The sequence below is a fragment of the Catharus ustulatus genome, chromosome 17, assembly GCF_009819885.2.
Source record: "Catharus ustulatus isolate bCatUst1 chromosome 17, bCatUst1.pri.v2, whole genome shotgun sequence".
In the NCBI taxonomy this organism is placed as follows: Eukaryota; Metazoa; Chordata; class Aves; order Passeriformes; family Turdidae; genus Catharus; species Catharus ustulatus.
The window spans coordinates 3,422-209,077 of record NC_046237.1 but is presented as its reverse complement, the minus strand read 5'-3'; the positions used below and the strand labels follow the sequence as shown (position 1 = coordinate 209,077).

The window sequence follows — 205,656 nt, the reverse complement described above, 5'->3', positions numbered from 1 at the left end:
ATGTTACTTCACTGAATCCTCAATTTCAAATGTAATTAGTACTATAAGAGCCGTAGGAACACCCCAAAGTAAAAAGAACCTGTTGGGCGAGCCCTGCCTGTATCCCCATCAGCTGTGCTCTGCAGCCTGGGCCCTGCAGCCTCTGGCAACATGAGAGATGCAGAGAAGGGTGTCCAAGGGCATTGACACTGTGCACTGTTTTACACTGAAATGTATATGTTCTTCTCACTGAAAACCTGAGAGACATTTTTATTATTAAAAGTTGGTTTATATTATAAGGAAAGAAAGTTAATCCTGTTTTTTGTTACACCCGTAGCTCCTTCACTCTGCATTGTGTTGAGCAGTTATACTTGTATAGTATGGGTAGCACTCAGAAGTTTAAATGGTAAGGGGAAGGCTGGGTTTGATTTCAGCTCAAACTGGCAGTGTGGAGCTGAACTCTTCCTGTTCGTGCAGTCACCTAAAGCTGTGAGGGAGACCACAGACTCCTGTAAAGGTAGAAAAGAAAAACTGGTTTGATGCTGTAAAATTGTGGGGTTTGAACCAGTGCTGGGAACTAACAGGTTCAAGTGGAAAAAGAAGAGGGCAATGCACAAACCAACCTATGAGCAAAGAGAGATTAGATCTGCAGAATTTCCAGGGCTAAAAGTGAAGAATCAGACCTGGCACAGCAGAACAAGTGCAGATTTTGTAGATTTGGAATATCTACTATTTGGATACAGTGGAAGTCTGGAAAATAGTTAAGATCGAGAAGATGGCAGCTAGAGCAGTTTGATGAGGTGGGAGGGGTTGGGTGGCAGCTGGAAGTGGAATTCCTTGTGTAATTGTCGTGTAACTGAGTGTGCTGAACATTTTCAGTAACCACTAAAGAACAGATATTGGCAGTCGGGTGATGCTGATTTCGGAGACTCTGATCTTGTGAAGGATCTTGGTACACACAAAAAAACTCTGGACTTTGAAGGGAATGAAATGAGTGGGATTAGATTTTTCCACACATATATTAGCTCATGCCATTGAAGATTGAACAAAATATTTTGCTAAATTTATTGTTAAAAGTTTGCAACAAGATGACACAGAGGCAGAGAAAAGCTCGGCCTGCTTTCTGCTAGGAAACGAATGCTCAGTTATGATGGAGAAGTATTCAGGCCTCTCTGCTGAGGCAAATAAGTGAAAATGCAGTAGCTAGGTGTTGAAAAAAACCAGATGCCTTTATAAGAAAATAATAACGAGAAAGGTAAAGAGTTCAATCTCAATTTAAATACAGCCTGAAGGAGAGAAAGTGATCAGGATAGTTTTTCTTCCATCAGTCTTTGACAAAAAAAGAAAGAACTTGTCCAAAGCAAGTTGTAAAGGCTGAAGCAGTGCCTGGTGCAGCAGGAGAGCATGCAAGCTGTCTCCAGTTCTGATTAAGATGGATTCTCTGAGGACCTAAAGGGTGAGAAAGATGAAACTGGTCCATGTAACAAATGTAGGCTGACTGTATGTAGTCAATAAAATGATGGTACACTCCCTTAGGTGGAGTGCTGGTCACCCTTGAGCTTACAAAGCATATGATTTGAGGGAGCAAAATTGAGCAATTGAATTAGCTGCAGAAAAAAGTGGTAAAACCCATGGGTGACATTTGTCACTTATTGCACATGATCGTTACAATAATCTCATTGGGGCTAAAGCTCCACTATCAGAAAAATTACTGATATATGAATGCAGTTTTTTTAACATATCCTATAGAACCAGTCAGACATTGGGTTTCATACTTACAACTTACATATCAGAAAGTCAGTTCTTTACTGAAGGAATTTACATCCAAAAATCTGGCCTGTTTTTGGAGGGTGTTGTTACTCCCCCAGAGGGTCCAGACAGAAAAACCCCAACAAAACCAGCCCTACTCTTGTAAGGCTCAGGTCCTGGGTCAGATCCTGAGCAGATTGCTCAGACTCTCTATCCATTTCAAACTCGATTACAAACAAAGCAATAAACCTCCCAATTTTTACACTTCTACAGTGATCTCAAGTGTTGTCTATCCTATTCCAGCATGCCTCAATAAAGCTGTTCAATGCCTTAGGACAACCTTGTTCAGCTGTCTTGCCCACTGGCAGCAGTGAAAGCAGAGAGCAGTGCCTGGGCTGGTATGAAGAGCAGAGTTACCACGACTTTTCCAGTCATCCTGGAGAAACCAAACTGCTGCTAAATAAAGCTGCTTTCACTGAGCTGCCAAGGCTTCCTTGGAGCTCTTTAACAACCCCTTCTGGTTGTCATGATTCACTGTTTGAAAAATACTGCTCCTTGCCAAAATAATGACTCATTTTGTAAAATGTCAATTAATGCCCTGCAGAGTCTGCAAAAAAACGGGTCTGTTTTTAAATTAATTAGGATAAAAATCAGTAATTATTGTTTGAATCAAGTGACTATTTTCTTGATCCTGCTTAAAATTAAATTTAGTTATAAGCACTTTGAAGGCAGTGTGGAAAGAATCATTATTATTTAATCAGCTTCAAATTACTTATATGAGTGACATATTTTCATCTTGAGATAACTGAAAATAATTAGTATGGCTTTATCACAGTTGTAATGTGCAAAAATCAAATTCACATTCTTAGAGGTGCTTGAATATTGGGGGTTTTGATGGAATCTATCTGCATATTATCACATGAAAGTTAATGTGGCTATCACATGAATGCAATGCTTTGATTTGGCAGGTTTGGCAAGGATGCATCATTCATCTCTGATTCCATGTGAACTCAGTTCCGTTTTATTTTCAGGGAGTTTATTATAGTTTTTGGAAATAATCAGCAATTTTAGAACTGGTGCAACACATGGTGTGTCTTGCTGCAAGAAGTAACAAACCTTGAGCCTTATTTCTTGTGCCTGTTTGAGTGTAGTTTCAGTAAATTCCATTGAATCAGTGTTATACAGTTGATTGCAAACCAGCAACAACCAACAGGTTTGAGCATATAACTCAATGCAACAGAAGTTTGCAATTTTTTAAGCAGTAGTTTAAAACTATGAACCAGGGAGCTATTTCACTTCTGTGTGGATGAGAAATTAGAACAAGATGTAATTCTAACTGAAATGACTGCATTAAAATTGTGGAGTGACAAGAAACAAAGTTGTTTTCACACTGGATGGGTGTCATCAGCTCTACACTTCTCACATCTCTCTTGGGATCTGCCAGGACTTGTTCACCAATGATCTGATAAATGGGATAAATGGTCTAGTGAGGAAAAAAAAAAAAAAGAAAATGTAATCTAGGATAAAATCTAAAGGCAATTGAAAAAAGCTGCAAAAGAAAGTTGCAGTAATGAGTACCTGAAGTTATTTAATTGCAATAAAATGAACTATCAGCAACTGCAGAGCATTGGTCACACAAAATAAATCATTAGGTACTGCAAGTACAAGGTCAGGTTTTAAATTTGATACCAAAGCTTTGGAAAATCTTTCAGAGTTTCCATGGACCATTCTCTGGAATCTTTAGTTCAGCATTTTGTGCCAACCTAAAAGAAACTGGAATTGTTAGGAACAGAAAAGAAACCATAGCTTATTAATTCCATGGTGCCCCTGAGTCTTAACCACTACAAGAATTATTATTGAAACAGTTTTGAACCACCTTGAGAATCTGCACACCAGCAAAATGTCCTCTACCATACAAAGGCTTTTGCAGCACAGAAGTAACTCCAGTTCATGACAGTGTAGGCATCCTCTGACCTGTGAACAACCTGTACTTCAAACTGAGCAATTTTTCCTTCTGACTTTCCTCTCTGTACATACCCCAGAAAGGGTCTTGAAGAGAAGCTCAGGGTTTCTCCCTTCATCAAGTGAGTTTCCTTTAGTTTGGGTATTTATAACCATTAAAAAATGCCGAGAATACTGTTTAGAATTTGCCTTAATAGCTGAGATCAGACTCATCTGAGTCTAGTCTCAAAGTGATGGAAGAAAACCCATAGGAAACCACATATTTCTAGCTTAATTCCTCATTAGTAGTTAAGTTTTATTCATAGACAGTCATAAAATTGTAAAATACATTAAATCTCATGGAAATATCTGCATAAGCAGTAGTAAGTAAAAGCCCTGCTGGTTTCAACAGCTTTTTTCAGACATAAAATCAGGCAGGAGAAAACATTTTATGACAAGTTGCCATGTCTTACAAAACCACAGTCCCATTTACTATGTCTCTATTTGATAAAGGCTCTAGGAGACTTCTCAATTTGCAATTAGTAATGGTATTAAAGCTATAATTTCAGCATACTTGTGCATTAACAATGCATAGAAACTACATGAGCTGTGTATTTACTGGCTGATAAATAGCCTTATCCTTCTTTGAATGTGGAGAAATTAAAAACAGAGAAGGTAAATTATCATACCAAGATAGAAAAGGAGAGAAGAAGATTCCTCTTTTCCTCAGACAGAAACTTCTTCTGCTGGGCCAAGCCACTCTTCCAGAAGGTTGCTCGTGACCAGCACACAGTCAATGCAAGGCTTTTTCTCCTCCCAGAACAACCATTAAAGTGGCAGGGGTTTGGGATTGTCTAACTATTCAGTTATTGACTAGCCTTTAGATTTGTTTCTGGTTTCCCAATTTAACTTTGTGTTCCATTAAATCCACTACAGTTAGCACTCAGAATTGCATTTTGGAAGATTACAGTAATTTTACGACTATATAAGGCACACCCTTTTGACTAAAATTTTGGCCCGAACCCGAAAGTGCACCTTATAGTCCGGTGCGCCTTATATATGGACAAAGTTCGGAAATTTGCCAATCCAGAAGTGAGAGCTGCGAGCCGCAGGGGGAGCCGGCAGGGCCACGGCTGCCGAGTGGAGGCGAGGCCGCGGCTCCTGGGTGCAGGTGGGCCTGCGGTGCCACGGCTGCCGGGTGCAGGCGAGCCCAGGGGCCCGCGGTGCCACGGCTGCCGGGTGCAGACGAGCCCAGGGGCCCGCGGTGCCACGGCTGCCGGGTGCAGGCGAGCCCAGGGCCCGCGGTGCCACGGCTGCCGGGTGCAGGCGAGCCCAGGCCCCGCAGCGTGGCGGCTGCCGGGTACAGGTGGGGTCTCAGCCAGCAACCGCGCGGGAGGAGCCAGTGGCCAATCCTCACTGCAAAAAGAAATGCGCCTTATAGTCCGGTGTGCCTTATATATCAGCAAAAGTTCAGAAATTTGCCGACACCCAGAAGTGTGCCTTATAATCCAGTGTGCCTTATAGTCATCAAATTACTGTACGTCAGATAGTGAGGCTATGTGCACAATTCTCTCCCTGACCAATTCCTTACAGTTCATCAGCTCTTATAATAAAAAAAAAAATGTCCAAAACCTGAGAAAGATAACATTCTCTGAAAGATCAGGATTGAAAGGGATTTTAATCACCTGATTTGTTTTTTCCTCTTTTACACAAAAGAGTGGAAAGCATGGGACAGCCAAAGGGAAGACTTAGACATTTTTTATTTCATTTCCTGACTGAAAACACCTAAGAAATTATTGCTTCACAAAACCACGTTAGGATGCATTTTTTCACCTGGCATTTAAGCCAGGTTCTTCACAGGAGGAATGATCACTTCATATTAAAATTAAAATCACCACTAAAAGATCAATAGCTAATCCTGCAGATGAATCTCATCAACAGGAACCAAGAAACTTTTGGCTGATTTTTTTGTACTACATCTCCATTGAAAGCAGTAGAAGTATAGTTAGTATAAGGGGAAGGTGATTTTGGGTTCCTGCAGTCAGATCTCCCTATATATAGCTGCTTCTGTCCTATGGTAAGCACTACAGCATGATTTAATGTGGGATGCTGTAGAACAAAGATGAAAATATGCCAGACTGTAAAAATAATTTTTTATTTTCTTTTTTCTATTTATAGTTCTTCTCAATATTCTCTCTTAAATGGAAGAGATTTTAAATAAATTACTATCTTTGCAGAGCCACAAAACATCAACAGGACACCCATGTGATTGATACATCTGGCAACATGAAAATCCTTCTCTCTTATTTAGTCTTTCCCTAGACAGAACTTATACAGAAACCAACAGATTTCCCTTCATTTAATTTAGTTCCCTGAAAATCTCTTTGATTCTAGATGCTGCTTGGCACAGCAGTCATGTGTGCTTAAATGTAAGGTCAGATGGGGGGGCTGCCTGAGAGCATGACTGTGTACATACCTGGAGATTCTGTGCTGCAGCCCACGGGGAGGGCTCCAGCCTCGTAGTGCCATGTCCTGGGCCAGGTTTGGCACTCATCCCACGTCTCTGTGAACTGGTTCCACTTGCTAACTCAGCAACAATCTCTTCATCCTTTTGCTGGCATGCTTTCTGCTCAGTTGGCAAGCTGCATCAGCTCACAGCAGGCTCCAGTGAATCACCACGGGGTGCTGGAGTAAAGCAGGGAGCGCGGAGCAGAAGCAGCTCTCCATTCTCCTCTCAGTACTGTGCTTTGCATGGGTAGAACTTCACTGTCAGATACTTCATGAAAACCCAGTATTCACCTTTCTGGAACTCTGCACACAGACATATCTAAGTAAAGAGTTTCCTGATGGCCAGTTGAGGCGTACAGCCACAGGCACTGACTGCTCTTACCAGAAGAAGGCTGCAGGCAGCCAAGGCTGCTACCGTTGCCAGGGGCTTATCACGGCCCCCCCGGTGCAGTTTGGGACCCTCCAGCTGAACAAACAGCTCATGTCAGTACTCTCATCTGCTTCAGTGCAAAGTGCTCCTTTTATCCCTCCATCCTTGAATGCTGTTTGGTAAACACGGGCAGACTTTGTGATGAACTGACAGCGAACAGATGGGTAACACGTCCTGTCAGCTCTGTCTGCACCTCCTCCAAAGGCACACTGAAAACTGCTGGTAACATCCATTATGTTTTGCATAGTGATCACAGTCCTCCATTTTAAACCTCACGGAGGGAAAGCTGAAAGAAGACAAGGAAATGGGGGTGGGGGTGGAGTTTTCAGCTAGATGAAACACCCACTGAAAAGATTATCGTGATTTCTTTATTTCAGCCAAACACTCTAGAGCCTACTACACATGATGGCTCTGTATTGCTAAGAGATCTGGAAAAGTACAGGCTTGACAGTAAACCTGAAGGTTTCAGGTTTTAACATGAAAACTTCTGATGAAAACCATTCCTTGTGTTCACTGGTTTTTGCCCATTGACTAAGAGCAGCAGGCATGCATTGCAAGAGAGAACAAGAAAACAGGTGCAATCTTTCACTGACTCGCAGCTCAGCAAGATTGGCACGTGTTTTTCTGAAGTGAGTTTAAAGATCAGTTACCAGTTTAGAAGTAAAATCTCTTGAAACTTCCATTATTGATGAAGGCCAGAGAGAATTCCTTTGTTAGTGGTACCACATCAGATGAGAATACATTTTCAGATGTTGTCAGTGAACCAGAAAGCAGCAAGAGGATTTCACCACGAAAGAATAATCTTATGAGTCTCTGAAATGAGTGCTCTGCTAGCCTGAATGTGGGTAAACCCCATAATTAAATCTGCTACAGTTCCTGCTTTACTGTCTGTTATTTTTAGACTTTATATCAAAGACAGGTCAAAGTCTTAATCTGAGTTCATCTTGTGTGTCTACTAAAGATAATTAAAAAGCCCCAACACTTACCAGGGTCAGGTTTGATTTCTTCTGAATTATTTCCTGGTGAGAAGCCTTTTGCAATTATCTGTTCTGCTGCATGGGGTTTTTTTGGAACATTTGGCTGATCCATATGACACAGACATACGCATCTTCAAGACATAACAAAATGCTCAGATAATTTGTTTCCTAGAAACAGTTAATGGGATGAGTGGAGGCTTAGTAAGTATGAGAAAGAGCACTATAAAACAAGCTCTACTCTTTTAAAAGTAAAAAGATGAAAACCATTATACAGAAAATCCTTTATCCTGAAAGTTCCACAGACTACATGGTGGGGACAATAAAAAACTATTGTCCTTCATTGTATATACGAATTGGAACTAAGAGTAACAAAAAATTAGATTAAAGGTTGTACCTAATCTTGTTGAGAAGTGATGTCAGCTTCTGGTCAACTTTTTTCTTCCACACAGTTGATTGAGAGAGCTGTGGAATTAGAGCACAGAAAGGATGTGAACAAACACAATGAATCCAAATATTAAATGGCTGCAAACCCCATGTCTCATTCTTTAAGAACATTTTTTTTCTCGTAATTCACAAACCAAAGTCTCAAAATGCTGTACTGGTACTTCCCAGCTTTACCCCCTTACCCAGTAGTCTTTCCCAGACACACAAGGTACAATACATACTGACATTTTGAAGTGCAACATTTATATAGCACTAGCTGGTAGATTCACTCCAAAGTGGCTATACTTAAGTGAGTTTTTTAATCTACTTCTGGCTATGAACTCAGAGGTCACAAAGAAGGTAAGTTATTGGAAGCTAAAATTTAGGAAAGGCTCATTTGGGTAAATAAATATTTGGGTATTTGGGTAAATAAATATTTAAGTTGACATAAATATATGTCAGAATTTTCTGAGGAAGAAAGATCATAGAAAACACAATCATACTGAAGATCAGATTTTTAGGAGAGACATAAAAGTCTTATGGAAATGATTACTCCTAATAAATGAAAGGAAATAGTGTCGTCCCTTCACATGCAGTCACAGGGATATTTCTATTTCTTAAACAGCAAAGAAAGCATAAGGCATTTATTGGCACAATATGACTTGCTGGTAGGACTGATGTCATCCAACTGCACCCTCAGCTGTTCATTCCAACAGATTTTGGTGCTCTTGAATGACCTGTACTGATACGGTCACTTCAGGAAGCAAAACTGAAAGTACAGACTGAATTTATGTGGATCTGTAACATAAAGGGGTATGGTTGATCTGTAAGGGTATTGTTAAAAAAGTCTAAGGCATTGTATAAGGAAAGAGTATCTAAATTGTCCTGCTTTTATAGCACAAATAATGGATTAATCTCCATTTACATATTACACCAGAGATGAAACAAATGTACAAATTTGACTAGTCAGGACCCATTGGACCAGGCAGCCAGCCTACAGTGAATTAAGGGTTCCCGTTTTCTCTGAATGCTCAGATAAATAATTGGTATGACAGTCATGGAACGTCCTGCACCAGATCCCCAGGAATCCCCACTGAAAATCCCTGCTTCCACAGAGTGGGGCAATGGTACAGCTCATGAGTGGGTGGAAGGATTTTATTATTCTCTGTTGCTTGACCAGGAGATGGCAGTGATTCCCTTTGCAGAAATAAGAAAGCTCCAAAAAGACACAGAACTGCATTTAGCAGATAGGGAAAGAACATGCAGAAAACAACCTGCTTGAGCTCAGTGAACAAAAGCACATTGCAGAGAGCAGAGGGAGTACAGCTAAGCTGTTTTTCTTGTTTCTGTGACTATCTTTACTATTTCTTTGGTATCTAAAAGAAAGAAAAATTCTTGGAGATGCACAGCACCCAGAGCTTTCAGTTTGGTATTATTTTTAGCTCTAATCCTATTTCAAGAAGAGCCACAAATTCATCTGTCAGTCAGCAGCTGTATGTTAATATTACTTGTATTTTAGTGTTATTTGTGAAAACATCCTCAGAAATTTGTACATTAGAAAGAACATGAATAAGCAGAAGAGATCACCACAGCACCTCCCCAGGCTCCTCCACAGAGAAATGCTGCACATTCCTGTGTCAGTGCTGCAACTCAGAACAGGCAGCTACTGCTCCCTGCCACTGCTCCTTTGTGCTGTGTCCATCTTCCCCCCTTGCAACTTCCTAGATCCCACCAATGTCCCCAGAGCACATCCTGGGTATGTGCTGCAAATCCTGCCTGCCTCAGCCTGGCTCACAGCATCACTCCTGGACTGCCCAGGGGGGCTCTGGACCATAAGTGTCCAGGGCCAGGTTGGATGGGTTTTGGAGCAACCTGGGCTAGCTGTGTAGGAAACTCTTACTCTCTGGCCTGCAAAATGCATATACACACACAAAAAAAAGAAAAAGAAAAACAAAAGCTTCTGAAACAGTTTATTTCCCTCATTTTGCTGAAGTTCCACAAATAATCTACAGAGGGAATACACAGGCCAGACTGCTGAAAAATATAGTGAATTTGTTCTTAAAGGTATTAATGTTAACCACATTTCAAAATCATATTTATCCTAGAAGTATGACAGTATGGCACTTGGATGGAAGCACACTGCCATGGCATGAAGGAAAACAATGTGGAAGAGGTTAGCGTTATTTCGCCATTAAGCTTCTACCATCCTGTCTTATAACAGCCCAAAGAGAGAAATTACAGACTTTGCATTAATATGTATTTGTTTTATAGTGTACTGTCATATCCATATGAAAAAGCATTACTGTTAAACATTACTGCACTATTTGACCAAGATAAAGGGTGAAGATTTTTGTCCCACTAGCCAGTATTTATTCACACAGTTTGCTTTTAGTAAGTTTCTTTAAACAATTTTTACATTCTTTGTAAACTTCCCTCCTCTACTTTCACTATAGGAGGATTATTATTATTATATTACATTACATTGTATTATGTTATTTAGGTTTATTTTCTTTTGGTTTATATTTATACCGTAACCATTTGATACAGCATTAAAGATTAATTTCTTCAATGTCAGCTTGCTGGGTTTACCCTGATACAGTCACAAAAACATCAAAGCAAAGACAAGGCTATTTGGTTGAATACAGCAAATCATGAGTTAAGTGCTTTTAGTGAGATAATAGCTTAGTTCAAACAAAGACAGGTGTCACAGCACAACTCAAGTGTATCAGAAACAACATGACAGCAGGAAAATGAAAAGGTCCAAAAAGATAAGCTGAAGAAGTTTTTTTGATGGATGTGATTACTATAACTGTAGTAACATGTCTCAGTGGCAATAAATCCTGATTAGTTAACCTCAATGTAATATTTGATCATTAGAAGGATCTACTTCTTCTTAATGTCTCTTTACATTTTTCTTTAAAACCACCGCATTTTGTCCTTTTTTCAAATCCAAACAAACTGAATTAAATTATGCTCTGGACCTGCAATTTTCCAGTATTTTGTGATCTATTAGTTAACAGGCATAAATCTCCTTTTTCATTTGTTCTTTACAAAAGCTAGGCCTTTGCAATTTTGGTCAGATACTTGCTGTCTACTTCCTTGATCCTACTTAGAAATCATATTTGCATTAGCTATTTACTCTCAAAAAGTTTAAAACAAATACAAGCAAACCCCACTAGGGTCAGTGATTCTGTTTCAAACCTGTGTCAGGACAAGAAGCCCTGAAAATTAACGTGGTATGTTATCCGGTAAAATGACATCCACTTCAATTCACCCAAAAGTTATAGCCCACTGAGTACAATAGAGCATAGATTTACTCACATCTGGAAATCAGAATCATGCTCACACTCAACATCAATTTCTTTCCATCCTAACTTTCAGCTAATGTAATTCTGGCCTGAGTGCTGGCATCAGCAGATGCGCTGCCTTGCTTAGCCATTGCAGCTTTTTCCAAATGGTCTCTAATCTTGTTGGTTGTCAAGCTGCAGGGTAGAAAGAATCTGTCAATACACACAGCTCCAGCTTCCTAAATCCCTCTGTAATTCTCATTCCAGTCAATGTCAGAGTAATTGCAGTTTCATATGATCAATGTCCCAGACCAAGTACAGTCCCCTATCTGCAAAAATATTTCCTGATCTGTCTTTTCATCAAGCCCTGGGAGATCTGAAATTGTTTTCTGTTATACTTTTTTTACCGTTTCAGTCTTTAGCCACAAGTTCAAGGTGTCTCTTAATTGATATCGCTGTAAATGTTATTCTGTTTTCAGCATAACGTCCTTCCTCATTCAGACTGTCACATCTCCTCCTCTGTTCTCAGTGACTACTGCCTGTCCTTAAACTCTGTATCTGGATAATGTAATATTACAGCCCATTTCCTGAACAGGACATATTTCAGTTACTCCAATTACACCAGATTTGTCTTCAAGCAGCAGATGTCCTTGCTCTCCCAGTCTTGTTTGCCATTTTCCTCCCTGTCTCACCATGCCCTACAGCACACAAAGTATTGAACTGTTAATCAGTAAGCAGAAGCTTGTCTGCCTCAACATTTTTTATACCTGTCAAACTGGAAGAGGGGGTTGTGCAATTACTACCTCTGTGAAACAAAAATCTAGGATCTTAGATCAGATCAGGGTTAGCCCTTGATTCAATAATAAAGGGTGCTCAGTATAACCTCTAAGAGAGACAAGGCAAAACAGCATTATAGAGGAAAAGCTTTCCCATATTTGTAGCCCTTGTAAGCTCCCAGAGAGGCAGTGAGCTGCAGCAGCTCCTACACGTTTGTAAAAGAGTCCTGTCGCTGTTTCTGGTCAGCAGTTGCTAAAACCTAGAACAAACATCAAGGCCCCTGTGAAAAACAGGTCCAAAACTCCTCGGTGCCTTTGGAGATTTTGACTTCACTCAAGTATTTCTGCATCTTAAAGTCAGGTTTTTGCCCTTCACTTAGCAATGCAGGTTTTGCCATTTATTTCTCCAGATGTTTGCATTAATGAAAATACTTAAATCTGTCCCACGGCTGGAGCCATTGCAGCTCATCTCACTCTGCCTCTTTGTGCCAAGGGGATAGGCATTTAGACTGATGATTTCTGATGATTTCAGGACCCCTGGCTGTACTAGTGCTACAACTTTCAACACCAGAGGCCTTTCCTCCTGCTCCAGGGAAACACAGCCTAGCACCCAAGTCACCTACCTTAGTCAAAGAAATGGCATAATGTTTCCAGCTCACACCCTCACTGTGCACTTTATTTCATTTTTATTTTACTTGAGTACATGAATTGCATATGCATTAGGCCAGCTATGCCAGAAGCATCATCACAGAAACATATTTAATTTGACAGCCTGCTGAAGTGGAACAGCAATGTTATTCATTACTTACTAGGCTGAAAGTCTACCAGAGCAGAGACTTCTAATGGAAGCTTTCCTTCTCCTCTGTGACCTACCAAGATCAGAGGAATTGCTATTCTCTGTCTCAGTTCTGAGCAAAAGATCAGCGTGCTGGATTCAAAGTGGATGTAGTCAGGGTACAGTAAGGACATTTTTGGTTCTCAGAATATCCAAAGAGGGGTAAAAAATGTAATTCATAGTCTGCAAGTTCAGTAAAAATGAACTGTGCTGTATGTGTATGTTTACTCTCATCCATATTACTTTCTGAGCTACCATGACCTAATTTCTCATCTACCTCAGTTCAAATTCTGGAGTAATTTCAAGACTTGCTCCATATGAGCACCAGGACTGAATGGCCCTGTTACATTAACACTGAGTGGATTGCTCATTTTAAAACAAGCTATCTTAATCTGAAGTGAAGAACACATGGTTCATTGCTACTTAATCCTAAAATAGTTAATAGTGTGCAATTCATGCTAAAATTAAAATCTTGATTTGGCTAATGTATTCAGTTACATCATTTTCAGCCATTTCAGAATGGAAATTACTTTTTAAAAAGCAATCTAGTGTCACACAAATCTAAACAGAATTTGTTATTGCACAGGATTTTAGTCATATTCACTCATTCTCATTTCTAGCTAGATACAGCTAAACAGCTTCCATGCCCTCAACAGTGTTTTGGAATTCACAAAAACATTGAAGAAGCTTGAAGCATAGTGATATAACATTTTAATTATATGCCAGTGGAAGTATTACAAAGTTTGGATCTGTTGTCATGAAGATGGATTGATACTACATAGGATTCTTTACAATTTTACACCATTCTTGCCTGCATTGTTCCTGCTTTCAAGCTAGGTAAAGAGCTATTTCCCCAGCACCTACAGAACGATTCATTTCCGTCCTTTCACAGAACACAACATCGTTACCTCAGTGCCAAAACAACCTTCTGATGGAAAGCCCTTCTAAATGATAAATTGTACATTCAAGAAGTGTAATTTCGAAGACTACTACATTCCAAAACTGTTCTCTCTTGTATTCCTAACCTGTATGTGTCAATGAGCTGAGGAGTTCCAGTTTTAGTAACTGTTTTACCACCGGATGTACATGTCTGTTATGCAAATACTTTCCATTCAGAAACTTGTACATTCAGCTGCAATCAACTAATCAGGTATGTTTACATTTCCTATTTACACCCACCCAGTCATGAGGAATGTACATACAAATTAAAATCATACTTTTCTGTGTGTATTTGCCAATTTTTTAAAAATGAGCCAAAACTGTGCAATCCATCATAATCAAAAAACTTGACCAAACACACGTATAACCATACTTAAAACCAGCACAAGCATTTCTGAATACCAATTACTGCAATCAAACATTTATGCATCTGCACACACAACTGAGTCTGTACAAGTGCTGAGCACCATCCCTCTGATTAACTGTGCTCTCTCAGATTTCATGAATACACATGTACCCCAAGACAAATTACCAAAATCTAATTAAAAGTTTATAAATCTCCCATTATTTAAAGCTCTCTGTAGAGTCTACAAATGGTGATAAAATAGAGGTTCATCAGCATTTTCATTAGAGATTATATTATTCAAATGTCTAAAATAAGTAAGCCCATAAAAAGTACTTTAGTTATTTATTTGAATCTTCACTAGTCTCTAATATAAGAACACCATTCCACACATTTAGTTCCCTTGACACCCTGGCAGTCTTTTGAAGAAAGTAATAAAAGATAGTAATACCTAGCTCTTGCACAGTGTTTTCACTAGTAGACCTTAAAGTTCTTTACAGAAGAACTAAGTCTCTTTATAGTCTTCAGTTTTACCAGATGAGAATCCAACTGTATGTATATCCATATTTTGCATGTAGAAGAGGTGCATTAGCCATGGAAATTGCTGTTATTATCTTAGAGATGACTCAGTTGAAAAATACACCTTCTTCGGTTTATTACACTTCTTAGAATTTCTTTCCAGAGGACTGGAAAACATGGCAAAAGTTTGAGTGTTTAGGGACTGGAAAAATGTACCACATGATGCATTCACATTCCTGACGCTCATAAAAATCAGTAGAAGTAATACGTCTGTTGCCAGATTATCATTCTGTGGTGCCAGGTAAGAAAAAACATCAGTCTCTCTTGCCCACAGTACAGAAATAATTAATAATTAATCCTCTTTATTGGATTCATTGTTGCAAAACTTTACCACTTTTATAGTTCATACCCCTAATTTCTATACTCAGGGACCCTGCAAGTGAGATCTCTGCATTCAACAAGAAATCAATCAAGACAGAGCTTGTTTTGAAATGTGACCAGATTAACTTCATGGAATAGAAAACAAATGCTTCAAAGAGTACAGGATGTTCAATAGCTGTCAAGCAGTATTTCAGATTTAAAGAGAAAAAGCAAATGCGCTTTGCTTCCTGGTCTATTTTTACTTATGTTGTCTCATTCAAACACATGCATAGCTTGAAATACATCTCCATCTGCTGAGAACTACAGCATGTTGAAATAATGCCGTGTTTTCATGATGATTGAACTAAGCTAAACCTCAGCTAAAGACTGTCATAATTACACAAGAATGTCTAACTCCAAGTTTCTTCAACCACATGTTAGACTGATCCGACTCCTCTCATTTAAGAGAAGGTAGTCAATTGTGAAATTTCCCTTGTCTCAGATTAGGCTCACAGTGTATCAGCCAGGTCAGTTACTGTGTTTTACAGCTGTACTTTCCTTCACAACAACGATTTTGATAGGAGAAGAGCCCTTCTTTCACACAACAAATTATTAATTAATGGAGAGCAAACATGTCTTAAAAAGAGTGAAAAATGCAAGACACACCTAGTGTTCCTGTAGTGCTCAGCAGTACCAGCCCAGGAGGACGACCAATTCCCACAGAAACTTCCAGAGCCCAATCTGAGACATGAAGTGAACTGTACTAGAGATGCCCATGACACCACCTGATGTTTGATGTTTTTCTTCTTAAGAATACAAACTATTTTACATCCTTAAAATCCCTTCGTTCTTGGCTAAAGGCCTCAAAAAACATGCACACATATGGCTGCCTTATCAGGGAGGCAGCTGTTGTATCTGAAGTGTTTTTCTTTATGAATCCAATGCAAGGTGTTGAGCAGTGATATTTTGTTCATGAATTTCTAATTAAGGTTGTGGCTCCATATTCATACCACGGTTGCTGTCAAGTGACTCATGTTTCCTACTTTGAGATAACTCTGCACCTCTGCCGTCTTTATCACGTTCCCTTCCCTCACAATATGTCCTGCTTCTCTTGCCCTCAGAAATTCCCAGCCAGTCCTGTAATGTTCTACATTACACACTCACACTGCTGCCCTCTCCCTTCTAAAATAGCAAAGACCAAGCTTTTCTGTCTTTTCCCTCTTTTGTCGTGCTTCCTTGCCAGTTTATTTTTGCCTGCTCCCTCTTTTCAATTAGCCTTCCCTCACCAGTGTCCCAAAATGCAGCAAAGGTCTCATCACACCCAAGATAACTCCACATACTTAGGTAAGAGGCAGCACAGGCTGTTTGGCCCATGGGGATCAATCACTTCCACTGGGCAGCTGTCCTGTGAGAGCCCATGGACACCTCAGCTGCTTAGTGGCTGGTCAGCAAGAGCCTGTGTCCTGAATGGTCAGAAATTTGGCTGTGCTCTTTCCTGTCAGGCCTCAAGGGGTAGCAAATAATGCAGGCTGCCCCTCACTTGTTGTTATGCCAAAGAAATGGTGCTCCAAAGCACATGCTGCAGAAGTCTTTCCCAGAGCTTCTCACACAGTAACTAGGTGACATATCAATATTTCTAGGTTTTCACACAGCCTCATCAGTGGTTTTTTGTATTTCGGCTCCCCTTCTGCCAAAATCATGTGATATTTTATGTTCTATTTTAAAATATGTATGTCTTTGAGAATTTTAAATAGGATCTTTGCACAGCTACAGAACATATGTCTACTTCTACTAATTGATATAAACTTTATTCCTTTCTAAAGAGCTCTGTTCGAAATAACTGGATCTAAAGCAGAATGGATGACAAAAATGTGCTGATTCGTCAGCCCATTAGCGAGATGGGGTCCCGAGGGAATCTAATGGTATCAGTTCTGCTCTGTCAAGGTGTGACTTTAAAAGCATGATGCTTAGTTCCCCTGCCTGCACAAACAGCAATATGTGCTTACCTATTCTGAAGGCTTGTAATTGAATTGTAGCATTGCATAAGTGATGAAAATTATGAGTCTACATTCAAAGGGTTAAAAAGCTTAAAAAGAGTAAGATTATGCTATGAAGAAATGCTAACACTTAGAAAAATATGGATGAAAATTGAATTGCAGAGGCAAATATGCTTTACAGACACTTAAATAACTGCACCGTGTGGCTGGAAAGCACAGGTCACCAAATGCAGTAGCAATACTGAATGAATAAATAGCTGGAAGAAGGGAACAAAAGCTTGGTAAATTGTCAAAATCTCCACTTGAAACAGACTACATGTTCTTTTATGCAATGAGTCCTTGTAAACCAAGCACTTATTAAATGACTCCTCCATTCCCATGCCTGCAGTTTCGTCCCATCTTCTAAAGCAGGAGCAGCACTGGGATGGACAGTGGAATTAGACATGGAGAGCTGTGCCACACATCCCTGTGCCTCAGTTCCCAGTATCATCAAGCACCTGAATAACCAAAAGGGCCATATGGATTTGCCATAACAAAACAAAACTTCAGGAGAATAGAAGGATACATGAGTAACTGACAATTTCCAACCAAGCCCCAAAAAGTAAATCAGAAGCATTTCTCCATAACAAATATATTCTTAAAAATGGGATGAACTTTCCTGGGGTAAAACATACTCTGATAGGGGTCCCTGTAGTACTTCTGTGGTGCCACCCAAAAATCTTGACAAGAGGCAACTGTGCTGTATAGCAATTGCAGTCATTAAGGCTGACAGAAACCCTGTCATACAGCAGGAGTTACAGGAAACTTTGGAGATGGATTAACACAAATGTTTTTTTTTCGGCTTGGGTTCCAGAAGAAATGGTTACAGCGCAAGCAGTAATGCAACATGGCAAAGAAATGGACTCAGAAACAAACATTTCATTCACTTGTTGGTTTCATACAACTAAAATACCATAATAATCACAGAGTAGATTTTAAAGAGGAAAAAGCCTTAAAATTATTCCTAAAAGGTGACACAGAGACCTGGAGTATAAAGTACTTTGTTGTGCTGTGCAATGACAAGTCAGTTTCAGCTCCCTTGTAAATCAGTGATCACGTGGAAATGAACAGAGAAATTATACTTTTCTATGGATAATTTTGGAGTAGGAAGAGGGTTTTAGGGTAAATGGCAAGCCATAGTTTGCCTATTTTTCAGTAAATGCATAAAAGTTATTACCATTGGACACATAACATATCCTAAACAACAGAACAACATAAAACCAAGGAATATGTCTTGTTTTTTCAACTCAAATATTCCAGGCAAGAAGAAACTACAGAAGAGTAATTTCCAATAGCCTGGAAACTGTTAATTTGAAAGGCAAAGAAGAAAAATGTGTCTGAAAGGCAGTAGTGGATCTTCATCTAAAGTGGAAAAAATAGGCAATATACATTGATTTTCTCTTTGGATCCTTGCAGGCCAAAGGTTTGCCAGATTAGTTAGCAATCATGTTAACTAAGGAGCCAGATCACTGCCACAGTATCATCATGACAGAAGACTTTCCAACCTTTCTAAAATTTATGACCTTGTTGCTTTTGGTCCATATTTCTCAAGTAGACTGGAATCAAGCAGATTTGAGATATCATGGCATTTTATTCGGGTTCAATCCAATTTAATTGCTTTTGCATCGATTTCAGAGATATTTGACACTCAGAAAGATGCCTTAAGAACAAGCAAGTTTCCACAACCATCATTAAAGACCTGAATAAAGAAAACTGAGACTAATTCTTTCCTAAGGGGTAAGAACTATCTCTGCTCATTTCTCTCCACTTTAGGCCACTTACTCTGGTTTGTGCTTATCCAGTTATCACATGGATTGCAGCATACAACATTTAGCATCAATCACAGCAGATGGTGCCTCTCATGGTACAGACAATAAGGGAAAGGGAAGAAATACTGCCTACATGCTGAGGAGCAGGGAAACATGGCATGAAGCTAGAAGCATTGTGGAGGGACACGAGTTGCTGCACTAGAGTGAGCAGCAACATGGTGCCATTATGAACTAGGGCTCATTAATTCCATTGCTGATGAAAAAATTGTTTTGCTGTCATTTTTAAACATACCATAGACATTACTGCAAAAAAAACCCATGAATATGGAACAGTACATTAATAGAGTATTCAAAATGCACTGCTATCAGTGCAAAATTTTCATGTCATCAATCTTATTCACTGCAACCACCTCTCCTGTCTGAAGAGAGCATGCAAAGTGCTTTAAAAGAAGTAGGCTTTTGTCCTATTCTGCATAGAAAAAGAAAGTTGAAAGAATTCAATTAACCTGGGGGACACAGCCTAATTTCATCTAGTCCAGATGGAATTTTCTGAGTATCTTCTTCATATGGAAGTATTTTTAACTGGGAGAAAACAAACTCATTTGTTCCTCTTCTTATTAGTTGGAATTATTCTTTAATTGAGAATTAATGCATGAAAAGATTAAATAAATTATATTGAAATGAAGATGTATTAACCAACAGCATTAACGTTCTCATTGTCTGTGGAGTGGGAAAGAACCCTCTGATACATAAAATTTAAAGCTGGCACCAGGTTTAAACCTGGCACCTGGCATTATGCATGCTTATTAGCTTTTCATTAAAAAATGTCATTGGAGAGTTGCTAAATAACTTCCATCTTAATAAAATAATCTAAATAGTGACTTGGGCTTCTCTTGGTCACTCTGAGTGTCCAGATACAACAGAGTCACAGCATTTAATGTCAGTTGCAAAGTAATGCTCAAAGTATTCAGAGATACATGAGTTAAGCCATGCAACAGAAGACTGCTAAGCTTCTTAATCAGGAATTGAAACACAGTTAGGTTGTCAGGCTGCCAATAAGAAAGTGTACCTAATAAAGACATAAGAGAAAAAAACAAGGACAAGAGTTTCTTAATAAAATGCAATACAGCTCTTTAAACAGATGTGGGCTTCAGTGGCCAGCCTAAAAATCTGATTTTCTCTTGGCTTCAATTTCTGAATTTAGCTCTCCTGAGTAAGTAATTTTCAGAAGACAGTAATTCCATGTAGGACAGGAATATACTTGGCCTTTAATAAGGAAGCTTGAAGCATTCACATGTGGAGACAAGGTAATGGAACATTACAGCCATAAGTGATTGGTTCAGCTGGAGAAATGCTGCATAGTATGGTTACTCTTCCTAAGCAAGGGCAGAGGACAACAGCAATGATGGAACTGGTCGGCTACTTTAAAAACACCTAACAGCATCCCTGTTCCCACCTTACCAAGGCCTGGGTTACCATAAGAATCAGTCAGTCCCATCTTCTTCAGTACAAGAAAACACTGTTGGGCTGAGCAAAAGTACAGTACAGAAGATCAGTGACATGCAATGAGCTGAGAAAATTCTGAAAGCAAAATAAAAGCCAAAAGTATCCCCAATAATGCTTCAGGAAAGTGAATGGCTTGACAAAAAGAACAAATTTGAGACTTGGAATCAAGGTACAGATGGTTGAAAAGGTTCTACCTTAAACAAAAATCGTACTGCCGGACCCAAACATTAAGAAGTTCTGCAACAAGCTTCTGTACAACAGAGAGGTGAGAGTGAGCGAGTGTGAAATCAATAACCAATAGGGGACAGAACACTAACCAGTGAAGAGGGTTATGCAATTTAGAATCAATGAATATTAATTTCTTTGCTAAAAATTTATAGATAAGTGGAAAAGTCTTCTATTGGGGTCTGTGAGGAGGCCAGAACTTTGTCAGCTACACACACACACTTCTTGACCACGAATAAGTAGTGTCTTACTCCCCAACACTAAAAAGGCAAAAAGTCTTACTAATCCCAAATATTCAGAGGATTGCAGTAACACCCCCATATATCAAAACATACAAATCTGCCTATTCTCCCAAGTTAACAGCTTTCTCTGGGTCAAAATTGACTGCAACACTTCCTCAAATTAATTAATACAAAGCAAGGAGTTTGATGTTTTATATATTTCTGTTCTAATACCTGGTGCAGGATGATAGGACACACGAATATATGTTTACCCTCAACCTACATATGTATCCTCAACCCACACATGAAGAGGAAGAACTGGTACTGCAAATTATTTGAAGTGCTTTTCAATCTTTCCTGGTATTGACATAATTTCCTTTGGGAGTGGAACAGACCCTGTCATAAGTTATAGCTTCTATTCAGCACAGTAGATCTCATCTAGTCTGGCAAAGGTTCTTCTCTGGCAATTAATTTCATGTTTTATTCATCCCAGAATTCTTTAAAGCTCCAAAACAAAATGCTACTTTGTGCATTGCAAACCACATTATGAACAGCCAGTATCACAAATAAAGGTGCTTTTTGCATAGCAATCAGATTGCCTCCTTTCAGAGAAAATGAATGTAGCTGTGTATTTATCTCACTAATTGCACTCACAGCATTACAAATTATCACCCGCCTCCCATTTACATTATTCAAAACTCAATCTCTGTAAGTTATTAAACCAAAAGTGAGCAATATGTTTCCTCCTGAGACCCAGAAAACACATAATTTGAACTGTTGATCTATATGAACTAGATTTATCAGGAAAAAAGTTTAGCTACCATAATTGATAAGAGAATAATCACCTGAGAGCATGTGTGTGCTGTAAATGCACTGCGTAGGACAAAAGAGGACAGCTGTCTTACCTGACTTCAGTTAAATTCAAGAGATAATGTAACATCCAAATGGAAAGCACTAAGCACTTTCACAGCTTTCCCCCCAGATGCCCTCACAGATCTAATAAGTTTATGGGTAAGGTTGGTCAGTCTTCATTGTTCCACTGCAGAAATGAAAAAAATCTTCCATAAAGAGTTACATAAATGTGTATCCCAACTAGCAGGAAAAATGCATTGCACAGAGTTACAATTCAGGAGCCAGAAATCTGCTGATGTGGGACAAATGGGTTCTTTTGTTTGAAGCTGTACTGAGTAAAAACTGACAGACTGAACCACCAGTTGAAATGCTGGAGCTTCGAAAGTAGTGGGGATCAAGGTGGCTACTGACTGTATACAAATCAACAGGCAAGCCACAGTGGAAAAGAAGATGAATTTTCTATAGGGCAGAAGCTGCTGTATGAGACCACTAATTTAAAGGTAAATACTCTCACTGTAGTATGATTCTTCTCGTATGAACTACTGAACTTTTGTGACCATTAATCTAACAAATTCCAGGTTTTGCTTTTCAAAAATTTTTAGAAAATTCTTGTAAATAATGAATGATAGACTACACCATGTAAAAATTATTCAGTCTAGCTTTGAGAAAATGATCTAAACTAGTACTAATCAAAGATGCTTCTCTTCTTTCCTTAATGATGTTCATGTGCATTTCATTGATATAATATATACCAGGTTAAGACTGCATTCAAAATGCCAACAAAAAAGGTTTGTCACTTTACATTTCCTTCTATTTCTTTACTTCATTAATTGCATTTATTTGACACCCTGCTAGCCAAATGGTTTTATTTGTTAATTACATTCCTCATCTATCCTCAACAATATAACTTTTTATTTTCCTGGTGCTGTGAGGAGGAGATATATGCACTATGGGCCATAAAAGCACCTCCATTTACTACTGCCATGTTGCATGATCTCCACTTCTTGACTGGAAATTTATTGGAGGTGAGTGGGATCAGAATTACATTGGAAGTCTGTATACAAGCAGTTTTGGCATAGCACTATAGCTACAGGAAAAACAGCCAGGCTGAAGGCTTAAATTATGATCTTGGCCCTTCCCCTCCTGCCTTCCATGGCCAACTTTTCCTTAATGTCCTTTTGGAAACCTGGCATCATAACAGAATGCAAAAGAGTGGAAAGAATGATGTTCAGAATCTCTTGGATGCACTACTTTGCATCCACAGCAAGCAAGCAGACAGTAAGTTTATCCTTGGGGTTCTCAAGAAGAGAAACACCCTCGTATCGCCTTATTCTCCTTCTTCTCTTTTCCTTTCTTTCTCTCTTCTTTTTAGCAAATTAAGGTGTGCTTTATTTTTGGTTTTATAGGGCGATGGATTATGAGAAATGGGGAGGTGTTTTCTGCTGGTTCAACTCAACCTGAGCCTTTGCATTTCAGCACCAGGAAGCATTATGAATCAAAAGTTTGCTAGAGAGTAGTTGATATCCTCCTGGCTTGAGTTCTGGCAGCTTCTTAACTCAGCAACAGCATGGTGTGAATATAGACAACTCAGCCTCGTGCTCTGCCTGAGCTGAAATATCTTCACAGGATCTGGAATCTGGAAACCCAGCAATTCATCACAGAGCTTAGCCCCAAATGCTTAGAGGTGCTTCTGTGGCATGGGGTATGTTTACATTGCACCCCTACAAGTTCTGTGGCAGCCAAGCCATCCAAATTTTTCGATACCTGAGGGGGATCCTGTTCTTCAGCAGGCAAGACGTTAACTCTGTACAGATCTAAGTGCCAATCCAAATTATATTTTGTTACAGATGATCCAGAGGATCCCGAGGCTATTGATCTCTTCTTACTTTGCATTATTAGTACCCAGCGCTTGTTCAACTGCCCCTGGATGGACTGGGGGACAGAAGGTGGATAACATGAAATTACCTCCAACACAGATTGGGTGAAATGAACTGCAGCATACTGATCAGGAGTTTGATGGCTCAGGCCCCTACTGCCCCATAACAATGTGGTAAGAGCAAATTACCAGATATACCACAGTGACAAACATGCTCATTAGCAGAGGTTGTTTTGAGGGGAAGACAGACACTTCCATAGCAGGATTCATGCTGGAATACAGTCACAGAAGCATTTTGCTTTTTCAGATTTCCAAATTAGTATACATATTTGTCATGTCAGTCTTCTACATCTGTTTAAATGTTGCAAGCATTTATGACCATAATTATTTTTCTGGAAGAGCTATAAATTAGTTACTTAGGAACATTAGTCATCATATTTATATTGGCTAAAGAAAAGCCCAAACCACAACAGAATATGAAAATAAGCTAAAACTTAGTCTGCAATCACTATTTATAAGTACATAAATTGGTGCACACATAGCTTTCATATAATATGAGGTAATTTTTTTCCCTACTGGTTACATTTTGACCTAAAAAATAAAAAAAGAGCTGAAAGATATATTGTGATCACATTCCATAAACAGTTAGGCAAAGCACAGATCAGATGGGCCAGGGTTTGACTTTCAGCTCAAAGAAGCCACCAGCTTTAGGAGCTACTGAATTCAGCAAAGCTGAGAATTACAGAGAATGAATAAATTACCCATAACTAAATTGCATACTGACAAATAATAAAGGCTCAATTGGTAAATATTAACATTGGAGCTTTCCTTCCTATACAATTTCTTCCAATGTTATTAAGATAATAATTTCAATGTTTTATGAATGCAAATCATCATTTCTCCATACTCAGTTAATTTTAGCTCTAAACAATGATGATGTCTCTTCATTTATTCACATTACATAATCTGGATCATTCATGTACTCCAGCCAGGAATACTTACAATTTACATTCTTCCCTCACAGTTTGAGGAGAATAGAGCAAATACAAATTGGCAGCACAAGTGTAACAAAAGGTCCTTTAAAATTTTTAGTCTGACTTTGCCCTCTCTGTGGATATGATGTATGAAAAAGATGTGCTGCCAGAAGGCTCAACTGTAGCCAACTGTTGCTTTCATTACCATTCTAAGATCCCAAAGTTTTGTCTGTGAACACAAGTCCTCTTGGGTTGTAACGGTTGTAACATTTCTCACTGAAGAAAGCCCATATTGTAGACTGTTAGTCAATGGATTAAAAAAAAACCTAATAATGCATTTGGTAAGTGGCAGTCTTAGAAAGTTAACACTAAGTTATTATTAACACTAATGTTAGTTTTGTGCACTGGAGGAAATTCCTTGTATGAGGGACACACTTGTAATTGTCTAACATTTAAATGCAAATTCCTCAAATATGGAGTGTGGTGAAGGAGACAAAGTCAGTCCCCAAATAGAGATAATTTTCACAACAAAATGTAGATGGCTTTTTGAATTTAAATTACTTTTGGTGGATACTTGCTCCTTTTCTATTTATTTTTGATTAAACTTGTATGCATTAAATTTTATCAGAGAAGCCTGAAAACACTTCCAAAACTTTCCTGCAGCTGACATGTAACAATCAGCATTACACATTGCTTCATAGAAGTATCTATACTATGGATACTACAGATTTTACATCATTTTTTTTCCATTTTCAAACAAATAGAATAATGTGGGCCATGTAAGTTAAAATAAGGGTTCATTCCCTCTCTCACACATATTACCCTTTAATGGTTATTTTGACTTATGTACAACCAAAACCAATGTATAAAATACAAATGAAGCCCAGTTGAAGTTAATGACTGCCTTCTCTTCCTTGGGGCCAAGGTTTCAGCTCAGTGGCTGTCAGTCCCTAGGAAATGCCTGGTTACTGCAGTCATTATTGTGCAGTTGACAGGATAGCAACCAACACAGTAGAAAACATATAACCTTCTACTGAGAATGTATAAAATACAGGCTCACACTGAGGAATACCCTCTTCCATACCCTCAGATCAGGGATTGAGAACAACCTGAGAAAATAAATCTGAGGATAAAAAGAGGTTCAACAGCAAACCAGCAGGTCATAAACAAAGTCCCCTCACAAATGCCAACCAGTTTTTTGTTCTTTCCTTTATTTTTCTTCACTTTTTTCTCTCTCTTTTTTTTTCTTTCTTTTTTTATTATTCACCCTGATGTGAATCCTAATTAAAATTTTACACATGTGTCTTTTAATTAGCCGTGGCTGGAGTGGTGAAAGCTATCAATATTTAGCAGGATAATTGTACAAAATTACTTTTCAAAAATGAACAGCAGGCATGAATCCACTCAACAGCAGGGGGTTATTCAGCCACACACTGTGCAAGATGGGGTGCCTCAGATAATGTGTGAGATAATCATGCACACAGGGAGGGACACATGCTGCTATATTTTGTGCTTCATTGGCTTTCTGCAAACACCATTTGGCTCTTGTTGCACTCAGAGCATCAGGGTTCACACAATTTTTAAGATGGTTTTTATCTTTATGTTTTTGATTTATTTTAACTTAAATACATGGATGTGTTTAATAACAATGCCCACAAAAAAACACTGAGACACAGCTCCATGTAAGACCTTGTTTTTATACTGTATACTTTGCAGACACTAACAATGAACAAGGTCAAGAACAGAGATCTTCTTTCTTCCTTCCTTTTTTTTTAATCAAAAAGAAAAGAAAAAAACTTTGCCCATCCTAGCAGAATACAAAGCAGTTAATTAATTTCTGGTTTGCAAATCCATGGTGTAAATGTACTTATCTGTATTTTAAAATAGATTTGCAACAGTTCGGTTCTCACATAATCTTTCCTTCCTTTCCCAAAAGAACCAGGAAAGGAAATTTGTAGCATTTTATGCTTGCTATTTACTTTTCGCACATAAACTCCCCCAAACCAGGAGACACCTGCAAATGTTTCCTAGGGGCACCAAGGAAACATCCAGTAACATCACACAGAATGGGGTTCCCAGCCAGTTACTGAGGAGCAAGCAGTCTGTGGGACAAAGGTCTTAAAAAACTGTTTCGAAGAGTAAGAGTACAAATCCCAGCACACAAATTCCCTACACAGAGAAGCCAGATATAAAGCACAAATGAGAGCAGTAACAGAGGGCACAGTCAGGTGAAATGCAAGAACCAGCTCTTTAGATTTAAAATGTATGCATGAGCATGTCTTGCTTTACCCTCACGACAAAGAGAATTCCCTCAGTTCCAGGTAATTCCCTCATCTCCTGCAACTAGGCAGGTAAAGCAGAATAGTGGTGTTTGTCCAAGGCTCTAAATAATACTAGAATTAAATACAAAGGGCCAAACTGGTACTGAAATTCCTGCGTATCTATAATGGGAGAATGGTGATTAAAACTGCATGGATTCGGTACAAGATGATAGCAGCTGTATGATTTCAGCCCACAAAAACCTCATAGTATAACAGATTCCTAAAATGCACATAACTTCAGTATACTCTTGACTTGTCCTTTTTCCTTTCTTTTCCTTTTTTATAATATGAGATGAATAGAAATAGTCTGGGCCCACAGTGCAGTATTTCAGCAGAAACTTTTCGTCTTAGAAGACTTTTCATCTAGTTTCATCTTAGATGTGGCACATAATGCAGCACCAACTCATCCAAATCTTACCCATCATTCTTTACAGGCAAATCAGCTATAAAACTTAGAGAGCAAGATCTATATATCGTGACCATATGGCCACCTTGTATATCCCCTCGATGCACTGCATACCAGCAGCAGAACAATCATAAGCTGCTAACGTCATTAGATTGACAGAAACATGAGAGGTTTTCACGGTGAAATCTTCTCTGAAATCTTTGCTATGAACTATCGAAGAACGGGATCAGAACAGGAGTGCCTGCTCCAAGAGATTTATATGTATTAACCTTAGGCTGTCTGTGTAGCACAGTAAGTTATGAAAACTGTGGATGATACAATTCCTCCAAAGCCATCTTCCCCTGGCCCTTGAAACGTACTATGATAGATAAGGTCTCCTAGATACCAAGGCTGAGCCAAATTCCTTAAGAATTTGGTCATTCTCTAACACCCTGGAAGATAATTGGTTAGAAATTAGTTTGTGTAATTGGTCAGTTCAGCTTTAGAATTTTTGACTTAGATTGGATGCTGTTCTTTGTATAAACTTTTTAATGGCTGCAGTTTCAATCCCTCCTGAACTTATAAATATGACTGTCTTTCTTTTGTCTCTGAGAGAATCCTGCTTGACCAGCCTTTGCATGAAATAAAGATTCTTGTGGAACGCGTCAAGTAAGGCCTCCGGTCTTTCTCTGCTGGCTGATGTCAGCTCCTGAGGTCCTGGTAAAACAACTACCAGAGACAAAAAGAAAGCTTACAACTGTGGCGTCCGACTCTCTGGTAGTGTTCATCTGATACTAATCTGAGGGATTTGATTTAAAGGCTAGTGAAAGGATTGAGGAGTAAACAACAGATCAAGGATAATTCATGTTTCTTTGCAATACTACCTAAACTTGTAATGTTATAGAATAATTTTAGTCATAAAACTTCTACTCATGTTACTAAGGTGTTAAATTGTAATTTAATGTTATTTGTTGAAATAAATGAGCTGACAAAAAAAAAACCCTCTAAAAAATGTAATGCTACAGAAAATAGATTCTTTGAAATAAATTCCTGAAGAGATTAAAGCTCTTGCATAACATTGTATCTGGCAGGTTTTTTCCTACACATTTAACCATGTGTCCAATATGATTCAGATCTTTACATTCCTTTCATGTTAGAAAATATGCCTACAGGCTTCTTTTCCCTGAGTTAAACTGTCTTTATTTTTGCATTTTGGAGTTAATTTCAAAACTTAAGATTGACAAATGCCTCAGCACTAAGTCAGTAGAACAGCAACAACAAAGCTTACAATTAAACCATAATTATTTGATCTTGAACTGCTAGCAAAGCAGCAAAACTCAGCATATTTCTAAAGAAATTCAAAGAAGTCATAAATATAATTAAATAAATGTGAAACCCGTTCAGCATTCATCTTCTCTGTCCTTTGATCTCTTGCAGAAGTATAAGGTCTCATTTCTCAAAATCTTTTCCAGCACAATGATGTCACCCATTTCTCTTGGAGCTCTCACACTGTATTAGCTCCTATTTAACCTTACAGAGAATTTTGGACTGAAGGATATAACACATGGTATACACACAAGATTTCACTCACGCTTTGTATCATTCCTAATGTGTAGTCAGTGGATAGTTTTCAAACAAATTCTATAAGTCTAAATATTTTGAGAAGCTGAAAATCTATCTAGTACCTATCTGGGACAAACACACAACATCAATTACAAATATAAATAAATATTTACACAATATTTTCACATTAAAAACTGATATTTGATCAACAAATAAATATTCCTGCATTCCTCCGTACCAAACATACCAAATGCATACTTTCATGACAGGGTTTTAAAACTGAATTTATTACTCTACTTGAACATGTATTTTTTATGAAACAGGTTCATATTCCATATACAAAATCCAATTAGCATGTGCGTTGTCTGTTCACCAACATTTTGGCCATTGTGAATACTGGACTCATCCCTGACATACTTGTTAATCCTTTGAAAGAGAACATAAGAAGTGCAGGCATAGCTTGGTTCAGCTTTTTATTATATAGTTGTTTTCCCAGTAGCTTATTTCCCAGAGATTATCAAATAGTAACAATCATCAGACACAAGGAACTTGGGTCAAACTGATTTGTTTCTACAGCCTCATTTAAGAATTCCGTATCTCTTTCCCAACCTCTTAACCCACATTTTGGGATTAGTTTTTTAATCCAATACAGATGATCTGTAGCTAGTACTAACCCAAAAAATTCAGTCTCTCCCTGGAATCCTCTTGCATATGGAGAAAAAAAAACAACTCGGGGCAGTGTGAAAAAGAAATTAAAATCCTACATAAAATTTTATTCTTCTAAAATAAAAAAAATCTAGAAAGCCTCACAAGCATGTAACAGCCCAGAAAAATCAAACACAGAAAATACTCCATTCACCAAATGGCAAATAATTTGAATTTTCTTTCTAAATCATTACTGCTTTAGTTAACGTTACTTTGCAATGCCCTTGCACTGCATTTGCTTATTATTTTGTATAATTTAGTAGCCAAAACACCATGATTCATGTACTTCAGGGCCAAAACCTGAATGTGTGGATGTCAAAGCTCTTGTCTTGGGAGGTCTCTTTCCCAAACATATTTAGGTTGCAAACAACACGTGATAATCTTATATATTCTGCAGTTATTCTTTGTTATACCATCACAGTATAGAAATAATCATTATTGCAAATACTTATACATAAGTTTACATTCTGCCTGTAAAAATCATGATCCTTACAGCTGCTGTTCTAAGTATGTTAAACTAACTTTTGCTATATAACTTTTGCGGGATAATTTGTATGACACCATATATTGCAAAAGACACTATCCAGTAAAATCTACTTAATAAAAAAAGACTCCTGCTTCAGTGGATTTTTCCAGACAAAATTTCAATCCTTTTGCAAAAACCAGACCCCATTTTTTCACTCTGGGAAATGTCAATCTGCTTTGGCAGGATTTCATCTTAGTGATGAATGGGCTAAAAATCAAACAATGTCCTAGGTATTTATTCCACAATGTAGTTTCCCTCATAAGAACCATATAATGAAAATCTCTGTGTGGGATCCTCATTAGCTGCTCCTGCTTCCTAGATGCTGCACAGCTCAGTCCCTTCCCCCTTCATGCACACATTCAGATTTCTCTACTCCATTAATACAAAACTAAAAGGCAAACCCTGAGGATTCATACGATTAGGAGTTGCAGCATGTGTCACTGTCATGGGAGAATATATTTCTTAAATCAGAATTTCTTTCTCTAACAAGAAAGCAGTTGAAATTGTTTATTATTTCTATGCTTTGTACCAACATGCCAAGCAGTAAGAAGAGCACAGCATGGGACTGTACACTTGCTTTCTATGTAAAGAAAGGTTATGCCGCAAAGAAGGATGTCTCACTGTGATGTCTCATTTGTGACTAATACCTGTTGTATGCTTCACAATTCAATTTCTATCCAAAGCTCTTTGACTTCAGCCCCCCACTTGTCCATCCTTCAATGAAAGATATGTTTATACACATGCATATTGTTCAGGAAAACTCTTTCCAACATAAAGAAAGTATATATAAGAATATATTCAATGCCTATATTTGAGGAGAATAAAATCCAAAAGAAATTTTGCTTTTGCATATATGTTCTCTGTTTCCTAGCATAGGCAAGTACTTTCAAGTCAGTTGTCTTTGAGACCTTGGAAATTCAAAATCTGTCTTCATACATACTGACATGTATCTCACTGGTGGTAGGTCTGGTTTGAGTCCAGATACTAAGTCAAAAAAGAAAAATGGCAATTCTCTTAGAGATTTTTAAGTAGTAAATGCTGGCAGTTAAATCCAGGTGTGACTGTGGTTGAAACTGTTTGTCCCAAAGGAAGTGTTTGATTTTAAGGCTCAATATATATAAATATCCATGGCATATGCAAGTAAAATACTGTCTAACAATATCTGTGGTATTTGACTGTTATCATAATAGAGACAGTGGTAACCAGTGAAGCTTGAAAGATTTGCCATATAATCAGAAAAGCAAGATGCCAGATCATCAAGTTAACCTATCACAATGGTTCCCACTTCTCTTAGTATCTATGAATGGATATTTGTGTGTAGTTGTACTTTTTACTTTATTATATTTTAGATGTAGAACAGGAAGTGTGAAGAAAATGTTTAAATACAGTGTACATTAACGTGTGACTGAAGGCAGTAGTGAACCAACGAGTGTTTGTTGTTTGTGAAGAGTGAAACTTGTAGCTGACTTAAAGCCTTAAGGAGAATATACCTTATTGTTCTTTGTCTCCAAATTACATATCCACTGGTTAATACCTGTACCTGTACCTGTAGTACCACTGTATAAGTGAAATACAACCTCCAAATATCAATAGAAACATTTCCCAGGGATAACTGTGTTGAATTCCTCAGGAATTTAAGAATTAAGTGCATGAAAGAAGAAATTCCTTTTTTGTCAATTGACATTACTTTAGAAATACATGAATAATAGGAAAGATCCATGGAGTTGTAATCAGAAACATCCCTTAAGCACATTCAAGCCACATGAACTGTATTAGATTTGTGCACAATCTGTATATGCAAGAGTGAGTAACTTCAGAAATCCCCCTGCTCTTAGTCTCATTTTTAACTTGCCTTGTTCAAAATGAAATCATCAATCGTGAGATCTGTACCATGTGTTATGGGATTATTTAATCTTTCCCATTACAAATACAATTAAAGCATATCAGTCATCCATACACATGGCATACATATGTACAGGCATGACATATCGGTACAATCACAACTTTGTGACTTTGGTGAAATGGCAAAGATTCATTAGAAATGAGGAGACAGAGAGCCCTGGCAGTTTTCAGATCTTTAGGGGGTCATTTATTGATGCAATAAATTTCTTTTTTTTTCTTTTTTTTTTTTTCTGTCTGAAGGGTAGAGTCTAAACACTGTAATAGTGCAATATTGAAGTATTTATTTTACCTTTTTTTTTTCTTCAGCTGAAATGCTAGCAAGGCAGTGTTTTTTCAGTTTGGCAGGCAGGCAGCTGTTTCACAGTAAATAATGCGAACCCTGTCCTGAGTGTAAAGCTGTACATCTTTACAAAAATATTCAGTCCCCTACTAGAGTCCAAGGAATCTTTGCTTACGAAGTGTCCCCTCAGAAGCTTCTACAGCAATTAACTTGTCAGAGAATTTTAAGCTATAGGAAGCCCTTTCTCCCTCTGTCTCTTCTTTCCCACTGAAAAGATTTCATATATTCCTCCTCAACATACTGGAGATAGGAAAAAAAATTCTGCTAGTCTTACTAAAACATCTCAGGTGCTGTTTTCTACTCAAATCCTGAAAAAATATGTTCTGTAACAACCTGCCAGATTCAGTACTGTATCAAAACTGACACACTCAGACAGACTCACTGGCAGAGTTCCATTTTAACTATGTACACTTGAAGTACATGACTGTACTATGCACTTCAAATTAAGAAATTTTGTTCATTTATCAACAGCTAATGCTGTAAATGGGCTCTTAAAAGGGTAACTTTTGGATACATATTATTCAGATCACTTAGGCTACCAGCTGAAAAGGCAGGTTCAGTGTCCTAAAAAAGAAGCTGTAGACGGTACAAAGCCAAGGAGTTCCATTCTTACCTAAAGTAAAAGCAGTTGGTGCAAGTGAATATATCCAGACGGGTGGATTCATCTTGTTGAATTGAACTGAAAAGGCAGACTCCATGTTATAGAGAGATTTTGTCTAAAATTAAATCCATTTTAGGTTAAATGTAGAAACTAATACAGCAAGTGATGCTTTTAAAGACACAGAAAGTCAGAAAAGTAATTTGTGAGCAGAAGTGGGAAGCAGAAAGAACTTGATGACTCTGATTCTTCTGTCAGCTCAGCAACCTGCCTTTGTATGTAACACATCAAAGCAGAAATCTAACTTGTGGAAGGAGATAATGAGGTTTTTTTAACCTCTGTGTATCACCTCACACCTCATGAAAGGCAAAGATTTACAGCTACTGTTAAGCATGTTCTTTGCAGCTATCCAAAGAGCATGCTTTCAGCAGCTATCACTCCAGTACTGCCTCTCTGCACGTATTCTCCCCCAGCTCACAGCACAGTTCAATCTTTAGGACCCATAACAAAGCCCAACTGTTTAGAGGAAGGATTGTGTGCTTCCCAGAACTGAATACAGAACTGATTAACTAATCATTGGTTGCAAAGACCTTCGAAACAGAAAAGTGCTCTCAAAGCTACAGATTGTTAATGCTGAACATTTCCTTGTTAGCACTGGAGTTACAATGCATTTCCCTTAATGTGTTCTGAGGAAGGGGATAGGAAACATGAAATTGCAGTTACCAGTTACTACAGTTATCAAAAAACATGCAAAACCTCACAGTTTTGGTAGCTGTGTTTACACAGAAAGACTTGTCTTGGAATCAAATAGTCAGCTATCTTACCTGCTGAAGTTTAGACAGCTATTTGCTTAAGTACTTCTTGTACCACTTGTTGCTATTGTTGCTTTTCTGTTTTTCCCCTTCCCCTCACAGATACAGTTGTTTGCCAGCAGAAGTCATGGCCCTGTGAGGTAGGAACTTAACATTCCACTTAGCATCCACTGGCATTTCCAGCAGTTAGCACTGTCCATCCATGCTTTTGCTTGCTCATTAGTGTCAGCAGTTAAATGAGTCATCACTGGCACATAACCAAAAAAAAAAAAAAAAAAAAAAAAAAAAATCCTAGCTTTTGACACATTATAAAAAGTGGCAAGATTCCCACAAATCTGCTTTGTCTTTATAACAAAGCAACTTCTTTACGACTAAGGCTCCAAGGTATGTTTCTGATTAGTTTCTTCAGTCCCACGTTGTTTTGTTTTTTTTCTATGGGGAACTTAACATACAGAAAAAAAGGAAAATGAGGAGGTGGGCTAAAATTCAAACTTTGCTTTTACACTCACATGCTGAGTTCCCCTTGCATGGTTTTGGCTGGTTCACTTCAGAGAACAGCCTGCTTCAAGTTCTGGAACTAAATCCATGGCCCAAGGTTGCACTGTTTGGATCTTAGGATTTGCTTTTACCTTCACACTAGTATTTAATTACTGATGCTATTAATGTAACTTGATATATCTTTATTTGGAAAAAGGAAGCTGGCAAGAACAATCAGATTTGTCAGATTGATTTAAGGTTAATGGATCTTCAAAGACATTAGGGATAAAAAAATTGATTAGAAGAATGGATACTAGTGTATATCAATATTTTTAACTCTGCTGAAAGCATCACTCTAATAGATCACACTTATCTCAGCTTTGCATGAAGAAAAGACAGGGAAAGAAAATGACAGCATAACTATATGCAACATGCACACAACCATAAAACCAAAATTCTTAGGGCAAACAAACGTAGTGTGGAAATGGCAAGAGATGGTGTTTCCTGAGCTTATTGTGTTAACGAACACCTACTGCACATGGAAAACACACCAAAATAGTTTTTTCATTTTCTTGGCGGTACTGGATCCTCTTGTCATTGAAGTCCCATAACTAGGCAATAATGTTTCACAAAGAAAATTTTTCAGGGATACAGTGTTTTTCATCATTAACTCTATGGCAACCTGCTCATTCTCCATCTTTGGTCTCCTGAACTATAATTGCTTGCAGCTTTACCTCTGCACACAATGTTAATGCACTGCTTAACCAATGAAAAGAAGGCTTTTTCTCTAAATGACTTTCACACAGGACCTTTGATGATTTTAAGATGTTTACTATATTTGACAAAAAACACTGCCTAGGTTTCAAACATTATTTTACACTCTGTAGACTGCCAAATATCTGCTTCTTAGAATGAAAAAGGAGAAAATGCTGTCATCCTATAATTATAGAATGGTTTGTGTTGGAAGGGACCTTACAGATCATTTTGTTCCAGCCCCTCTGCCATGGGCAGAGACATCTTCCAGGTTGCTCAAATCATCATCTAGCCAGGCCTTCAACACTTCCAGGCATGGGATGTCCACAGCTTCTCTGGGTAACCTGCACCAGAGTCTCACTGCCCTCAGAGGGAAGAATTTCTTCCTAAAATGAATCTAACCCTGGCCTCTGTCAGTGGAAAGCCATTCCCCCTTGTCCTGTTACTCCAGCCTCTTGTCCAAAGTCACTCTCCAGCTCTCTTGGAGCCCTTTAAGCAGTGGAAAGGTCTCTGAAGTCTCCCTGGAGCCTTCTCTTCTCCAGGCTGAACAACCCCAATTCTTCCAGTCTGTCTCCAGAGGGGCTTCATCAGGTCCACACCCTCCTTGTGTTGTAGAATCCCATAGGAGCAGTGGAGGGGGAGAATCACCTCCCTTGACCTGCTGGTCACCTAGCTTTCAGTGCAGCCCAGGATATAGCTGACTTTCTAAGCTGCAGCACACATGACCACATGTTATGACGCACAATTATTGGATGCCTATATTCAAAGATGTTATTTACTAGTTATTTTTGATAGATAAATAAATTCATGAAATGCTATTACTAATAAAGTGCCCTTCTTCAAGTATGACTATCCCAGATCTCACAGACAAAAGAGCAATTCACAGGCAAGTTCAGCAAGCTGCCCAAGGCCACATTCCAAGGTAGAGGCAAGTCAAAATACAGAAGAAAAACCCTAAATTGATCTTGCCCTATTAAGATCCATGACATACATGCATGATGTATGCATGCAGAATTTGTCATATTGTAAATCTATACAAAAAGTAACAAAAGGGTAATTAGCAAGCAGAAAGAATACATATTTTTTAAAAGGTAAGCAATTGTCTTTGCTCTAGTCATTTTGCAAATTAAACCACTTAATAGAGAAATATTACTTTGAGACTTAAGACACAAGTTTTTATATTTACCAGTATTGTTTATTATAGCAGTGGACTGAGATATGCTTACCTATGCTTTCAGACTTTGCTAAGATTTCTTGTACAGTTGAACAAGTTATTTGTATTTTCCATTTCAGAGGTCAGTTGCATGCCTAGATGTAGTTTTATTTCCAGCTGTCCTTTGTCTCTCATATATGATGACAGCATGCATTTCACTCAAGTGAAGATCAATTTTTCATGCATGTATTTGGTATCTAGGTCAATTTGTTTAAGCCGTTAGAAGGAATTTCTATATATTAATAAAATAAATAATAACATTCTTAAAGTGGTAAGACAAAACCTTGCATTAATGTTAGACATAATATCTCACAAAATTATTATAATCAATCTTGATTAGATGGGGATAACTTAGCCTTGAGAATAGCTTTGTAAGATTAATGGAAGATTCACTAGCCAATTTATCATTCTGCTAATTATAACTATATAGAAATTGCTCCTTAAAAATACCTCGTAATGACAAATCATCCCTTCAGATTTAGAGGTATTACACTTGCATATTGAGGACAAAATTTCATACATTTCGAGTCTCACAAGAAAGACTGCAATTGCTTAATTTTGTATACTTTTTAGACTTTTTTGTAATAATAAGATAAAGTTCAGCTGTGTTGAGCCCCTTTAATGCAAAGATAAAACTTTCTTAGTGGGGAAGAAATAGATACCATCTTTGAAAGTATCTATTTGGAGTAACATAAAGTGGTAAGTAAACCACTTACAAGCCATGTCAGAAGAGCATTCATATAAAATACAGCTGGCTGGCTTCCAGAAATCATATATTTTCACAATAAAAGGACTTGAGATAAATTTAATTTCTGATTAATTTAATTGCAAGATTATCCAGCTTATTTTGACCCTTTGACATTCACCCCACCATAAAATTGACTATATATCAAATTCTGAAGCCCTGTATATTATTAGAACTTGTGTTTACCCATTAAAGAAATGCACTTTTTTTTCTCTACACAGCATGAATCTCAAGATTGTTTTCTTAACTTTAAGTTGTGAAAAGTTGAGATAAATTTGCATCTTTTTCTTGACACGACTTCCTAATAATATTACTCTAGAACCTGTTGGAATGAAGCTAGTGTCTTAGACCCCGGATCTTCTCTGCAGAATTAAGAGGAAACATAGGCACCTAGTTAAAAAGCATGATCAAAGAGGTCTGTAACAAACAAATTATTCATACAAAAAGAGAAGTAAACCAGGAACTATCATTCTGCCTACGTGAAATTTTACACCTGCGCTGTAAGTATCTCAACTACTGTTGCCCGGAGTGGAGACCCAAAATAATGGAACTGGGCACATAGATTGTCCTCATGTTTGTGGGGAAACCCTCCAACTGGGAACGGGAAAGGCTAAAACTCAAATCCGTTAAATAGTGAAAGAGACTTGACTCTTTTGGGAAAGCCTGCTCTCAAGAGATGTCTAAGTCTAAACACAGACAGATTTTAGCCCTCTTTCTGACACCGAAGCGCGATGAGACACATTTCTCGGTACAACATTCCATGTGGAGAATTCCGGTTACTAGGCGGAAAGTGCAAAAAATTTTTTCAGGTTGGGACTTTATCGCCTGCACACTTGAGGAGGATCAGTCTCACACACAGCTCCTGTTCCCTGGCATCCCCGTCCCTGTCCCTGCCCCACCGGGCACTGCGGAGGCGGCTGTCCGGGCTATGGGGGCCGAGCGCGCCGTGAGAGGAGCCGAGCGCCGAGGGAGAAGCAGCAGCCCCGGGACGGGCGATTCCCGGCTGGAGGGGAAGGAGGAGGGGCACGGCCACAGCCCCCGAGATGCGCAGGGCGAAGAGCTCCTTGCAGGCGCTGCAGGCTCCCTTCAGGCTTCCCCCTCCTCGGCTGCGCTTGGGCGGGAGCCCGCGGCAAAGAGCTGGGGGAGGCGCCTCGCAACAGATGGTTCAAGCCGGCTCCCGGCTCCTGGCGCGGCCCGCATTGGCCAGCGGCGCGGGAAAGGGCGGGCGGGCGCACCGCAGCGGCGGCTCCGCGGCAGGAGCGCAGCGCTCACAGCCCAGCTCGTTCGCCCCTCGCCGGGTGCCGAAACCACCTCCGCCCCGGAACGTTGGTCGCCTCTCACGGCTCCAGCACGTGTGAGTGTCCGCCCGGCGGGGCTGCGAGTGGCCCGCAGCCGGGCAGGGCTCCGGGGCGGGAGGGGCGGGAGGCCCCGAGGGCGCGAGGCCCGGAGGGCGCGGCTGCCGCCCGCGATCGGGGCCGGAGCTGCCGCCTCCTCCGGTCTAACCCGTGCGCTGGGGAAACGGGGAAGGGCTGGGGGGAGTCTGCCCCGGGTGGGAGACGGTATCCATGCCGGGAGGATTTTTATCACCTGTAGGTGAGGGGGAAAGCCTCGCTCCCCCTTCTCCTTTATTGCAGCTTCATCGATGCAGAGCCGCTAGTGGGGAGTAATTGCCGCGTTTCGGTTCTCGGAGCTCAGTGGGGAGCGGGGGATGGACTGGCAGGTGGGGAGCTGAGATGCGGGGGAAGTGACTTGCCCAAGGTCACTCTCTGAGGCAGTGGCAAATAACGTGCTGTGGTAAAAGCTTCTGATTTCTAGCCGTGTGATGGGCTGTTCCGCAGCACTGCAAGGCACTAGGCATAAAACTGACTGAGCGGTGACTACGACTCTAATTAGCTACTTTTGGGTTTTTTTTGTTTTGTTACTGTTTTGTTTTAAAATTTTGTGTGGATGTTAAAGGATGTAGAGGTGCGGCATCTGTGTCGCGTCCTTTGTTTTCTCCAACCTTCAGACATGTGAATAAATGCATTGTGCTTTTCTGTGACTTATGTTAAATTCAGTAGGAAATTAATGGTAAAAATACCTTGTTTTTCCAGAAACTTTTACCATGGTAATAAATTGGGTTTGGGGCTTTTTCCCTATTAATAGCGAGTGTCTTCTTATACCATCAGAGAGTTGTTGTGATAAGCCCTTAAATTGGTTAAGAGGCAGCTGCGTTCCAAAATTAATCTGCAGTGCAATAGCTTTTATTCTCAGTGCATGTGAGATATAAGGCATGGCAGGCCATGCTTTAAGAACTTGTGCACCAGAATACAATGTGGTTGAGTTCGCCAAAGGATGCAACTGGAGTGTTTGTTTTGGCGCTATCTATATGCGTAGTAATCCTCTTTCCTTCTCACTCTCCTTTCCAGGAATAATTTCAATGAGTTTGCAGGAAGATATTCTGTAGTTTATCCCTGCTAATGTTTAGTGTTTCTTTTGAATTTCTCACTATGTGAAACTGACACCTATGCGGATATTTTTTAGATTAAAAGTTTTGTTAGAGTAGTCAGAGTCAATCCTTTTAATAAACTGCAACTAATGCTTGCATTTTACTGCAGCAGTGAAACTGAAAAATTAAAATGTGCTGTTCAAAAGCTGAACTGTCCCTTCTGCTGTCTCAGTTTACCTTAGCTGCTCCTCTTGTTTTCTGGGGGGAGTAGAGAAATTGAATATGAGAGAAGTTTCGTAAAATGCTCAAAATGTTAGTGTAAGTAGGACAGCTTTATTTTTAATCTTTATTAAGGAGTTAGGTGAAGGTCTGTACAGTTTTCAACATAAATCATGGAATTCAAGGCCAGATTTCAGGTATCACAGAGTTTCCCTTGTGTGGATATTTTGTCATTTGAATTTCGAGGAGTTTGTAGGTGTTTGTTTTAGTCTCATTCAGAAAATAGTGTGTTATTCTCAAATCCTTTATTGGATTTTCCCCCCCGCCCCCAGACTTGGATATTTGAGAAAAAAAAAAAGACACTTAATTGTGCTTGTGTTTTGGCTGCATAATATTCGGTGGATTTTTTTGGTGCTTAGTATTTTTTTTTTTTTTTCCTTCAATAAATTCCTTGTAAGGAGTCGTCTTTTGGGTAATTTCTAGCTGACTTTTGTTTTCTAGTTGAATTTTGAAGTTTGTCCATACTGCATAAACTCATTTGATTAGTTTGCCCTTTTACTACCAGCTTCTCTGTCATTTCTTCTAAATGGATGGGAAAATATCTAGTTTTTTTTACCTAAGTAACTGGTATTATTTCATTTTAAAAAATGGTAAGTTGTAATGGATGATGTTTTGCTCTGGCTTTTGTTTTTAAGAAAGTCTATCTATTTCACTATTTTGACTTTTGAGCATTTCTGTTATGAGGATCTCAGGTTGGAAGAGTTATGGTTGCTTATCTACAAACAGTAATTCAAGCAGACTTAGTGATATCAAATTTGCAAATATTACTGATTTACATATATAGATGAGTAAGAACCTTCTGTGTTGTGAGAGAGAAGGTGATTAAATAAAGCAAACTCTTTTGCTGTGTGATAGATATATGTATTTTTGAGATGCTAGATTTAATATCTGATCCCAAAAAATGTAAAATTTATATTTTACCTTTTCTTCAAAGTTATTTTTAGAAGTAAAAATGGCAGATATCTCTAATTTACTTCTTTGTAGATAGCATAAAATGATTAAAATATTTTTCAAATAGTTGTAACTCCTCAGTGAAACAGTGTTTTTTTTCCCCTTTTTTCCTCTTAACATACTTCCTTTCACCATCTGAAGATGTTGTCTTAGTGTGAAATTTAGAGTTGAGTGAAAGTAAGATCAAGAACTTCTACAAATCAGTCAAAGACTCTTGGTTAAAGATTTTAGTGAGATCATGCTTCTGGGAAGAATACTCCATGCCTTTGCCAGTTTTCCTGAGGAGTAGATAAAGCCTGCCTTTTCAGTTGTCTCTGGCAGTATTCTTGAGAGAACACGTTCTCGTTTTTTAACAGTGTGCTGGGTATGAGTTTTTGTTTAACTTTTGGAAATTGTCTGAATTTCTCCATGTAGTTTGTTGCTGGTTAACTACTTCTCTGTTGCCTGTCCCCACCACCCTTCCTCACCTCACGCTTAAATGGTGTGTGGCAAGAAATTCTGAAATGATAGTACAAGTTCAATAAGGGAGGATTTCAGCTAATTAGTGGCTGACCTCTGTAGGAAGAAAAAGGATGTGTAATATTTCTGAATTCTATAAAAATATTATTCTGATTTTATTTGTTTTGTATTTCTATGTTTTCCAGCATTAGTTCACCTTTCACAGTAAAATCAGAATAGCAGCTCTAAGTTCAGTAAGCTTAAGCAGTTTGTGAAACTGAAAAATTCTGATGAGTAATCATTAGTACTGATTAGCCATATTTAATGGATTGTTGGGAGAGAGTGTCAAAATAAAACTAATGTATCAGGCTATTAGTTGTTGCTAACCTGTATATAGCATTCTGAAATGAAGGGTGAAACTTTGTGGTGATGGATAAACAACTGTAAGTGTCAATACGTAAGACATGAATGGTCTTGCATATCAAGAAATGGCATAAATATTAGACAAAATTTCATGGCTCCTGGAAGATTTATCCCACTTAGGAATGGACAACACCTTATTTCAAGTTCCTGAAAGGAAAGCAATTGAATTGCCTGTCTTCATTGTGAAACAGTGGAAGTACTGATCCCGAGGTAGGACGCCCTGTGAACAGTGTGGTTGTGCTGTGGTCTGACAGTTGCGATCATCTCTGTAACCGAGTCATTGACTATGACTCTCCAGCTCAATGGATTGAATCGCTGGATATAAGAACTTGGGATTTTGAATAGTATTTGGAAAAGGAAGATTGTGCATGTAAAAATGCTCAGTTGTATCAGAAACTGATGTTATTTTCAGTCTCAATAATGAATAAGGAAAATAACTTACAGGATTTTAGTATCTGGAAGTCCTGATCAATTAACTTGTTATATAGATTTTCTTAGATCTACTTAAAGATTTAATTTTTTTTTTAAATTTTTTTTTTCTGGATTCTGTTTTTATGGTTGAAGTGGTAACAATGTGAAGTTCTGTGTGCATTTTTTTTTGCAGTTACTTGCATGTTACTCCAGAGTTTCTGCCTTTCAGTGGGCAGAAAGAACACAAGTCACAAAGGACAGGAGTGTGTTTTGGGGTGGGGTTTTGCACTGTTTGTATAATTTTAATGTAAGAATCCTAAACTCATACATTTTACTTCTGTGACTGAAATATGCAGTCTGATGAAATATGCCTCTAAGGAAAGTCAATGTACCAAAATCCTAAGAACTAAGGAAGACTAGTACTTAATTTTTTATCTTCTCTTGTATTGCAGTACAGCACCATTTAAAGGACTTCCTAAATAACTGGACTCTTATGTCATCCATTCTTTATCAGAGGGAGAAGTAGTCAGTGTGGAAGACCTAAGTGGTTTAGAGAAAAATGATATGTTTCTGCTCTTTTTTTCATAGATATGTGCGGAGACAAATTGCTTTAAAAATGTAACTTGGATGTGCATACTGAAATGTGAGACATTATGGTAGCCTTCAAAGACAGTACTGCAATGTGTCTTGGGTAAATCGTCATCTCTTGTTGGACATCTAGCAGTATCATGATGCAATGGTGTCCATGGTTCTAGTTGGGGTCTTCCAACTGCTCCAGGTCCTAGCACACTGATGAAAGTAGAAGCATCTGTAGGAGTAGATAAATGAGTCCTAACTAGTACATCTAAATCTCTATTTAATGCTCTGTCTTTAGTCATACTTGTTTGATAGTGTAACTGTAAGATCAAAGCAATCATTAAGAAATCTATTAAATTGCCTTGCCTGCCGTACTTGCATGGGTTATCTTCTCAGTGCTGACTGCTGGAGAGCAGACTTTGACCCAGCATATGTTAGATACAACACAAGACCTGTAGGTTCTGTAGCAGTTCACAATATGATATTAATGGTGTTAAATTTGCAAGATCAGCAATAATAATTTATTTTAAAAATTCAGACTGTTGCATTTGTTTGGTCAAACAGTTGTTGAACATGTGCAGACATCCTATGTGCAGTAAAAGATCTTTGGACCCTGACAAATGGTAAATGAGAAAATTAGAGGTTGTAGAAAAATGTAAATATTCTTTTGAAAGCTGTTGTATGGCGAGACAAAAATATTACCCTCTAAGCAACAGAGGATTCATTTTCACCTCTATATAAAAAGCTGGAAACTGTTTTATGTATGCATGCGCGTTGGTGTCTTCCTTTCTTTTGGGCACTGCTGTTGAATTCACATTTGTCCTGCTTTTTGTTACGCAAGTAGTCCAGCACTTCACTGAAGAAAAGTGTTGTACTCTCAATTTGCTCCTCTTGTAATCTTTTGGAAAATTTTGAGTCTTTCTAAAGTTTCTCAATTTTCAAGTTTTAGTTCATTTATCAAGTCCTTTTCCATGAAATGACTATGTCTAATACTAACTTAATGTTTAATTGGTGAATGCATTTACCATGGCTTTAGGGAAGGCCTTTAGGGAAAGGCTTAATCTAGTTTCAGATAATCTTTGTGATTTTTACTCTTCCTGTCTCTAGCAGAGTAAGGATTTATAGTGTCACGTTGGGGTACTAAAATCACTAGGTACAGAATGTAAAAGCTCCAACAATGTGATGCATTTAGAGTAGTTTATGACTTAGTACTGTTTATAAGTATATTTTAGAGCTTCTGCACCAATGTTCTAAAGTGTGACTGAATGCTGCATTTCAGTCAGTGCCATTTATTTCGTTAAAGGTACAGCTGAAGTTACTGTGCTATCAAACAATGAAACTAAACTGTGAGTTCATCCTGTGTGGCTTTCCTTTTTTGGTCCCTGGTGGTATTTACCAGAACCAGAGAGTGCTAACATTTAGCAGTCTCTCAGAAAGCTCACATTTAGCCAGCAGAGAAAGACCGGAGACCTTACTTGATGAGTTCCACAAGAACCTTTGTTTCATTCAAAAGGTGGTCAAGCAGGGATTCTCTCCGAACAAAGGGCAGACAACCATATTTATGGGTTCAGGGAGGATTCAAACTACAACCAATAAAAGTTTATACAAAGAACAGCATCCAATCTAAGTGAGAAGTTCTAAAGGTGAACTGACCAATTACACCGACTAATTTCTAACCAATTATCTTCCAAAGTGATGAGAGTGACCAAACTCTTACGGAATTGGCTCCACCTTGGTATCTAGGATACCTTATCTATTATAGCAAGTTCCAGGGGCCTGGGGAAGATGGCTTTGGAGGAATTGTATCATCCACAATCCTGCTTTATCTTCCAAATATGGCTGCAGCTTGAAAAGGACCAGACAACCTTGATAGTAATTTTCAGAATTACAAAAATTTTCAGATAACTCAAAATGTTTTTGCCAGTCTTTGCAAGAATGGAAATGTTACAATCAATTAAAAGAACAGTTATATTAAATTTTTAAAAGATTAAGAATTACTGGAAGATTCAAAAACCCTTCTGCGACTACTTTAGTGGTTAAAGCTAAGCTAGTCCCTTGCTTTACTTACATGTGTGAAGAAATTTAACCCTAATTTAATTTAATTAGTAAGGAAATTTTGTGTAAGAAGCAGAGAAGCTATTAGCACTAAATTTGAGCTCTTGATTTACATGTTAGTGTATGCTAAGCAGCTTCATCTTATTCAGCTAGTGTGTAGTTAGATGCTATTCACATTACTAAATAAACACACCTAAGACAATCTCTTACAGCAAGATGGTTGGCGCTGGGCACCTAACATCCACTGAAAACCGCCTTTGCAAAGTGGTTTGGATTTAAAGCAAACCTAGACCAAGGTCAGAATTTTCCAGTGTGCAGATTAGCCTTACAGACGTGTGTGCATAGCAACATAAATTGAAATATCTCATTGGCACTGGTGTGTAGCACGTATGTCACTAATCCTAAGGAATGCAGTGTAGTTATGTGGTGTAGTATTAACCAAATTTTTCAGTTGTGCTTTTGAATTAAAAAAAAAATCCCCAACCAAACCTGAAATAAAATATGAAAGCATCATAGATAAGGGCAGTTAAATGTCTTTCAAACCTCTGATCTCTGTTTTTAAAAAATCTACTCTGGATTTATCTCAGTGACTCAGTTAATTTAACTCTTGATCACACTATTACAGTAATTTCACAATTACAAGCCGCACCTGATTATAAGCTGCAGGTCTGGGTGTCGGCAACGTTTAGGTCTTTGTCCGTATATAAGCCGCACCGGATTATTAGCCGCACTTTTGTTCGCAGCGAGGATCATCGTGCAACTTTCAGAAAGTTGCCAATTAGTAACAGAATTGTGTGATCACGGGGTTTGCTGGCTTGGCCCCGCTCAGGGAGGCCACCAGGGAGTGGCCCCGGCCCTGCTCTCCACTGCCACCGGGAAGCAGGGGAGGGGCGTGCCCAGCCAGTGCCGCCGGGAGGAGGGAGAGGGGCGTGCCCAGCCAGTGCCGCCGGGAGGAGGGAGAGGGGCGTGCCCGGCCGCTGCCGCCGCCGCGCCCCCTGGGGCCGGGCAGCGCTGCTGCTGCGCCGCCACTGCCCCGCCTTGGGCAGGGCTGGGCGAGCTCCACATCGACTTGGGGCTGCTGCTGGCTTGGACTTCCGGATTGGGAAATTTCCAAAACTTGTAATCATGAAATTACTGTAGTTTTTATTTTCTGGTGAGAAAAGTCTCACTTACAGTTAGCAGATCAGGATTCTAAAACATTGAACCGCAACATGCCAGTTTTTTACTCTTGATTTCTGCTATTTCCTATCCCTTTCTTATATGCAGTGAGAAAATGAATTGTCTAGTTTTGATCTATTTTACACAACATAAACTAAACTTATTAAGTTCAAGTCAATTAAAATTAAATATTTGAGCATATGTCAGCTTCCCAGAAAATTGTATTGTGTAATCCTTCACTTTACTATTCTGACAAGCTGAAGAAATGTTTCCACTAGAGGAATCAATCAGAAGAAATGAGTCATGATCTGTGGGGAGATCGCGGTGGGAAGCAGAAATACTGTCCTCTATAAGTTAATATACCTTTGAGTGAACTCCTGCTACCTCTGGAAAGGTTATAACCTAGAACAGACCCTGATACTGCAAAACTGTATTCAGATTTTGTTGCATTCACCTTCTGTGCTTGGCTGACACAGAAGGGAAGATCATCAACTGCTAAAGTGGCTTCCTTTGAACCTTTGATCCCAGATTCTGTTCCTGTTTTACAGTAGCCTTAGTAAGAGTGTCTGATTCCTCTTGGTTAAATGTATCTCCAGTGTTACACTGTGTTCTGAAGGAAATAGTCCAAGTTTACTTTTTCTATTATCTGTCATTAAAGAAAAAAACGTTCAGCTTGTTCTGTGTTATCTTCTTTCTTGTCATTGTGTAGAAACCACTAACAGAGAAGTTACTGTACTTCAAGTGGAAACCTCTGCAGAAGATGTCAACTGTTCTTTGTGGTGCTTTAAATGGAGTTCCAAGGTGAAATTATTTACTGCAGATAGGAACTTGTTTTATTTCTAGAGTAGGATTTAATCATGATATTACAGTAATCCTGTTCATTGTGCATAAACTGCAGAAAATGCAAGGCTGAGCTTAAAATCACTTCCAGTACGGTGCAGTTTGCTGCAAATTTGTCTGATCTTTCAGACCTCTACTTGAGTACCTTGATTTGTCTTTCCTTCTTTAGAAACACTTGAGTGACAATTTCAAAGTAGTTTCTTTAAATGACAGAAAAGAGAGCGAGCGTGCTGCAGTAGCCACTTTCCTAGCTGTGTTCATGTTTACATAGTTGGGGGGCACAGTATTATCCATTTCTACTTTGCTAAATAGGCCAAGGATGTTTCCTGTGTGTTTCAAGACTTTATTTTGGGGTGGGTTTCTAAGCAGTATTATCAAGCATGTACTGAAGGTGGTGAAAGCATGTTTTGAACAATGGAGTGTCTCAGCTGGTATCAGCAGAAATTGAAAATAACATGGCGTGTATTCTTTTGGTCTACTTTAAAAATACCTATTTAAGAATCTCAAAAGCAAGTACTGGGCTACTGCAGATAGGTAACACCCTGGCCTAATCCAGTATTCTTATTCTCATACCATGGCAATTAGAGCGACCTGTCAAGCTCAGTGTTTTATCTCTTGTTGCAGCTGATAATAGGCACTTTAGCATGTAACAAGAATACAGATGTAAGGAGGTGTGACACTGAGAAGTCCCCATGGCTCAGCAAGTTCTATAGGTTGTACTGGGTTTACATGTCATAGTTAGTAACCCCTGATGGAATTTCCTTGCCTGTTAATGTATGTTTTCACTAAATTGAACCTGTACTACTGTTTTAACCATTCTTGACAATTTATGTTTGGATTGCACTTTTCACAAAGATTCTTGAAGCTTTCTTTTGGGTGGTGGTTTGCAGTTTTGAGCTCTTTGGATCAGTAAGGTGATATGAAAAGAAGGGAAATAACTTGATGTGTGTAACTATGATTAGAATAAGATCGTTTAGGAAAAAAAGACAGCTGAAAAAGAGAGGAAATTGTTGGAAATGTTCTCTTTCAACCTGCCATTTTTCTAGTGAAAGAAAACATTTAATGATTCCCTGTGACTTTTGTTTTAAATAAACAGTAAGACTTGTTAATTTAAAACTATTTTCTAAGTCCCATGTAAACTTTATTCAGTAGTAACAGCATTTAGAATTACTTATCTGATGACCTGTGAATGTGTTTATATATTGTGTTAAGTTGGAATATGGATTCCTTTGACTCTTAGTAGGCATAGAACTGAGGCACTTAATAAACTAATTTCCCAGGCAGCCTTTTATGGGTTGATTTACTGCTATATTGTAAAAAGGTATCTCAGGAGTGTAATAACATTTAACTGGCTATAAATTTTAGATGTTACTGAACATTCACATCATCTGTTGGAGGATGGGGGGAAAACAAATTCCAAACAATGACACTAAAGCATATGGTGTGGAAACCGTATTGTATTGGGGGATGATTTGCTTGGTGGTTCTTCTGATATCTAAATGCTATTATGTTTTACGTCATCTATTCTAGAACCACTATGCTGCAGAAATTGTATGTTCCTGTGATTATGAAGCTAGACTGGATAGCACTATGGAATGGAGTTTTGCTAAAGACTGATTCTTTAATTTTTAAAATTTTTTAAAAAATTTTTCAATTCTGATCTTGATGCAAGTTTTGAGAAGAGACCCCATGAGCCACATTTCTGTAACTCTTCATGAAGTAAAGAAAAGCGTTAGGTTTATAAGTTACTAATGCAGGTGCTATATGTCTGAATTTTCGGAAAGCTGCACACTTGTAATAAAAATTTTACTGCAGGGAATTAAAGGTCTTGAACTTCTTGCTTAAATATATTTTTAAAAAATTCTATCTAATCCTGTTTCAAGGCCTTAAGATCACTCTACTTTAAAGAAAGTGAATCAGCCCCACTGATTTGAAATACACTATACAGGATTCTTGATAATTCATGTGGTCTTTCAGAACTCTCCTCTTTAGTGCAGACTGATGCAAATCTGTTGGGTACAAACAGGTTCTAAATGTTTATTTAATATTGCCAATTCTTGCAGGGTTTGGGGTATTGGGCTTCTGACGTTAGAGCTGCTGAGGTGTGTTGTTTGTAAGAGACATATTGAGACAAAATACTTATATGTGTTATTTAGGTGCTGACCAAACTTATTAAAACCTAGTGTTTTGGGTTTTTTCTTAATCCACATGACTTTTTTTTTTTAGACTTGTATATTGACTGCTTTCTTGCCGACCCTGTTTTGGAGGAAGAGCTTTCTTACATATTTTTCAGTGTATAAAAAAAAAGTCAAAACTCCAGACTACCTATGATGTTAAATATTCAGTATTTGTGCATGTATTTGAAATCTTAGGTTCAGAACCCTGTAAGTTGTATGCATGTGCATGTAGACACTGTGTTTTGTTTCATCAAAATAATGTGACATCGGTTAAAAGTGGTATGAGTCATGACAGACATGGTACCCTGGTATCTAAGATACGTCAGCATGCTGATAAGTTACTTGCTTTCCTGCTGTGAGAACTGGTTGCTGTATTTGATTCTTTAGCTGAATACAAACTAAATTAAATCTGCAGTGACCTATATTGTGCTGTAGCTAATGACCCAGTTAACCTCTGGTTAATTTTCTGTCTCTTGGTATCCTGGGAACAGGGGCATGTTTATTTCAGTAACCACAAACCTTTAGAAATGTGCCACTGGCATTTATCATTCCCGAGCTCTGTGTTTTAACAGAAATTAGCTAATGGGCCATGGGGGTCTGCAGAAGTTGTAGAATGCCAATGAGGAGCTTTCTTTCACTCTTCTTCTGCCCTGATTTGCATGACTAAGCTTTTAGCTTTTCTTGATTTTGTTTTTGTTTCTTGCGTATTGATCTGTCTCCTGTGGAGGAAACAAATTATTTGCTGAAAGTGCAGGAGGACATTACTGCTGGCAGCTACCCAGGAGCTCCCTTCTTTTTCATGCTTTAAATTAAGCTAGAATCAGTACAGATGTTGGTAGGGAAGTTTGCAACTGATGCAATTCTATAATTGAATGGCTGTGTTATGCAAATAAATCTGAATATAACCATAAAATAGTCATGAAGATCTTGTCTAAGGGTAGATCTGAATACCACTTTTCTCATGCAAATGGGATTCTCTGGCACCTGGGTGGGCTCATCCATGAAGTTTATATTCATTTAAGGAAGTGAAGTTATACAACAGTTGGCTGAACAATGCAGAATGATTATTTGTAGTAGCAGTTCATACTGTCTGTGTCACAGATCTATTAAGTAATGCATAATCCAAAACAACCTGAGCATTTTCTGACAATTGGAACATCGAGTGCTTACAGGGTGAGTCTAGAGCCAATCCTTTCTGTGCTTTCTGTTCCCTGAAGATTTTACCATAAATTTCCTTTGGAGATAAGATCCTTACTTATTTTTTGTTTTGCCTGTGGCAGCAACAAGAACAACTAGAAACAGCTTCTTGAATGCTCTGCAAAAAGCAGACAGAAACACTTCTACTGCAGTCGTGAGTCCTTTGTTGTCCATGTGGAGAGATAGGTTTGGCAGGGAAGTGTGGAATTTTGGGCTGTTACAGGACATTTGTTCAGACAGTTTTTTATTTTGGGACTTTTTATGACCTGAAAATCACTTCTTGATGATCATACGTTACAAATAAGCAATATCTAGAGGGACAGGAGAAATTTCCATTTACAGATTCTTGGGAACTTGGTCTGTTTAGTCAGGTGGCTTAGAGCACCACACCAAATAGAGTGTCTGCTTGGTGTATTCCATGGGTATGTTCTGCAATTTTGCTCAAAATCATATACCTGCATCAAGTGGGGAGAATTCGTATACCCTTTTATCTGTCCTCATCTCCTTGTTACATGTAAAACATGTTGAACATATTAAAAACGTTTCTGAGACAGGACCGTACAAGTGGTGTCGCTTGCTGTGAAACCACTGCCATCCAAATGGGACTTTGCATGTATTCTACGTGGTGGTTAAACTGATTTTTTCCTGTTTTTAAGAGCGTGTACGTAAAAGATCCATCACATTGAATCCTACTGGGCACTGTAGTCCTTCTCCATGTTGTAAAGGTGAGAAAAAAAGAGTGACTCTGTAGAAATAATACTGAAGTTGTAGTTAGCCATGTTGTTACAATGTGGCTTTGTGCCTAAACCTAAATGATGAAAATATGTCCTGTATTTTCCTGGGATGTTTTTTTCTCCTTATGGCTGCAGAACGCATAGAATATCAGCCTCTGTCTTGTTTTGGTTTTCTTGAAAATTAAGTTAAAACAAAAGGAATTCAACGTTGTGGGATACTAAATCCATCTCTTTACTGGCTGGAGCATCTTGAAAAGGAGAACTTTTTCTGTCAGTCATCTGAGAGTACAGGGAGTTCTATGTATGAAGGCAGTTAAAGTGCCCCACAGCTTAGTCCTTGGTCTTTTCTTTTTATGAGCTTATTCTGTCAGAGTCTGTTAGTTTTGGTATTGTTAGCTGCTTAACAGGATTTTAGACTTGGTGGTGGTCTCCATGGGTCCTTTCCCTATTTCAACTCTGAGTATTCTTACTGCTAGAGGAAAAAACCAACTGTGACTGAGAAGATTGGAATTACACACAGTGTAATTCCCTTATTCATAAGTTTATAAGGGAATTGCTTCTCTTGGTTAGTGGTTGAAAAGAACTAGATTGCAAACTTTTGAAAGAGTTAAGAGTATGCTTTTTGTATATTTCAAATAGCAAGGTCAGTGATGTCTCTTGTGATTAAAAAGAAATCAAGAGAAATTATTCCTGTATAGATGTATCTGATGTTTCTATTATTTTGTATGAATTTGCAATTGCTACTACTAAGTCTTTTTTCAGAAGAACTTTTTCAAATCAAAGGCTGAACCTGAATTCCTTCAAGACCAGGTAAGAAAAATATACTGAGTTTATTATACTGGGTAATGTTCTCATGTGTGTTAGATTGTGGGTTTTTCATGCTTTTGGGTTTTTTTAATACTGTTACCTATTCCCTTCATGTGTAGTAACAGATGTTTTTGTTCTGTGCTTATTGCTGGGTAGATCGCTTTGAATTTTAATACAGTAATTTCACGATTATAAGCTGCACCCTTTTGACTAAAATTTTGGTCCAACCCGGAAATGCAGCTTATAATCCGGAGCGGCCAATGTATGGGCAATGTTCAGAAATTTGCCAACCCAGAAATGCGAGCCCTCAGCAGAGCTGAGCCAGAGCCCGCCCGGCCCTAGCGGCGGGGCAGCGGCCGAGGGCGATCCCCTGCTTCCCAGCAGCCGAGCATGCCGCTCCCCAGCTTCCAGGCAACAGCAGCTGGGGGCGTCGCTCCCCAATGGCAGCAGCGAGCGGGGCCAGGGCCGCTCCTTGGTGGCCGCCCCGAGTGGGGCCGAACCAGTAAACCCCGCGATCCTACGATTCTGTTACTAATTGGCAACTTTGTGAAAGTTGCATGCGGATCCTCGCTGCGAACGAAAGTGCGGCTAATAATCCAGTACGGTTTATATATGGACAAAGACTTAAATGTTGCTGACAAAATCAATATGCAGGACATGTGCTTAAAAGATGAGTACAGTTGGAATTTGAAGTTCAGTTTTTATTGAGGCTGTTCCTACACTCTGTACACGTTGAGGCAATTAATGGCAATTTTGCAATCCTTCAAAAAAATTAATTATCCCTGCTAATTCCCAACTCCTGTGCTTTCTTAACCCTATTTTCTGATAGCCCAGCAAGTCTGGAGGGTTGGTGTTTGTTTATACAGAATATATCATTACTTTGATGGGAGGATGTGAATATTTAAAAATTCAGCAGCTGTTTCAGGTCACTTACAGCTTAAGCAGCTCTTCCGTTTTGAATGATTTATTTAGTTGGGCTCTCATTGAGACTTTAGCAGCTTGCAGAGACTGTAATTATGTGAAGAAAAGATGCCAGTTTGTCAGCTTGGGGGAAGGGGAGTTTTGTATTTAGAAAGAAAAAAAAACATTAATTCGTTTTGTGGTCTGACATGTTGGCTATCCTCAGAGTTCTGAGAGAGAAGTGGCTATCAGCCCTGCTGTTACTAGAGACTGAAAGGTGGAGGAGGGGGTTAGTGTGTGAGGTGTGAGGTTAAAAGAATGTAACAAAGATTGGAATAAGATATTTCTTCTCTCGCGTCCTTCAGAAGATGTATCTCTGCACATTTTATGCCTTAGAGGGAAAACTAGAGGGAATCATCAGAACAATAAGCAGATATGAATATGAAGCTGAGCTTTCCCCCAGCTTGAGAAAAAGATACACTACATGATGCTAAAAAGAAATAACTGCAATGCTAAATATGAGTGTAAAGTATATAGCTCTTAACTGACTCATCTGCTGTGACAGTTCACAACAGTAGGAAGTTTGTCAGATGTATGACACAGAAAAATAATTCAAGTGAGTTTGACAGTAATGCTGAAGTCATTAGATGAAAACTTCATCTGCAGGTGTAAATCGATAATTTCTAGAAATCAAGAAGGATGGATGTTATCTGTGTAAGTTGGGATGCTTTGGCTGAGCATGTATTAGCAGGATGATAAAGGATTTCACCTTTTTCTGTTTACTTGTGTCTGTTTATTTATGGAGTGTTTTAGACGAGTTCTGAGGATAACATGAAAGAATAGAGTTCATTACAGACAACTTAAAAATGTGTACTGTTTCAAAAATTCTTCCGTGGGTGCTTGGAATATGCACTGTTAGCCACAGCAAGTTTTGCTTTTCAGTTTATCTTTCATTTAGTCATCTTGTCTATTAAGAAGCAATACTGTGTGTAAAGAGAAAGTTAAAGATGACTGGGACAAATTGCACTGTCTGTGACACTTGCAGAGGTAAGTTTATTTGATTGTTTAACCAGGTGCACCTTTGTTGTGCAAGAATTATGGATATGGATTGTGCTTGAGGGCAGTTGTTTTAATGGTTTTTGCCCCCTATGAGATATAGTACTTATATCAATAGCAGAAATAGTGAATTATGTCCAGAATCTTTTGTCTCATTCAGTACAACACTGAACCCAGGGAGGGGTGAATAGTCTTAAAGTAATCTGCAACAGTGTTCCAGTGAACTCCAGGTAAAAGTAAGTTAAATTCAGAGTATATATTTGTCTACTGAGATAGCAAGCAAGTTAGCTACTCACATCGTTTTTCATGGATTTCTGGCCTTGTTGTTGAATCATTCATCTGACCTTTCATTCTCCGTGAAAGGGCAAATATTATTTGGTCCAAAAATGACATTTGTAATACATCTTTAATGGGTTTTAATGCACTTGAGAAAGTATTCTAGTACAGTGTGAGGTTCTACTGGGTAAATGGATTGGATTGTACTGTGCCTAGTTAACACGCAGGTTGCAGGCTCTGCTAATGATTCTGTGTCATTTGGATAGAGATTAATGGGACCAATGTGCTTGAGAAAAGTTATTAGGGAGACTAGGGTGCGATGTTCTAGGCCAGAAAGATGCTTGGCTCTGGAAGGGAAGCAGGAACAACTGGCACAAGGAGCTTTATGGTTTTGATGAAGTGGATTGAAAATAAGAAGAGATGAAAGTCAAAACAGAGGGACTGAACTTTACAGGGCTGTGGAAAAATGTAAGCTGTACTAAGCAAAGCACTGGAATATGATTTGTGAAGCATACCTAATACTGGCAAGGGGATGAACTGAATAGTAATCTAATATGGAATACCTTTCATGGTTATACCCTTCATTTTGGGCTGTCTGTTGAGCTCAATAGAGGTTAGTGACAGTTTTTCTTTCTGCTTTATTTTTTGTGCTTTGCTAACATGTTTTAACAAAAAGCTAAGTTGATCTTGTACACTGTCTCAGGCTTTAAGCCTGAGTGCTCATGCTACTTTCTAATACTACCTCAGATGTGATGTTCATGTATTTCTGAGAATATCTATGTAAAAGTATAGGTCTCATTGAAGAAGTGTGTAACCTCTATATTTGCTGATATTAGGTGGATTTTTCTCTTTAAGGAAATCTGAATATCTGAGTATCTTCATAAAGCACTGTGAAGCTATAATTAATTGTCAAAACCCTACTGGGGAACTCCACACTGCTCCAGAACATAAAAATAACCTGTAATATCATGGCTTGTTGCTTTGAACAGTAACTGATGTCAGTTATAGGTGATGTCTATAAACTTGAAGTTGTGTTGTTTGTCAGCTAAGGATCTTGAGAGGGGGATCTTTTTACTCAGCTACAGTAGTATAGATTCCATCTGTAGTGCAAAAATTGTCTAGGGACATAAATTACAGCAATTAAAATTAGCTAGAGGAGAGAGAATGATGCATTATTAATTGACATAATCATTAAAGTGCTGAAAAGAACCTGAACGAAATACAGTCTCCATACTCAAGCACTAAAAGTGACAGGCAGTGTGCAGAGACCAGTGATTGTATTCAATGCCTAAGGCCATTAAGACACAGGCAATTATGTGGAATTTTATGACTGTGGATTAAGATCACGCCAACATACTAACAATATATTAAAATGTAATTTTTTTCCTACTCTGAAGACTAGAATAGTAGTGCAATTAATTTCTACCTAAAGAATGTGCAGCACTTTATTTTAAAGAAGTTGGAAACAGCAAGGAATTGTAAGGAAATCCCATCTGTAATTTGGTGAATTTAGGCAGAAAATTAACATTTTTCAGCATTAAATGTAATCTGAGCTCTTATTAAGAATAAATCCTGGTACACTGAAGAATGAAGATTTAATTAAGAGTGTCTTTATACCTCAGAAACAAAGTCTTGCCTGTGTCATGCTGAGAAATACACCAGTGTGTGAGTAAGAGACTCATGGTAATGTTGCTGTATATTAGCTACTTAATTTTTCATAGAACTTCTTGTCAGTGAGTTTCAGTGATTCACCTGTCTCAACTAATTTGCTTTATTGGAAATAATGCTTGTTTTGTAAAATAGCTCACTTGTAGTGCTATAGATGGGGGGAAAAAGGGAGGAAGGATCTGTTTTTCATGAGAGAACAGTTTTAATCATTGATTTGCAAACCAAAGAAGGCTACAAATACTGGAGGTGTAAGGACAGTAGTTCACTTGTTTTGACAACTAGTGGGACAATGTATGTCTGCTGCATGGGGAGTTAAAACTACAAACATCTCAAGTTTTCCTCATCTAAGGGAACCTTTGGAATTTTTGGCTTTTAAAAACTTGCCTATGGTTTCCTGTTCTACTTGCTAAGAATTCCGATTTCTAATTTTTCTCACTGTCTACTCTGAAGTTTAAACACTGAATGTGATTAGCTTTGCTGAACAGATGTCGAAGTGAATGGCCTCTGTTGATTCAGAGAATCGGAGTAGTGTCAGAGTTCAGTTACTGTGCTTTCAGGAAAGCCTCCTGTTGCCAGAATGAGCTTTCTTTTTTCTATTTCCAATTTCTATGCCAGAGTCTGTGTCAGAATGCAACTGGACTCGACAAACACATGTATGTATAGCCACTGAAAGAGCAATACAAGTGTACAGCTACATCTTCTCAAAGCCACCCATGCATTACTTGCTCCGCTGGCAAGTTAAGTGGGGGGGGTTTCCTGTTTACCTATATTAAACAGGTGTCTTTTTGCCTGGGTGAGTATTTTTGACCAGCTAGTGTTCTTCTAGATGCCAAGAAGGAGCTATGCCGTGACTCATGTCCGTTTAGCTGTTGAGAGAGGTTGTTAAAATCTATCATGTAACCTCAGAGACAGCGAGAGCAAGGCTACCTTACTTCTGTGTTCGATTAGTAAAAGATTTTGCTTGTTCCAAGTTGAATGATTCAGCACTATCACTCTGAAATGGCTTTATTATACCCAGCACTTTATTATTTTAGCTTTAGATACTTTGGTGTTACATCCTTAAAACTGCATTGGTTTGAATTAACTGTTTGGTAGTCAGAGGGTATCTTACAATGCAGTGTGCTTTATTATTAGTGGTGTTCTCTTGGGATGTTTCTGTGATTCAGTGCGTGATGCCAACCAGAAATTGTAGAATGCAAGGTCTCTGGGGTCTAAGTAACTAACAAACTTGCATTATTCCATTCCTATCTTCCATTAATTTTGCTGCTGCTCTTTTCAGACTGTTAGACTGTGTGACCAACTCATTGCCTGGAGCTGTAACCATGCGCTGCATCAATCATTGGAAGTGAACCAGAATGGTGAATATTCGTTTCAAGTCATATAGGCAAATAAGTTTGGCTCATATTTTCAAACACTGTTTGATGTCAAAAAAGGAAATATGTGCCCACAAACTCAGCTATGTTCTACCCTGCTCCTTTGGCTCATGTTTTACTGCAGTGTAACATAAAATAAAATCAGCTGCATGAAACCCGAGGAACCAAATGCTTCATTACCTAAACACCAACATTTTATACTAAATAGTAGTCCAAATTAAACTGGTTTTACTGGAATTTAGTGCTGCCAATTGGTGTAAGCACTGAGCGTTTTTCTTTAATTTACTCAAATTATAAGAGGGAGATAATTGCATTGTTTTTACAGTGTAATTATATTCCACAGCATCTGACTTTGGCACTACTTTTCCACATAGTATCAGAAAAGTAATAGTTGTCTCCTTGTGAGGCTGATTTTTTTTATTAGTGGGGATCTGAAAATCGTGCATAACATGAATTGGTAGGATTATTTAGATGAAGACACTTCTATATTAAAAATTAATTAGATAAAGGTTATTATAAATGCGCTATAATGATTAGTGAGAAACATTTGTGTTATTGATATTCTTTTTTAACTGGGGTGGGGGCAGAATAAGGAAAAGTTAATAGATAAATTTGTCTTCTATCAGTCAGTATTTGGTGAGCAGTAACCTTTTCATCAGGTTGCTTGTAACTGGGGAGCCAGCTACTTTCCTGCCATTTCCTTAAAGATCCTGCATTGGAGTCAGTCACAGCAACTCTAAGCTAGTCTGAGTATCCAGACAAAGTAAAAGACCTGATGAAATGACTGGATTGAAGTGAGGTTGAAAGGTGATGCTAAACTTTTGTGATGCCTGTCAGAAGGGTTGAATATTGCAGATATGAAGCACTGTGTTTCTGAGTAAATAGGAGGCCCTACTGCTCAGAATTGCTGTAAATAATGATAATACTGAGAAAGGAAGAGATATCAGCTAAGGTCTCTGTACTATAAAAAGATAGGTTTCATTTAATGTTATTTGAAACCACAATTCAGTAATAACTGGTATAGGGTACCATCTTAGAGTTCTCTTGACAGCAGACCACAGGAAATAGAGCACACGTTCTTGTTACAGAAGAAACAGGGATTATCTCCTGCAATTGCATTGCTTGCTGTCCCTTATCTTCTAAGAACTTCAGAATGTGTTACTGTCTCTTTGAGCTTTTTCTGACAGTTTGACATTGTTCAGTTTTGAGAAAACTTGTTTCCTAGGGATAGGGAAGAAAATTAGTTTCTTTTGTATGTGTGTTAAGAACTGTTCTCATATGGAGCAGAGACTTGATTGAGGTTGTTGTGGGACTGGTCTTTCTGATTTAATAGTGTTACTGAAGCACAAAAGCTAAAACCAGTGTTGGTTATATGATCCATGGTTTCATTTACATGCCTAGCAGCTTTCTGGGGAGGGAAAAAATAACCCAAGAAAACAACCCCATGTGTATTGTAACTTCATTTTCTCCTCTTTTTGCTTTTTGACCAGTTAGTTTTTACATATGCTGTGCTTAAGAATGAACCCAGCAAAGCAGAGTTTGGAAGGCCTTTCCACCAACAGTTCTTCTGATCTGCCAAGACACTGAACACCCCCAGAAATACAGTCCTTGTATTTTGTTATTGCATTCTCTATGCTGAAGCATTTATGAAAATATTTTTAATTGTACAATTAAAGTGAGTGGGCTGTACATGAATTACAGTGTATGAACAATAGCATTTCCTAAATTTTAATGTTTTTCCTGTCACTTTGTATTTTTGCTTTCCTTTTTGTTACAAGAGCTTGCAAATCATACTGATGTTTGAGTAACTCTGTAATTTTATTTTCTTGTGTTGTAGCAGATTGTGAGCATCTAGAATTCAGAGAACTTGTAGGTAGAACAGGACAAGGCTTTGAAAATTTGCTAGTAATTTGTGTACAGTCTTGAAATACTCAATTTAAAATTTCTTCCAAAGGACCCTTTCTTCTTGACAGTAACTTTTGCCGGACGAATGAAAATCTGGCCGGGGGGTAACCCATGCTGTTTGCACATATGTAGGCTTATGTGTACTGTGTTTAAAGATGCTTCATTATTTATTTTCCTTTCTTGAGCTTCTTGTGGCATCTATCACATCCCAAGAGGTCAACTTCACTTTCATAAACAGTTTATTAATAATCTTCTTTCAGTTAGCATAACCAGGGAACAGCATCTCCCCTGCAGTTGTGCCACCTTTCATATCAGAACTACTTTACCTGCACTCTTTGTGCCAGATTAAAGTCATGCTATGGATGATACATCTTGTATATTCCCATTTAACTTGCAGAATAAGTGATACTGCAACGTTTGTAGTGGCCTTTGACAAAATATATGATTTTAAGCACGAGCAGGAGAACCTAGCGAGGTCCCTGGCATGTGACCTAAACTACTACTGTGTAGTAGCCATAGTGTAAAAAATTACTGACAACTAAGTGCTGTAGATGCATGATACATGAGTTTTACTGGTCCATGTAGTTTGGTCCTGAGAATATCATTTAGCAGTGTGTTGCACATTTTAATGATGTGATATTCAGAAAAAACAAACACGTTAATGGAACATATTGCTTGATAAATTAATTTTATTTCCTCTGGTTCTCATATTCTACACTGAGGTTAGTGGAATTGAGGTGGCATAACTTAGAACAAACAGGACAAAACTTGACGTCAAGAAAAAAACAATGCTGAGAATTCCAAGAAAGAGCAATAGGAACTTGAGCTTTTTTATTTGTAAGTCCAAAAATTCTCCCACTTTGAGTTTCTCATCTCTAACTGGGTTGTACAAGAACCTGACAGTTTTAACCATCTATTACACTTTTTTTTTTTTTTTTTTTTTTTTTTTGGGTAGGGGGAGCCTTTCTTCTAAAATGTTAAGCCAGCATGACTGCTGTTCATGCAGACTTGATAATGTGCTTATATCTATTGTTTATTGCATAATTTTCTAGATATTGTGGATGAAATTAAGGGTTTATATGTTCTTTTTAAAGGTACAAATGGAGTTTTCTGACTTACTTAAAACTACCATATTTTGGGTAAGCAGAGAAGGCAACTACCAAAATATTACACTGTGTATTGTTCTTGTTTAAGTTGCTAGTGGAGTGCTGAAGTGATGCTTCCTCTGAGAAAAAAAGTTTGATAAGCAATGAGAATCGACTTGAGACAAATCGCTTTAACTGACACTTCTGTAACAGAACATGGCTTTGCATTTTCCTTTTTGTGGGAATTTGTAGTGTTAACTTCCTTCTTAATCTTGACCTCCTCTTTCCTATCAATGTGTTTTGCAAGGCAAAGGCGTGCTTTGTACTTTGTGATCTCAAGATCGCAGCTACTGTTTTTATTTATTACATTTTGCTTTCTTCATTGACTGTTAATTTCATTTTATCATAACTTGGCATGTTGTTTAGTTGCTGTTTTCATGGGGTCTGCACCTCCCCTGCCTTCGTCACATCACTTTTTGATTAAGCATCTGCAAAGCCCTTTACCCAGCTTCTAAAGGGTAAAAGTCAAAAATCAATGTGCCAGTCCTCCCAAAAGGAGCACCAGCACTGCAGTAGCAGTGAGAGGTAAACGAATGATTAAACATGATTAATAACAGTATAATGGAAGATGCAAAGTAGGGAGAAGTGCTCACTTTAGCCTAAACTCAGAGATTTATTGCTGAGTACTACAAATAATGGAATCATCAATCTTCCAAGGACTAAAAAAGGCATCTGCTGCAGCCATTTTAAAATGCAGTGAAAAAAATTTTGCCTCTTCATCATTGTCTCTTGTGGCCCAGTTTTTCTGTGTATAAAATACATGCTGCATAAAAAAATAGGTATGTAAACTTCATAGTTAAAATTGTTTACTTCTTGTACAGTTTAAAGTTGTCAAGATTGTTGGCAAAGAAAAAAATAGCCAGTATTGTTGATTACTATGAATGTTTGTACAAAGATACAAATGTTCATATGGTTTTGTGAGATGGTAATTGCACTTATTCAAACAGGGGATAAAGGAATGTTGCTGAAGGAGTGAAAAAAGAAACTTACCAAGGACATAAGGCAAAGAAGACAATTTAAAAGCTAGAGCTCCTATGGGATAATGGAAAAAAAATTAATGATATATGCTCAACAATGCCTAGTGTTTGTTTATTGAAAACAGAGAGGGCTAGCTAGAGGCAGGACCAGTTTCCTTACCTTGCTCACCAAACATGAAAGTGTACAGAAATGGAGAGGAGTCAGTATTACATAACTGGAAAAATTTTGTTTGCTGTTTGAAGCTGAGAGTTAAGTTGTCCATGCCAGAGATTAAACTAGAATTATATTGTTGCAAACTCGTAGTTGTAACTAAATTCATACAGTGTACTATACTTAATCTTTATTTTCACGTGGAAAAGAATAATGCTTAGCATTTGGATCAAGCAAACTAGGTGATTTATTTTTTCCCCCTTCTTCTTTGTTTTTCCTGGCAGTGTTCCCCTTTTGCACTTTTTGTAGTACCTCAAAATGTATAAACCATTTTCCCCCATAACGTGACTGAACATTCATTGAAAGTGCAACTTGAGTTTAAAAGACAAGTGTCAAACAGTTGCCCATAAAATCACACTGAGCTGGAGTCTGTCATATAAGACACATCATGTGAGGAATCAAGGACTGGAGCATGTTGTGCTGTTTATGCCTTCCTGATAGTGTTTTGATTTGTTGAAGTAGTATTTACACATTTTATGCAACTGAAATGCAGTTGTTGAAAAGTCGTTGAAAGTAGTAGAAAAACCAACTCTATGAGCTCTGACCAGTGTAATTACTATAACTATGGACGAATTACTGTAATAATTTATACTGAGGAAAAGCAAGGGAGATCAAGCTCGTTGGCTTCATATTTAGGTCTTTAAAGAGGGCTTAAAGCATATGTGTACACATTAAGAAACATGATAGCACCGAGGAGAAATCTAAATGACTAATGATGTGAGGGGTTTACATATGACGAGTTACTATAAAGCTAAAGATTAGCAAGTCTGAAGAGGAGTTAGAAGGCATTGACTAAGTATGTAGAAGTGTGAAAACCAACCCTCTTTTTCTGTTTCATGTGACATGAGGACAATATTCAAGCTCTGAAAGTACAATATATTTGGCAACAATGAAAAAGATATGTTTTGTACAGCATGTTGCTTAGCTTGTATTTTTGAGGGTTTTTAAAGTAACTTGGACTCCTGACTGTCTTCTTGTTTCCCAGAAGTTGCTTCTCTGTATCATTGACATGTTGTCCTTCTTCATGAGAGTTCCCGAGTGCTTCTTACACCCTTAAGTTTTAGCTGTTGTCTCAGGACTGATTAAAAGATAGTCCTGTGGACCCCCACTGTCTGCCAGGTGGATCAAAGTGGTTCCCCTTTACATGCAAGTTTCCATAGTTTAATTAATAGTGCAACGTGCATTGTTTCATACACATTTCTGTGCTATACTTCTTGAGAGGAAAGTGGACAGAGAACCTTCAGATTAAATTTTTGAAGGAATTGTTGTGGCTGGCAGTGTGGATGGATGTGTGATATTTAAACAAATGACTGCATGTCTGTTTTCTCCTAATTTAAATAGGCAAATCCTAGGATAATTGTAACCAAATTACTTTAAAAATAGGCAACATTTGTTATTTGAGGTGCAGTAAAATAAATTCAAGCTGTTCAATGGCATGCTGCAAGAGAAAAGTCTGAAGTTTATTTGGTGTAAAAGCTCTGGTGCGGCAGTAAAAGGGAATGATCTTGCTTTTTTCATTTTATCTTTTGAACTCGGACTGGTATGATGATCCATATATACCAATGGAATCCTTTTTCAGGTAGTGAATAAAATTACTTCCTTTACTAAAAAAGGAGATTCCTTAAAGGTTTCTTCATCATTACATGAGTCAGTTTTCAGACCTTCTTGTTTCACCAGTAATCTCACATTATTTTATTGCCTTAGACTTCAAATAAAAACCACAGTATTTTAAATACATCTGTATCCCTTGAGGTCTCTGGCAATAGGAAAACTAACTGAAATCACTGAACTCCTTTAAGTTTGGATGCATAATAGTTGTTACCCATCCTGTTTTGTAACCGTGCCAGAACAAGTTCTTTTGAAATGCATGAGATGGAAATGCCATTCTCTTGAAGAGGAAGCACCTTCCACTTTTCAGGCTTTTCTCAGAGACCAGGGTTTGTATTATCCTCTTAACGCACTTGCATAACTCCCATTAGCATTAATGGAAGTTACATGCACTCCCTGTGAGGTGAACAACTCTTTTGTTGAAATGAGTGATCTATTGTGACAGATTTTCCAGTGACGTTAAATTAAATTTAGTTTCCTATACTAATGTCACTAATCCTAGTCTTAGTATCTTTTGATGTTTGTAGTTTATATTAATGAAATGGTAGCTTTATATTAGGTATGTGTTTCTTAAAATGGAAAATCCCATTTACAATCCTCTAGAAATACAGGGAGATAGTCAATTTTCTTCTTCAATGTGAAATGTGGACCACTGTATAGCACACTTAATATTTTCTTTGGCTTGGTTGTTACTGCTTCCAGTCCTTTTAGAGGTAGTTCATAGAGGTTGCCTGTTGTAGGTAGCAAAGTGTGGCCTATGGTTAGGACAGAGGAATACTGGGTTCCTCGTTCTGTTCCTGGCCTGAAAGACTGTTTGAGTCTGGGTGACTCAGCTGCTGTTAAACACTAATTAATGTCTAAAATGTGCAGAATCAAAACATCCTGGCTCATGGGTATGTTTGTAAGTTGTTTCATTGTGAGTTGAAAGTTGCTAGCAAAATGTCATATGTTATCTCAGAAAGCAGTAAAAGAGTTTTATCTAAATGTTAGCGAAATGTAGTTCTGTTTTATGCATGTCATGTGGGTCTATGATTAGTGTAACTCCCTGTTAGGGAGTGGTTTATTTATCTCAGTACAGTTGTGCTGTTGCAGCCCCTGGTGTGAATACTGTAGTACTGACACGAAGTGTTTCACTTCTATTGCTCGTTCCTGTCCATACAGGAGCACACTTGGTAGCTTAGCAGTGACATCCTTGTGTTTGGAGGAAGTGTGTGCCATTTCACCGTACAGTATCATACAGTATCACCCCAAGACATTAATTTAGGAGCTGTCTGCATAGCCAAGGACAGAGCCAATAATGAAAAATTGTTCAAGACTGTTAGTCTTCTCCAGCAAAGTCCAGATGAGGTCATTGGGGCAATGCTTGTTTTAAAGCACAAGTCCTAATAAATCATAGGTTGAACAGATTAGATGTAATAAGAAGCATCAGGAAATTCTGAGATAACCTGTGCTGCATGTCTGATACTCATCAGCATGGGAATGCGAGAAGAAAATGTTTCCTTCTGTCCTGGTTTAGGGCAAATTTGGGAGGAAACCTCTGAATGGGGTCCCTTTAGGAAACAGATTCAAGAGTCCCTCCCCCAGCTGATTTGGGGAAATATTTCCTTGGAGAGAAGTGGAAGAAAACCTGTTAATTTAATAGGCAAAGCACTTCCCAGCATAAAAATGAACAATACTAAGCAGTAAAACCTCTTGCTGCTCTGAAGGAGATGACAAATTCAGAAGAGTCCCCTCTGTGGGTCGCAGCCCCGCTCACTCAGTCTGTTCTCAATCCCTCCAGCCTGGGAAATGTCACAGCCCAGGCCAGGCCTGGCGGGCTGCAGGTGTGAGCTCCCGGTGCTCTTCTGGGTTTTCAGTCCAGAGCAGGTTCAAACAATTCCAAGAAAAAGGAAAAAAACCCCACAATCTGGGGAGCTTCTTTCCCTCAGCTAGCCAGAAAAACTAACCAAAAGCAAAAGGAGGGCTCTCTCCTGCTGTCCACTGCAGACAATGCAGTCTCTGTGAAGAATGCAGGGGAGCAAGTGCAGTCTCTGATACCAAACACTGCACCTCTTCTCTCTCCCCTTCACTCTTGGAACCAGTCTTAAAGCTGTGGAAGTTAATATCCAACACAGACAGAACAGATGATTGGGATACAAGCATCATAAAGTCACCCCAAGACACATTTTTATGGGGTCTTTTTTGACACGTTCGTCTACTAGTGTCTTTGAAATATACTTGTGTAAGAGGTCTTTAAAGACTCCACTGAAAAATTTAGTGACTTAGATAGTTACCCAGACAAGTTCCAGGAGTAAAATGTAACTGGTTGCAAGTAGTGTAGACAGCACCTTCTATGAACACAGTCCCTATCCCGAAGAGCTTTGTTAAGCTTTTCTTAATTACTGATGAATATTGCACCCTTTCATTTCAACTGCACCAGTGGAACAGGGTCTGTGTTAGCATGACCTTTTAGAAGCCTTTAGGCTGTGCTTCGCAGGTGTCTCGGGGCAGGGTCTGGGGCACATGCAGGCCTTCAGCCCCTTTGGAGTCTGCCACCTCCGTCTTCCGCCCCACAGCAGTGGGGCTGGGAGGGCAGCTGCTGCCTGGGGCTGGCAGCACTCGGCAAACGCTAGCGCTAGGGGGACAAGAAGAGCACAGACTATGAGGGACAATTAAATTGCCCTTCCTCTGCCCGCCATGGACTATCCCCTTTGCTTATAAAGACTGTGTACCAGGCGGGAGCTCAGCGTCGGCCCCCTTTCTTTGGAGCGGGGCTGGCTCTGGGACCTTCCCGGCTTCGCCGTGCTCGCCGGACTGCGGGGCTGCGCTACCGTCCTCGCCGCGGTGCTGCCCCTGGACTTTGAACAAGCCCGGGGCTGGTGGAACAGGTTTCCTCTCTGCTCGCCGCAAGGCATTGCGTCAATCCCGGGAGGAGGATCCTCGAGGTAAATGAACTTTTTAAACGGGAAAAGAAGGGAGAGGAGGAAGAAGAGGCGGAGGCAGCACCCGCCGAGCGCTTCCTCTAAACGCTACTTCGGGAAACGGGATTCGGCTGCTGCCCGGCACCGCGGCCGGAGGATGCGCTTCCCCGCGCCGCCGGGCCCCGAGCTCCGCGGGCGGGCGGTGGGTGCGCCGGCCCCGGCCTGGCACGGCTGAGCGCAGCTCTGCGGTAAGTGGGGAGCGCTACAGGGGAGGTCCGGAGGCCCCGCCTCGCCTGGCGAGCTGGGGACGGCCGGGCGGCCGTGCCACTTGTGGGCTTGCTCGCCACAGAGCCGGGTTGCCAGCGTGGGGAAGCTGGGCGGCGGGTCTCAGGTAGCTGTTTAGGGACCGGCTGGGGCTGGAAGTTGAGTGAGGGGGCCGGCGACTGCAGGCGTTGTGGTCCTACCGGGCTCGGCCAGCCCTGCTGGAAGCTCCGCGGAGCTCCCCCACCCTGCTGCGGCCCTGCCGGCGCGGCCCGGCGGGTGGGGGCTGCGGAGCGGCGGGGGGGCCGCAGAGGGCCCGGCCCGGCCCGGCCCGGCCGCTGCAGGGCTGAGGGTGCGGGCTCAGGGAGCCGCGCCGCGTCGGGGCTGTGTGGAAAACAGTTCCCAAATGACCATTGATGTCATGGAGCTCAGCTTCACGTTTGGCACATCACCGGACGGATCCGGGCAGTGTGTGCATCTGAATGCCTGTGTGTGTTTGCAGCTGTATAAACACAGGGAGACTTTTTTTTTCTTCCCCTCTGTATAGAGCTACAAAAAAAAAGGTGTTTACTTGGTAGAATGTATTTGTGTAATGGTATCTGGTTTTGCCTACCTTTTCTATCTTAAGGCACTTGCATTCATTTCCTTACGGTATTTTCAGAAGTAAGTCTGTGGTTTTTACTGTACTTAATACAAGCTAGTATAATTACTTTTAAAGTCTAAGTTTGCATCTATTATATATATTTATGTGATAATAGGTAATAAGTAATTATGTGATAATACGTAAAATAGAAAATAATTCTTTGTTTCCTTCAAGTTGCTGGTTATTATATATGGTACAAAAAAACCTGTTTGTTATTGTGTATTTGGGGGATCCAAATAGCAATTTAACCTATCAGAGTACTAGTTAATTCTCTCGGTGTTGCTGGGAAACTCTAACAGTATTATCCAAACAGCGGACAGAAAGAAAGTAGATTGAGCTGCTTAAAACATTGCTTAAAATATTAAGTCCTAGGGAAGTTTATAAGTAATTTGCAATTCTGTTTTATTTAAAATAAAGTTACAAAATATGAATGAGATTTTGTAATGTGACCAAGCTTCTCTGTGATAAATACAGTAATTTCACGAATACAAGCCGCACCAATTTGACCAAAATTTTGGTGGAAACCCGGAAGTGCGGCTAATATTCCGGGGCGGCTAATCTATTAACAAAATTCTAAAAGCTGCCAACACGGAAGTGAGAGCCCGCGGCAGCCCCAAGCCAAGCTGGAGCCCGGCCGGCCCCGGCAGAGGTGGGAAAGCCTGGCAGAGGCGGGGCCAGCAGTGTCGGGGGCGGGCGGCAGAGCCTGGGCCAGCAGGGCGGGGGAGCCCGGGAGAACTGGGGCTAGCAGTGCAGGGGAGCATGGCAGAAGCAGGAAGGCCGGTGGGTGGGGCTGCCTGGCAGCGGGGGAAGCCCAGCATAATCGGGGCCAGCAGCGTGGGGGAGCCCGGCGGTGCGGGGGCCTGCAGTGCCGGCCAGGGCGAGGAAACGCGGCGGCGGTGCAGACGGGAGGGGGCGGCCGGCGAGCCTGGTGGCGGCGGCGGCAGCCCTGCCGGCGGGGCGAGCGAAAGCGCCGCCGCTCGCGAAAGCGCCGCCGCGAGCCGCGAACCGCGAGCCGCGAAAGCGCCGCCGCGAGCCGCGAACCGCGAGCCGCGAAAGCGCCGCCGCGAGCCGCGAACCGCGAGCCGCGAAAGCGCCGCCGCGAGCCGCGAAAGCGCCGCCGCGAGCCGCGAACCGCGAGCCGCGAAAGCGCCGCCGCGAACCGCGAGCCGCGAGCCGCGAACCGCGAACGCGCCGCCGCGAACCGCGAGCCGCGAGCCGCGAGCCGCGAGCCGCGAGCCGCGAAAGCGCCGCCGCGAACCGCGAGCCGCGAGCCGCGAGCCGCGAACCGCGAGCCGCGAACCGCGAGCCGCGAAAGCGCCGCCGCGAGCCGCGAACCGCGAACGCGCCGCCGCGAGCCGCGAGCCGCGAACCGCGAAAGCGCCGCCGCGAGCCGCGAGCCGCGAGCCGCGAGCCGCAAACCGCGAACCGCGAAAGCGCCGCCGCGAACCGCGAGCCGCGAGCCGCGAGCCGCGAACCGCGAGCCGCGAAAGCGCCGCCGCGAACCGCGAGCCGCGAAAGCGCCGCCGCGAACCGCGAGCCGCGAGCCGCGAAAGCGCCGCCGCGAGCCGCGAACCGCGAGCCGCGAAAGCGCCGCCGCGAACCGCGAGCCGCGAGCCGCGAACCGCGAACCGCGAGCCGCGAACCGCGAGCCGCGAAAGCGCCGCCGCGAGCCGCGAGCCGCGAAAGCGCCGCCGCGAACCGCGAGCCGCGAGCCGCGAAAGCGCCGCCGCGAACCGCGAGCCGCGAGCCGCGAGCCGCGAGCCGCGAAAGCGCCGCCGCGAGCCGCGAACCGCGAGCCGCGAAAGCGCCGCCGCGAGCCGCGAACCGCGAGCCGCGAAAGCGCCGCCGCGAGCCGCGAAAGCGCCGCCGCGAGCCGCGAACCGCGAGCCGCGAAAGCGCCGCCGCGAACCGCGAGCCGCGAGCCGCGAACCGCGAACGCGCCGCCGCGAACCGCGAGCCGCGAGCCGCGAGCTGCGAGCCGCGAAAGCGCCGCCGCGAACCGCGAGCCGCGAGCCGCGAGCCGCGAACCGCGAACGCGCCGCCGCGAGCCGCGAGCCGCGAACCGCGAAAGCGCCGCCGCGAGCCGCGAGCCGCGAGCCGCAAACCGCGAACCGCGAAAGCGCCGCCGCGAACCGCGAGCCGCGAGCCGCGAGCCGCGAGCCGCGAACCGCGAGCCGCGAAAGCGCCGCCGCGAACCGCGAGCCGCGAAAGCGCCGCCGCGAACCGCGAGCCGCGAGCCGCGAAAGCGCCGCCGCGAGCCGCGAACCGCGAGCCGCGAAAGCGCCGCCGCGAGCCGCGAACCGCGAACGCGCCGCCGCGAACCGCGAGCCGCGAGCCGCGAACCGCGAGCCGCGAACCGCGAGCCGCGAACCGCGAGCCGCGAAAGCGCCGCCGCGAGCCGCGAGCCGCGAAAGCGCCGCCGCGAACCGCGAGCCGCGAACCGCGAACGCGCCGCCGCGAACCGCGAGCCGCGAGCCGCGAGCCGCGAAAGCGCCGCCGCGAGCCGCGAAAGCGCCGCGGGGCGGGCGCGGCGCGGGGCGGGCGCGGCGCTCGCGAGGCGCGGCGCGGGGCGAGCGAAAGCGGCAGCGGGGCGGACGGCGAGCCCGGCGGCGGCAGCCCTGCCAGCCGGGCGAGCGAACGCGGCAGCGGGGCGGTGCTGACGGGAGAGGGGGGCCAGCGAGCCCGGCGGCGGCGGCAGCACCACCCGGCCACCCCGCCGAGCCGTGGCGCTGAGCTGGGCCACCCGGCCCCGTCGGCAACCATGAGCGGGCCGAGCCTGCCTGGCCCCGCCCCGAGCCAGTAAAGCCCGCTATGCCGCGATCCTGTTACTAATTGGCCAATTTGTGAAAGCTGCGCACGGATTCTCGCGACGAACGAAAGTGCGGCTAATATTCGGGGTGCGGCTTATCTATTGACAAAGACAGCAACATTGTCGAGGCACCGGGGGTGCGGCTTATAATCCGTGCGGCTTGTATTCGTGAAACTACTGTATTTCGTGTTTGTGTGGCGTTCACCAGCTTAAGGCAAGCAAGTCAGAAGAATGTGTCTTAATAGTAATTCAGTGCTCTAGTACTCTGAGCTCTGTTCCTGACTAAATCAGCACAATTGTAATCTTCAAGAGTCACATTTAGCACTGGGGATTTGATTTTTGTATTTTCTTGTAAATTTTTGACTACCTGGGGAAAAAAAAATCTGACAGTAGAAAGCTATAAGCAAATGCAGCACATTGTTAGATTACAGCAGTAATGTTGATACCAGTCTTCCCCTGGGAACCTTGTTAGATTGCAAACAAGATTCTTCCCAATCCACATATGAAAATGTGTTTATCTTACAAACACAATATACTGGTTTGAAGTGATGGTTGACAGCTTTAGTGAGAAAAGACCTAACATAACCAAAGCTCGATGCAGAGGAGTGACTCCAGTTAAAAGAATAGCAGCACAGCTGAATCCATTTAGCTGGCAGAATGGATTTAATTGGGTTGGTTGCTAGGGAATGGCTCTAGCACCATGTATTTCAATGAATTTAAACGTTGGACGAATGACACACCCAGGTCTGCTTAAATAATCCACCTGCTCTTGGCTCTAGCCATATTGAGAGCAGGTGTGCGTTGCTTCTCTCTAGCCAGTTTTTCCCTTACTGTGCAGTTCCACCTTGTGGCTCACATGCAGTTACCCTGTTCTGTGGTGGCTGCTGGGCAAGTTGAACTTGTCGTACCAATGCTGTATTTAGTGTTTTTCAGTATATTTATTTAAAAGGAAGACAAATCAAAACAAATATACCCCAAACTAGTTAATGCAAACATTACTAGAAGCACTAATTTCTAGAAGTAGACTTGAAACGGACTTAGACATTTGATGCAGAGTTACAGAAAGAGTCAGATGTTATTCTTGGTAATGTTGTAATAACTGAATTACCAGACTTCAGTGAAATTGCACAGAGCTTCTGCGTGGGACAGTGGTGCTGGGACTTGCATTAGTGAGGTTGAGAGTACCAGTCTATGCAAGCTACTGTCAATTACTAATTTTGCATACATGGGGCTTCTTATACCTATACCAAGCAATATTAATCAATAGCATGTTAAAAATATCCTTTGGGATAGAACTGACGTCAGTCATCCCTGTGCATGCTGCCTATGCTGTTATAGAGCTGACAATTACTGAGGGCAGTGTTATAAAGAAGTCTTTCCTTGGTGTAAATGCTACTTGGAAACAGCCCTTTGCTGAGTTCTTTTATAAATGGAGTGTGGATGTCTGGCTTTCTCTCTTCAACGTTTATAATATGAGTTAGTGTTACATTTTGTGTTGCCACAGAGGAGAAAATAAGATGACCAGACTTTCTCAAAAGCAGCCTTCTAGGAGGTTTGATGGGCTTAAGAAAGCTCAGCTAGATGCCCTGTCTGAAGAAGACTTCATAAATTTGTGACAGCACTTTCCTAAACATAAAACGTGGATGACTAGATTTGTCAGGTTCATATGTGTAATTTGGAAGGAAGTAAGATGCATACCTAGTTCTCATGAGAACCACTACAGATTAAGCATCTTTAATACTGGAGGATGGCCTGCAGAGGCACAGAGAGCAGTGCACCATCTGTACCACTCAGATCAAAATGCATTGTTGGAGAGGGTGCTATATTAAAAGTGAAGGCAGATTGAGGCATTGCTGTGGAACTGTTCTGGCTCTGTCTGTGAGTTGCAGATTAACCTTGTTGACAGAAATGGGAAAAGAACTGTTAATAGAAACTTTGTCATGTTTTTTCCTGAAATTTCAACAAAGACTAGGAGTTAAAAAAAACCAATCTCTGTTTGGCAGTCCATGAGAGACACTCCTCTGTTGCTATTCTCATCCTCTACTTAAGGCTAGCTTTTGGATTGTAATGCATATATGCTGTTAGTTGTGACATGTATGTGTAGTGAAAACATACTTTAGGAAATAGATTATTTTCTAAAATTGCTTTAATTTTCTTACCTTGTTATTGGTATGGCTTTTGTACATAATTACATACTTTGAGTTGATTCCCGAGAGTACTTACCCTGATAACAATGGGAACATAACACATCACAATAGCTGAAAAATATGCATTGTGGGGGAGTGAGAAAGAGATAACAGGTTTGGTGGAAGATGCCCGTTGTACCTGATGTGAAATTCTCTCTTCCACTCACAATATCCTTTTAGAGATCACTATTTCTTTTAACCACAAATGTACAAGTGTGGATAAAATAGCTGAGGGAGAGCAGTTCATGTGCATCCCCAAATGTCTTTAGTATTTCATAGATAGCTAAGCAGCTCTCTGAGCTGGGGACAACTTCTATTTTTAGTTACAAATGTAGTGTGTTAAGGGCAATAAACTGAGGGGAGAGTTGCAATGAGGCCATGAGGTTACTTCCATGCATTTGTTTTAAAGATGAACAAAATGTAAGAAAGACTATTAAATGCACAACACTATAGTGAAGGTCGTTGTGGCCAGAAACAGCAAGAATGGGCAGCCTTCCAAATGCTGCAAGAAAAGTCAGCAAATGCTTTTATTTTGAGAAGCTATTGGCTAGTATAGACTGGAAAAAACCCACATGAACTTCTAGACCCTCAAAAAAATGTTTCTGTGTAATGAAAACTTCTGTACTGTCAGTTAATTTTTTTTAACAAAAGTACATATATAGTGATTTCTGAAGATCAGAAGGCATTTCTCTAACTCCTCCCTCAAAAAGCTTGTGTCCAAGAATATGTGCCTACTAAACAAACTGTCTTTCTATCCTCCCCTGTTGAAACAGATCCAGATTTCTTCCTCAAGTTGCTTTTGACTACTCTGGACAGTAGCAACACATTGACTCTGACATGATTCTTCCCACTTGTACTGCTGCAGATGGAATTCTTAGTACAAGGAATGAAAATTGTTTGGACTTCTCAGTGTTTCTTTTGCTATAGCCTGGCTAGCAGCAGCAGATACTAAAACTGCATCTGTAAAATTTGAAAGCTCTTTCCCTACCCAGCGGAACAAGTGCTAAGACATTTAAATAAATTTTTAGTTTCTAGGAAAAAAGGTAACTTTTCCTACCTGTAAAACTCACTGGACAGATTACTAAGGAAGGAGGATTTTTCATTTCCTCAAAACCCTCTTAGTGTGCAAATTTGGAAAGTACCCTTAATAAGTATTCCATCATAGTGTAGCAATGTATCTGTTGCCTTATGTGAAAATTCAATATACATTTCTTCTGTGAGCACAGAAACTGACTATAATTTTTCAGACCAGTGGTTTTGCTATTGCATGAAAACTTTGATTAAGCTCTTTGAGATAAAGTGCTATTGCTGGCAGAGAGGAAGTAATAATGTGGCTATGAAAAAATCTGTTGGAGCAAAAACTGTTTTCTGCAGGGACAGAATAGTCAACATGGTTCTTAAGGTAAAACACATTGTGCTGTGTTCTTTCTGCTCTGGCATTTCTGGGCTTTGCAAAAAGCAGAGAATCTCTCGCGTAATTTTTAATTGATTTCTCCTCTCATGCAAGAGATCATTGGCACCAGTCCAGAAAAAGACAGGGAGCAAGTAGGGAATTCATTAAAAACTGACTCATTGACTGCTGTATCTGATGAAGTAATTAGTGGTTGATATTTTCTGTACATTTTCATTGTTATTTTGACTTCTGAAAGCAAGAGAAGATCCCTTTATGTCAGAAGATGACTGAGCAAAACTGCAGTTTCAAAGATTTTTCAGCATGCTAAGTCATTTCTTGTAATCTCCTTGTAGGAATTGCTAAGATTTTTTAATTGCCTCATTAGCAGGAGCAGTATCCATTAGATATGCTATGTTTTGCAGTCAAGTCAATTTTGGGGCATATGCTCTGTTTTGCAATCCGGTCATAGGCAGTGCAAGTCACTTTGGTGCATCCATTCCCAAACATGTGCAGTAATGGACCTTCAAATATATTCATTATTAATCATAGTATTTTAAACATGAAAGCTGTAGTAGACTTCAAACAGTATCATACCATAGTTCCAAGATAAGGGCAGCTTTGCTCTTCAATGGAATTTGTAAGATAAATCAATGTATAACAGATCTTCTGAGTGTTCTCTGACTTTGCAAATGTGTTGTTAGCTTAGTAAATTTTGCTACAGTCCTGTTTAAAAGTAATGATAGATACGGGGTGTTTTCAATGTCTGCATTTTTTATGTAAACAAAAATGTCATCTGTAAACAGATCACTAAGGAAGAAGAAGGAAGGTGATTGCTATTTATATTTATGAAAGCAAAAGAATTTGAAACCCTGCAAAACCCTTGAACTTGCTGCCAGATCTGAGGTTTGAGTGAAATTTCGTTGCCTATGTTGATAACAGCTTATGAATTTAATTTTTCAAGTTTCTGCTTCTAGCTGGCACTTGAAAAATAATTGCTTGCTTTGGGAGTTTGGTTAGTGTTTTTTTCTTAGGAGTTAAGATTGTTTCAAGTACATTGCTTTTTGCTTCTTTGGAGAGGACCTGGCTGTTGCTTCACGGGTGCAGGGGGGTGAAAATATAGATAAATACTTGTTTCCCTCTCCCTTATAGGAGACCTACAAAGAAAAAGAAATAGAAGCCGTTAAGCTACCTTGTTCAGAGAGAACATTAAATCAGCACAACATGGCACAGCATAGTATTGTCCTTGGATTATTCATGATGACTGTTTTATCACTGTTGGATGGAAGTTCAACTTTCCTGTTAAATCAACGCCTGAAGGGAAGATTTCAAAGAGACCGTAGAAACATCCGCCCAAACATCATCCTTGTTCTTACTGATGATCAGGATGTAGAACTTGGTAAGAGCCCAGTATAAAGAGAATTTTAGCCAATGAGTATGACATTGCTTTTTCTTGGAGGTGTATTCTTGCTTTCAAAATAAGAATTTTTTTTTAATGTGAAAAATGATAGGAAGAACAAGTTTAAACCTGCCTTTATGTAGAACATCCTTTCCATCTGCTTGCAATTCAGGGACAACAAGAGTTAGTCCTAAAACGTTAAAGTTCCTGTTCCTGTGGAAATACACAGTTCATGCCTGTCTGTCTTCATCTAAACACCTAAACTTGGCTTCTGGCAATTACAAGTATAACCTGGCAAGCTACATGCCAAAACAATGTGTTTAAATTCATAACTGATAATTGCACCATGTAATTATCCAAATTATTTTGTGTAATTGCAGGCATTCATTACATATACAATATTAATTTTATTTACTTAAATTTTACCTAACACCGTCATACTGTTCTTGTAATTGTCCATTTAGATGTGTCGTTGATTACTGACCAAAATGACACAGGACAAAAAGATCTACTCTGTTATCAACGCTATGTTAATTGTTGAAGAAAGGAGGTGAGGATTAAACACATGCTTTGCCTAATTATTTGGAATAATGAATTAACTGACAGGAGTTTGGTTTTTGTTGTGTTACCTGAACAAGCTTGTATTTACCAAATGCGGTCTTTAGTTATGAGAAGTCATTAACACAAACCAGATAACATTAATACTTTTGCATTAGAAGTATACTCTCATATGTGCATGAAGCCTGGGTCATTTGAAAAATGAGAACTTGTTTATGTGTAGTCTAATTGGGGGAGTTGTGCCACCAAATTTTTCTGTGTCCGATTTCTAGCATGGATAGGAAAATTTGGAAAACGGACCTCACAGAAGAAATAGAACATACAATTAATCAGCTTGTACTCGTCATACACTTACCTTGTTGGGAAAGTTAATCACAGCAAGGTGGCAGTCTTTTTACAGATGCTTCCTTTGTATCAATATTATTGTATGTCTGCAGTATCATAGATATCACATTCTTCTCCAAGGTGGTAAGAAAACCTGCTACAGAAATAATCTCATCAAATTAAATGCCATTCAAATTATCAGGATCAGATGTTGTTGTTGTCACCTTTTTTTAAATGGTTATTTGGATCACAAGTGAAGCAATTTCAAGAGTGTACATCCCAAAGAACCTAAGTACTTTTTTTTCTTGCAGGCTTGGAAGGTGGTCTTGAAAAATGTATCATCTTCTCTTTTATGCTAGGCTTTGTGTTTCTGATACAATTGTCTGAGTCCTTTAGGCAGTATATTTCACTTCTCTGATAACTTGATGCTTTCCAATTTCAAGGATAATGGGCATGTGTCCATGCAAATTAGAATCTAACTAAGGAAAATCCATTTGATGAAGCTGAGATTGAATATTTGTCATTTGCCACTAATGGGTGTGGGAGACCCAGTATTTGTTTGGAATAATTTTTATTCTTATCTGTTGTCTGGTGAGCTGTACAAGTTAACAAAAATTGCTATTTGTGGTGATTGTAGTTAAGTGTATTTAAGACAGATGAAAACAAGATGTGAATTACAAATAAAAGCTAAGGAAAATTTGGAAGCTATGAAAGCGTAGCAGAGAAAGCTGTGGGTAAGATTTCATCTGTTTCTAAGAATATTCTGTAACCTGATGGGTGTTTTAGCTTTTATTGTTCTTTTGTAGCTGCTTTGGAGGTGAAAGGGAGCAGTGCAGCACAATCTCAAGTGCCTTTAACAGCCTTTCCTTTATTTATTTAGAGATAGATTTAGCAATGTGCCAGTAGCAGGTGGAGCTTACCAGAAACACAATGTTGCCCTTTCCTGAGGGGAGGTGTCTTGGTGGTGGTGGTGTTGTTTGTTTGATTCACATTGCTTTTAATCATGAGTTTTACTTGGGAAACCAAACCTCAGAAGGAAAATACTGATGAAGGACTAGAAGATCAAATGCAAAATCTCTGCAGAATGTCCAAGGAGAATGAGTGTAGATTGTAATGGATACAATTACTGTATCCGTGAGATACAGAAATGGGAGAAGACAAATGAGAACACCAAGAACTACTGACACATACGTTTGTTAGACTGTCTAATCAAAACAGTTGTATTGACAGGCATAATATAAGGAAGAGGAATATACTGACAAAGAATAATTAATTAGGAACAAAGACTTTTTTTTCCCCATTAGAACCATTTAAGTCCAAGTTAGTATAATGCTGATGTCCCCTGTGTGGTGCATTTCCAGTTGAGTTAGGTTTGCCTACCATGCTGCTGTGGCTGTGATGAACCAGCTCATGTCATAGTCTAGTTGGAGAAAGATCTGATTATTTAGGAGCTATTTCAACCACTTATAGAGAAATCTGAACACAAAGTGATTTGTATGTTTTGAGACCTTCTTTTGAAAAGCTACAAAAGTAACGTGTAAGATAATTTTTCTTAGTTATCGTATGTGGGCTTTAAAGCTTTGTTAAATGCGAAGGTGTCTTGGGGTGAAAAAAGGGAAATGAAGATGTGAAAACAGTGTCTAATGAATTTCATATGCAAAAGAGAAGTCTTTAGGGGACAGTTAATTGTAATTGTGGGGTTCAGTTTATTGGAAAATATTTGTGAAGATGTGCTTCAGAGTAGACGAATCACTTGATACTTAATGCAAGTTCTTCAACAGTTTGAGCTCCATAAAGTGTAAATTATTCCCCTCCTTCAACAAAATACAACCAATAGGAAGTCAGTATTAATTCATAAATAATTGGTATGTATTCTCCATTAATAATAGTAAAAAATCTCAGCTTTATCCCTGAGGTGAAATGTGAAAATATGCAAAGCAAAGTTATGGAAAGCACACATTTCAGGTGAAGTTTCAACATAAAATTTGCTTAACTTTGTTCACTGAGTAGCTTTAACACATCAAATTGATTAAACTTCCATATTTTACAGTAGTCCAATTAATTTTTTCTTCTAACTGCTAGATTTTTTTTATTATCAGAGGTTTTAGGTGGGTAACAACATTTTCTGAATTAAATATTGACCATTTACAAACTTGCCTTCCTGTTGTACATCCTCTGGTGAAACCTCAGAAGGTTTTCAGCTCAAAGGGTGATATGGTGACATTCCAGCTGCTGATTGACACATAAGCAGTCTGACAGAGAATGGATGTCTGTGTATTGGAGGCAAATTGAAGAAAATAAGTTTTGATTGACTGGTTTAATGCTGTTTAAAATATTTAAAGCTAGCTTATTTAAGGTTATGCAGAAGAGTATACTGGATTTTTATCTTGCAATGCCCTGTGTCTCTGTATTACCTCTTAAGCTGGAGAAGCAGATTAGATCATATGTTTTTGCATTAAAGGCTGGTGATATAAAGGGTGTTGTCATTACATTAGTACAACTTCTTTTATTAAAGAAGCTTACTGTCCCCAAGGGGAGTCTTAACATATACTGTTATTTATGCACAGATGCTTCTGTCATTTTAAAGGGATTTTTAAATTGTATTTCAATATCGGGATGACAAAACACTCTTTCAGACTGTCTGTCTATGTTTGACTAGCTCATAAGACAGCACAGAGAAAACATGCACAGTTTTCAGGCTCACATAATGTATAATTAGCTGTTATAATTGTTAACTGTGTTCTTAGTACCTTTAAGCACTAACACTTAATCCACAGCTATTATAGAAATAAACAAGTAAAATCTTTCTTTCTTCAGAAACTCCTTTTTGATATGTGAAGCTTAGGAAGTTCTAAGGGGGCAGTGCAATAACCTACCTTGGTTCTTGTCACGAAGTGGTGTAACGTGCTCTGACCTGAGAAATGCACAGTTTATAATTTTTTAAAATTTATTTAATACTCATTCCAACAAAATGCTGTCAAGCTAATGCCATGACAGTTTTTAGGTAAATAACGTAGCAATTAATCTTCCTTCATGGTGCCAGAGTCAGATTTTGTATGTGGCTCATGACCGTTTTCCCTCTAGGTTTTGATTCCTGGTTGTATCAATGTGCTCTGCATCAATCAATTTACTGTTGCACTTGCATAATAAAATCCCTGCATAAGGAGTTTAGAAGAAACATAAATCCATTATTGACAGAAGCAATGTAGTTTGTGCCAGATGGTTGTAGGATGCATTGATTAAAGCTGAGCTGTTAATCCAACTCAGCCTTGGGCAAGTTAACACCAACCCTATTCTAGCATGAGCCCGTCCCTTCCTCTCCATGTTGTCAGTTGGCTTTCTCTGCTCATAACAAGAAGGGAGAGTTGGTGATGAACAGGTTTAATCACCTTTGCAAGGTTATCCTGTTGACAAGGTACCATGACAAATTCTTTAGAAAAATGGAATTCTTCCTAGATCAAGAAAGTTTGTTCTAACTTGTTCTGATGCAATTTTAACTATTAGGCACTGATAAGAGGAGGGAAATTAAATTTCGTGATTCTCTGATTCTTGGTATTTCTGGGTTTAGTAAGAGCACTGATACGGATTCAGATTTAGCTAGGTGGATGTCTATGGTAAAGATCCAGTCTTTGACCAAAACCTAGTCTGTCAGTGCTGTCATTTGGCAGCACTGTGGCATTCAGTAATTGTTGTCAAAAAGACTTTTATTCATGTTACCCCAGTTTATCCAAGTTCCTTGCTTATTTATTTTTAGATAATGGTTATATAAAACATTGTGTTAGCTGCCCCAAGTAGTCATCTGAAAATCTGATTCTGCAGAATCAAGCCTAAGAAGATGTAGATAGTAAGACTGTTACCAGAATGGATGAAGCAGAAAGGTAGGACTCAGTGAACTTGTTATGGAAATTATTATGAGAGCTTTTTGGTGTCTTTGGTTCAGTGACAATCACAGAAATCAATACTTCCTAATACCTCACATTAGGGAATAGGACAACTCTTCTTGAGCAGTAGTTTAGACTAAATAGTCTTCCAGACGATACGATTCTGTGGTTACAACCCTCAGCCTTTTGAATAAGGCTGGAATAGAAGGTAGTGCATCAGGTTTCTTGTGAAACCAAAGATTAAATAACGCTGACAGAGTATGCAAGCTTTGGTCAGGGTTGCTGCATAAAGTGCTTTTCATCCTCAACTGCTGGAACAGTACTAGCAGCTCCAGAAGGGATGCAGAGATGCTGCAGATAGTTACGGTTGTAAATCTTGAATTTAGAGAGAGAGAAATGAAAGAAGCATTATGATCAGTGTCAACATGCTCGAGTCAAATCTTCACCTAGGATTCAGTATTTAGTCCTTATTGAAATGATGAAGAACTTCACTGAGGCAGAACGAATAATCTCTCTGGATTTGGGTTCACTCAGAGATTACAATGCCCTTACTACTTGTGCTTCCTGCTGGACTCTAATTTAACATCTGACCTCTTGTGACTGAAACAACTTCTGAAATGTTTTCCCTCTTTCAGGTTCTATGCAAGTGATGAATAAGACAAGACGTATCATGGAACAAGGAGGAGCTCATTTCATCAATGCCTTTGTGACAACGCCCATGTGCTGCCCATCCCGCTCCTCTATCCTCACGGGGAAGTATGTCCACAACCACAACACTTACACTAACAATGAGAACTGTTCTTCTCCATCCTGGCAGGCTCAGCATGAAATACGCACCTTTGCAGTGTACCTGAACAATACAGGGTACAGGACAGGTAAGATCAAGGCTGGGTCCATCTGAAAACTTCCTTAGACTTACTAGTACAGAGCCTAATGTATATGATATTTTAATTCTAATTTCTTCTTGACTGCTGCCGTGTATAATGCTAGAACTTAAGTCTTGGTGTTGGTTTGGCTTCCTTGTATTTTCACTTAGGGAACTTTCTATTTACAAATAGCCAGCAAAAAACCCAAGAGTCCTGTTTTTCAGAAGGTAGGAATAAAATACTGTGCATGCTTGAATTGAAGGCCTAGCAAACCTAGAATATGGCCTACAATTACCTCAAGTGTGCAGAACACCCAAGAAAGATGCTGTGAAAAGGAATTAGTGTTTTGACTTTTTTCATAAAACTGATATATTAAGCAAATTGTGCTTTGAGGCGGTCAGCTGGTGTGATTTCTCTAGACAATCAATTTCCGGAAAGGTGTTCAGGAATAATCAGCAAGATGAAATTTACTCCTGAGAAAGAAATTACCTTCTTTGCACGTGTGCTCCTCAGGAACAAGTATTACGTAGAAAGGATTTCAGAAAACATGTAACCTATGTTTCACACCTGATTCCGTCTTGCTTCCCCCTGACAGCAGGTTTAGGTCCTTGCCTGTGAAGTGGTTTTGTTACGTTTCTTGCTAATGCCTTTTGTTAGGATGAGTAACAGTCATCAACCTGGTTCTTTTAATGTCATTTATAGTGTATATGTACTGCAGTGTTGTATTATACTCATTATTAGTAGTATGCATTTTTTCCCTTGAATTCATAGTTGTTCGCTGTTTTCAGAAACTAATAGAAGCCTTGAATATTAATTGTTACAAGATCATTATTTTCTCTCTATTCACTTGAATTTTGTGTATTATTACTTCAAAGTCTTGGTCTTAAATAAGTGATTTCCTTGTTTTGTTTTTCTAAAATGAAGACCTAAATTAATCTGGAAAGAAATAAACTAGGGAAAGTGCACATACCTTATTAATTGCTTACTGTTTCCCTCAGTTTATCATTGCCTGGCACCAATACCGATGAGCATATGAGTAACCAAACCAAGGTTAATGTTTTATTCTTCACAGATTATTTGATTTGTGTTTACTGAGCTTTGTCTGTTGTAATACTTTTTATGTTCAGTGGCTCTGTGTCAATATCCTGCAATTTTTACTAGCTTACACAGCTATTGTAAGTGTCCTGGTGTTTATATGTCTTATATTTTCTTTTATTAACTTCATGTTTAAATTAAGGCCCAAGATCTTAGTCAACCTATATTACATTTTCAGTCTACCTCTCTTAATTTGGAAACTGAATTTCCTGGAACAAATAGAAATAGGATTTTTACAGGTACAAAGTGAGTGTTAGGTGAAAATGAGATCCTCATTCATGTAGTTAAGTGTGACATGTTGTTATGCAAATTTAAATGGAAATTGCCATAATTCATTTCTGTTCTCCAGTTAAAGTCTGGAGTTATCCACTATCAAGGATGTCAGCCATAATAAGTATTTTAAACCTTTTTTTTTCTTCGTCCCCTACACCCCCACCAAGATGAATTAGCTTTACCTGCTTCAGAAACAGCAGGAGATTGTACTTGAGAACCTGTCTTCTCAGTTTCTCAAGTTTCAAAAGAAACCTGCTAAGAAGAATATTTTGAAGATTATGAATAAAGTTTCTCTGAAATGAAGAATCCTCCTGGAACATGACTACAGTGGACAGAGGAAGATGTGGAATTAATTTGTGGGTTTTTATTTTTTATTTTTGCGGTCCTTTGGTAGTACTGGTTTACCCTGCAGATGTACAGTTTAGCTTCTTAATTCCTTGGTTTCAGTGTGGTTGGTTGGTTTGTTGGTTTGGGTGGGTTTTTTGTTTGTTTATTTTTGGGGTTTTTTAAGGAGTAGAAAAAGAGGCAAGGAGGAGTAAAGCTTTTTGAGGCTTGCTTTTATATTTCGGTTCACACCCTTGGAGTGAGAAACCTTTTTAATCAATTCATAACCCAGGCCATCTACCTGTGTTTTATCTCTCCTCTTTTCTCTTTTGTGTAGTCTTGAAGGCAGAAATTGTACTCTTCTACTCCACTTCATGGCTTCCATCTGTTTTTCTTTGCTGCTGGTTTCACATCTCCTTTGCCACTTCTCTATCCATTGTGATTTCCCTGTGTTTTTTTCTGTTGCAAAAGATGTTTCTTTTGGGTATCAGTTTTTCTGCACTGTAGTGTGTTCTCTGAGGTAGTGGCATTTGTGGCTGGGATCTATAGAGACTTGTGCTGCTGCTGACACCTTTGGGAACGTGCTAAGTCATATGCGGGCAGGAGGGAGCAGTGTGGTGCAAGTTTTTCTTGCACAAGTTGCAGGGGAAAAATAGGAGATGGAAAAGGTGTCTCTTTCCCCTGATTGTTTCTTTGGTTTCAACTTTGGTTGTCAGTTTTATATTTTTAACTTTGGCACTTTGAAAAGCTTGACCAACTTTTTTAGGCACTGTCCTTGAAAGAACAGAGAGGCTGAACTTAAGGGAAGTTCAGTCTTTGGCTGTAACAGCCAGGGTTTTGACTGTCATGCACAGGCTTGCAGTCATTTTATGTCGATCAGTTAAATATCATGAGAATACAGAGGGTGGGTTTTCTTTCTACAAGGGAAGCCATTGAGGCAGTAAGCATTGCAAGTACGTTGTGTTCTGCATTAATGGCTCCCACAACTTCAAAACTGCCAGTGTCCTGAATAGCAACACGTGTTCTTGTTATGTAGCTATGAAACCTTCCCACAACTGGAACTCCCCATCTCAATATCTTCTCCTATAGCATAATGTGGGAAATTGGTGAAGAAGGACAGTTCGATTCATCAGCTGAATTGGTTTACTTAAATAATCTTTAGAAAAGTCACTGTAAGCTACATATGAATCATGACTATCTTAAAATAGTGGATACTGGTACTTCAGCCTAGAGCAGGACATGACTAGAATGGAAAAGAAACAAAGAGATCCTGTGACAAACATTTCTGAAAGGCAGTTCTCTGCCAAGCATTCCTGTGTAAATGTTTATAAGGATCTGTTTTCTATGAACGTATGCATCTTTCTGTAAGATGGGTTTTAAACTGCACAATGCGTTGTTGCATACTTTGGTCCTACAGGAACAAATACCAAGGTATTGTATTGGAATACAGATTAAAAGTTTGTTTTGACCTTACTTAGTGAGGAAAACTTCTCTTTTCTGTTCATCCAGCTGGCTGAATGATGAGGTCTTAAATTGATGACTGATTCTAGAGTATTTTGTCAACCTTCTCTGCAGTCAGGAAGTGAAAAGAACTAGAAAGAAGAAATTCAAAAGAACTAGGGATGGTGGGTCAATTGCAACTGGCCAGAGGACACTTGCTTCCGTGATTCTTCTGAGAGTTCCCTTAATTTATGTTAGGGCTGAACGTGGCTCAGTATGCAGCAAATGCAATACACATTTTGACTAATTTCCCCTCCTCATTCCTGTTAAGCGGCACCCTGTAGCACACCTAACCCTATTCAGTGAAATGAACGTATTAACAAAGGGAAAAGCTGTTACTTTTGTGGTAATGTGTCGGTTATCTCTTTGTGGTGCTCAACCCATACTTGAATTACACAAAGAATTAATAAAATACCATTTCGCACCAATCGTGTATTTTGAACCTGGAGAGCTGGTTGTTCCATACTTTCTCATCTGTTTTCCTCTGATTGTCTCTCGGGACAAAATGTGTTATAAGTAATTTTTGCTACATATGCATCGGAAAAAAGGACAGAAGTGTTCCCTCTCTCCCCCCATTCCATCACTATACTAAGGGTTTGGGCAAATGTTTGACTTTGAGCTGGGGAAAACTGGAATCAGATACAGAAGTAAAAGATTTTAGAGACATAAACAAATCTTTATGTGTAATTAAGTCTCATGCTCAAAACCCAAATTAATATCTGGAAAATTGTCTGTTGAAATAGGTCAGAAGAGCACTCTCTAGATACATTTTCAAAATACCTAATGCACAGCATTAATTTTTAAATGCAGAGTGTTAATATCTTAAAATATGAGTTTCAATTTCACACTCATGGTAGTAAACTCAGTTTCATGGGACACTAATAGGTGGATAGATGCAGCTCAGCAGCATGAAGGATATGAAGAGAAGAGTCTGGGAAGAGGAATGTGTGGTCTGACTCCAAATATATCAGGCACTGAAAAAGAAAGTATAACTGTAATTCTGGTCCAGTTTCTCCTGTACATAGGTTGTAAATCAAAATATCTGCCTTATGGAGATATAAATAAAAAGAACCTGAGGCAAGATTAAGACTCAGAACTTAGATCTGTTGTAATGGAGAGAACAAAGTTATTTTAAGGAAAAGCAGAAAGGAATGAATTTGTTTAACTGTGGTGTTTCTGTTATGCCTTCTTACTACGCTTCTGCTTTTTCTACCCCTAGCTTTCTTTGGAAAGTACCTTAATGAGTACAATGGCTCCTATGTGCCTCCTGGTTGGAAAGAATGGGTTGGATTACTTAAAAATTCTCGATTTTACAACTACACTCTCTGTAGAAATGGAGTGAAGGAGAAGCATGGATATGACTACTCCAGGGTAGGTCCTGTTGATTTATTTCTATTAACATTTGGACATGACCACATAAAACTGCGCTTTAGGGTTTCAGTCTCTTTTTGTACTGGAAAGCTGCTACACGTGACATTATCTACAACCAGTAACAGTAATGTTGGGATATTTCTACCTTCCATTCTGGGAGGATTTTGTTACTGATAACGTTGTTACTAACAGTGTAAACGAGTACACTGTTCTGGGACTGTATTACATATTACAAGCTGAAGATGCGAAAGTAGACTTCAATGCTTCAGTGCTTCATGTTAACTATTTATGTGCTTTGTACAATAATTACTGTGGCGGTGGAGTTACACAAGCATTAATGAGATAAGAATCCATTTCCCTCCAGCTAGACCCCCCCTTTTAAAGAACATCTTTCACAGCCATCATATTATGGGATATTCACAGAATCTTGGTACAATTTATGATAATTCTGAATGAGTGGAGAATTTAATTATTACATTTGTATTTCTGTGCATACATATGCATATGTTTTTATTATCCTTTCAAGGGTCTTCCATCCTGACCAAACTTAGAAAAATACTTCATAGTCATTGTCAAATGGCAGTTTTTTCCTCATCTGACATGTTACAGCTCAATACCTGGTTGCAGTCAGGAATATGTTTATTTCAGCTAAAAATGTTCCTTTCCAGAGGAACCAGCTTTACTGAAGTCCTAAGGTAGGCAGAAGTAACTCTGAAGTATGATGGCAATTAAATCTGTCCATGAACTGCTCTAGTTTTAGTGTATAGCCAAGGAAGTTGACTCACTCTGGAGTGATTTGTAATGTATATTTGTTTAACACGTTTTGTTCATTTTTTCTTATTGATTGCAAATCCTGCCTTCCTATTTGTTTTTCATTAGCATAGTGTTCACGGTCAGTTCTCCTTTAAAAGGTTGATGTCTGGGATTTCCTGTCTGGGATTTCCGCTTTCCTTTGCCCTATTTGCCTTTTATAATTGATTGTACTTTTGTACTGAGAGACAAAACTTCACAGTCTTCTAGGGTTACCTTTTCCATCAAGAGCTGCTAAGGGGAAGGGACAAACTAGTGTACAGAATTATTTATCTTCTATTTTCCTTCTGATCTATGAAGAATGACAGAGTTGATCTTTTCAGCTATGTACTGAAACGTTATGATGGAAATATGTCTTGAGTGGAACAGTGTCAGTCAAGTGATTTCATAGGCGCTGTTCTCCATCTCCATTGTACCAAAGAGCCAACAGGGGGCTTTATGTTCCAGTACCTTCAGTTCTGTTTTGTGTATGCAAGACTTGAAAATGTTTACGTTTTTACTTGTTTTAGTTTTTCTTTCAGAGTTTGGTAATAAATAAAAAATAAGGATGGTGAAAGTACCAACTTCTTATAGTCTTCATATTTGTGCATAATTCAGCTACAGTTAAAAACAGATGGTGTGCAGAACAACAGCACTGGTTGATGTTAACACTGGAGTTCAAATGAGCAAACAGAAGCTGAAGACTCTTTCTCTTTCTGTCCTGCCGTTTTTGTTGCTGGAAACGTGATTTTCCAGCAATGACCAGTATAATCAGATGATTTTTTTTTTCAGTCCTATCTATTTAACATGGTTAATATTAATTATGTGCCAGTGGAAAACTAGAAAAAAATCCCGCTGATTATTCTGTCCTCTGAAATTACTGCTAAACTCTTCTGAAGATGAAATAATTTCAGATTTTCTTGCAGGATGTTTTCTACTTTGATTTTTCTTTTTCAGTTTCTGTCAACATTTTTTTATATTATTTTTAACTTTGTACAAGTACAACCTCTGTAATATGGACCTTTAAAATAAATCCTTAAGAAATCAGTTCAGTGAAATATTTCTCTTTGGTCTTTTGGCTTGGTAAATGCTGGGTTTGCAGTAATTTTCACTTTGAGCATGTAGAAATCTGTATTGTTAAAATTAAGTTGGAGAACTGTATTCTTCTAATGGCTAAATCAAAGATGAGTTGCACGCTTAAAGTGATTGACCAGCTTGAAAAGGCAGCATGATGAAGAATAATGGCAGTGCATTTTTGAGACTACTTAAGTATTCTGTCTCAACTATGAATATTGTCTCAGGCATTGAAAGCACGTTCAGAAGTCAGTTCTGCTTTAGTACATTTTCCCTTCCCCTGCGTACTTTTACGATTGGAAGTCCTTCATTTAATGTTTATTTAGAGTGAAAATGCCATCAGTAACAGTCATAATCATGGCAGTTTTGTAACAGTCATGTCATGTGTTAGGACCTGTGTGTAAAATTATAAATGGAGACTTTGTCAGTCTTGTTCTGGCATCTACAAGAAACACCTTGGGGGAAAGTGCATATAGTCAATGGAAAAGGCTTTCTTTGAATGACAATCTGACTTCTCAGACCAAGGACAAGTGTCTTAAGTGTGGACAGAAAACTGTACTCAAAAGGAGATGCAATCCAGTCTGTACCACTTGTTGGTGTGACCAGAGGGAAATGTTATGTCTGATTTTACAATCTGCTGGGACACGGCAGTTATTTGGGGTTTTTTAAGGTGCAGTTTCATATCCTACTCGTGTTTTTATTTATATTTGTAGTGTTTCCTGGGAAGCACCTAAGGGAAAGCATGGCTTGTCATTAAAAATGCTGTCTTCAATCCCTGTAGCTCTTCCAAATATCATAAGAATGATAATGATACTTCTTAGAAAATATAGAGATAGTCCAACTCTTCTGCATGAAGTTTTCTTAATTCTCAACAATATAAGTGGTAGTGCTATTTCTCTATCAGATTGTCACTGTAATATTGAATGAAGTCTTTGGTTCAGTTAGCCCACCATCTCCTCATACTAGTGATTTCTGGTTCAGAAGAAGGTTAAAAACAAAGAACATTGAGCCATTTGGATTCTCAAGGTATTTTTATGATGTGAAGTTGGACTATACGCCTTGAAGATACTAACACTGTTGTTTTGTTTTTTAATTCATACCTGGTCATTGCATTTAGTATTGTGTTTTTCATAATGTAGTTACCCACTTTAGGAAGAAAGGGTACTGTTTGATCTCCTTTAGTACCATTGAGAAAAATCTAGAAGTTGTTGGTTTTTGCATTTCTAGGCAGTGAAGAAAGAATTATTTGGTTCTAGATTTTTGAGTTTTTAACATCTGTAACTTACTTCCTCCTTGTACCATTCTAAGTGAAGTAGCTTCTTTTGTCTTATTTCTTGTGATACCTCAGATCTCTCCTTCCTATTGCCCCCCAAGTTTGAAATCCCTTTTCAAGTGTCTCATTATACTTTTGCTTCTACTTGCAGGATTATCTGACTGATCTGATTACCAATGACAGTATTACCTTCTTTAGACTATCAAAGAAGATGTATCCTCACAGGCCTGTACTGATGGTTATAAGCCATGCTGCTCCTCATGGTCCTGAAGATTCAGCCCCTCAGTACTCACAACTCTTTCCTAATGCCTCAGAACACATGTAAGGAAAAAGCAAAACCATTGATTGATTTTCAGGTTCTGGAATATGGAAGTTCTGGGTACCTCAGGGGTAACAATGTTTTCTTTGTAGTACTCTTGGCATAACTTTTGTCACAAATATGTAAGAAGAGTTTCCAGATTTTTTTTTGGGTACCTCTTCAGACTAGTACAAGCATCTTGAGAATGGCTACTGCATCTAGAACTCAGAATGGTAGCTCATTGAGATAAATGGGAAGATTAATGTTGAATTCATTGTTCATTGTTACAATCTATTTGGAAAGTAAAGAACTTTTTATTCTGAGTAGGGTGATCAAAATCTGGTTCTTGGGCTATAATCTCTTCGGGGGAAGAAACTCTGTCTCCTTGTCCTTACTTCTAGTCTATAGTACACAGCATGTGCAGCACCAGCATCATTTCTGAATGAGCTGCTGTGTCTGTACATGATCCAATGCAATGTCTTGAACAGATCCCAAAAGCAGTATCACCAGGTTCCTGAAGGAACATGTTCTCTCCATGTTGAGATGTTTCTTTTCTATAGCATAGAGACATTTTGCATGTACCGGTCTTAATGCTGCATTACAGGTATCTCCTCACATGGAGGTAAAATGAATGCTTCTCCCAAATCACCCCTTGACGCAAATGAAAACATTCCTATAGTTTTGTAGCAGCTGGCTTCATGCCTTACTTGATGTTCAACATCTGTAACTTTCTTCCTATATGTTACCCCTTCCCCCTCCCCTTTTAAGAGGAATTCTGTTTTACTTTGGGTTTGTGGGGGAGCTGGGAGCTAGTGGAAATAATTGTCAGTTGGTGGCCAAAGCTCCTCAGGCCTAGCCGAAAGTCCGGTGAAAGCCATTTGAGCTTTTTTGTTGTATTTAAAATAGAGTCTGAGAGAAAAAGCTTCTTTTGTTCTATTGTCTGGTTATTGCATAAGGTAGAATTATATATTTCATTGTTTCCTGCTGTGTCCAAGAGAATCTGTGGCACAGATATACCGCAAAGAAGTGTTTCTTGTTTGTTTGCCATTTTATGCTCTTTCATTTTCTTTGAAATGAAAATTACAGAAATGCCCAATGAGCAACTTCTCATGGCTTATATCCAGTATTGACCTTAATTTTATTAGGTTCCTTTGGAAGGCATTTGGATCTCAGAGATGATTCTCATGCAACATTCTGTAGCAATTTACTTCCTAGCTGAATGAAAAAGGAGGGATTGGAGCAATGAAAAATACAGACTATATACATCTGTTTTTCTTTTGCTAGTACTTTAAATTTTATTGTTCACACAAATTAGGTTTATCTTCATAATTATATGTAATTACACTTTTTTTAAAATTTTAGGTGACTTTTCTTACATTGATAACAATTACACAGGAAGTATCACTTTGTGAAAAGAAGTTTTGTTTGTAAAAAAAGAAATTATCCTGGTAGATTAAGGAACCGTGTTTTTCTTTTGGATATGAATGTAAAGCAGGATTTTATGTACATCTCGCACAAAGAAATTAGCAGTTGTCTTCTAAATAAATTTTCTAAGCACTGCATAACAATAACGATGATGATGATGATAGTAACCTGCCAGAGTTTTCATTGGCCTGTGTTTAAGAGTAAATGTAAAAGTGCAAAACATGTGCATACAGTAAGGGAATGATGCAAATTAGTTCTCTATTTCCATTTTTCCTCTTGTTCCCAGATTTCAGGTGATCTCAGTGACAGATAAATCTGTCACTGATAAAGGGTTTCAGTCTGTTCTTACTGTTTCATTGTCACGTGGACATTGTAAGGAAGGATCAGAATGCTGGTGAACAGTTACAAATTGCCCTAAAGCAGTAAGCAATACCCTGAACAAAGTCTTTGTCTAGTCCCCAAAGCAGAAGGCACTACACCATGTGTTATGACCCTCCACGTTTTCCTGTGGCAGCGCTGGTGAAGTCTGTGAGTGGATTCTGTGGAAAAGAAGAGCTAAGGGAAAGCGGGATGGTAGTGCTTGGCATTGACTGATGCACATACTTCATCATGTGGCATGGCTAGTAATAGCTAAAAGCCAGTGGTATGGATTTCAGTCAGGGTGCTGCATTGCTTCTGAGCTCTTGTATGTACTTGTGTGACCAATTAATGCTATTGTCTTGATTTTGTACCATGTTCTGGCTGGTGTGACCATTCTGCCCTATACTGCAGACTCTCCATCTCATTCTATAGAGCTCCTTTCCATGTGCATCTGCAGTCTTGTCTTGTTTGAAAATTACTCACAGAACAAATCTCTCAGCTATGTGGTTTTCCTTTATTGCTGCCTATATTTTGAGCTGTAGAGAATGTGGCAGCTAGGCAGTTTAACAGTGATCAGAAATGTTACCTCAATAGAGGGTGCATTTTACCGTCTTCTTCAAGGTCAATTGCAATACGTCTGGGGCTTCCCTTCTCATTCAAAGAAGTTGTCTCAACTTCTAGGAATTAATTAATTTTTGTATTTTTCCTAAAAGGCAGACAAATCTGTTAAGGATTAAAGGGTTACATTTGTAGTAATCAAAGAAAATTGTGGGCTTTGTTTGGACTAAGTAGTGGGACGTTTCAAATCAGCCAGGAGGTCACAAAGTAAGCAGAAAAGGTTTTTGCAAAGCATTTTTGATTCATTTTGGACATCACATAGCAACGGTTTCCATAACTGTCAACATTTTCAAAAAGGCAATGTCATTATTTCAACCACAGTAACATTTTGAAATTCAAGAGATTATTAACAATGCAGACAGAATAGGCACCAGCCCTTTCCTCCTTGTATGAAGAAGCCTCTCCTTGCCACCTATGCACATTTTTCACATAGCATCTAACAGAAGCTATTAGTTTAATATTTATATTAAATCTCACAAGACTGTCATATTCAGAGATGCATTAGATATGCAGTATTTTGATGAGAAGTTTCAACTTACGTTATTTTTTAGCTTAATAGCTTAGCTTGCTGCTCTGTTGTCTATACAAAAACAAAAGTAGAAATTTCCCAAATAGGAATTTATCAGGAAATTCTGTTTTGCTAAGAGGAAAGTAAATGTATATTTGATGTTTTTTCCTGAGTTACTGTGTCACTCTCTCAGTTTGTGCATTTGCATAGACTGAATTTATTGCTTTGAATGAGAAAAGGAAGCCTAACCAAATTATGTAGGAAAAGTAGTTTTTAATGTTTTAGACTCTATGTATGAGCCGTGATGTGAAGAAATTGTAAAATGTGGTCTTTAATCTGAAGTGACAAGGAATAAATATAGCACATAAGAACAGTATTTCTTGCAAATGTAAGCTATGGTAATAACATTTGGTGAGTTGGTGATGCAGAGAGTTGATGTCATGGTGGTAAAATAAATCTTTTATTTAGATTCAGCTAAACTGAAGTGATATAATTATGCATAGAAAAGTGATTGCTGTAGCTTCCAATCATGTGAAACTATGGACAGTATTTTCCTCATCACTTTAATTATGTCACATGACCATGAGAACTTGGAGGGACAGTGTGATTCCAGGGGGACATTGAACCAGGTTCTTGGGATTTTTCAGGGACTTTAAGCAAGTGAGTAGGTAGCTGGAATGAGTCTTCAGAATACAGCCCTATTTCCTCATCCCACTTTTCTTCACAGGTCTTTAAAATCCAGTTGTGTGTCCACTTCTGCAACTTACATGCAATTGGACACTAGTAGGCTGAGTGCCTGTGGTCTTCTGTTGTATAAGTGTGAAAATATTCCAGTAACTAGTCATGCTGTACTCTTAAAAGCTGTTAAAGAACATAGTAGAACCTTTACAGCAAGTTCTGTAGTTTTTTTAAACAACTTGCACCAGATGTAGTATTTGGTGCTGATGTGGGCAGAGTGAAAACGAAGCAATTGCATGAGCAGAAACTCTGTAATACATGCTTCCTTGTGATCATACTTGTAGAGTTAAGACTTCTGAGGGTAAGTCTCTTGGCCTTGAAATGTATACTTGTTAGTCTGAAACCACTGGAAAGATAAGGTTCGTTTAATATTTTCATAGGTTTTATTCCCCCCAGAGTGGTTTTTGTTTTCCCATGTTTCAGAACCTGTAAGTAGACGTTTCAAGAGTAATCTTAATATTTTCTTATGCACCTCAGATAGTACTTCCTATAGTGTTGATCAAATAGAAATTAATATTAATTACTATGACTTTTTTCTACTTGGCTAAAACATTGTGGCTTTTCTCTCTATTCCATAGTACTCCAAGTTACAATTATGCTCCAAACCCAGACAAGCACTGGATAATGAGGTATACTGGTCCCATGAAACCTATACACATGGAGTTCACTAACATGCTACAGAGAAAGCGCCTGCAAACACTCATGTCTGTGGATGACTCTGTGGAGATGGTAAGATTAATAGTCAAGTCACTTTTGTTTTGTTTTTTGGCTAAACAGGTGCCGGTTTCTTGAGTTAAACTCCACATTGTCCTTCATACGAAGATAGGAGAGAAACAAGGAGGAGGAGTGTTTTAATAGTGTGTAATTCTCTCACCTCTGATCATTTTGTCTCTTTATTCAATGTGTAAGGTTTCTCATCTCCTAAAGACAGGTAGTTGGGTGGTGTGAACAAGCTGATTTCTGGTCACAGAAACACTACTGATAAAGGGAAAGAGAAACAGATTGCCAGAAAAACTACACATCATAATTCCAAAAAATGAATCCTCTGATAAAGAAAAAGTCATCCTACAACCTGTTGGGAGTAACTACCTAAATGTGTGTCTATTTTGATCCTGTAACATTGAGCTTCTGAGAGAAGAAGAAAACAGCAGCAAAAAGTGATGATACAGGAGTCCTAACTGGAATGACCCCAGGGTAAACCCATCCCAGGACGTTAAATGCTGGAAGTAAATAAATACGTAGATTGGTACTTTTAAAATTGTCATCATATAATAATGAGATTTCCTAATGCAAACCATGTGTCTTCAACAAAATACCTGGATTCCCTAAACAGTATACTGAAAAAGAATGGTTTTTCAGGTTTAAAGATGTTGCAATTTTTCTTCTTATCTTTTGACATTCTTATTTAAAAGAGGTAGAACATAAAATTAGAGGAATCCTCTAAGGCAAAAATGAGATTATCTAGATATTGTTGCATAAGCTTGTTACTAGTATCATTACTGATTTAGGCAAATATGATCTCTGCTTCATGTTAATGAAGCAGTGTAGATGGATCAGATAACATCATTAGTGGAAATTGGTGATTGTACTGCGCAGTTTGGATTTTCTGTTAAGTAAAAAAAAGGGTTTCACTTTGGGTGGATTCACTGCAGGCAAAATCAGTTAGATTGGTTTTTAGTTTTAATTACCAAATTAGCTCATTCTTTTTCTACTGAATTATATGTGTTAATAGTCTTTCCAAATTAAAAAGAAAAAACAACAAAAAACCTCATACACTCAGAAAAACCAAAACAAACAAGAAAATAACAATCCCCCCAAAAAAAACCAAACAAAAAACCTCCAAAACAAAAACTGAAAAAAGCCAAACCAGCGAACAAAACAACCTGAAAAAGAATCAAAAAATAAACTCCCAAACCCAATACAACAACAGTTTTTTTTCCTGTGCTGATGTTTTGCACCTGTGTGAAGCACCACTTTGCTGGTATCCCACCGCCTCCTCACCATTCTCAAGGGAAAATGTCACATAAAAATTGATCTATGATGCTCAAGTTGGTACCTTTCACATAGTTTCTTATGTAAATCAGTAGAAGCATTCACATTTAAATCTCGTAACTCTCCCTAGTGAGAGAGTATGACTCAGCAATTTTTATCTGGAAGATATTTTGCAGATATTCTGCATAATGGGGAGTCATTTGTCTGAAGGCAGGGTTGTTGAGTGCTGCCTGAATACATGTGAAATTCAGAGGGCTGTCATTTTCTTAAAACTACTTGCTGCAAGAATGAGATAAAAATTGAGAGAAAATTTCAAAATTACACCTTGAAACTTTTATCTGTTACTGCATGTGTTTAGTACTGTCTTGACAGCTCTCATGCAAAATGCTGAACACAAACATTTTTGAAATGGATGCTAATGTGTTTTACCTTCAAACAGAATTTTGTCTTGTAATAGCCACAATATTCAGTTAGTAAAATTTAAATGTGATTATGTATTATTCAGATTGATAACCCAGTGCCATCCTTAGCTGTTGTTATTTTTGTGTTGCACACAGGCAGAAGGTGATCTCCAGCATTCTACACGTAGAGCTACTCAGTGGAATAAATTTCATATTTTGTTTTGCTTTTTTTCAGATTTACAATATGTTGGCTGAAACAGGAGAACTGGAAAATACGTATCTAATATACACAGCAGACCATGGTTATCATATTGGGCAGTTTGGGCTGGTGAAAGGGAAGTCCATGCCATATGAGTTTGATATCAGAGTTCCTTTCTATGTCCGAGGACCAAATGTGGAGGCTGGGTCCTTGTAAGTTGTTTGTTTTTGTGTGTGTTTTGACCTGAAAATTTCATGTTCCCATCTCTAGTTGTATTGACCTGGCAGCCAAATGGAGGCACAAAGTTCTACCCATGCTGCTTCTCTCTGGCAGAAAAATGTCTCTTCAGAAAGCAGAACTGATAGCACAGGATGGTATAACAAACTCAAGGCCACTGCCTTTTTGCTTGCATGGATGTGCAGCACAAACCCTACTCTTTTGTGGATATAGTTGAAAAATCCCTTTGAATTTTGTCCAATGTAGGAAATGCTTGCATTCTTTTGAAGAGTGCAAATTATAGACATAACGGTCACTTTAAAGTTTTAAAATATACTGTATAATGCAGATAATTATTGCTGAACATTGGAGTCACTTGTTTCAGTTTATAAAGACCAGTTCGTATATTATCACCCACAAAATATTCTATTTGGCTCATTCTTTGAGACTACATGGTTAGGGCTGTTTGTTGGATGCACACAAGCATGCAGACTATAACTGTTAATTAAAATGGTAACTTTGATCAACTAAAAAATTAAGCAAATACACTTTCTAAGCAATTATTTCAGATAGCAAATACATGCACTTAGCTAATTATTTTGGACAGAGTGCCATAGATTGCTGCCTAATATTTATATCAGTGTGCATGTTTTAGCGTAATTAACATACACAATTTTTTCTTTACAACAGAGGAATGGATCTAGTGTGAGATATGATAACAAATAGTTATTGAAAACATCTCATTCCATATGCTGGTTAAATTCACTGTTTCACATTATCTGAAGGCAGAAGAATGTTAAATTCTGTAGATTTTGCACTGTTTCTGATTTATTTTCAGCAGTTGTAAATGTGAGAAAAAACAATATTCTCTAAGAGCAGGGAGGGATTCCTCATTTGCGATTAAACATATTACCACAACACTGGAAGAGTTTTGTCTGCAGCAGAATTTCAGCCTTCTAAAAACCTACTCTCTTTCCCTTTGGCTGCAGTTTTTGGCCTTCCTGGAGAGTCAATGCTAACACGCTGAAATGACTGAGCTAGTGCTTCTGCAACATGTAAGGCTAGAGACCAACCACACTGTATCTACTGTAGTTCAAGGATCTTTACACCCAGATATCCATAAAAACTCTGAAACCTTCCCACTGAATTTTATTTTTTGAAGACTTCTGAAGATGAAAACATGTTTCTATTACAATTGAAATAGTCAACCTGACAGAACCTTAGCAGAACAGAGCCTGTCACAGTAAGAGTGAATAGGAAGAGCAGGATAAAACACTTTGGAGAGGGAATACATCACATAATAAGTTGATCTTCCATCTCAGTCTTATTTTCTTTAAATGGTAGAACTTCAGTCATCCATGTTTTGTGTGAACCTTATGTTTTTCCAGCAGAATAATTGTCATGACTCCCTTTTGATACCAGGGAAATTTTAATAGCGATCACAGTAGCAAGGCATTACTATCCGCTCATTTCTGTTACCAAATATGCTACATCATAATTATTAGTAATTAAGATCAGGCTCTTGTCAGTGGTGTTTGCTTACCCTCTCAAAGATGTCGTAATTTTTAAATAGTATCTCATTAAATAATGTGACTTTAGCAACTTTCTTCTGTCCTGTATTTTGAGATGGAATTCTGCACTAACATGTATTGCAGCCCATCTGGTCCCGTGCTTCCTTTGTGCCTGCACGTTGTAACACAGTGATTCTATATGCTTAATGCTGCACAACACTGTGTGGCAGTATGCTCATTTTTTCCCCTTATTTTTAAGTTGAGGGCCTTTCTTGATTTTTAATCCTTGTTTTTTCAAAGAAGTAATGAAAGGCAATAGCCTTTCAACAACTGATCGACAGTATTCCTATATGTAATATTGTGAGTAATTGCACACCCAACTTAAAATACATGGGGGAAGTAAGTGTTCAGGCTCCAGGATAAACCTGATAGGAGATACAGGAGATACAGCTAGGCTGGGGGGAGAGAGGCTGCAGAGCAACTGTGGAAAGGGATCTGGGAGTCCTGGACAGCAGAATGTGGAATATGAGCCAGCAGTGCCCTGGCATCAGAAGGGCCAGCTGTATCCTGGGGAGCATCAGGCCCAGCATTGCTGGCCAGGTAAGATTGTCTTGCTCTGCTCAGCACTGAGGCAGCCTCACTTTGAGTTCTGGGGACAGTTTGGGGCACCACAGTATTGGAAGGATATAAAGCTATTTAGAGAACATCCAAAGGAGGCTACGAAGATGCTGAAGGATTTGAAGTCTTGTGAGGTACAACTGAGGTCACTTGGCTTTTCCAGCCTGGAGAAAAAGAGGCTGAGGGAAGAGCCCATAGCAGTATACAACTTCTGTGTGAGGGGAAACAAAACAGTAGGCAGCAGCACCTTTTCTCTGGTGACTAGTGGGAGGACTCAAGGCAATAGCATGAAGTTCTGACAGGGGAGGTTTGGGTTGGGTATTAGGAGAATGCTCTTCTCACAGAGGATGGTTGGGTTGCCAAGGGAAACAGTCATGTCACTGAACCCACCAGAGCTCAAGAAGCATTTTGGACAATGCTTCCAGGCACAATTTGGGATTCTTGTGGCTATCCAGGCTTGTGCAAGGCCATGAGCTGGACTCGGAGATCCTTGTAGGTACTTCCCAACTCAGGATGCTCTATGGTTCTTGAACATAAATGGAAAACATTTCTGCAAAAGTGGACCTATAGTAAAACCAAGTCACATGATTCAAAATTTTGGGCATTCATTTAGCTGCTACATCCTGGGCTGGATGGATATGAGTTCATATATCAGAACTAGATGCTCATATTTAGCTGTGACAGTTCAGTGGGTTAAGGGATAGAAGTTGTCTGACTACTTGGGAGTCGATGCCAGTACTGTATCCAAATTTGAAGTCAGTTTTAACTCATGTATTTGAAGTCAGTTTTAACTCATGTACTGTTAACTAGTGGCTGAGGAGTGTTTGCCATACTGTGCAAAGTACCAGAGGATGGCTCTTTGTAAGTTTATGCAAACTTGTGCCTTTCGAAAGATTGTTTTAGTTCAAGCTGTTATTTTCTCTCCATTTTTTTTTCTTCATAACTGTTCCCCTGTTCTGCTTTTTTCTTCATTCCTTTCTTGTTCTGTCTCATACTGTAAATTAGCAGGCACTTTTAGTTGTTACTAATGCATAGCAATACATTTCTCATATTCTCTTCAGAACATGCCTACTGTAATAGGAACTGAGGTACTCATTTCTATACTTGATTTTGAAACAGGTAAAGCATGGGCTATCTGCCAAATCTGCTATTTAAGAAAGACATCAGGATATTTGTCAGACATTTTGATTCTGTAAGACACCCAAACAGTTTTTCCAATGTTTTTTAAGCCATTTTTTGCAAAAATTAACTAGCTTTACCTTGTGAACTACTTTGCTTTCTCAAAAATGTTTTGCACTAAAGTTTTAAATATTTGTATTAGTCCCCTTGAGGTTGTGCAACTTATCTGTATATTATATATTAATTCCCTTCATGAAAAAGAATCAGACTGTGTCCTCTTTTGTTTGCAGGTGTCACAAAATAAGCCTTTTCAGGTCCTTGGACTCTGTGGAAGTTGGAGTTGCTTGGTATTATTGTATAGACTTTAACTGTTTTGTCGTATTTTTTTCAGGAATCCTCATATTGTGTTGAATATTGATCTCGCACCCACAATTCTAGATATTGCTGGGTTGGATATTCCGTCTGATATGGATGGTAAATCCATTCTTAAGCTGCTGGATTCTGAGAGACCAGTAAATAGGTAAGAAATTGAAATGTTGCATGGGAACAAGAGACTGAACAGGTGTTCAGCAGCATGCAGAAAATTTAAAGGAAAATATAATAAAATCACCATCTATCTGAGTACATAATTCACTGGAAAGTCTGAAGACTGTTTGGCGTATACAACTCACTTCAGTTATTTATTTTCATTTTGGCGTGTTCATATTCTAGATGTATGGCATACATGGCATCTGTATATACTAAATGTAGTCTATGTAGAAGTGAGAGGGTTGCACATGAAGGTCTTTAGCTACGTAAGTTATAGATTTAAATGTCTTTGTGGCATCATTTGTAGCAAAGCATTCAATATTGAATAAATAGTAAAATAATTGAAGGTGTTGGTTGTGTATCAGACTATAATGTAAAGACAGGCTAGCGTTAAAACCTACACTTTTTGTTTAAGACTTTCCATAAGTACTTTCATTGGAAAAAGACTGAGGAAGAGAATTAGACTTGCTAGAGAATGCTTACAAGAGAAAATCAGCAGAAAAAGGGAAGGAGAACTATTTGCTTTACGAGTGACTGGGTGGAGGGAAAGGGAGAATGGAGTAACTGCTTTAGAATGGGATACTTTTTGGGTAGATGCAGGGTAAGAGCCCAGATTTGAGTCAGGAAATCCTGATTTAATTTGTGATCCTTTGAGAACAAGGAAAATTCCTTGTTAATCCCAGTTAATCCCTTGTGCCTTAAACATGCTTATGTTGAAGAAATTGTACTTGTAAACTAGTTGAGGATTTTGTTCCTGTGAGAACAACATGTCCTGTGGTTTTCAGTGGAGAGGTGTGTGTTACTGCTTCATAGAGCTGGATGTCCTCTTGTACAGTTTCATGGCATGTTTCTTGTTGGAATTAGGCGTGGGAGAGAAAATGAGGCATAACTTGTTTACTGCTTTTGTGGGAATCGCATCTTCCTCTCTTCGTTTCCTCCTAGGTTTCATTTGAAGAAAAAGATGAAGGTGTGGAGAGACTCGTTCCTAGTGGAAAGAGGGTAAGGAAAGTGTTAATCACAAAGCTCAGTCTTTTAAAGTAGGAGGATATTGAATAGCTGAAGCCAAAGCAGCACTCTGTGCAGTCTAAAGCCATTTAGCTGTGCCAGCAGGGACATGACTGCAGTCTGCCTAATGGCAGTGATTGTGTGATCGGAAGGAATGCATGGCCTCTGCCTAGAGCCTGCATAAATGTGCTCTTGTGGTGGGGGCAGGGCAGTTTACTTGGAATGAGAGATGGGAAGGCATCCCATTTTGCTTTCAGCTGCTGTCACCCACCCTCCTGCCTGTATCATGGGATTATGAATAGCCCTTGCTCTCTCCATCTGCATCTGCTGACCATTCCCTCTGCACCTCTGCCTTAATACATAAATGGGGGCATGAGGGGTTTGCAAAGTGTAGAATGTGATGTGGTCTCTCTATACTGACAGTTGTCACTGCCTGTCACTTAGGTATGTAACACAGTTTTACACGTTTTTGTATGCTCCCTGAGAGCAGGACATGAATAACTTGTGTGTTATTGGATAGGCTAAGTGCTAGTTTCTACTAGCACTTCTGCGCTGTTAATGTTTTGACTACGAGGGATGCTATGGACTTGGAAAATAACTACTCCTCTGAGTCCTTTCAGCTAATTGTATTTGTATGTTGGAGTTGATATTAACATAAGCATATTTTTTTATTCTTTTCCAGTAAACTGCTGCATAAAAGGGAGAATGAGAAGGTAGATGCCCAAGAAGAAAATTTTCTACCCAAATACCAGCGTGTGAAAGACCTCTGTCAGCGAGCTGAGTATCAAACAGCTTGTGAACAACTTGGCCAGGTAGGGCATTATTACCCTGACTGCAAGTAAGCAGTTGAAATTGGGCTAAGCACAACATCTTCACTGTGTCAATGTCCTTCACCTCATCATCAATGCCAGTGTATAAATCAAATGGCTCATTCTGTGGCCTTTGCTCAAAGCTGTATTACAGCATTTATGAGATTTACTGTCAGTCAGGAAACTGCTGATTCAAGTGTTCTATATTGATTCCTGACTACCATTAAGAAAACCGCCTAGGCTGTTTTAATGTTTTATTTCCCAAAGAGAATGTGGTTTGGGATTCATTAGTAATGAGAAGCTGCAATATATGTAACACATTGGCCTTGTGCAAATACATACAACTTGCTTTGCTTCAAAGTCTCTCCTTAATTCATTTTGTTGTAGTTATTTGGAATTGCATATAGTAATAGGAAACTAAAATTCTGTTAACTCAATATATCCCTCCCCTTAACAAAAAACACACTGGGAAAACACGTGCACTTGTGTCTGGAGGCAGGCTGTGTGTATATGGGCCTAAAGCTCATTGATTGTGTGTCATTTCCTTTTCTGCATAACTGTTTTGGGCAGATATGACAATGTGTTCACTTTAGATACAAGTTACATAGAAGAAATTAATGTGAAAAAAAAAGTAATGTAGTATAAATGCAAGGTCATGACATTCACAGGAGAGGATTTTGTAAATTTACCAGAGCAGTGCAAAGGCAAAACATGGCTGTCTCCAGAGAATTCATCACTCTTGGCAAAATTGACTCTGTGTCATTGCTCTCTCATGCAGGTATGGGTCAGAGAACCCCTTTCCAAGGACTGTAACATGTTCTGTGGACAAAGGGGTGAAGGTAAATGGGTCCACATGCTAATGTGTCTGTTGTCACACTGGCATTACCTCATGTCCCGGCAGCCCAGAGGGTTGTCAGGGTAAGTTACTCTGTAGAATAGAACTGTTCTTGCAGACAGGATATGAATGACTTACCAATATGTAGTCAGTAATGGGCTACTTAGGCTGCAGTAGTTAATTTTTTTACTGTCAAAGGCCAAAGTCCATACTTCTGGCTCTACTGATCATGTAGTTCAGTGCACCTGTGAAATGAGTCCATTGTTCCTTAGGTGTTTGGATCTAATTTATATGTATAAGAATTTTTGAAATGTTCTTTTCCTCCTGTGGCTTCTGTGGCAGATTTAGAATACAGAGTAATTATAATGTTCTGTTCTTTGTAAAAATGCTAAACTGAAAGGAATACTATATGCAGTAGTTGATTGTCATCAGAACTCTTGAGCTGAAATTTTAGCTGAATGGGAGCAAGCCACTGTTTTATAAATTTGCAATGTTATTTGAGGAACTGGAGGAGAAGTTATTGTTTGCACTACAACATTGTCCAGTAAGCAGTACGGGGAAATACAGATTTTTTTTTTTTTCTTTTTTTTCATTGCTGTTTTTTCTTCAAGAGAATTATAAAATGTCAATTCCATAGTCAAAATTACCAGTAAATTCTGCAGTGTAGATGTTGCAATAAGAGATGCTTGTGCTGCACCCTCATTGTCAGGAGACAAAGAAGAGAAGAATTGTTTTGAGCAGTTCTGTCAGGCATAATAGGAAGTGATAGGATGAAATTGAGCAAAAAAAGAAATTATGTTGGACATCACGAAAAATTGCCAGACAATCAAGTCAATTAAAATCCGTGAAAGGCTTTCAAGGGAGTCTCAATCCATGTAACCACTACTCTAGAGATTATGTCCTAGTAGTCTGTCTAGACAGTAGGGATACTGGGAGATGAATGTGCTTATTTGAGGATAAATTGTGTCTAAATATGGGTGCACCCAAGAATCTCTTCAGAGTGAAGGAAGACTAACTTCTCAAATGCAAATGGGTATTGTCTGTTTGCTGGTGCTGTTCACAGCTCTGTACAGTAAGTAGAATGAGCCCAAGCTAACAACATACCACTGCCTTGGGGAGTTGATGTTATGCAGATGTGATGGTTATTTAGCAGATGTCTTCTGATCCTGCAGGACACTCTGTTTAACAATACCTGGAGTGTTCAGTACAAAAAGTGAATTTTCATATCCTGATGCAAAGGTAAGTACCTGTCTAGGTCAGAATTAGTTGAAAGATTAATTAGTTGAAATAGTTGAGTCGTTGGACTTAAGTTTTGGGTACCTGCTATTCCATGCATAGAGAAGTCTGAGCAGTCCCAGGGAATCTGAAGTGTGAGAGCAGGAGACAAGAAGCACAAATAGAGAACAGACTCAGAAGGGTGGTGAAGGACAAGAGGCAAGGACAGAGCTTAAAGAAGAGGTAAATAAAGCTTTGAATATGAGATGGAGAATTTGAAATTCTGCTTTGTGAGCGTGCAAGTTTGTGAATGCAGGTCTATTGCCACAAGAATATTTTTCCAAATCTCTGTCACTGTCCTTAACCTGTATTTGTTCCAATAAGAGATTACCAAGATCATGGAGATGAGGCTATTTGTTGTGTCTAAAACCTTGTTTCACAGACCACTATGTGGAATTTTTTTTGGCATCACTAATATATGTAAATTCTTCTGAGAGCAATTGGAATATGTGTGTTGCTATGTTTTCTTTTTCAGTTATTAGGGTTTGGTGTGTGTTACTTATTTGCATCCAACAAAGGGTGACTGTAGAATCAGATGAAAGAGCAGCTCAGCATCTATATTCAAGGATTTAAAAGAGATGAGCTCTTCCCATGTGAAATTTAAAAGAACCAAAATGTTTATCTTATTACCTAATGGCTTCCACACAAATTTTTTTCTTTTCAGTGTAGTTTGACCTTTCATTTGAAGCTGGCTGGTGAGTGGAAGCTGAACCACTTTTATCTGGTAGCCTGCATTAATATGCTTTTGTGGAAGCCAATTATGATACCATCATTGCTCTGTAGAGTATTCCCAGCAACCCCACAGTATCATAACAACAGCTGCACAAAATCTCCATTTAAATAAGTTGCCAATTTTGCGTACATTTTATAAACATGCAAAACCTGCAGCAGTGCTGACTGCTATAGGGAATCTATGCAGTACATGTAAAAACTCCCAAAATTAAAAGATAGTAATTTTTCCTTTGGCAGGACCTGACATAGTACAATTATACTGCTAACTCATGAAGAGAAAGTTCACCACCTGCCCCAAACTTTTCAGATATTTTCTTCATTAGGACAAATGATACGCTCCTAAATCAAGACCTCTAGCTTGTAACATGTCAAAAGCAGAAAGTCTTGAAAGAGAGGGGTGTTTAACACCAACCAAAACTTGGTGGAAAACCAAGACTGCTGTGCAGTCTTCATCCCAGCTCATATCAAAATTCCAAGAGAAGAACCTGACTTTCCTCCTGCAAAGCCTGGCAGAACAGCTACTCAAACCATCACATAAGTGGCTTTTGTAATATATCCTAAAGTCTGTCAAGCTCACATTGTGCAAAACTTTCCAGACGCCTTCTTTTAACATTAAAGCTGTTCCAGCTGGAGATTTCCCAGCATCCTCAGGCCAAGTTAGTTGCTGTGCTCATGCTTTCTGTCACCAGCTGTGCTAAGCTTGTTCTGATGCTTCTGCTTCATTCCTTATCCCACTTCCCATTGCACAACTCATGCTACCCAGCTATTTGCTAGCAAAGCAGAAAAGTCTGGGCTTTTTTGGTTTAATAGACAAGTTTTTGACAGTGAATAGAAATCTTGTTCAAATGTATATTGCAAAGGAAGAAAAAAATCAAACCACACTTCATAACATGTTCTCTCCAGGCTAAACTATCTGCTACACATATCCAAGACTAACTTAGAACTATAATATCTATGAAACATGAATCTTAATGGCAACAGTTGTAGACTGAACAGATGCCTTGCTCTCTTCCAGTAACACTTTTTACCTTGAACATGCAAATGACCCATTACCAAAAAAAGACATACTGTATTTTTCTGTGTGTTAAAAACCTATTATTTCCTTCACCTTATCACCATGAAGTGGGTTTTTCATTAGTGCATCAGTGTCTTCTTACCATTACAGCAATCACAGATATTAATTCAAAGTCTTCGTCTGAGGCCCCAATCAGAAATAAATAGCCATGACTTTCCCTGAAGGAGTTTTTCATACAAGTCACTCATTTCCCTCAGTGAGTGTCTCTCAATTGACACTACTTCCTTTGGGAAAAAAACAGACAATCATAAAAGTCTTACTATGAAATATTCCACTGAAACACGTATCTTTCAGACCTGAGCCCTAATTAATCATTCTGTGTCTCAGCAGCTGGTGTTTGCTGTTTTGGTTTGGGTTTTTTTGGTTGTGCCAAAGAGATTCCATCTTATTTTACAGAAAAGTTTAAGTGAAACATTGAGCTGCCAGCAAGCTTCCTTAACTGCTCTAGGAGTCCAAGTTTCTACAGGACAATAAAGTCTTCTGTCTTTCCCAACAACCTGAGAAAAACAGGTCTTTAATTTATGCAGAAGCTTTCTGAACGCAGTGTTGCTGCCACATTAGATGGTGAGCTATCTGGTTTAATGGCTAGAAATACTCTAACTTCCAGTCTAATTGATTGATGAGTAGTCAGAATACATTTTTTTTCCTTTTATGAAACAGTACAGTTACAGTTTAGTTACCTTTTCTCTGCTGTGGTTTGCTCTTGTGTTGTTTTCCATAGGGCTAATGAGGACAAAGCAACAAAATTCAGAGACACACACAAGATCCTACTCTGCAAGAGGTTGTTCTGTTGATTTTGCTGGCAGCTTGTCCTACTGCTCAGATGGTACTAGGTTCAGGGACAGACAACTTGAATTTACCATTTTTTTGTCTCATACACATTACTACTTCTCTGTCCTAGTTGACTTAATTGGTTCATGTCTCCTCACAACATGTCTCCAATCCAGGCAGTCAGACCTCTCTCTTCTCAGCTATTTTTTTGACTGATTATGCCCAGTTCCTTAGTTCTTCCCAACAGGTATTTACTTCCTTAACATTTTAATATTTTTGCTGGGTTCATCCCTTCCCCTGGTGCCTTCTTCCCATTCATCCAGTGGCAGAAGATTAAGTTTGGTTTCCTCTACTTCATGTTATCAGTATATAAATGAAGACCACAACCTGGTTTTCATTCCCACATGACATGATTCTGTTACACCGACTCATGATTTTTGGAGATTCAGTCCTCTGAACTCTCAACTCAATTTTAGTTGTCACACACTACATACCACTCAAACCTTGAAATTATTAGATAGATGAACCATTTATTGACAGAATATTTTGGGGGCTTTTTAATGGCATGAACTGTAGCTGACATGAGGCAGGCAGGACAAGCACAATTAGCATGCAAATGAAGAATCCAGGTATTCAGCTAATTTTAAGATTACAGTGATAAAATTAGTCTTTAATATAATAATTGGGTTCTGGTATCAAATGGTCCCAGCTGTTGCCTAAGGCATTGCACAAGCTAAGAAGTCAGTGCAGTCTTAGCAGAAATTACATTAGCTATGAAGGAAAAAACCAGCAGCACCAAATGGGGAATTGATTTGTTTGTAGCTCCAAACTGAGCCTATAACAGCACTGAGACTGAAGCCAGTTTCCTGACCTCCAGTAGTCTTTTAACTAAAGTACACCACTACCCATATCAGGATATTTTTAAAAGCTGGGATTTTTATTAAATTTTAGTGTCAATTTCAGCAAGCTACTTGCAATGGCCAATACTGTAATGACAAGGTGTTAAAAAATCTCTAACCCAGAAATGCAAATTTCTTGATTGTGAAGCAACAATCAAAAAAATCCCATAAGTAAAATAGCCTCTGAAAATCATAATGGGTTATTTCTAGTTCAAGGAGGAAAATAGTTTTGTTAATTACAGTTCTTTGTAAGGAATACAATCCTCAGATAACAGCACTAATAAATCATCATTATTTTAATTTTCATGGTTTGTTGTCTTCTAATTTTATCAGTTCCAGGGCTGATAAAATTTTTAATGTAATGAAGTTATCAGCAAGTCATTTCTTGCTGCGATCACAGATTAAGAATTTGATCCTGAAAGTTGATCATGTGCAACTTGTTTTGAGATTCAGGAACTGCAAAGATCTGCCAAAGTACCATTGAAGTTATCTGGACTCTGACTGGCTTGACGTATGTCACTTATCAGGAGAACTTAAATTCTTTCATAACCTCAGTATATCTCTGCCAGCTACAAAAGTACCAATAAACCACTAAAGTACCAATAAAAGATAGACAGATCCAAAACTTTCTTCCCAATTAAATAAAAAAATTCTCTTCCAACCTCCCTGCTCAGGCAGGGTCATTCTAGAGCACTTGGTACAGGACTGTGTCCAGCTGTTTCTGGAATCTCTCCAGGCGTATTCTCTACACCCTCTCTGGCCATTATGTTCCAGTGTTCAGTCATCTGCACTGTAAGGAAGTTCTTCTTCGTGTTCAAGTGGAACTTCTGTGTGTCGGGTTCTGCACCTTGCTTCTTGTCCTGCTGGCAGCACCGCGCAGAGCCTGCTCCATCCCCTGACCCCTCCCTGCATACGCCCCCACACGTGGGTGAATTCCCCTCTCAGCTAAGCAGCCCCAGCACCCCCTGAGCCTTTCTTCAGCAGGGAAGTGCTCCAGTCCTTTCATCTCCACAGCCTCTGTTGGACCTGCTCCAGAAGCTTCATGCTTCTCTTGCTCTGAGGAGCCCAGAACTGAACACAGCACTTCAGATGTGCCTCACTAGGGCTGAGAGAGGGGCAGGATCAGCTTAGGGAACTGACAACGCACTCCAGGACACCATTGGCACTCTTGGCTCCCAAGACAGTGCTGACTCATGGACAACTTATTGTCCAGCAGGACCCCCCCAGGTCCTTCTTCACAGAGCAGATGGTATGCTGTGCACTAGAAAGCAATTTAAAATGCCAGCAGTAACAGTGTTGAAAACTTCCTAACAGTTAAGCAGAGGCTTTCACATTTTTCTTGCAATTCCTGCCCTTTTCCCCTAAGTTTGAAAGCATCTTGTAGAAATGACTTCAGCTGATAGAGATATTGTATCAACCTAGAGAATTTGCATTTGGACATACAAGCAGACCAAAGATGAGCTTGGAATCCCAGACACATCCATATGCATGCCCATATCTGTTTTGGGGAAAAAAGTAGTGGTTTGAGACTTTCCTTTCCCTGCTCTCCACCCCCCACTGCTCCCCCTCCATGTATTCAGCATTTGCTTCTAATGTAGTTTCTGTACCTCTGCACTGCAGAGCTACATTCAGCACTGGAGCCTGCTAATGCATACAGTGTGCCCCAAAGCAAAGTCTTTGAGATGTTTTCAGTGTAGCATACAGCTGCACCAAAACCTAAAGGGTTTTTTCCCGTTCATCTGGAGGGGAAAAACGAGCATCAATCTCCTGATGAGATGAAAGAAATAGAAAAAATATAGTTTTTGGCCATACATCAGAGTACTTGCAGTAATTCTTATCATGGCTTTAAACTTGCCCTCTGTTGAAACTTCAGTTTTCATGAATTAAAATATACCTAGAACATAGAGCTCTACTGAGTGGAAAATGCAGTTTGTTTATATATTTTCAAAAATAATGTTCAGATAAAATGGGAAAGAGCAACAGACATTTTTACATCTATTTCAGTGGTGAAAGAAAGCATTGTTTATTCTGGTAAAGTAACTTTTAGTTCAAACCTCAGTCTGTAGGTACATCAATCAGTTTATAAAATTAAGAGAGCAATTTATTCTTCAGGTCTTACTTCTTTACTGTATCTGGATAGATACGTACTGCTTTGCATTTGGAGATAGTTGTGCAAAGGTTTTATTGTCAGTAAATTGCTGTAAATTAAGCTGGGTTTATCTGCAGCAGAGCAAGGCTTGGGCTGCCCAGGCCTTGGAACACAGATACAGCTTGGCATCCAGGTGTCTGAGGAAATGGGTCATTTTATAGGCGAGGTTCTGCCACGGTGATAGGTAAATGTGCTGCAACTGGCCACTTCACTTTTGACTCCTATTAAAGTCTGATAATAAAAGTGCAGTGATACTGTTTTCTTACTTTGCTGTCCTGCAAACAATGGAGTGAATGTCAATGGAAAATACACACTTTGTTGTCCTAGCCTTTGCACACCTTGCTTTGCAAACGGAAGTGGTTGAGTCTCCCTTGTAGAGTTGTAGGCTGCTATAAAATATCTTCCCTGGAAGATGCTGCTGCTTTTACTTCTGTTCTTTTATTTGGAAAATTCTCAATATTCCAATGAGTCCTGGAGGCACAGGCTTACAGAATTTTGTAATAGGGAAGAAGAGGAACTCTTCTCCAGACTCAACAAGAAACTGAGTGTTTCTGAAAAACGTTTTTTAAAGCAGTAGCAACTGCTACTGTAAGGGTTTTTTTAATGTGTCTCTAAAGCCTCTGTAGCTAGTAAAGTGTTGATAAATTAAGGAGTAGGTGAAATAATTTTGTTATGTGCCTGGGAAGTGGGTAGAACTTCTGTGCCAAGTTGAAGGCAGCTCAACTCCCTTGCTCTTGGTACACCTCTGACAGCAGCTCTGACAAAGGAACCGTGAACAAGTTATTTCAGGTTTTGAGTATCAGAGTGAATTGGAGATCCGGGACAGTATTTTCTCTAGTGTGAGTGCAAAAGGGAGGGGTTTCTCACTTCAGAGACATCCAGTGCAGCTCACCCTTACAAGTCAATCCCAAGGCTGTTGAATGGAAAAAGCTATGATGAAAACCACTCAAGATGGAGATAAACTCATGCAGCAGCTAAGGGTTTCCACAGCTGATCTGACCCTTTGAAAGGTCATTGAAGAGACAGGCACTTTTGTAGAGCAATCCTCGAAAACGCTTCATCCCCAGAGGTGTTCAAGGACAGGTTGGATGGACCTCTGAACCACCTGGTGTAGTGAAAGGTGTTCCCTGTGTATGGCAGGATGGTCATTTAAGGTCCCTTCCACCCCAGACCAGTATATGATTCTATCTGGAGAGCTCCCATAAAGCTGGAAGGTTTTGGTCCCACTGTGCTGAGAGTTGTAGTAAGACTCTCAGGATTAGGATGTGGCTCGGATGTCCTTGGTTTATGCCACAGTTAAGCTTCGGAAAATTGTCACTTGCCACTGTCATGTTTTTAGCTGTGGTATTGTTTTTTTTTAAAAAAATCATTTGTTCTGCCTCTAAGTGGCACAATCAGAAACAAATGCAACAGTGTTCCAAAGAGTTGCTGTTTTGTCTGAAAATAGAAGATTACAAAAATCTGGTTTGTTAAGAGGTGCTTACTATTTACTACATTTCCTCATTTTACTACAAGGAATATCTGATAAATTACTGGAGCTGGCCGTTAGAAAGACCACAGTTGGGACAGATTTTCAATGACCAAATTTTTCTTCCAGAAATGGCAGTGTGTGGAAGATGCCAGTGGAAAACTCAAGCTGCACAAGTGCAAGGGAATGGCAGACTTGGCAGCTGCAAGCAACAGCAAAGGCACCTCCAATATTTTGCCCAAGTATTACAACAGGAATAGCAAAGACTGCAATTGTGAAGAGAACGAATACAAGCTGAGCCACATCAGACAAAGAAAGAAATTCTTCTCCAAGAAAAGTAAGCAAACCCACTGCATCTTCTACCTCTGCCTTAGAAAGCTGTTGTTTGCTAACTCACATAATTGTCTTGACGGTTACAGGCATTGAATTGTGTTAGCATATTTCCTGTGTATCTCAACTATGAAACAGCATGTCTCATAGTGGACAATCAGATTTGAGAGTGTCTGTTTTCAGGAAGAATGTTTAGTTCTGAAAAATCCAGTGCCCATGCTGAAAAGGCAAATTGCACAGTTACATAGGCTATAGAATATGAACAGTGTTCTACAGCAAACACTTCAGTTTTCACTAGCTCCTGCAATGCTTGGAGCTGTTACCTCAGTAATGTATTTTTAAATAAAGATGTGTCTACTTTGTTACAGAAGCTGCTCACTTCTAACATCCTTTTCTTCTGCTCAGTCAGCAGAGACAAGGTTGAGAGATAACAGCCAAAGGGGATGACTATTTCTGTTTTCCTTGGCACAGATTAGTGCTTTTTCAGAAAGCCCATTTTACTGACTCTTTTAAACCTTAGTCAGACTAATATCTGTATTTGAGGTATGTAGTCTAATTATAGATTAGAAGTAAATGGCAACACAGACTTATTAGTTGCTTGTAATATTTCTTTCATCTCACTCCACAAATACAGAGCCTTAATTATTTAGCAGTCTTTCTGCTAAATATATAGTCTTTCTATATAATGGCCCAAACTCAAAACACAGAGTTTAAATTTATTTTCTCCCATTATATTTGTCTTGCAAACTGATTAGTAGTTACTAAGCAAATTATTAGTTGAAAAAAATATTGCTGCTTCCCTCAATTATACTTGATGTTTAAATATGGAGTACAGCCGATAATCTGTAAAGAACCACGAGAATTTGTACTTATTTAATTTCATTTTTTTAAGTCACAGAAAGAAGTTAAGTCATAGGGAGTCAACAGCAGTAGGTGGAAGGCACTTAATGAGGAAAGAAAAACAATTTGAGTGAGGGCAACATAATGCTATCTTATAATAGTTAACACTTACTTAAGTACTTCTGGTTGTTGTTTTCTAAACATTAACTAGTTTTCACAACATCCAAAGGAGGTTGTTAAGTGTATAATTACCTTTAGTTTTTGTGCGTGGGAAGTTGAGGTAAATAAGTGAAACTTGCTCCCTCTCAGTGGGGGATCAGAATGGTGCTTTTCCCCTGTGTTCTGCTCCAAAGAGACAGAGTTTACACTATACCCTTCTGTTCATTAGCCTCATTGAACCTTAAGGCATAAACTTCAGCAACATAAAATAGGATCTTGACAATCACATTGCCATTGCTTGTGTGTAAAGTACAGTACCTCCACAGATGCTTTGTTTTTCCCTCTTCCCACATCCGGGGTGTGCTATACAGGGAAGAGGTTATCTTGAATCCATTGACAGAGACCTTTTCGTTTGGTGTTGGCTGTTCTTCTACATACACTTGCCTAATAAATCACACACCAAATGTAAGTGAGCCCAAAGCAGTACAAGTTAAGGCAACATACCAAAGTTTTTCTAAACAACTTATGTGGAAAGCTGTCTCACTGGACTGTGGTTAGTTAAGAGAGTCACCTGGATACTCATTATGCTCAGTATTTGGGGGTTTTTTTCATGAGACTTGGGATAAAGTGTGGTCTGTGCATAATTGTTAGGGCACCTTTGAGGTCTGCTACGCAGAATTTGATGAGTGCATGACATTGCATTGGAACCCTGCTTGAATGCCAGTAAATGCTATTCATTAGTTTGAATGACTGCCAAACAGAAAATAGAAGTTTCTAACTGGGCTAAGGGTCATGTCCACATTAATGCAGTAGTTCCAAGCAGTAGTGGAGTTTTGAAGGAAATGCCCTGATCACTCATTTCTGTTGTGCACAACAGAGATAGATTTGCAAAGGGTCATTTTATTGGATTCCAATCTAAGTCATTTGCAGAAAAGCAGAATGGATGCCCTACATCTAGAGTGCATCAAGCATGTTGTAAACCCTAATAGGGTATAAAGATTGGTCTTTCAGGAAGATTGAAACCAGTTACATATGGGAACAGATGGTCTAAAAAAACAGACTAAATTGCTGGTACAGGGGCTGGAGCACCAGACATTTTGATAAAATAATTACTTTCTAGTGTAGGCATGGTCTAGAATGCATTTTCAGATGCACCAGTGCATTTAGCAGGCAACAGTGTTTTCTAAATTGAATAAGGTGAGTTTCACAATAGGGCCGTGTCATATATGTGCCATTTGGACAATGTAAATTACACAGCTTGACTGCAAAGCACTTAAGTGCCAGATACCCAGAAACATTAATATTTGTTATGTCTGGGTTTAGGTGTCTGGAATGTTTGCATTTTTGTCCTCATTATTTCTTTAGTATGCTCTTATTTTTATAAGAAAGATCAAACAGAGCTTGCAGCAGGTAGAAAGTTTAAAGTAAATAATAGGCTCTCAAAATCTTTGGCTGTTTTGTGGCCTATTATGTTTTTCTTGCTGTGGATTTGATCTCTTCTTGTGATGAACAAGTGCAGGTGATTAAAGGAATTCTTAAGCTGCATGTAGAAAACGATGATAGGCCACACTGAATAGTAAAGAAACAGAGGTGTGTACAAAGTGGCTAGTGCATTTGAATTCTAATGTCCCTGACATTAATTTTACTTTTGAGGTGGTCTCAATGCTGGATCAAAATGACATTTTAATAACATTCTTTGTTACTAAAAGAAGTCCATTACTTTACAGATAATGTATTTGAAGTATGATTTTTAATGACGGATGTGAAAATAGGATACAAGAAAGTACCTCTAAACTATATCCGTATTTCTAGACACCAGAGATTATTTTTTTTAAATGTCTTCAGAGTGCCCAGTTTTACCTTGTGTAATAATAAAAAAAAATTAAAAAAATAAAATTAACAAAAACTCTTTTATCTGCCAAATGCAAGATACATAGACATTCGTGGAAAACTTTGTTCCTTTCAGGTTCCAGTGAAGACAAACCTGCTGGTCAAGTGTGCAACACCAGCTAGATGAGTGGGGCTCTGAAAGCAGTTGGTTTTCTTGGTTTAAATTCCTCTGGACTCCATTTTGTGATTCAATTTTGAGGTTGCAACTTCTTAGCAATACCATCTCTAAGAAAACTGGTTTCTGTAGTTGTTGAGGAAGAGAGGCATCAGATGCAGGGAGCTTACCAAAGCCAGAATTTAGTAACCTGAAGAAAGGAACATAGATGTTTTTGGACAGATATTTAAGAGCCCTGGATTGACTGTTTCTAGGCTGTGTACAGAGGTAAATGGATTGGAGAGTAAAACCAGGGGAAGGATTGACTAATAAGTAATTAAACATTAATATTTATGCCTGCAGTGCAATTAGCAGATGAGAGTGCACAGTACAAATGAATATTGATCTCATTAAATATTTTAACCACTTCAAAGTTTGGTACTAATCACAGCACTGAGTCAGCACTGTGTGTAGCATGTTAGCAATAGAAGCAGTCCTTTCACACTCCACAGCAATTAGTGCCAATGCTGTGTTAGTTTGGCTGCAAAGGGAGGAGTAACCTGGCTCCTAGCTGTTCAGGGTCATGTCCTTGATGGTTCCCTGGGGCTATCTACTGAGGTTCTGCATGCTGGGTTGGCGTATTAGACTTGGAAGGAATATTAGTTGGCTGAGCTGATAATGATAAAATGAAGGAATGATTAAAGAAATGTGAGTTTATACTTTGAATCTCATTGGTAGGGTGTAGTCTTTTAGAACTTCCTTCTACTTTGGAAAAGACGGGAATTTCCTTCTCATTTATGCAAATACTTCTTGAATGGGTGGCTGGAATAGGGCTGGTCTTTAGTGGCATTTTTTATCCTTTCAGCAGTGACTCACCTGGCTTAATATCAGCAGTAAACTTTAAACCACACATGGAAAATGTGCAAAGCCAGACAATCTAGCTGGTATTCTGCTTTCTGTATGTGGTGCTGACAAAAATATCATGCGTGGCCCAGTTGTGGATGGGAGGAGGTTTATTCTGCTTCCCACAGTCTGCAAAATGGCTTTTGAGACTGTGCAATCTATCTGAAATGAATGTAAGGGTTATTGAAAAAAGTCATTCTGCATTAATGCCAGAGTGTGACAGTTAAGGTGCTTTTTTATCAATTTTGGTTGTTCAACCTCCGGTTCCATGTTTTCTTTTCCCCCTGCTTATTTTGCTGGAGAGATTATCCATTGAAGAAGCTGGCCTTTCTGTGGAGCTTGGGATTGCGGGAAGGATTAGTCTTCTCATTTGGCACTGGTTGAATTTTCCCTTTATCAGATTGCAGTGGGAAGTCCAATCTTATGAGGTGTGCTTTGTGTTTCAGTCTCTTTATATTAGAAGTGACCAAAGGATCCAGGGGACTCAGTTGTTTCTAGAAATGTCTGTGGTAACTCCAAGTCTCATATACAGTGTAAAGCCTCAGGCTCCCCTAGGGCAGGGAGCACAAGAGAGTCTGTGGTACCTTGGTTGTACTTTTTTCTCAAGGAATGAGATGGCTGTGCCTAATGAGTGCTTCTCAGCAGTCACTGGTGGTGAGCAGGAAATATGGTCAGAGATGGACCCCATCATATAGCAGGAAAGTTTAAGTGTAGATTTAGATTTCATAATTAGGTTCTTTTTGTGCCATTCCAGACCCAACAGAAGAGGAGTTCTGGGGATTTGGGGTGGAACAGAGGACTTTGGAAAATAGTCACAGGGAAAAGATCAATGTGCATCTTGTACTGCACAGTGGCAATTCAAAACAAATGTTTCATTTTTCTTTTGAGCTGCAAATGGAGAAGCAGAGTTTGAGAGAGTACAGTAATTTCACGACCATAAGGCGCACTGGACTATAAGGCGAACCTCCGGGAGTCAGCAAATTTCGCAACTTTGTGCATTATATAAGGCGCACCGGACTATAAGGTGCAGGATCCGCCCCCAGCTCCCCTGGTGTGGTTACTGGCCGAGGCCCCGCCTCAACCTGGCAGCCATGGGCCACCCAGGCCCGCCTTCCCAGGGCCGGGCTATGCCTGCCGCTGCTCCATGCCGCCTCCCTGCGGCTGGGGCATGCCCGCCGCCGCTCCGTGCAACCTCCCTGCGGCCGAGGCATGCCCGCCGCTGCACCGTGCCGCATCCCCGGGGCCGGGCTATGCCCGTCACCGCTCCGTACCGCCTCCCCGGGGCCGGGCGATGCCTGCCGCTGCTCGGACCCGCCTCCCCGGGGCCGGGCTATGCCTGCTGCCACTCGGCGCCGCCTCCACGGGGCCGGGGCATGCCTGCCGGGGCATCCACGGTGCCCCAGGCCTGCCTGTACCCGGCAGCCACGGCCCCACGGCCCCGCCTCCACCTGGCAACCATGGCCCTGCTGGCTCCCCCCACAGCTCGCGGCTCACACTTCCGGGTTGGCAAATTTCCAAACTTTTGCCCATATATTAGGCGCACTTCTGGGTTCGGGCGAAAAATTTAGTCAAAAGGATGCGCCTTATAGTCGTGAAATTACTTTACATAGCACTGGAGGGTGGTGCTACATGGAGAAACTGACTGTCTGGGCTGCACATCAGGAAAAGAATTGCATGTGGATAAAAGATTCAGGTATTAATCCCTTCCAAAAAGATCAAGGATGTAAGCTGCCCACTGGGAATACTGGGACAACTTCAAGAATGTGTTGCAGGAATCCTAGCAGGGAAGGATTGTATGGTGGACAGCAGAAAAGCACGGAGAACTGGTCCCTGAGGATGACTGGTGGCCTGGCTGTCATGACTGTCACAGTTAGTGCTTAAGGTGTGGCTGCCATCTGGTGATTGTGAGGGAAGAGCAAGCATCCATTTGAATGACCTATTTGTTCTCACTGGTGCTGGACTAGGGCATTTTCTTTCTCCTTTGCCATTCTTTTGTGTTTGCCTTGTACCTACCCTCTCATGCACTGAGGTATCCATCCACCCACCCGTCTGTCTATGCCAAAGTTAGGGAAGCCACAGCTCACAGGACATTTGCAACAAACACTGGCATCCAGTTAATTCCAAACAGCACAGTATGGGCTGGGATTTTTCCTTCCAAGAACCACAAAGAGGAGCAAATTGTAACATGCTATTTCTGCCTCTCTTTCACTTTTTCCATGCAGAATTCAAACCAAGCTATGTCCGGAATCGCTCCATCCGTTCTGTACCTGTTGAGTTGGATGGAGCTGCCTATAACCTGGCTTTAGAGGATGGATACCAGCCCATCTTACCAAGGAACATCACCAAGCGGCACAAGGTGCAGAGGACTGTTTTTCACGAGGAGGAAGATAGAGACATGGGGGAGTATAGTGGCACTGGTAGCATTGCAGAGTACACAGCCCCTAATCTGATCAAAGTGACCCACAGGTAAGTGCCTATGGTAGATTTTTAAAAGCTTTTGCTCCTTAAGTGACTGCTTTACTTAAGTGGGTGGGATGAAGTGTGCTAAGAGTGTTTGTGTCCCTTTTAGGATAACCAATCTAGCTTCACTAAGATTCTTATTCCCACGTGTACAATAGTCTTCAGTTTTGTTTTAGTTTTGTCAGTGCAGAGGGGCATGAAGCTCCTGAAGAGCTGTAGCAATGCTTTTGTGTATTCTGCTTAGGGTGGAGACAGTAACCACTCATTAGTGTGTATGTTTCCAGTGAGGACAAGCAAAACTGTTGCCAACAGGGTTGTTAAACCTGCATGAAAGCAGGAGAGGCCTTACCCCTGGAAATCAGTATGCAATGGATAACCTGGCCTGGTTGGAGACCAAAGGCCCTGACTGGAGCATGAACTGGTTTTGTGTCACTGGTTGCTTTGTACAGAGTTTTCTGTAACCAGTGCTAGGAGAGGAAAACCTGTATTATGAATGAAGGTGGATGGACCAGGAGCATTGGGAAATGGAACATACTGAGAGGGAAGGCAATTGTCTGACCACTCAGACAGCTAAAAATAATTTTCTCAGTGCTGAATTTAGGGACTGATGATGTCTCTTTCAGCTATACTTTAATTCATTTAATCACCATTTCCACCTGCAAATTATCAGAAAATCCACCAATCATTACATGCATTCAGTTGTTTAATGACTAGTTCATGTAAGCATGCAGGTGCCAGGTAGCTGCTGTTGATACCTGTGTTTTCCATTTGACTTCTGTTCACAGAAGTGAATTAGAAACTCACCAATATGAGGAAATGTAGGCATCAGAGAATTGTACCCTCTTACCCCAGCTCGCATGAATGTTCAGGACCCATAAGTCACTGTATGTTTTTTTCTTCTGGAACAAACTGAATTGTCTTTTGCTGGGTGAATCCCAGATTTGTACAAGGAACTGTCATGAAGGTTGTACATTATTCATGAGCCATCCCTAGCAGAAAAGAAGGCCATGGGACAACATACATGAGGTGGTTGAAAGAAAATAAAGGAGTACTGCAAATATTCAGCTTTAATTTAAACAAGCATTCAAAAATAACTGCAGGGTATTCAGCCCCTAATAAACTTTCCAGGTAAATAGGTCAAGTGGTGATTTGCTTTCTTCTTTATTAAACAATTTTTAAAACTGGATTTATTTCACCGGAAGTTAGTGAAACATAAAGATTTTATATTGTCAGAGGGTGTTTTGCTTTCAAAGTGAAGGAGATACCCTTGAAAGATTTTATCAATTTTGTAGAAAACAACAAAGCTTCTTTGCTTCTGGTTTGTTGTTTTGCGTTTCTTCTCTTTTCTTTATGGTGTAGTAATACATCTTATAAGGAAGTACCTCACTTCCTTATTATATAAGAAAGTACTATATTTTTTAGTACTAGAAGCTCCTACTCCTGCATCACTTGATTATGCATTGGGAAATTGCTTCTGAGTAATGCTTTCAATGCTTGCCAGTTAATAATGATTATTTATGCAGAAAGTCTATTGAATAAGCAAGAATTCTGTGTAGCACAATTTACATATAGAAATGAAACAGTCAACAGGTTCTGCTTGACAGAAATATTCTCATTGAATTTTTCTACTTAAAAATTTCCATGGCAACTCAGACTTCTTTCCTGGCTCTGAGCACACTTGTATTTTCTTAAATGAACTTTTTTTTTTTAAAATTCTGCATGCCATTTCCAATCCATGCTCTCATTTGTCTTGGATCTGTGTTATTAAGAGTGGCTGTTTGAATTGTTCTGTGTATGTGTGTGTGGTGTGTGTGTCCTCTGTAATAAACACTGTTTCCTTTTCCATGCCAAGGTGCTATATCCTGGAGAACGACACCGTTCAGTGTGACACAGATCTGTACAGGTCACTGCAAGCTTGGAAGGACCATAAACTTCATATTGACCATGAGGTCAGTGATGTTTTCCGTGTGTGTTTTTAGCGTTGTTTTCTGTGGGATGATAGGATCATGCAAGACTGCCTGTGTGTCTGTCTGCCTCTGGGTGTCTTTGTCCCTCCCTAGAACCTTTTGAACTTGCTGGCTGATTTCAGAATAGACATTTCAGAAATAATTAAATTATTACAAGTTTGTGACGACAAGATGCTGAGTGGAGGAGAGAACTGCATCCGAAGGCACAGCTGAGAAATACGATACGACTTATGAGACAAATAAGACTTAAAGCTGTCCTCATCCTAGGAAAAAATTAGTCTGGATCTTTTTAGCATCTTAGTAGCCCTGTTCTCCAGTGGGGAACCTCTCAAAACACAGTCCTTCAGTATCAAATATGTAAGTCCAAGGAAAAGTGAGCTTCATTGGTTTTGGTGCTTCTAGAATTAACTTCTTTCACTTGCTACTGCTTTTCTTAACCTTGCACTTCAGAATTAAATTTTTTCATAGGACTGTGTATATGGAGAACTTGGAGGTAATTTGCCCTGTGAAATTTGCCAGTAAAACTTTATCTGACGTTTTTGTCACTAATATTCAATAATATAAGCTCAAACCCTTAATGTGTATTGTGAATGAAAGAGGGTTTAAGGACCAGGTAAGGATGGAATAAATGCTAAAGAGGAGCACAAAGGATGGACATCCTGTAATCTCTTAACTTCTTGGACCCCTTTTGTTGTAGAGATTGACACACAAGGCAGATACTTAAAAATTTAGTAGTCTGCTAAGATTAAAAAATGGCACTTTCAGTATCACTATGGTCCTGTAATTGTGTTTTCTTCAGCAAATGTAGCCAATGTGGAGTGTCAAAGGAAATGAGAACCCACTTCTGTCCAGTTGTGTTCCTGATTTAGGATCACAAGTTTGGATTCTTTGTCCATTTTCCTTGGACACTCTGTCCTGTGTCTGCTTTGAGAGTTCTGAGCTTCAGCTACACCTGTGGTCACTGATAGCTAATGGTAGTTCTGCAGACACTGTTGCTCACATTAGATTACTTTGATCTTTTGCTATGTAGAGGATTGAGGTAGAGGCCTGCAATATCCAAGTGGGAATGGCACATGCTGTGTGTAAGACAGTGAGCAAAAGCAGTTTATTTAGTGAAAAAAGGGCAATTAGGTAAATATAAACCCCATGGGTGGCACACTTAACTGCTGATTGCTATCCCATGTGCTCAGACACTGCTAAAGCCTGCCATGCAAAGTGATGGAACCTTGCTGCTTTGCTTTTTTAAAACCTCTGAAGAGGGGATATCACATCAGTCCTGCCCCATCCCCTTCCCAGTGTCAGAACACACTGAAATTTAAGCAAATTTCATTTGAGCAGCCTTTCTCCCCTTGCACGTGTGCTGTAAGTGCACAAGTGGCGCAATCCCAGTGGATGCAGGAGTGTCTGTCTCCCTGCAGCTGTGTGTCCCCCCATTCTGCACCACATTCCGATTTCACAGTCAAGAACCAGAGCAGACAAACCGAACTAGCTTCCTCCTACTGTCATTTCCTTCAGGAAAGCTAGATAATTTGAAAATGCTTGTTAGTGGTGAGAGCCACAGAAGGTAGTGAAGAGGAAGCTCTTGGTAGAATGAGAAGGTTAGAATAGGACTAAATCATGCTGGTGCCTTTTTTTTTTCCTTAGATCGAAACTTTGCAAAATAAAATAAAAAATTTGAGGGAGGTGAGAGGTCATCTAAAGAAGAAGCGACCTGAAGAGTGTGATTGTAACAAGCTAAGGTAATTTTTTGTGTACTTCTGAATAATTATTTGTGTGTGCAACTGTAATGGATTTATGTCCTCACAGGAGAGATCTGGACCTGGTTTGTTCTGTGGTTGCCTGCTTACTGTACTCCTGGGTACACATTTGGGGTGATTTGGGCTGCTGCACAAGTACAAAGCCCACTGTCTGCCAAGCAGGAATTTGATTGGGCAGTCGAGCTCTTTGCTCTGCAAATTTGCTCTGCAAATAAGAACAACAGAAAATCTTCCAAAATCAAAAGGTAACCCAAATAGAATTTGTCCCTGAGAAAAGCTGTTCAGAAGGAGACCCAGGAGCACCTTCTCCTGCTCATGGTGATGACAGAACCAGCTCTGAGGCTGCTGAGAGCCAGGTAATCACTGAGAGTACTGCAGCCACAGTGGCAGAATGATCTGAGTATCACCAAAAAAGAGAAGGCTGTACCTGAATGGAGTCAAAACCACAAGGCAGCTGTGCTTTAGCTGTGGCTAAAGCACCTGTTACAAAGTAGACTCTGTGAGAGGGTGTGGATAAAACTCCATCTCATTGGTGTCACAGAATGCCCTTTTGAACATTTTGCTTAAAACCGTGGAGATGCAACATGCTCTACACATCCAATGTTTGGAATTGTTGTGGATTGCGGATGTGCGCTGTGGATCCTGCAACATAGTTTCAGCAGCAGATCCACTAAAATATGGAGATCATAAATTTCTTGGGTTGTGGGAGCCCATGTCAAAAACCGCTTAAGATGTATCATTCTAGATGGTAAATAGACAGAAAGTTTATATTGGTTTCTAATCCACTGCTTTCAAAACTGATTAACTGAGTTTGCATAAACTGAGTTTACTTAATATGTATTGTAAAGATGAAGTTGTTTTTGGTGAATATTTTATAGAAAATGGAAAAAAATGTTATTTTTCAGACTGATATAGGGTACATTATATTCATGCATAGCATTATTAAAATGACTAATCCCATTGAAATCAAATCAGTTAATCATCTGAGTTACATAGTTAACATGAGTTACTGGTCAAGTGTTTGCATTGCAATTGTTTCATTTAGCATTTAGAATTAGTTTATAAAATGCCCAGCATCTGTGCAGGATTAAAAAATTGACCAAAGAAGATAACTTTTTAATAATCTTACTGTGTTAATTTATATTATACTGATTAAATTTATGAAAACTCCCAAATTTAAAAGATTTGTTTTGAAGGGGATTTTAATCTGGCAACTAATTGAACTCAGATGTACAGTTTAGAAAACAACATTTATTAAACTAAGTTTATGTTTGCTGTTTTGTGTAGGTAGTAACTTTATCAGTAAGAAAATATTGCCATTGACTGAGGTTGTTCTTTTTTTTAACTTTGGTAGTTTCACAGAAAGGAAATTTTTGCAAAATTCTGTAAGGGTTTCTGGAGAGGCAAAACAATAGTAACCCAGTGAGAATGTGTATGCCTGCTTACACTCTGCATATTTCTGAATATATCAGACACTCCTCTTGCTGGGACAGTTCAATCCATCTTGTAAAGTTTTCCTGGAACATACAGCTAGTAATAATGGAGGACACCCCCTCCCAGCCATACAAAGTACTGCTGGTATTGAAATTTTTGCATTCAGAAGAAAAATAACAGGAGGGCAGTATAAACTTGTTATCTGAACGAATTAGGGAATACTCCATTGCAGAAATGTAATTTAATTACAAATCTATCTATGCAACTCATGTAGGAAAACAACCAGTTAAAACTAAAATAATACTAACTTGCAGCTGGACAAGGATATACATTGCAATGCAGTGTTAGCACACGGGATGTCACTGTGGACAAAGGATCTGAGGCAACAAAGATGCAGTGAGGCTGGGAAGTGCCTGATCCTGTCAAATGAGATTGCCTTTATTCATCACCTACACTAATAAACTGAAGGGAAGAAGTGGCACTGGATTAAATCTGCTTCAAATCTAGTCTGATAATGTAGTTATCAAAACAGGGGCAGTTGTCTTGATGTTGTGCACCAGCAATGTTGTTTTTATTTTCCAGTTACCATTCAAAACACAAGAGCAAACTGAGACAAAAAGGATCCAGTCTTCATCCTTTCAAGTAAGTGAAGAGAGAGGATTTACAAAATGTAATATTAATTTTTGGTCTGTACACATCAGTTACACACTAGGCGATAACAGTAGTATTCAATTTATCCTGTATTAAAAAGCATAAACAGATGGCAAGGAGCTAAGCCCATATCAAAATGCTTGTAAATTCTAAGATAAGGTCTCTGCTTTGGAAAAAAGCACATTGCAAACCTCGGACCTACAAGCCCCTTTGGCTGCTTTTTTTTCCCCAGTACTAATAAATTCCAGAGTCATCTCCATTTGTATGAAACACCATTTAATTAAAAAATGTGGATTCTTTCCCTCCAAGCGGCTTATTTTATTAGCTGCTTCAGGGTGTTTTCATCCTAATGTTTCATGTGTTCAGGAAAGCCCTACAGGAGAAAGACAGGCTGTGGCTGCTGCGAGAGCAGAGACGGAAGAAGAAACTGCGCAAATTGCTTAAGAGAATTAAAAATAATGACACATGCAGCATGCCTGGTCTGACCTGCTTCACCCACGACAACCAGCACTGGCAAACTGCTCCCCTGTGGACATGTAAGAATACTGTAAACCAATGAATAGATGGGCAAATTTTTGCTAGATAGGGCTGGGATGTTGGGTTGCTAGTAGCTCTTGGTTTTATTAGCTCTGTAACCAAAGCCATACAGTCTTCTCTAGAGTGAATAACCTCTGTTTCAGTGTTTACACCTCCGTGCATGAAAGGCAAGGAGGTAAAACCAACTTCAAATAAGCTGCAGATATTGAATACTGTACACTGATCTGCAAGGTATCTCACCATCTGGACTGTTTCACAACCAGAGAAAGCAACTTGACAAGATGTTACTGTAATTAGTCATGTCATGTGGGTTAGATATGCACAGAACAAGGAGCTGATGCTGGAAGGCATTCTCTTCTTTAGAGCTCAGAAGTGAGAATGAGAGTAACTGTCTGAATAAAGTAATACCATAAGCAGAAAGTAATTAGCAGTGCTACAGACAGAAACATGTAGCTTATGTCTTTATAACTCTTCAATTTGCAGTGGGCCCTTTCTGTGCCTGTACCAGTGCCAACAACAACACGTACTGGTGTTTAAGGACAATCAACGAGACCCACAACTTCCTGTTCTGTGAATTTGCTACTGGATTTTTGGAGTATTTTGATCTCAATACCGATCCATATCAGGTATGTGATCATAGACTTTGAGATCACAGCTCAAGAAATACATCGTTACTTATCAACAATAAATTGAAATCACACAGTGTTGCTACAGGATGTAGTTAGGGCCTGTATCATTTAAACTAGTATAACATGGCTCTTTGCTGTTACAAATAACCCACCTGTACACCAAAAGTTACCAAATTACAGAGCAATAGTTACTAACAAGAACTCCCTATTTATTGCAGCTAATTAATGCAGTGAATACACTTGACAGAGATGTTCTTAATCAACTGCATGTCCAGCTCATGGAACTCAGAAGTTGCAGAGGCTACAAGCAATGCAATCCAAGAACTAGGAACATGGATCTCGGTAAGTGCCTTTTCCATTGCACTCACAAACTCCCCCAAAGAACCCTGACCTTTATGAAACTTGAATCAGTCAAAAGCATTTTAGGAGTTACTTTTGCTAGTAATGTCCTGCTGAGGGTGATGGCAGCATTCTCTAATTTTTCAATACAAACATGTTCAGTTTGTATTATGTCATGTTTTTAAGACGAAAAATGACCCTTAGCGTAGTGATAAATATTGCTGAGATGGAGAAGACAAGGAAGGAACAATACTGGTGAAAGAGGGAGAGAATACCCCAATGGCAACTATGAAGCTCACAGGTCAGTTCAAGTTCAAAGGGACTTCTGGAGCTCTGCTCCAAACTTCTGCTCTGTGCAGGATCAGATGTGAGGGCATACTAGGTTACTCAAGGCATCAGGAAATTTGTTAAAATCTTGAGTCCTTATTTTTTAAATTGTGATTTACCTCATACAGGCAATTGTTAGTAACATTGTTAATTTTTCTTCACCTAGGACTTAAAGATGGAAGCTACGAGCAGTACAGGTACATTTTAAAAAAACCCTTATATTATTATTCTCAAGTACTACAAGTACTATCTTCATGCTGAAAGAGTCAAGTGTGGGATTGGGAACCACATGGAAGGGCCTGGCCTAAAAAGGCATTTGAAAGACCTTTCCACCCCACTCACTTTGAAACATTGGAGCTATTTGTTCTGATCTTAGTAGTCAAAATTCTGGCTGAACTCTTCTTCCTCATCTTTCAGATTGTGGTGCTGGTTGTTTTCTTGGTGAGGGTTAACTTTTTTTTCTTCTTTTGCTGCTTGAAAATTAGGCAGTTTCAGCGTCGAAAATGGCCAGATGCGAAGAGACCATCATCTGCCAAGTCACTGTGAGTTGGGAACAATTCACCAAAAGCATTAGCTTTTACTTGGCTTTTCCCTTCTCTTTTTGCATGCATCACCTTTTTTAACATCATCATCTAGTCTCACTGAATGCTTAGGAGGAAACTCCTCTAAATTATGCAAGAAATACGATACTGCGATCATTACTGACAACTATTGCTGTACAAAACCTCTTGGTACGTGTTTTTTAGGAATCTTGGAGCATTAAGGTCAAGGCAATTTCAAACAAGTAAAGGTAGATGCTCAGTTAAGAAACCAATTATGGTCAATTGCCAGTAAAAATTAAAGACCGGTACATTGATTTTGTCTAAATTTAAATTACTAGCAGCTACACAGTGGTTTTTCACACAATCAAAAGAAAAAACAAAACCGACTGTAATTACTCACAAGTAGTGAGGCAGCATCATGTATCTTCTTGCTCTTAATTCAGCTATAGCCTTGTGCTGTGAGCAGAAAAAGGAGTTTAAAACAGAACGTAGACGACAAGACAGATTCATGTCTAAAACTGCTTTTTTCTTACTGAGCTTCCCTTTAAAACTTGATGACAATCTGGCAGTTCCCAAACTTCGAGAGCTCAGAGGTGTGGTACAAATTTAAGTACAGTAATTTCACAATTATAAGCCGCACCATTTTGACTAAAATTTTGGTCCGAACCTGAAGTGCGGCTTATAATCAGGTGCTGCTTATATATGGACAAAGAACGAAAAGTTGCTGTTTTAGGAGGACAGGTGTCAGCTGAGAAAGGCAGGAACTTCTCTTTGAAATGGAGAATGTAAACCCCCTCCCTCCAAATTATTATAATTTTGAAATCAAGCGGCTTTCAGGCAAAACTCTGGGAAATAGGAATAACAGTTCTTTTCTAGGGAAATTAAAATAGAAATACAGTACTACAAAGAACAAACCCCAAACCCTGACACAGTCAGAGTACAACCTGACACCCTGTCAGGCAGGGTGTTGGCAGCAGTCCCATTCCATGGTGGCTGCATCCTCCTGCAGTGACAGATGTGGCTCAGCTGGAGCAGTGCTCCTGTAAAAGGTGCAGTTTCCCTCCGGAGGTCCAGTGGTGATGTGGAGAAATCCGGTTTTCCTCTGGAGTCCAGTGGAGAAAGGGGCTCCCTCAGTGTCCCAAAACCTCTGTTTTTATTTTGGTAAGAAATGTTAGGCTCTTCCCCCTGGCTGGAGCAACTCCCAATGGGATGCAGTAATTTTATCAGTGCCACAGTGGGACTCAATGGCCATGAGCAGAAAATGACTGGCTGGAGGAAGGATGGGTTGTGGAAAGATAAAGAACTATGCCCTGCCTGGTTTCAATGGATGGCTCATTAGCAGAAATATCTCCCACAGAGATAAGGATCACTGCCCCTACCCTCAACAGATGGTGATAGAATAGACACCTTTTATCACACTCTGTATTGTAACATGCGGCTTATAATCAGATGCGGCTTATGTATGGACAAAGAACGAAAAGTTACTGGCACCTGGAAGTGCAGCTTATAATTGTGAAATTACTGTATATTAAAAAGTTACCGTTGCCCATTACTGTTCCTAAATCTCCCCTTAAAAAGAAGGCAGAGACTTCAATTCATTAAAAATCATAAAGTGCTCTCAAACTGTGCAGTGGAAAACACAGGCACCAGTCCCTTCCTAGGCACAGTCTGGTCATCTTGCCTGAGAGGAGTTGCTCATATAATGCAGTGGTTTAATTTCTGATTGAAGATATCTAAGACTGGCTTTTGAACCAAAATGAAGGTGGAATTAACAAGTTTTATACTGATTGATGTTTCAAACATTGTTGGATTGTTTCTGTCATACACACCTGCTATGCTTTTATTGGTGTTTCTATTGCTTTTTACTGCATGGAACCATTAAAAATACCTTTCTTACTACTTTCGACGAGAACGTTATACACTAAACTGCATTTATTTTATTTTAAAGAGGACAACTGTGGGAAGGCTGGGAGGGCTAAGCTCCCCCAGCTGCTGCACCTCCGTGAGGCTACAAATGCACCAGGACTTGAATCCAAGTACAGACTAAATGAATTGTAACATTCACCTGAAGGACTGGATAAACTTTGAGGCTGAAATAGATAGAATGTTTGCACTTCTGAGTGAGCTGAATAGAAGCAGTGAAATTATGGGAAATGCTGCCAGAAATACAGGTCTCTGAAAATCCCTGTTGTACCTGCTTTTTTACTTTGGATTATACCTCACCTGCTTCAAAAGGCATTTTACTTCAAGAAGACACAACTAACGCTGATTCAGAAATTGACAAGAGGAGGAAGCCCAGCCACATCCCAAAGAGGACTGCAACTGCAGTAGTGTTTACACAGACTGTTGAAGGGACCTTGAAACAATTTCCAGCTCATCTGTGTCTTTAGTTGTCACAAGAAAAACTTCAAAGCCAAGTAAAATTCCAAATTAAGATTTAGAAAACAAGATGCTTTTGTTTATCACTGGGGTAAAGGTAATGGTTGAAAAGAACTTTGAAAAGATTCAGGAACTGAAGTCAGCAGCACCAAGTGTTCTCAACACCATGGAATTTCTTCAGTTTCCTTTGAGGATACATTTTAGTTCCACATCTACTTGTTCATCATATTGTCACCTCTATGAAGATTACAGAAAATCTTGACTAACATGATGCTGGATTTTTGGAGGGATTGTGTAAATATTGATCAGTGTACTGTTTGAAAATAAATTCCTTCAGGTTGTGAAGAAATTTGTTAATAAAAACAAGTGTAATGCCCACACACCATTTCTCAAAATGCTAAGCCAGAATTTATTAATTTTTAAAGGTACTGAAAGTTTCAGTAAATATACATCTTAAATTTTAACAAAATCAGATTTGTATGAAGGTTTTTTATGTGGTAATATTATACTGTATGTTCAAAATCAGAACAGTTCCTTTGAGAAGGCAGGGTTTGCTTAGCAGTGTAACTTTTACACTTATTTTTGAAAATGTCAGCTTTGAGAGTTCAATACTTGTAGTCAATAATCTAGTTATACTAGTCTGTAAAAAAAATGTTCTGAATGACAGTTACTGTTCAAAGACTTTCACAGAGAAAAAAAACCTATAATTTTACTAAGGAAGCACAGTGTACAGAATTTATTTGAGTAGTTTCATAAGAACACTATTACATATATTGTAGTACAGGCACTAGTGGCAAGATTTTTATTTATCATTTGTTTCATGTTATTTTGCTACCTGTGTTTAAAGGCAAATGCCTGAGGGCGCTCATGGGATAGACTCAACCAACTGTGGCCTTCATTCCTAACAAAGAGGTATTTTTTCAAAATGCAAACTTAACTTGTCCTTGTAGAAATGCAGTGCAAAAATACAGCATGGAAATTATTTTGAAATCCTTCCTGGTTTTGCAGTTAGGAAAATCAAGTGGAATTATATCCAGGCGTGTAGATCCTTGGTATCACAACCCCTAGTCAAAAAAATGGACTTGAATTTAGGAATGAGAAAAAAAAAAATCCCACTCAAAAGGCAGAAGTGGAATTCTTTGTATATGCTAAGTAAGATTGGACTTACTTGTATCACATGTGGTATAAGTCCAATATGCTACCCAAAACTTTTTGGCAAGCTTTTTGTAATTATGGAAGTAAAATCTGAATGCCTGTCTTCATATAGCCATGTATTTTCACTGTAACAGCTTAAAAGTTTCATGGATTATCAGAAAAATCCACTAGATGATGAGATCCTGGAACCATAAAAGTAAGTAACAAAAACACTAGGTTCCTCAAGACCCTCACATTTTTGCTGCGTTCCAGAGAAAAGTTTTAGCCATCTGCCATTCCCAGGGTGCACACAGAAAGAATGTGAGGTTATTTTTTTTTAAAAGCTTACACGCCCTTGTGTGTTTAGCCTAGTCTCTGGCCAGGTGAGGTTGTGACTGTTAAAATCCTGCAGGGCCAGATTTACTGCGCCTATTACTTGTCAGACAGAAGGTTGAAAAAGTTACCTTGTCCCTTTATAGAAAATACTGAGTTGTGAGACTTGTATGTGACACAAGAAGCAGCTGCTATTTAATGAAAGGTATGTTATTGCTAAGTTTGGGGAAAGATACCACCTCTTCTTTCAGCTCTTCTAAAGCTTGCTATTTAAGCTGAAAAAGACCTAAATTCTAGCTGGTGTCACTGCTAAATTTGTGTCTCATAAGTGAAAGGTCTCAGTTGTTACTCCCTCAGCTTTTACAGCCAACTAGGATAAAATGTAAATAATTATGTAAATCATTCTTTATACACAGTTTTCATCACTGATAGAGAATTTTCTCTGACCTTTACTGGATAATTAGCCTTAAAGTATTTGTTCACACAGTGTCACTAAGTTCTGATTTTAAATAGAAATCTTTATTTACAGTATTAACATCCAAACACAAAAACCAGAAGGGTAGCAACACCTTACAACCAACCCTTTTATAAATCAGTCCCCACGATTTCTCTGTTTTGCAAAATAAAGGAACAGATATTTCAAGCAATACTTAAAATGTAAACTAAACTTAGATGCAATTCTCAATACCATATGCCTTCTCCTGAGAATTTTTTAAAATATTGCTCTCAGAATTACGATTTCACACTTGCTGTATCATTTTGTCAACTGGTGGTCTGCACATAAATTCTATAATAAAAGGTGTGCTAACTGGTGCAACATTCAAGTTTTGTCTTGTGACAGAAACATGGTCTGAATTTCTCACTTTGGAAGCAGTACTTTAGGCCAGGAAAAAGGTATACTACACACGAGTTTAATAAACATATGATTTCTGTGATCAAAAAAGTAACAGAGATTGCAAAACAACACTAGTTTGTGCAACAGTGATCAGAGGTTGCTGTACTAGCTAATTCATCTCTTACTGCTGAATAATGTTACATAGGTTTTATTTAAAAAAACATTCAGAAAAATCTACTGCTATAGGACCAAAGCAAAATTGATGATGGTAACTAAATGTCAACAGATTCCAAACTAGAAGTAGTATTTAGTGCTGCCAGGAAAGATGGCGTCAATGCTTTTTAAAAATGCCCCCTGTCCCTTCATCAAGTTTAAACTAAAAATCTTTTCACTGAGATAAAAAAGTAGGTACTGGAAAGCTACAACTTTCTAAACAGATGAGAAAAGGATGAACCTTTATAATGTCACGTAGGTACCAGTTATACATAGATGTATAAATAGAATTACTAATTAAAAAAAAAAATAATTGTACTGCAAGATGTATATAGCAGTATATCTAAGAGCTCACCTAATGAAAGCAACCGGTGTTTGTAGTTGCCGTCAGTATAATGAACCACTACAAAATATAAATATTGTTATACTCTGATTTGATATAAAAAGCAAGGGATTGTTGCCTTTCACCCTCAGTAAGCAGCATTTAACAAACACACATGTTCCAAGAAATGAAAAAATGAAAGTTCCTTAGGGTCTTAGAAGTTTTGCATTATAAACACACAGTAATTGGACTGAAAATTTCAAATGAATGCTGTGATAATCTATATACTGAGTACTAGTGGAAGAGACAGGGTTGCATGAAATAGATCAATTGACTCTACATTCCCTTTGAAACACAGCTGACTAGGCACTGAGGATGAGTTTTTGAGAATATTTCTATTGAAACTTACTTCTATTAAAATGGAAGACTACTGAATATTCTGAACAATAAAACCTCCTCTTGCCAACAGTACCAAGAATAAGCAAAAAGGAACACAGTTTTGGGGTTTTTTTGTTTCTTTTACTCACTTGGGAGAAATCAGTTTTCCATTACACAATGAACAACAGAACAGAAGCACCACACATCTTAAACATTTCTGGGTCATACCCTATGAAGGTTTAGCGGTTTAATTCCTTGTAACTGCAAAAAGTGCAAAGAGATCTTAATTTCAAGCACCCAAAATGGAGGGGAAAATAAAACCCCATGCTATCAGCAAATGATATGTAACCAGACTTAAATACTGCTATGACAGAAATCTGCCTAGAAAATACATTCATTACTATTAGAATAATCCAATGAGGTGTAGACATTTGGTTGAAGTGTGGCTTAATATCCTTAAAGATTTCTGGGTGTTACATAACAAGAAATATTTTGCAACAGACAAACATTTTCAAAGAACATTTAGAGTTCATTAAAATTGACCAAAAAGACTCAATCCAGATTCATCAATGGAAAAGACAACCTATTACAGACAGACATGTCTGTCCTGACAAGTTGTAAGATCTTAAAATGCAGAGCCTTCGTGTCAAATTGCCTTAGGTAAAAAGAAATGCGACAAAAGTGCTCAAAGGTGGAGAAAGTATTGAACAACCGGTCTTTTTTTTATAAAAAGCTCTATGTTAAAGATGTAAAAATAAATGAAGTGTTGAAGACCAAAGAAGAGAAATACGTGGGCCAAAGTCACCCAGCCTCAAAGTCCTTAAATTTAATTTTAAAAAATTCCATTTGGACCTCAACTACACTCTGTTTCCAGAAATCAATTTTGTTAAATATTTAGCTTCACAAACTCTGCAAAAACGAGTTAGTGACCTACAAATTCATATATATATAATACATTATTTTAGAGATCATATTTACAAAATTTATTCACAAAAACGGCAAAATTCTGACTGCAGTGTCTTGCCTTGAGTTTTCTGAAGTTATTTTCAAAAAAAATTAAAGATTATTGCTCTAATTTCCATACACTGAAAAGATTACATTATGCAGTCTTTTCAAATAATTCTTAAGAGATTGTGTTTGAGAAGGAACATGAGTACACCCTACCTTCATATTAAGTCCTTATCAAAGACATTGCATTAATCCATTATATAGTCTTCTATAAAGTGCACTCAGCTGCACAGCACTATGTAAATATTAGTCACAATTGTGTTTAAATAATTTAAATTGTTTATCCTCTCTTTTTCACCTGTGGTTTCAACAGACAGGATTTTGGACTAGCTTGTGCCAGTTGATTTTGCACTGCTACTTTGCTTGGGAAATCCCTGACTCTTGGGGTAAGAGACTAAAAGTAGCATCTATATTCAGGAATTCATATAAAAGAGTCAAGGCTAAGAGCTACATTCTCTGTCAGATACTGTTATTAGAGAAATCAGGAAATTCTTACCACTGTCACTTGGTGTGTCACTGGCACTTCTGTTTGCCTGGGCTAAAGCAGGGCTTTAGACAGCTACAGTAAACAGATACCCATCATATTATTAAAATGGCATTATCAAATTCACATTCCTAGAAGAAGACTGCCAAAAGTATTAAGGACTTTTTATTGTACCCCACACCATATAGTGATATACAGACTGCCTCTATTAAAATGTATTTTTGTTGGGTAGGGGTTTTTTTGTTTTGTTTTCATCTGGATGAGGAAATTTATCACTGGTTTCTGTAAGCCCAGTATGACTTGCCATGAAGAATGTGTCACTTTCCTTTCTTACACTAGTGCATTCAGCCATTCTTGTTTGAAGATGTGGTTCTAGATGTCAGCAGTATTTCTGTTAAAGAAAAGATACTTTCATCAGAGAAGACATCTTTGCTGAAAGAAATGGTTCATGTACTGCATCTGCAAGAACAAGCTACTGACAATCAATGCCTAGAAGCAGAACAGCTTTTTAGTGGCTCCACTTTGAAAATAAATTTCTAGAGAATAAATGCTGTCCTAGAATTTCCTACACACTATTTGGTATCTTTATGTCCTGTAGATTTGGAAAATCTGACATTTCATCTTTATATTCTCCTCTTTATAAAAGGCATTTGTTGCATTACAGTCCTCCAAAACAACACTTATCACCCAGAAGTCCTCATTATTCTGATTGCTTCCTCAGGTATGCTGGACAAAATCTCATGAGGTACTTTCTACTTGAATAGATTCAGCTTATGTCAGTATTATGTTGCTCATTCTAGGTATTTTGTGGAAAGATTGTAGCAAAGTGTACAAAAATTTTGTATTTCAGTTTTCTTTCAGTGCCTGTTATTAGCATTTTCACCTTACATGAGGGGTCTAAATTTTCCGTAGTTTCTAAATATGCATACACAAGTTATTCTAAGGTATTGTAAGGGCAAGTGTCATTATCAGCGTCTGCCAGAAGGATGCTGCACTATCAGGAGTCTTAGCCTGACTCGTAAGAGTTATTAAATATAACTTTCAACATCGGCTGCAGATGCATTTCAGGAGGTCCATGGGTTTTTTTCTGTGATTTCTCCAGGTTCAGAAGTATTTAATCATCCTTTGTGCAGTTTAAGGCTTGATCCTACCCATGATACTTCAAAGTCAACAGCTAATGCCAGCACACAGCTTGGGTTCATTGTGAATTTGCTTATGTATCATCAAAAAGAAAGTATCTCTTAGGACATAAAATCAATAGGCCTACAGATGCAAATACAAACAAGATGAGAACAGGACTATGCCAAAGAAATGGATGTCAGCAGACTGTAATCAATGCATAAAGAGACACAAAATGTTTTCATCAGTCTTGATGTACAACTTACCTGGTCTGGACCCATAGGCAGTCCTGACATAGGCATGGGATTAATACTCATCTGCCCAATATGGCCACTGCTGCTATTCATGTGCATCATACTGTACGCTGCTGGGCTACCTTGATGGCTGAACTGCTGCTGGGGAAAAGAACTGAAGTACAAAAGGACAAATAAAATTACCTTCCAATACGTTTACACACTGATGTACTGCTTTCCCTGCACCAGCTATCAACACATGAAAAATAAAACTATTTTCACATTTACCCATTTTTACCTAGTATCTGTTTAATTTGGAAACTCCCAAAAGGAATCTGAGTTTTCAGAAATACACAGTTGTATGTATATGCTACTATTTTAGCTGTACTATCCACTGTCACACTATTTGATATTTTGTGTTTCCCCACCCCCTCCCCCAAGTTATTTTTTCTTTAAATATGAAGTTAATATTTAAAGACTAAATGTTGCTTCTAGTTACAAAGATTGTAGAGCTCCAATATGAATCAATGAAGATAAGCATAAAATGCACTTCATTATTTTATTTCCTAAACCAGAGCAGGATGAAGGACCATATAGATGCTAGACAGTTACTTTTTCACCTTGCAAATCCTCTTCCCACTACATGCTATTTAACACAGTTTCTACTTCCATCAGAAATTAAACATCCTTTTTGAGAAACAGGTTGTAATCTCAATCTTGAGGTTCACCTGTTTCTGGGCATGCTTCCTGAGGGCCAACCCTTCATCTCTGAGGGCTGGTACATTGTTGCTGACTGAGGATGCTGCAGCATAGGGTTCTGGGAGGGTCCAATTCTTGATGATATCATTGAATTGGGAGGGCTTGATATTCTACTAAATGCAGGATCAGGTTGTTGGTTTATTCCTTAAAATAAAACAAAGGAGACAGATACAGTGCACTTCAGTTATCATCACCTAGTACTTCTAGTTTATCTTCTTGCAGTGATTGGAAGGGGAAAAGTCCTTTTTTGTAGCAGTATATTCCATTTTTCAGAATGATTGGTATTTAGGTAGTTTAGATTAATATAAACAGGGAAAAGAAAAACCAGACAAATGAAAAAAAAAAAAGCCAAACATGTTAGTACTAGTACCATAATTAGGTGAATAGGGGAATTGCTGTGAAGGAACTTGAGCCATTGGAGGGCCTGTCAAAGCACTATCCATGCTTCCTGAGGTTGTCACATTTGGTGGTGGACTGAAGGCCTGAGGTTGCTGTTGTTGCTGCATCATCATTGCCATCCTCTGTTGTCTAAAATGGTGACTTATTAGTTCCCTGTTACGCTGAGCCACCATTTGAGCATTAAGAAAACCTTGCTGCTATCCCCCAAAGAGAAGAAAAATCATATTAGAAGATGTTTTTACAAGTAAAATCATGGCAGAGTCAATCAAACTCATTCCTAAGATCCAGCAAGTCAAGGAAAACCCACAGCCAGTACAAAAAATAATCACCAAAATATTAAGACAAAAGTTTTTATTAAATTGTCATTTGTGCTAAACAAATGGTGGTATTTTACATGGAAAAACTTGGCATACTGAATTGACAGCATGACCTAATGAACAAATCCCCCTGTAAATCAAGGTAAAGGTAAGGTTAAAAGGGTTTCTTTTTTAAAAAAATTATACAGAGGAACAAAACCAAAGAGGAATGCTGTAAAGCTATGAAAGAAGAAACAGATGGCTACTGTGGTACATACTTACCTGGGATCCCACCTGTGGCTGCATAACTGGTCTCATCACAGAGTTAGTACCACTGATGGGATTTTCCATTTTTATTTCAAGCGTTTGACGGGCCTGATTCATAAACTTGGAAAAAGATATTTTAGCACTATTAGCTTGAAAATAACAGTATCTGAACAAAGTAATGGCAACTCCTGCAAAAACATTTTCTTTAGAGACCTCTTGAATCCATAAAGTGCAATGGTTAATTTTTGCCTTGTCTGATGTACCTGAAGAACCAAACTATTTTTTAAACAGCTCAAACATGCAAAAAGAAAAACCCTTTAAACAGTGCAGCATAAACTGGTTTTGGTTTTTTTATTTCCCTTTAAATTAGTACACTTTAGGAATAAAGAGCAGACTATCTATTTGTTTCAAACAGTTAGTGTCACAGAAAACCAAGAAAGAACACAGTATTTCCTATCATTGCCATTCCATGGCAATGTGAAAAGGAAAGGGTTGAAAAATGGAAGCTTGGCAAGGAGAGAGAAAAAGAAGTTGGTTTTAGAATTGTTTTTTGTCAAGGACCAACCACGCCCCTGGGAGATGTCAGAAAATACTGTGGATGAGAAAATTCAGGTATTTGTGGTTGCTCTAGGATGTTGTCTGTCTACAGAGAAGAAATAGAATTTTCTTACAAAAGACAGCAGGACGTTGTTAATAACTTTTAAAAACCTTTCCTATAGACTTGGGCCTCTTTTTAAGGGGAAAGGGAGATAGGAGGTTTGGAGATGTGAAACTACAGCCTGACAAAGAACTGTGTATGCTCCAGGCCCTTTTGATATGGAATGCAAGACTCAGGTCTGGGTGCTTTTTGCCCCTGCTAAAATGTGCATGTGTATCTGTTTTTTGGAATCCAAGATGATGGAATAAATGTACCCTTTGCACTTCAGCTGTGTGTTGCTGTTGCCTTGGTGTTACCTGCATGTAACCTGTTCACACATCGTGTCACACAGCAGTAGTTCAGTTTTCCTAGTTTAATTTGTACGCTGTATTTAGTACCAAGCTTGCATTTCCACATGGAGAATTCAATGCTGAAATTGTGCACCAATTTTTTAAGCAGTGTTTTCAACCTAGTGTTAAGATCTATGTGGTTGTATCTATCCTCTCACCTTTCATCTGAAGAAAATACCTAAAATGACATCAAATTACTAAATGGAAAGCAAACCCATATACTGATAAGCCCAAATGATTAGTTAGAAAACACAGTGAGAAAGAAGTAACACCTGATTTACAGAAGAAATACAGCTCTGATTTAATGCTACGTGCGAGGTTCCGAAAAAATACTAAACACGGAGAAAGAGATCATGCAGAGTTGCACTGTACAAAAGCACTGTTTTAATGAACAATCCTTTCATGTGCTGCATGAATGAAGCCAATCCGTAGCTAGGGAGGCTGACAAAGGAGAAATACTTGTCCTAATAAGTGTTCTTCCACTCCTACAGCCATCAGGCAATTCAACGTGAAGCACTGCCAAAATAAAAGATCCACCCTCTCAATCATCTGTTGTAATGTCCATTGTCATATACGTAAAGCAACACGATTCCACGGGCAAGAGATTCTATTCTGAAACATGAAGTAAGTGTAAATATAGGAGCAAAAAATTACCTGCTGTCCCTGGAGCCTCTGCTGGAGCTGCATGCGTAGCTGCTTTGGTGTGTTGGTCCGAGGTCTCATCACGTTTGCTTGGGGGTGCATACTTGCCAGAGGAGGATTGCTTGCTTGGCTCATCTGATTCATCACTGAATTAAAAGGTGGCTGTTGTCCCTGGTTGTTACTAAAACCTCCTGGCATTGTTGCCCCTTGCCCTTGATAGTGTTGACCATATAACAAAGGCTTCTGGTCAATTAAAACTGAAGATTCCTGACCTTGAAATGAGTCTTGTTTGGGTTCCAAAGCTTGTCCCTTCAACAAATAAAGAAGTGCTTTCACTTAGCCATATATATAGAATTCCTAAAGAAGCAATAAAGCTAACACAGCATAATACACCATCCATAAATTTCTTGGGTAGAACATAGCATGGACAGCTACTGTTAGTTCTCTCTCCAAAGTAATGAAATAGCAAAAGTGATTAAGAACAATAATAATAATAATTCCTTTTAAAATCAGTTTTGCTGCACACTGCATACACAAGCAAAGCAGTGTCACCATTCAAGCCCTTCTGCACTTTTTGATGCTATCTGTACAAATGATAGTGTCATGTGGGTCTTAGCAACTTCCAAATTACTCACAGAATTTCTTTTTCCTATTTGCTAGCCATGCAAATTCAACCTGGAACTGAAGGAGAGGGAAGCATCCACATCACTGCCAGTCAAATAATCCACAACCTAAACGCAGCTGACAGCAAACTAGTAAGGAAACCCAACAGAATGTTTATGTGTTATGTTTTATGTTATGTTATGTTTTATGTTATTATAGTATTATCATGAATTACACCCCAAACTCCACCTATATAAACCAAGGCATTACACATTAAACTTCTGTAAAAATATGACACTTTTTATTTCTTGTCATGCATAATCCATACTGAGCTTCTCCATTGAAAATCACCAGTCAATGCAAAGGTTTCCAAAGGGAAATGTATGAATATGAACACGGGGAAGTGAGGAGACAAAGTAGATGAGGAGGCCCTCTTCACTTTCTTTTCAAATAACAAAATAATATTGTTCTTTGGAAAATAAATGGCCAAAATATCTGTTTACTTACTTGGTTTACAAGATCAGGAATTCCTAAGGCTCTGTCAATTTCTTCCAGACCTGTGACATCTGTATTACTCAGTAGTGTGTGCAGTTGATCCAGAAGCGCCCTTTCATCATTCTGGCCTTCCACATTTGGTGCCGAACACAAGAGATCATCCAAAGAGCTTCTAACTAATTGTCTATAAATTAAAAAAAAAAGCCCCACTAAAATCATGGAATCAATAAGGTTGGAAAAGACCTCCAAGGTCATGGAGACCAGCCTTTGAGCAAATACCACCTTGCCAACCACACTTGTAGCCCTAAGTGCAACATCCAGTCATTTCCTGAACACATTAAGGAATGGTGTCTCCACCACCTTCCTGGGCAGACCATTCCAATGCCTGACCATTCTTTCAGTGAAAAAAAAATCATTTCAACCATTACAAGGAAAACAACACTTTTTATATAATATATTGACCTGGGTATGATCAAGTATTATAGTCACTCACACGACTGAAGTGAGACTTAAGTAAGACCTAAGTCCTAATGTCCAGTTACCTTCCATGCATCCTTGAACACATATAAATTCTGTTTTCTCCTGGTTTCTCCCATGTGCCACAGAGATACAATTTCAGAGTCTCCCATTTCTTTTTTGTGTGCCTCCCAACTCAAGGATTAATAGATTGTTAACAATGCCTTTTGTGCAACTGAGTTAAAAAAATATCCAGTGGCAGATCACCATCAGAAATGGAAACATTTCTGAAGCATTCCAGAAATGGAATTCTAGCTCTGATCTGTTATCCCCACTGTGTATTCTACACAATTTTATTTCCAGGTCTTAAATTCTTCTGACAGACAGCAAACAGTTGTATTTAGAATTACCTTAAAACCTTCCCCAATTCTACCTGTTTTGTGAACTCCGTGATGCTTGTTCCATGGACATCATATTGTCAGGCCACAATCCAGGTTGGTTAGAAGGTCCAGGTTGTCCATAGGGATTCCCTATGTCAATGTTTATCTCATTTGGCCCTGCAAGGTAAAACATCTGTGTATTTTTTAAAGACTAAAAGGTCTCATCTTGCTGTCCTAGTGTTCACATTAGGATGATCACACAAATTGTCAAGCAGCTTCATGAGCTTTCCATTATCATGTTTTACAGTGTATACACACAAACTCACAGTCAAGATAATTTCTCACATAAAACAGACCACAGATTTAAATACAGCACATAGTGATCTAGACCCACTACCCTGTTAGAGCAGAATTGCTATTTTTAATCCTTTAGCCTCTGAAGTGGAGCATGATAGACACAGCACTTTACATGAAAAAACCCCCCTACAACAATTCTGGACAACGACATCTGCTTACCAGCAAACATACACTGTCATAGTGACATCAAAATCTGGCATTTTAAATTCCAATACAGAGTAGAAATCAAAAGAAACACGAAGTACATAACATTTTGCTCTTTGGGAGTACTTTCTTCTCTCTACCTATCCAGGGACATACAGCACTACATAGGAGAGTTTATAACATCCCATTATTTTCCAGTATCTGTATGAATCACCTAGCATCAGTGATTTTTAGGAAGCTAAGCTGGAAAACTCTGACTTAGTCAGGACTGCACAAATTTCTTCTGTATTTAATCTTATATGCATTTGTTGCATTGAAATAGTAAGTCTGTTTAACAGAACTGGTGACAGCCCTGGTAGCTTTCCCTGGTAAGAAAGGAATGCCGTTTATTTAAGCTGGTTTGGGGCATACTGATATTGGCATGGTAGACTGGAGAATTTTACCTCTAGACTAAACCTTTGTTAGACATATAGAATACAAAAAAATCCACAGACTTTAAGACTGTCAATATTTTAGACATAACAGCTTATTTTCTCCCATGCAAACATGAGAGACTTTGAAGAAAAACATTATTTGCAATGTGACTTTATATGAAATTTGGTTACTCCACGTGAAAAGAATTTTGAAATACTTGAGAGCAAAACTTCAAAAGACATTGACTACCAAGAAGTTAACAGAAAAAAAAATAAAAAAACAACTATACCAAACAGGGTGAATAGAATTAACCACAATGCTAGTATCTTCACAAATGGAATCACAGATGCCATTTATTTCCTGGAATTCAGCAGAGAAGTACTGCACTAAAGAAACACACAGAAATCACCTCTCCCCTCTGCCATCTTGGGACTCAGAACAAATGATCTGTGTATGAGACACACAGTTCCAGAAGAAAACAAGAACATCACCAAAAAGTCATAAAATGTCATAGGGAACAATAAGAATCTCTACCTCAAAAACTCTTTCAATGAAAATCTAGCATTTTACCAAAAGTGCGACAATTCTTATGGTGAATGCTTGCCAAGAAACCAATGATAGTGCTATGTAAGACAATAAGAAGCTAAGAACTTACTCATGTGAATCATTTGCTGTTGCAGCATTGGCCTAGTACCAGGTATGCTGTTAGAGCGAACAGGCAGCCCAGACACAGAGTCACCCTCTGGGGGCTTCAGAAGGGTTGTTCTAAGTTCAGGTCCTGGTCTCAACATGGAAGCAGAGCTTGCAGATTCCAATCTGTTCACTTTGGAGTTTGGTAAACCCCAGTCTCCTGACTGATGCTGATTCATTGCCACATTTCTGTTGGAAGCACTTGCTATAATGAAGAGCAGAAAAAGAAAAATTTATTATCTGGAGTACATTATCTATTTTGGATTTAGAATTATTTTGCTATTTCACCATGTGCACCTGCTAATGTCAGAGCAATTGACTGAAGTCCTACAAAAGCATCTAGAGCTCACCAGGCCAAGTTCTAAATCATACAAAAACTGTATGAGCCTAAATATATGTAAAATTCATAATGACTGGCTGCCACTGTGAACTGTTCTTGCTTCTATATATCAAAGGAACATGTTAAACTAACAACTCCAAATAGTAAAAAATAATTTAACTACTTAAAGTACTGGCAATGATACAGACAGTAAACAGCTATGTTCTTATAATTTTAGCTAAGATAATAATTCACAAGTATTAAGGATGGCAGAATTAAAATTCTTTAAAGTTTCTTCTAAATGAAATTTGTATTTTAATCTTGCAATTTTTTAAATATAAAAGCTATTTCCTTTAAAATGAGAGCTGTTTGTATACAACCAACAAACCGAGATTTGCTCCAAAATTTTCTTGGTTTTCAATCATTCTTGGACTTCCACCCATCAAGTTTTGCTTTTGTAACATGGAGAACGCATTGACATTCCTCATTGAAGCACTTGAGCCCATAGGGCTGTCTGAAGACATGGTTCTGTTAAAAGGTGGGCGAGTAGTCTGCACAGACTGGGGACTCTTCACACCTGTTAAAGAATAAGATGCACGCAACTGTACATTTTAAATAAAATATGCTATTAATTAGTCTCATCTCTTTATGAGCTCATACACTGATCTTAAGCAAGTCAGAAGCAGTTATGTTGCTTATGTTTTCACAACAAAAACTCCCATTTTGAATGCACAGTTAGCACCTTTTGCAGAAAAAGTCAAAGGCACTTCCCTTTGACCCTATCCAAGAAAAGACGCTCATTTGAATTTAAGTTCTGTAATGTCTTTAGCATTACAGACTTCTTGATATCTCTAAGTGGACTGCCCAGACTTTGCTTAACTCCCACATGGAGGTAAAAACAAATGGTTCTGTTTGGAACAGCTGGAATCCAGACATAGTGTGTTCCTGAGCACAGTATCCCCTACAGACAATTAACTCACAAATCACTGTGCTTCACAACCAATAGTGTCAGTGGCCTTACGTGTTCTTGTACCTGGTTTTATATTTTTCATTATCCATGTTTTACCTCCTTCAGTTATCTCAGCAATCCACTGCCTATATAATCAAGAGATGGCCAGCATCATGAGAGAATGCAACAACTGCCATGATGCTGGTCTATTAGCTAGGTTATCCTCCCCTCCTACTCAGCATCCTACTAAGGAAGGGCATTCCTTTTGAATTCAAGGAGGAGCAATGATTAGAATTTAGTGGTCACAAGATGTTTTCACACAGAATAAGAAAGAAATTAGAAGCTTTTCACCAATCCCATATTATATCCCTAGTCATCAGTAAGGGATAAAAATTCTCAATTGTAATTTACAACTCACAAACAGCTTTCCTGATGACTTGTCTCTGAGAAATTCACATTAGATGAAACCAGAATAAACCGTAACACAAGGAATTTCATTGTGTATATAGTAGGTGTGTGCTCTCAAGACAACTAATAGTACATATAATAGCCTATGAGGGCATAATTAGCCATTTTGCATTACATTTGTCTTTGAAGATATAGGAGATGAAGAAAGTATTCTCTAAGGGTTTGAGGACACCATTATGTTTATATCAGGTAAGAAGAAAACCCTAACTTTAAACCCAAGTGGCAGATTTAATTCCTTACCCAACGGGGCATTTCCTTGAAATAATGCTTGCTTTGTTCCAGGGTTATTTCCATTTGCAGATACAGCATTATTGTAAAACTCTGAACTAGTAAGATCACCTAGAATTGCATCCAAATTATCCAAGTCTCCATTCATCTGAAAATGATGCAGTAAAATACCAAGGTTATTTACTCTCATGTGGCTATATTCACTTTTTACTTAGCTCGCTTATCTTAAAGTATATGACTGGGAGACAAATGTTTTAATTCACTGATACTATCTTGAGCTACCTTTTAACTTCCAAAGAAGTTCAGGTATCATTTAAGTACATTTTTTTAGAGTATTTTGCGTGGGTAATTTTGAGAATTAGCAGAAAACACACATAACTAAAATGAAAAACACTTCTGAATATAAACATTTCAATCATCACAAATTACAAAGATAAAAACACTAATGATAGCAAACAACATACAGAACATGTACCATTCAGATAAATAATGTGTCTATCAAACATAAAAAATAGTAGCAAACGCTACAAGACACAAAAATTACACACAGGTTTTTCTAGTCAGTTGGAGTCCTAACTTTCTTTAAAAATTTGTCTTTAAATCAGAGCAGTTTCAATAGAAAAAATAATTAATACGTAGTGGATCCACATCTTCACAAAAGAAGTTTCTCTAAATACCCTAGTTACATCTCAGGAGCAAGTACTGAAGTCACATGTTGTGTACTATTTTACAGAGTCGTTAGTGACTTTTCTGCAAGTGGTATTCAAACAATGTTACGAGATGTTTCATTTATAGGCAGCCAGTAGCTAATATAAAAAATTATTGTGGTTTTTTAAATTTGTTATTTACCCAGTTATTACTGATTGGGAAATCCAAGGTCTAAGAAATCAATGTATCTTCAGTAAACTCTGCCATACTGACCAGTACTGTTTACTTCGACGTTCCAAATCTTAGGACTTAAATACAAAAATGTTATATACAGATTATAATTTTAAGAACATCTGTTCCTAACAAGTGTACTGCTGGTTTCAGAGTAGTTGTTCCATGGTCCTAGTTTTCTGTATCATGACATTTCTTGGAATTCCAGCTTTAAAATTTATTTATACAAATTATATATGCATTTATACATTTTGGTATATATTTATTTGAATGCTGAATATATATGTATTTGGAAGAATATAGTCCCTCATCTAAGGAAAGAAAAAAGAGTACTAAAATCAACAAATGAACTAAACAAAATTGTGGCTATTTCAAGTATTACTCATTTTTGTGTATTGTTTATATTTTCAAAACAAAATCATGTTTTACCTGTTGCTCTTGTATTGCCAACTAAGTACAGAGGCAGTTACGGCCCCATTTCCTCCTAAGCCATAAAACCAAACATGTGCTAAGATCTAATTTAAGGAATAATTGTAAATATTACCTTAATTGTACCGTATCTTAAAAACATTAGTCCAGAACTTCAGGACATCAGATCCTGCAGTTCTTTTTGTTTGTGCTTTTTAGTTCACAATTAAACCTGAGCTTATTGTTCCACATCATTTGCACAGAACTTTCTTAGAGATGTTTACACATGCATACTGTAGAGCATTCTATATTTAGTCATTCACTGTAATAATAAAATATTAGTTAGCTTGCTGCCATAATTTTACATTATACTGTACCTCCTCTGCTGGCTCCATTTTTATTTTAATTTCTTTTTCTTGACTTGAAGTAGGAATTGTAGAACTTGTGCGCTGTCCCATCTTATTATCCAAACCTTCTACTTTAGGCCTCAACTCTTTGGAAAGTGGGTCCTTAATATCATCTTTATCTAGTAGATATCTTAGTAATGCATTGTTTTCTTTCTTCTTTGGGCTCAGTTGCTCCTGTTTGACAGTGCCTTCTCCACAGGCGGCTGTGTTACAAGCATCCTGATAAGTGTCTTTACCAGTAGCTTCGGCTGTGATCTTGGCCACCTCTGCTGGAGAATTACCATTCTGCAACAATTTATGTAAAATCCTGTGCTTCTCTTGCAGGAGCGACCCATGCATGTTCGAGGAGGAAGATACCCCTCCAGATGTTGATGAGGAAACTCCTGAAGGGCTGGTAACGCTGGTAGAAGCTTCTTTACAATTTGAGTCTAAAGGCGAGTTTGATGCTGTAGAATGTCCTCTTTCATCTGAGGAGCATGTGAGTAGCTGAAGCAGTTTTTTATGCCCCTTGCTCTCAGATGGTCCTCTCTGACTTTCAGATGCCTCCAGATTTCCCTCTTTACTATCTTTTTCACTAAGGAGATCTCTGCTGTTTGACTGGCAGATGGAACTTTCCACTTGGTTTTGTTCACAATACAAACCAGAAGGGCTATTGGAGTCCTGAGTACTTGTTTTACTTTGCTGATTTATGCTAATGTTTGGGGAATTATCCAATTTTGGACCCGGTGAAGAAAGCGTTGATAAAAGGGAATTTCCAACACCCTCACTAATGGCTTGCAGAGCACTAAGAGAACTGCTAGAGAAAGTGCTGTTGCTAGTGTTGCTGGCAGATCCCATTGGCGAGTGCATACCTATCATGTGACAGAGATCAAACTTATTAGATTACAGTACTGCCTGTATCTACTCTTCCTTTGGATTATGCATGACTGCTACATTGAGTTAATAATTCTAAAATACATTTTTCCCATGAAGTCAGGTATACTACATTCAAGTAACACATATAGTATCATATAGAGCAGTTAAAATGGATGAAAGATGGAATTCAGATAGAAGTGAGAAAAGATAGCTTGAAAAGAAAAGAGAGCATATAGCAAAAATAAAATACCTGGAGAATACTGGTGTGAACTCATTTTTGGACTCCCTCGATTCCTAGGAGATACCATTAGATTCTGTTGATTGGAAGTTAAGCCAGGACTACCATGTGGTGGGCTACTTATATTTAACCCAAAACTGTTACTCTGATAAGCAGAGGACTGCATTCCGGGTCCAGAATTCACTGACCCCATATTCCCAGGGCCTCCATATCGCGTGCTGGTGAGCTGACCCACTGCATTGGGATCTCCCAGACCATAGTTCCTGTTCTGCATTGGCATGGCTTGACCAGGTGACATGTTCATGAGACCATTAACAGAATTTGTGTTTCCAGTCGCAGGTGTTCTGATGTTTTGCCCAACAGAATTAGGATTTGGTCGATATCCATTTTGTTCTCTGTAAATTCAACATTGTCCCCAGAAACCCAAAGAAAACAAATTAAAACCTCATTTGGAATAATGTCTACAAATACATTATTAAATAATTGCCCAAATATTTTTTTCCAAAAAAGAGCAGTGAGAATTCAAGTTTCCACATTTAGTCACTACAGAAATGCTTGATCCTTTGGGGGTTTCGAGTTATAAGCACATAGAGTATCACTGCCTCAAAAAGCTCTAATCAATGGTCAGATTATGAATCAGATTTATCAATTCAAAGATCCTTATTTTTTCACCCCCTTCCTGCATCAATGCCTGACACCATTCTACTGTGCACATTAACAATGTGTGACCCTGAACAAGCTCAGCTAATAATTTTTCAGCATCTGGAGGCACTCTAGTGCCAGGAGACAGATTCCCTCCAAAGCGACATTTCAATTAGTCTTGCAAAGAACAAGAAGAGGTCATAAGAAATACTACTTCATACTACTTAGTTATGGATTATGCATCTGAGAGGATTCTCTTGTCTTTTTAATTGGTCTGCAAAAGCACATGACTGAGCATTGATATTTTCAGTGTTTCATCAATGCTACCACAAAAGACTAATAAAAACATGGCACGGGCTTTGTACAGGTATTGAGAAAAAAATTCTCTTTTGACTGGGACTTTCTTTCTGCCAGATAGTTGAAATGGGACTCTGTTAGGTTTAAACATTTATTTCTATGCTATGCAGCTCTGTCTTCCAAACTACTTCCCAACTGATTTTCAATCAGGTAAAATATTTTAATATCAGGCAAAATATTTAGTATTTTTCTCAGGTTATCTGCAAGGTCAGATTTTTTTTTTAAAACCATGACACTTAAATTATAAGCAGATACTACTAGTTTCACCTTTGAAGGAAGTGGGTAGAGACAAATCCATGGCGGTCATTAGTTACAGGATTTCGAAACAGTTTACTCTTCGTTTGAGCTGTCACTATTGTACCATCCGCTAAAGAAAACCGGTAAAATGGAGTTTCAGCATGACCTTGCGTATAAGCTGTAAAGGGAATACACAAATATAGTTAATATTTTAAATCCCAAAAATTATTAATATGAATTGTAAGATATTTTTGAAACAATACCCTTCATTAACGAGGATTTAAAAATATGTATTAATTAATTTTAAAAAAATACATACCCGAGACAGATAGAGAGGAAAAAGGAAGCATTGCACAATTTCTCCTCTATCAACAGAGGGACAATAAAAGCAAATGAGATCATTTTGATGCTGCAATATTTTGTGGTCACCAGACACAACTTCTGCATTTGTTGAAAGACTTCCAAGACTAGATTATAGATTCCATGGCTCCTGCTTGGGGAAGCATGTCTAAGTTTGCTTCAATCAAAAAATTGTGGTAACTATTGGTTTTAATTCGAGCTTTGCATCTTGTTAATTTAGAATTCATTTGATCAGTTATGTTGAAGAAATTCCAGAAAATCCATTTTCTGACAGTATGAGTCAGAAATAAAGACATAAATAAAGTATTTAAATAGATTATTTAATATCCCCTGTGCTCTAATTACTTTGTCAATCCTTCAAAAAGACTAGCATTTGGAATAATTAGAAAACATCATCCTTCTTACTACAGACTGTGGCTGTACTTCACTTATTTAGCAAGGTTATCAAACTAGCATTAAAAAATCTGTGGCACTGGAAAGCTGAAAATATTTTGAGCTCTCTGTCTTGAGAATAAGAAAAAGGCACCAACACAGCTGTTATCACTTTCAGAGGGATGTTCTTTAACGAAGGAAAGGGTGAATTAAAATAACATTAAACTAACCAAAAGTAACAAGCTAATGATAATTAAGGATGACATATCATCACAGAAATATAACTGTCTCTGTCATTGCCATGTACATCTGTGGAAATGGATACCCCAGATCATGTAATCTGGTATTTTCCTGGTATTTGATATTTCCAGGTGACAATTTCCAAAACAAACACATTGAAAAAAAACAAAACAACTTCCAGAAGAATTTCTCGCTCTCAAGAGGTCATCCTCCTTCAGCTGGTAAATGAATCACAGTAATTAACAAAAACCATGAAAAAAAGAAACACAGGCAGAATTTAGCATTTTTGTTTTTCAGAAAAAAATGCAGCTCCTAGGAGAAGCAATATGATCCAAACATTGTAAACCGATTTTTACCTTCATGATAGTGGTGTTTATTTGACCATGACTGCCCATCATTGTGGCATAAGAATCTCTGAATACACCGACGAATTGTATCTTCAAAGCCAGGTCTCATGGAAGATCGTAATGAGTTTGTATCGATGTTGATAAGTTTGCCTTAACAGGAAAGAAAAAAGTTAAACTCTTTATGACTATGACAATTTTTTTGTATAAATAAGGCTCCAATATAACCTTTAACCACCAAATTCTGAGCATGCTGCAGTTACATTTATGAATTATCTGCCATATGAGAATATGATGTTGCCTGTTAAAGCATCACTATTTAAAGGGATTTATGTAACTGAGTAAGAGGAAGTTAATCACCTGCAGGTCAATGTCAGAGCTTTAGAAAACAGTAACTTTAGTCTGTAGTTACAGGCATCTAAGGGGTGCACACAGAGTAAAATTTTTAAAAATACTGACCAACTACACTGAATTAACATCGCAAACACAAATTGGGATCTGAAAAAATCCCATTTAGATTATACAACTCTTTTGATTTAAACAGCGTAAACCACTTCAGACATTAGTTCATGTATTATATAAAAATACAAACATTCTAAAGGACTTCCATTCACATCAGTTATGATCTAAAATATTTCTTCTGCATAAAGGAAAGCAGAATGACAACCATTTGAAATGCTAGTTAAAACACAAAGTAATGCTTTTTACCAACTTGCCAAACAGTAACACACAGAAGAAAATAAAACCTGCCACAGGTTTTATTATACCTCACTACCATCAGTGGTAAAAAAGCAGTTGGGAATCCTTAGTGTGAATTCTGTTAGTAACTACAGATACACAACACATACTACATTTATTTAAAACAAGAGCACATGGACAAAGAAGACTCCTTCATACCTTCCTCCTGGGTATACTTCCTACCTGAAAGATCATGTCTTGTAATAAAGCTCTCTGGATTTGCTGGAAATACCCTTTCTGCACTTGTGATACGACGTGCCACACAGATCATGCAGGACTGCAAATCTGTATTTAAAAAAGAATGTTTCTTCTTTCATCGTCTCCCATTTTAGTGTATTGAATAATCTAATAAAATAGCTGAAGCGTCGTGGGTTGTTACAATGGAAGTACAGACAGTAAGGATTAAAGTTGCTCCATTCTTGAAAATGGTTTGAAAACCATCAAAGAGCTTTTCATAGAGATTTCTACGCATGACAATTCCACAAAAATTCCTACCTTCCCCCTCTTCCATCATAGCTCTTGGTTGTGATAAAGCAAAGCACTGCATAGTTTCATATCTTTGACGTATATCCTGGTAGCCACCTACATCTTCAAAGGGATCATGAGAGCTTTTCACCATCATCCGGCAATTGAATGTATGGCTCCTCTGTCTAGGTGTTTCATTAGTCCAAGCAACTCCATTAACTTTAAAGAACACAGTAAGAATTCATATAGATTTTCAGATACAATCAACTCATAACTGATTCTTCTTAATTTAGATACTCTGTTCCTAGATTGCAGATTTTAAAGACTATTTTAAGAAGCCTTTCAACATACCATCAATATAGCTCGGTATAAAACAGGAGTATTGAGACCAAGGAAAAAAAACCTCTTTCTTTTTTGCATGACACTTCCAGTCACTTGAAAGAGTACTGAGAAATCATTCACATATTTTAAAAACAAGCAGTTCCTTCAGCTAGCCTTGTGGTATTAGGGAAGTTGTTCCTTCAGTGTCACTATGTTAAAGTTATAGGTAAACAAATTGTAAAAGCTAAAGTGTAAATTTCCAGCACATTTATTTCGGATGGCATGCTATTGTAAAAATACAATACTATTTATCAAGATGAAAATATTTTTGTAGTAAAATATTCTTTATATTAGTAATCTGTTTTGAAAGGTTATCCTTTACAAGGTTTTTTTTTTTTCTTCTCTGATTGCTTTCAAATAATTTAGTAAGTGTAATAAATCAACTTTTACTACCTGAAGATTTCGGTAAGTTTTTAAGAAAGTCCTTCCGGTCATCTTCATGCAAGATACCATAGACACTTGTATTAACCAAATCTTCTTGTTTATACTGCAGATACTGTGTGACATTTTCTGATACAAATACTATGTTTCCGTCTCGATTTACAACAAAGAGGAAGCCGTCCAATGCCTAAATATTAATGTGACAACATATAAGACATACCGACTAATTCTGAATATATTTTAGTTTAAAAACTATGTGGGTGATAAACGTCAATTTACAATATATTCACTTCTTCTCAGGACAGAGATGAAGTTTTAAACACTTCTTTGAGGAAAAGTGTCTCTGGTAGGGAATTATTTAAATAATAATAATAATCAGTATGTCCACGTGATATTCCATTCAACTTTCACATGGTTAACAAGCCTTGTTTCATTCTTGTTTCTTATGAACACTAGATCATGAATTTGTAACATTAATTCAATAGCTAGCAAACTGAAACAAGAAGTTCAGCAGAAACAAGTAGTAACACTTCCACTACCAAGTGAAGAGATAGGAGGATCTAACAAAATACTGTATGTTCTCAATTGAAAGAGAAATGAAATATCTATGTTAAAAAATTAAGCTTCAAAAATGCTTTTATGAACTTGTAAATATCAGATTTGTTTTCCAGGCATAAAGAAGGGCTATCTGCTGTGTAACTTTGTTTACTATTATTCTCGAGTTATTGCACTTGACGGCAACATTCATTTAAGACGCTTCATAATTTTGTAGCACAAATGCAAATACACATAACAAACCTCTCCTTGCAAAAACTCCTCCATGTAAGGTCTATCCCCTACAAGAAATAAAATATTCCTTGCACAAATAAGCACTGTTTCAGCAGTAATTTGCTAATGACTGGAGTAAATAAAGCACAGGGATATTAGACAAAAATCAAAGGTTATTCTATTTCCTTCTACAGAGAATTTCAGCAAAAATTAAGAAAACATTATAGATTTTATTCCTGACCCATTCAAACATACTTCTGCATGGTGCTTGCACACTGTTTTATTACTACAGGATTGCATACATAATTGTAACATTTTCACCAGGTTTACATATTTGGTTCCACAGGGGTTTACTAGGGCCTAATCTGTACTTGCCTGTAATAAAAGAGGTCCCAATGAATCCTTGTCAATAACTCCTTGACCCGTGGATGATACATCAGCTTTCTGAACATCATCATCATTAGAAACTGCTTTTCCTGAAAGTCAAAAGATACATTTCTGTGAAGCAACTTTTCACGTGAAGGCCACATTTTAATGTTACAAACCAGATTCTAGGAATTGTGTGAAATAAAGGCAAAAAGAAGCACAAATGAGAGAGGAGGGCTTACAAACTGTTGGTCATTGAGACTAGAAAAAAATGTCACAGTCGCATAATTCCAAACTCTTTGCTCACATAAATTGACTTGGGCAATTGAAGCTGACATGATGAACTTGCTTTGTGAACATTTCTTGTGGTTTCTCAGACATTTTCTGATGCATACCTGTCGAGTCCTTGAATAGCTATTAAACACACTCATTATATACATCTCTTTCTTGTGTTTTTATTTTGATCATCTCATTATCATTGCTCACAGTCTTCAGATGCTATCACCAGTGTTCTATAAAAAGGTTTCGATTCACGTTAACAGTTGTGCATCTGTTTGTATAGATATGTGTATGTGTGCGCATGCAAATAATAAAACCATATTTTAAAAATCAAAATATCCTAAGTTAATTGATTGCAGGGGAAGGTGGAATGCAAATTCATGCCATGCAGCAGAATTACACAGAAAACACTGTGAACTTTATTTTGTGGTACTTGCTGGCAGATTAGGCAGACCGGAAGAGAAGCACATCATCTCAACTCTATAATGAAACATTAGAATACACTAGATGACACTACAAAAACTGTAAAAACAGAAGATGATTTTTAAAAATCATTGTAGCATGTCCTCAAAAGATGTGGCAATTTACAACAACAGGTAAGATACACACCACAGCATATTCCATTTTTCTAACACTTTACTGCCCAAATGACACACCTACGCTTTGGGAGGCTAGTCATTAGGAAGTGGAGATGGGGGTGGATATATACATCACTCACTCTACAACTCAAAACATGGGTTTTGCATATACCTGTCGGTTAAAAAAAAAGTATTATATCACTTAGGTTTACCCAACCTGACAGAAAATACCAAGATAAGATGAATTGCTTCTTTCCCTTTTGTTGAGCCGGCTGACTACATTCAATCACACTAAAAAATCAATTTTTAGACACCCATAAAATATCACTATTTCTGATTGGAGGCTTGCCCATAAGAAAAGGATATGTTTCCTTGAAGTGAAAGGCAACAGTATGTTTTCTTCATACCGGTGAGTATTTGGTATAGTGTATAAGCAGATGGTAGAGTACCATCTCCTTTTTTTAACCGTGTCTGCGGTACAAAACTGGTAAGAAAGGTCATACAAAGTTTTAAAATCCTGATTCCCAAGAAAAGTGATGATACATACTTCTTTACTTTTAAACAGAAAATTACTTAATGTGCATTTATGGTTTGAATCAAGTCAAAGTCCAAAGACCTGCTCAGTTACATGCTATCATGAAAACCACTGCTCAATTTTGCAAATAATTGTTGCTTCAAAAAAATAATCACAATGAAATAAAACTATTAAATTTGTCTTAGCAGGGCACTGTACCTTGCTCTTTTATTTGTCGAATCTGTCTCACGGTTTCTTTCAAAATAGCACATTTGTCTGGTTTGACATTGAAATTGTCAATGTCACTCAGATTAGCAGATATCAGCTCAGCCAGTTCTTCAATGTACTTGCTTTCCTGCTCACGTCGACGCTTCTCACCACTGCAGACCAGACTAGGAATCAAAAACATTGTTTTGTATACTTTATATACCATCCTATACAAAACCCGTGCTCACTACGTGAATGATAATGTACTTCACTTAACATCCAGCCACTAACCTAGGCAATAGTTATTCTTCCAGCAAACATGTATCTGAAGGATAAATGCGTGTGTTTTGTTACACTGCGTTTGATTTGGGGTTTGTGTTTGGTTTGCATATTTATTTAAGAATTTTAAGTACAAATTTCTATCAAGAGAATAGAAGAAAGCTATTAATTAAAAAACAATCATCCTGTGTTCACTCTATTACTCTACTGTCAAATTTAATGAAAAGAGCAGTTGCTTTTGTTATAAAATTGTAGCACTCATACAGAAAGTATATTTTAATCTTAGGAATTGTTTACAGTTGCTTAAAATTTACTAGACAAATGCAACTGAATTTTACCATTCTATTAACTCCCTTCACTTTGATTGAAGGTGTATATACCTAATAAATTTCTAGGCATCAGGACCTAAATGCCATCTCAACATGCAAGAAAAGTAGAATCACAGACAACCTAATGTTGCCGGATATTTGAAATTTCTTTTCCTACCCAGGTTAATGTGCTGAGTAAAGTGACTGTCTACAGCCTAAATCAACAGGCAGAAATGTCAGGTATGGCAAGAACAGAGAAAGAAGGACTCAGGGCAGGGGCAAGAATGGACACATCAAAAGAGAAAAGAGAATAATCATTCTCTGAGAAGAAACCAAGAGAAGGAGTTAGGAAAGTATGCATGGACCAACACTGGAGGAAACAAATACATGACAAAGCAGGAGCTTGAAAGATAAAGAAAGTTAATGAAGGATGACAATCTGAAAAAGACTCCTGAATGGACAGAGAGACACTGTAGAAAGGGAAAGAGAAAGTGGAATGGAGGACACTCATAAAAAAAACAGTGGGATACAGTGGAAGCATTTAAGGGTCTCATACACAGACTGTTGAATGATGAAGGCAATTGGCATAGGGCACTGGGGATGTACATACAAAAGGGACAAATATTGGTGCACACAATGACACAATGCCTGATGACAAATTTAGTAAATCTTAATACTCTACGGGAAGAAGAACATGAAAGGATAAAAGAGACTGCACGCGGTGGAGAGCAATGGAGTTTGCAGGGAACAGAAAACCAGCTCCCTCAGAAAACAGTATCTGACAGAGCTGGTTGAGGGGCAGGAAGATAGCACACATTGCAAAAATTTAAGATGAACTTGAAAGAAACGGAAGTACAACCAAACCAGCAAAAAGCTCAATCTCTTGCAGTATTCTTTGCTAAATGTAACCGCCTCAAATGAGGTCTGTCAAATCAATTCCCAGATACGAGATGATGTCTTTAAAATTCCTCCGAAGCAAGAGGTTTTTCTTCCTTTGCCTTGCAATCACAACTTTGAAAGGGATTCCTTATCTAATGGAAGGTAACCCTGCCTTGACAGGGGAACTGGAACTAGATGATCTTTAAGGTCCATTCCAACTCAATCCATTCTATGATATGTCCACCGTATTAAAACTTCCACAGGAGTCTAAGTACAAAGCACAGTTCATCAACTTTGACATATCTACACCTAATAGTAAAGGTACTGATCTTTACAACACAAGCTGGCCTAGAGAGTTTCTCAACTAAACAAATTCCTTAGTTAGAACTTACTCTAAATTACAATGCAAATTTGAAAAGTATTTTTAAAAACTCTTTAAAAATCAGGAAAGTTCTATATAAACCTACCTTGCACCTGGTATATCACAGGGCAATGGTTTGCGCTTCCTTGACTCATTAGTCAAATTATCTAAGGAGTTTTCTCCTAATCCACTCATCTTCACCATGCATCAGCAACTAAAAGCAATTAAATAATAATTGTGAATATAATGTTCAAAATACTAATTCAAACCACAGAGAACTTATCCAGAGAAGTAATTTTTTTTGATCAGATTTACCAGTGAATTTTCTTAACAGAAATCCATAAACTTTCCACCTACTGAAAAATAATGTTTGCTTTCCTTTAAAATCTACCCTATATTTAGTCAAAACCCAGGTTATTAAAGCTATCTATCACTGTAAGCAAATGTAAAGGTTAAAAATGCATTTAATTTTTTTCAGAGATATTTAAGATTTGCACCATTGAGCTGGGACCGCTGTATAGCTCCAATTAGTCTAAAAAACAAAAAAAACAACTCAATATTTAAACATATATTTTGATAATCCGAAAAGAAAGCAATAAATTAATGTTACACCAAAACGCAGTTGCAAAAGCAAATAATTTTCTCCCTTAGGAGTATATCAGGGAGTTTACAGGAGTTTCATACCCATCTCTGCATAAAGCCAACAGATTACTATTACCATCTTTACAGGTTTCTGTAGTTTTCATATCTCTTGCTAAACCTTCTAAAATCAATACCATTTTCCAAAACTTTAAGGCCAAGGTAAGCAAAGACTTCAACTTTCATTTCTATTGTTTACGCAGCAAAGACTGGGCCATAACCCAATAAAATATCAGGTGATTTTGCTGAAGTCTAGTTATGTTAAACAAACCTGGCAGATTAGATCTATGTGACACTCATCTCCCCTCACTCCCAAGAGAAAAAGGAGCACAGACACAGATGAGAGAAGAAGGCAGTGTCAGGTCCTGCTAGGCTAGGATCAACAACATGCTAAGGGAGAGAAAAATTTAATGGATCCATGCTATGCATCTAGTTGGAGTATTTTAGAACATAACTAGAACCATAAAACAATCTAAAAAATTATTTCTGTTCTTTTGTACTACACTGAGACTAAACAAATCTGGGCAGTTAGAAATTTAGTATCATTTAATCCTTTTTACAGAAATTTTCAAATTAAGTGTAAATTTAATTTACTGCATTCTAGTTCAGACTGCAGTTCTTTACCCCAAACAGCAGTGACAATAAATGGTGCTAAATATTTAGTTAATAGAGCTAGACCTGTCAGAGAGAACTTTTTGCATAACGTAACCCAGGCACTAAGAAATCTTTTACAGAAAATGTTCTTTGTCTCTACAGTCAAAAACTACCATTATGACACTTGTTAAAAGAAACTGGCCTGGGATGACCAAATTCCTAGGAGACAGTGATCACACATCACAAGGACAAGGACCTGATAGAACTAAATGAAGTTTATGTTAAGGTATCAGAGGCTAGTGGCCAACTGACTCAAGCAGCTCTGCAGAACAGAATATGAGCACCCTGTCGAACAAGAAGTTAAACACAAGTCAGCAGTGTATTCTTGCAGCAAAGACAACCAGCCTCTCAAAAAGGGCACCCAATTAACTAACCAATTCCAGGACAAGATATCTAAGGGGAAAAAAAGGAAGTGTACATATTACTTTTGAGGTTACTAACCTTGACTGACTGAATTTTTGCTTATTGGTTTCTTGGGCAGGGGGGGAAGAAAATTTGCTTTAGTTTTTTCAAAAGTCTACACACAAAGGACAGAGGCACACAAGAACAGATTTGCACAAAGCAGCGTGGAGATTTTTGATTCTACGTGTGGAGAACTTAAAAGAACATTCTTCTTACAGCAGTGCAAAATTTTGAAAGCTAGACAGGACAGAGGACTGGACTACTCTAGTATGTGTAAAAAGCCCAGAAATAAAATGGTATATTTTTAAAGTACAAATTCTCTTTGCAGTTAAGAAAATGTTACAATGCTTAACATAAAATCCTATCATAACTAGTCCTCATGCCAATCTATACACATAAAAAAAGGAAGGATAACATGTTTTTGAAATGACAACAGAATTAAACCCAACAATCAAACATAATCTCCCATTTGAAATAAACAATTACAAAAGATTACTAACTCTGTATTATGGGCATGAACTGAACAGATAAGAACTTGGTCTTACATATAAATATTTGATAAAGAATCAGGATAAATTAAAAAAACCCAACTGAGAGATGGAAGAGCAAGTCTGAAGACCTTTATCCATTCATGTATTCTTCCAGGGGAAAAAACTCCCAAATACATACATAATGGCTTACTTCACGTAAAGTTCACTGTTTGGCCACTAGATGACAGTACAGAACTGGACAACCGCAGGGATCGTATTTCCTTCAATTAGCTTCACTCATTTGAACAACTAAGTTGGAAAAAAGACATTATCAAAACAGCTTATGATCATGCAAGAAGCAGTTGATTATCTGAAGCTGACATTCAGCATTCACTACATACGACTCAAGGTCTTATGTCTACACACCTCACAGATGCGGCTGCATCATCAGTCATGCTGAAGGTGACACCTGCACACACTTTCAGGATGGGCTGCTTCACTCCCTGTAACTACTTTTACAGGCTGAGTAGAGACAGACCTGAAGGTTTAAGAGCTAATGTGGAAAAAGAAAGGAAGAGCTTAAAATGTAAGTCTTAAGGCTAGGTCAGGAAGGGTGTGGACAAAGCAAGTATGTCTGAAGCCAAGAGTAAATTCTGTTTAAGAGAAGGAAGCATTTGAAACACATTAAACAGTTGAAAATTTGAGCTAAGACAGACATTTCACTATAACATAATTTTGAAAGTTACATGGTTGCATTAAATTATTTAGAAATGCCATTTTTGATTTAACATCTACTTATAACTCACAATGTAATTCAGTAGAAAATGAAAAATTACTACATTTTGTCTCAGAAACGTGATAAATATAGAGGCTTGGATAAGAAGGAAAAATCAGTAATTTGCATAGGCTGTTTCCCTACTCTTACACCCAAGTAGCTGGTGGTAGTTTATTCAGGCTGAAGCTGCAGAGCTATTGCTAAGATCATGCCTAGAACAACTCTGTAACTGTTCAGCTAAGGAAATAACAGAAGTTGCTTCCTAATACAGATGGATTTACACTACAAATTGTTAATGGTGAAACTAATTTCCCAGGTATAGCATTTGCAAAAGAAGGTACTACTCAGTGAGTTAATAATGAAAGAAATCAACAGGTTTAAAAGTTCCAGGTGTTACATTTGTTCATTGAAGATGAACCAGTAATGTCTAATGGGCTAAGAAGCTTTTCCAAAAGGAAGGCTATTTTGGGGGTTTTGGGGAGTGTTCCTGGAGTTAATTATTTCAAAGGAGAGTTCTGAAACACAGGTTTCAAAAGTTGAAACTTTTATGCATTTTTACTACTAAAAGTAAAACAAATTAACACAGGTAGCTTTGTAAACTTACTTTCTGAGCTAAGAGGCAACAACGTTATTTCTGAATTATGAGCCACTAATGGTGGCTAGAAAGGCTTCTCTGCTAGTTACACCACACAATATTACCTACCTAAATTAAGCATTTTTAAAAGAAAAGAATTAGAGGGAAACTCTTTCTGTTATTTGCATGATTAAAATAAATCTAAAAGCTAGTTTAATTTGACTGAATAGCTCAGTTACTACATAAAACTGGACAAATGCAGGAAATTCTGTTGTATTTTACATCAGTCTTTACAAAGTCTCCAAAGCAAGGCACTGTTTAACGCCATTGATTGCAGCAATAATTGACCACTATATCGTGATGCGCCTAACCCTACCAGTGGAGCGGAATCGAAGGCAGCAATATTTGGAGCAAAAGTTCCAAACTTTCATGATTATTTGCAACATCTTTTCAGGTATAATCTTAAATTTTCCAACATTCTTCTCAATTCAAGAAAACAAAATATAACAAAAACCTTCCTGCTCCTGAAAAAACATCAGTCATTATTAAGGTGCTCATGCCTATACCCTTTGCAATGTACCATACACTTTTCGTATGTCAAGTCTATTCACTTCTCAGCGAAAAGCATGAATGAGTTGCTAAAAAGGTACTGGGGTTTGCACATGGCAGAAAAAATACGTTCCAGTAATTAGTAATCTATCGACTGCAACAACAATATGTACAGCCTTACAAACAAAAACATTGAATCTAAAGAAATCATGAGTGTTTATGAGCAGCAGCATCCAACCTGCCAGGGTTTCAATATTCTGACAGGGTGAAATCCATTGTTTTCTAAAATTCCACCCTGGAGTAACAAGAAAATGATGCACATGCCAACAATACAGTATATTTGCAATGGGGAAAGTTCCTTAGGCCATTTCCTACAGAGCATTCAAGCCAAAATCACATTGAAATTACTAAGTACAGCACTAAGCAGAAGGTTTCAGTTTGATTCAACTATTTCTTCCCTGGTCTTCCTCAATTCACCCCCACAGAATTTGAAAAGCCACTAACTTAATATCCCTTAGATTGCTTTCTGCTAGCTTGACTTTCCATGCATTTGTTTCCTTGCCCAGCTCAAGCATGATTCCCTTGTGCCTCTGTTCTCAGTAGCTGGTAGATGAAAGACCATAAAGGACGTGGCAAGTAAGAAAGTTTTGTCCTAGCAGAAGCCCAAAAATATAAACAATTACATGCTTCAGATTTAGTTTTTATATCTGTTTCTCTGAAACTGTTGACTACCATCCAAAACGCACAACTATAAAATACAAAACAAATCCAAAATATTTTCTTAAATCATGTTTTTTGCATGAAAACATTTTTAATATTTTGCTGGTCCCATGCAACCACCAAGTATTTCCTATATTAAGTATGTGTACTTGTGGCATCTTGCATCCTTGGAAGCTCTTCTGTCTGAGCTGCTTTCTTGTTTGAGAAATTGACTAAGCAGAACTTAGCGTTACTCAGAATAAGCCAGTTACAAAGAATTAAATGAAACACGTTCATTACAGTGAATCATGAGGATGCCCTGGAATTTTTAAAATTGTATATAATGTTAAAATATTAAATATAAACCCCCTTCCTAAAAGCCAAGATATAAATCACATATTTTTGCAAGATGCACACTGCAACATTTAAATTTTGATAATAAATAAAATTAGAGCATATTCCATTCTGCAACTCGGTATACTTAGTGGAAATTCGTTATTTCAACCTTGTATCTCCCTCAAACACACATAAAAAAGTATAAAAGGTTTCCCATGAAGCTTCTGATTCAAAATATTCTTGATATTATGCAAAGATTCTTTTGCTGTAAGCCTGACCACAGAAACAACTCATGTTTCCACTTACACAGACAGGAATCCATAAGAATATAAGCAGTAATTTCACTTTCTGGCAGTGGTGTAGTAAGGTTTTTGGTTTGAGTTGGATTTTTTTCTTCTTTCTTCCCTCCCATCCTTTTCCTTTTTTTTAAGTATATGCTTCTCATATACTAAAGTGTAGCTTTAAAAATGTTCAGGTATATATAGTCCAAATATGAGATCAGTCACTTACTACTCCTTAGCAAACATTCACTGCATATTTTTCAGAAGACCTTCAGAATCAGAAGTCACTTTAAGTCACATCCTGGAAAACAAAAATAATATATAATACGTAACTGCAAGTAACTGTCTTCTCTGCTGTATCTTGAATAGTTGACCATTCAACTCTGTTGTCCCTACTCTAAAGTCACATGCTCCTCTTCTAAATACAAAGGTATTAGCCAACTGCTTAACATCTTAAATTAAAAAAAAAAAAAAAAAAATTTTTACACTGTGGTCTGTTCTGCCTCATATGAATTAGTTTGTGTTATTAGGGTGCTTATAGCAAAGTACAGCCATGCACTAAGTGCTTGGCATTTGGGGTTGTGCAGTCAGCTTCTCCATCAGATCTCACCGCATCAGTACAACTTTCAACACATGGGCATACAATTTCCTGTCTAAAGCCTGCTCAACCAAAACCCAAGAGTGCTCAAACAAAAACATCATTCAGCATGTTTTGATCTCAATGAGCTCAATATACTGACCTTTGACTGATTTACCCACTCTCAGGATGAGCTACAAAGATAATCAATTCACACCATGTAGAAACTTAGCATCCAACACAGCCTTGGCTGCCAAATCTAAGTTTACATATGGTAGGTTTTTTTATCAAATTTACAAAACACATAAAGAAAGATCATTACATTACAGTCTGAATGAGATGGCTAAGTGACAAGTCATATTGTCACCTGTGCTACAGACCACAATATGATAGACACCTAAAGATGGAACATACTATACTGTGTTCAGGTTACAAATATACCTACATATAATGTGCCAGATATGGTAAACACAATGGTCACTTTTTAAAAGAAGTTGTAAGAACGGTAGCATTTACAATCTTCTTTAAACGTTTCAGAGATAATTAATGTGCCTTTTTAAAAATGAACCCAAATACAATACACTTTAAATTACAGTCCATAAGACCCACATATTTCTAAACCTCTAAGGGAAGGGCAAATGCAGCAGATAAAAAATGCCACTGAACCTTTAATACAGTTTTGTGAATCTGAAAGTTCAATGTAACAAACACTTTTTGTTAAGAGGTCGTCAGAGGTGGAAGATGCTTGGAGTTTGTCTCCTGTTCCTCTGATAAATAATGTGTGATCTATTTTTGGAATGTCATTACTTGTTAATTTGTTTCCTAGGCATCCTGGTTTGCCAGTCAGAGCAAGAGATAAAGGACCATGCCAACAGCAAAGAAGATGTATGACAGAGAAAAGTGGGGCCCTGGTGAACACAGAGTTATAAAAAGCACTATTTTTTATCCTTATGCCTTCACCACACACTGTCCAACACTTGCAAGAATTTGTCACTCGTCAGCTTCCAAACAAAACACTGTGGTGAGGTAGTCACTGGATCTCGTAACAGCTCCAAAGATACATGAGCTGCATTATTAGCCCGAGAACAACCACTGTCCTCAGAATCCAGCTGTAAACAGGTAGTAGCTTATCTGGCTAGATGAGTTTGTTCAGGATATAGCTTTTGTAAGGAAAAGGCAACTGGGCATGATGCAGTCATGCCACTTACTTGCATGACTCTGGCAGTGAGAGTTGGTATGCTCAAACACAGCCGGCCAAGAAAATATTGAAGGGAGGTGTTCAATCTTGACTAATTTCCAAGACACTCTGCTGGAAGAGGTAATTTGGGCTTTCATTGTAGCTGATGGTTTCAGTTGAGTTTGTAGAATATATTTTAGAATGTTTTTAATGTAAGTAAGTCCTAAAAGACTGGTATCCAAAAAGAGGTGGTAAAACAGTTATTTTTTAAAAAACAACTTGATATTTACTAAATATATACGTATATGGAAACAGAAAAATCTCTAGCTCAAACACCAGAAAGCAAGAAACAGGAGGTGATGTCTGGGTTACCACAGTGGGACTTCCAACTACATAACTAGTAGGCAACAACACAACACCACTATAATATTCTGTAACAACACGCTCACAATAATTGCAGACACTCTTCCTAAATACTGAAAGGCAGTTCCAAAAAAACATAGCATTTCACACAACCAAACCTCTAGTGCTGAACAGAAGCACTGATCATCTTCTGAAAAAAAAAAAAAAGTGCCAGAAACTGGGAGGCATGCAGTCATGAATTTGAGGCCAGCTGAAATACACAATACTATGAAGGGCACTTGTATTTGAAGGAACAGAACTCAATACAACAAACAGTAATGAGAAGTACCCTAAATAATTCAGCTAAATATTTAATTTCATCTCAGAATCCTATAAAACAACTAGAAATTATGCCACATCAACAGTTTTTCACCTTTTGAGTGCTGGGAAATAAAGCAAACATAAAAAGGTGTTGGTACAAGACATGTAGAGCGAAATAAAGAAGAGTTTCCTGTTTCTGTAAACACTTGCATTTTCTATACATAAATAACCTATCTTGAGACCATGAAAAAAATAAATGTTTGCTCATAGTAAAATCGTTTTTAATGAATGGAAGACCACTGCTACCGCTTGCACAACTAAACCATTTGCAAATCAGTGCAAATAATACGGTCCCCGAGCAAATATAAATTGTCTACCATGACACCTCAATAGACAGAATCAAGAGATGAAACACATGGGGTGCTCCCTGTACTTCAAGGAAATCTACATCTATGATAAGATCTAAAATCTAAATTCACTCTTCTGACACACAGAAAACACGGTATTGAGGGTTGCTAATCTCAAATCATAGCAATCATAGCAAAAACATCTATCTTTATATTGAAATTAAAATACATAAAATTAAAAGTATTTATTTTAAAATAAATTAGTCATTCCTAATACTCCTAGTTGTTTTAACAGCCCAGGTGAACACACCTGCCTTTAATCTTCAGGATAGCAGAAATATTGCTTTAAAATTTAACTGCACACTTACATTTCACACTAAAATGCACACTCCTTTGGTGATATTTTTAAGTTGACCATCTTCTGCCATATTTCACCATAGATTTTGAGTATATACAAATACTGGCAGCTAAATCTTTCAGTCACTCAAGTAGAATAATTTAAAAATTATTTGTGACCTAAATTTCATTTTGTACAGCCTATGCCAATTTGCCTGAGAAAGAAATCAAAGGAGGAATGGTCATTAGAGTTCCGTGTGAGAAAAGAACCCAGAAGAGTGTACACATCTGTGACATCTCAATATGAACAGAGACAATAGGAGCCTTATACAGCTATACTGGAGGGTGTGGGGGAGGAAGACTTGCAAGCCTTTTTTGTTTGTAACGTGAAGATGTGAATAATTTTGCAAAATGAAGTTAGGAAGTCTCGTGTAGCATAACTAAATTAGTCTGTTTCTTGCTGGATCTCTCTCCTGAATTCAATTTTTATATGAATCAGGCAGCACTCATGAAACAAACACAGAAACAGGAAAAGAAAACATTAAGTAGACCGTCCCTCATTAAATAGACATATACACTGCATGAGACATTTATTCTGAGGTTTCTATCACATTACAACGCTGTATCTATTTCTTCATTACATCACATCATTTGTAGCTCCAGTTTAAACTACTAAAACCAGGTATCTCATGAAACAGTTTTAATTGAGAAAGAAGGAAAAAGAAGTCAGCAAATTAATCAGCTACTGCTTGTGCACACAAATCAAAGAAATTATGAAAGATGGTATGATTGTCCTATGCAGTTAGTTGTGTTTAACAAAACTACATGCAGCTTAAAAGCAGTGTGGAATATTAATCTAGAGATTTCTAGACATACGTGAGGACATCATCTCACATCCCCAGTCCTAAAGACAGAAAAGTGATTACAGCAGCTCTCTTATGACAGTATCGTAATAACAACAGAGAGAGAAAGAGAGAGAGGGAGAAGTGATGCTGCCTCTCAAGTGAATTCTGCACATAGCTTTTGGAGCAGAGAACAAAATCAAAAAAACCACCTACATGGCTCTATAAGAAATTTAAAGGGGATGCCACAGGGAAAAGGTTAGCATTTAAAAAGTGGAAAGTTTGTTTACATGGGAAGAACTGAACATTAATTGAAACAAGTACAGGACTAAAACAAAGAAAAGACTGCACCTTGCACTGAACTGCAGCTGATTATAAAAAGACATTTAACCAGCACATCAGAAGCAGGAAGCCAGCTAGGAAGACAGTGGACAAAGGCACAAACTGGGCACTTAGAGGGAATAAAGCCATAGCTCTAAAAATTTCTTCATGTTGGTCTTCGCCTTTGTCAATCCAAAATAACACAGGAAATGCACTGAATCAATTCTGCCTCTTAGGAATGCTTGAGATTAACTAAGGTTTAAAACCCTGCTGGTTCCTAAGAGGAGCAAAGGAATCCCTGAATTCTTGAACCTTGAATTTTTAACAAACTGGTCCAGCAAACTCTGCATTCCAGGCTGGCTTCAGACCCTAATATCTCTTTCTTCTTTGGCAATTTGGATATGAGTTAAAAAAGAAAGAAAATTATTTCCTAATATAAATAAAAAAGAAAATTATTTCTTATCTCACCTGAAGTGTCTTCTGTGGTGAAAGGTTTAGTATGACTGTCAGTATATGTTACTATGATGTTTTTATTAAGAATATTAGTAAGGAGAAAAAAATGTATCTTTCCCCATTGATCAGCAATTAAAACTATGATGACCACAATCATATTCATCCATTCCAGTTTTAAGTCACCTTCAGTTTTGAGTTACTTGGCAGCCAACATTTGTGATCTGTTCAGCTCAACACCAAGTTACTGAAGTAACAGGAAACGTATGTGAGTCTAAAAATAGACCTTCAAGCTATGTAGACTGACAGAAAACCTGAAAAACACAAAAATTGTAATTTCTTCCAGACTTTTTTCTCTTCAAGAGGATTATTGGACAAGAATAGTTACATGCTGAATTTTTAACATTCCAAAACAGTTGTGTAATTCTTTATGACCTCTAAAGCAAGGAGGACAAATTTTATTATTTGGTCAATGAACATAAACTGTTCAACCATGATGACAAAATGGCTCCTAGAAAAATTGGTGATCCCTGGAAAGAAAACATATCATCTCTCTTACATGTGTTTCCATTTACCTAAAGAAAAGCTTTAGCACTTATTCTACTAAGGAACTGCATTTTTACGATATTTTACGATTTCTAGAAAACGTATGCTTCCGAGACTACATCATACATTCAGCCTAATCACATGCACTAAAAGGTTGGTCTGAAGTCCACTAAAACATTTAATAGTTAAAAAGTATTTTTAATCTTTAAACATTACTCTTACTTTTTTACATTATAGTGCCAGTTTATAAAATATTTATATTGTGACTAAATTTGATAAATTAAAATCATTATGGGTATACTCTCATCTTAGTAAGAGTTAATATCTCTAGAACAAAATGTTCAAAGATACGAGACATGCTGAACGTGTGTACACATGTTAAGCTCTGAAAGCTGCTGAAAAATGCAAGATTGGGTAAAGTTCATGTGAACATTTGTACACATGCAGAGCTTTGAAAGCTGCTTAAAAATGCAAGAATGAGCAAAGTTCAGGTTAGCCTTGATAAATATCAGCTGTCAGGCACTGCCAACCAATACACACTATGTTTTCTACAAACTAAAGCCCAGTAAAATGCAATTTTTACTTTACCAGGTGAATATAATGCATTAAACAAGGCAACATCTACCCACGGTCAAAAGCTTACAGTTTTCCAATCTTAGCATCCAAAGCAGGACATTGTTATACAAACACCATGACGCTGAAATGAATGGAAGTATTTTTAAAAAATCTCTCCTCTAATATATACTTTCTACCGGAATGGACACAGTCAACTTCAAACCACATCAAATGTAACCTGGAAGAAAAACATAATGTTCATATATCCACTTTCAATTCTGTATTTTTCCAGTCCAACGTTACTTGAACATTTTCTGCTGTAGTAATCACTCAGAAAATTCTAATTGTATCTCGCAGAATTAGACCACGAAACCAAGCAAAGTCTTGGAACACTAGATGTACTATATGACAGCAGGGTAGGATCAAAATGGCAGACCTTTCGATTAAGAAACCTTATTTTTTAATAACATGATATAAATACAACAATCAACTCTATCTACAGCAGAGCCCACTTCTGAACCATTCATTCCCCAGCTCTCCCATTTGATACCACACAATTTACAGCTATGTGAGTGAAAAATTATTACTACGCTCCTGTTACCATGCCAAACAGGGAAGCAGTTTACAGAACCACTTTTCTATCAGAACACTTTTCTTACTACATACCGGTTTGTACATTAAAAGAGAAAAAAAAAATCACAGATACTGCTTCCTGAAAAATGAAGGCTGTGTGTATGTACATGTGTCCTCAAAAGTATTCACATGTCTACAGATTAAAACTTTCTGTGTCTATTCATGTTGCATCCCGACAGTATCACAAGAGAACTTACAAAAATTATTATCCAGCAGAAGAGGTACAGATATGAATAGATCAATTTTTTTAAAATGTCTTTCAATAAGCTGTTGCTATAAACATGCTCTTCAAAATAGCATTTTAAATCCAGAAACACAAGCCATTACTGCTGCAGAAGACCAAGAGTTCACTTATCACTGAAAAGTTGCAACAAGGATGTGGATGGGACAGTTTTGAGACAAATCTATTGAGGAAGAAGCCAAGAAAAAGCCACTTACTGCACCCCGTGATGAAACCAGGTAGTAAGTTTCACTACCAGCTGAAACGGATATAAAAGTAGAAAAGACAGATGCAACGGTAATGTTTCAAAACCAAAGAAAAATCTGACATCCAACTACTACATGTCTATTCCTCATCATTTATGCCAGCATGACAGTGAGGAGCTGATCTGGGGGGAACTGCCAAGCCTTAATAAACCAGCAGACATTTGAAGCGTGCAATAATAGTCCTGATGAGCTTTGGAACATATAATAGTTTTCCAAATTGAGAGGTTGTGCTCTAGAATTTCCTCTAAATCACCTTTCCATCCTTTTGCTTAGAAGAAAGGAGAGATAAAACTGCTTTCTAGCTAGAAAATTGCTTACTCTAGATAAAGAAAAATAGATGAAAACACCATGGCATGAACTTCTCTGTAAATTTCCCATTCACCGTGTAGAAGCCTTGGCAGGCAAGAAAATTCTAATAGGGCAGCTCTAAGGCAGCTGGCAAGATCCCATTGTGGAATATGGAGAGATGAAACCAACATCAAGATCTACTCTGAATAAACATGCAGAATAAAGCGGTATAGAATGCCAATACACCTTTGCAGTTTGTGAGTCACAAAATGTCTTCACAGTATCTCTGATACCCTTCTTTTCAGCCATATTCATTACATGAAATGGTTACACTAGTGATTTTTCATTATCAGCAGTTAGCTCTCAATACTGGTCTTCAAAAACACTCCTTCCAGTGGGGTCCTTTAAAGTTAAAGGATTTTCAAGACTAACAGGATTTGTGCTTCTGTAACTCCAGTATCAGTGCCACCTTTTTTTGCCCGTTTCCCACCCTACTGCTGCCGTGGGCAGCAAAAATTTTTAGAGTTCATGGATTTTTGCCTTTAAAAGGCATGTACACACAATGTTATCACAATGTAATCATGCAACTGTTCAGGACAAGTCTAAGACACATTAAACTACGCTTCAGAAATAGAGTTCAGAAGCGATTCCTAATTTCTGACAGTTGTTACTGACTCTCCTTTAGAAGTGTGTTTATTCCATTTTACTGTGATAGGCAACATGATGTGCAGCTTCACTGCAGCTCCACTGTGAAGGCAGGTGAACTGCCACGAGGACAATGAGCAGCAGACAGGATGTACACAGGTACAGGGAGGACAGAACAAAGAATCACAGAGAGCAGGGGAAAATAAACTATATAATAGCTGCTGCTTAGGAACACTTGCTGGAATAAACAGGGAGGCCACAAATGATCACTTTAAGTGCAAGTTTCTTCTGCAAGGAGAATTGCACGTGTGAGGGTCCAGAGGATCTATTATAAATCATTTAATATTCACTGTTCCTTCGATGTTGCTTGGTAATGCTTCTGGAGACTCCCTCAATTCCCAGAAAAAGCTGCCTCAAGAACAGCAGCATGACAAGAACAGCCCACACCAAATCGCCACAATTCCGTCCTACTATATTAACACTGTGATTTAGTTGGGTTGTTTTTCCCTTCAGCCATACAGAAACATGTTGGAAACCGAAAAAATGGACTCCTACTACCTCAGCGATGGGACTCTTAGAAGATAGCTGGTACTAGCCGCTCGTTAAAGCAAATTCCAGCTTTGCCGTTAGCGGCACACAAGCAAACTACTCGCTTGTTCTCGTCCTCCTCCTCGCTCGGGGAGGCTGCACGCAGCACAGCACGACCACAGAGAAAAAATACAGGAAAAGGGGAGGAGGGGCTGGAAAAGAAGCCCTCTGCTCTTGGCAAGGGGAAGGCGTTCCACAAGAACTGCCACAGGGTCAAAAGTTTACCGTGGTTTCAATTTCACCTTTTCGCAACCAATGAGCGTGCGAGCGTGCGGCGGCTGCAGACAGAACCGCGGGCAGCAGCGGTCCTTAACTCCTTGCAGCCCGGCCCGCCCGCCCCCGTCGGGGAGCGGACAGTAAGGGAAAAGGGCCTCTCCTCCCTTTCCCCTCCCTCGGAATCAGCAGCTGAACGCCGAGCACCAGAACGCCCAGCAGCTTCCTCCGGACTGAGCATTGCTTTCAGCATGGAAATAAAAGGAAAGCGGAGTCGTCGGAAACAGTATGGCAGCGTGTCAGAAATTGAGACTTGCAAAAGTAGGGCCCCTTTCCCCCGCTTTAGCTAAAAAATACAGCTAGAACTGATACGAGGCATTATCAAAGCATCACTTCACTCCGGAGGTGCTACAGCTACGAGCTGCCTGTTCGTGCTGGCAAACAGAAACGACCTTGAGAAAGGGGAAGGACCGCACCAACACAGAACTGTCAGAAAAGATTCGGAATGCGCAGTCCAGAGCAGCAGTAATTTGCTTTGCTTCATGTCAAACATGGAATCCACAGTGCTGTGGCATAAGGCTGGGCAGCCCAAGGAGTACTGCTGTCCAGTCCTCACAGTACCAGCAATAACAGCCTGCTTCTAGATGTCGACTACAAAAGAGGACAGCATCTACTCCATGAAGGATGGACACTGTATTCACGGCTCTTGGCCACAAAAATCCTCAGATCTTTAGAGTCTTGCAAAGGAAAACAAGCAAAAGCAAAGGAAAACAAAAAAAAACTTTACAAAAAAAAGTAAAAAATGCTCTGGACACGAGATTTGCAGCAGATTGTCTTGGTTTAGCACTGAAAAAAAAAAAAAAAAGATGCATCTTCAGAATGCATCTTTATTTACAGAACTAGAGCACAAACATAGAACAGACTCCTTGTTCCACTGTATCATTGCTAACAATGCAGTTTTCACCTCAGGAAGTACAGACCCAGATGAATTAGTCCATGGTGGGGCACACCAAAATCTGTGCTGCCACACAGCAGATTTTCACTGAGAGATTGGAGAAAATGTTGATGACAGCAAATGGGAATCACACCATCAATAACTGTGTTTTGGCATTTGAACTTGAAAAAAGTCAATGTCCAACTACACTTAAGCAAAGAGAGCAACAGATTTATCACCCTTTTATTGGTCTTGAAAGGAAAGAGGACTAAAGCTCTTGTGAAGATGTGGATAGAGTTCTCAGTTCAGCAACGAACACTGTAATACCGGACAGCATGAAGGGAAGTATGTGAAGCGCATAGCTCAGGCAAACTCTTCAGCTTCGCAACCTAAGAGTACGATTCAACACAGCAGAAAGGGGTAGCCTTACTTAGAGATTTTAGCAGCTCTGATTTGATACCAAGTAGAATGGCAAGTCATTGTATATATTTACAGAGTAAAATACATGGAACTAACCATTTCAAAGCAGGAGATAAATCGGGAAACATTTGGAGGCATGTATGTTGGCATAGTCTGATCTCCAACACAGTTCAGAAAGGATGACAAGGATCTGAATACACTGCAAAGAGGTAAAATGAGTAAATATGCCAATGACACACAGAAAAGGTACACAGTAAGGATGTCAGTGAAAATACAACTCAGTTTTCCAAACCCCGAAGACAAGATAGATTGTTCAAGATAACGCACATGACAACCTAAGGGGAAAAAAAACATTAGTCAGTTGGCAGCTATTACTAATTTTCCATCAACATGCAGTTTCAAAATCAGTAAATGACCTTACTCGGAATGTTAAAGGTTTTCAGTGCACTTTGTAGTGGCGACAGATACTTTGGTCTCAGACCTCTACACAGGTCCAGAAAAATGATAAAGACTCTTACAAAACAGCTATGCCAGCTGAAAACATTGCCAGTCAAATTTATCTATGTCATAGTTTTGCAAATCATACCTGTGTGGCTCAATTCACAAAAGAGTTTTAGGCAATAAGGTAATCATGCAAAACCTCTTAAAACCTGCTTCAGGAATATTCAGCCACTACACTTCAGAGCACCTGAAGGAAACCAATTTCCAGCCTGTGGAAAGATCAAACAGTGATTTCTTGAACCGGCACAGGTAGATTCATTTCTTAATCTACACAAATAGGCACAGCGGCAGCTTAAGGCAGCTACTATGAGGTTAAGTTTAATGCCTTGAGAGCTGCTAACAACAGATGCAGGAAGTGATTAAAACACAAAGTCAGAAAGTTGAAGACATCATAAAATCTTAGCTGAGTTCATGCCTTACTACCAAGCTTTCCTACTGTAGTTCAAAATGGGAAGATACCACACAAAATGCTATCAAATAATGCTGTATTTGCACAGTTTAGCTAGATTAGGATGCAGTTTTGCCAATACCAATTTAAGACTTAATTTCTTCTATAAAAAGCTCTCAATACATTCCTCTCAGTAGAAACTGCAGTTTGGTTTTGCTGTTTTGCCTTCTCTGAATACAGTATCACTTTAGAGAAATTCTTTTACAGTAAGATATCATAAATTAATTCCCTTTTGGTAAGACGGTCTCATTTGACAAGAAAATGGATACTATAAAATTTTATCTCAAGTCAGCATGTTCTCAAGAAGCTTTTCTGAATTTGATTAATACAAGCCAAGGTCACTTCCTGAAAGAAAGATGCCTACTACTGCAGCTGCAAGCAAACCAGACTCAATAGCTGGGGGATGGGAAGACAATACTGGCAATTGCTAGCACTGTCTCCAAAAATATACCAATTACCAAAAGTTGAGCAACATTTGGAATTTTTTACTACACCACTATGTAAGTAACCTAATAACTAAAGACTGAGTCTGTATGATTACTGATCCAGCAAAGAAGATTCACAATGATGCACCAGCAAGCCTGCAAAAAATGACTGATTCTGATGACCCTTTACTAAACCGTATGCAATTTCCTCAAAAATGTACCTTTTTTCCTATGTATGTTTTGTCATGCAATTCATGACGCTATCAGGAGACTGTCCCTGAGTTAACAGCGTGTCTCAGTCCTACTGAGACTGTGCAGCTCCACCCAATCCACAGTGCCCTATTCTGAAGTCATGTAGGAAAAACGCATTTTGGGAAAGCATGCAAGCCCTTTACAGAAGTCTACAGCATGCATTTTTCCAGTTTCTGAAGACTGTACCTAGCTTACAAAAACAATTAGAAGCAAACCGTGTTCACCTGTAATATGTAAAGATATTTTAAACCCTATAAAGATATTTTAAAATAAGTTGTTTTTAAAACATGCCACATCTGCACTATGCATGAGGCAAATCAGGTGTAGTTTTCCCTGTTAAAACTAACAGGTCGTGAAAATAAGACCCTACCAAACAAATAGCATTACCGTTGCTTTTTCTACAATTTGGAGCACCACACTGGCAGCAGGGTGGAAGGAATCTATTACTGAAAAACATTTAAAGCCATATATCAACAGATATCTCCAACAAGGACATCTGGGGACCCATAGACATACACATGCTCACTCTCAACTTAATATACTTCATCTTTAATAAAACAGCCTTGATACACCCAGCATTGCAACAGATGTTTCATATCAGGCTGAAATTAGGATGATTTACTGAATTAAACCTAAATTTGACAAAAGAAAGGAACCTTGCTCATTTTGAGTGGGCATCTTTGCCTAAAACAGAAAAATAAACTACAGCATATCAGTGCCTGTGCAGGCACAACTACAACCTTAACTGTGGTTAAAGATGCCTAATATTTTCCATTACAGCAGCCTAGTCTAATTCTTTAATGCCTGTCCTTGACATACACCTCAGAACTACTTTTTGGTTCAAATATTTAAGCAATGAATGGAGAATTCTGATGAACAAAGTGTAGCCTTTTATTCAGGGCAAGAAGTTAAAGCTTAGGAAGAGAAACTGGTCAAATGTCTAAACAAACTGAACTTTATCTCGCTGCTCCAATGAAGATAACGGTATAACTGGTAAGTGCCATATTTAAAGTACTCAAACACGCTCAGTTTTGTTTTAAACTGGTGGCCAAGATCTTCAAGTCTTTTATCTAACCAAGTTAGCTTTGCTGCAGCACAGCTCCTCCATGCTGACAGATCAGAACATGCTTTACCATCATATTACCAAGACCAAGAGCAACGTCTCTATAAACCTGCCAACAACAAAGCAGTTAAAGTGCCTGGAAGCACAGTAGCTAGCGAACGGGGACATTTTTCTAGGTTATATTGCCACACCCATACACAGCATCCACAAAGCATGAGGCAGCAGCAGGATCAAGCGCTTAGCAAAGGCCACCCTTACCTCCCTCCCTCTCATTTAAAGCGGTAGTTGGAGGTGTCAGCCAACAGTGCTAAAAACCCACTTTCCCACTCCTCCAGCGAGTAAACCATGTAGAAGACACAGTCAGTGTACTGACCAAGGTGGTGCCCTGCTTGATGACTACCTTGCTGGCAGAGTAGAAATTTCCTTATGGTAAATTATACTGTCTTTTTCCATAAGCTTTTTAAAGACATACAAAAACTTACACTGAAAGTACTAAGGATGTGAGGTCATTCAAAAAAGCCTTCAAATAGTATTGTCAACTCCGCCTCTCAACACTTCTTTAATCCTTGTTGCACATTCTTTATTTAAGCAGATTCCTGAAACAGCGCACTGCACAGATGATACAACAAAGAAGGCTATTAGTGGTCTTTTCTGTGAACCGATGGGGGCCAATTCCACACAAAGTCTCATAAGCAGTAACACAGCAATCACTTGCAATTTACTACACAGTAATAGATAACCGTCTCATAAATGGAGATCTGATGTCTGTTGAGGACCTGTGTCTTAACTTGACCTTTGCCCAGCACGGGTACTTAGAGAGCTCCAGTGACAATCAAATCAGAACACACAGGTTTTTTCCACTGGAGAATAAACAACACTGACACATACTATCTTGATTATGACAGATCACAAGTTCTGATTAAGAACATTCTTTTAGAGAAGACCTCATACTGACATTTAAATTACCAGTGTCACTGTTGGAATATATTTACACCCATCAATAAGGGTGGGCCCATGAGCATGAAAGAAATATACTCCATAAATCATATTGCCTTGCTTTTGGCACGTTTCGCTAGTCAGCAGATGCAGTACTTATGAACATTCATTCGTGTTGTTTGCACAAGAACTAAGTTACAGAATTAATGTCAGCAAATATTTTACACTGGAAACATTACACTTTTAAAAATGTAGGCTCATATCCCAAAAAAGAGTTGGAGTGCTGTGGGGAGAGGGCAGGGGGGAAAGGCATCTATCCATTACAGGTTTTATTTTGTGTAAGTCTACTCAAACTCACACAAACTAGCTTTAAGGGGAGTTAAATGCCTGGTGTCTTAAGGATGCTTTTGAGAATCCTACTTAGTACCTTTTCCATCATGCTACTAAAATAGACTATTTTTTTAAATTTATGGAAAAACACACATCCTCTTGTTTTTAAGATTAGATATTGGTATCTGCTGATCTAATAATAATTAAAGGCCTGTTAATGAAGTTAATGAGGTTTTGGCATGACTAGACTCTCAGGTTTGAGAGCACAAGATCAGAAACTACTAAAACCAAAATAAGCTACTGAAGAAAGGAAATCAAAATAGTTCAAATTTTCTCTGCATAGCATCAGTGCTTAGATATTATTTATTTAATTGAAAGAAGCAAGTACAGCTACTCAATACAAAGGTGCCATTTCTAAACCCAAATTCGTCCGTGAAATATGGAAATGTTTCAAGCTCAATGCTGCAATTAAAATCTGATTGTGTATATGCAGGTACACTTTGTTTGGCTGCAAGAGGTATTCATTTACTTCAACAAAAATGCTTACCATTCAATATTTGAAGCAAACTCAGTTGTCTGCCTATGTTATCCCAACAGATTTGAGCATTCCATTAATTAGGATCCCCTTTCCTCTATTTCTTTGTCATATTCCTTACCATATTTCATTCCTACCAAATGGAGCTTAGTAGAGTACCTTCAGTGGAATAGAAAAGTAAGGACAGAATAGACCCCTTCCCTCCCCCCACCAAAACAGATTAATTAATCTTTCCACAATACAGTCAGGTTATCACAAAGCATCTGCTACAATTTAGTGTCAAAACAAAGCTGTAGTGGTATTGTGCATGTAAATAAAGTCTTAGATTTAAGGGCTCCATTATTTTAAAATTAAGAAAGTTGGATTAATAAAAAGGAAAAAGCCCAAAGGTTGGTGTCTTTGCTCAATGCTACATAAAACAGAGCAGTGCCACCCAGAGAGGTATTAGAGATTTGAGAGTCAGAGTCTCCTCCAAGGCCTACAAGAAAAGGGCAATTGGCAAGCTTTACTACCTGCAGCAAGTTAAATTCCAGTTTATAAATAACGATTGAACACAGGAACCACTTTCAGATAGCCTACGGAAAACCTGTCCCTAGAGACTTTTAATACTTGACTGAACAACACCTTGACTGACCAGCACTAACTTAGCATCGATCCAAACACCATGAGCAAGCGTAATTCCACGATGAGTTTCATCAGGGAATTATGTACTGGAGCCCAGAGATAAACTGGGAGGTAGTACGTAACATACTGAGATAAACCATTATAACAATGGGCCACTAAGACAGGAAAGTAACATTACAATTGATCCTACTTTGTTTAATTTAAAGATATATTACCACAGTCTTTTTGGTTCTGATTTAAGAGGGACATTTTATTAATATCATGTACGCTTCAGATTTTGCATACCATACACCAACAGTCCCATCCTCACTAGACACAGAATATCCTGACCACAACATTCATTCCTACCATCATGGATCTTTTTTCCCCCCTCCCATTCATAAGGAAAAAAATGCCATGTTTTTAAGTAAAGCTTTCAATGTCCTCTGGATTTTTTTTTTTATTTTGGTCCAAGATTTTCTATTCTTTCCAAGAAATTTCCATTGCATAAAAACCTTATGCTTCTCGTTTTTCTAACGTTCTATTAAAGAAGCAGGATCTTCATTTTCATTGAAAAGGTGTTTTTCAACAAATCTCACATTAAGCTCCCACGGATTCCTCAAGTAGCAAGAAAATCAGTCTTACTCATGAAAGTTTTTATACAAATGGCACTTCTCAAACTCTAAGGTTTATCTGCAGAACTCTCCAAAATGACACTATCAACATTAGCGTAGAAATTCCAAGTAATTTTAGGAAGATTAGCAGCCAGTCTGGAAATTAGTACAAGAGGTCAATGACTACCAAAACCAGATGGGATGATATCCTTCCTCTTCAAATGCCAAAAGCATTTATTATGTCTTCAGATCCAGTTCCTTCCTTGTTTATAGATAAATGCCTAAGCAGTTGTGCAGTTTCACATCATCAGGGAGCAAATTTCATGTATTCTTATACAGTTCACTGGTGGAAATGCCAGGAGAGACCTGTACTTTTTTTTATTATTACTTTTCCTTACATGCATTTTTTCTTCAGTGCCCATACCAGCAGACCAACTGAATTCCATCTAACATTCAACAAACCCCTGAGCTGGAGAGCCACTGTTTGATCTTTAAAGTTAGTATTCAGTCACATCTCCGCACTGAAAAGTTGTCATATTAGCATCTGATAAGCAAATAAAACACAGTAAATAAGTGAGGAGCACACGGTCACACATGTATGTCATGCAATTGGAGAAGATCAGCCACCAAGTGGGATCAGTGCAATGCATTTTCTTATCAGTAAATGCCACACTGCATTCATCCAGTGAATGACTTTGCTACAGTTCATTCCACACAGCGTGGGAAGTTAGGTTTAGGTACACTGCAGTCAGTTTATGTTCTTGAGCCCTGTCAGAAGTATTAGGAGAAAATTTTCTAGTAATTGTCTCTGGGCATAGAATAACTTCTCTTTTCAAAGTCCATTAAGCATTTTTTAGTGTACCTAACAGTCCACTGAAAGTTCCAAAAGCTACAAAGTCTTACCTACCCCTGAACTTTCATCAGTACAACAACTTGCTAGATTCTCATGTAGTAACGATGTACAAACAATAACAGGACAATCACAGCACACCGTGGAGGGAACACAAGAAAAGAGCACACAAAACTTAAGGTTGATATCATTAATCCTCTTAAAGAATAAAACTGAGGTGATCTTTCTTTCATTGAAAGTAGATTTATGACAGACAATGTGCTCAGACAAGTGCCTGCATCCAGTCAGGACCAAAAGTTATTTACCATTTTTCTCCACCTCACACTATTTAACTCAGAATGTCATCTGTCTGCAAAACATGGCTTAGGAACCAGTGAGCACAGCTATCTGAAAAAAAACCCCACAAATTCTTCTGTCCTTTGAAGAGATCGTTCTCCAAAGGTTTGCCTTCAAATGTCTCCTTTCATTTTTTTCATTTCATTTTAACACTACCTTATTCTAAGCAAGCCAGCTCACCCGAAATCTGTTTCAGGGCACCTGCTAAACTGCAGACTATAGAGATTGTACTTACAACAAGTGATTATTCCAAAGGAGGTGCTTCCTCTCTTGTGACCAAAATTCCACTGAATAGAATGTCCAGACAAGTTTTCAGTTTCACTACTCTCCAGCAACAGGCATAGAAGCTGATATATCATTCTAATCAACTATTGAAAGCTAAATTGCTTAACCCAGAAGCTATGACCAAACCTCAAACAAACAACACACAACAGCGATGCACATTATATCTGCACTGAGCCCAGAATAGATTTAGCTAAGAAATCCCATTTCATCATCGGTCTTTCAAAAGAATGTGAATTCTTTGCTCAGAACAATTATCAGTTCGGGAAGAAGAAAACTCTAGTACCCATGATAGAGGGAATTAAAAACCAAAAGCAGATATACACGAAGAAGGATACTAGCACTCTACATGCCACATCTTAGGAGGAGCATCCTTTAATGGTTCAAGTGGTCCCCAAAAGCCTAAGAGTGTTAGATGCCATGATACATACCAAGGCCAGGTCATACCATGCACTTCCTCAAGCTTAAGCGAGGCAGAAGACAGCAAATTAAATACCATATTAACACAGAACATAAAAAAAACCCCACCAAAACAAACCTTTATTCTTCTAAGAGAACTGAAATAATTTTCCTCTTTTTTAACACTCTAAATACCAAGAGTTTATGAGAATTGATGCAGAGAAAAAGTAGTTGTGACAGAAAACTTACCTAGCACAGTGTTTGCTACAGCAGAAGTCAGTAGGAATGCCTAGAAAGAAAAAGCATATTTTTTATTTTACTGAATGGAGGAAAATTGAACAAAGATCTACCGGTTACAGCAGATCATCTTCCCTATGTAAAACACTAGGAGTAAAGATCAAAGCATCACTGTTTCGGTGAGGAAAAGTCTCCTAAACCAAGTGGTAGGGACGTTATCCAGTCAGTCACCCTGAAAAGAAAATTCTCTTAAATCACCATGGTTTCTTCTGCAGTGACCACACTGACTGAATCTACATTTGTAGAGGACAAGAATAAAATACCAGAGGTAAGCAAACCACACTAGAAACTACTACCAGAACAACAAGAAGTACTTGAGTTTTTTTTTCTTTAAGGTAACCAAATTTTCACTCATTAAACTTTTGCTCAGTGCAGAATTGTTTCAGCCAAGATCAATCTTATTTCTACGAAGTATTTAGCAAACTTACCAGTTAAGTCAATGAAAGAGTTTGCAACAAGCAGAATAAAGATAAATGTAAAACCAAGCTTAAAGAAAACTGGAACTTCTGTAAGGCTGTAGAATCTAGCACTATAGTGAAATATCTCATCTGCCACCCTAGCTTTATCCAAAGCCCAAATAAGCAAGGTAAGTTGGTTTTAGGCTTTGACAAGAAACACAATAAAATCGGTTGTCTTATGTCTTCAGCAATGTATTTTTGCCTTCAGGAAGAAAAAGTCTCCCTACGACTTCGAAATCCCATCTCAAGATTAAACTTTACATCGAATTTGTAAAGTAACAAGTTTATATGAGATATCCAAAAGGTATACAAAGCAACGGCAGTAATTTCAGTACTTTCAATCAGCAAGCAACCAATTAAACAATACACAATTCACAATACAATCCTTACATAAGGGGGAAAACATATTAAGGATCATGTCAAGTTCAACGTACTCTACTTTTAACTTTAGTCATTAGCATTCTCATTAGCAGTAGCTGAATATGTGGGAAAGTATTACGAGCAGTCAGGAAGTCAGGTGTTGAAATTTTTACATAATTATTAAAAAAAGAGTAGCCCAACAAAGAGAGGTAACAGAAAAGGAAGCACAATGGCTCTGACTTGGCTTGAGAGCTGTGGATGTGTACTATGCTGTCTTAAGAAGACAAAATTACATTAAAATGCATGTAAAGGGTTCTGGTTTTATATTTTCAATTACAGTAATTTCACTACTATAAGGCGCACCCTTTTGACTAAATTTTCCCCCCAACCAGGAAGTGCGCCTTATAGTCCGGTGTACTTTATGTGATCTACAAAGTTGCGACATTTGCCGCCCCAGAAGCGTGAGCTGTGAGCCGTGGGAGGAGCCGGCAGCGCCACAGTAGCCGGGTGGAGGCGGGCCCAGGGGCCCGTGGCAGCGCCCCTGTCGGGTCCGGGCAGGCCCGGGAACCCACGGGACCGCCCCTCCCGGGTGAAGGAGGTCCCAGGGGCCCATGGCTGCTGGGTGAAGGCGGGCCAGGGGGCCCGCGGCACCGCCCCTCCCGGGTCCAGGCAGTCCCAGGGGCCCATGGCTGCTGGGTGAAGGCGGGCCAGGGGGCCCGCGGCACCGCCCCTCCTGGGTCCAGGTGGTCCCAGGGGCCCATGACTGCCGGGTGAAGATGGGCCAGGCGGCCCGCGTTGCTGCCCCTCCCGGGTCCAGGTAGGCCCAGTGGCTCGCAGCACTACCCCTGCCAGGTGGAGGCAGGCCCAGGGGCCAATGGCTGCCGGGTTGAGGCGGGGCCTTGGCCAGCAACCGTGCAGGGTGAGCTGGGGGCGGAGCCTCGCTGCAAAAAAAAAGTGCGCCTTATAATCCGGTGCACCTTATATGATCTACAAAGTTGCGAATTTTGCCAACTCCCGGGGGTGCGCCTTACGGTTGTGAAATTACTGTAATACTAGAAAGACAAGAATTTGTTGTGTTGTTGCTCACTTTTTACATAATACAGTAACTTAGCTCCCACCCTGGCATCTAAGAAAATAAAAACCTCAACCCAATATATTAAGGTTTCTTTAGGCCCTATCCCAAAACAGTTAAGTCAAATATCTGTAGTGACAGAAAGACAAGACACATTTCGAGTACAGAGTCCTCTACATCTTGGAAAAAGGTCAGGGAGCTTTTAGTACAGAAAAGAGCTTTAAGGTAGACAAATGAGGTTGAACCTGTAGATCCCTTCAGTTTGATTTTCACCACTGAATCTGAAACTACAATAATTTTAAAAAATAACCATTAAATAGTCTTTAAGTTTAACTCTTTTTACAAAAGATGTATTTCGTAATGCCTTTTTTCCTTTGTATATTAAAGATAAGATAATGAAGATTTCTAGCTTAGCAGCATACATTCCTTACTGGAAATGTTGGTGTAGAATTACCATCTCCAGAAGCAAGAAAAGATGTACTGTCACCTAGCAGTGATCATGTAGAAACAGGAACAGCTAACACACTGTAAAAAAAGAACCTGAAGTCATATAATCAGTAGTTGATACCCAGCATGAGAGTGGTTTATGCACAGTCTTGCATATGAGTATTTATTTCTTGACAATTGATTTTCAGCAAGCACTTGCTCATCAAATAGCTTGAAGGTTCAGTCCAGAAAAGATGCCTAACTGAAATTCCAGCAATAAAAGTATGCCTGCATGTTATTAAAGAAAACAGTGGAAAATTTCTCAGGCTGACATCCAGAACGTCTGTGGTTCCTCTTCATATTTTTCTTCTTGCAAAGCAGTTATTAAACCAGACCTAAAAGTGTCTGCTTGCTTGGTTGGTTTTTGGATTATTTTTTAGCATGTGTGATTTTGGGGTGTGGTTGTTTTGTTTGCTTGTTTTCTTTTGTGAAACCTGGAAATTTCCACTGCTTTTATAGAGTTTTTTAAAAAGCTCCCTCAAATACACTGCTCAAACAACCTTCCACTTCAGCCTAGACATACTCTTTAGTTTAAAGCAAAAGTTTCATCGCAATCAAGTGAAGCTAATATGAGGGGGAAAGGAAAAATTTTGCTCATATACCAAAAGAATTGCTTGGCCAATCTGAAATATTATCAAAGTATGTATTAATCTTGACAGAGGTCGCTTGAGGTTCAGCTGCAGAGAGACTGATGGTAAGAGAAGACACAGCAGTTGATAAAACTACCGTGCAGCTGTACATTTGAGCAGAAATTACAGTGGATGACAACACAAGCTATTCTTCCTTCAACTTGCTCAAATTTGCACTCATTTTCCATTGTTCCTGAATCTCATGCATCATCCTTGTTACCTGCTTATGTCTCTCACACAGTCAATCCAAGTCTGGCAAGTTTGCTAGCACTAGTTCTATACCTTACCACTACCAATCTGATTCATCAGCCTTGAACCACATCAAAGATTAGAAGGTTCAACAGAAAACCTACAGTTGTAATAAAAAAGCTACTTCAGCCAGGGAAGATGTTTTCTTTTTTCAATTTTCTGTGCGGTGATTAGAAAGTGCACCTTCCTTTTAAAGGAGGGATCAAATGTACATTCCAAGTTAACAGGAGATGTTGGCTTTTTTCTATTTTAATTGAGTGAACGATTTGCAGATAAAGTACTCTTGCTTTTGTTGCCATTAGTGCTATCTTTGAATCTATGACTAGATAAATACTTGAAATACCGATTAGGAGGGGATTCTTTCAATTACCAACTAAGAAAGTTAAGCCATATGCTGACTGAGTCCTGCCCATTGAGCCAGAAATCTCTGCTCTGAACATCAAAAAGGCTCCCACAGAAGATAAAACGAGGAGGGTGCTATAACTAATGGAAGATGCTGCCTACGTCTGCTTTAGTTCATGGCAGCAGAAAAGATGGACCGAGCACAAAAAGAACTGCGAACCAAATGACAATTCCCTATTTTCACCTAACCTCTCCAGCCTAGCCTTTATGGGAAAGAAAAAAATATTATAGAGGACGATGTCTGAAAAGCCTACCCAAATCACTGGCAAAAAAATTGCAAATTTTTGTTTGAAATCATCTCCTTAAGCTGTAAGCTGCCAAAAATGGAAAACTATTTTAAAGTTGTCATTATTAACACAATGAATTAATTTTTGAACCTTTACTAATACTTCCATAAGAATAATAATTTTAAAAATGCAGCATTTCCATATACTGAATGCTTACGCACGTGCACACACACGTGTATGCTCCTAATGTCTAAAAGGTTTTAGAAGAAGTTTATCCACGTAGATTATATTAGCTGCTACTTCAGACACACACAGCAAAAAGCAAGTAGCACAGTTTATTTTTTTCTGTGATGCGATGTAAAAAACCCATCAATGTTAAGGTGTTAATATACTCTCCAGGACAATTGCAAAGTGTTAGAATTAGAAATTGAATTACAATTTGAATGCACAAAGCAAAACCAGAGGAATCCTGTCTTTGATTTAGATTTAGTTCTTTGGACTCTCTTCTCTCAACTGACTGTTCTGAACAATCGTTTCCCCAAAATACTAGAAAGAACTTGTATTTCACTGGCTTCTTTGCAAGTAAATTGTTTCGCTCTGTCTTTAACCTAACCCTTCCATTAAAAGATATGGCAACAAAAGTCACCCAATCCAATCCCTGTTTCATTACCTCTTCAATCACTTTGGGATGTTTCAGTGAGGCAGTGTTATTAGACACACTGCACACAAAAAACTAAAGACCCTTCATGAGGTCAAAGGCAAGGTAATTTTGTTTCACTTTTCAAAAATAAGTTTATTGCTAACTGCAAATTTAAAAAGTCACCAAGTAAGTATTAGCAACAGGATCCATATGATGTATGCCTCCCATTTATACAGTGCACAAGATAATTTAATGCATCTTCACTCAACTAAATGTAACACACAAAAATCAGAGTGAGTGGAAATACATTCCATAGCAGAAGCAGTTAAAATTTTTTACAATTGCTTCTTTCCTAATACACTACATCTAGAAACATCAATAGATCTAGCCAGGAGAAAAGGGGGGGGAAACAAATGAAAAAACCTGCATAGACAGGCTGCCCCAGAATTCAGGTTACATATTCTTAACCACCCTCTTATATCCTTGGCATAGAGGATACTAATCCTCCCACTCTCCTCCATTTTTTTTAAATTAAAAAAAGTTAGAAGAATATTTAAGATATTTCTGAATACTCAAAAAGCTTGAACATGAAATGCAGAAGATGCTGTATCATACGCTCACCTTTTCAAGAGACTCATTTAAATGCAGGAGCTGAAGAAGCCTGTAGTATCAGATTGTAGAGCCCAATACCTTTTAACATGCTAAAAATGGTTTAACTTTGCAGGCAAATATAATCAAGACACCTTTTCTTTCCCAGCATTCTTGAAAAATAAAAACACCCCCTGGCTTCTCTATGAAGCTGTACCACAGAGATTAATCTTGAAGGTTATCCCACCATGATAAGATAAGGTTCTATTATAAAATAGATTTGCTTCTTCCTAATCTGCATTTTGTCTCAGCTATACATTAAGGTATACATCACTGATACAATGCAAAAAAATAAAAATAAAAAATAAATTTAAAAAATTTTTAAAAACCATAAAAAATTGGCAAGTAGTCAATGCAAAACTTTCAAGTCAATTAATCCAAATCCAGGATGAGCAAAGGTTTCAAAGGAACAGTTAAAAACACAAAGCTACAAGCGAGCCTAAAACGCATGCAAGTAATTTTCCAAATAAAATCAGACTGGCAACAACACACTGTAATCAGGAATCAGGAGAGGTACTTAAAGTGAGGCTGAATGCTGGGTTTATTTTGTCTTTTTGTCTATCGCTCCCTGTATCCCACAGCTTCTATCTTCACATGTCAGCAGTGAATCCATCAAATCCACTGGTATTAGTTTAAAAGAAAAGTAATAGTAGTAGTAACAGAGTTGAAGGAAATTCTTTATAACAGTCAGCTGAACAGCTGCAACAGCAGTTAACAGTAAATATAACCGTTGCATGCTATAACGCACAAACTTGTGTAAAAAACAAAAGTAACGAAACTGAAACAAAACAAAAAGCCCGAACCCCTGAAAAAGCACCCAATTTTGTCTCTCTCCTCTTAACCCAAGCTTTTATCCTCTGGTTTTCACTCACATACTACTTGTTTCTATGAAGCTATATTTTATAGTCAAAATACACAACTTTGTTTCATGTGAAGTAGAATACTTTAAAGATTTTTTAATTAATATTTTTAAGAAATATTAAATAAGAAAATATTTATTTTTATAATAGTGATTATAGAATTTTAAGTTTATTGTAAGAATCCGTTTTAACTGTATTACAGATATCATATACTAGATATTGCCCATCCTCACACTTTCAGATTTCCTTTTGTTTTGTCCTGTTATTCCAGTTAGAATATTTTCTGTTAACTTCTGTCTAAAAGGAGAAGAAGATACAGAGGATTCAAATGAGTCTGAATATGAGTGACAAATAGAGACGCTTCACTTTTAAAGGAAAACTTGACCGTGTTTTAGGAGTAGGAGCAGAAACCAGAAACAGAACCAACTTTAGGACCAAAGGAAAAGAATTGTGGGAATCATGTCAACCTCATGCTACATTCTAACTCATAATCACCCTATTTATATCCCAGAAACGGTAACACCTAAAGTGGCGTGCGACCTCGCATGGGGCGGGGTGAGGGGCGGAAAAAAAACTCATCTTCACCTCTCAACAACACAGTTTCATTACAACTACGAGGCAGAAATGGTTGAGAGGCATGGAAATGAACCTTTCCGTTCTGCAATTGTATTTTTCATCCCTTTACTTAATACCAGAGATAAGGAGACAAGAGAAGTCAGCTCTCAAACTTACCGAGGTTACAGGATGACCAGAAGGCGGATATCAAGGTCTTTGTAACCGCCTCGGTACCGGACAAACCCTGATGAATGGCAGAGAGAGCCATTCTAACCGAGGTATTTCACCCACACCCCGCCTTCTGCTCAGACTAAGAAACCGTGGGTCAGACGATTACGATTCTAAAGCCAAACCCACAGCGACCTCAGGTCTCTTTGTATTCTACGAGGAACCTCCACCCCAAATCACCGTACTTAGATATGCATCACACAGCGATGCGAGAAGCCTTCAGTCCGTGCATCAACTCCCCGCCTCTGCCGCAGGAATACCCCTTCAAAAGTCAGTCCTCAGTAAAGTTACAATAGCGAGAAAGAGGTAAAGGCAGGGACACATTGCCCGGACAATCCCCTCATCTCCAGGCCTGGGAATACTCCACACACACAAGCCATTTACGGTCCCCTTCCTCCTCCTCTCAGGGAGCCACGTTCGAATTGAGGAGGGGGGCGAGAGACAGAGCAGAGCCGCCCCTCAGGCCCACCCCCAAGCTTCTCCCTTCCCCGGCAAGGGGCAGCTCTCGCTCCGCTATCACAGTCCCACCCCAGCTCTACAAGCAGGGGAACGGGAACTAGAACTCCCCTCTCTCCACTCGTTACTCATTCCACCCCGCCCCTCTCTCCAAACCCCACTCACCCGGGAAATGAGCCAAAGCTCAGCTACCTGTCCGTCTCCCCCACACTCAGCCCCGCACCGCCATCTTCCTCACTGTCTGGATTTAAATCGGGACCCGAGCGGAAACACCAGGAGGCCTGAGGCACTGTGGGAGCTGTAGTGCGGCTCCGCGCGGGCGTTTACTGGACCCACGCACCCTCGACACGGGGCCTCACGGTACTTGTAGTCCGCGCCGCGCTCGCTGCCGGAGCTGTCAGGCTCCGCCTGGCGCCAGCGCGCCGGTGTCACCTCTGCATCGCCGCAGTCACTGCAGCAGGGCGGGTTCAAAGGGAGAGGAGGAAGCGATGCCAGAGGGTCCTGACGGTGCCGTGCACCCCCCGGTGCGTTCCCGCGGCACTAGCTCAGGGCTCCTAGAGGTCACAAAATGCCGTATCTGTATCATAAGGAGCGTTTTACTGAGCGTTAGATTCAAAATACAATGCGGTACCGGCTCTGGGTCTGGTGATGTCCCTCTGTTTCTGCTGAGCTCCAGCTGTAGGTCCCGATTGTACCTCTAGGCCCGTACGCACGGTTTTTAGGGATTACAGTATTTGAGAAGCACAGCTATACACTCACACATATGATCATTATTTAAAATTATGCTGCATTTGTTAGAACTGATAGTCTGTAAAGAATTATTTCTTTTTTAGAAGTTTGATCCCAGCTCATTAACTACATACATAATTTCACACCTAGCATTTTTTTTTACTCCCTTGTACGCACTCCACACTTTTACCTAGCAAGTCAAATGGTTCACCGTTATTAATAAAACCCAATATATTATTATTTATCTTAAGAACCAGTAAGACACATTTTTTTACACCTTGGTTTCATTCTTAATTACTACTCTTTTAATGATAGGAACTTTCAACTCTTTTCCCTTGTCCTTGATATTTTTTATACACATTACACCTTTCTATAATATTTACTACACAAATTCCTTTTATTCTAGTATTTACCATAAATGTTAGCACCTTTTTTTTTTTTTCCACAGCAGTAACAGTCATCTTTAGCTTGCTCTTGGTATCTCGATTATGTCAGGGCCTCACTCCCTTTCCAGGTCGATAAAATGTTTAGAGAGGGTATCGAGATTTGGTCCTCCAAACCTAGAGCGGTCGGGGGGCGAAGCCCGGCCCCGGAACCGCCGGAAGGGGCTTTTGTTTGAACTTAATGAGCAACTGCCCGGCCACACGTGGGCCACGGAGCGCGGGCCGGCGGCACCCGGTGCGGTGTGTTAGCACGGGTGGGGACCGGGATGGCACGGGAAACGGAGTACGGTGAGTGTGTTAGCACGGGTGGGAACCGGGATGGCACGGGAAACGGAGTGCGGTGAGTGTGTTAGCACGGGTGGGAACCGGGATGGCACGGGAAACGGAGTACGGTGAGTGTGTTAGCACGGGTGGGAACCGGGATGGCACGGGAAACGGAGTGCGGTGAGTGTGTTAGCACGGGTGGGGACGGGGATGGCACGGGAAATGGAGTGCAGTGAGTGTGTTAGCACGGGTGGGGACGGGGATGGCACAGGGAAACGGAGTGCGGTGAGTGTGTTAGCACGGGCGGGGACCGGGATGGCACGGGAAACGGAGTGCGGTGTGTTAGCACGGGCAGGGACGGGGATGGCACGGGAAACGGAGTGCGGTGTGTTAGCACGGGTGGGGACGGGGATGGCACAGGGAAATGGAGTGCGGTGTGTTAGCACAGGCGTGGGGACGTGGACCGGGCAGGGAAACGGAGTGCGGTGTGTTTGCACGGGCGGGGACACGGAGTGCGGTGTGCTAGTACGGGCGTGGGGACACAGAGTTGGGGTGTGTTAGCACGGGCGGGGCGGCTGGGGCCACGGCCGGCGAAAAATCACAGCAGCCAGGACTGAGGCCGGGGAAAGCACCGGAGGCTCGGCTCCAGCAAACACCGGGGCTGGAGAAAACCGATTTTTAAAGGGTCCCAGCCCTTTCCCCTCCCGCTCTGTCTCTGGGATTTCTGACACTCCAAAACTTTTATCCCTAGGGGCTCTGCTCCTTCTGCCTGACACACGGCATTCATTTAGCTCTCACAGACTGGGATCCTGCCTGCTAAAATTCCAAACGGATCAGGATTTCTCCCAGACACAAGCTGCAACCACTTAGAACCCCAGCTGCCTTTGACAGTGCAAAATGCCTCTTCCCAACTGATATCGTGGAACTGGACAGGTGAGATTTGCTTCGCAGAGAATTTACTATTTTTTCCTGGGTTTTTTAAATTTAGATAGCCCTTAATAGAGGTCCGTATGACTCTTACACCGTTCCTCTCATTCCTATTCTTGTCCACCCTAGTTAGTCACACATGGAGTAATTTTTTGCATTCACTAAGGACTAATTATGCCACTTAATAAATTTACTGTGTTATCTAGTTATGCTGCTGTAATACATAGCTTTATTGCTAACCCAATTTTTGCCCTTTTTCTAAATGTACTTGCTGCAAAAACAAAAGCGTTTTCATTTCTTATAAAGTTTTCTTTTATATTGAAAAATGACTCACCTTTTTCTTGTTGAATTTCCTCACCTCAAATTCAAGTCTGAGGAGCCAAACAGCCACAGTTATTCTGAGGCCTTTTATACCTAGTGGGATTTGTTCCGCCTTTTCCTGCAAATGAGAAGCGGTCCCAATCAGGGGTATATTAACCACAGCCGTTGCTAAGGGCCTTTATTCCCTCTTGGGATCAGGGGGAATAAGAGCTCTCCTCTCATTTTTGTGACAAGCTTATCACAAATCTTAGTTTGTTTTTCAGCAGCTGCTTTTAGATACCTAAAGTAGCAGAGGCTTTGAAGATTCAGTGAAGAAAATAGCATTGAATACAGGGAGTATTTAAGTTAATGGTTTGGGGTTGTACATTCAGAGGTGGTAAGGTGCTTTTGTAATTTTTGGTTTTGTTCTTGGTTTGTTTTTCAGGTGGACTACAACTTCCTGAAATTGTATGTTGTATCAAGTATAACACCTGAGGGTTTTTTCAGCAGATTTGTCATATGACAAAAAGCATCTGACCTGTCTTAAAGATGATGTTTGAGATTGAAGCTTCAGGTGAGTAAACTGAGGACTGTGACCAGGAAGGGGAGTGGGGATAGTTTGAAGACAGTAAGGTGCAAAATATGTGTTTGTGGACCCTCAAGGCTTTTCAGAAGCACAGTAGATGCATTTCCATGTCTTACAGTGCATGAACACATCTGCCTTGCTCACAGAATGGTTATGTAACTTTGTCTCATCCCAACCCAGTTGCTAATCATAATAATAGCCACAATCTTAGAGTCTGACTGAAGCCAGAGACTCAAAGACCCCTGGCATGCTTAGAAAAAGGTGAGAGAAAAAGGTGAGTAGTTGACTTATGGGGCTTTGGCCCGCATAAAACTACTATTTTTGGGAGAATAGTAAAATAGCAAAGGGGAGGAAAGGGGAAAGGTTTCAGAAAGCATTTCTGTGGTCTAATTAATAATTTCTCCTTCACTTCTCCAGCTCTCCCCCCACACTTCCCCTGCTCTTAGTCTTGGTGCACCAATGTCCTATTTCCATGTAATGTCTGAAATAGTTAGAAATAAAAATGCTGGGAAAGGGCATCAGAGCAGAAATGTGAAAGCTGGGATCCTTTGACTTCTGCAGTGAACTTAATTTTCTTTTCCTCCTCTCTTTCAGGACAGGAAAAACCATTACCATTGCCAAAAGCTGTGGCGTTTGAGCAGCCAAAGCCAGGAGGCTTCAGCACCAGAGCTCTGCCCTGGAGGGCTCCAGGTCCTACCCATGCTGTGGGGTAAGTGAGAGGGATGAAGGTTCCTCTTTTCCTCCCTGCTGGGATTAACTGCCTGGGAAATCTGGGATCCTGGGTCAAACTCCAGCTCTCTTGGTGTTCAGGGGTGCAAGGTCTGAGGGACTGCGTTTACCTGTGGCTTTGCAGGTCAGCAGGAACAAGAGGAAATGGGGTGCCAGAGCCGTGTGCCATCAGGCCGTGTTTCCCTCTGAGGACAGAGAGTCCGGGCTGAGGTGAGATGGGCACGAGAGCCGGGATGAGCAATCCAGGGATTCCAGGGAGCTCGGAATCGCAGCTGCTGAGAGAAACATGGCCTTAGGTCCGCTCCGTCCGCGTCTGTGCCCAGTGGGATTTGTGCTGGAGAGAGAGGTGCTGTTGGGAACAAAAGGTGCAGTAAATCCTCTCTGGGGATGTGCAGTGAAGGACCAAATGGCATGGAAGGAGAGGATTTATCAACTCTGTCACTGCTTCTCCCAAAATTGGGGTGGAGCGGTGATTGAGGTGGTTGGGTTTGGTCTGTGCCTGTTATTCTTTGTGCAATTTTAAATGTACTGTCCAGTATCTTTCTAACCAAAACTGACAAAAATTTAGGTTAAGCATTAGAACTTGGGTCCATTCACTGCAAAAACTTGCCAAGGCTGGAGGACTGGGGTGATGATAATTATTAATGATACTTATTAATACTGAGTCAGATTTCCCTCAGTTACTGTCAGGCCTGACTGGCTGAGAGCTGTTAGTCTGTGCTCTTCTCAGTGGGGAATTGGAAATAATTTCAGTATAACTAGCAATTTCAGAAAACTCCAGCTAAAAAGGTCACCTCTGCCCTCCCTAAGTTCTCCCAGTTTTTTCCATCTAGGAGGTGCACGGAAGTGAGGCAGGGAAATGACAGGAGGGACCAGCTGTAAATTCAAAGGCAGAAAGAGCAGATGTACCAGCACAAGGCAGGAAAGGGGAGAGGTTTCAGAAAGCATTTCTGTGGTCTAATTAATAATAATTTCTGATTCCCCAGGGAGAAGAACACCAACTCACAGCCATTCTGGCCTGGCAGTCCCTGCAGCGAGAGCTCAGCACACATCCACAGAGGCAAGTCCAGCATCTGAAAGAAGAAAAATAAACAGCAGAAAAAGGTGATTTCTTTTACTTCAAAGTTATTTCAAGTTCTTAAAGCCCAAGCAACATTTGTTCTGGATTTTGTGTGGGTGAATCATGAACACTGGGCAAGGGTCATGCCGTTCATTTAGCTGTCACAATCTGGGATTCTGCCTGCTAAAATTCCAAATGGATCAGGATATCTGCCAGACACAAAGTGCCACCACTTGGAACCCTGGCTGTTCTTAAAGTGTCAAACACCTGCTCTAAACTGACATTACAAAAGCGGGGGCAGGATTTTTGTTTCTCATGGAAAAGGGACTCTGTTCTTGTGCAGTGCCCAGTGACTGAGACAGGGCGAAAATTCCCAACAGTGCAGGATATCTCCCAGATGCAAACTTGCCCCACTTAAAACCCTGGCTGTGCTTTGCGTGCCAAAAGCCTCCTCTAAATTGACATCACAAAAGTGGTGAAGTGAGTTGTGTTTCCCAGAGAAATAGGCCAATGTTTCTGTCCAGGGTCCTATGCCTTAGACTACGCTCTGTCTGCTCAAACTGTGAACAAATCGGGATTTCTCCCAAACCCCAGCTGCCACCCCTCAGAACGCCGGCTTCGTTTGGAGTGACCAACGCCTCCTCCTCACTGCTGTCGGGACACTGGGGAGGGTGAGTTTTGTTTCAGAGGGGAAAAGGCCAATTTTCTTGTCCAGGGCCCTGTGCCTGGAACTGGGATTCTGACTGCTAAAATTTTGAACTGATCAGGATTTCTCCCAGACCCAATGTGCCACCACTTGGAGCCCTGGCTGTTGTTTGAGTGCCACTGCCTCCTCTAAACTGACATTAGCAAAGTGGGGACAGGATTTTTGTTTCACCGGTAAAAGGGCCACTATTCGTGTCCAGTGCCCTGGACCTGAGACTGGGCTTCTGCATGCCACAATTCCAAAGGGATCGGGATTGCTCCCAGACCCAATCTGCCACCACTTGGAACCCTGGCTGTTCTTTGAGTGCCAAACACCTGCTCTTTACTGACTTCACAAGCCCTAGGTGCCTTTGGAGCTACAAAGGCCTCCTCCAAAGCGATTATCTGGAAACTGGGAGGGTGAGTTTGGTTTCACCTGTGAAAGGGCCAAAGTTTGTGTTTAGAGGTCAGTAGCCGCCACCTGGCTTCTGCCTGCTAAAATTCAGAATGCATCAGGATATTTCCCAGATCCAAGCTGCCACTATTTACAACCCTGGCTGTCTTTGGAGTGACAAATGCCTCCTCCAAATTTCTATTTATATACTGGGGGAGTTGAGTTTTGTTTCACAAGGAAATAGGCCACAATTTGTGTCCAAGGAGCGGGCTTCAGCTTGCTGAAATTCCCAACGGATTAGGATTTCTTCCACACCCACGCTGCCACCACTAAGAACTCTGACTACCTTTGGAGTGACAGACTGCTGTTAGGAAACTGGAAAGTCGAGGTTTTTTTCTAAGGGGAAAAGGGCCAATGTTCTCACCCATGGCCCCGTGCCTGGGACCGAGCTTCTGCCCGCCGGAGTTCTGAACGGATCAGGATTTCTCCCAGATGCAAGCTGCCACCACTTAGAACCCTGACTGCCTTTGGAGTGCAAAATGCCTCATTTAAACTACTGTCAGTAAACTGGGCTGGCGACTTTTCTTTCAGAGCAAATTTGGCCACCTTTTGGATCCAGCGTCCAGGGCCTTAGACCGGGTTTCCGCCTGCTACAAGTCCAAACGGATCGGGATTTTTCCCAGATCCAACCTGCCAGCACATAGAATTCTGACTGCATTTGGAGTGCTGAATACCTCCTCCAAAATGATATCAGGACACTGGAAGGGTGAATTTTCATTCACAGGGAAAGAGGCCACCTTTTGCGTCTAGGGCCCCGTCACGGCGACCGTGCTCTACCCGCTGTCATTTCAAACGGATCAGGATTTATCGCGGCTTCAAGCGGGCTCCATATAAAGTCCTGACTGCCTTTGCAGTGCAAAATGCCTCTTCTAAACTGCGATTATGCTTCTGGGAGGGGGAGTTTTGGTTCAGAGGGCAAAGCGCCAATGTTCTCGTCCAGGGCCCTGTTCTTGAGATGGGGCTTCCATCTGCTACAATGCCAGACAGATCAGGATTTCTCCCAGACACAAGCTGCGAGCACTTAGAACCCCAGCTGCCTTTGCAGTGCAAAACAGCTCTTCCCTACTGATGTCACAGAACTGGGTGGGTGAGAATTACTTCACAGAGAATTTACTCTTTTTCTTGGTTTTTTTTACAACCCAGATAGCCCTGAATAGACGTCTCTGTGACAGTTACACCATTCTTCTCGTTCCTATTCTCATCCATCCTAGCTAGTTACACACATAGTAAGTTTTTGCATTTACTAAAGACTGATTAGATTACCTAATAAATTCTCTCTGTTATCTAGCTATGCTTCTGAAACCCAAAGTTTTATTTCTGATGCAATTTTTGCCCCTTTTTCTGAACATACTTGTTGCAAAAAGGGAAATATTTGCATTTCCTGTAAAATTTTTTGTATTGAAAAATGGCTCACCTTTCTCTTGTTGAATTTCCTCACCTCGAATTCAAGTCTGAGGAGCCAAACAGCCATAGTTATTCTGAGGCCTTTTATACCTCATGGGATTTCCTCCTCCTTTTCCTGCAAACCAGGGGCGGTCCCAATGAGGGCTATATTAACTGCAGCCTTTGCTAGTGGCCTCCATTCTGTCTCTGGGAATCAGCTGGGATAAGGGTTCTCCTCTCATTTCAATGAAGAGGATGTTTCACCTTATCTCAGTTTGTTTTTTAGCAGGTGCTTTTGGGCATCCAAAGCAGAGAATTTGAAGATTCGGTGAAGGAAATAGTATTAAATACAGTGAGCATTTAAGTTCATAGTTTTGGGTTGTGTGTTCAGAGGTAATAAGGTGCTTTTGTAATTTGTAGTTGTGTTCTTGGGTTTCTTTTTTTTTTTTTTTTTAAGGTGGAATGCAGCAATTTTAGGTGAAGTATGACACCTGAGATTTTTTTTCAGCTCTTTTGTCATATGACAAAAGGCATTTGACCTGTGTTAAAGATGTTTGAGGTTGAAGCTTCAGGTGAGTAAAGGGAGGACTGTGACTAGGAGATGGAGGGCAAGCAGGCTATCCAATTAGGAGTTACCTTAGAGCATGGGTGGGGATGGTTTGAAGGCAGTACGGTGTAAAATGTCCATTTGTGGGCCCTCAAGACTTTTCACAAGTGTGGCAGATGTATTTGCACATCTTACAGCGCATGAGCTCACCCACCTCGCTCACAGAAATGCCACCTAACTTTGTCTCTTCCTAAACCAGGTACCCACCGTAACAGCCTCAGGCTCTGGCTGGAGCTGGAGACTCAAGGACCCCAGGACGCTCAGGAGAGGGTGAGGAGCTGACTTGTGGTGGTTTGGCACACACAACACTGCTATTCCTTGGGGCTGTGGAATTATGTGGTTTTGGCTAATGTGCTCCTCAGAGCATACACCGATGTTTGGTTTTCTTTAGTGTAGGTGATGCAGAGAGAGGAGCCCAGCGATGGCAGCGATGTCCCGGACATCAAGGGAGCCTCGCTTCGCACCTACACTGGATTTGCCTCTCTGGATGTCTGACAGATAAGCGAAGAGCTGTGATTCACAGAGGGGATGACAGAGGGTCGCTGGGTCTGTAATTGTCAGGAGGGGTTTTTGAGGCAGCTTTGGAGACGGGGATGTCCAAGAAGCAGCTCCTTAGGCCCCATGAGAGGCAAGTCTCAATTTGAACTCAATGCTGAAATGCACAGGGTAGAGCAGTTCTGGTGGGTGTCATGACACTTGTTTCTTGTGCCCTATGTGTCTTTTGAGTGTGTTGTATTACATGTCCTGAGTCTAAGCCCTTTGAGGGGCATATAAGAAATTCTGGGCTAATTTTTAGCCTCTGCTTTCCTTGGCCTGGTGCCGGCCCATGGGAGCGTGGGCTGGCATGGTAATCACATCTCTGCTTGGAAGCATCCAGTCTGATGTCTTTGAAGCTCTTCTTCTGAGCTGTATTGACAGCTGTACACCACAAGGGTCCATTACAGAGGTTTAGGATGTGGAGGAATGTGAAGCTAGGGAGAGGATTCTGACCAGAAATTTCTCAGGCATCCATCTCTTCAGTTCTTGGGATTAATGCTTCTGCTAGCAACTTCTTCCAGCCTCATCATCTCCCCATCAGTCTCCCCGCCGTCATCCCATCTTGCATTCTCTCAGTCCGTGTGATTCTTCTTCCTGCTGGGAGATTTTTTTTTCTTTTTTCCCCTCCCCATGTCCTCCCCTCGTTTGTCATGTCCTGTGTCACGGGTGCCTGCACGCATTTGGTCTGGAGCTGCTCTGCCCTGCTGTGTAGTCTGGGTGTAGGTGTGCTAGGACCAGTCCTAGGGACTTGCTTTTAGTGATGTGGGGTGGTGTTGGACTCTAGTTGAGATCTGCAGATTGATCCCAGATCTCTGGAGGGGTTAGGCTGTCCTGCAGCACTTGGACTTTTGCCCTGCCTCTGTTTCAGATGCAGATGGATCCAAGTTGAGGACAAGGGCCCCCCCTGGGTAAGGGGTTCAGTCACAGTTTGCCTTTCCATGGGAAGCGTTAATGGTGACTGTGTTACAGCATTTGTCTTTGTTTTTAGAAAATGAAGCTGGATATCAGCAGGGAAGGGGAAGCAGGCCAGGTGAGCAGTTTCTGGGGGTCTGAATCAGTTTTTTTTTGCTCAGGTCTCAATCTCTGGTGCAGCTCTCAGCATTCATTGTTCTTTGTGTGTTTTAGGCAGTGCCCTTGAACTACCCTGAGATGGCTCTGCCCAGCTGGCCCAGAGACCCAGTTCACTGCTCCTGTGAGCCCTTGTCCCGGTTTAAAGGGACAGTATTACCAGGAAAAGGAAATTCAGGAACTCACAGGCACAAAAAAAGGTATAGGTTGGGAATAACAGTTCTTTACTGATATATTTATAAGACAAACGAAAACAGCATCAGCTATATGAAAGAAAAAAAAAACAGTGACAGAACAGAACGGAATTCAGTCCCAGTCCCTTTTTTCAGTCACCGATGACTCTCCGAAGGAGCAGGGCAGGCGGCTTCTCAGTCGCGGCTGCTGCAGGGGCAAGGGAGGGGGCCAGGTGGCCTCACCCGCCCCAGGTGGAAGAAAAAGGTGAGGAAGGAATTCTGCTAACCGTGGGCGTCCCAGTTCCCAGTTGTTCAGAGGAAAGCAGGAAGCTTTAGCAGTCCAAATCCAAGAAGCCTGATCCCAACAGGAGAAACGGAACCTCTCTCCTCCAGTTCGGCCGGCGAGCTGTAGGAGTTCTCCTACCCCCAGTGTCCTCTTACTTGCCGAAAACAAAAGCAGGACTCCACCTTTCCCTAATGGGGCCATCAGCTTCCTTCAGCTAGTCCTTTGTCTCCAGCTCTTAACGGCTAATAGGAGAGCCATCCCGGCTAGTTTAACATAATAATGGGAAAAATTTCTAAACCTCGCCAACCCACAACAGCCCTCCAGCAGTATTCCAGGACTCTGATGAAACCTTCACCTTCTGCAATTTGAAAATGCCAGCTGGGCAGCCTTTGGAAAGAGCCAAGCAGTTGGGGTGAGTCTGGGAGTTTGGGAAAAGGAGTTTGGGTCCAGTCAAGTTTCAGCCATGCCACATCAGCTTGTCTCTTCTTAAGCCAGGTCTATTTTGTGATGATGGCATCAGACTGTGTGCAGCTGAAATGTGTGACCTGAGCCCCTGGGCATTCCTGGGAGATGGTGAGTAGTGAAATTCAGGTTTTGGCCTATATGCTGCTCAGAGCGTGCACTGATGTTTGGTTTTCTTTATTGTAGCTGACTGAGAGACAACAGCCCAGCGATGGCAGGAATTTCCCACATGGTGAAGCTTTTTTACTGCACACCTGGCATGGTTTCTCATACCCGGATCTCTGACAGATAAGTGCAGGGCTCCAACCCACAGAGGGGATGGGAGTGGGATGCTGGGTCTGGAATTGTCAGGAGCGATTTTTGAGGCAACTTTGGAACTGGGGATGTCCAAGAAGCAGCCCGTCAAGCCCCATAAGGGGAAGACTCTCAATTTGATTTCAGCATGAACAGCGCAGGCCCTAAGCGATGCCAGCGCACAGGGATGCCCACAGGCCCAACGTCAGTCCTTGCAGCATCTACCCTGCTTGCAGCTCTTTATCCCAGCCCCAGTGATTTCCAGGTCCCCCGTTTCCCCAGCCCGTGATTTCAGCTCTTGGTTATCCCACAAGCTTTATTCAACTGCCTGCTCTGCTCCTGCAGCTGGGCCTTTCTCCATCTCTGCCAGTGGACTCTTGTGCAGCTTGGAAGGGCAGCATCTGCGTCGTGGCTCCAGCTCTGCAGCCGTTCAGCTCTCATCCTAGAGCCTTGAAGCCCACCCCACGGTGAGTATACCAGCCCCAGAGCGATTCCCCCTCCGGCCCCCATGCCAGCTCCCGAGGCACTAGGCCACCCCACAGATGTTACACCTTGGGTGACACAGTCCCTTTCTTAGCATGACAATTTCCTTGGCGGAGCCACTCACAATGCCAGCACCACTTGGCATTTTCCAGGCATACGCAGACTGACTTCTAGCTCCAGCCCCTACTGCGGCCCACTTGCCCACCCATACCACATGCAAGTATGGGTGGCCTTTCAGGCCCTAGCAGTCCTCACTTGCCCTTCTCAGCACTGCCCGTCCCATCCCATGGTAACGCACAAGACGCAGCCCCCAGCATGAACAGCGCAGGCCCTAAGCGACGCCAGCGCACAGGGATGCCCACAGGCCCAACGTCAGCCCTTGCAGCATCTACCCTGCTTGCAGCTCTTTATCCCAGCCCCAGTGATTTCCAGGTCCCCCGTTTCCCCAGCCCGTGATTTCAGCTCTTGGTTATCCCACAAGCTTTATTCAACTGCCTGCTCTGCTCCTGCAGCTGGGCCTTTCTCCATCTCTGCCAGTGGACTCTTGTGCAGCTTGGAAGGGCAGCATGTGCGTCGTGGCTCCAGCTCTGCAGCCGTTCAGCTCTCATCCTAGAGCCTTGAAGCCCACCCCACGGTGAGTATACCAGCCCCAGAGCGATTCCCCCTCCGGCCCCCATGCCAGCTCCCGAGGCACTAGGCCACCCCACAGATGTTACACCTTGGGTGACACAGTCCCTTTCTTAGCATGACAGTTTGCTTGGCGGAGCCACTCACAGTGCCAGCACCACTTTGCATTCTCCAAGCATACGCATACTGACTTCTAGCTCCAGCCCCTACTGCGGCCCACTTGCCCACCCATACCACATGCAAGTATGGGTGGCCTTTCAGGCCCTAGCAGTCCTCACTTGCCCTTCTCAGCACTGCCCGTCCCATCCCATGGTAAGGCACAAGACGCAGCCCCCAGCATGAACAGCGCAGGCCCTAAGCGACGCCAGTGCACAGGGATCCCCACAGGCCCAACGTCAGCCCTTACAGCATCTACCCTGCTTGCAGCTCTTTATCCCAGTCCCAGTGATTTCCAGGTCCCCCGTTTCCCCAGCCCGTGATTTCAGCTCTTGGTCATCCCACAAGCTTTATTCAACTGCCTGCTCTGCTCCTGCAGCTGGGCCTTTCTCCATCTCTGCCAGTGGACTCTTGTGCAGCTTGGAAGGGCAGCATCTGCGTCGTGGCTCCAGCTCTGCAGCCGTTCAGCTCTCATCCTAGAGCCTTGAAGCCCACCCCACGGTGAGTATACCAGCCCCAGAGCGATTCCCCCTCCGGCCCCCATGCCAGCTCCCGAGGCACTAGGCCACCCCACAGATGTTACACCTTGGGTGACACAGTCCCTTTCTTAGCATGACAATTTCCTTGGCGGAGCCACTCACAATGCCAGCACCACTTGGCATTTTCCAGGCATACGCAGACTGACTTCTAGCTCCAGCCCCTACTGCGGCCCACTTGCCCACCCATACCACATGCAAGTATGGGTGGCCTTTCAGGCCCTAGCAGTCCTCACTTGCCCTTCTCAGCACTGCCCGTCCCATCCCATGGTAACGCACAAGACGCAGCCCCCAGCATGAACAGCGCAGGCCCTAAGCGACGCCAGCGCACAGGGATGCCCACAGGCCCAACGTCAGCCCTTGCAGCATCTACCCTGCTTGCAGCTCTTTATCCCAGCCCCAGTGATTTCCAGGTCCCCCGTTTCCCCAGCCCGTGATTTCAGCTCTTGGTTATCCCACAAGCTTTATTCAACTGCCTGCTCTGCTCCTGCAGCTGGGCCTTTCTCCATCTCTGCCAGTGGACTCTTGTGCAGCTTGGAAGGGCAGCATGTGCGTCGTGGCTCCAGCTCTGCAGCCGTTCAGCTCTCATCCTAGAGCCTTGAAGCCCACCCCACGGTGAGTATACCAGCCCCACAGTGATTTCCCATCTGGCCCCCATGCCAGCTCCCGAGGCACTAGGCCACCCCACAGATGTTACACCTTGGGTGACACAGTCCCTTTCTTAGCATGACAATTTCCTTGGCGGAGCCACTCACAATGCCAGCACCACTTGGCATTTTCCAGGCATACGCAGACTGACTTCTAGCTCCAGCCCCTACTGCGGCCCACTTGCCCACCCATACCACATGCAAGTATGGGTGGCCTTTCAGGCCCTAGCAGTCCTCACTTGCCCTTCTCAGCACTGCCCGTCCCATCCCATGGTAACGCACAAGACGCAGCCCCCAGCATGAACAGCGCAGGCCCTAAGCGACGCCAGCGCACAGGGATCCCCACAGGCCCAACGTCAGCCCTTGCAGCATCTACCCTGCTTGCAGCTCTTTATCCCAGCCCCAGTGATTTCCAGGTCCCCCGTTTCCCCAGCCCGTGATTTCAGCTCTTGGTTATCCCACAAGCTTTATTCAACTGCCTGCTCTGCTCCTGCAGCTGGGCCTTTCTCCATCTCTGCCAGTGGACTCTTGTGCAGCTTGGAAGGGCAGCATCTGCGTCGTGGCTCCAGCTCTGCAGCCGTTCAGCTCTCATCCTAGAGCCTTGAAGCCCACCCCACGGTGAGTATACCAGCCCCAGAGCGATTCCCCCTCCGGCCCCCATGCCAGCTCCTGAGCAACTAGGCCACCCCACAGATGTTACACCTTGGGTGACACAGTCCCTTTCTTAGCATGACAGTTTGCTTGGCGGAGCCACTCACAATGCCAGCACCACTTTGCATTCTCCAAGCATACGCATACTGACTTCTAGCTCCAGCCCCTACTGCGGCCCACTTGCCCACCCATACCACATGCAAGTATGGGTGGCCTTTCAGGCCCTAGCAGTCCTCACTTGCCCTTCTCAGCACTGCCCGTCCCATCCCATGGTAACGCACAAGACGCAGCCCCCAGCATGAACAGCGCAGGCCCTAAGCGACGCCAGCGCACAGGGATGCCCACAGGCCCAACGTCAGCCCTTGCAGCATCTACCCTGCTTGCAGCTCTTTATCCCAGCCCCAGTGATTTCCAGGTCCCCCGTTTCCCCAGCCCGTGATTTCAGCTCTTGGTTATCCCACAAGCTTTATTCAACTGCCTGCTCTGCTCCTGCAGCTGGGCCTTTCTCCATCTCTGCCAGTGGACTCTTGTGCAGCTTGGAAGGGCAGCATGTGCGTCGTGGCTCCAGCTCTGCAGCCGTTCAGCTCTCATCCTAGAGCCTTGAAGCCCACCCCACGGTGAGTATACCAGCCCCAGAGCGATTCCCCCTCCGGCCCCCATGCCAGCTCCTGAGCAACTAGGCCACCCCACAGATGTTACACCTTGGGTGACACAGTCCCTTTCTTAGCATGACAGTTTGCTTGGCGGAGCCACTCACAATGCCAGCACCACTTTGCATTTTCCAAGCATACGCAGACTGACTTCTAGCTCCAGCCCCTACTGCGGCCCACTTGCCCACCCATACCACATGCAAGTATGGGTGGCCTTTCAGGCCCTAGCAGTCCTCACTTGCCCTTCTCAGCACTGCCCGTCCCATCCCATGGTAAGGCACAAGACGCAGCCCCCAGCATGAACAGCGCAGGCCCTAAGCGACGCCAGTGCACAGGGATCCCCACAGGCCCAACGTCAGCCCTTACAGCATCTACCCTGCTTGCAGCTCTTTATCCCAGTCCCAGTGATTTCCAGGTCCCCCGTTTACCCAGCCCGTGATTTCAGGTCTTGCTCAGCCCACAAGCTTTATTCAACTGCTTGCTCTGCTCCTGCAGCTGGGCCTTTCTCCATCTCTGCCAGTGGACTCTTGTGCAGCTTGGAAGGGCAGCATGTGCGTCGTGGCTCCAGCTCTGCAGCCGTTCAGCTCTCATCCTAGAGCCTTGAAGCCCACCCCACGGTGAGTATACCAGCCCCAGAGCGATTCCCCCTCCGGCCCCCATGCCAGCTCCCGAGGCACTAGGCCACCCCACAGATGTTACACCTTGGGTGACACAGTCCCTTTCTTAGCATGACAATTTCCTTGGCGGAGCCACTCACAATGCCAGCACCACTTTGCATTTTCCAGGCATACGCAGACTGACTTCTAGCTCCAGCCCCTACTGCGGCCCACTTGCCCACCCATACCACATGCAAGTATGGGTGGCCTTTCAGGCCCTAGCAGTCCTCACTTGCCCTTCTCAGCACTGCCCGTCCCATCCCATGGTAAGGCACAAGACGCAGCCCCCAGCATGAACAGCGCAGGCCCTAAGCGACGCCAGCGCACAGGGATCCCCACAGGCCCAACGTCAGCCCTTGCAGCATCTACCCTGCTTGCAGCTCTTTATCCCAGCCCCAGTGATTTCCAGGTCCCCCTTTTCCCCAGCCCGTGATTTCAGCTCTTGGTTATCCCACAAGCTTTATTCAACTGCCTGCTCTGCTCCTGCAGCTGGGCCTTTCTCCATCTCTGCCAGTGGACTCTTGTGCAGCTTGGAAGGGCAGCATGTGCGTCGTGGCTCCAGCTCTGCAGCCGTTCAGCTCTCATGCTAGAGCCTTGAAGCCCACCCCACGGTGAGTATACCAGCCCCACAGTGATTCCCATCTGGCCCCCATGCCAGCTCCCGAGGCACTAGGCCACCCCACAGATGTTACACCTTGGGTGACACAGTCCCTTTCTTAGCATGACAGTTTCCTTGGCGGAGCCACTCACAATGCCAGCACCACTTCGCATTTTCCAAGCATACGCAGACTGACTTCTAACTCCAGCCCCTACTGCGGCCCACTTGCCCACCCATACCACATGCAAGTATGGGTGGCCTTTCAGGCCCTAGCAGTCCTCACTTGCCCTTCTCAGCACTGCCCGTCCCATCCCATGGTAAGGCACAAGACGCAGCCCCCAGCATGAACAGCGCAGGCCCTAAGCGACGCCAGCGCACAGGGATCCCCACAGGCCCAACGTCAGCCCTTACAGCATCTACCCTGCTTGCAGCTCTTTATCCCAGTCCCAGTGATTTCCAGGTCCCCCGTTTCCCCAGCCCGTGATTTCAGCTCTTGGTCATCCCACAAGCTTTATTCAACTGCCTGCTCTGCTCCTGCAGCTGGGCCTTTCTCCATCTCTGCCAGTGGACTCTTGTGCAGCTTGGAAGGGCAGCATGTGCGTCGTGGCTCCAGCTCTGCAGCCGTTCAGCTCTCATGCTAGAGCCTTGAAGCCCACCCCACGGTGAGTATACCAGCCCCAGAGCGATTCCCCCTCCGGCCCCCATGCCAGCTCCCGAGGCACTAGGCCACCCCACAGATGTTACACCTTGGGTGACACAGTCCCTTTCTTAGCATGACAGTTTGCTTGGCGGAGCCACTCACAATGCCAGCAGCACTTTGCATTTTCCAAGCATACGCAGACTGACTTCTAACTCCAGCCCCTGCTGCGGCCCACTTGCCCACCCATACCACATGCAAGTATGGGTGGCCTTTCAGGCCCTAGCAGTCCTCACTTGCCCTTCTCAGCACTGCCCGTCCCATCCCATGGTAACACACAAGACGCAGCCCCCAGCATGAACAGCGCAGGCCCTAAGCTACGCCAGCGCACAGGGATGCCCACAGGCCCAACGTCAGCCCTTGCAGCATCTACCCTGCTTGCAGCTCTTTATCCCAGTCCCAGTGATTTCCAGGTCCCCCGTTTCCCCAGCCCGTGATTTCAGCTCTTGGTTATCCCACAAGCTTTATTCAACTGCCTGCTCTGCTCCTGCAGCTGGGCCTTTCTCCATCTCTGCCAGTGGACTCTTGTGCAGCTTGGAAGGGCAGCATGTGCGTCGTGGCTCCAGCTCTGCAGCCGTTCAGCTCTCATCCTAGAGCCTTGAAGCCCACCCCACGGTGAGTATACCAGCCCCAGAGCGATTCCCCCTCCGGCCCCCATGCCAGCTCCCGAGGCACTAGGCCACCCCACAGATGTTACACCTTGGGTGACACAGTCCCTTTCTTAGCATGACAATTTCCTTGGCGGAGCCACTCACAATGCCAGCACCACTTGGCATTTTCCAGGCATACGCAGACTGACTTCTAGCTCCAGCCCCTACTGCGGCCCACTTGCCCACCCATACCACATGCAAGTATGGGTGGCCTTTCAGGCCCTAGCAGTCCTCACTTGCCCTTCTCAGCACTGCCCGTCCCATCCCATGGTAAGGCACAAGACGCAGCCCCCAGCATGAACAGCGCAGGCCCTAAGCTACGCCAGCGCACAGGGATGCCCACAGGCCCAACGTCAGCCCTTGCAGCATCTACCCTGCTTGCAGCTCTTTATCCCAGCCCCAGTGATTTCCAGGTCCCCCGTTTCCCCAGCCCGTGATTTCAGCTCTTGGTTATCCCACAAGCTTTATTCAACTGCCTGCTCTGCTCCTGCAGCTGGGCCTTTCTCCATCTCTGCCAGTGGACTCTTGTGCAGCTTGGAAGGGCAGCATCTGCGTCGTGGCTCCAGCTCTGCAGCCGTTCAGCTCTCATCCTAGAGCCTTGAAGCCCACCCCACGGTGAGTATACCAGCCCCAGAGCGATTCCCCCTCCGGCCCCCATGCCAGCTCCCGAGGCACTAGGCCACCCCACAGATGTTACACCTTGGGTGACACAGTCCCTTTCTTAGCATGACAATTTCCTTGGCGGAGCCACTCACAATGCCAGCACCACTTGGCATTTTCCAGGCATACGCAGACTGACTTCTAGCTCCAGCCCCTACTGCGGCCCACTTGCCCACCCATACCACATGCAAGTATGGGTGGCCTTTCAGGCCCTAGCAGTCCTCACTTGCCCTTCTCAGCACTGCCCGTCCCATCCCATGGTAACGCACAAGACGCAGCCCCCAGCATGAACAGCGCAGGCCCTAAGCGACGCCAGCGCACAGGGATCCCCACAGGCCCAACGTCAGCCCTTGCAGCATCTACCCTGCTTGCAGCTCTTTATCCCAGCCCCAGTGATTTCCAGGTCCCCCGTTTCCCCAGCCCGTGATTTCAGCTCTTGGTTATCCCACAAGCTTTATTCAACTGCCTGCTCTGCTCCTGCAGCTGGGCCTTTCTCCATCTCTGCCAGTGGACTCTTGTGCAGCTTGGAAGGGCAGCATGTGCGTCGTGGCTCCAGCTCTGCAGCCGTTCAGCTCTCATCCTAGAGCCTTGAAGCCCACCCCACGGTGAGTATACCAGCCCCAGAGCGATTCCCCCTCCGGCCCCCATGCCAGCTCCCGAGGCACTAGGCCACCCCACAGATGTTACACCTTGGGTGACACAGTCCCTTTCTTAGCATGACAGTTTGCTTGGCGGAGCCACTCACAATGCCAGCACCACTTGGCATTTTCCAGGCATACGCAGACTGACTTCTAGCTCCAGCCCCTACTGCGGCCCACTTGCCCACCCATACCACATGCAAGTATGGGTGGCCTTTCAGGCCCTAGCAGTCCTCACTTGCCCTTCTCAGCACTGCCCGTCCCATCCCATGGTAACGCACAAGACGCAGCCCCCAGCATGAACAGCGCAGGCCCTAAGCGACGCCAGCGCACAGGGATGCCCACAGGCCCAACGTCAGCCCTTGCAGCATCTACCCTGCTTGCAGCTCTTTATCCCAGCCCCAGTGATTTCCAGGTCCCCCGTTTCCCCAGCCCGTGATTTCAGCTCTTGGTTATCCCACAAGCTTTATTCAACTGCCTGCTCTGCTCCTGCAGCTGGGCCTTTCTCCATCTCTGCCAGTGGACTCTTGTGCAGCTTGGAAGGGCAGCATGTGCGTCGTGGCTCCAGCTCTGCAGCCGTTCAGCTCTCATCCTAGAGCCTTGAAGCCCACCCCACGGTGAGTATACCAGCCCCAGAGCGATTCCCCCTCCGGCCCCCATGCCAGCTCCTGAGCAACTAGGCCACCCCACAGATGTTACACCTTGGGTGACACAGTCCCTTTCTTAGCATGACAGTTTGCTTGGCGGAGCCACTCACAATGCCAGCACCACTTTGCATTCTCCAAGCATACGCATACTGACTTCTAGCTCCAGCCCCTACTGCGGCCCACTTGCCCACCCATACCACATGCAAGTATGGGTGGCCTTTCAGGCCCTAGCAGTCCTCACTTGCCCTTCTCAGCACTGCCCGTCCCATCCCATGGTAACGCACAAGACGCAGCCCCCAGCATGAACAGCGCAGGCCCTAAGCTACGCCAGCGCACAGGGATGCCCACAGGCCCAACGTCAGCCCTTGCAGCATCTACCCTGCTTGCAGCTCTTTATCCCAGTCCCAGTGATTTCCAGGTCCCCCGTTTCCCCAGCCCGTGATTTCAGCTCTTGGTTATCCCACAAGCTTTATTCAACTGCCTGCTCTGCTCCTGCAGCTGGGCCTTTCTCCATCTCTGCCAGTGGACTCTTGTGCAGCTTGGAAGGGCAGCATGTGCGTCGTGGCTCCAGCTCTGCAGCCGTTCAGCTCTCATCCTAGAGCCTTGAAGCCCACCCCACGGTGAGTATACCAGCCCCAGAGCGATTCCCCCTCCGGCCCCCATGCCAGCTCCTGAGGCAACTAGGCCACCCCACAGATGTTACACCTTGGGTGACACAGTCCCTTTCTTAGCATGACAGTTTGCTTGGCGGAGCCACTCACAATGCCAGCACCACTTTGCATTCTCCAAGCATACGCATACTGACTTCTAGCTCCAGCCCCTACTGCGGCCCACTTGCCCACCCATACCACATGCAAGTATGGGTGGCCTTTCAGGCCCTAGCAGTCCTCACTTGCCCTTCTCAGCACTGCCCGTCCCATCCCATGGTAAGGCACAAGACGCAGCCCCCAGCAGTGAACAGCGCAGGCCCTAAGCGACGCCAGCGCACAGGGATCCCCACAGGCCCAACGTCAGCCCTTGCAGCATCTACCCTGCTTGCAGCTCTTTATCCCAGTCCCAGTGATTTCCAGGTCCCCCGTTTCCCCAGCCCGTGATTTCAGCTCTTGGCTCAGCCCACAAGCTTTATTCAACTGCCTGCTCTGCTCCTGCAGCTGGGCCTTTCTCCATCTCTGCCAGTGGACTCTTGTGCAGCTTGGAAGGGCAGCATGTGCGTCGTGGCTCCAGCTCTGCAGCCGTTCAGCTCTCATGCTAGAGCCTTGAAGCCCACCCCACGGTGAGTATACCAGCCCCAGAGCGATTCCCCCTCCGGCCCCCATGCCAGCTCCCGAGGCACTAGGCCACCCCACAGATGTTACACCTTGGGTGACACAGTCCCTTTCTTAGCATGACAGTTTGCTTGGCGGAGCCACTCACAATGCCAGCACCACTTTGCATTTTCCAAGCATACGCAGACTGACTTCTAACTCCAGCCCCTGCTGCGGCCCACTTGCCCACCCATACCACATGCAAGTATGGGTGGCCTTTCAGGCCCTAGCAGTCCTCACTTGCCCTTCTCAGCACTGCCCGTCCCATCCCATGGTAACACACAAGACGCAGCCCCCAGCATGAACAGCGCAGGCCCTAAGCTACGCCAGCGCACAGGGATGCCCACAGGCCCAACGTCAGCCCTTGCAGCATCTACCCTGCTTGCAGCTCTTTATCCCAGTCCCAGTGATTTCCAGGTCCCCCGTTTCCCCAGCCCGTGATTTCAGCTCTTGGTTATCCCACAAGCTTTATTCAACTGCCTGCTCTGCTCCTGCAGCTGGGCCTTTCTCCATCTCTGCCAGTGGACTCTTGTGCAGCTTGGAAGGGCAGCATGTGCGTCGTGGCTCCAGCTCTGCAGCCGTTCAGCTCTCATCCTAGAGCCTTGAAGCCCACCCCACGGTGAGTATACCAGCCCCAGAGCGATTCCCCTCCGGCCCCCATGCCAGCTCCCGAGGCACTAGGCCACCCCACAGATGTTACACCTTGGGTGACACAGTCCCTTTCTTAGCATGACAAGTTTCCTTGGCGGAGCCACTCACAATGCCAGCACCACTTGGCATTTTCCAGGCATACGCAGACTGACTTCTAGCTCCAGCCCCTACTGCGGCCCACTTGCCCACCCATACCACAATGCAAGTAGTGGGTGGCCTTTCAGGCCCTAGCAGTCCTCACTTGCCCTTCTCAGCACTGCCCGTCCCATCCCATGGTAAGGCACAAGACGCAGCCCCCAGCATGAACAGCGCAGGCCCTAAGCGACGCCAGCGCACAGGGATCCCACAGGCCCAACGTCAGCCCTTGCAGCATCTACCCTGCTTGCAGCTCTTTATCCCAGCCCCAGTGATTTCCAGGTCCCCCTTTTCCCCAGCCCGTGATTTCAGCTCTTGGTTTTCCCACAAGCTTTATTCAACTGCCTGCTCTGCTCCTGCAGCTGGGCCTTTCTCCATCTCTGCCAGTGGACTCTTGTGCAGCTTGGAAGGGCAGCATGTGCGTCGTGGCTCCAGCTCTGCAGCCGTTCAGCTCTCATCCTAGAGCCTTGAAGCCCACCCCACGGTGAGTATACCAGCCCCAGAGCGATTCCCCCTCCGGCCCCCATGCCAGCTCCCTGAGCAACTAGGCCACCCCACAGATGTTACACCTTGGGTGACACAGTCCCTTTCTTAGCATGACAGTTTGCTTGGCGGAGCCACTCACAATGCCAGCACCACTTTGCATTCTCCAAGCATACGCATACTGACTTCTAGCTCCAGCCCCTACTGCGGCCCACTTGCCCACCCATACCACATGCAAGTATGGGTGGCCTTTCAGGCCCTAGCAGTCCTCACTTGCCCTTCTCAGCACTGCCCGTCCCATCCCATGGTAAGGCACAAGACGCAGCCCCCAGCATGAACAGCGC

General features: G+C 40.4%; 2 protein-coding genes and 1 long non-coding RNA gene across 10 annotated transcripts; 1 reads left to right on the top strand and 2 right to left on the bottom strand.

Moving 5' to 3' along the window:
- Positions 1-36,981: 36,981 nt before the first annotated feature.
- Positions 36,982-128,452, top strand: SULF2 (sulfatase 2). Of its 6 annotated transcripts, none has more exons than XM_033074902.2 (21): positions 38,076-38,219; positions 73,800-74,046; positions 79,445-79,684; positions 84,087-84,238; positions 87,526-87,695; positions 91,900-92,050; positions 93,950-94,125; positions 97,769-97,897; positions 98,848-98,904; positions 99,593-99,722; positions 109,053-109,260; positions 115,362-115,605; positions 117,452-117,548; positions 119,211-119,305; positions 121,340-121,399; positions 121,775-121,944; positions 122,429-122,571; positions 122,793-122,916; positions 123,407-123,437; positions 123,726-123,782; positions 125,731-128,452. In XM_033074902.2, exons 2-21 carry the CDS (start codon positions 73,872-73,874, stop codon positions 125,759-125,761), a joined length of 2,640 nt encoding a protein of 879 aa, XP_032930793.1. In that variant the 5' UTR covers positions 38,076-38,219; positions 73,800-73,871; the 3' UTR covers positions 125,762-128,452. The 6 variants fall into 6 exon arrangements, with proteins under 6 accessions (XP_032930798.1, XP_032930797.1, XP_032930793.1 ...); XM_033074905.2 differs by lacking the exon at positions 38,076-38,219 and adding an exon at positions 65,283-65,382; XM_033074903.2 differs by lacking the exon at positions 38,076-38,219 and adding an exon at positions 65,516-65,606.
- On the bottom strand, positions 123,703-124,458 carry LOC117004250. Its single transcript, XR_004419608.1, has 2 exons — positions 124,183-124,458; positions 123,703-123,780 (listed from the first exon to the last, which is right to left on the bottom strand). It is a non-coding gene; the product is annotated as an uncharacterized LOC117004250 (long non-coding RNA).
- NCOA3 (nuclear receptor coactivator 3) lies at positions 128,126-183,773 on the bottom strand. Of its 3 annotated transcripts, none has more exons than XM_033074899.2 (24): positions 183,623-183,770; positions 176,140-176,179; positions 158,525-158,596; positions 153,023-153,130; positions 151,102-151,274; positions 149,521-149,621; positions 148,390-148,564; positions 147,646-147,834; positions 147,334-147,435; positions 146,425-146,565; positions 145,127-145,274; positions 143,873-144,255; positions 142,738-143,618; positions 141,086-141,221; positions 139,817-140,005; positions 139,075-139,314; positions 137,558-137,681; positions 136,681-136,852; positions 135,583-135,879; positions 133,957-134,061; positions 133,350-133,575; positions 132,949-133,123; positions 132,254-132,395; positions 128,126-131,259 (listed from the first exon to the last, which is right to left on the bottom strand). In XM_033074899.2, exons 4-24 carry the CDS (start codon positions 153,118-153,120, stop codon positions 131,248-131,250), a joined length of 4,209 nt encoding a protein of 1,402 aa, XP_032930790.1. In that variant the 5' UTR covers positions 153,121-153,130; positions 158,525-158,596; positions 176,140-176,179; positions 183,623-183,770; the 3' UTR covers positions 128,126-131,247. The 3 variants fall into 3 exon arrangements, with proteins under 3 accessions (XP_032930790.1, XP_032930791.1, XP_032930792.1); XM_033074900.2 differs by having other exon boundaries at positions 133,350-133,572; XM_033074901.2 differs by lacking the exons at positions 128,126-131,259; positions 132,254-132,395; positions 133,350-133,575 and having other exon boundaries at positions 133,038-133,123; positions 183,623-183,773.
- Positions 183,774-205,656: the final 21,883 nt, after the last annotated feature.

Bases quoted from the DNA above. Each gene is read 5' to 3' on its own strand.
- SULF2 (XM_033074902.2), top strand. From the start codon at position 73,872: ATGGCACAGCATAGTATTGTCCTTGGATTATTCATGATGACTGTTTTA. The intron at 87,696-91,899 runs GTAAGGAAAAAG...TCTATTCCATAG, and splicing joins CCTAATGCCTCAGAACACAT to TACTCCAAGTTACAATTATG. The intron at 121,400-121,774 runs GTAAGTGAAGAG...TCATGTGTTCAG, and splicing joins TCCAGTCTTCATCCTTTCAA to GAAAGCCCTACAGGAGAAAG.
- NCOA3 (XM_033074899.2), bottom strand. From the start codon at position 153,120: ATGGTGAAGATGAGTGGATTAGGAGAAAACTCCTTAGATAATTTGACT. The intron at 143,619-143,872 runs GTATTTTATTTT...GTCACATGATAG, and splicing joins TTCACACCAGTATTCTCCAG to GTATGCACTCGCCAATGGGA. The intron at 133,124-133,349 runs GTACTAGTACTA...TTTTATTTTAAG, and splicing joins CCCCTATTCACCTAATTATG to GAATAAACCAACAACCTGAT.